This window comes from Astyanax mexicanus, chromosome 19, assembly GCF_023375975.1.
Source record: "Astyanax mexicanus isolate ESR-SI-001 chromosome 19, AstMex3_surface, whole genome shotgun sequence".
In the NCBI taxonomy this organism is placed as follows: Eukaryota; Metazoa; Chordata; class Actinopteri; order Characiformes; family Acestrorhamphidae; genus Astyanax; species Astyanax mexicanus.
This window is the reverse complement of record NC_064426.1, coordinates 30600922-30889279: the sequence shown is the minus strand read 5'-3', so window position 1 is coordinate 30889279 and position 288358 is coordinate 30600922. Positions and strand designations below refer to the sequence as shown.

The 288358-nt window shown below is 38.6% G+C and overlaps 5 protein-coding genes, 2 pseudogenes and 2 gene segments (V, D, J or C); 1 reads left to right on the top strand and 8 right to left on the bottom strand.

Annotated features, from left to right (window-relative positions):
- Positions 1-15983: 15983 nt before the first annotated feature.
- LOC125784397 (immunoglobulin lambda constant 3-like) lies at positions 15984-18133 on the bottom strand. The segment is given in 3 exon segments: positions 15984-16524; positions 17936-17976; positions 18075-18133. Coding segments are annotated over 3 exon segments (423 nt in total).
- A 129-nt stretch (positions 18134-18262) lies between these two features.
- On the bottom strand, positions 18263-21168 carry LOC125784377 (immunoglobulin lambda variable 1-44-like). The segment is given in 2 exon segments: positions 18263-18615; positions 21011-21168. Coding segments are annotated over 2 exon segments (444 nt in total).
- A 12450-nt stretch (positions 21169-33618) lies between these two features.
- LOC125784396 (uncharacterized) lies at positions 33619-37725 on the bottom strand (annotated as a pseudogene).
- A 98-nt stretch (positions 37726-37823) lies between these two features.
- On the bottom strand, positions 37824-48167 carry LOC111197114 (immunoglobulin lambda-1 light chain-like; annotated as a pseudogene).
- A 1156-nt stretch (positions 48168-49323) lies between these two features.
- On the bottom strand, positions 49324-53704 carry LOC111194270 (immunoglobulin lambda-1 light chain-like). The gene is made up of 4 exons (XM_049467722.1): positions 53595-53704; positions 53186-53504; positions 51198-51238; positions 49324-49820 (listed from the first exon to the last, which is right to left on the bottom strand). Exons 1-4 carry the CDS (start codon positions 53632-53634, stop codon positions 49495-49497), a joined length of 726 nt encoding a protein of 241 aa, XP_049323679.1. The 5' UTR covers positions 53635-53704; the 3' UTR covers positions 49324-49494.
- A 7781-nt stretch (positions 53705-61485) lies between these two features.
- aatka (apoptosis-associated tyrosine kinase a) lies at positions 61486-135509 on the top strand. 3 transcript variants are annotated; one of them, XM_022673436.2, is made up of 14 exons: positions 61486-61870; positions 101810-101943; positions 115025-115157; positions 122779-122858; positions 123220-123338; positions 124297-124384; positions 124786-124919; positions 125229-125313; positions 126576-126697; positions 126810-126959; positions 128254-131527; positions 131608-131752; positions 132375-132566; positions 133749-135509. In XM_022673436.2, exons 1-14 carry the CDS (start codon positions 61789-61791, stop codon positions 133775-133777), a joined length of 4767 nt encoding a protein of 1588 aa, XP_022529157.2. In that variant the 5' UTR covers positions 61486-61788; the 3' UTR covers positions 133778-135509. The 3 variants fall into 3 exon arrangements, with proteins under 3 accessions (XP_022529157.2, XP_022529151.2, XP_049324177.1); XM_022673430.2 differs by having other exon boundaries at positions 115025-115166; XM_049468220.1 differs by lacking the exons at positions 61486-61870; positions 101810-101943; positions 115025-115157; ... (2 more) ...; positions 124297-124384; positions 124786-124919 and having other exon boundaries at positions 125300-125381.
- Positions 135510-140106: 4597 nt separating this feature from the next.
- baiap2a (BAR/IMD domain containing adaptor protein 2a) lies at positions 140107-276146 on the bottom strand. Of its 9 annotated transcripts, XM_022673464.2 has the most exons (16): positions 275853-276145; positions 234934-235009; positions 221215-221301; positions 187831-187892; positions 186607-186678; positions 181675-181812; positions 167355-167507; positions 162111-162356; positions 161909-161983; positions 157783-157993; positions 156847-157048; positions 156459-156527; positions 154906-155059; positions 152542-152579; positions 145784-145826; positions 140107-144137 (listed from the first exon to the last, which is right to left on the bottom strand). In XM_022673464.2, exons 1-15 carry the CDS (start codon positions 275922-275924, stop codon positions 145799-145801), a joined length of 1683 nt encoding a protein of 560 aa, XP_022529185.1. In that variant the 5' UTR covers positions 275925-276145; the 3' UTR covers positions 140107-144137; positions 145784-145798. The 9 variants fall into 9 exon arrangements, with proteins under 9 accessions (XP_022529185.1, XP_022529172.1, XP_022529191.1 ...); XM_022673451.2 differs by lacking the exon at positions 145784-145826; XM_022673470.2 differs by lacking the exon at positions 152542-152579 and having other exon boundaries at positions 275853-276144.
- On the bottom strand, positions 237717-240186 carry LOC125784481 (uncharacterized). Of its 2 annotated transcripts, none has more exons than XR_007427295.1 (2): positions 238420-238528; positions 237717-238035 (listed from the first exon to the last, which is right to left on the bottom strand). XR_007427295.1 is itself a non-coding variant. In XM_049468222.1 (2 exons), the coding sequence occupies exons 1-2, from the start codon at positions 238786-238788 to the stop codon at positions 237790-237792; spliced, it is 471 nt and encodes a 156-aa protein (XP_049324179.1). In that variant the 5' UTR covers positions 238789-240186; the 3' UTR covers positions 237717-237789. The 2 variants fall into 2 exon arrangements, 1 of the variants encoding a protein (XP_049324179.1); XM_049468222.1 differs by lacking the exon at positions 238420-238528 and adding an exon at positions 238564-240186.
- A 3650-nt stretch (positions 276147-279796) lies between the features above and the next one.
- Positions 279797-286740, bottom strand: chmp6a (charged multivesicular body protein 6a). Its single transcript, XM_022673482.2, has 8 exons — positions 286457-286740; positions 285103-285212; positions 284608-284695; positions 284389-284475; positions 283472-283537; positions 283238-283318; positions 282092-282158; positions 279797-281972 (listed from the first exon to the last, which is right to left on the bottom strand). The coding sequence occupies exons 1-8, from the start codon at positions 286520-286522 to the stop codon at positions 281923-281925; spliced, it is 615 nt and encodes a 204-aa protein (XP_022529203.1). The 5' UTR covers positions 286523-286740; the 3' UTR covers positions 279797-281922.
- Positions 286741-288358: the final 1618 nt, after the last annotated feature.

The window sequence follows — 288358 nt, the reverse complement described above, 5'->3', positions numbered from 1 at the left end:
TTTGTCATTAAACAGATATGTAAGTGTGCTTTTCTCAGGCTTTTTTCAGTTATCTTGCTAAAATCATACCTAACAGCAAGACTAACACATGAGCCGTCTGCTTCTCCAGAGCTTCATAACTTGAGTTTCCCTCCACATAATGGTAAGATCTATCTGCCGATCGCCGATACCGTATTTTGGCTGAAAATCGTCTGATACCGATACACTGCCGATCGATCGTTCCATCTCTAGTTATTTGGTTTATGTGTGTGTTTCAAGAATGAGGGCCCCTTGTTTATATTTTGCCTAGGGCCCCAAAATGGCTAGATCCGCCCCTGCCCCAGACTAAAATGTATATTTCAGTTTGGGGCAATTTACTTCCAGCTAAGCTTACAAACAGCCATATTTTACACGTTTTAACATGATATATTTACACATTTAACCCGATTGCTTATGCTAATCGCAAATGCTAATCGCTGCTAGCTTCCGCCTGCTAGTCTACAGCTTTACCAGTTAAAACAAACACTTTTAACTCTACTTATACATTACACATTTACACTCTGGTTGTTTTACTAACCTTTTAACTATCTATCTTATTAACATTTTAAGCTCCTTACAAAACAGAAACACCCACTGATTTACCTATAATCTGTATTTATCTAGTATCTGAACTCACCCCGAAGCTTCTCCAGTACAGCACAGACGAGCAGCACAAAAGATTTGTTCAAATGAACAAATCTTTTGAACAAATCTTTTTAGTGAACGGATTCTAATGATTCAGTTAATCTAAAAGAGCTGCTGTGCCCATCACTACTAGTTAGCTTCATTAAAAAATTAACCAACTCCAAATAGCAGGTTTTTGTAGTCCTTGTAGAACTGTTAGAACTACATACAGGTCGGAAAGCAGGTCGCAGAGTTCAAAAGAGGCGCAGTTCTCGCGAGCGATGGGCACGGCTGCCTAGGAAAACTTACAGAGTCTGCTTTGAGCTCAGAGGAGCTCCGGCACAGATGCGAAAGCACCACTAATCCTCCTATTACACCTCAATGCAGCGCTGCAGTGAGTTTCAAGCTGTAATTTTACTTCTTTAAAAAAGTTCAATAATCAAGGAAATCCTACCTAGTGCTCCTTTAAGTCCCATAAAGACTTGATCCCAGTGTGTGCTCCACCTTTCATCATTGATTTCTGTGACAACATTAAAAACATATCTGATTCTACTGTCCTTTATGCAGTTTCACTAAAATATGTGGTTTAATTAGGAAACCTTAGAAAAATACTGTGAAATGTTCAGCGAGTGTACATGGCATTTAAAGGGCAGAAACGAGGAGCTACACATTATAAATATGATTCTGATATATTTTTAAATGGTGCACAAAGTATCTTCTTTCCCTTAAAAACAATTGCAGAAAACATTTCACTTAATTTATCATTCAGATCAACTACACTAAAGCCAAATTGCATTTAATGCAGATTTAATTCTATTTAATATTTTTTTCTGCAAATGATTTACATGAATATATAGAAAAGCTGTAGCTTAATGAAACTCTTCAAAAACATCTAAACGTTCTAAAACATTGTAGTTGTGTTTCCACTGTTGTCTGAAAGCAGAAGTGAATGTAAGCAGTGAGGAGGTTTTTGTCATGATCTCAATCACTGTGATACCTCCTCTTGAGCAGATGTGTCCCATGTTTCACAGTAATACACTGCAGAGTCTCCTACCTCCACATTACTGATGATCAAAGTGTAATCTGATTTAGATGAGTGTGTTGATGTGAATTTAGGAGAAGAGAAACCAGATCCATATTCAACAGAGCTATAGTCATGACGATTCTTTAAAACATACTGTGGAACTCCTCCTGGAACCTGTTTATACCATCGAGCAGAGTAACCAGTAACCGTCCCCAGATTACAGTGCATAGTGGTGGTCTCTCCTTTAGTCGCTGTGAGAACAGGGGGGTTCTGGGTCACCACAATCACACCACTGACACCTGCAATAAAAGCAGCATCATGTTACATTAGTTGATGCTCACATTAGATGTAGGTGAATGCTGAGGAGCTCCAGTGTTGTGAGATCTTACATGAGAGAGCAGTGAAGAGAGTGCAGAGTGCTGGCAGCATCTTGTCAGTGTGTGATGCTCTCTGTGCTGAGTGAAGAGATGAGCAGCTTGAGGAGCAGATAAAGGAGAGAGTGCAGGGATGAGCTATAAGAGAGACAGGAGGGGGCAGAGGGAGGGGTCTCTTTATAACAGTCTTCATATGGGAACACCTATATTATAGATTAATTAGTAAAGTAATAGCCTCATGATGAACATGTATTATAAGCCATGCTAGGTTTTATGTCTCTACATAATGGGAAATATTGGAAATATGGTTTTAAAACATTCTGTAAAATAAGGAGAAGACCTTTAAAATTAATTCATAACCTTTCTATTCAATATTCCAAAATTACAAGCAAGAATTCTAGCCTTTTAGTTTTTCAACACTAATCAAGCCATTTGTGTGTCTTTCAGAGTGACCAATTACAGAATTATTACTATAATAATGTACATATTAATTTCAGCTTTCCTGAATGTCCTCCATCTGTTTCTTTATAAAGCTTCATTTATAGAGATAAAATAATAATAAATGCTCTGCTCTGATAACTATGAAAAGAGTAAGGATCATTTTGGAAGTGTGAAAAACTCTCTAGTCATCTTATAGTGCATAAACATTATGAAAATGTATGTTTTACCCTACAATCATATCTTATAATTAGCATGTATCATTATATTGTATAATTTTCAGCACATGGGTCAAATAGAGTTTTTATAACTGTACTGTTTATCATTTAACTCTAAAAAATGATGATGATTCTTTCTGTACTGCCATAGTTTAATTCAAACTTAAAGTAATCTACCCACAATTCTCAAATTAATAGTATCATAAAAGATCATAAATGCCAGGTTATCCCTTGTGAAAATAGGTACAGTTAAAAGCATATAAGTATTTTAAAATTAGCTAAAGAATACTAAAAGTAAATTTATTTAACATACTTTATGAAAACGCACAATAAATATACTTTCTCTGTACTTCCATGTTTTTTTTTTAACACTATGCTTTAAATTATACATAGTGTTAATAGAAAATATATGTAGTGGCATTAAATTCAGCTTAAAGTGCATTTTAGTGGTTTTTTTTTTTATCAGTAGCGTTAACCTGAACACAATATGTGCATCAATACACAAAGCAGTACATTTACAATAAACTCCAAGTGTATTAAAAATGACGTAAAAAAAACCCACATACTTAAATCTACTTAAGTTCACAAAAGTTGTACGAAAAAATAAACTCAAATCACAACCTAATATTCTTATATTGTATTTAAATATAGCTGAATTACATTTAAAATATACTGAAGTTTCCATAAGTTGATCCAAAATATTACATTTAGTATGTATTTAATTACATATTAATTTTAATAATACTTTTAGAAAATATACTTAAATGCTCCTTTCTTTTATACTGGATAAATCTTCTGAACATGTTTTGGAACAGTGTGATAGATTTTCTCCTCCAGATCAAACATCTGATCTTGCCATGAGGTAAAAAAAACAAACATCTTTAGGTTATTACACCATTTCATACAACACTTAATTTTTATTCGTTTATTTAAAGACTCTGTTTTTAATCTAATGTTACAAGGCACTTCTATGTACAATGCAATAAGAGCTTTTAGAATATGTAAAGAAATATATGTGTCTGTTTATATTCTTACATTCTTGTTGTGAGCTTAATGGAACAAGTTTATTTTAGTTGTTGCCTTCAGGTGTGATTTGTTTTCTTCCCCCCAAAAATAATTCATGCCATAGAGGGCTAATGATCACAAATTTTATTGAAGAGCAGATTTAGATTATTTATTTAAATTGTGTTCATCAGTTTTAAATGGGTATATCTGCTGTGTGTTTAAGTTATGAGCTGAAGTGAAGTTCTGAAGTTGAGTTCTGCTTAGATTCTGTTATTGTGTTTCCACTGGTGTCTGAAAGCAGAAGTGAATGTGAGCAGTGAGGAGGTTTTTGTCATGATCTCAATCACTGTGATACGAACTCATTAACAGAGGTGTAATATGTAATACAGTAATACACTGCAGAGTCTCCTACCTCCACATTACTGATGATCAAATTACAATCAGATAAAGATGAACATGTTGATGTAAATCTAGAAGAAGAGAAGCCAGATCCATATTGAACAGAGCTCCAGGATTGACGAAAACGTAACACATGCTGTGGAACTCCTCCTGGAGCCTGTTTATACCAATGAGTTGCATAATTAGTAACCGTCCCCTGATTACAGTGCATAGTGGTAGTCTCTCCTTTAGTCGCTGTGAGAACAGGGGGATTCTGGGTCACCACAGTCACACCACTGACACCTGCAATAAAAGCAGCATCATGTTAAATTAGTTGATGCTCACATTAGATGTAGGTGAATGCTGAGGAGCTCCAGTGTTATGAGATCTTACATGAGAGAGCAGTGAAGAGAGTGCAGAGTGCTGGCAGCATCTTGTCAGTGTGTGATGCTCTCTGTGCTGAGTGAAGAGATGAGCAGCTTGAGGAGCAGATAAAGGAGAGAGTGCAGGGATGAGCTATAAGAGAGACAGGAGGGGGCAGAGGGAGGGGTCACTCAACTACACTCACCATATAGGAGCATCTACACACTCTCATCATCATGTGCTACAGGATATGATAATGATTCATCTTCATATATATCTCCTATATGGAGGAATTTAATATTAAACTGATGATCATGTTAAATAGTGGTGTTATAATTTACAATATTACATATTTGATATTACAGTAAGAATATTTATGGATTATTTTATATTAAAATTATTAATTTAATCCATTAAAAGATTGAGTGAGTTTTTCTCTCATTCTGAGATGATGATCCACAGATAAAGCTCCTCATTTGCATGAAGCTAAAATAAGCTGAGTTCTTTCAGCAGGTGTATCCTGAGTGAGAGAGGAGGTTCACACTGATTAGTGAACTGAATCATCTCTTGGGGAAATCTCCACGTCAGTGCTCCCCTCTCTGATCCTTCACTGCCCCCTACAGCCTCTCCTCTCACATTCACTTTAACACTAATCCACTACAGAGTCTGTCAGTCCCATAAAACAGCAGAGGGAGAAACACTGTGTCCAATAATCTGATCAGACTTCATTAAATCAGCTCCATCATTCATTCCACCATTAGATTCAGTTGTACTGAACACAATAAAAGTGCTGTAGAATTATGAATATTTAATGAAACAGGGAGAGATGTGAAGAACAGCACAGCAGTTCAGATTCTCTCACCAACAGAACAGAATGAAATGAAAGACAAAATGAAATGAGGAGCTAAATTGAAACGATTCAAACAGAACTGAGTAAAAAGTACAAACTGAGTGGATTTAAAAGAATCTCATGAAAATCGCAAGAAAGAAACAAATTCACCCAAATGTTCCTGAAACCCATCAAACTCTGCTCTTCCCGCACTACTGAGTAAACCACTCTCCTGCTGAACAGTAGACTGCAGTTCACGCTTCTGCTGACGGATGGCGCTCTTCACAACCACGTTACCAAACCCCGCCCCCTCCACTTTATTACCCCCACCCTCCATACCAGCCCTTATTCATTCCCTCCTTTTAGTACAACTAACTGCACATCCATCAGTAACTCAGATATGTTCACAATCAACTCAAACAATGCACAGCAAGAGTTTTTCACTTCTGCATTTTATTCAAATCCATCAAACAACTTTATTGTAGAAGAGAAAAGATGAAGGAGTACGTAAGCAGGAGATGATCCAGTGTTTGTTGCTGGAATCAGCATTCTTTCACTACACACTAAACTACTGTTTCTATTCAGCACTGCCAAGTAAGAAGTGTACGTCTGAAGAAGAAGAAAAGAATGAAGATGAACAGATGAGATCAGGTTCAGTCCATGCATTCAGACTTCTTCATGCTTTTACTTGTAGTTTTTGAGGCAGCAGACACTTCACATGTTATGTCTTTATCTTTCTCCCACTCTGATCTCTCAATGCTCAAATAGCTGCTCAGTCTGAACTTCTTATTGGGCTGCTGCTCTGCAGAGCCAGTGCTCACTCCACTGCTGACCGCCTTTCTGTCCAGCAGCCAACGAACATCAGCAATACCAGTGGACATGTCACTGACCACACACACTAGAGTGGCTTTATTAGACTTCAGCTCTTCACTGGACGGAGGGAAGATGCTCAGAACAGGAGGAGGAACAGCAGAGTCTGATTAGAGAAAGAAAGAAAGAAAGAAAACATTTATTACATTAGAAATGAAGAGAATGTGAGGATAGAATTTCACTGATAAACTCTAAAAACTCTGCATTTAAAATATGATGCCTTAAACATTTTCACAACATCAAACATTTTCCAAAAACATCATTTCAAATAAATCTTTACACCAAATTATTCCACAATTTACCAAACAATAGTTGAGTTTGTTTATCATATCTCCAGTGATGAGCTTGATTTCAGAGGGTTAAAGAGACAGTATGTGGAGATGAGTTCAGTTTAACATGAATAAAAGTTTAGTTTTTGGGACGTCAGGATAGAAAAGCTTTAAATAAAAATCTTTTATTAGAAGAAAATGGAACTTTATGACCCTTTGATCTAATAAAACTGGATTTAATTAATTATGTATTTGCAGTTTCCAGTATCAACAGTCAATATGAGAAACATAAGAAAATTTATTAACATCAGAACTTTTCTATAAGAACAGTGTTTATACACTCTGTAAATTTAATTTGGGATTTTAGTGAAATTATGAAATGTAGTTTTTCATTATTAAATTCATAAATATCTTGTTTTAATGTAATTTTAATTTTATCATTATAAAAATACATTCAACAAAACAGCACATTTAAAAAATTACTAAACATTACTAAATATGATGAAACAAAGCAATAACATGCATTTAATTTTCTCCACATATCAGATATGTATCAGTTAAATATGCAGACTGTACAATCTGCAAAGAATATATTTAAACTGATTCATATATTAATTTAAATACATTTACTGCACGTGGAACAGTCTTCTTAATCAACTGATCCTAACTTCAGTATTAAGATACAAGGTTTTAACAGTAATTATAAAAAAATGCTGAGAGATGCTGCAGCTCAAATAATCAGTATTTTAGTTATTTTCATAAATAAAATATTTATTTCTGATTTTATCATTATTTATTTTAAACTATGACTTGAGCGTGAGTGCTGAATATTGTTCTCTCATCTGTGTATCATAAAGCTCTATCATTAAACCAATAAAAAATACAGATTTCTATATTAATAACCATGAAAAATAAATTGATTCATTGTATTTTGTGGGAAGTAAAATTTTACTTCACCCACAGCTGACAGTTTAAATGGCAATTCCAATTTAATAAAGCAGTTCATTTAATTTATTCCACAATTATTCTTAGCTTAAAAAACTCTACAGAATATAAAACACACAGTAAATATTCATAAAAATACATTCAGTGATAGTAGAAGAGATTTCACATTCATATTCAATAAGTCATGATTTCTTTACAGTTAATAAAATATAAGTTAAACTAAAGTCCATTTTTTCTGGTTAAATAGAGAAATGTAATGAAATATGAGATAATCAGTGTAATGTAGATAAAGAGAAGAGTTTCTTACCAGTGACGATCAGCTTTGTTCCTGGGCCGAATACCACAGTGCTTCATTTCATATCCTCACCCGTACAAAAACCTCCTCAGTTTCAGAAGTGAAAGTAGCGGAACTGAAACGTCCTCTAGACTTCAGCTCTCTCTTCTACTGTCTATGATCAGCACTGAGTCCTTCCACATCCCATTTCAGTCTCTGTGAATTCCACATCTCTGTTCTCCTGGGATTTCTTCACACGTCCTGCTCAAGAGAACTGCACCTATTAACCCCACTTTCCTGCTGCAGCTGAGAAATGTGCTGAATGAAATGGAGAAGTGAATGTGAGCAGTGAGGAGGTTTTTGTCATGGTCTCAATCACTGTGATACGAACATGAAAGGAGAGTCATTACGTGTGCAGCAGTAATACACTGCAGAGTCTCCTACCTCCACATTACTGATTATTAACTGATAGATGATGTTTGAAGAGGCTTTAGATGTGAAGCGTGAAGACGGAAAATCGGCTCCACGATCAGTAACTGAGCCACCAGAATTAGATCTCAACACAAACTGAGGAGCTGATTGTGGAATCTGTTTATACCAGTGAACACCATTGCCTTCATGCTTTGCGATGTTACAGTCCATGCTGATGGTCTTGCCCTGCTGCTCCGTCAGAACTGAAGGGGTCTGTGTCAGAACTTTCTGTGAACTGACCCCTAAAACATAAAGCAACATTGGAGCTGATGATCATCAATATCATTTTAAACACAATCAGAAACAATCAAACCCCATCAATGTAAAGAGAGAAGCAGGAGGAGATCTCTTACATGCCAGAGCAGGGAGGAGGACACAGAGGGTGGGCAGCATGTTGTCTGTGTGATCAGCAGAGTGATGAACAGAGTGGAGGATGAAGAGAGGAGAGAGAGCTTTCATAAGGAACTGAGGGAGGAGGAGTCAGCCTGTAATCAGCCAATCATTACTCCGACTCCAACTACAATTCAGTTCTGATCTGGTTTATTTGAACAGAAATGGATAGACTATGATCAGAACAGAGGAGCTGAAATGTGGATCTCTGGAGAATTTAGCAGTGCTGTGGACTCCCAACTGGAATGCAGGTTTTCTCCAGTATATCTGGCAGCAATGTGTGGGGCTCCAGTTAGTGTAGTATCCACCTTATTTCACAACCACAACTTTAATAAACACATGAAATGAGTAATTTAATATGCTCAGTTAGAGTGAGTCATAATAACATTTAAAAGAGGAGAACTTTGCTTAAACAGCAGTGATGGAAACACAACACAGAATGATCAGAGTGTTGTGGAGCTCCATATAACTGGTTAAATGTGCTTAAGTGAAAACATCTGCCTTAAACTACATATATCTGCTCATATTCAGTGTAGGGGAAATGGCGTTGCCATGAAACTCTAGTGAAACAGATATGTAAGTGTGCTTTTCTCAAGCTTTTAGGTACCTTGCTAACATCTTAACTAATAGCAACAATAACACATGAGCCGTCTGCTTTACCAGAGCTTCATAACTTGAGTTTCCCTCCACAGAATGGTAAGAATGATTGACGTAAGAATGATTGGGTGGAGGTTTTAATGTTTTAGCATCTGCAACCATAGATACAGTTCCCCATCTTGGAAAGTGATGAACATAAGTTAAATGGTTTTCTGCTATGGTGTTCAAAAGCTAGCTACAGCTATTCTCTTAATACCTTAAATGAACATTAGCTATCATATTAATAGATCTCAATAACATTAAAGAGTCTATTGAAAAGTGAGGTTAGCGTAGCCACAGCAGTAGCTACTTCAGACTTTATTCACTGTAAATATGATATGACCATGAACCATTTAATACCAAATAATCTGAAACTGTAACAAAAAAGCAGATGAATGTCTTTAAACTCTTTATAGTGTTGATTTAGGAATAAGGTTGATATACATGAAGTATGAGCTGATATTAGCTATAATAAGGTCATGTGATAAGCGCTACATATGTTAAACATCCTGGTGTGGGTGGGGCTGTGTGGGCGGGGCTATGTTAGCAAGTTGATTGCACTCTGTAAACATACTAAGCCGTACTCTATAAAGACACAACATATGATACGGGTGGGGTAAGAGGTGCATTAAGTCCCATGAAGACTTGATCCCATTGTGTGCTCTACCTTTCATCACTGATTTTTGTGACAACATTAAAAACGTATCTGATTCTGCTGTACTCTACTTTATGAAGTTTCACTAAAATATGTGGTTTAATCTGGAAACCATAGCAAAATAGTGTAAAATGTTTAGAGATTGTACATGGCATTTAAAGTGCAGAGAGGAGAAGCTACACATTATAAATATGATTCTAAAATATTTTTAAATGATGTGCAAATGATCTTCTTCCCTTAAAACAATTGCAGAAAACATTTCACTTAATTTTTCAGATCATCTACTCTAAAGCCAAATTGCATTGAATGCAGATTTAATTCAATTAAATATATTTTTTTCCGTAAATGGTCTACATAATAATATAGAACAGCTGAAGCTGTAGCTGAATTAAACACTTCAAAAACAGCTAAACTTTCTAAAACATTGTTGTTATGTTTCCACTGTTTGAAAGCAGAAGTGAATGTGAGCAGTGAGGAGGTTTTTGTCATGATCTCAATCACTGTGATATACCCTGATTAGCAGAGTCATCCCATGTATAACAGTTATACATTGCAGAGTCTCCTACCTCCACATTACTGATGATTAACTGATAGATGATGTTTGAAGAGGCTTTAGATGTGAAGCGTAAAGATGGAAAATCAGCTCCACGATGAGTAGCTGAGCCAGCAGAATTAGATCTCAACACAAACTGAGGAGCTGATTGTGGAATCTGTTTATACCAGTGGACGCTATTGCCTTCATACTTTGCGATGTTACAGTCCATGCTGATGGTCTTGCCCTGCTGCTCCGTCAGAACTGAAGGGGTCTGTGTCAGAACTTTCTGTGAACTGACCCCTAAAACATAAAGCAACATTGGAGCTGATGATCATCAATATCATTTTAAACACAATCAGAAACAATCAAACCCCATCAATGTAAAGAGAGAAGCAGGAGGAGATCTCTTACATGCCAGAGCAGGGAGGAGGACACAGAGGGTGGGCAGCATGTTGTCTGTGTGATCAGCAGAGTGATGAACAGAGTGGAGGATGAAGAGAGGAGAGAGAGCTTTCATAAGGAACTGAGGGAGGAGGAGTCAATGTGTACTCAGCCAATCAGCTGTGAGTCTGTTCACTGTAAAGAACAGTAATCTTAATCTGTGTATCAATCATAAAATCTTTGAACATCTTGTTTGTAATCCAACCTGGTATTCCTGATATGATTATTTGTAATTCTGGAATTGCACAATGTCTCCTCATCCTCAAGGGCTAAGTGGCACAAATGAAAGTCAGACCAACAAATTAATCATCATGCAGTGAACCAAGGCAGGTATCGATCGGTTTGTGCAGCAATGAGTACAGTCCAACAAGCCTAAAGTCTTGAATACACTATACAACTTTTAGATTCAGAGTAGATTATAAACAGACTGGGTGTATTACATTACACTTAGACTATTTTTTGCTTTTTGTAGAATCTGAACCTTTATAGAGTACACACTACACACTTCCCTACATCACTTTAGAAATGATACCCTGTAAGTTCTACTCTGTGTAAAAATTAGCCTGCTTGACAAATTATATAGTTTTAAAATTATGCAGCATTTTTGTTATCTTATATTTTAAGCCTGACACACAGGCCTAAAACTAGGCTATAAAAAATACACAATGGAACACTGCTGTTATTAATTATGATGCCAATCAACGTTTATAATAATCAACCTTCAAACAACCCCAAAGTCTAGACTGTTTCAGGCTCCACCAGACAACTACAAAAGAAAAGATAATGATAAGTAACATTTCCCCTCTTTAGACTTTTGGTTGAAGAGAGCTTTAGATCACTTGCATGTAAAGAGTTGTTGCACTGCAGCCAGAAAGTTCTGTGAGCTTTTCACGTTTTGATGCATTATTTTCACGGACTTGTGTTTTATTTTTTTTAATCCAGCTTTTTTCTTACGCTTTCTGCTGAAAGTAACGATTCACGTAGGCTACTTTCACATTACCAAGCTGAAGTGGTGCAAATCAAATTTTTTAATGGTTGTGTGAACGTGCTAAAAATGATTTTTTTTCTAATCAGATTTAACAGGTCACTTATATTTGTGAATGTGAACTGTCAAGATTGCCAAATCCCATCTGAACAAAAAATCGTATTTAAGCAATTTGCCTGGTAATGGGAACGTAGCCTTACTGTTCTTTGTTGGTTATTATGCCTATGGAATTTATGATGGAAAAATGGACAAATGATCGTATTAACGCCCCCTAGAGTCTAACAACCAGCAGCAGGGGTCGCTAAAACGATCATTTATCCATGTAGTTTTGGTTATTGAGCAGGGCCTATGGCCGTAGACCAGATGGTTGTTCTGGATGTTTCCAGAACACACAGATTGCCAGTCTGTTGTTAACCCACTGTTAGTTTTTTGTTGTATATAAATGATTTCTTCAGTAATATGCATCTAGCATGATTTAATGTCTAAGGTTGGACAGTGTTATAGTGTCACTTTTGTTTTGCTAATACAGGCAAAAACAAGGCTGTTTTTGATCAGATTCAACTTTTGGCTGAAGATGCGATTTTGTGTGTAAAAGTTGAGTCTCAGCTCATCATACACTACAACACCTTCACACTCTGACTGTCAGCTCCAACTGCACCAGAGTCGACAAACTAAATTGGATGGTTCTTGATTGTAAAGACATGTGGCAGTCATATTCAGATGTAAAGGATTATGGGAATTTTAGTGAAACTGGATGGTGTAGATGGAAGAAAAGCATGCATGTATTATAACAATAAATATTATAATAAATATAAAATATTGTCCTTAATTTTCACATTGGAGTTCAGAGAAAGCTTCACCCTACATATTTTTTCTAATAAAGCTATTCATTGAAAGTTTTATATCACTGGTAATAAATGATAAGGATATCTAAAATAAACATAGGTGAGATTTTTCATTAAATAATTATTTTAGGAAATGCTTTATTTACACAGTTTAAATAATTGTAAAACTATTTCACAATTTAGCAAATAAATGTACTGTTTTTGATTGTTTGAGTTACTGGAAGACTAACATAAAGTAAAGAAATAAAAAAAATATAAATAAATTAAGCTCAGTTGACACTTTGTAGTCTAAGATTCTGTTGAAGTTGTTGTGTTTTCACTGTTTTCTGAAAGCAGAAGTGAATGTGAGCAGTGAGGAGGTTTTTGTCATGATCTCAATCACTGTGATACGTACTCACTAACAGAGCTGTCCCACACTTTACAGTAATACACTGCAGAGTCTCCTACCTCCACATTACTGATGATCAAAGTATAATCTGATTTAGATGAGTGTGTTGATGTGAATTTAGGAGAAGAGAAGCCAGATCCATATTCAACAGAGGAATATTCATGAAAATTCCTTAACACATACTGTGGAACTCCTCCTGGAACCTGTTTATAAAATCGTGGTCCACTTTTAGTAACAGTCCCCAGATTACAGTGCATAGTGGTGGTCTCTCCTTTAGTCGGTGTGAGATCAGGGGGATTCTGGGTCACCACAGTCACACCACTGACACCTGCAATAAAAGCAGCATCATGTTACATTAGTTGATGCTCACATTAGATGTAGGTGAATGCTGAGGAGCTCCAGTGTTGTGAGATCTTACATGAGAGAGCAGTGAAGAGAGTGCAGAGTGCTGGCAGCATCTTGTCAGTGTGTGATGCTCTCTGTGCTGAGTGAAGAGATGAGCAGCTTGAGGAGCAGATAAAGGAGAGAGTGCAGGGATGAGCTATAAGAGAGACAGGAGGGGGCAGAGGGAGGGGTCTCTCAACTACACTCACCATATAGGAGCATCTACACACTCTCATCATCATGTGCTACAGGATATGATAATGATTCATCTTCATATATATCTTCTATATGGAGGAATTTAATATGAAACTGATGATCATGATAATTAAATAGTGGTGTTATAATTTACACTATTACATATTTCATATTACAGTAATAATACTTATTGATTATCTTATATTAAAATTATTATTTTAATCCATTAAATGTTTGAGTCAGTTTTTCTCTCATTCTAAAATGATGATCCACAGATAAAGCTCCTCATTTGCATGAAGCTAAAATAAGCTGAGTTCTTTCAGCAGGTGTATCCTGAGTGAGAGAGGAGGTTCACACTGATTAGTGAACTGAATCATCTCTTGGGGAAATCTCCACGTCAGTGCTCCTCTCTCTGATCCTTCACTGCCCCCTACAGCCTCTCCTCTCACATTCACTTTAACACTAATCCACTACAGCAGGGGTCTCAAACTCATTTTTGCCGAGGGCCACATTGGCATATTGGCTGTCCTCTGAGGGCCAGATGTAACTTATAAATGTAATAAAATGTAACCAGATGTAATATAAAATGAATGTAATTACTCCTTAATGTTAAATAACTCTCAATATATTATTTATTCAATCAAATATTACAGTTGCATGGAAAAATGTTTGCTTGTTGCTCTATTAACATAAATCCTTTTAATTTGTCATGTTATGAAATCCAAAACCTCCATCAATCAAGAACCAAACTATTCAAGTGAATAGAAATGACGTCAAATACAAGTTATATTAACATTGATCAAAACGTTTGATACTGAAAAGAGGCTTAATAAATATAAAATATAAAATTGTGAGCTGTTAAGGACATGTGACAGATTTAGCATTTCCTCAGATTTAGCAGTTCCTCATCCAACCACTAGTCGGAGCTGCAGCAGCAGCACAAGCCCGCAGTCTTCACTGAGTCAGAGCTACAGCCCAGCCACGGGCTACAGGGCTCAGCTGAGCCAGTCTGGAGCGTTTTTACAGGTTTTAAAGTTCTTCTGTGTAGGAAATAAAGGTTTTTATCCCACTAACCGGATTATACAGCTTTCTACAGTTTCATCTTTCAGCCCAAGCAGCTAACAGCAGCAGTTCAGAGCAGCCGTCACGGAGTCACTGCTGGGATTACTACGGAGTTTAGTGGACACACCACGGCTGCAAGTTTAGACTGTTGAAGGCTACTGAAGACTATTAAAGGCTATTGGAGGTTATTCAAAGGGTTATTGGGGGCAGAAATCAGTACAGGCTGGTTAGATAAGTGATTCACGTCCTCGTCCTTTGCTGCGGTGAAACTGTGACTAGCGCTGTCACAGTGATGTTTATTAACCTCATTAAAACAGATTTTGTCAGGTATTGTCTTATAAATATTTACACAGAACTTTTATTTTATTTATTAAAGCGTTTATTTTGGTCAGTAACACTCTTCGTAACACAAAAGGCATAACGGTCTTTCGCCTTGAAGCACAGCCGTCCGTCTGCATCAACTTCTCTTTTTCTGGACATTATGGGATAAACATTTGTATGTCTCAAGTCCACCCGCGAAGTTACGCCTTCCCTCCGGCAGGGTTTCCACATCAATGACTACACTGCCGTGTAGTGGCAGTAAGCCGTAACTTCACGGGTAACACAATCGACAAGCATTGTGGGAAATGTAGTTTTTGGTCAAAGCACGCTTCTGACCTATTTATTATAGACATTAATATCTTACAAGCTCTCGCGGGCCACATAAAAGGACGTGGCGGGCCACATTTGGCCCGCGGGCCTTGTGTTTGACACATGTGCACTACAGAGTCTGTCAGTCCCATAAAACAGCAGAGGGAGAAACACTGTGTCCAATAATCTGATCAGACTTCATTAAATCAGCTCCATCATTCATTCCACCATTAGATTCAGTTGTACTGAACACAATAAAAGTGCTGTAGAATTATGAATATTTAATGAAACAGGGAGAGATGTGAAGAACAGCACAGCAGTTCAGATTCTCTCACCAACAGAACAGAATGAAATGAAAGACAAAATGAAATGAGGAGCTAAATTGAAACGATTCAAACAGAACTGAGTAAAAAGTATAAATGGAGTGGATTTAAAAGAATCTCATGAAAATAGCAAGAAAGAAAGAAATTCACCCAAATGTTCCTGAAACCCATCAAACTCTGCTCTTCCCGCACTACTGAGTAAACCTCTCTCCTGCTGAACAGTAGACTGCAGTTCACGCTTCTGCTGACGGATGGCGCTCTTCACAACCACGTTACCAAACCCCGCCCCCTCCACTTTATTACCCCCACCCTCCATACCAGCCCTTATTCATTCCCTCCTTTTAGTACAACTAACTGCACATCCATCAGTAACTCAGATATGTTCACAATCAACTCAAACAATGCACAGCAAGAGTTTTTCACTTCTGCATTTTATTCAAATCCATCAAACAACTTTATTGTAGAAGAGAAAAGATGAAGGAGTACGTAAGCAGGAGATGATCCAGTGTTTGTTGCTGGAATCAGCATTCTTTCACTACACACTAAACTACTGTTTCTATTCAGCACTGCCAAGTAAGAAGTGTACGTCTGAAGAAGAAGAAAAGAATGAAGATGAACAGATGTGATCAGGTTCAGTCCATGCATTCAGACTTCTTCATGCTTTTACTTGTAGTTTTTGAGGCAGCAGACACTTCACATGTTATGTCTTTATCTTTCTCCCACTCTGATCTCTCAATGCTCAAATAGCTGCTCAGTCTGAACTTCTTATTGGGCTGCTGCTCTGCAGAGCCAGTGCTCACTCCACTGCTGACCGCCTTTCTGTCCAGCAGCCAACGAACATCAGCATAACCAGTGGACATGTCACTGACCACACACACTAGAGTGGCTTTATTAGACTTCAGCTCTTCACTGGACGGAGGGAAGATGCTCAGAACAGGAGGAGGAACAGCAGAGTCTGATTATAGAAAGAAAGAAAGAAAACATTTATTACATTAGAAATGAAGAGAATGTGAGGATAGAATTTCACTGATAAACTCTAAAAACTCTGCATTTAAAATATGATGCCTTAAACATTTTCACAACATCAAACATTTTCCAAAAACATCATTTCAAATAAATCTTTACACCAAATTATTCCACAATTTACCAAACAATAGTTGAGTTTGTTTATCATATCTCCAGTGATGAGCTCGATTTCAGAGGGTTAAAGAGACAGTATGTGGAGATGAGTTCAGTTTAACATGAATAAAAGTTTAGTTTTTGGGACGTCAGGATAGAAAAGCTTTAAATTAAAATGTTTTATTAGAAGAAAATGGAACTTTATGACCCTTTGATGAGATGAGAATACATAAGATGAGATGAGATTGATGATTGATGATTGATGAGATGAGAAACATAAGAAAATGTATTAACATCAGAACGTTTCTATCAGAACAGTGTTTTATACACTCTGTAAATTTAATTTGGGATTTTAGTGAAATTATGAAATGTAGTTTTTCATTATTAAATTCATAAATATCTTGTTTTAATGTAATTTTAATGTAATTTTAATCATTACAAAAATAAATTCATCAAAACAGCACATTTAAAAAATTACTAAACATTACTAAATATGATGAAACAAAGCAATAACATGCATTTAACTTTCTCCACATATCAGATATGTATCAGTTAAATATGCAGACTGTACAATCTGCAGTGAATATATTTTAATTGATTCATAAATTGATTTAAATATATTTACTGCATGTGACACAGTCTTCTTATTCAACTGATCCTAACTTCAGTATTAAGATACAAGGTTTTAACAGTAATTATAAAAAAATGCTGAGAGATACTGCAGCTCAAATAATCAGTATTTTAGTTATTTTCATAAATAAAATATTTATTTCTGATTTTATCATTATTTATTTTAAACTATTACTTGAGTGTGAGTGTTGAGTATTTTTCTCTCATCTGTGTATCATAAAGCTCTATCATTAAACCAATAAAAAATACAGATTTCTATGTTAATAACCATGAAAAATAAATTGATTCATTGTATTTTGTGGGAAGTAAAATTTTACTTCAGCCACAGCTGACAGTTTAAATGTCAATTCCAATTTAATAAAGCAGTTCATTTAATTTATTCTACAATTATTCTTAGTTTAATAAACTCTACAGAATATAAAACACACAGTAAATATTCATAAAAATACATTCAGTGATAGTAGAAGAGATTTCACATTCATATTCAATAAATCATGATTTCTTTACAGTTAATAAAATATAAGTTAAACTGAAGTCCATTTTTCCTGGTTAAATAGAGAAATGTAATGAAATATAAGATAATCAGTGTAATGTAGATAAAGAGAAGAGTTTCTTACCAGTGACGATCAGCTTTGTTCCTGGGCCGAATACCACAGTGCTTCATTTCATATCCTCACCCGTACAAAAACCTCCTCAGTTTCAGAAGTGAAAGTAGCGGAACTGAAACGTCCTCTAGACTTCAGCTCTCTCTTCTACTGTCTATGATCAGCACTGAGTCCTTCCACATCCCATTTCAGTCTCTGGGAATTCCACATCTCTGTTCTCCTGGGATTTCTTCACACGTCCTGCTCAAGAGAACTGCACCTATTAACCCCACTTTCCTGCTGCAGCTGAGAAATGTGCTGAATGAAATGGAGAATTGAATGTGAGCAGTGAGGAGGTTTTTGTCATGATCTCAATCACTGTGATACGAACTCATTAGCAGAGTCATCAAATGTATAACAGTAATACACTGCAGAGTCTCCTACCTCCACATTACTGATTATTAACTGATAGATGATTTTTGAAGAGGTTTTAGATGTGAAGCTTGAAGATGGAAAATCAGCTCCATGATGAGTAGCTGAGCCCCCAGAATCAGATCTCAACACAAACTGAGGAGCTGATTGTGGAATCTGTTTATACCAGTGAACACCATTGCCTTCATACTTTGCGATGTTACAGTCCATGCTGATGGTCTTGCCCTGCTGCTCCGTCAGAACTGAAGGGGTCTGTGTCAGAACTTTCTGTGAACTGACCCCTAAAACATAAAGCAACATTGGAGCTGATGATCATCAATATCATTTTAAACACAATCAGAAACAATCAAACCCCATCAATGTAAAGAGAGAAGCAGGAGGAGATCTCTTACATGCCAGAGCAGGGAGGAGGACACAGAGGTTGGGCAGCATGTTGTCTGTGTGATCAGCAGAGTGATGAACAGAGTGGAGGATGAAGAGAGGAGAGAGAGCTTTCATAAGGAACTGAGGGGGGAGGAGTCAATCTGTAATCAGCCAATCATTACTCCAACTCCAACTAGAATTCAGTTCTGCTCTGGTTTTTTTGAACAGTAATGGAGAGACTATGATCAGAACAGAGGAGCTGAAATGTGGATCTCTGGAGAATTCAGCAGTGCTGTGGACTCCCAACGGGAATGCAGGTTTTCTCCGGTATATCTGGCAGCAATGTGTGGGGCTCCAGTTAGGGTAGTATCCACCTTATTTCACAACCACAACTTTAATAAACACATGAAATGAGTAATTTAATATGCTCAGTTAGAGTGATTCATAATAACATTTAAAAGAGGAGAACTTTGCTTAAACAGCAGTGATGGAAACACAACATAAAATGATCAGAGTTTTGTGGAGCTCCATATAACTGGTTAAATGTGCTTAAGTGAAAACATCTGCCTTAAACTACATATATCTGTACTTACCATTCAGTGTAGGGGAAACGGCTTTGCCATAAAACTCTAGTAAAACAGATATGTAAGTGTGCTTTTCTCAAGCTTTTAGTTACCTTGCTAACATCTTCAGCAACAGCACCACTAACACATGAGCCGTCTGCTTCTCCAGAGCTTCATAACTTGAGTTTCCCTCCACAGAATGGTAAGAATGATTGACGTAAGAATGATTGGGTGGATGTTTTAATGTTTTAGCATCTGCAACCATAGATACAGGTCCTCTTCTTGGAAAGTGGTGAACATAAGTTAAATGGTTTTCTGCTATGGTGTTCAAAAGCTAGCTATAGCTATCCTCTTAAATGAACCTTAAATGAACATTAGCTATCATATTAATAGCTCTTAATAGCATTAAAGAGTCTGTTGGGAAGTGAGGTTAGCGTAGCCACAGCAGTAGCTACTTCAGACTGCATTCACTGTGAATACGAAATGATCATAAACTATTTGATAAAAAATAATCTGAAACTGTAACAAAAAAGCAGATAAATCTCTTTAAACTCTTTAAAGTGGGCGTTTAGGAATAAGGTTGATATACATGTAGTATGAGCTGATATTAGCTATAATAAGGTCATGTGATAAGCGCTACATATGTTACACATCCTGGTGTGGGCGGGGCTGTGTGGGTGGGGCTATGTAAGCAAGTTGATTGCACTCTCTACACATACTAAGCCATACTCTATAAAGACACAACTTATGATACGGGTGGGTAAAAGGAGCATTAAGTCCCATGAAGACTTGATCCCATTGTTTGCTCTACCTTTCATCACTGATTTTTGTGACAACATTAAAAACGTATCTGATTCTACTGTACTTTACTTTATGAAGTTTTACTAAAATATGTGGTTTAATCTGGAAACCATAGCAAAATAGTGTAAAATGTTTAGAGACTGTACATGGCATTTAAAGTGCAGAGAGGAGAAGCTACACATTATAAATATGATTCTAAAATATTTTTAAATGATGTGCAAATGATCTTCTTCCCTTAAAACAATTGCAGAAAACATTTTACTTAATGTATTATTCAGATCAACTACTCTAAATCCAAATTGCATTGAATGCAGATTTAATTTAATTAAATATTTTTTTTTTCCGTAAATGGTCTACATAATAATATAGAACAGCTGTACCTGTAGCTGAACTAAACACTTCAAAAACAGCTAAACTTTCTAAAACATTGTTGTTATGTTTCCACTGTTTGAAAGCAGAAGTGAATGTGAGCAGTGAGGAGGTTTTTGTCATGATCTCAATCACTGTGATACACCCTGATTAGCAGAGTCATCCCATGTATAACAGTAATAAACTGCAGAGTCTCCTACCTCCACATTACTGATGATTAACTGATAGATGATGTTTGAAGAGGTTTTAGATGTGAAGCGTGAAGATGGAAAATCAGCTCCACGATGAGTAGCTGAGCCAGCAGAATTAGATCTCAACACAAACTGAGGAGCTGATTGTGGAATCTGTTTATACCAGTGAACACTATTGCCTTCATGCTTTGCGATGTTACAGTCCATGCTGATGGTCTTGCCCTGCTGCTCCGTCAGAACTGAAGGGGTCTGTGTCAGAACTTTCTGTGAACTGACCCCTAAAACATAAAGCAACATTGGAGCTGATGATCATCAATATCATTTTAAGCACAATCAGAAACAATCAAACCCCATCAATGTAAAGAGAGAAGCAGGAGGAGATCTCTTACATGCCAGAGCAGGGAGGAGGACACAGAGGGTGGGCAGCATGTTGTCTGTGTGATCAGCAGAGTGATGAACAGAGTGGAGGATGAAGAGAGGAGAGAGAGCTTTCATAAGGAACTGAGGGAGGAGGAGTCAATGTGTACTCAGCCAATCAGCTGTGAGTTTGTTCACTGTCAAGAACAGTAATCTTAATCTGTGTATCAATCATAAAATCTTTGAACATCTTGTTTGTAATCCAACCTGGTATTCCTGATATGATTATTTGTAATTCTGGAATTGCACAATGTCTCCTCATCCTCAAGGGCTAAGTGGCACAAATGAAAGTCAGACCAACAAATTAATCATCATGCAGTGAACCAAGGCAGGTATCGATCGGTTTGTGCAGCTCTGAGTACAGTCCAACAAGCCTAAAGTCTTGAATACACTATACAACTTTTAGATTCAGAGTAGATTATAAACAGACTGGGTGTATTACATTACACTTAGACTATTTTTTGCTTTTTGTAGAATCTGAACCTTTATAGAGTACACACTACACACTTCCCTACATCACTTTAGAAATGATACCCTGTAAGTTCTACTCTGTGTAAAAATTAGCCTGCTTGACAAATTATATAGTTTTAAAATTATGCAGCATTTTTGTTATCTAATATTTTAAGCCTGACACACAGGCCTAAAACTAGGCTATAAAAAATACACAATGGAACACTGCTGTTATTAATTATGATGCCAATCAACGTTTATAATAATCAACCTTCAAACAACCCCAAAGTCTAGACTGTTTCAGGCTCCACCAGACAACTACAAAAGAAAAGATAATGATAAGTAACATTTCCCCTCTTTAGACTTTTGGTTGAAGAGAGCTTTAGATCACTTGCATGTAAAGAGTTGTTGCACTGCAGCCAGAAAGTTCTGTGAGCTTTTCACGTTTTGATGCATTATTTTCACGGACTTGTGTTTTATTTTTTTTAATCCAGCTTTTTTCTTACGCTTTCTGCTGAAAGTAACGATTCACGTAGGCTACTTTCACATTACCAAGCTGAAGTGGTGCAAATCAAATTTTTTAATGGTTGTGTGAACGTGCTAAAAATGATTTTTTTTCTAATCAGATTTAACAGGTCACTTATATTTGTGAATGTGAACTGTCAAGATTGCCAAATCCCATCTGAACAAAAAATCGTATTTAAGCAATTTGCCTGGTAATGGGAACGTAGCCTTACTGTTCTTTGTTGGTTATTATGCCTATGGAATTTATGATGGAAAAATGGACAAATGATCGTATTAACGCCCCCTAGAGTCTAACAACCAGCAGCAGGGGTCGCTAAAACGATCATTTGTCCATGTAGTTTTGGTTATTGAGCAGGGCCTATGGCCGTAGACCAGATGGTTGTTCTGGATGTTTCCAGAACACACAGGTTGCCAGTCTGTCGTTAACCCACTGTTAGTTTTTTGTTATTGATAAATGATTTCTTCAGTAATATGCATCTAGCATGATTTAATGTCTAAAGTTGGACAGTGTTATAGTGTCACTTTTGTTTTGCTAATACAGGCAAAAACAAGGCTGTTTTTGATCAGATTCAACAGTCAATCAAACGTTTGATTTTTTTTGGCTGAAGATGCGATTTTGTGTGTAAAAGTTGAGTCTCAGCTCATCATACACTACAACACCTTCACACTCTGACTGTCAGCTCCAACTGCACCAGAGTCGACAAACTAAATTGAATGGTTCTTGATTGTAAAGACATGTGGCAGTCATATTCAGATGTAAAGGATTATGGGAATTTTAGTGAAACTGGATGGTGTAGATGGAAGAAAAGCATGCATGTATTATAACAATAAATATTATAATAAATATAAAATATTGTCCTTAATTTTCACATTGGAGTTCAGAGAAAGCTTCACCCTACATATTTTTTCTAATAAAGCTATTCATTGAAAGTTTTATATCACTGGTAATAAATGATAAGGATATCTAAAATAAACATAGGTGAGATTTTTTATTAAATCATTATTTTAGGAAATGCTTTATTTACACAGTTTAAATAATTGTAAAACTCTTTCACAATTTAGCAAATAAATGTACTGTTTTTGATTGTTTGAGTTACTGGAAGACTAACATAAAGTAAAGAAATAAAAAAAATATAAATAAATTAAGCTCAGTTGACACTTTGTAGTCTAAGATTCTGTTGAAGTTGTTGTGTTTTCACTGTTTTCTGAAAGCAGAAGTGAATGTGAGCAGTGAGGAGGTTTTTGTCATGATCTCAATCACTGTGATACGTACTCATCAACAGAGCTGTCCAACACTTTACAGTAATACACTGCAGAGTCTCCTACCTCCACATTACTGATGATCAAAGTATAATCTGATTTAGATGAGTGTGTTGATGTGAATTTAGGAGAAGAGAAGCCAGATCCATATTCAACAGAGGTATATCCATGAAAATTCCTTAACACATACTGTGGAACTCCTCCTGAAACCTGTTTATAAAATCGTGGTCCATTACCAGTAACCGTCCCCAGATTACAGTACATAGTAACGGTCCCTCCTTTAGTCGGTGTGAGAACAGGGGGATTCTGGGTCACCACAGTCACACCACTGACACCTGCAATAAAAGCAGCATCATGTTACATTAGTTGATGCTCACATTAGATGTAGGTGAATGCTGAGGAGCTCCAGTGTTGTGAGATCTTACATGAGAGAGCAGTGAAGAGAGTGCAGAGTGCTGGCAGCATCTTGTCAGTGTGTGATGCTCTCTGTGCTGAGTGAAGAGATGAGCAGCTTGAGGAGCAGATAAAGGAGAGAGTGCAGGGATGAGCTATAAGAGAGACAGGAGGGGGCAGAGGGAGGGGTCACTCAACTACACTCACCATATAGGAGCATCTACACACCCTCATCATCATGTGCTACAGGATATGATAATGATTCATCTTCATATATATCTCCTATATGGAGGAATTTAATATAAAACTGATGATCATGTTAAATAGTGCTGTTATAATCTACACTATTACATATTTAACATTACAATAATAATAATTACTGATTATCTCATATTAAATTTACTATTTCTATCCATTAAATGTTTGAGTGCGTTTTTCTCTCTTTCTAAAATGATGATCCACAGATAAAGCTCCTCATTTGCATGAAGCTAAAATAAGCTGAGTTCTTTCAGCAGGTGTATCCTGAGTGAGAGAGGAGGTTCACACTGATTAGTGAACTGAATCATCTCTTGGGGAAATCTCCACGTCAGTGCTCCTCTCTCTGATCCTTCACTGCCCCCTACAGCCTCTCCTCTCACATTCACTTTAACACTAATCCACTACAGAGTCTGTCAGTCCCATAAAACAGCAGAGGGAGAAACACTGTGTCCAATAATCTGATCAGACTTCATTAAATCAGCTCCATCATTCATTCCACCATTAGATTCAGTTGTACTGAACACAATAAAAGTGCTGTAGAATTATGAATATTTAATGAAACAGGGAGAGATGTGAAGAACAGCACAGCAGTTCAGATTCTCTCACCAACAGAACAGAATGAAATGAAAGACAAAATGAAATGAGGAGCTAAATTGAAACGATTCAAACAGAACTGAGTAAAAAGTACAAATTGAGTGGATTTAATAGAATCTCATGAAAATAGCAAGAAAGAAACAAATTCACCCAAATGTTCCTGAAACCCATCAAACTCTGCTCTTCCTGCACTACTGAGTAAACCACTCTCCTGCTGAACAGTAGACTGCAGTTCACGCGTCTGCTGACGGATGGCGCTCTTCACAACCACGTTACCAAACCCCGCCCCCTCCACTTTATTACCCCCACCCTCCATACCAGCCCTTATTCATTCCCTCCTTTTAGTACAACTAACTGCACATCCATCAGTAACTCAGATATGTTCACAATCAACTCAAACAATGCACAGCAAGAGTTTTTCACTTCTGCATTTTATTCAAATCCATCAAACAACTTTATTGTAGAAGAGAAAAGATGAAGGAGTACGTAAGCAGGAGATGATCCAGTGTTTGTTGCTGGAATCAGCATTCTTTCACTACACACTAAACTACTGTTTCTATTCAGCACTGCCAAGTAAGAAGTGTACGTCTGAAGAAGAAGAAAAGAATGAAGATGAACAGATGTGATCAGGTTCAGTCCATGCATTCAGACTTCTTCATGCTTTTACTTGTAGTTTTTGAGGCAGCAGCAGACACTTCACATGTTATGTCTTTATCTTTCTCCCACTCTGATCTCTCAATGCTCAAATAGCTGCTCAGTCTGAACTTCTTATTGGGTTGCTGCTCTGCAGAGCCAGTGCTCACTCCACTGCTGACCGCCTTTCCGTCCAGCGACCAACGAACATCAGCATAACCAGTGGACATGTCACTGACCACACACACTAGAGTGGCTTTATTAGACTTCAGCTCTTCACTGGACGGAGGGAAGATGCTCAGAACAGGAGGAGGAACAGCAGAGTCTGATTAGAGAAAGAAAGAAAGAAAACATTTATTACATTAGAAATGAAGAGAATGTGAGGATAGAATTTCACTGATAAACTCTAAAAACTCTGCATTTAAAATATGATGCCTTAAACATTTTCACAACATCAAACATTTTCCAAAAACATCATTTCAAATAAATCTTTACACCAAATTATTCCACAATTTACCAAACAATAGTTGAGTTTGTTTATCATATCTCCAGTGATGAGCTTGATTTCAGAGGGTTAAAGAGACAGTATGTGGAGATGAGTTCAGTTTAACATGAATAAAAGTTTAGTTTTTGGGACGTCAGGATAGAAAAGCTTTAAATAAAAATGTTTTATTACAAGGAAATTGAACTTTATGACCCTTTTATCTAATTAAACTGGATTTTATTAATTATATATTTTCAGTTTCCAGTATCAACAGTCAATATGAGAAACATTAGGAAATGTATTAACATCAGAACTTTTCTATCAGAACAGTGTTTTATACACTCTGTAAATTCAATTTGAGATTTTAGTGAAATTATGAAATGTAGTTTTTCATTATTACCTTCATAAATATCTTGTTTTAATGTAATTTTAATATTATCATCATTAAAATACATTCAACAAAACAGCACATTAAAAAAAAATATTGAAACATTACTAAATATGATGAAACAAAGCAATAACATGCATTTAATTTTCTCCACATATCAGATATGTATCAGTTAAATATGCAGACTGTACAATCTGCAAAGAATATATTTAAACTGATTCATATATTAATTTAAATACATTTACTGCACATGGCACAGTCTTCTTATTCAACTGATCCTAACTTCAGTATTAAGATACAAGGTTTTAACAGTAATTATAAAAAATGCTGAGAGATGCTGCAGCTCAAATAATCAGTACTTTAGTTATTTTCATAAATAAAATATTTATTTCTGATTTTATTATTATTTATTTTAAACTATTACTTGAGCGTGAGTGTTGACTATTTTTCTCTCATCTGTGTATCATAAAGCTCTATCATTAAACCAATAAAAAATACAGATTTCTATATTAATAACCATGAAAAATAAATTGATTCATTGTATTTTGTGGGAAGTAAAATTTTACTTCAGCCACAGCTGACAGTTTAAATGTCAATTCCAATTCATTAAAGCAGTTCATTAAATATAATCCACAATTATTCTTAGTTTAATAAACTCTACAGAATATAAAACACACAGTAAATATTCATAAAAATACATTCAGTGATAGTAGAAGAGATTTTACATTCATATTCAATAAATCATGATTTCTTTACAGTTAATAAAATATAAGTTAAACTGAATTCATTTTTCCTGGTTAAATAGAGAAATGTAATGAAATATAAGATAATCAGTGTAATGTAGATAAAGAGAAGAGTTTCTTACCAGTGACGATCAGCTTTGTTCCTGGGCCGAATACCACAGTGCTTCATTTCATATCCTCACCCGTACAAAAACCTCCTCAGTTTCAGAAGTGAAAGTAGCGGAACTGAAACGTCCTCTAGACTTCAGCTCTCTCTTCTACTGTATATGATCAGCACTGAGTCCTTCCACATCCCATTTCAGTCTCTGGGAATTCCACATCTCTGTTCTCCTGGGATTTCTTCACACGTCCTGCTCAAGAGAACTGCACCTATTAACCCCACTTTCCTGCTGCAGCTGAGAAATGTGCTGAATGAAATGGAGAAGTGAATGTGAGCAGTGAGGAGGTTTTTGTCATGGTCTCAATCACTGTGATACGCCCTGACTAGCAGAACCATCCCATGTATAACAGTAATACACTGCAGAGTCTCCTATCTCCACATTACTGATTATTAACTGATAGTCGATGTTTGTAGAGGTTTTAGATGTGAAGCGTGAAGATGAAAAATTATCTCCATATTTATCAGGAGAGCTGTGAGAATGATAAAATCTCAACACAAACTGAGGAGCTGATTGTGGAATCTGTTTATACCAGAACACGTATTTGTTCTCATCTTTAGCGATGTTACAGTCCATGCTGATGGTCTTGCCCTGCTGCTCCGTCAGAACTGAAGGGGTCTGTGTCAGAACTTTCTGTGAACTGACCCCTAAAACATAAAGCAACATTGGAGCTGATGATCATCAATATCATTTTAAACACAATCAGAAACAATCAAACCCCATCAATGTAAAGAGAGAAGCAGGAGGAGATCTCTTACATGCCAGAGCAGGGAGGAGGACACAGAGGGTGGGCAGCATGTTGTCTGTGTGATCAGCAGAGTGATGAACAGAGTGGAGGATGAAGAGAGGAGAGAGAGCTTTCATAAGGAACTAAGGGAGGAGGAGTCAATCTGTAACCAGCCCATCAGCTGTGAGTCTGTTCACTGTAAAGAACAGTAAGTCTAATAAAGGTATTAATCATAAGGACACTTGTCCATCATAGCTAAAGGAACCAGTGGTATGAAGATGTCTCTCTATAACTGTGGGATGTTGAGACACAGTCAAATTTATACATACGTGATCATAAATACACATATTGGACAATAAATTAAGTGATGATAGCTGTTAGTTATCATCTGATAAAAGTGTTTGTTAGACAGAGTTCTTTGGATTAATAGAAAATGGATGTTTAAAGAGCACAGTGTAGATCCGAGAAGGATAACTGTAACAGTTCTTATTCAAACCCATCAGCTTCAACAGCACTGTATCAACTGTCCTGATTATATGCTCACCTGGGACTTGTTTGCATAACCCAACTGAGAACCAGAAGGTTTTGTCTACAGGTTCTATTTTAGCTCACATTTTGATGCGCTTCTGGGACAGTAATAGGACCTGTAAGGGTTCAACACAAACTTCTTTTTTTAAACTATATTAGTATTATATTAATTGGGATTAATAATGCATTTTCAGTTTAATTTGTATCAAATCACAAACATGCCTGTTAATCATCAGCTGGGTTCTTTTCTGTGTCCAAATAAAAAGGTGTAGCTTAACAGCAATAATTGGATTGGCCATCACACAGAAATATGACAAAATCAAAGAACCTGAGTGCAGATCTGAAGGATGATCATAGATTTACATAAGTAGGTTTTCTTCCTTATAAACTTCAAGAGCACCATTCCAACTGTTAAACATGGTTGTGGTAGTATTAAACAAGATCGACAGATTATTCAAGGAGGATCAGATATATGGTTCACTCATGGACAGACAAACAACAAAGGTGGATGAGAAATGTATAAAGCAGACGTTTATTTCCTGCTTTTATTATCAGTTCTCTCTTGTAGTCTGAGATTCTGTTGAAGTTGTTGTGTTTCCACTGTTGTCTGAAAGCAGAAGTGAGCAGTGAGGAGGTTTTTGTCATGATCTCAATCAATGTGATATGTACTCACTAACTGTGGGGTCCCATGTCTTACAGTAATACACTGCAGAGTCTCCTACCTCCACATTACTGATGATCAAATTACAATCAGATTTAGTTGAACATGTTGATGTAAATTTAGGAGAAGAGAAACCAGATCCATATTTAACAGAGCTCCAGGATTGACGAAAACGTAACACATGCTGTGGAACTCCTCCTGGAACCTGTTTATACCAATAAGCAGCCCTATCAGTAACCGTCCCCAGATTACAGTGCATAGTGGTGGTCTCTCCTTTAGTCGCTGTGAGAACAGGGGGATTCTGGGTCACCACAGTCACACCACTGACACCTGCAATAAAAGCAGCATCATGTTACATTAGTTGATGATCACATTAGATGTAGGTGAATGCTGAGGAGCTCCAGTGTTGTGAGATCTTACATGAGAGAGCAGTGAAGAGAGTGCAGAGTGCTGGCAGCATCTTGTCAGTGTGTGATGCTCTCTGTGCTGAGTGAAGAGATGAGCAGCTTGAGGAGCAGATAAAGTAGAGAGTGCAGGGATGAGCTATAAGAGAGACAGGAGGGGGCAGAGGGAGGGGTCACTCAACTACACATCCCATAATGATAATCTGTAATTTTATTGTTACAGATTATCATTATGGGATGTGTAGTTGAGTGACCCCTCCCTCTGCCCCCTCCTGTCTCTCTTATAGCTCATCCCTGCACTCTCTCCTTTATCCTTTATCTCAAGAAATGATACAGTGTAAGGTCTACTCTGTGTAAAAATTAGCCCCCTTTACACATTTTATAGTTTTAATATTATACTGCACTTTTGTTATCTTATATTTTAAGCCTGACAAACAGGCCTAAAACTAGGCTATTAACAAATTACACAATGCAACGCTGCTGGGATTAATTATGATAATAATCAATTTTTATAATAATCAACCTTCAAAAAAAACAGTCTGTATGTAGGCTGTTTTGTATCTCACCAGGCAAATATGAAAAAAAAGGTAATGATCAATAACATTTTTCTCTTTAAACTTTTGGTTAAAGAGAGCTTTGGAGCCATCAGCTACTGGAGCCCTGAGAAAGCACAATTGGTCCTAAACTCTTAGTGGGTAGATGGCGCTCTTTCCCCACATCAATTTAAAGGTTGATGTCCGCCGCACAAGAGCTGATGTATCTGAACTGAGTCGCTGAGCTTTCCTCCGAGTGCACTGTGATGCTACTCAGTAATGCTGCATCAACAGCAGTTTAAAAAGAGGCGGTGGCTGACTTTACATGTATCAGAGGAGGCATGTTCTAGTCTTCACCCTTCTGGTGTTGGGGCATCACTAGTGATAAGGGGAGTCATAATGAGTGAGTTGGGTAATTGGCCGTTTAAATTGGGGAGAAAATGGGAAAGAAAGAAAATTAATAAAAAAAGTGAGAGAGCTTTAGATTACTTGCATGTAAAGAGTTGTTGCATTGCAGCCAAAACGTTCTGTGAGCTTTTTATACTTTGATGTATCATTTAATGGACTTGAAGATGGGGCCCATTTGGTTCTAGTAACAATGAAACCCCACTCACAGCCCATGCCCACCTGGAACAAACGCAGCTTCTCATGATCATGTTAATTATACACTGATTATATTATTATTTTCATGATAGTATTTCTATTAATTGAGATTCATATTCATTATATGTGCATTTTAAGTAGAGCCTGCTTTACAACGTGTTCTTTACCTGCCATTTACTGACGAATAGAAGTATTTCTCATTGAAATGTAGAATTTAGAAACACTGCTTTGATGTTTTTAATGTGTAGTGACAAATATAGAGAGCCAAGTGTAACACAATTCAATAATAAATGACATATTAAATATAAAATGCTGCGTTAAATTCTCATGTTAAAGTTAAGAGAATGCCTCACTTTTCTAATAACAACTGCAGCCTAAAATCTTATAGACATGACCTGCAAACATCTTTCAGCTGATTTAAGACAGAGCACAGTTGAGGTTTTATTGATAATATATTATTTTAAGCAAAAAGAATCAAAGCCTGTAATCTTCCAGTTTAAAGACTGTAGAAATGCTAATATAATTTAGCAAACCAATTTTAATTATTTACATCAGTCACTGTCAGACCAACAAAAACTTGATGTTGAAGTTGTTGTTTTTCCACTGGTGTCTGAAAGCAGAAGTGAATGTGAGCAGTGAGGAGGTTTTTGTCATGATCTCAATCACTGTGATACGAACTCACTAACAGAGCCGTCCCATGTCTTACAGTAATACACTGCAGAATCTCCTACCTCCACATTACTGATGATCAAATTACAATCAGATCTAGATGAACATGTTGATGTGAATTTAGGAGAAGAGAAGCCAGATCCATAGCTGGGAGAACTGTGATTCATTAACACATACTGTGGAACTCCTCCTGGAGCCTGTTTATACCAGTAAGCAGCACTATTAGTAACCGTCCCCAGATTACAGTGCATAGTGGTGGTCTCTCCTTTAGTCGCTGTGAGAACAGGGGGATTCTGGGTCACCACAGTCACACCACTGACACCTGCAATAAAAGCAGCATCATGTTACATTAGTTGATGCTCACATTAGATGTAGGTGAATGCTGAGGAGCTCCAGTGTTGTGAGATCTTACATGAGAGAGCAGTGAAGAGAGTGCAGAGTGCTGGCAGCATCTTGTCAGTGTGTGATGCTCTCTGTGCTGAGTGAAGAGATGAGCAGCTTGAGGAGCAGATAAAGGAGAGAGTGCAGGGATGAGCTATAAGAGAGACAGGAGGGGGCAGAGGGAGGGGTCACTCAACTACACACCCCATAATGATAATCTGTAACAGTAAAATATATTGACTTCTGTGATGTTTTCCTGGTAGACATGTGACACTGTGGATCGAGGAATGTTAAATGTTCCTCCTTAAGCTTTATTATTCCATAACTAACGTTAATACAGTGTGTGATTAATGTTTGGACTCAGTGTAAATTCTGGAATTATTAATGAGTTATTAATAATCTGATGTGTTTATTGTCATCCACTCACTCACACCCAGGGGGCAGTTTATCACAGCCAGTTCACCCACCATGTACATTTTTCAGAGCTGGGAGGAGACTGGAATATTGGAGAAAACCCACACGGACACGGTGAGAACACACCAATCACCTCACAGACAGTGACCAGAGTGAGTATTGAACCCACAACCCCAGATATCTAGAGCTCTGTGACACACAGACACTACCTGTGTTTAAACTGTGCTGTAGAATTCCTCCACAATTCATTTATTTTCAACAAAACTACAATTAAATTAATAATTTATATTTTCTTGTTGACATACATTTGTATCAAATTATGCTTTGAAATTTTATGATTTAAATATGGATATTTTTGTCATTTATCATAACTATAAATGGGTTTTTGTTACTGTGTTTATTGTACATCTAAGATGAGTGTTATATTTTCAGGTAAATGAGATCTACAATGATTTGCTGGATTCGTCCAAATGTACATGGATATTTATACAAGAAAAATAGTGTTTCTCTATGTCTTGAATCCTGTCTGCTTAAAAATATATATTTTTAAATACTATAAACAGGGCTTTTTTTTAAAGAAATGCCCTTCAATGTGGAGATTTGTGAAAGCTCTGTTCTCAGTGTTGTTGTGTGGATGGAAAAAACACGGGTGAATTTCCAAAAAGGATTTTAAGTGCAAAGATGATTCTTAGATGGTCGAGTGAGCTTCACACTGACCACTTTCTCTCCATATTAAGCTTTTCTTTATGCTAAGATGCTTTTAAAAAACTGAACCCAGATATATGTGTCACGAATTGACCCAGGCAGGGAGACGAGGAGGCGGACACAGGTGCAGGTAAGGGAAAAATGAATGATTTAATAAATAAATAACAAATAAACAATGAAACAAGTAAACACGTAACAAAGATAAACGAATAATCATAAATCAAAACAAACGAGTGAAACTAGAGTACATAAACGAACAAGAGATAATAATAATAATAAATAAACAAGGAAATAAACAAGAAGCTAAACTAGACAAGGTGAAACTAAACTAAGCAGGGCAAGGGAAACAAACTAGGAAATAACACGGAATAAGGGCTTTAGAAACACAGAAACGCAGAGAGACAGACAACAGTGGAAGGTGCAAAGACCGACGGAGGACAAGGTGGCAGAGGAGAGCTATTTATAGTACATAAAACACACTAGAATTGGAAACACCTGGGGAAGGGGTGGAGCTACAAATTAGAAACACATGGTGGAAATCTACTGACAGGAGACACAGAGAGGCACAGGTCACGTGGGGAAGACACACAGAGACACGAAACAGGGCTAAGACCTGACTGTTAACATCACAATGAATGCATATTTCTGGCTGTATCTCAATTTCCTCCTTACTCCCTAAATAGTGAACTACATAAAATCTTTAAACTACAATCTATACGTACAGATAGCACTAAATTTCAGACTTATACATATAAAAAAATGTAAAGACTGTTCTATAACAAATATATAATGATCTGTTTAGATTTAGAGTCAGTCATTTTCTCAAACTTATGTAGTAGTCATTCCATTCGGGATTACACCTCTATGTTTTCTTCATGTTTTGTGGTGTTGATGACTCTCTTTATGAGGTACTATCATCTAGCATAATACTAGCAAGAATTTTTGTCTCTGTGTGGATGGGAAGGCTTTAAAAAATGGAGAAACTGATTTTTTTTTTTAATATAAATTACATAAATGTATGGACAGGGATGTGGTAAAAGATGTGAAAATTCATGATAATATAAAAATTACAAAATTATTTTACAGCACAACCTATGTTTTATTTATTTATTTTTTTATCATAAAAAAATTGAAATAATTTTTAAATGCGAACACCAGTAAAAAAAATATGCAGATTAAAACTGCAAATTTAAAATGAAAATTCTATCAACTTTACACTTTTGTAGTCTGAGATTCTGTTGAAGTTGTTGTTTTTCCACTGTTGAAAGCAGAAGTGAATGTGAGCAGTGAGGAGGTTTTTGTCATGATCTCAATCACTGTGATACGAACTCACTAACAGAGCCGTCCCATGTCTTACAGTAATACACTGCAGAGTCTCCTACCTCCACATTACTGATGATCAAATTACAATCAGATCTAGATGAACATGTTGATGTGAATTTAGGAGAAGAGAAGCCAGATCCATAGCTGGGAGAACTGTAGCTTTGGTGATTCATTAACACAAACTGTGGAACTCCTCCTGGAACCTGTTTATACCAACGAGCAGCACTAGTAGTAACCGTCCCCAGATTACAGTGCATAGTGGTGGTCTCTCCTTTAGTCGCTGTGAGAACAGGGGGATTCTGGGTCACCACAGTCACACCACTGACACCTGCAATAAAAGCAGCATCATGTTACATTAGTTGATGCTCACATTAGATGTAGGTGAATGCTGAGGAGCTCCAGTGTTGTGAGATCTTACATGAGAGAGCAGTGAAGAGAGTGCAGAGTGCTGGCAGCATCTTGTCAGTGTGTGATGCTCTCTGTGCTGAGTGAAGAGATGAGCAGCTTGAGGAGCAGATAAAGGAGAGAGTGCAGGGATGAGCTATAAGAGAGACAGGAGGGGGCAGAGGGAGGGGTCACTCAACTACACACCCCATAATGATAATCTGTAACAGTAAAATGTAACGACTTCTGTGATGCTTTCCTGGTAGACATGTGAAACTGTCGATCGAGGAATGTTAAATGTTCCTCCTTAAGCTTTATTATTCCATAACTAACGTTAATACAGTGTGTGATTAATGTTTGGACTCAGTGTAAATTCTGGAATTATTAATGAGTTATTAATAATCTGATGTGTTTATTGTCATCCACTCACTCACACCCAGGGGGCAGTTTATCACAGCCAGTTCACCCACCATGTTCATTTTTCAGAGGAGGGAGGAGACTAGAATATTTGGAGAAAACCCACACGGACACGGTGAGAACACACCAATCACCTCACAGACAGTGACCAGAGTGAGTATTGAACCCACAACCCCAGATATCTAGAGCTCTGTGACACACAGACACTACCTGTGATTAAACTGTGCTGTAGAATTCCTCTACAATTCATTTATTTTCAACAAAACTACAATTAAATTAATGATTTATATTTTGTTGTTGACATACATTTGTATCAAATTATGCTTTGAAGTTTTATGATTTAAATATGGATATTTTTGTCATTTATTATAACTATGAATGGGTTTTTGTTACTGTGTTTATTGTACATCTAAGATGAGTGTTATATTTTCAGGTAAATGAGATCTACAATGATTTGCTGGATTCGTCCAAATGTACATCAATATTTATACAAGAAAACTAGTGTTTCTCTATGTTTTGAATCCTGTCTGCTTAAAAATATATATTTTTTAATACTGTAAACAGGGCTTTTTTTTTTAAAGAAATGCTCTCAAAGGTGAAGATTTGTGAAATCTCTGTTCTCAGAGTTGTTGTGTGGATGTAAAAACACAGGTGTGAGTTTCCCAAAAGGTTCTTAAGCACAAAGATGATTCTTAGATGGTCGAGTGAGCTTCACACTGACCACTTTCTCTCCATATTAAGCTTTTCTTAATGCCAAGATGCTTTTAAAAAACTGAACCCAGATATATGACTGTTAACATCACAATGAATGCATATTTCTGGCTGTATCTCAATTTCCTCCTTACTCCCTAAATAGTGAATTAAATAAAATCATAAAACTACAATCTATACATACAGATAGCACTAAATTTCAGATTTATACATATAAATAAATGTAAAGACTGTTCTATAATACATATATAATGGTCTGTTTAGATTTAGAGTCAGTCATTTACTCACACTTGTGTAGTAGTCATTCGGGATTACACCTCTATGTTTTCTTCATGTTTTGTGGTGTGTTGATGACTCTCTTTATGAGGTACTATCATCTAGCATAATACTAGCAAGAATTTTTGTCTCTGTGTGGATGGGAAGGCTTAAAAAAATGGAGAAACTGATTTTTAAAAAAATATATAAATTACATAAATGTATGGACAGGGATGTGGTAAAAGATGTGAAACTTCATGATAATATAAAAATTACAAAATTATTTTACAGCACAACCTATGTTTTATTTATTTATTTTTTTATCATAAAAAAATTGAAATAATTTTTAAATGCGAACACCAGTAAAAAAAATATGCAGATTAAAACTGCAAATTTAAAATGAAAATTCTATCAACTTTACACTTTTGTAGTCTGAGATTCTGTTGAAGTTGTTGTTTTTCCACTGGTGTCTGAAAGCAGAAGTGAATGTGAGCAGTGAGGAGGTTTTTGTCATGATCTCAATCACTGTGATCCCCACTCTTTAGCAGAGCTGTCCCATGTAGTACAGTAATACACTGCAGAGTCTACTACCTCCACATTACTGATGATCAAATTACAATCAGATAAAGATGAACATGTTGATGTAAATTTAGGAGAAGAGAAGCCAGATCCATAGCTGGGAGAACTGTAGCTTTGGTGATTCATTAACACATACTGTGGAACTCCTCCTGGAACCTGTTTATACCAGTAAGCAGCACTATTAGTAACCGTCCCCAGATTACAGTGCATAGTGGTGGTCTCTCCTTTAGTCGGTGTGAGAACAGGGGGATTCTGGGTCACCACAGTCACACCACTGACACCTGCAATAAAAGCAGCATCATGTTACATTAGTTGATCCTCACATTAGATGTAGGTGAATGCTGAGGAGCTCCAGTGTTGTGAGATCTTACATGAGAGAGCAGTGAAGAGAGTGCAGAGTGCTGGCAGCATCTTGTCAGTGTGTGATGCTCTCTGTGCTGAGTGAAGAGATGAGCAGCTTGAGGAGCAGATAAAGGAGAGAGTGCAGGGATGAGCTATAAGAGAGACAGGAGGGGGCAGAGGGAGGGGTCACTCAACTACACTCATCATATAGGAGCATCTACACACTCTCATCTTCATGTGCTACAGGATATGATAATGATTCATCTTCATATATATCTCCTATATGGAGGAATTTAATATGAAACTGATGATCATGTTAAATAGTGGTGTTATAATTTACACTATTACATATTTCATATTACAGTAATAATACTTATTGATTATCTTATATTAAATTCATTAATTTAATCCATTAAAAGTTTGAGTGAACTTTTCTCTCATTCTAAAATGATGATCCACAGATAAAGCTCCTCATTTGCATGAAGCTAAAATAAGCTGAGTTCTTTCAGCAGGTGTATCCTGAGTGAGAGAGGAGGTTCACACTGATTAGTGAACTGAATCATCTCTTGGGGAAATCTCCATGTCAGTGCTCCTCTCTCTGATCCTTCACTGCCCCCTACAGCCTCTCCTCTCACATTCACTTTAACACTAATCCACTACAGAGTCTGTCAGTCCCATAAAACAGCAGAGGGAGAAACACTGTGTCCAATAATCTGATCAGACTTCATTAAATCAGCTCCATCATTCATTCCACCATTAGATTCAGTTGTACTGAACACAATAAAAGTGCTGTAGAATTATGAATATTTAATGAAACAGGGAGAGATGTGAAGAACAGCACAGCAGTTCAGATTCTCTCACCAACAGAACAGAATGAAATGAAAGACAAAATGAAATGAGGAGCTAAATTGAAACGATTCAAACAGAACTGAGTAAAAAGTACAAATTGAGTGGATTTAAAAGAATCTCATGAAAATAGCAAGAAAGAAACAAATTCACCCAAATGTTCCTGAAACCCATCAAACTCTGCTCTTCCCGCACTACTGAGTAAACCCCTCTCCTGCTGAACAGTAGACTGCAGTTCACGCTGCTGCTGACGGATGGCGCTCTTCACAACCACGTTACCAAACCCCGCCCCCTCCACTTTATTACCCCCACCCTCCATACCAGCCCTTATTCATTCCCTCCTTTTAGTACAACTAACTGCACATCCATCAGTAACTCAGATATGTTCACAATCAACTCAAACAATGCACAGCAAGAGTTTTTCACTTCTGCATTTTATTCAAATCCATCAAACAACTTTATTGTAGAAGAGAAAAGATGAAGGAGTACGTAAGCAGGAGATGATCCAGTGTTTGTTGCTGGAATCAGCATTCTTTCACTACACACTAAACTACTGTTTCTATTCAGCACTGCCAAGTAAGAAGTGTACGTCTGAAGAAGAAGAAAAGAATGAAGATGAACAGATGTGATCAGGTTCAGTCCATGCATTCAGACTTCTTCATGCTTTTACTTGTAGTTTTTGAGGCAGCAGCAGACACTTCACATGTTATGTCTTTATCTTTCTCCCACTCTGATCTCTCAATGCTCAAATAGCTGCTCAGTCTGAACTTCTTATTGGGCTGCTGCTCTGCAGAGCCAGTGCTCACTCCACTGCTGACCGCCTTTCCGTCCAGCAGCCAATGAACATCAGCATAACCAGTGGACATGTCACTGACCACACACACTAGAGTGGCTTTATTAGACTTCAGCTCTTCACTGGACGGAGGGAAGATGCTCAGAACAGGAGGAGGAACAGCAGAGTCTGATTAGAGAAAGAAAGAAAACATTTATTACATTAGAAATGAAGAGAATGTGAGGATAGAATTTCACTGATAAACTCTAAAAACTCTGCATTTAAAATATGATGCCTTAAACATTTTCACAACATCAAACATTTTCCAAAAACATCATTTCAAATAAATCTTTACACCAAATTATTCCACAATTTACCAAACAATAGTTGAGTTTGTTTATCATATCTCCAGTGATGAGCTTGATTTCAGAGGGTTAAAGAGACAGTATGTGGAGATGAGTTCAGCTTAACATGAATAAAAGTTTAGTTATTGGGACGTCAGGATAAAAAAGCTTTAAATGAAACTCTTTTATTAGAAGAAAATGGAACTTTATGACCCTTTGATCTAATTAAACTGAATTTCATTATTCATGTATTTAAAGTTTCCAGTGTCAAAAGTCAATATGAGAAACATTAGGAAATTTATTAGGTATTTTTCCAGCAGAATAATGTATTATACATATAAACTCAAATAATAAATCTAATATATTTTTTAGTTTAAGTGTGAAATAGATTGATGAATTCATTAATTTCTTGTTTTAATATCATTTTAATATCATTTAAAAAAGACACGTAGCAAAAAACACACTTAAAAAATTTACAATTACTTTTTACTCAAACATGACCAAAAATTATTGAAAAAATAAAGTATCAGACATTTATCAGTTAAATATACAGACTGTACAATCTGCAGTGAATATATATTTTATATATTTAACTGATTCATATATTGATTTAAATACATTCTCTGCACGTGACACAGTTTTCTTATTCAACTAATTCTAACTTTAGTATTAAGATACAAGGTTTTCACAGTAATTATAAAAACGCTGAGAGATGCTGCAGCTCAAATATTTAATCTGAATCAGTACTTTAGTTATTTTCAGAGATAAAATATTTATTTCTGATTTTATTATTATTTCTTTTAAACTATTACTTGAGTGTGAGTGTTGACTATTGTTCTCTCCTCTGTGTATCATAAAGCTCTATCATTAAAACAAAAAAAATACAGATGCTTTTATTAATAACCATGAAAAATCAATTGATTAATGGTATTTTGTAGAAAGTCAAATTTTTACTTCACCCACAGCTGACCGTTTACGTGTCAAATCCAATTCAATAAAGCAGTTAATTTAATATATTCCACAATTATTCTTACCTTAATAAACTCTACAGAATATAAAACACACAGTAAATATTCATAAAAACACATTCAGTGATAGTAGAAGAGATTTCACATTCATATTCAATAAATCATGATTTCTTTACAGTTAATAAAATATAAGTTAAACTGAAGTCCATTTTTCCTGGTTAAATAGAGAAATGTAATGAAATATAAGATAATCAGTGGAATGTAGATAAAGAGAAGAGTTTCTTACCAGTGACGATCAGCTTTGTTCCTGGGCCGAATACCACAGTGCTTCATTTCATATCCTCACCCGTACAAAAACCTCCTCAGTTTCAGAAGTGAAAGTAGCGGAACTGAAACGTCCTCTAGACTTCAGCTCTCTCTTCTACTGTCTATGATCAGCACTGAGTCCTTCCACATCCCATTTCAGTCTCTGGAAATTCCATATCTCTGTTCTCCTGGGATTTCTTCACACGTCCTGCTCAAGAGAACTGCACCAAGTAACCCCACTTTCCTGCTGCAGCTGAGAAATGTGCTGAATGAAATGGAGAAGTGAATGTGAGCAGTGAGGAGGTTTTTGTCATGATCTCAATCACTGTGATACCCACGAGATTGGAGAGTCATTAAGTGTGCAGCAGTAATACACTGCAGAGTCTCCTACCTCCACATTACTGATTATTAACTGATAGATGATGTTTGAAGAGGCTTTAGATGTGAAACGTGAAGATGGAAAATCAGCTCCATACTCTGCAGGAGAGCTGTGGGAATGATAAAAACTCAACACAAACTGAGGAGCTGATTGTGGAATCTGTTTATACCAGTGGACAAAGTTGCTTTCATCTTTAGCGATGTTACAGTCCATGCTGATGGTCTTGCCCTGCTGCTCCGTCAGAACTGAAGGGGTCTGTGTCAGAACTTTCTGTGAACTGACCCCTAAAACATAAAGCAACATTGGAGCTGATGATCATCAATATCATTTTAAACACAATCAGAAACAATCAAACCCCATCAATGTAAAGAGAGAAGCAGGAGGAGATCTCTTACATGCCAGAGCAGGGAGGAGGACACAGAGGGTGGGCAGCATGTTGTCTGTGTGATCAGCAGAGTGATGAACAGAGTGGAGGATGAAGAGAGGAGAGAGAGCTTTCATAAGGAACTGAGGGAGGAGGAGTCAATCTGTACTCAGCCAATCAGCTGTGAGTTTGTTCACTGTAAAGAACAGTAATTTTAATAAGGGTATTAATCATAAGGACACTTGATCATCATAGCTAAAGGAACCAGTGGTATGAAGATGTCTCTATAACTGTGGGACATTGAGTCACAGTCAAATTTATACATACGTGATCATAAATACACATATAGAGACTTGGACAATAAATTAAGTGATGATAGCTGTTAGTTATCAGCTGATAAAAGTGTTTGTTAGACAGAGTTCTTTGGATTAATAGAAAATGGATGTTTAAAGAGCACAGTGTAGATCTGAGAAGGATAACTGTAACAGTTCCCATTCAAACCCCTCAGCTTCAACAGCACTGTATCAACTGTCCTGATTATATGCTCACCTGGGACTTGTTTGCATAACCCAACTGAGAACCAGAAGGTTTTGTCTACAGGTTCTATTTTAGCTCACATTTTGATGCGCTTCTGGGACAGTAATAGGACATGTAAGGTTCTGTAAGTATTATATTAATTGAGAACAATAATTATTTATGCATTTTTAGTTTAATTTGTATCAAATCACAAACACCCTTTATAACAACATTTTCTCTACCTGTTCTTTACTGACGAATTACTTGAAGTATTGCTCCTTAATTACATAATTTAGAAATACTGCTTTAGACCTTAATGTTTTTAAATGCAGTTATAAAAAATTATTAGAGTTGTCTTAGTGTTTATTTAGAAAAATAGATGGCTAAAGTCATGTTGTAGTTCAGAGAATTTTACATAAAATCATCATGGAATTGAAAGTCATGGCATAGGAAGAAAAATTCACAGATTTGGAGGATTCACTGATTGACAAAATTCAAATGCACACCTTGACTATTAATAGTGCTTAACGTTTCACAATGCCTGCAAGTTGCACTGTCCAGTACCTCATAACTGCCTGTTAATCATCAGCTGGGTTCTTTTCTGTGTCCAAATAAAAAGGTGTAGCTTAACAGCAATAATTGGAGTAGCCATCACACAGAACTATGACAAAATCAAAGAACCTGAGTGCAGATCTGAAGGATGATCATAGATTTACATAAGTAGGTTTTCTTCCTTATAAACCTCAAGAGCACCATTCCAACTGTTAACCATGGTTGTGGTAGTATTAAACAAGATCAATAGATTATTCAAGGAGGATCAGATATTTGGTTCACTCATGGACAGACTCTGACGTTTCAACAGGACATTAACGCTAAACTCACATCAAAGGTGTTTGAGAAATATATAAAGCAGACATTGATTTCCAGCTTTTATTATCAGTTCACTCTTGTAGTCTGAGATTCTGTTGAAGTTGTTGTTTTTCCACTGTTGTCTGAAAGCAGAAGTGAATGTGAGCAGTGAGGAGGTTTTTGTCATGATCTCAATCACTGTGATACTGCAGTAGAGCCATCCCATGTCTGACAGTAATACACTGCAGAATCTCCTACCTCCACATTACTGATGATCAAAGTGTAATCTGATTTAGATGAGTGTGTTGATGTGAATTTAGGAGAAGAGAAGCCAGATCCATAGTAAACAGAGCTCCAGCCATGATAACTCCTTAACACATGCTGTGGAACTCCTCCTGGAACCTGTTTATACCATCGAGCAGCACTATCAGTAACCGTCCCCAGATTACAGTGCATAGTGGTGGTCTCTCCTTTAGTCGCTGTGAGATCAGGGGGATTCTGGGTCACCACAGTCACACCACTGACACCTGCAATAAAAGCAGCATCATGTTACATTAGTTGATGCTCACATTAGATGTAGGTGAATGCTGAGGAGCTCCAGTGTTGTGAGATCTTACATGAGAGAGCAGTGAAGAGAGTGCAGAGTGCTGGCAGCATCTTGTCAGTGTGTGATGCTCTCTGTGCTGAGTGAAGAGATGAGCAGCTTGAGGAGCAGATAAAGGAGAGAGTGCAGGGATGAGCTATAAGAGAGACAGGAGGGGGCAGAGGGAGGGGTCACTTTATAACAGTCTTTATATGGAAACACCTACACATACTTGTGTTCTCTTCTGCTCTGATTCTCTAGTTGTGGATTTAAATGAATGCAGGGTAACAGTGGTTTGTAGACACAGACTCTACAGTAGGTGTTCTGGATGGGGTTGATGAAGTTGGGAATTTAAAGACATATGATCTCCTCATAGAGTCTAAACTTAATATATTTATCTAAACATCTAAATGATCTTATTAATTAACCTGATTTACTGGATTTCTCAATAATAAGTATGAAAATGATTATTGCAGCACGCCTAAATGAGGATGACAATTGTAAAATCTTTAGTAATGTAATAGCCTCATAATAAACATTTCTTAGTAGCCATGCCTAAAGTTTTATGTCTCTGCATCATGGGAAATATTGGAAACATGATTTAAAAAAAAATCTGTATGTAAAATAATTAGACAACCTTTAAAACTAATTCAGTTTTTTTTCTATTCATTATTTCACAATTGTAAGCAAGAATTCTAGTCTTTTATTTTTTTAACACTTACCAAAGCCGTTTGTCTTCAAGAGTGACCAATTACAAGAATGATTATTATAATAAGGTACATAGTATAAGAATCATGAGAAAGAACATAAGTAGTTAAAAGTGATAAATAATGAAAATAAAAATATCCTAAGAAGCTTTTAGAAGACAATTAGAAATCTGACTTAGTCTTGAATCAAAGCTGTTTCCTTTGTTTTATTAGGATTAAAGCTCTAAATGTTGGAAGAGGAATTTCAGCTTTCCTGAATGTTGTACATCTGTCTCTTCATGAAGCTTCATTTATAGAGATAAAATAATAATAAATGCTCTGCTCTGATTACTATGAAAAGAGTAAAGATCATTTTGGAAGTGTGAAAAACTCTCTAGTCATTTTATAGAGCATAAATTTTATTAATGTTTTTACCCCATAATTGTTTTTTTATTATTATTATATATCATTATAAACTATAAATAAGATACCTCTTCAGTTTCTCTGATTTTGCTATTTATAGGTATATGTTTGAGTAAAATGAACATTTTTGCTTTATTCTAGAAACTACAGACAACATTTCTCCCAAATTCAGATGCAGAGCTTTCAGACCTCAAATAATGCGAAGAAAACAAGTTCATATTCATGAAATTTTAAGAGTCCAAAAATAAATATTTGGTGAAATTAACATGGTTTTTAATCACAGTTTTCATGCATCTTGGCATGTTCTCCTCCACCAGTCTTACACACTGCTTTTGGATAACTTTATGCGACTCCTGGTGCAAAAATTCAAGCAGTTCAGCTTGGTTTGATGGCTTGTGATCATCCATCTTCCTCTTGATTATATTCCAGAGGTTTTCAATTTGGTAAATTCAAAGAAACTTATAATTTTTAATTGGTCTCTTTTTTTCAGAGCTCTATCATAATACTCAGCATGTGAATAAAAATGTTTTTATAACTGTACTGTTAATTATTTAACTCTGATCTTTTTAATTGTGAATGTAATACAACTTTAAAGTTATGATGATTCTTTCCATGCTGCCATTTTTTTTATTCAAATATGTCATCTACCCACTATTCTATAATTAGTAATATAATAGAAGATCATATAAAATCCAGTCATAGGTCTTCTGAACATGTTTTGGAACAGTGTGATTGATGTTTTCCTCCAGACCAAACATCTGAACTCTCACATTTAACCCTCTATGGCATGATGTTGCCCTCAGACAATAAACCAAACCTCTTTTGGTTAATACACCATTCAATACAATACCTTAATTTTACTTATTTTTTAAAGACTTTATTTTTAATATAATGTTACAAGGCATACCTGCGTGCAATACAATGAACAGTGTGCTAGAATATGTAAAGACGTATATTTAGCTGCTTAAATCCTTACATTCTTGTTGTGAGCTTAATGAAACAAGTTTATTTCAGTTGTTGCCTTTGAACAACATTATGTAGTTCATTATTGGTAGAGCCTTTATGATAATCATGTTGATAGTGGTGATTGAAACAATCAAAAATAAAAAAAAAAGGTCTGAAAAAAGTTCCCAAAGTAAAAATTTCTAAAAGGCAGGTGTGATTTGTTTTCTCCCCCCAAAAATAATTCATGCCACAGAGGGCTAATGATCACTAGTTTCACTAAAGAGCAGACTTAGATTATTTATTTAAATTGTGTTCATCGGTTTTAATTGAGTATTTCTGCTGTGTGTTTAAGTTATGAGCTGAAGTGAGTCAATGATTTTACAGCAGAGAACTCTTCCACAATCTTACTGGAGATAAAAAAATAAATTGAGAAAAATACTTTTAATTGTTGTGTTTATTGACAGACTATTAAATTAACACTGAAGAAAGAACTGCAACATTTAAACTTAATAAAATACAACTCAGACCTGCTTAGATTCTGTTGTTGTGTTTCACTGTTGTCTGAAAGCAGAAGTGAATGTGAGCAGTGAGGAGGTTTTTGTCATGATCTCAATCACTGTGATATGTACTCGCTAGCAGGGTCGTCCCATGTCTTACAGTAATACACTGCAGAGTCTCCAACCTCCACATTACTGATGATCAAAGTGTAATCTGATTTAGATGAGTGTGTTGATGTGAATTTAGGAGAAGAGAAACCAGATCCGTAGTTAACAGAGCTATAGTCATGACGATTCTGTAACACAAACTGTGGAACTCCTCCTGGAACCTGTTTATACCATCGAGCAGAGCTACCGGTAACCGTCCCCAGATTACAGTGCATAGTGGTGGTCTCTCCTTTAGTCGCTGTGAGAACAGGGGGATTCTGGGTCACCACAGTCACACCACTGACACCTGCAATAAAAGCAGCATCATGTTACATTAGTTGATGCTCACATTAGATGTAGGTGAATGCTGAGGAGCTCCAGTGTTGTGAGATCTTACATGAGAGAGCAGTGAAGAGAGTGCAGAGTGCTGGCAGCATCTTGTCAGTGTGTGATGCTCTCTGTGCTGAGTGAAGAGATGAGCAGCTTGAGGAGCAGATAAAGGAGAGAGTGCAGGGATGAGCTATAAGAGAGACAGGAGGGGGCAGAGGGAGGGGTCTTCATAAGGGAACACCTACATTATAGATTAATTAGTATAGTATTAGCCTCATGATGAACATGTCTTATAAGCCATGCTAGGTTTTATGTCTCTACATAATGGGAAATATTGGAAATATGGTTTTACAACATTCTGTAAAATAATGAGAAGACTTTTTTAATTAATTCATAACCTTTCTATTCAGTATTCCAAAATTACAAGCAGGAATTCTAGTCTTTTAGTTTTTTAACACTAATCAAAGCCATTTGTGTGTCTTTCAGAGTGACCAATTACAAGAATGATTACTATAATAAGGTACATATTAAAATCAGAATCATGAGAAAGAAAGTCATTAGTTGTCTATGTTTTCTGTGTTTTATCCAGGGTTAAAGCTTTAAATGTTGGAAGGGGAATTTCAGCTTTCCTGAATGTCCTCCATCTGTTTCTTTATTAAGCTTCACTTACAGAAATAAAATGATAATAAATGCTCTGCTCTGATAACTATGAAAAGAGTAAGGATCATTTTGGAAGTGTGACAAACTCTCTAGTCATCTTATAGTGCATAAACTTTATGAAAATTTATGTTTTACCCTACAATCATATCTTATAATTATCATGTATCATTATATTGTATAATTTTTTAGCACATGGGTAAAAGAGTGTTTTTTTATAACTGTACTGTTTATCATTTAACTCAAAAAAAAAAGATGATTCTTTCTGTACTGCCATTGTTTAATTCAAACTCAAAGTAATCTACCCACTATTCTCAAATTAATAGTATCATAAAAGGTCATAAATGCCAGGTTATCCCTTGTGAAAATACATACAGTTAAAAGCATAAAAGCATTTTAAAATTAGCTAAAGAATACTAAAATAACTTTATGAAAATACACAATAAATATACTTTCTCTGTACTTCCATTTTTTTTACAATATGCTTTAAATTTATACATAGTGTTAATAGAAAATATATGTAGTGGCATTAAATACAGCTTAAAGTGCATTTTAGTGTATTTTTTTATCAGTAGCATTAAGCTGAACACAATATGTGCATCAATACACAAAGCAGTACATTTACAATAAACTCCAAGTGTATTGAAAATGACGTAAAAAAAAACACTTATATCTACTTAATTTCACAAAAGTTGTAAGAAAAAAGGACTCAACCTAATATTCTTATGTTGTATTTAAATATAGCTGAATTACATTTGAAATATACTAAAGTTTCCATAAGTTGATCCAAAATATTACATTTAGTATGTTTTTAAGTACATATTAATTTTAAAAATACTTTTAGAAAATATACTTAAATGCTCCTTTCTTTTATACTGGATAAATCTTCTGAACATGTTTTGGAACAGTGTGATTGATTTTCCCCTCCAGACCAAACATCTGATCTTGCCATGAGGTAAAAAAAAACAAACATCTTTAGGTTATTACACCATTTCATACAATACTTAATTTGTATTGATTTATTTAAAGACTCTGTTTTTAATCTAATGTTACAAGGCACTTCTATGTACAATGCAATAAGGGCTTCTAGAATATGTAAAGAACTTTATGTGTCTGTTTATATTCTTACATTCTTGTTGTGAGCTTAATGAAACAAGTTTATTTTAGTTGTTGCCTTCAGGTGTGATTTGTTTTCTTCCCCCCAAAAAGAATTCATGCCATAGAGGGCTAATGATCACACATTTTATTGAAGAGCAGATTTAGATTATTTATTTAAATTGTGTTCATCAGTTTTAAATGAGTATATCTGCTGTGTGTTTAAGTTATGAGCTGAAGTGAAGTTCTGAAGTTGAGTTCTGCTTAGATTCTGTTATTGTGTTTCCACTGGTGTCTGAAAGCAGAAGTGAATGTGAGCAGTGAGGAGGTTTTTGTCATGATCTCAATCACTGTGATACGAACTCATTAACAGAGGTGTCATATGTAATACAGTAATACACTGCAGAGTCTCCTACCTCCACATTACTGATGATCAAATTACAATTAGATAAAGATGAACATGTTGATGTGAATCTAGAAGAAGAGAACCCAGATCCATATGCAACAGAGCTCCAGGATTGACGAAAACGTAACACATGCTGTGGAACTCCTCCTGGAGCCTGTTTATACCAATGAGTTGCATAATTAGTAACCGTCCCCTGATTACAGTGCATAGTGGTGGTCTCTCCTTTAGTCGCTGTGAGAACAGGGGGATTCTGGGTCACCACAGTCACACCACTGACACCTGCAATAAAAGCAGCATCATGTTACATTAGTTGATGCTCACATTAGATGTAGGTGAATGCTGAGGAGCTCCAGTGTTGTGAGATCTTACATGAGAGAGCAGTGAAGAGAGTGCAGAGTGCTGGCAGCATCTTGTCAGTGTGTGATGCTCTCTGTGCTGAGTGAAGAGATGAGCAGCTTGAGGAGCAGATAAAGGAGAGAGTGCAGGGATGAGCTATAAGAGAGACAGGAGGGGGCAGAGGGAGGGGTCACTCAACTACACTCACCATATAGGAGCATCTACACACTCTCATCATCATGTGCTACAGGATATGATAATGATTCATCTTCATATATATCTCCTATATGGAGGAATTTAATATGAAACTGATGATCATGTTAAATAGTGGTGTTATAATTTACAATATTACATATTTGATATTACAGTAAGAATATTTATGGATTATTTTATATTAAAATTATTAATTTAATCCATTAAAAGATTGAGTGAGTTTTTCTCTCATTCTAAAATGATGATCCACAGATAAAGCTCCTCATTTGCATGAAGCTAAAATAAGCTGAGTTCTTTCAGCAGGTGTATCCTGAGTGAGAGAGGAGGTTCACACTGATTAGTGAACTGAATCATCTCTTGGGGAAATCTCCACGTCAGTGCTCCTCTCTCTGATCCTTCACTGCCCCCTACAGCCTCTCCTCTCACATTCACTTTAACACTAATCCACTACAGAGTCTGTCAGTCCCATAAAACAGCAGAGGGAGAAACACTGTGTCCAATAATCTGATCAGACTTCATTAAATCAGCTCCATCATTCATTCCACCATTAGATTCAGTTGTACTGAACACAATCAAAGTGCTGTAGAATTATGAATATTTAATGAAACAGGGAGAGATGTGAAGAACAGCACAGCAGTTCAGATTCTCTCACCAACAGAACATAATGAAATGAAAGACAAAATGAAATGAGGAGCTAAATTGAAACGATTCAAACAGAACTGAGTAAAAAGTACAAATTGAGTGGATTTAAAAGAATCTCATGAAAATCGCAAGAAAGAAACAAATTCACCCAAATGTTCCTGAAACCCATCAAACTCTGCTCTTCCCGCACTACTGAGTAAACCACTCTCCTGCTGAACAGTAGACTGCAGTTCACGCTTCTGCTGACGGATGGCGCTCTTCACAACCACGTTACCAAACCCCGCCCCCTCCACTTTATTACCCCCACCCTCCATACCAGCCCTTATTCATTCCCTCCTTTTAGTACAACTAACTGCACATCCATCAGTAACTCAGATATGTTCACAATCAACTCAAACAATGCACAGCAAGAGTTTTTCACTTCTGCATTTTATTCAAATCCATCAAACAACTTTATTGAAGAAGAGAAAAGATGAAGGAGTACGTAAGCAGGAGATGATCCAGTGTTTGTTGCTGGAATCAGCATTCTTTCACTACACACTAAACTACTGTTTCTATTCAGCACTGCCAAGTAAGAAGTGTACGTCTGAAGAAGAAGAAAAGAATGAAGATGAACAGATGTGATCAGGTTCAGTCCATGCATTCAGACTTCTTCATGCTTTTACTTGTAGTTTTTGAGGCAGCAGCAGACACTTCACATGTTATGTCTTTATCTTTCTCCCACTCTGATCTCTCAATGCTCAAATAGCTGCTCAGTCTGAACTTCTTATTGGGCTGCTGCTCTGCAGAGCCAGTGCTCACTCCACTGCTGACCGCCTTTCTGTCCAGCAGCCAACGAACATCAGCATAACCAGTGGACATGTCACTGACCACACACACTAGAGTGGCTTTATTAGACTTCAGCTCTTCACTGGACGGAGGGAAGATGCTCAGAACAGGAGGAGGAGCAGCAGAGTCTGATTAGAGAAAGAAAGAAAGAAAACATTTATTACATTAGAAATGAAGAGAATGTGAGGATAGAATTTCACTGATAAACTCTAAAAACTCTGCATTTAAAATATGATGCCTTAAACATTTTCACAACATCAAACATTTTCCAAAAACATCATTTCAAATAAATCTTTACACCAAATTATTCCACAATGTACCAAACAATAGTTGAGTTTGTTTATCATATCTCCAGTGATGAGCTTGATTTCAGAGGGTTAAAGAGACAGTATGTGGAGATGAGTTCAGTTTAACATGAATAAAAGTTTAGTTTTTGGGACGTCAGGATAGAAAAGCTTTAAATGAAAATGTTTTATTAGAAGAAAATTGAACTTTATGACCCTTTGATCTAATTTAACTGGATTTTATTAATTATCTATTTTAAGTTTCCAGTGTCGAAAGTCAATATGAGAAACATTAGGAAATGTATTAGGTACTTTTCCAGCAGAATAATGTATCATATTATACATATAAACTCAAATAATAAATCTAATATTTTTTTAGTTCAAGTGTGAAATATATTAATTAATTTGTTAATTTCTTGTTTTAATCTAATTGTAACTCTACCATTTAAAAAAGACACTTCCCAAAAAAAGACATTATTGAAAAAATAAAGTATCAGACATGTATCAATTAAATATGCAGACTGTACAATCTGCAGTAAATATATATTCTATATATTTAACTGATTCATATATTGATTTAAATACATTCTCTGCACGTGACACAGTCTTCTTATTCGACTGATCCTAACTTCATTGATAAGATACAAGGTTTTCACAGTAATTATTAAAATGCTGAGAGATGCTGCAGCTCAAATATTTAATCTTAATCAGTACTTTAGTTATTTTCAGAGATAAAATATTTATTTCTGCTTTTATTATTATTTATTTTAAACTATTACTTGAGTGTGAGTGTTGACTATTGTTCTCTCCTCTGTGTATCATTAAGCTCTATCATTAAAACAACAAAAAATACAGATGCTTTTATTAATAACCATGAAAAATAAATTGATTCATGGTATTTTGTAGAAGGTAAAATTTCCTTTCACCCATAGCTGACAGTTTAAATCTCAAATCCAATTAAATACAGCAGTTCATTTAATATATTCCACAATTATTCTTAGTTTAATAAACTCTACAGAATATAAAATACACAGTAAATATTCATAAAAATACATTCAGTGATAGTAGAAGAGATTTCACATTCATATTCAATAAATCATGATTTCTCTACAGTTAATAAAATATAAGTTAAACTGAAGTCCATTTTTCCTGGTTAAATAGAGAAATGTAATGAAATATAAGATAATCAGTGTAATGTAGATAAAGAGAAGAGTTTCTTACCAGTGACGATCAGCTTTGTTCCTGGGCCGAATACCACAGTGCTTCATTTCATATCCTCACCCGTACAAAAACCTCCTCAGTTTCAGAAGTGAAAGTAGCGGAACTGAAACGTCCTCTAGACTTCAGCTCTCTCTTCTACTGTCTATGATCAGCACTGAGTCCTTCCACATCCCATTTCAGTCTCTGGGAATTCCACATCTCTGTTCTCCTGGGATTTCTTCACACGTCCTGCTCAAGAGAACTGCACCTATTAACCCCACTTTCCTGCTGCAGCTGAGAAATGTGCTGAATGAAATGGAGAAGTGAATGTGAGCAGTGAGGAGGTTTTTGTCATGATCTCAATCACTGTGATACGCCCTGACTAGCAGAACCATCCTATGTATAACAGTAATACACTGCAGAGTCTCCTACCTCCACATTACTGATTATTAACTGATAGATGATGTTTGAAGAGGCTTTATATGTGAAGCGTGAAGATGGAAAATCGGCTCCACGATCAGTAACTGAGCCACCAGAATTAGATCTCAACACAAACTGAGGAGCTGATTGTGGAATCTGTTTATACCAGTGGACACCATTGCCTTCATGCTTTGCGATGTTACAGTCCATGCTGATGGTCTTGCCCTGCTGCTCCGTCAGAACTGAAGGGGTCTGTGTCAGAACTTTCTGTGAACTGACCCCTAAAACATAAAGCAACATTGGAGCTGATGATCATCAATATCATTTTAAACACAATCAGAAACAATCAAACCCCATCAATGTAAAGAGAGAAGCAGGAGGAGATCTCTTACATGCCAGAGCAGGGAGGAGGACACAGAGGGTGGGCAGCATGTTGTCTGTGTGATCAGCAGAGTGATGAACAGAGTGGAGGATGAAGAGAGGAGAGAGAGCTTTCATAAGGAACTGAGGGAGGAGGAGTCAATCTGTAATCAGCCAATCAGCTGTGAGTTTGTTCACTGTAAAGATCAATAATTCTAATCAGTGCATCAATAATAAGATCTTATTTAAAGTTCTCAAGATCAGATTTGTACAAAATCATACAAGCATTAAACTAAATTGTACACTAGTTAATGAAAAACGAATGTAGACATTTGACCATCATACCTAAATGAAGCAATGGTATGAAAATGTTTGGTCACAGACAAATGAACACAATGGAATTTATAGATACAAGATCATGAATACAATAAGAAACAATCAAAAACAATAAATTCAGCGATAATAGCTTTTACGTATCTGCTGGTAAAAGTGTTTGAGTGAAAGCACTCATTGGATTGGCCAATACACAGAAAATGGACACCCAAAGAGCACAGTCTAGATCTTAGAAGTATAACTAACCTGTGGATCTCTGGGTCAGTGATGGAACCTGTTAGGGTTAAACATGGGTCTCATCATTACTCTACAGTTTTTAACTACATTTATACACTGACCACAGGGTCTAGATGAGGCCCCTTTTGAAGTTGGGCCCCTATTTGTCCCAGTAACAACATGTACAAACCCACTCACAGCCCATGTCCACCTGGAAATCAGGCAGCTCCTCATGATCCTGTTCTTTATACAAAGATTTATGCTGTTTTAGTAAAAGCCTGCTGTACAACATGTTCTCTACCTGCTGTTTATTGACAAATGGCTTGAAGTTTTTCCCCTTTTTCCAGAATGTAGAAACAATCCTTTAGATCTTAATGATTTTTTTTTTAACGTCAGTATAAGCAATTAAAAGAGTCTTCATAATGTGTGTGTGACAAATATAGAAAGCCATCTGTATCATAATTCAATTATAAATAACCTATTAAGATAAATTATCATGTTTAATTCTCAAACAGTAAAGAAATAAAACATTTTATTCGTTTGAATACATTTCAGGTCAGATCACTCTTGTAGTCTGAGGTTCTGTCGAAGTTGTTGTGTTTCCACTGTTGTCTGAAAGCAGAAGTGAATGTGAGCAGTGAGAGGGTTTTTGTCATGATCTCAATCACTGTGATACCCACTCATAAACAGAGCCGTCCCATGTAGCACAGTGATACACTGCAGAGTCTCCTACCTCCACATTACTGATGATCAAAGTATAATCTGATTTAGATGAGTGTGTTGATTTGAATTTAGAAGAGAAGCCAGATCCATACCTAGGAGAATTCCAGCCATGAAAATTCTGTAACACAAACTGTGGAACTCCTCCTGGAACCTGTTTATACCAACGAGCAGAGCTACCAGTAACAGTCCCCAGATTACAGTGCATAGTGGTGGTCTCTCCTTTAGTCGGTGTGAGAACAGGGGGATTCTGGGTCACCACAGTTACACCACTGACACCTGCAATAAAAGCAGCATCATGTTACATTAGTTGATGCTCACATTAGATGTAGGTGAATGCTGAGGAGCTCCAGTGTTGTGAGATCTTACATGAGAGAGCAGTGAAGAGAGTGCAGAGTGCTGGCAGCATCTTGTCAGTGTGTGATGCTCTCTGTGCTGAGTGAAGAGATGAGCAGCTTGAGGAGCAGATAAAGGAGAGAGTGCAGGGATGAGCTATAAGAGAGACAGGAGGGGGCAGAGGGAGGGGTCACTCAACTACACTCATCATAATAAAATTCTGCATGATGTGGTATCAACGGCAGTTGGAAAAGAGGTGGTGACTGACTTCAAATTTATCGGAAGAGGCATGTTCTTTTCCTCACCGTACTCTTGTTGGGGTCATTATGTGTGATAGGGGGAAGTCTTCATTAGTGTGTAAATTGGCTTAGCTAAATTGGTGAGTAAGTTGGTAAAATGATATTGGAGAAGAATACTGAGGTTACATAAAATTATTTACATATAAATTTTAAGGGGGCAGAGGGAGGGGTCACTCAACTACACTCATCATATAGGATCATCTGCACACTCTCATCATGTGCTACAGGATATGATAATGATTCATCTTCATATATATATCTCCTATATGGAGGAATTTAATATGAAACTGATGATCATGTTAAATAGTGATGTTATAATTTACACTTCTACATATTTCATATTACAGTTTATCAATTATTTTATATTAAAATCTTAATTAAGTAAAAGTTTGAAAAGAAAAGTTTTTCTCTCATTGTAAAATGATGATCCACAGATAAAGCTCCTCATTTGCATGAAGCTAAAATAAGCTGAGTTCTTCCAGCAGGTGTATCCTGAGTGAGAGAGGAGGTTCACACTGATTCACTGATAAATACATATGTTTTGGACCCTGTACATTTTATTCTGTGTACATTTCCCTCATGAACATCACTGGATCCTCTGAATTCAGAAATCATTCACAGAGGATCAATAAAGCATTGAAACAGGTAAAAACACTATCAGTATGATCTATCAGGTGATGTTGGGCAGTGTAGCCTGTGTTAGAGCTTTAAAACGCAGATAATAAGAGAATGTAACCTTAAGTTGCTCAGTGGTTCTCAGTTCAGAAGCAGCGCCTCCCCACTGGGTTAATTATTTAAGTACGCTCAATGGTTTATACTAATTACACACAGCTGATCCAAATAATCAACTATCTAACCTGGCTGAGGCGAGCTGTGTGATACAGCAGGAAAACTGAGCAGGACAGTGTTATTCCAGAGCCACAGAGCTAATCTAGCTAACTGTAAAACCATAAGAGGCTAAAACACTTAATGTAAAAAGGCTTAACAAGGGTTTTTTTCCCCCACTGAAATCTATTATACTGGGTGAGTAGTCCCAGCAACAGTAAATAATGTATTTTAAGTTGCTGGTGGAGCTGGTCTGTCAGAATAACCAAGGGGGTGTTGGACCAGTATAATTAGAGCCCATTCCGATAGGGTAGCGTGTAAAACAGCCGACCATGCCAATATCAGGCTGAAGATAGCTTCTATCACTCGTCTCAGCTACAATGGAAAACTTGCTCCAGCGTTTAAAGCTGTTTTGGAGTAACACTGTGCTGTTGGGTAAGTGATTTACTGCTGTGAAACACTCAGCTCTCCTCAGTGAGGGCAGTTAGTTTATTAGTGAAATCAGCTGTGTTTAATATGCTGTAAATACACGCCCGGAGTTCGCTGGTGTTGCGCCGAAAATAGTCCCCTGCTGATCTCTGCAGCCGCGCTGGAACGTCAGTTCACTCGGCTGTAGCATTATCTTAAAACTAGCATTTTTCTCATTATTACACTTAAACAATCTCATTATTCAGAGGATCCAGTGATGTTCAGGAGGAAAAAGTACACAGAATAAAATATACAGGGTTCAGAACACATTTATTTACCACAGAATGTGATGGAGGCGAGTTTTTGAAAAGCCCATTTATTTTCCTTATAGGCGAATGAAAACCATCAGCATTAAAAACACTATTTTAACTGCCCAGATTACATGCACATGTGGAGCTTGTTTGAGTAGCTCAACTGGGAACCAGTGCACATATGGATGCCCACCTAGGTCAGTGATTGAACCAGTAAGGGTTAAACATAAGCCTCATCTTTACACTGCCAAATTTATGCTACAATTGTACACTCAGCCTCACATGAGCATGTTTATTATACACTGATTATTATTATTATTTTTATTATTATTAAGTGACATTCATAGTAACTATTTGTGCATTTTTAGTAGTGCCTGCTTTAAAGGTTCTCTACTTACTCTTTTCTGACAAATAGATTTAAGTATTTCCCCTTTTTATAAAATTTAGAAACACTGCTTTAACTCTTAAGATGTTTTTGAATGCAAATATAAACAATTATAAGAGTCACCATCACGTGTAGTGACAAATAATTGAAAGCCAGGTGTATATAAAAAATTGCATTAAATTGTCATGTTGGAGTTCAGAGAATGTCTCACTTTACTAATAAAAAATGCAGCCAAAAATCTCATCAATATCACAAGTAAACATCTTTCAGCTGATTTAAGACAGAGCATAGGTGAAAAACACTGTAATCACACAGATTAAAAACTAAAGACTAAATGCTAGTATAAATTGGTAAATACATTTAATATAGTTATTTGCATCAGTCACAGTCAGACCAACAAATATATATATGAAATAAATACATTTTATGCATTTTAATTCAATTCAACTCAGTTCACAGTTTACAGTCTGAGATTCTGTTGGAGTTGTTGTGTTTCCACTGTTGTCTGAAAGCAGAAGTGAATGTGAGCAGTGAGGAGGTTTTTGTCATGATCTCAATCACTGTGATACGAACTCTTTAACAACGCTGCCCCTTGTCATACAGTAATACACTGCAGAGTCTCCTACCTCCACATTACTGATGATCAAAGTACAATCAGATAAAGATGAACATGTTGATGTGAATTTAGGAGCAGATAATCCAGATCCATATCTAATAGAACTCCAGGTTTGATGATTCTGTAACACATACTGTGGAACTCCTCCTGGAACCTGTTTATACCACACAGATTGAAAATTAGTAACATTCCCCATGTTACAGTCCATAGTGGTGGTCTCTCCTTTGGTCGCTGTGAGATCAGGGGGATTCTGGGTCACCACAGTTACACCACTGACACCTGCAATAAAAGCAGCATCATGTTACATTAGTTGATGCTCACATTAGATGTAGGTGAATGCTGAGGAGCTCCAGTGTTGTGAGATCTTACATGAGAGAGCAGTGAAGAGAGTGCAGAGTGCTGGCAGCATCTTGTCAGTGTGTGATGCTCTCTGTGCTGAGTGAAGAGATGAGCAGCTTGAGGAGCAGATAAAGGAGAGAGTGCAGGGATGAGCTATAAGAGAGACAGGAGGGGGCAGAGGGAGGGGTCACTCAACTACACTCACCATATAGGAGCATCTACACACTCTCATCATGTCCTACAGGATATGATAAAAATTATTTTTATGACAATGATCCATATAGTATTATGTGCTGCAACATATACTGATGATAATCTATGTAAGCATGCATTGCACTGTGTGAGAAAAGCAGAAAGCTTGATCAGAGGGCTTGCTGTGGTAAAGCTGTGTGGTCTTGATATGGTACATGCACTGTTGCTATGTAAAAGGATTGGCTGCTAATGGTGTATCAGGTGTTTACTCAGTGGTTCCAGTGGTGTTCCAATTGGTTGCTAGGTATTGTTGAAGAGTACAGACAGTTTGATGACTGTATGGTAAATGAAACTCTGGGGAGTAAATGGCGAGTCCATGAACCCTGGTGGCTGTCTGGGCAAAGAAACTCAATTGCTTAGTCATGTGCAGAAACTCACTGAGACTCACTCCTCATTCATTTCTGCACATGGACATTTCTGCAATTGGAGACCTGTCAAAACATGCTGTACGTGCAGTTTGGTGGCTGTCAGGCAAAGTGAAGATTGGGATTTGGTGAGGTCAAAAAAATATAGAATTAAGTTACTTTAAAAGAGTATATTCAAAATTAGTGCACTATAGGATGCTGTGGCACAGCCTAAGCTTTTGTCCTTAATGACATTTTCCCCCTTACATTACTTTTACATTTATACTTTAAGTATTTTTGAAACCAGTACTTGTACACTTTTACTTAAATAATAAAATAAAAAGCTTGAGTTGAAACGTCAACTTCTACTGAAGGATTTTAAACCCTAGTATCTATACTACTACCTACAGAGTAATAAATGGGAGTACTTTTGACACCTTTGTCTAAAGTAATGAAAGATCCACAGAATTAAATATATATTTTTTTCTTCACTCAGATAAGAAGGTTTTTTTTTGTTAACGTCTTTACTTACTTGATTTGCTTATCTGCCTTTCTGAAATGACTCAGTTACATCAACTCATTTGCATAAGGCTAAAATAAGCTGTGAGTTCTTCCAGCAGGTGTATCCTGAGTGAGAGAGGAGGTTCACACTGATTCAGTTCACTAATCATCTCTTGGGGAAATCTCCACGTCAGTGCTCCTCTCTCTGATCCTTCACTGCCCCCTACAGCCTCTCCTCTCACATTCACTTTATCACTAATCCACTACAGAAACAATATAAGAAAAAAAAACAATTGTATTAATCAGTGCAATTTGTTATTATAAACAGCTATTAAGTAATTTATTTAATATTTTTAATATTTTTACAGATCAGAAAAAGTTGAGACAGTATAGAAAATGCAAATCAACAACGTGTTTCCTTATTTCTTAATTTACTTTGACTGTTACTTGATTGCAGACAGTTTGTACCCAATATGTTTCATGTTTTTTTTGGTCAATTTAATTTCAATTGTCATTAAACACAAACAAAAAAATCTAAATAACAATGTGATTATAAACAGCTGATGTCAGCAAAGTGATTCTAATAAAAATAATAAAAAATAAAAAACACAAGAGTTTATAATTTCACTAAAGCTAGTAAATTTACAATTTACAATACTCTAAAATGTAAAATTTAGTAGAAAACCATCTTCTCTGTACAGTAGAAAAAGTTACTCCAACAAAACAGGATAAACTCTTTTTAATACCCCCAGTTTCAGAAGAAACCATCAATGAGCAGGTGGGACCGCATAGGGCATTGCCCCCAGCTGAAATCTGATTGAACTCTTAAGGTGTCCCTGTCCTGTCACTCATCTGTCCTTTATCAGAGAGCAATGATCAGATCATAGGTGGATGAGCCAAATAGGAATGTCCACTATGATTAAAGAGGCACTAAACCCTAAACCATATTTATTTCATTAATAAATTAAATGTGTTCCTTTGGAGTTTGGAAACACACCAGTTCTGCTTACATTTTTAAGAAACATTTCCTAAACTTAAAAAAAACGCTTTTATTGTGGTAATTTCTGCCTCTGCAGTGCCCTCTCAGATTCAACTGTGTTATAGATGAGGATGATGTTTCCGTGTACATGGACACTCACTATATACAAATCAGTCAAGTAATAAAACTGCCTCCGGTGACGTTCAATCATCTGCACCTCGCCTCTACAGCTCAGCCAATCAGCTCTCCCCAAGCTTCTGCTGACAGATGGCGCCAAATCTACCAAAAATGTATTTATTACCAAATAACCTTCTTCATGTTCACACTTTATTGGACACAACTCTATGTGCTAAATCTATTTGCATTCCACTATTCATATACAGGGCCATCTCAAAAAACGTGAATATCTTTAAAAAGTCACTTTATTTCAGTAATTCAGTTCAAAATGTGAAACTCATATATTATATAGATTTATTACAGGCAGAGTGATCTATTTTAAGCGTTTATTACTTTTATTGTTGATGATTTTGGCTTACAGCCAATGAAAACCCAAAAAATCAGTGTATCAGAAAACTAGAATATTATATAAGAACAATTAATACTTTTGCCAGTGTGGGCAGTGTGCTAAGTCCTGCTGGAAAATGAAATCTACATCTCCATAAAAGTTGTCAGCAGAGGGAAGCATGAAGTGCTGTAAGATTTTCTGGTAAAACAAAACTGCACTGACTTTGGACTTGATATAATACAGTGGATCAACACCAGCAGATGACATGTCTCTCCAAACCGTTACAGCTCTCTGCAATCACACAGCTCGCCTCAGCGAGGGCAGATAATTAGTTGATTTAAGCTAGTAGTTAGTTGAGTAAATTGGATCAGGTGTGTTGTAATCAATGTAAGACCGTAATTTACGTGAGCGTAAAGTCTGAACCACGAAGAGCGCCTGGATTGGTTCTGTTCTCTCAGCGATTTGTGGATTAATAACGTGTTCACAGCCTAATTGAATGTAACTCTTACACCTTACCGCAAACGAAGATTCTGGACCAGGTCTGCAGGAACAAGTAACGTTACCTGGTGGGACAATTTTAAAAATGAAGTAGAGAAAACGTCCAACTGTCTAGAGAATCCCTGTCCATTTCAGCGTTTTTGAGGGGTGTGGCGTTTCCGTGTGGACGAGGGTATTTTTGAAGATGCTGCTTGTGTGGATGTAGATATGTTTTAAAAACACAGGCAAAAACCTCCTTTTTTTTTTTTTTTAAATATCCGGATTCGTGTGAATGGGGCCTTAGTATATCTCAGCATTGTGACTTGGTTTCGCAAAATAATGACATAATATCTCAAAAGAACAACTTAGCATCTCAAAAGAACAAATTAGCATCCCAAAATAATGACTTCAAAATAACAACTTACCCAGCTGGCACACAACCGACCTTCAACGTTGAAATGTGGTTGAAATATAATTAAAGTAATGTGTGTTGTTGTTTCAAGGTTGAAACAACTTGAATCAACATTTAATGTTCAATGGTTGTGCTAACGTTAAAATTTTAACATTGAATCAACAATGTCCTCAACCTTCTGCCTTTTGAATCAGCATTTTACATTCCATCACCATATAATTTCTAAAAACGGTTGGCTGGAGGAATGAATCAGTGTTTTACTTCTATTTGCAGTAACTGCTTTTAATTTAACATCATGTTCATGTTCTAATAATTTTACTGTTTTAGTGTTTTTGAGATCAGATATTGAATCAGACTAGTAGTGTTGAGTAACTTTCTTTAAACTCAGATTTACTACAGTGATGTAGGTTTATTGTTAACACTTTGTTAACCATAGGATTTTCTAATTTTAGTGAGCTATATTTTATTAAAGGTTGAACGTCTGACATTGAAACAACGTTGCTAGATCAATGTTGATTAAACGTTGATTCAACCATAACATCTTCCTTGATCAACGTTGATTTAACGTTTATTCAACGTTGAAATGCCAGCTGGGTAGCATTTTAAAATAACGACTTAGCATCTTAAAATATCTGCTTGGCATTTCAAAATAATTATAAAATATATGTGCTGGATTTTTTTTTTTTTGAGTGGCAGGAATGGGCTTTCATATATTTGTTATTCACATATTAGAGTTTTTTTTTTCTTTTTTTTTTTCCAAAATCTTGTGGTCACAGCTCTACTATTCAAAGATAAACCAACACCTATAACAACACAGCAACACTGCTGAACTGCAGTGCAATCACATTTCCTCTCTCACTCTCTCTGTCTCTCAGTTTATTGAGGAATTAAAATCTCTAGTTTTTTTATTCTCATCAGTATGTAGCAGTTCCAGCTTCTGCAGACAGATAGCGCCAAATCCACCAAAATGCATGCATTACCAAATAACCTGCTCCATGTTCACACTGTATTTACAACCTGCTTATGAAGCTTAATTAATTAAGAACGCATGGAAGAGAAAATAGGCTATGCAGTAGCAGACTCTTTTGCGCGCGACTCTGTAAATCTCTAATTCCTGGTTTTGGAGAGGGGAAGTTTTATTGTGGTGGTGGAGGGGGGGGGTCTGATTTTTGGTTGGACTGATTGGATGTCAGCCAGAGGCTTGGTGCAGGAACAGGGGGGGGAGGGGGGGAGAGAGAGGTTCAGGAACAGCAGCAGCAGAAGCGGCAGCAGCAGCAGCAGAATAGCGCTGACTGAGGCTCGAGCGCCTCTGGAGAAGAGCCGCAGCACCAGCAGTGTGATGGACGCGGGGCTTCAAAGCGCACGGAGGGCTTTTCCAGCATCCGCGCGGTCAGTCGAGCGCTGCTGATGCGTCGCTACACCGGGATGCCAAAAGAGCTGGCAATGGAGGGGGTAAAATGTTGCATCTGAGCGCGTTCCCGCGTCCTTCGCTTCCTTAACACGCGCCAGTGCTCGCTCGTTGCGCACAGATTGCAGGACGGTGCGCGAAAGCCTTAACGCCTTAAAAAGGGACGATGACATCGTCGGTGTTTGTGGTGGCCATGTCTACAGCTTTCCTCAACCCCAGTTTCGCCTTCAGCTCGCATTTTGACTCAGGTGAGTCATGAGATCTATGAGTCTATGGTTTTTGCTTGAGGTTGATGGATTAGCTGGTATACATGCATGATCAATCTGACCAGCAAGACTTATACATAACACCAAGGTTATACTAGTTGACCAGCTTGACCAAGACCAATCTGCTTGAGCAGCATAGCCACTAACTCCAAGCTGGTTGATCAGCAAGACCATGCAAGTCGACCAGATAGACTAACCAGGATGATGAGCATGATTTAAGATAACAAACCAGCATAGCAAAAAAACAGATCAAGGTGGTTGATCAGTATGACCAGAAAGACCAAGCTAGTCAATTAGCATAATCAACAAGACCAAGCAGGTCAGTTAGCATGAAAAGCATGACCAAAAAGACCACCAAATCAATTAGCATAACCAACAAGGCCATGCTAGTCAATCATAATGACCAACAAGGACCAACCTGATCAATCAGCATGACCAACAAGACCATGCTAGTCAATCAGCATAACCAATAAAACTAAGCAGGTCAATCAGCATAACAAACAAGACCCAGCAAGCCTAATATGCATGATGAGAATGACCAGAAAGACCAAGCAAATCAATCAGCATAACCAACAATACCAAGATAACCAATCAGCATAATCAACAAAACCATGCGTGTCAACCAGCATTACCAACAAAACTAAGCAGGTCAATCAGGATAACCAACAAGACCAAGCTGATCAGTTAGCATGATAAGCATGACCATAAAGACCAAGCAATCAATTAGCATAACCAACAAGACCATGCTAGTCAATCATCATAACCAGTAAGACCATGCTAGTCAAAAATCATAACCAACAAGACCATGCTAGTTCATCAGCATAATTAACAAAACAAAGCAGGTCAATCAGCATAATCAACAAGATCATGCTAGTCAATCACAATGACCAAGCATGACCAAAATCAAGAGCTGATTAACCAGCTAGCTCACCAGTATAGAGAATGTTTTCTTTTGGATGACCAGCATGGTTTTCAACCAGCTTCACCATTTAAGATGAGCTCAGACCATTGTAAACTAGCTATTATAATAAGCTTGTCTTAAACCATGTTTTCAGTAGCAATATATTTCAAGAATGGTGGTATTCTAATACATGGGAAAGAAATCTGTGATGTGTCTGAATGTGTGTGTGCATGTGTGTGTATTTCTGTGCAGTGGAATGTCATTGTGAGCCCATATGCTTGCCTTTCCACATAGCAGTGTCATATAGCAAACCTCATGCTTTTATATTATAAATGAAGTCCGTGGTGACGGTTCAAAGGCAAGATATTTAAGTTTGCTTCTGTCAAGATCCTGCCTTTCACTTCCTCTCCTCTCTGTGGTCATCTTTCTTGCGTAATATGTCTGTATTTTGGCCTCATGCCATTGGTGTTTACTCCCCAGGGGGGTCACTGTTGTCTCAGGGCCTTGCCACCACCATGGATTTTAAGGTTGTGACTCACTTGGGTAGCCTCTGCAAGGGCTAGGTTCTGCTTCTGATCTGACTTGTTCAGTTATGATACTGATACATAAATTTTATATAACAATCTTTCCTCTATATTAGATTATACAATACCAGATACCAGTCTGATATCATTGTTGAATTGATACTGTATATATATTGTATATATACCTCATTATGTGGGAGAGACTCATGGTGAGGCTTTATGATTGGCTTAAATGTTGCTGTGCTTACTAGGGATGCATCAAAAATTGGGTAATTTGTAATGTAACCAAATCATTAATGCCAAACAATCTTTGCTTTGTTGGTATATGTTATATGATGTTAGCGGTCAATAAATATTGCATTTTAAGCAATTTTGTAATTGCTTTTTCTTTAAAAAGCTTTTGGTCGACTATTTTATTTAGTTTGGTTTTGGCCATAAATATCAAATTTGGTGCATCCTTAGTACTTACTTTGTGAACCTAAATACACTAAATTAACCTGTCAATATAAATGCAAATAATGGCTATTTATTAGTCAATAAAATAACAAATAACTCTGCATAATCTTGGCACAGAATTGACATTCAATATGAAATAAAGAACAGATCTGTTTATTTTTTTTATTATAGTGCACTAGAAACATATGTCATAGAGGACTAATATTACCACTCACAGTGGAAAGCACAGCAGTGGTTGGTAATGATTGTGACCGGCGACATCTGGCTTAAATTGTCCTTGAGAACAGACAGTTTCCCTCAAGTCATTGTGGTGTTCTTTAGCTTCCGTAGGACATGGCAAATGTCATGGGACATGATACTAGTTCCTCTCCAACGTCACTTTTCTTGTTAGGGTCTAACTTTACTGTCTCTAGTAGGTTTTGGAGCATTGCTGTGAGGATTTGATTGCATTTAGTGACAAAAGCTTCAGTGACATTGTAACCAAACTCCTCACAAAAGTACTGGATGAAGCACCATTGTTCTTACATTCCATGATCCACATTGTAACATGTACTGAAAATGTGTCATAGAAGGCTAATATTACCTCCAACAGTGGACAGCACAGCAGTGAGTGGTAGTGATCGTGAGTGGCGGTGTCTGGCCAGAATTGTCCGTGCCTAGTGAATTACAGTTTAAATGAAAAAATAAAAATAAAGAAAAAAAATAATTCATATATTTGCTTACAGCTGCACACTCATACACAGGCATGTAGACATGCTTTTATTACCTTTTTGGTCTGGATTATACTTGGAAATATTCACTATAGGGACAAAAGTGTTGGGACAGCTGCTCTCTTGATGTTTCTTGATGTTAGTCCTGCTTGTGTTGGGTGAGTAACTTTCTCTGCTGTCCAGGGAAGACCTCCTACTAGATGTTTGAACATTGATGTGTGGATCTGATTGTGTTTGTAATGATTGTACAAGACATAGGAGGTCACTCTCTCCCCAGTTCTAATTGTGCTCACCTGTTTTTTCTCTGGTTCATTGTTTGTACTATTTAAGGACGCCGCATCTGAAGAGTGGTGCGCCGTCTTCATAGTATCTATACTGCATTTCGAAGCGTTTTTTTTGTTATTTTGATATTTGCACTTGCCATTGTCTGTTTTGGTTGCCTGTTTTTTTTTTTCTGAATTGGATTTATTAACCTGCGTTTGGATCCTACCATCTTGTCCTGTGTGACACTAGTACTGTCATTCCAGAGAACACAGAACCATTGTGCCACATCTCAATGCTGGGGCTGTTTTAATCCACTTTAACCCACGCGTGCCATTATGCATGGTGCCAATAGGTTTAGGGTTATGTGCTATTGACAGTAATTCTCTACAAGGAACAAGACAGTGTACTAGGGCTGCAGGATATTGGAAAAATATTACATTGCAAATGTTATTTTTCTGCAATATATAAATCGTGATATTAAACAATGCAGGGCCCATGACGTCACCAGCCCCGCCCCCACCTGCACACTGTCTCGTGTCCGGATTGATCAAGAGCTAAATCAGCGCAGAGCATTCAAAACCCGAGGAAAACAGCAAAACAACAGTAATCGGCCCTTTAATCAGGCATTTAAATGGCTTTTTAAAAGGTAAATAAAAGTGTGAATTCAGCTGTAACTGGAAATATTTGTGCAAAACTGTGCTGGACTGAGGTGCACAGCTTTCGACATGTGCGTTAAAAGCACGTGCCCAACCATGTGGATGGAGTCCATGCAGTTACCTTGTGTTTACTCCTGCCCCCCCAAGTCTCCTGCGCAACCAGTGCAAAAAATTAGTCTAGAGCCCTGTATTTAAAATTTTACATATTTAATATTTACATTTTTTATTTACATGTTTTTAAATATTTAATAAATTCTGATATTCACGTTAAAGAAAGCTATTGTGCATTTGTAAATAAAGTGTGTCGTCAAATAAATGACTTTGAATAAATGTACATTAAATGCACTTTTGTATACTCTTCAAGGGCTGTGTGGTCTGTTTCACCCTCATTATTTAACATTAATCATAGTACTAATAATAAACTAAAAGTATCAGTATTTGTATCTGTATTGGCAGTAGGGGTGGGCGACATGGCTCTAAAATAATATCACGATATTTCATGGTATTTCCACGATAACAATACTTTTGGCGATATGACAAAACACTGAATTAGAAAAAATATTTCAAATTTTATTATTGCATGCAATATAATATGGCTAACTGTGATATTAATAAAAATAATTTTATCAGATTTGCAAAAGAAGTCAGTGATCCAGAATGTCATGATACTAGACATGCATTTCAAATCTCTATATATCCAGGATTAAAGTAAAATAAATGATAGTGGACAGATATAATCTGTCTCTAATAAATATAAAATGGGATATTTCAGGGTATAATATCGTTCGCGATATTCAAAATTTTTGGCGATATTATCACGTACGATACGATATGGCGCACCCCTGATTGGCAGTTTTATATCGGTATCGGATCGGAGCTGAAAAAAGTGGATCGTCCCATCACTAATTATTTTGTAGATAGGTTTGTGTGCATGTGTATGAGAGAGTGTGCTTTGGACAGTGGAACCGAGTCTGGATGCAGACCTAAGCTGTTGGAGCGCTTCATTATCAGGGAATTTGGCTTTTCTGTGGTGCTGTATTATGTAAACCCTGCCTCACCGAGGAGCGAGCAGACACCGCTGCTTACGTTACGTCCAGAAAGCCGAAGGCTCTGCAGTCCGCCTGATTACACTGCAGCAGCCGTGCATTCTAACAGACCACAGCAGGGCTTTCCTCGTCTCCCTCGTGCTCACAGATGCAGTTAATGAGATGCGGCACGGGTCAGGGGGTCAGCCGTATGTGTTACAGCGTTCAGGCTGTAGTACACTAGACTGATTAGAATAGTGTAGAGTAGGGTTCGAGATCCACAGGGCATCTTACGATAACGATGATATCACAATTGCTCGATATATTGCAAGACAATTCTTTGCGATACTTTACACGATCTGTGTTAGAAAAAGAGAATTTTTGAAAAAGTATTTCTAAATAAGAAAATACCAGGAATTATGGATTTATTATTTATTCATTGTAGAGTAGAAGTGAGCAATATGACAGAAATAGAACCTCATGATACCAGCTTACCTCAGCATGACTCATAATTTGGATAAAGTTGGGCTTGGCAAAATGACTAATTATGATATATATATATATATTTTTTTTTTTCTTAGACACTTGCACTTTTGGAGTCAGCAAGCTGCTCCAGATTATGTTGTTTGAGATGGTAAAATATAAAAAGTGTACTCTGTTGTGGGGGTGAGTGATATGTCCCTAAAATTATGTATTGTTATTTTTGCAATAACAATATTATTGCATATGAAATGAAATGGCACACCTCTAATGGAGATTTTTATTTTACCAGATTTGTAACAGAAGTCAATAATCCAACATCCAACATGGCATGATACTAGGGGTGTCTCGATTTTGATATTTAATCGAAATCGATCGAAATTATGTAATGGTCTCGAGCCTCGAAGTCAAAAAGAGGATTGACGATCCCTCCCTCTAAGCTACGCAAGCGTTCTCATCTCCTTGATGAAAAACTTGAAAATATAAAAATAACAGTTGTTTTGTTAATATGTTAATAGTTTGGTACCTTAAGGAGCATCTTTCTCTCAGATAAAGTTAGTAATATATCTTTGTTAAAGAAAAAACTTGTCATTCTCAGGGACTAAAAAATGTCTTAGTCTTATTTTTCATGTTTAACTGTTATAGTAGGATAGAGTTCAGTTTGTTATGGCTCTAATTGCTGGCTCTAATAGTGCACACTGCTGCTACCAAAAAAGCCACTAGATGGCTTTACATATATATCTTAATTAAATTATTAAAATTTGACCATTAGTTCATAATGTGGTGTATTACAGATCACTTGTATCACTTTGCATCACTTATATCAAGCCCACCTTTTGAAATAAAGATATTGTAAATTTGATGAATCAAACCAATGACTGACTAATCTAAAACTGGCATTGGCCTCTCTGCTGTAAAAAAAAAAGAAAATCGAATCGTGACCCTAAAATAGGAAATAAAATCGAATCGAGGATTTAGAGAATCATGACACCCCTACATAATACTAATAATGCACTCCATATGTCCAGGATTAAAGTAAGGTTAATGATACTAGATATATATATAATTTGTCTCTAGTACATATTATTTCATGAGAAATGAGAAGAGTGCCGTGATGGCCCATCTGGCCCTATAATAATATGATGATATTTCAGGGTATTTTGCAATAACGATATAAAAACATATTGGTGATATTATTGTATACGGTACAATATGGCACACCCCTTCTACTCTGTTGACTGTTAATCCATGCCGTAACCAAACCATTTCTACACAAACAAAAGAGATTAAAATCAAAAGAGTTAAAATTATTTAAATACACTGGTGAAGCAGATATTCTAGTATGAAGTTTTGATGTTTTGTTTTTTATGTAAACGAAATATATTACTATTTTCATCCACAAAAAAGGGGCACCATTTTTCTATTGGCACCTTGGCACCTTTCTTCTAGACAGAACTGTTATTTGAATCCACTTTTCAGTCCTGAATTATTTTATTGCTGGGAGATAAAGAGGCTGTATATGATTCTGGGAAATGACTGTGGATTTTTGCTGTGAATTATCAGAGCGATAGTGGGTGCAGATTGATAGGACATTCCATTTATGTATTTGTGTGGGTGTTTAACATTGTTAACCATTTGTGTACCTGGAATACGTCTAGAAGACATTACTTCCCACAGTGGACAGTGCAGTGATAATGGTGGTAATGACTGTGACTGGTGGTGCCTGGTTAGAATTGTCTCGTAGAAATTACATCCGCATACAATGCAGGAGACCCCACACACATATCCCACAGGTCAGTGCAGTGTTTCTTAGCTTTCATGTGCCATGGCAGAGGTAATGGGACACTAAATTTCTCAATTTCTCAATTTGGCATGTCAAAGTATTTTCCAATCCTAGTAGGAAGCATTATATAGTAGAATACTTTACTTTAAGCTGCTGTTTTCTCTGTCTCGCGCGCATTCTCGTTTTTTCTCTGTGTGAATGTCTATAGGCCGCCTCCTCCGTTGCTGTAAAATACACTCCATACACTCCACAACAGGCAGCAGTCAGCGGCAATCTGTTACTATGACTGGCCGAGTAATAGGATTGAGAATTGATGTTAGTGTTGCGGTAGATGCTGTTGCTTTGGGTGTATGTGTGTGTTTGTTTGTGTGTGTGTGTGTGTGTGTGTGTAATAGGGGGTGTTTTAGAGAGACAAAGGAAGCTAATCATTCTTATGGCTGCCACCAATCTTTAGCATTCTGGACAAGGACAAGGACACAGCAGTGTCATATGGATTATAATGAGATTGACCAGGCATGCTTTGTTCCTGCACCTCAGTGTGGGTGTGCTGTGCAGTTTTAGGCCCAGTGCATCACCTTAATCAGAACAGGGGTTTTACTGGGCAGGAGACACTTGATAATTGAAGTATGGGGGAGAGATTGAATGGAAAGCTATGGCTGTGGGCCAGTAGAATAAAAAGGAGAGAGAGAGAGAGAGAGAGAGAGAGAGAGATAGGTGTTGCTTTACACTGTAAACCGAGAATTTATTTGAACCCAAATAAATTAAGTCTGTTTTGCATAAAATTGCATTTTACCAAACATTCTAAACTAAGACCTTTTGAGTTTAAACTTAACTTAAACAATAACTGAGTTCAGGCTGTTGCCATTGACCGCTTCTTTTCTATTCACTTGTAGCACCATATATTTACATACTATCAGCATTAGTGAGTGTGTAGACATTTCCTTAGATCAACTTATCGATCACATATTGTGTAAATAACTGCATGGCCTCAATGTTGTAGACTGTAAGATCATGCTGAGTGGCCAACTCTGAAATCTGGTGTGAAATGGACTTTGGTTCTAGTGAAACATGACAACAAGTACCAACTTTTGTCCAAAAGCCCACCTCCATTTACCCCAGAATTCTGAAATCTAGCACTTTTAGCTAATGTTCCCAACAGGCTTAAAATATGATTTAGAGTTTAGTGCCTCTTAATGTCCATTGAAATGCATGAATTCCAGCTGTTGCAGAAAAAATCTCTATAATGTTCATTCATGCGTTCATTTATTCACAATTCATTTTGCAATCTTTTAAGGAGAAAGGAGAAAATGTATTTTCTCTGTGGTTCAGTTTTACTGGGGCTTGCACACTTATAACCACATATGCATTGAATAAGCCAGACTGAGGCCCTGCTTAACCCCTCATGACCCCATCACTAATCCAAATGGGGCCCATCATTGCAATCCTTTGGTGGGCCAAAATGGGACCCGTGCAAAAAGGCTTGTTTCCAATTGGGCTACTCATACAGATCCCACATGGGCGTGTATCTGAGGTGGTTGGTGCACTTAGTTTCACCATATTTGAACAAAATTTGATTGTACAAAGAACATTATAGATTCAAGCTACTCCACTGGGAGGATTTGCAACATTTATCATTCACAGTAGTGGTTTCTCAGGGCTGGATGCTGCTATTTGTGCTCTTTGGCTTCGAACACTTATAAACTAAGGTGCCAAAAAGGGTTCTTTGGACTGCTGCCATAGAATGACCACTTTTGATCATTTAAGAAGCTCTCAGTGGATGATGCTTTACAAGAATATTTTTAGTAAATTAAATGGGCAGTTGTGTAGGTCTTTTTTATTATAAGGAAGAGTTAAAATGAAGCGTCTGATGCATGCATTATTTTTTTTTATTATAATTGATTCGTATCCCTACGTTTAAGGTAGCTATTAAGGAAGGGCCTGCTCTTATCCAGAGATGTTTTTTTTTACACAAGTAGCGCACTCATTAGTAAAGAAGTGCTAGTATAGTGTCCCATGACTTTTGCCATGTCATTTGGATGCTAAAGTACACTGCACTAAGCTGTGGAATATGCGCGTGGGGCCTCCAGCATTGAATGTGGATGTGGATGTTGTTGTTTCCGAGTCGTTTGTCTAATTGCACGGACAATTCTAGCCAGATGCTGTGGCTCACAATCATTTCCACCCACTGCACTGTCCACTGTGGGTGGTAATATACAAGTCTTTTGTTACGTATTTCCAGTGCACTTATGCCACTGCAGATCGAGAAATATTAAATGTACATGCAACTTGCAATGGGAAATGAAAACGTAGCATTTGGCCTCACTCCATGTCCAATAATTCACCACAAAAATTGGTGACGACATTGTCTGGAATCTCATAAAGCACCTTTAACTTTAAGCAAGAACAAAATTCAGCACTGGAAACTGGATTGAGATGCTCTTTGGTAGAGAATAAATGAAACGGTTTGTCTTGAAGAAGAAAGGTGAATCACTTTTCTACAGATAAAATATATATATATTCCATTACATTCCTTAAACATTAATTCTAATGTGTAAAGCTCTCTAGAAAGGCCTGGATAACTTTTAAAAAATATTTTTTTTAAACAAAGTTTTATTAATTTCAAGAATATACCAGTGCAACCAAATCAATAAAAGTTTTAAATAGTATAAAAATTTCCACCATTCAGCAGAAACTCTTTATTTTGGAAATAACAGTATCTTACCAAGATGAAATAAATATAATATAATATAATATAATATAATATAATATAATATAATACAATATAACATCATACAATAAAATAACAATATAAATAGTGTAAAATTAAAATAATGTGATGTAGCAAAGAAATCTACCACATTACTAATGTGCAGAATATTTAGTGTATTATATAAACTGCACACATTTTATTTATTTTTATTTTTTTGCAGTAAGTAGTCTATTGGCACTAGATTGAGTGATATTGAAAAAAAAAAATCTATTCTTATTCTTATAATATATGAGTGATGTTGGATTAGAAATTTCAGTTCTTACATAACAACTTAACAAGTTTTTTTTATAATTTATTTATTTATTTATTTTTCGTTTTATTTTAAGAATAGCAAGAAGCCTCCTTCAACCTCACATGGAGATTTTGTATTAAACACAGTGCAAACAGAACCTCCTTGTATTTCAGTTTAATCAAAGGAAAAGTGTAAAATGTGAAAATCACTTAAAAAATCACATAAAACCCAAGATTTTAGGGTACAGGTTTCTGACAGAAGCAATTGTCTATCTACTGAGATTCACTCTGCAGCTTCTATATGTAAAGATTTACAATCTCCATTATCCCTTTTTAAATAAATCGCATTAAACAGTAATTCCATGAGTTTGATTAACCTTCCAGCCCTAATTGTCACCTTTCTTCTATAAGCAAACATATTCATTTATTCAGATGAGAGTCAAACAGCTTGACGCAACAGGCTCTGGTTATAAGAACAGGTAATAAGAAAGGATGATTGGAAAAGTTCTTTTGACACTAATAAGAGTGTGGAAGGATCTGTGTAGGAACTTTTTAATAAGACAATAAAATGAACAGAAACCGAATGAATGTGTTTCTCTGGAAGTTTAATAATGGAACGCTGCTACCGATCTCCAGTGACATTTATTGCAGTGATTTTCAATAACTTTGCCAAGCAGCATTCATCTCTCGGAGCATCGATTGATCAAATAGCTGGAGAAACAACAGAGTAGTACTGCCATTATCCATCAGCAGCTCAGTAATTTGGGCTGTAGCATCTCAGATTGAATGAACTGTTCTGATAACTGAATGCTATAGAGTGCTATAGATTTTTTATGTGGTTCTGTGTTTGTTCTACATGTGAGGGTGATTTAGATGTGGGAGTTCTGTGCTGCCATCAGGTTACTCTCCAAAACAGATCAATACCAGTTGCAGTTCTGGTAGCTTTTAGCTGGTTGACCTCATAATTGTCGGTCACATGTGGCTGTCAGTGGACTCTATTATACTCTGGGGGGTGGTGGAAGGTTCAGCGGTTATGCTGTAGCATGCTTGACTGTTCGTTCCTCTATTCTACTGCAGAAATACCTGCGTCACCCGGGTTTCAGCACCACGGAGAGCGAAGGTGACACTAATAGTGCACCTGTGCTGGCAGGTTCTCTGAACTCTGGACAGGTCCAGCTGAGGTAAAGAGAAATAGTCACGGTGATCCCCCGCTCTGCAGAAGGGTATAATTTTATCCTGGGTCACCCTGTTCCGCAGTAATGGAAGGTGCTGGACCAACATTAAAGGAAACATCAAAGATTGGTACCTTTTCAGGACAGAATCTGGCCAGGCTGAGATGATACAGAATAAAAAATACAAGCAGAGTTAAAATGAAGAAGAAAATAAGTAATCAATCCAAATTGAACCAAACCAAAAAAGATAATGGGCATTACATTGCAATAGAAAAATTGGCAATACTTTGCAAAGTCAGAGTTCAAGTAAACATAAGTATATACAGCTCTGTAAAAAAAAAAAAAAAATTAAACGACCACTTCAGTTTTTGAGTCAGTTTCTCTGATTTTGCTATTTATACGTATAGGTTTGAATAAAATGAACATTGTTGTTTTATTCTTTAAACAACAGAAAGCTTTCTCCTAAATTTCAAATACAAATATTGAAAATTGGAGCATTTATTTGAAGCAAATGAGAAATGGCTGAAATAACAAAAAAGATGCAAAGAAAACAAGTTCATATTGAGAAAGTTTTAAGAGTTCAGAAATCAGTATTTGGTGGAATAACTCTGGTTTTCAATCACAGTTTTCATGCATCTTGCCATGCTCTCCTCCACCAGTCTTACACACTGCTTTTGGATAACTTTATGCCATTACTCCTGGTGCAAAAACTATCAAGCAGTTCAGCTTGGCTTGATGGCTTGTGATCATACAGAGCTTTATATGATATATATATATATAAACAGACTAACACAGAATACAAACAGATGAACAAAAAAAATCTAAAACTAAAAAAGGTAACGAGGAATACTAGAACGTTATTACATCAAATTGATGGAGAGTCTTAGGGAGTTTGCATCTCTTATGCTTCAGTAAAAAATATTTGATAGATATTTGATGCTACATATCAATAATGTATTACAAATGAAAGCAATATGATACATCGCAATATTGATATTTCATTCCACCCGTGCAGTAAGCAGACAAATGGTTCTTTGAGTTGTCTTCGTTCTGTGTAGATCCTTTTTCTCTAGTAGAAAAAAAACAGTTTGTAGTAACAGAGTGCAGCAGAAGCATTGCAGGTAGCAGTGTTGAATCCCTGAGAGACAGGCACTGAGGCTCTGATGTTCAGAGTAATGTAGAGTGAATAGCCCTCGGAGCCGGAGAATGCAGCAACACGGCCCGCTGCTCTTTTGTCCTTCAGAGCTGTGCTGGAGCCGAGCTGTGGTGTTGCCTGAGCTGGCCCTCTGAAGGCGGCCTGCTGCAGCTAAAGCTGAGCTGCTGTCCTGATGAATTGGGCTAGGTGAACTGGCTTACTTCCGACCGCCGCAGTTAAATGCCATAATGCCATCTCGTTTTACAGTCTCTTTATACGCTTATTAATTGGCCCGTAGCTTGTGTTATGTAAGGTCTTCCCCCCTGGGCCATAAAGACTGGAGCAGAGTGCTTTTACTCCAGGGCTGGAAGACAGAAGCATTCCTATTCGGTCCCATGTGTATGCTAATGTAGCCCCAGTCTGGCTGCACGGCGAGAGAGAAGGGCTTTTTAGAAACCTCCTCACGTGTGCAATAACTCCACATCCATTCTCCCGTACAATCTCATCTTCTCTGTTCACACACACACGTACATTTACATACATACACACACTCAGCTTCATGCAGAATTTAATGCATCACCTTGTCCTGGATCATCTCATCTGGTTGGGGCCTGAAGACAAATAGGGAGATATGTACTTTACAGATGACATGTAATGACATGTCTTTATATAATGCATAGGTTATGTATTATGTACCGTATTTTTTTTCGCACCAAGACTGTCTTTATCGTGAAAATACCATGAAATATTATTGTAAGTGCCTCCTGCTGCTCACTAGCCTTGAGCCTTGAAGTTTCTTTTCATGTATCAAAAATAAAAGGTCTTGAATCCAAAACTTTTCTTCGGTGCTTTATCTTTAATACGAACTTATAATACAACAGAAAAAATAAATTCCTAACTGAATGAAGTTACATTCCTTTTAAAGTTACTCAACGGTAGGGGTGGGCGATATGGCCCTAAAATAATATCACGATATTTCATGGTATTTTCGCGATAATGATACTTTTGGCGATATGACAAAATACTTAAAAAAAAAACTATTTCAAAAATACACTATACACTGCAAAAAAAAAAAGAAAAAAAAAAAATATATATATATTATTACATACAATATAATACTGCACACCCCTAAGTGAGATATTAAAAAATACAAGAATTTTATCAGATTTGAAACAGAAGTCAATGATCCAGAATGTCATAATACTAATAATAATGCACTCCAAATATCTCCATATATCCAGGATTAAAGTAAAATAAATGATACTGGACAGATATAAACTGTCTCTAGTAGACATATAATGGGAAATGGGATGGGTGATGTGGCACAATATTTTAGGGTATAATATCGTTGACAATATTATCGTGTACGATACGATATGGCACACCCCTATTCAACGGTCAAAAGACTGTGATGCTCTTGGCTCGAGGCTTCTGGAGTCTTCTATGCGTCACTACGCTTATATAGTGGAGTTATTAGCCAATCAGATTACAGGGTCACACAAAATTTCTGTTTAAAGTATTAAATCCACATCACAACACTATACAACTTTAACCAAACCAAAGAAATGGCTCTAACAATTATGATATTACTTTAGGGCCATATCCTCCACCCCTAGGGAGTGGAATATTCTCATAACTGCATAACAAGACTGTACTGGCATGGTTGTAGGATGTTAGTTTTAGTTTATTTATGTTTTGTGCTGGTAGTACGAGTAAAACAGATTGCAGTTGATGTGCATAAAGTGAGGATAACTGATGTCAGCCATACAGTAAGTGCAGATACACAGTAATATAAAAATTTAAACTTAGCAGTGCAAAAGATACGTAAACAGTAGATGAATGAACTAGTGAATGAACTACTAGTACCAAATTAGGTAGAACTACAGAAATATTGTTGTAGGCATCAGCAAGACTGAGAGTGTGTCCATAGCTGAGGGTGTGTCCATGGTGTGGCCAGAGTGGCCGGAATGAAAAAGTGTCACAGAGTCTTCTGTTTGCTGGGCTGAGAGGAGTTGAACAGTCTTATGGCCTGAGGGACAAAAGACTTTCGGAGTCTGTCTGTGGAGCTGGACTGGACCACTGAATGAGCTCCTCTGCCTGGTGATGGTGCTGTGCAGAGGGTGGTGAACATTGTCCATGATGTTCAGCAGCTTGCTGAGGGTTCTCCTTTCTTCCAGTGGTGTTAAGGACTCCAGCTCTAAACCCAGACACAGCAGCCAGACTTTTTGATATTTATGACCTCATATTATATTAAGGCCTAGCTTTTATAATCATGCTCCACCACTATAGAGCATGATTGAATATAAAAAGGATTAATAGACTAAAATGTATTGCATGCACTGTTAAAATTAAATAAGACATCTTTACATCATTAAAACTGATTATCATAAGCCTTTTGCTTTTAATCTAAAGAAAGTCCACAGAAGCTGCAGTATCACTTTTATATATTTTACCTATCTGGACTTTTTATTAAATTAAATTAAAACATCAATCATAGACATCTTAAGCTAGTGTATGATGTAATGTCCTTCATCAAATAGGAATGAAAAAAAGAGAGGAGATGGCAGCTTTATCATTATTTTCATTCTAGCAATCCTAGGTATCCTTTTCCACCACTCCCCTCTTCAATTCCCCCTCACAAATCGAGGGCATAGATAATAATAGTACTGAAAAATATAGCCCATTATAATATGAAAGAGAGTGAGGGTGTGGGAAAAAGAATAGAGAAGGCGTCTTTAAACAAAGAAGATTGAGAAGATTGCACATTTAGAGTCCAGTGATGTGAGACAAAGATAATTCTTTGGTGAAAAAAAAAACAAAAAAAAATCCTAGAAGACAATTACAGATGAAACAATAAAAAGCTGTCTCAGAACAGGAGAAAAACCCAAATTCATATTGACATATCTATGTTTGATGTGCTGTTTGCACACATCCTTAAGTGTGATTTATCAGTGTGGAATATTTGAGGCTTTCTGGAGATGGATCAGGTGTGTGAGGGCTGTAAACGCTGCAGTGCAGTGCAGGCTCAAGGCCAGATATCCATATATCCAGGATTACAGTAAAATAAATGATACTGGACAGATATAATCTCTCTCTAGTAGATATATAATAGGAATTGAGAAGTGTGTGAATTTTTCTTTTGCTTAAAACAGCAACAAAGTAGAACCCTGATGTGATAATTAGGGGTGAGTGTTATGGCACGATATTTCAGGGTATAATATTGTTCACGATATTCAAAAATGTTGGCGATATTATCGCGTACGATACGATATGGCACACCCATAGTGGGCAGTGTGCCAAGTCCTGTTGGAAAATTAAATGTCTCTCCAAACCATCACTGATTGTGAAAAACTTCACACTAGACCTCAAGCAGCTTGGACTGTGTGTTTCTCCACTCTTCCTCCAGACTCTGCTCTCCTATGTTCCAAATTAAAAAGCAAAATTTACTGATGATCAGTGATGGTTTGGACAGGCCTGTCATCTGCTGGTGTTGGTCCACTGTGTTATATCAAGTACTTAATCAGCCCTTTATGCTTCCCTCTGCTGACAACTTTTATGGAAATGTGGATTTTATGTTCCAGCAGGACTTGCCACACTACCCACACTGCCAAAACTTTTACATAATATTCAAATATTCTGAGAGACTGATTTTTATGGTTTTCATTGGCTGTAAGCCATAATTATCAACAATAAAAGAAATAAACGCTTAAAATAGATCACTCGGTGTGTAATACATCTATATAATATATTGTATGAGTCTCACATTTTACATTTTGAACCAAATTACTGAAATAAATTAACCCTTTTAATTATATATATATTTTTTTTTGAGATACACTAGTATGTATAAGAATGTTTTGTAGGGGTGTAATAATGCACTCTGCTAAAGATTCAATTCAGTTTTCAATTCTGGATTCACAATTTGATTTCGGACAGTTTTTAATGACAAATAAATGGAGATTTCCCTCCTTTTTAATCCTTTTTATTGTTAAGTGTATAAACAATTAACATGGACCTTCCTTGGTACTGCCCCCCCGTCAAAGTGTTGTACCTTACAACTTTGCTTATGCCCACTGGATCTTTGGCCTGAATTATCAGAGCTTATCAAAGTCCTACTATTGGGTGCAGATAGATGGGATCTTTAATTCATAAAGTTTTCTGAGCATTCCTTCTGAGCATTTCTGAACATTCCTTAATCCACAGTATCACGTGTGTACCAGGAATATATCGTAGGAAAAGGTGTTACCACCCACAGTGGACAGCTCAGTGGGTGGTAATGATTGTGACTGGTGGCGTCTGGCTAGAATTGTCTATGGCTTCCACAGGACATGGCATCGTACAGGTCATGGGACAGTAAATACCGTTCTAACAGAACATAATAGTTCCTGTGTGTTGAATCGCTGGTGGCCTGACTGAACATTCCCCTGAATGTTGGAGCATTTTTAGTTGAGGAACTGAAGTGTAAGCTCTTTTTCCTTCCCCTTAAGGTTTAAAGGGGTTAAATGTTTCAACTAAAAACCTATTTGCTCTTGAGTTGAGCTGCTGGTAGAGAATTGTAAAGGGAAGTGAATGGGCATTAGGTCAGCGGTTCAGCCTGAAGCATGTGGGCCTGTGAAACACTGATGTGTGTGTTTGTGTTTGTGTGTGTGTGTGTGTGTGTGTCTGTGTGGGGGGGATATTGCTCGCTTATCTGTGACACACATGTTGTTCCCAGGGAAGGAACAGTTACGTAAACACATCAGCCTGTCTCCTTCCTGCGTGTGAGACTTCACACACACACACACACAACGGGGGACAAACGCATGTTGCCTGGAGTCATATTGAAGCTTACATTGGAACCACAAATACTCTGGTGTGGCAGAAATACATCCTGTTAGTAGCCAAGCTCAATATGGACTGTCATCCGCAGTGATGGGGCGGCTAAAACCGCTGCAGCCATAGAGAGCATGAAATCCAATTGTGTGTGTGTGTGTGTGTGTGTGTGTGTGTGTTACCTCCTCCGCAGTTCTCTGGTATTGGGGAGCATTGCTTTTCCTCTGTGGGGGAACAGCAGCTCCAAAAATAAAGCTTTGGAGATTAGGCCGTAATCACTGGACCCGTCCCAGTGGATCTGGCAACCTGTTGATTACTGTCATTATGTGAGAGTTGCCATCTGTGCTGAACAAGCAAGACAGAAGAAAACTCTTATTCTGCCTTCTTTTAAGAGCTGGACTGATACAAAGATTGACTGTCACTGGTACTTACTTTACTGAGCTTAAATAAATATATATATGTATATATGTTATTTATTACTGTATTTATTATACTGGCATTTATGCCAAAATTGATGTAACTGCAATATGCAAATTGGTCACGAAGTGTAACCACTGGGGAAGGCTTGTGAATGCCCACATCGGTGAGGTGTTATTCTGTTGAAGTTTGGACACATATTCTCATTCAATGTTGTTTTTCTGCCTTGTAAATAAATACTGACACCATCTAAAGTATGATTATTATGATTTTAATATGGATTCACTAGTCGCTTGTCTGTTCACATGGACAATTTAATACATAAGCCAAATGCCATCGGTCACCATCATTACCACCATTATCACTACCCTGTCCACTGTGGGTGGTAATATTAGCCATTTATGATATATTCCTGGTATAAATGAATGAATACAGGAATTATAATGCAATGAAAAGCGGCAGCCAATCACACACAGCGTACTCTCAACCGGAAATGACCGTCTACCTGGAGGACTGCATTGGTCCGTTTGGAGCTGACCCAGGACATAGACCGTACAGTCTCTAAATTGCCAAATAAATGCACATCATGGCAATGTTTAGCTTATCCAGTTCACCTGATCTCTATATTTTTAGACTGTGGGAGGAAACTTATACAGACACAGGAAGCACATGGGAACTCCACCCAAATGGGGACTTGAACCCAAGACCCCAGCGCTGGGAAGAGAATGTGCCAACCACCATAAGCCACCGTTCTGTACAAATGTGAGACAGTGGATTGAAGAATGCCTCACTGCTACAGAGGAGACCCCAGGATCTCATGCTCACAGCCTGTCCTCATATGTTTTTGCTGTATATGGTGCTCTTACTCATCCCTTACTCTCTCGCCCTCTCATCCCTTTCTTCCCTCTCTCTGTCTATGTCTCTCTCTCTCTTTTTCTTCTCTCTGTCTCTCTCTCTTTTCCTTTTCTGCCTCTCTCTCCCTCTCTCTCTCTCTCTCTCTTTCTCTCTCTTCCCTCTCTCTGTCTATGTCTCTCTCTTCCCACTTTATGTCTTTCTCTCTCTCTCTCTCTCTCTCTCTCTCTCTCTCTCTCTTTCTCTCTGTCTTCCTCTCTCTCCCTCTCTCTCTCTCCCGGTGGTTGACAGAAGGCTGCTGTCAGCATCAATTCCTCTCTAGGGGAACAGACAAAGGAAGAGCAGAGCACTTTTCCACTGAGGCAGCATTTCTCTCCCTGGCTATTTAATAAAGAGAAGTGTGCCTCAGAGCGTGTGAGTGTGTGTGTGCGAGTGAGTGTGTGTGTCGTGTGTGTGTATGTTGTATGTGTGAGAATGTTCAGGCATGTGCATGTTCTACATCATCACATCCTGGTGCTTTATCTGCGGTGCTGAATGAGTCAGGACTGCCGTGCGTAGGACGGATCGGGTGGTTTAGTGGGGGTTTGAGAAACAGTCAATGGTAGAATCAGTGGATGTACTGAGCTGTGTAGTGTACTGCATGCTCAGTAGATCATCGGCATTTACATAACTGAAAATCTGACTGTGCAAGTGGCTTAATGAATATATTTAACAGTGTTTATTATTAATATATCAGTATCAGGACCGATATTGACATAATTTATGTAGCAGATATTGTGGGAGACAAGCCTGATCCACTTATGATCCAGATTGAAGTCCACAGTTTGTGCTGGACCAATAAAACGCCTTAATATTAATGTGAGACTCATCACCGATCAGCATTCCAGTTCCACGATTTACCATGAACCCACAGCAGTTTCAGCCTCAGAGAGCAATTAACTAGCTGCTGATTTGACTAAAAACTGTTTGTTTGGAGATATTGTAGCGTAGAAACGCAAAAGAGAACAAGACCATTGCAATGTGAGTAAAGCCAGCGTGCCATGGTCTGAAATACACTGTACTAGGGGTGGGCGATATGGCCCAAAAATAATATCACGATATTTCAGGGTATTTTTGCGATAACGATATACTTGGCGATATAGGGAAACAGAAAAATAATTAATTAATTTCAGGAATATAGTTTAATAGTATAACAGCATAATCATAATGTAGCAAAATAAATAATATAGCATAAAATAATAAAATGCAGCAAAAAATATTGCAGAATATTTAGTGCATGCATATAAACTGCAAACTAAAACAAATATACAATAAATACATCTAAAGCTTCACAGTAAATAATAGACTACTTTTAAGACAGAACAGCTCTATTATCACGATATGGATTTTTAATATCATGATATTTCTGTCACGATATATTGTATATGATATAATATAATGCCCACCCCTACACTGTACTGTAGAAAATGTACTAATGTAATCAGTTTAACCAGCACCTGCTATCCCCAGTCTGTAACTGTTTAAGCTAGTGAAATTAGTGGTTGTTATATACAGTAAAACTGTGTTTTTTTTTGGTGAGATTTCAGTCTGAAAATGGCTGAAGGTATGGCTGGCATATACTTAACATAAGCATCTGCAGAGATGTCACTTCAGGTATCAGCTCATTCATGCTTTCGAATTCCTTTTATTTTGTTTCTGATTATAAATAAGGGCTAATCTACAGTTACAGTAGATACAGAAATCACAAGCTTAATCTTGTTGCACCCATACTGTTGTGTGATGCGTGTGTAGGGCTGCAGCTATCGATTATTTTAGTAATCGAGTACTCCACTGTAAAATCGATTCAATCAATGGAATCGGATAAAACATATTTTTGATTGCTTAAAGGGTAATTAAAAATACACAAGAGAAAACAAGACATTTCACTTAATAATGAATGACCAATTGGTTTCCTTTTTTTAGATAAGTTATATTTTTAAATTCACAACATACATTTCCAAACTACAAACACAAATAGAAATAAATAAAGGAATAATAATAATTGAATAATTAGTACTTTAATAAATTAAGTAAAATTATTTTCAACAAGGATTTTATGTAAGCATCAAAACTATAGGGAATTAATTAATAAAAGTAGCATAAACATTTGCATTATGTTGTGCATTTTAGCTTCTAAACAGCAGAGATGTTGCCAGTTCGTCTCACCAAGCCGGTGACATGTATTTGTTTATAAACTCAGCGCTGTCTTCAATTACATAACGCCTGTATTAGGTCAAGATTTTTTTTGTTTTTATAAACTAACCACACATTAGTTTTTTCTCATGATCAGCACTTTACAGCGCTCATTATGTTATTAAGATAATCTCACTGATTTGTTAATATATTATTCATAACCTTCTCGGTGCAGCATTAAATGTGCTGTTGTGAGAGGCAAGAGTGAATAAACAATTACTCGAGGCACAGAATATTACTCAATCCATTTTTTAATCGAGTAAATCAAATTACTCAAGTAATCGTTTCACTCTTATGCGTGTGCATGCAAAACTTGTCTTTTATAATCATATACTGTAATACCATAATATAATATTACTGATATGAGTCAGATGTTTTAGGGGACACTCTGTGCAGTATGAAGAGATCAGCTTCTGTATGCTGTGTGTAGGATGAGCAGTTGGTTGAGTGAATCAGGACCTGATGTTCTGCCGGAACAAGCCAGATCTAAAGCAGAAACATCCTGCACCTCCTGTTTATACAGAATACACGTTTAATATAGGAGTAAAGCACGTTAATTTAATTAATTGTATTAATCAAATTAGTTTTTTTAATGCAGTTGATGCAAAATCGATTGTACATCTTTACATATAGAAGCTGCCAGAGGGAATCTCAATGGATAGAGGTGCTAATGACCGCATACAGCCTTCATACAACCTGTACAGCAGGGTTTTCAAACATATGGCCTGCGGTCTGGAGCTGGCCTGATTAAGGTTCAAATCTGGCCTGCCAAATAAATTTAGAATCCAAGCTCTCATTGATACTAAATGAGTTCCCATGGGTTTTGAGTTCTGCTGTCTATTAAAAGAACATACTCTCCCTAATCATCAACTAAAGTCACAGACTGGGAAAGAGTCAGAATCTGTACATCAAGCTGGATAGAGGCAAACTTTTTAATTATTACACTGAAATGGCAAAATTCATAGGACAGCATTATTTAAATTGATTATGAAGTGTTACCTTAGGGGACGTCTTGGGAGCGCCCATATCTGAATGAATTGCGAGGGGTTCTCTTGTTGTGAGTGAGGTTGAGGTTGAACACTGGCCTGCATGCTCATGGCAATTATAGGATTTCGAACAAGGTCTGATAGTGAGTGCCAGACGGATGGGATGTTCCATTTAACGTTCCTTGATCTGTAGTCTCACTTGTTAGAGACATAAATAGGATTTCATATTTGTTTTATTTTATTATTAAGTATTTTTATAATATTTGTGTTAATTCAAATAAGTAACCTTAGTGCCAGTTTAATTGAATAGAAATTTACTATGAGACTCTTATTTTGATAGTGTGCAAAAAAGATGCTTTCGAGCTTGTAGAGCACTAGCTGAGAGAGTAAAGGATTTGAGAGCACGGATTCACACAGTTTTTTAACCGTTAGGGCTGCGAATCTTTGGGAATCACGCAATTCGATTCAGAATCGATTCTTGGGGTCACAATTCGATTTTTTTCTGATTCTTTCAAATCGGTTGGATTTCTTTTTCTTCATCCTCCATACTTTAGCGGTGCAACAACAAACACCGTAACATGACACTACACGCCCCTCTGTGACCTAATAGGGAGAGCAGTAAGAGCAAAAACTTTCCCAGTCCTGTTGCTGCTGTCTTGCGACACTCACCTACTGTCCCATGGAGCTTTTTAAACTGTACCGCGGAGCTTAGCTACTTAGCTACTGTCGCGCGGAGCTTTTTAACTGTCTCACGGAGTTCATCTACTGTCAGGACAGTTGGAGTTCTGCAGGACAGTAGCTGAGCTCTGCGTCACAGTTAGAGAGCTCTGCCGGACAGTAGGTGAGCTCCGCGCGACAGTAGCTGAGCTCCACTGTACAGTTAAAAAGCTCCGCGCGACAGTAGCTGCACCCGCAAAAAAAATCGTTTTTTGAAAATGAGAATCGATTCTGAATCTTTCAATGTTAGAAACGCCATTCGAGCTTGAAACATTTTTTTCCTGCACCCCTATAAACCATGTTTGGAAATTGTTGGAAGACAACTGTAAAAAGAGAATTTGGGATTTACATTTTATTTATATAGACTTTTTTTTGTTGAACTCACAGGTTCACGTGTCCATTACTTTTCTAAGTGCTTTCTAAATCCTGAATGATGCAGATACTGTATCTGCTGTCATAACATCACTTGTGTACAGGGAATATGTGATAGATGGCATTACCAGCAACAGTGTACGGTGCAGTGATAATGATTGTGACTGGCGGCATCTGGCTAGAGTTGTCTAAGCGAACAGTAAAGTAATTCTGGCAGAAATCACCTCCACATTTAGTACTGGAGGCCCACACTAATATTCCATGGGGCAAAGCAAAAGTCATTGGAAATCAGTGGACGGACACTATACTATATTAGTGTTGAACCTGTTACTCATTTTCAGTGATACAATTTTTTTTTGTATGGAAATAGCTAACAAATCGTTTGATGTGGCTTATTTCCATTAGCCACAACAGCATAGTCTCACATATTAGAGCATCATTTTAACCTTAGAAATACAATGTTTCCCAAAGTAGTTTGGTCAGTAGGTTGAATAGATTGGATTCTGTAAAGCATTGTTCAATCTTGCAACAGTAGAACCAACAAAAGAGCAGTGATAGGTCAAATGAACCGTTGGATCTGTCACTTCTGGTCTTTGTAATTTACAAATAAGTCACTGGCTTTCTCATGAATGATGTTGCAAGCTTATACGCTGTGGCATTAGAGAGGTCTACTGTGTCCTTCTCTGTAAATGCCACTTGCCCTGCCCCTGGAGGACCACTGCTGTGCCAGGTTCTGATGTACTCTGCCCTACAATAACCCTGAAAGGTCAGCCTTGCCATGGCTCCAAATGAGGACTGCCATCAAAGCCACTGGGCAGTTAGGTGCACTCCGATGCCCACAGATACACGACTATCCAGTAGGGCAAATGGAGCAGGAGGTTGCTAGGCACCTATTGGAGAGAGAGTTGAGATAGAAAGAGAGAGAGAGAGAGAGAGAGAGAGGTTTTCTCATCCACCATTACCCTATGCTTGCCTATACTTCCCTAAACTACCCTATACTTGCCTATTCTTCCCTTTATTACGCTATACACCTTATACTTCCCTGTACTACCCTACACTTCCCTAAACTACCCTATACTTGCCTATACTTTCCTTTGTGACCCTATACTCCTCATACTTTCCGATACTGCCCTATACTTGTATTTATTATCCTATACTTCTCATGCCTTACTACACTTCCCTTTGTCACCCTGTACTTCCCTATACTACTCTATAAATACCCCTTAAACTTGCAAATACTTCTCGTTCTACCTGGTACTAACGTATACTTGCCTATACTTTCACTATATTACCCTATACTTGTATTTATGAGCCTATACTTCTCATGCTTCCCTATACTACCCCAGACTACCCCACACGTCCCTATACTACCGTACGCATCCCTATACTACCCTATACTTTCCTAAACTACCCTATACTTGCCTACACTTTCCTTTATTACTCTATACTCCTCATACGTTCCAATACTGCCCTATACTTGTATTTATTAGCCTATACTTCTCATGCTTCACTACACTTCCCTTTGTCACCCTGTACTTCCCTATACTACCCTATAATCCCTTAAAATTGCAAATATTTCTCATTCTACCTTGTACTAACCTATACTTGCCTATACTTCCCTATATGACCCTATACTTGTATTTATGAGCGTATACTTCTCATGCTTTCATTTACTACCCTATACTACCCTACATTTTCCTAAACTACCCTATACCTGCCTATACTTCCCTTTATTACGCTATACACCTTATACTTCCCTGTACTACCATATACTTCCCTAAACTACCCTATACTTGCCTATACTTTCCTTTGTGACCCTATACTCCTCATACTTTCCGATACTGCCCTATACTTGTATTTATTAGCCTATACTTCTCCTGCTTCACTACACTTTCCTTTGTCACCCTGTACTTCCCTATACTACTCTATAATCCCTTAAAATTGTAAATATTTCTCATTCTACCTTGTACTAACCTATACTTGCCTATACTTCCCTATATGACCCTATACTTGTATTTATGAGCGTATAATTCTCATGCTTTCATTTACTACCCTACATTTTCCTAAACTACCCTATACTTGCCTATACTTTCCTTTGTGACCCTATACTCCTCATACTTTCCGATACTGCCCTATACTTGTATTTATTAGCCTATACTTCTCATGCTTCACTACACCTCCCTTTGTCACCCTGTACTTCCCTATACTACTCTATAATCCCTTAAACTTGCAAATACTTCTCATTCTACCTTGTACCACCCTATACTTGCCTATACTTCTCTATATGACCCTATACTTGTATTTATGAGCGTATACCCCTCATGCTTTCATTTACTACCCTAGACTACCCTACACGTCCCTATACTACCGTACACTTTCCTATACTTGCCTATACCTCCCTTTATTACCCTATACTCCTTATACTACCCTATACTACCCTACACTTCCCTGCACTACCCTATACTTGCCTATACCTTCCTCTATTACCCTATACTACTTATACTTCCCTATACAACCGTAAACTACTCTATACTTGCCTATACTTCCATTTATTACCATTTAATTCTCATACTACCCTATATTATATATACTATCCTAAACTTCCGTTTAGTATTTCCTGTAATGTGTGTTTATACCCCAGGTGTTTAGTTGATATCATCAAGGTGGAACAGAGATTTCAATCAATGATTCATCTAAGATTGATTCACCTCAGATTCCAGCTCTTCTTAAGTGGCTTTTGCTCATCTTTCCCAGTGACAACCACGAAAAAAACTGTAAAGATGATTCAGCTAAATGCAAAGACCAAAGTTAATTGCGTTTTGCTTGTTTTGATGCTGGTCTTAATCACGGCAGCCTACCTCATCTAAATATATTTAAGTGGATGACAACAACTTATTTAGCTTTTTTTCTGCTGATATTTCACAATTGCACACTTTTCCGAAACCTTTAAATAGAACCTGACATTGCTGTAGTTACTTTTTATGCAATATGTGTACATGAATATGTATTGAGAATACAAACAATCAGCACAAGGTGTCTGTAAGCAGATGTATCAAAACCGAGTCGTTGCACTTTCCTCCAAAGAGGAAACTCTCACTATGCTCAGCAATGCTGCATCAGCAGCAGTTCAAAAAGAGGTGGTGATTGATGGCTGGGACAGTTACCCAGGCTAAAAATGCAATGTAAGAAAATGGGGGAAAAATAGAAAAAAAAAATTAAAAGATGTGATTTTTTTTTTATCGAGCAGCTAAAAAGTAAATATGGTAATATCGATTGTGCAGCCTTGATGGAGAGTGTTTTGTATTGACCTTTGTTCCTACCCCCTCGGAACAGTCTATGCTGTACCCCATCAGTTCATCTTCAGAGAGCGTAAGAGACTGTTGCATAATGGCATGTCCTCTCTCTCTCTCTCTCTTTCTCTATCCCTTTCTTTCTCTTCCTTGACTATTGCAGTGACTATTGCATTGATTGCAGTGTTGTTGAGCTTGGCATGATGCCCATTCTGCAGCAGTGTCAGCACCTACTACCAGGACTGAAGGGCACATGTGTGTGTGTGTGTGTGTTTCACACTTTTCTTGACCTCCTTGAAGTTATTTATTTATTTATTATATTTAGTATTTATTTTATAATGGAACTGGTACTTTTGGACTTTTGCCATGTCCTGTAAAAGCTAAAGAATGCTGCACTGACCGACCTGTGGGATATGCATTTGGGGACTGATTTCTGTCAGTGCATGCAGGGACAATTCTAGCCAGATGCCGTCGGTCACGATCACTACCACTCACCGCACTGTCCACTGTAGGCAATAATAATAGTAGGTAATAATGCCTTCTATGACATATTCCTTGTATACATGTAACCATAGACTGTGTATAGCTGGACAGAGCATCGTCTCTCAAAAGTAAAGCCCCCACAGGTCTGGCGCCCCCTGCTGTTTGTTTGCAGAAAGCTGTGTAACCCCCCCCCCCATCAACGGCAAAATAGACAACATACAATCATGTTTTTTTTCAATATACTGTAATTCTACATCCATTGTTTAACATCTGCTGTCACATTTTCATATCTCCACAGAATTTGTTTTTTAAAACGTTATTCAGCTCTATTCAAAAAGGTGTGGTTATTGTAAAAGGGCTCGTTATGGGCGGGACCAATAACAGACCGTCAGCTCCGCTCCTCTCCGCTCTACAGCCTGTGACCTCGAGGCAGCCCTCAGGGGCGGGGTTATTTAAATGAGTAGGCTGTCTCTCCACAGTCTTTCTCTCTCCTCTGACTTGGGTATCAGGATTGCCAATATGGCGGAAGATTTTGGCTTCATTTTCATTAAATGAATAGGAACACGGCGACACGGCGTCAATCTCTGCATGTGACAATGTAGATGAAGGAATGTGGTCTCTAGTGTAAATGAATGCCCTGTGAGACCTTTTTAGGCTGTTTTAGTTTGGTGGAGGGATGGGCGAAACAAGATTTCGTCTCTTACTCATGAATATTCATGACACGCAAACGTCTCACCTCTGATTGGCTAACAGCACTGTGACTCTCCCTCCATGTCAGTCAGGAGCTTTTCCTAATTCACTCGTTTTTCTGTCTATTTTCTTTTATTGGATAATGCTGCCAATGCTGGGGGTAGAAGAACAGTTTCAGGTGCAGCATGCCAACTGTATTTCAAAAAGAGCAAGAACTGAATGGTTTCTTGTGAAATAACACCTTTAAATTCCCACACAAAATCTTCGGATATGGAATGTCCCAGCTATCAAACATCCACTATCGTTCCTTGCTCAAAATCTGCATCGAATATTTCACTTAGGCTTGCCTTGACCACTCTGGTGAAGTGTTTATCCTCGCTTTTAAGATAACACCTCACAACTTACACAACAGGTGTGGGCATTTCCAAGCTATTCCCTGAGGTAACACTTCATGATCAGTTTACATACTGCTGCTGTGCTATGTACTTCAAGGCTTTTGGCAAGTCAGTGTTCGTGTTATATTCTGTGAGCAATTAGAGGGAAGTAGTGCCGGATTTTGTGGTAGGCTGAAGTTACAGAGGAAGTGAAAGAGAGAGAAAGAAAGAGAGGCAGAGAAAGAGAGAAATGTTCTAAAAAAGGCTTTGCAGGCGGTCTCTTGCCTTGTGCCCCACGCTAGCGGGTCATATTGTCTGGCTCCAGTGGCGTGTAAGGACTGGAGAGTGTTTACCTCCAGCCGAGGATGAGGCAATGGCCTGCCCGCTGCTCACCGTTGCCAGGACGACTCGGCCCTTTTCCCCGGGCCCTTGGGAGGCCCCGTGCTGCCAAACGTCCTGAATAGACCCCTGCCTCCCTCAGCCTGCGTCCACTCCCAGACCAGCCATCTGGACCGCAGCTCTAGCATAGCTTTAAATGGACTGTTTAGGGCATTACAAATACAAGTACAGTGTTTTTAGGATTATCCCATTTTACTGCAGTTCACTGAGGTAATATAACTATAATAAAATGCAATGGAGTTTAAGTGTTTCAGGTTTCTTATTTTGTACGGTTCTTCCTGCAAAAACCTCTTAAAGTGGACATATTTAACTTAATCAGTATTCAACAGGATAAACCAGCAGACTTCTTCAGACTGAGGGATCTATACCTGCTCTCCGTGGCAAGTCAGCAGATGAGGTAGCTTTAGGCACTTTTAAGTAATGAGTTTTGTGCTTATATTTTTTTGGCCAGTTAAGCATGTACCAGCTTTGTGTTTGTGTTTTGCCGATTGGCACAAGCTAACACTAACGTGTGGTAAACGCGTGGCCAGCAACAGCCTACTTGCATTCAAGTGACAGAGGCCTTAAATGATTCATTCTGAAAGGATTTGAAACTGACAAGAATAGAGCTGTGAGATTGTTTTATGTGGGAGTGATTTTGTGCAAAGAACATGTTCATGAACATTTTGTATAGCTCATAGACTTATTCTATATAATAAGTCTTCTTTAAGTCTAATGTCTTGTGACAGGCTTATTTCTCATAATGCTGCGGTTTCGGTATCCCACAGATATCCACATGACTTGACATGTTATAGAAACAGGATGTAGCTTCCTCTGTCAGTCTGACCACTCTAGAACAGACTGATAGTGCTGTTTTCCCAGCTGGACGTCCATTACTGAACCTTCATATATCCTCAGTGAGTATGATTATGATTAAATACCCAGAATATTAGCAATTTTCTTGTAATGTCGCTTTCAAATGTGTGTGTTGGACCTTTTTAGAATCATCGCTGTAGCATCCTGCTGCACACACACACACACACACACACACACACACACTCTCACAGACATTTTTCCTCGTCTGGAGAGCACGTGCCAAACTGCACGAGTGTTCCGCAGTCCTGACCCTGAGAGCAGCCCCTCTATACACATTCACACGTGCATGCATGGAGAGAATAAGGTAAGGCAAGATGTTTCCAGTTCCTTTTTTTAATGGCTGGACGAAAACTCAGACTTTTCTACTAAGTGGCTACAATCAATAAAAACATGCTTATGACAAGGAGACATGAATTGTTGATTATCAGAGTGAGAGTAAGGACTGATTGTGGGTTCCAGATGGATGGGACCGATGTTGTGCAGACATCTAACATTCTTTGATCCACATCTGTGTCACATATGCAACAGGAATACTTCTTAGAAGGCAAATATTACCACCCACAGTGGACAGTGCAGTGAGTACCGGTCAAAAGTTAAGAAAACCCTTATTTTTACCCTGAAAAATAGGGGAAAATGCCAATCTACCAATTGGTGTATTGTAAAAAAAAATGCATGAAGACAGACAAGGGACAAGCTCGAAAGTGACAAACAATACAGTTGGCAATTAACAATGGAAACATGGCAACAGCTTTAGCCTTTAGCTCAGCTTAACATTGGACTAAGTCTCAGTTTCAGGACTGGGAAACAGTGGTCAGAAGCAACTCTACTGAAGTCCTGTGCTGTGCTGTGCTGTGTATGTGACAAGGCATTACTGAGCTATGGAGAAACTCCTGGCTAGGCTAATCTGCTCTGCACCTGGCACTCAGGAAGTGCTACTTGACTCGGGAATCCAAGGGCTCCACTTGTCCTTCACCCGTGATTTGTGGTCAACATGCTCCATTCATTTGCAGCAACTGCGGCCTTTCCTGGCAAGCGTTCACAAGCTCCATTCATAACTGGCTTCCCCAAGCCCCAATTTCCATTACTTTTTTTTTACTAGCACTGTCTGTCTGTCTGGAGGTCATGTGCCACCAAATCCCTATCACAATCATATGTTTGTGTTATTCTGTGAATAATACAGCCACGGTGCACAAGCTCATTACAGAAAGTCAAGTATCCTGTACAACAGAGGAAACTCTTGCTCTACCTTTCTGGGGCATTCCTCATGAGAGCCAGTTTCATCATATGATTTTGATGGTCTTTTGATACTCACACACACACACATATAGACAAATATTATTATTATTATTATTATTATTATTATTATGGCTGTCAACGCATGCAGTTAATGTGGAAACTTTCCTGCGTAATTTTTGTTTTTTAAATACACAAAATAATCACTTGACAAATTTGACAGAGCCCAGTGACGCGTTATCAGTTTTATTGAGCGATATAACACAACAACGCTTACTGTTAAGTTTAGAAGGAACTATTACCTTTTTTATTTATGCTGAAGTTTAGTCTCTCTCTCTTTTTTTTCTTTCTCGCACACTCACGTGACCAATCATGCACACACAAACACACACGCAGCTGATGGCACATTTCCTCTTTTCAAGCTGTTGAGTGTGGAATATGGAGCTACACTAGCATTTATTTTCTCCATTAAAACCCTCAGTTAAACTCAGTAACTCAACATCAAGCATCACAGATACTCTGAGATATTGTAATACAGTAAAACTACTGAGATATTTTAATAAAGTAAAACTACTCTGAGATATTTTAATGCAGTAAAACTAATGAGATATTTTAATACAGAAAACTACTGAGATATTATAATACAGTAAAACTACTCTGAGATAGTATAATACAGTAAAACTACTCTGAGATAGTATAATACAGTAAAACTACTCTGAGATATTATAATACAGTACATTTGAGGGTCTCCCAGATGTATACAACACTATACTATTATTTTCCCAAAAATACAATTAAGTATCAACATTTAAAATCATGATCCATGATTTAATCACAGTGCTTCTAACACTGATTATTTTATTCACATTTGTATACCTAAACCAAAAGTGTTTTTCAGTGGCTCCTAAACACCTGAAATCTCTGCTGTAAAAAAGTCTGGTCTAAGGATTGTAAATGTAGCCAATAAGTTTAGCCAATCCATTAAAACACGCCCAGATCTGTTCTGATAGCGACCATTCAGATCAGATTAGGACATCCCTACTGTGTGGCTGTAATAGCAGCTTCTTGAACCGCAGTAAATCAGCATGATTACCACAAGCAGCAACACAATCCATCACCCGGTCTGGATTTGTGTAGCTTCCTTCCCAAAGGCGATCTGAGGCTGGCTTATTCTCGTTATTTTCATTTTGCAGAGAGAGAGAGAGAGAGAGAGAGAGAGAGAGAGAGAGGGAGAGCAATAATGTGCGCTCTTCAAATATTTATAGGTCGAAGTTGCTACCAAGTGGCGGGAAGGATTGTGTGCAGCATGAAGTGGTGCTGGTTTAATGAAAGCGTAGCAGCAGACAGTGCGAGTTATGTGAGTGTCTGTGGGAAACTGTCTGTGTGGAGATATATATATATGTGCTGTAGTGTAGAACTGCATGGGATGGACCATGTACTAGCATTGCAATTACACTGTATTTCTACACAGTGTGACTGCAATACTTGCGGTACGATACAAAAAAAAAACAACATAAAAATTAATTGATCAATAGGACACACATTCTAATATTTTGTTAAACCGCCTTTGTAGCTTTGATTGTTTTAATGCATTCACTGTGGCATTGTTTCAATAAACTTCTGCAGTGTCACAAGATTTATTTCAATCCAGTGTTGCATTAATTTTTCACCATGATCTTGCAGCAGCATTGATGATGGTAGAGTCTGACCACTGCACAAAGCAGCGCTTCTCCATCCAGCACATCCCAAAGATTCTCAATGAGGTTAAGATCTGGACTGTGAAAATGATGATCTCATGCTCCCTGAATCATCTTTCACAATTCCAGCCCCATGAATCCTGACATTGTCTTCTTTGAATATGCTTGTGTCATCAGGGAAGAAAAAATTAATCGATGGAATAACCTGGTCTATATTCAGTATATTCAGGTAGTCAGCTGACCTCATTCTTTCAGCACATACTGTTGCTGAACCTAGACCTACAGACCAACTGCAGCATTAACCCCAGATCATTAGTTAGTTGAATCCAGGTGGCAACAATGGAATACATTGGGCACTTTAGGAAAATTTGACGTTTTTATAGTTTTAATCAGATTTCTGTAAAACAAACAAAAGCACATCACCACTATACTAGTTATAAGAAAATGAATTACTATGGGTAGTGGTTGGTAATAGTTGTTAAAAAATCACAGAGTTCCTCTGTGAGTTACACTGCTTAAAACAAAGCTATGATATGCTACATTATGCTATTCCGTTCAATGCTAGGCGGATCCTGTGAGCAGCTGCAGTGCCATTAGCCCTCCTTTAATGTATAAAGCCAGTCTGGATCATTCGAAAGATTAGTAATAGGCATGTAAATCTGCATCTGAGCATTTTCCACCCCACCCAAAATCACATACTTAGTATTTAAACATCAAAGAACAATTTCAATCTTTATCTTTTTTTATCAGATTGTTCAAACCATGAACGAAGCTGTAGCAGACTATGTATAATAATAAATTCTGTATAAATGCACTTTTACATACTTGTAAAGAAAGTGAATTTGGTTTGAAGTGTAATTTGATGTTTGCCATGATGACAAAGCCAAATGTGGTAATCCTTGTGTATGTAAAAAGAGTGTGAAACGTGAGTTCGGTGAGAACAGGCATGAGGTCTGAATCACAGTGCTGTGATGCAGTAGGCAGGATAGCTCATATCTCCAGCTGCTGTGTGTGGTGTGGCCGCCCCCTTCTGCGACTCAGTTCCAGCTCATTGCTTATACACACACACACACACACACTTCTGCACATGCACCCTATGGAAGTGCCTTTCAAATAAAGTGTTGGCAAATGTTTAAGGTCCCATAACTGGCCTGTAGGATATGCATGTGGGGTCTCCTGCATTGAATGTAAAATTTGCCAAACTTGCTTGCTTGTGCGTATGGACAATTTTAGCCAGATGCTGCCGGTCATGATCATTACTTCTTACCCACAGCACTGTCTACTGTGGGTGGTAATATTAGCCTTCTGTGACATATCCCCAGTAAACATGTTACACCGTGGAGCAAGGAATGTTAAATGACCACAGGACTTTGGAAAATGTATGTCTCGTCCATCTGGCTCCCACTATCTGGCCTCACTCCAACTCCAACATAATTCATTTTGTCTTACCATGAGCAAACTGGCCAGTGGCTAGCCTCACTCACACCATAACACCTCACAACTTATGCAGGAGTGGGCGGTCCCAAGCCTTTCATTAAGGTAGCAATACATGACTAGTTTACATTAAGTGTAAATTGTAGTTTTTGATTTTGCACTGTATTATAGGGTTGTGAAAGCTAAAATTGGAGGTAGGGCTGGACGATATTGACACAATTTATTGCAATTACCATATATTTCGTAATTCAGGTCGATACAATGTAATGCTGATAGAGCTGTGTGATCTGGTAAAAGAAGATTTTTAACTCGCTCTATAACTATGTACCTTTTATTTTATTGTTCTTTAAAAAGCCACTGAACTCAAAATTATATTTTTCCCATTAATAGTTGAATGTGTTCCTTTGAAGTAATAAAATATACCAGTCCTGCTTAAATTTCTTTTAGACACAGTTCCTAACCTTTAAAAAACACTTTTATTGCAGTAATTTCCGCCTCTGCTGTGCCTTTTCTTAGGTTAAACTGTGCTATAGGCGTGGACGATGTGTTTGTGTACTTTGGTACGTCGACAAATCACAATATGCACATCAGTCAATCAATAATCCCTCAATAATCCTGCTGACATCCAACCATCTGCATCTCACTGCTGCATCTCAGCCAATCAGCTCTCCCTCCTGCCTTGCCTCTAAACCCATACATCACCCAGTTTCCCTCCCAAACTACCCCTTCTATTTTTTTTTAGCCTTTTTTAAATTTGAGCTGAGGATGGAGTCAGCAAAAATCAGGGGGGTTAGTTCCGCTTTAAGCACTGATGATTTTCTCGATATGCGTATATAAAAACCAGAATAATTATTAATAATAATAATAATAATAATAACTAATTAACAAAAATAAGTAACAGCTTTTTTGGACAGGGCTAAGCTATTGTTTCATTGGCTTATAAACGTTTTCTTTTGGACGGTTTCTAGTCTATTTTGATTAGAAACAGAAAGGGTTAAAACAGCTCTTTAAGCAACTCTAACTTCAAAGGTTCTTCAAGGAACCAAAAGTGGATTTTCCATGGATCTTCTTTATTATTCTAAAGAACCCATCCTGCCAGCTTTACTTTAATACTAGAGGCACATACAGTCAGTAATCCAGCTCCACCTTGTATGTGTGTGTCCCTGCATGGATCTGGCTTCAGGCCTGTCAACCACATTATCTCCCCCATCATTCATCTCAGCTTGTGTGTGTGTTTGTTACAGAAGGGGGGTGTGACAGGGATGACGAGTGTGTGGGAGAGGTGGAGAATGAGGTGGAAGGAGAGAGAGAGAGAGAGTGAGAAAGAGTGAGCGAGAGGCAGCAGAAGAATCAGCAGCTGTTCATGCATCAGCAGAAAGCTGGCATGGTGTTGCACAAAAAATGGGGGGTTGGGGAGAGAATCAGTGATGGGTCAGCCAACCGGGCTGTTGCCATGACGACGTGTGTGCGGGGTAAGAGAGCGTGCGGTTTCAGATATATACGGAGGAATACCTGCGGTGTCTCTGATGCTGCTGTTTGCTCCATATAGGAGACTGTCCATCAGTGTACCAGCCAATGGCTGGATCTGTAGTTGTGTTTGTTTGTTTGTGTGTGTGTGGGTGTGCATGTACACACTGATATAGCATAACATTATGACCACCTCCTAGTATCTACACCTATTATCTTTTTTTTTCACTGATCATATAGGACACTGTAGTTCTATAATTATAGACTGGAGTCCTGTATCTGTTTATCTGCATACTTTTTATTCTTGGCCAGGACCCCACAGGGTAGATCACCACAGAGCAGCTATTATTTTGGGTGTGTTGCACTGTGTAGGTGTGTATATGTGGATCAGACACAGCAGTGCTGCTGGAGTTTTTAAACACCTCAGTGTCACTGCTGGACTGAGAATAGTCCAACAAAGGCATAGTTTGGTCAGTGTCCTTTTACCACTAATGAAGCTGATGATCAATACAAAATGTGCAGCGTCAGATTCAGAGCTTCTGTCTCTGACGTTACTTAACGTTACTACAATGTGGAGTAGAAAGGTAGGAGTGTCTTGAAGGGGAGATAGATATTTGGACAGGGCCAGTTCTTTTTCTGCTTTTTCTATTATTAAATGAGGGACAATAGCCTGCCTCAGTGTTCTGTACCAGTAATCAGACTCTGTTTTGGACCCACCTGCTATTTTATTTTGAACCAAACTGAAAGGTCCATAGATTTTGCGTCAAGCAATGTTGGTGTAAAAGCACACTTAGTTTTCAACCTGCTGTTCTTACATTATTTTAAAACAAGTGTGCTTGTTTTTTTCATTCAAGGGATTTGTAATAGACATGTAAAACTGCATTTGAGCATTTTTTTCACTCCAACTAAAATCACATAATAAGTATTTATTGTCAGATTGGTCGAACTGTGAACAAATCTGTAGTAAAATAGTCAAATTCTGTATTCATAATATGTTATCATTCATAGTATAATTTGATGTTTGGCATGATGACAAAGTCAAATGGTAATCCTTGTTAGTGATGTAGAAGGACTGTAAAACATGAGTTCAGTGAGAACAGGCATTGTCTGTGTGTGTGTGTCTGTGTGTGTGTGTGTGTTATAGCAAATCAGTGTTCACACTGAACTAAATGCCAAAAAGATACACTTCCTTGTGCACTCCCTTGTGTTGCTCCATACTATATATCTTTTTGAGGAAGTGTGAACATGTCTGGTGTGTGTGTGTAGAGCACGTGATTGTATCGTTCACTCATTTTTTTGTGTGTGTGTGTGTGTGAGAGTGAGAGTGAGAGAGAGAGAGATGAGATGATGAAATGAGAGTGTACTTTCTCAGTGCCCTCTCACACTTTGCCAGCTGGATTAGAGTGAAAATCAGATTAAACCTGAACGCTCCATACTGTGACATCTGCCCCCTCAGCTTTTAGCTCAGGCCATCCGACAGTGTGTGAAAAGGCTTTGTCTGCTATTGGCCAGAGCCCTCTCGCCTCTGTCAACATCTGTTATCACACAGTCAACCAATCAAAAACACACCATTATAGTGAGAATTAAGCTAAGATTTCCCTCTAAGCTCCAATATATTTTTTTGTCTAGGCAGCTTAAGATGATCAAGAGCTGGTTAATCAGTTAGTTTAGCAGCATAGGGTATGTTTGCCCCTGGATGACCAGCTTTTAAATCACCTGAACCTTTAAAAAACAACTAGCAATGAGAGATAATCTTGAACTGTTTTTTTTTATTTTTATTTAAATGTTTAAGTAATATAAACTATTTCAAAAAACATTTTTAAAAAAGCAGGTAGCTGATCACTGGTTGTTCTGGTTTACTCAGTATACTGGAGGGGAAATTAAAAGCAGTATTCCTTTTTTTTTTTACAAACCGCCATACCACTAGAGTTACTACTGAGCGCCGTATAGAACAGCACCCCCAGAGAGTTAGTTAATGCTAGTTAATGCTATAGTAACTGTAGCTCAGCTATGTGGAGTTAAACGCTCGTCTTGCTCCTTCCCACCTGGAGAGAAATTAGAACAGCACTTTATCTGAGGAGCTCCTGTTGCTGTTCCTCACAATATAAAAATATCTCTTCCCTCAGACAAGCCCAGAATCGGTCCTGGGTGCAGAATCATATATTCAGCACAAGTGATAAAACTCCCTAAAACCCCTGATATGAGGTGCAAAAAAAAAAAACTTCAAGAGCAGTAACTATAGCCCTGTTCAAATATATTAATACTGTAGCTTGAAGGATAATTTTAATGTGCATTGAATTAAATGAATGCAAACCAAAAGAAAAAGCCTTTTAAATGGACTTCTTTCCCCTTCAGTTTAAATTTCTCTTACCAAAATTAAATAAATTTTGTCCACTCTGTCTAATACATTTTATTCACATACAAGCAACAAAACTCTTCTTCTATTTTAATATTATCCTTGAAGGTTAGCGCTACTGTTTTTACACTTAGTCTTAGCTTTAATAGCGTTGTAGCTCCAGTGCAAACAAAAAGAAAAACAAAATTCTTTTAAATTGATTTATTTCCTCAGCAGTTTAAATTGCTCTTACCAAAATTAATTTTCAAGGACATTCCCACTTTATCTCTAACACATATTTCCACTTACAGACAACAAAACTTTCTACATTACCTCTTGAGTTTTAGCGCTGCTTTTTTCCCCCTAACATAACAAAACATAACTACGCTGCAGATTGAGTTTCAGAGCAACGCTGCAACAAGCAGATTTAGATTCCATTAAGACCGTTTTCATCATGTTCTTTCAGGGAAGGCAAAGTGATCTAGTGCTCGTACTCAGCGACCACCAAATTAAATCAAGCACTGCGAGGCGCGTACAGTTATATAGAGCGTGTTATGAAACATTTAGATAAACTGCCTTATTCAGGCTGGGGAAATGAATAGACTGTAAATGGGCCACATCACAGTCCTCCTGCTTTACCCTGGAAGAGAAAGAAGAAAAAAAAAGATTTGTTTTGTCACATTGCTTTCATGTCTGTCTCTGTGCGTCAGTCATTTTTTCCACCTCTCATCTCTCCTCTCATCTTTCTTCTCCAGCATATCTCTTCTCTCGCTGCAAGAGTCATTCAGGAAACAGTTATCCAGGGTATTCGCTGATTTCACAGCAATTCAAATCGATTACGCTTCTTTAGGAAACCATTCCGTGAGTCATGAAATCATAGATTTTTACCACAACTTTATTATAGCTTGTTTGAATGGGTCTGCATTGTGCTCTTTTTTTTGCATTTTATTGTTTTCCAAAAGCACAGTAATAAGGCATTTTATTAGATTAATATGCAACCTCTACTTATTTCCGGTAGAATTGAGAGATACATTTTGTAATTGAGTTATATTAATGTCATGGGTTGTTCTTTTTGAGGCAGTTTTGGTTCAGGGGGATTGATTACTGGGTTATTTGATGACAGGGTTATGGGTTTGATACCCCAACTGGTAAAACTATGTATTATGATACACATCACTATACAGGTTTAAATCAAAAACTGGCACAGTATAAAAAAAACTAAATATTTATTAATCCACTTTAATTTTATGTCTATTTTTTTCCCCAATTCCTCCCCAGTTTATTTGGCCAGTTACACAACACACTCATTAGGACTCCCCCTATCACTAGTGATGCCTCAACACCAACAGGGTGAAGACTAACATCCACCCATCCAGAGAGAGCAAGGCCTATTGTGCTCTCTTAGGGCTCCGGCAGCTGATGGCAAGCTACATGAACAGGATTCGAACTGGCGATCTACTGATCATAGTGGCAGCGCTTAGGCCGCTGGACCACTCTGAGCACATAAATCCACTTTAATATGGGAATCAGTCTAAGCTGTTTGTGCCAACACCCCAGTTGCCAAGTATAATACAGCAATTGAGCTGTGGCGCTTTTGCCAACACCCCGGTTGTCAAGTATAGTACGGCAACTGGACTAAGCCGCTTTTGCTAGCACTCAATCTTTCAGTATGGGAATATGGAAATCAGACCAAGCTTTATCTGACAACACCCAGTATGTCAAGTATAATACGGCAATCTGCCCAAAACTCTTCTACCAACACCCTGGTTGCAGAGTATAATACAGCAATTGGGCTATACGGTGTCTGACAACACTCCAGTTGTCGAGTATATAATACACAAAGTGGCCCATGCCATTTTTGCCATCACATCAGTTGCCGACTATAATATGGGAATTGGCCTGAGCTGCTTTTGTCAACACCTCAGTTGCCAAATATAATTCGGAAATTGGACTGAACCACATGTGCCAACATTCCAGTTGCCAGGTATAATACGTCAATCCCCCTGAGCCACTCGTACCAACACCCAGGTTGTTGAGCATAATACAGTAATTGGCCTGAGATGCTTTTTGCCAAAACCCCAGTTACAAGTAAAATTTGGGTATCTGGTCATGCCGCTTGTGGTAACATCCCAGTTGTTGCGTATAATATGGCAATATTGTATAAATCCGGAATCTGACAAATTCTGCATGATTAATTTTCAGCTGATGCTGATATACATCAAGCATGTTTGGGCAGATTTTTCATTCTCTTGAGCAAGGAGGGCTGTGATTTGGCAAGAACTTGATAATGCAATTCTCCTCACTGTACAGCTGAAAATGAAAATGTAGGAAAATGTTATATTTAAAAAAAATCTAAATAAAAAAAACGTTTCATTTCCGGCAATTTAGCTGACACTTTTATCTAGAGCGACTTACAAGGTTATTCCTATTACAGAGGTGGGCCAATGTAGTGTTAGGAGTCTTGCCCAATGACTCTTATTGGTTTAAAGCAGTATAGTCATCCAGATTGGGAATTGAACCCCAGTCTCTCATATGATGTGGTAGCTCACTGGCATGCAGTGGTGTTATCCACTGTGCCACACCACCCACCACTATACTTTACTTTGCAGTCAGAACAGTGGTATCTGAAGGCAGTACAAAACAGCTATTTGGTGGGCAGGGTTTAAACACAACACAAAATAAACCACTGCCTGACACCAATCTTTACATGTAAACAAGTTCATGATTAAAAATTGTTTCTGAGGTTAATAAGACAAATTCTACATTATTGCAAAACAACAAAATATGAGAATATGCGTCACACTCATATCTGACAGGTCAGTACAGCATTTAATAGCATCTATGGCACATGGCAAAAGTGATGGGACACAGTACTAGTTCATGGTTCATGACATGTTGTATGTCAGTGTATGGTGTGACCTGATCTGTCTGAGTTTTGGGTACATTTCTGGGTGCTCTTGTACCCATGTGTACCTCTACAGGATTGTGAGTGACAGAATATGCAGGTAACTTTACTCTACCTTCATGCTCTTTTATTTAAAATCAAGAAAGAAAATTTTTGCTTTTATTATGAATGCTTGTTAACATCCCTCTTCTGTTCTTATTTACTCTGTTACTGTTACATTTCAACTCCATACTAACAGTTGTTTTTTCTGCTTGGGTCCTGCAGGTGGCGCCCCCCTGAGCGAGCTGTCCTGGCCTTCTTCGCTGGCTGTGGTGGCCGTGTCCTTCTCTGGCCTCTTCACGTTCGTCTTCCTCATGCTGGCCTGCCTGTGCTGTAAGAAGGGGGACATCAGCTTCAAGGTGAGAGCACCGTCCTCGCCCACAGCTCGCGCCATCCATCACACAGACTGGCAGAATTAAAAGAGGATGAGGAATTAATCTCCTGCTCTGGGCTTCAGCAGGTTTTTATATATAAGGCTATTACTCAGTTAAATGAGCAGTATCAGATCTGTTACCGTGTTCTTGAGAGACTGCAGGTACAGTACTGCAGACAGAGGGACAAGCTTACAGTTTATTATTCAGTGTTTAGCTGCTGGACTCTTGCTGTCTTGCTGCAGGTTATAGTGAGGAGGAGGAGGAGGAGGAGGATGAGGATGAGCAGGAGGAGGATAAGTGGTTATCACAGACAGTGCTGTCATGCACCAGTGAGAGAGCAGGTGTGCATCAGTGCATCTCAGCAAGAGCGACATCGAGGACCATTAATACTCTGTAGCTCAGTCAGCCCTTTTGGCCCTGTGCTAGCAGTAGCCACAGAATGCTACACAGAGCATGACCTGTAGCTGCGTGCCCACTCTGGTCACTCTGGTTCTTCCTGGCAACCGTCAATTAATTTGTCGTGCTCCTGTTGTCAGTGTTGACCTCAGAGCTGATCTGACTGGGGCTTAATGTTAGAGGTCCTGCTGTCCCAGATAGCAAAAAATCACTCCGGTCAAAAACCCCAGAACAAGTCTTAAGCCCTATCTGGACTGTATGAGTTTCTCAGGGGGTCCTGGGGTAATTTTCTCTCCAATGGGGGGTCCTCTGTAATTTTATTCCCATCTGAAACGACCATGTATGTGTTTTTCTCAGACGTCCTCTGAGAAAATTGCAGGCTGAATTACCTACTGTTTTTCACTGAACTCCGTGGTCCTCCAGTAATTTTAGTCTTGTCCAGACACACATCTCTGATGAAAAATAGCTGTATGTCCTCTGCCATGCATCGTAGTTACATTTTGGGCGTGTGTTTCCACGGAGATACACATAAACCCAACAGCGAGTGGAAATGGAGGAGCTACTGAACCAATTCCTCCTGTTTTTTTTTTTTTTGCAGTCCGGATACAAGAGTTTTATGACAGAGTTGAAGTGTGAAATATTTTTTACAGGCGTCCCCTTGAAAAAGTAATTCCATCCGGATAGGGCTTAAGCCCGATTTTGGCCCAATCCTCAGCTCACATCCGGTCTGAGTGACATATTTGCCCAATAACTTCAGTTGGCGAGTATAAAGCGGCAAAATGATGCTCGATGTGTCTACATGGGTCTACACCCCGATTGCAGAGTATAATACAGTAATCTGCCCAAGCTTTTTTTTGCCAGCACCCTGGTTGCTGAGTACAATACGACATTTGGTCAGAGACACTTTTGCCAAAACTCCAGATGTAGAGTATAATACCGCAATCGAACCATGCCAATTTTGCCAACATCCTCAGTTGTCAAGTATAATAAGACAACTGGTGCTAAGCTCATAATATGGGTATTGGCTCAAGCTGCTTGTGTGAACATCCTGTTTTTCGAGTATAATATAAGAATTGGCCCAAGCTGTTTGTGCCAACACCCCAGTTGCCAAGTACTGTATAGTACGGTAATCTACTGGAGCTTCTTTTGTCAAAACCCTGGTTGCTGAGTATACTACGCAAAATGGGCCAACACAACTTTTGCCATGTATAATATGGATATTGGCCTGCACCATTTTTGCCATCCCCCGGTTGCCGAGTATAATATGGAAACTGGCCTGAGCCACATGTGCCAACAGCCTATTTGCCAAGTACAATATGTCAATCTACCTGAGCCACTTGTGCCAACACCCTAGTTGCCAAGCATATTTTGGAAACTAGCTCGAGATTCTTTTTGCCAGCATCTGGGTAACTCCTTTTGCAAACACCCTGGTTATAATTTGGGAATTGGTCTGTGCTGCTTGTGGTAGCATCCCAATTGTCGAGTATAAAATGGCAAAATCATATGCATTCTGAATTTGCCCATTTCTGCATGATCTTAGCTGAATCTGAGCCGATGCTGCCATACATCATCTAAGCTCGGTCTGATCCTTCATGCTATCTAGGGGTGTTTATAGCAGTGTAGGAATTATTTGTGTGGTTTATGTCTGTGTGTATAAGTGTGTGTGTGTGTGTGTGTGTATGCGTGGGTGGGTGGGTAGTTTGTTCCTGTCTCGCTCACACTGGGCCGTCAGTGACAGACTGTGAAGGTGGCTGAGTCAGATATGTCACCATGTCACTGATAATTAGGCCGCTGTTTGCTATTCTGCAGACACTGCAGGGATGCCACCCTGTGGAGAGGCGAGCTTTTTCTTTCTTTCTTTCTTTCTTTCTGTGTGTGTGTTTTGTGTGTGTGTGTGTGTGGTCGGGCAGTTTATCATTAGCGAGTATAATGACCTCTGTGGACAAAGGCGAGGAGATGATAGGCTTGTTTATGTGGTCGATTTTTTTTTTTTTCTTCATTTGCAGAAAATAGCAGGCGAGAGAGCGAGGGAAAAAGAGGGAGGGAGGGAGGGAGAGGGACATGGAGCGATGGAGGGAAAGGAACGGAATGTAAAAACTCCAGCTAAGCTACTCCATTTCCCCCGCTCTATCTGCTTTAGCACTTTTCCGCCCCCTCTTCTTCCCCTGCTTGGATGCTCTCCGCAGCTGGCTGTTCTTTAAGGACTGCTGGCTTCCTCACCCTGTTCCCACTGATCACTAAAGGACAGTGTGTGTGTGTATATGCGGTATGTAGGAGTATTCTAGGCACTGCACACCTTGCAAGATTTATGGAAGGCTTATAGCTACAAGGTGCAGAAAAGCTCAGCAAGGAGAGGTTTTACTACAGTATAAAGCTGTATCAGGCTCAGTTACCTTGGTCTTGGATACAGAGAAGGTTTATGGCTACATGGCCCTAAAAAAAAGACCACTATACCCTCACACTGCGCACTCACTGCAGTATACTGAAAGGCTTATGTCAGGGATGTCCAAACTTTTTTTGTTGGGGGCCAGAAGGAGAAATACATTTGAAGTCACGGGCCACACAAAATTAAATAATGAAATATACCACTTTTAAATAATACGTTTTGCTGATTACTTTCATTTACACACCATTTTACTTGACTTACTATCTTTATCTTTGACAGTGTTGTGTAAACTACGGTTTTTCAAATTGATGTTTAATTTCATGATGTCTCTTAATATTAAACTCCTTAGCCCCATTTTTCTGCGCTAGAAATGCTCACCCTCTCCGCTTTTAGACTCTTAGGCCAGTTTTTCTGTGCTAGAAATGCGCACTCTCCCCGCTTTTAGACTCTTTGCCCATTTTTTGTGCTAGAAATGCGCACTCTCTCCGCTTTTAGACTCTTTGGCCCGTTTTTCTGCACTAGAAATGCGCACTCTCTCCGCTTTTAGACTCTTTGGCCTGTTTATCTGCGCTAGAAATGCGCACTCTCTCCGCTTTTAGACTCTTTGGCCCGCTTTTCTGCACTAGAAATGCGCGCACTCTCCTCTTTTAGACTCTTTTGCCCCGTTTTCTGCGCTAGAAATGCGCACTCTCTCCGCTTTTAGACTCTTTGACCCGTTTCTGACACCTAGTGTTCAAACTTTGAATCTCACATTATAAAAACCTGCTTAACAGCGGGCCAACTTTCATTCTATTTCTAAAATACCTCATGGGCCGCACCAAAAAAGGAAACGGGCCGCAAATGGCCCGCGGGTCGTAGTTTGGACACCCCTGGCTTATGTTCTAAAGGAACAGGTTTGGCATCCCATGATTTTTGCTATGTACCATGGAAGCCAAAGAAAGACGCACTGACCTGTGGGATATAGAGCTCTGGATCAAAATGAAACCAGTTACAAATGATGAGTTTCTTTGAAATTGAGGAAGATGGATGATCACAAGCCATCAAGAATTTGTGCACCAGGAGTAAAGGCATAAAGGTATCCAAAAGCAGTGTGTATGACTGGTGGAGAAGACCATGGCAAGATGCTTGAAAACTGTGATTAAAAAACAGGGTTATTCCACAAAATATTGATTTCTAAACTTAATGAAAATGAACTTTTTTTCTTTGCATTATTTGCTGCCTGAAAGCTGTGTATCTTTTTGTTATTTAAGCCATTTCTCATTTTCTGAAAATAAATTCTCTAAATGACAATATTTTTATTTGGAATTTAGGAGAAATTTTCTTTAGTAGTTTATAGAATAAAAGAACAATCTTAATTTTACTCAAAAATAAACCTATAAATATCAAAATCAGAGAAACTGATTCAGAAACTGAAGTGGTCTCTTATTTTTTTTAGAGCTATATGTATGGTTAACAACCAAAGGGAAATGTGACGACAGTTTGGCCACACAGGTCAGATTTGATTACTTTAAACTTCAAAAATCTGTGCACAGTTTCCCAAAAGTATCTTAGCAATAAGAATGTCTTAACATAGATAAAGAGTGCTCAGTTTTAACCTTACAGGATTAATCTTAGTGCTAAGAACTTTGTGGGAAACCCATCCCTGATATGTGAACAAAGCCTCGAAGGACACAGTAAAGTTAAAGGTGATCTCTGTGTTTGAGAAATAGCCTTTTTACAGGCCAGTAAGAGATCTGTAACTACACTGATTCTCTCCCATCTTCCTTTGGTGAGCCTCAGTGGACTTAATTATAAAAGAACACTGCTGGATTGTCTGGTTTTGGACCCAAAAACGCATGTGGGAGATGTACAGATGTGGTGTCGAGTCGAGTTGCTGCAATATTATAGAGCTAATACTGCTTTAGTTTTCATTATAGATGCTCAAGTGGGACACCCATTTAAAGACCCTCTTTGTGTATAAGTTGAGCGTGTAGGGTGGCGTGTGGGTGGGATGTAATACCTCCTGCTGCGACAGAGGGCTCCACTGTCCTAAGTACACTGTCCAGCTGTTGAGTAAGGCTGGGTTTCTCAACCCTGCACCTGGAGGCCCACTGCCTTGCACATTTTAGTGATTTTCCTGCTTTAACACACCCAGTTTGACACAATAATGGGCTGTGGGCCTCCAAACCAGGGTTGAGAAACACTGGAAGAAGGTTTCTTGAGGAATGTAGTTCTATAATTACTAACTGTGGTTCTGTGTCTGTTTCTCTGCATACTTTATTAATATCCCCCTTTAGTCTGGTCATCAGTTGATCGACAGCTGTGCTGCTGGAGTTTTTAAACACCTCAGGGTCACTGCTGGATGGAGAAAAGTCCACCAATCACCACTATCCAGCCAACAGCATCCTGTGACCACTAATGAAAGACTAGAGGATGACCAATAAAAACTGCGCAGCAACAGATCAAGAGCTTCTGTCTCTGACGTACTTTTATCTAAAAGGTCCATTCCACTGAATGGGTGCCATTTGCTTGTTGTTACTCTTCCAAATGAAACATATTTAATCTTTTTTTTTAACTCTGAATCTAATAAAACATGTATTTGGCTGTTCAGAACATGTACTGGTCAAACTTAGACAGCTTTACTTAATGTTTACAAGGTTTCTAAGCCTAAAATAGTTATAAAATTCATAAAATTTAAAAAGCAAGTCTACTAATTCCTTAGATTTTCCTTTAGAAAGTCTTTATTTTAAAGAAATGGTTGACGGCATGTTCAAATAATTGATATTTATCACTCCTGTTAATGCCACTTTTTCTTGTTACTGGAGCTCACTCCTGTTACTGGCACTAATTCCTGTTACTTTTTTATGTTTTGGATAACAGGAATGAAAGTAACAGGAATGAGTTTTTGGCATAGAATTAACAAAAACATGAAAAATAGCTAAATGGGAGCAATGCTAATAGCATGAGGACACTGAGCACATTCCAGTGATTTTCACAAAGTTTGTATATTAAAAATAAATAAATAAGATATAAGAATTAATTAAAGTAACAGGAATGAGCATTGAGATTGACCTCCTCAGTCATAGTTCCAATAAGTTTACAAATACAGAAAAACAAATGAGGGAACTTATTTTTTGTATTCCTATGATCTTCAGAAGAACCAACTGTATATGTCACTTCCTGTTGTAGATTGTTGTGACTTGTATAATGTTCCAGGTGGGTTAATGTTTTACGATAACAGGACTGAGTGAAAACCCAGGGACACAACTAAAATGTGTACCTTAACTTAAATATTACGGATTTATTATGAGAAAAAAAAAAAAAAATAAGCATAGATGGGATTTGGACTCGCACAACAATGCAAAAAAAAAAAAATCTCTGAATGATTTAAATAATTATATTTCATGGTAAAGTTTATAGTTAGAGAGTGGGGACAGATAACAAAGGCTATTTTTTCAGTGTTCTAAGTAGTTTTTATTATTACATATTTTACTTTTGCAATTAGGTCAATGTACAAGACACTATGCTTACTAATAAAATGTATTGTGTAAATGAGAGATGTATATGTATATATGTATATATGTATATATATATATAAATGTATATATATGTATATGTATATATGTATATATATGTATATGTATATATATGTATATATATATGTATATATGTATATATATATATATATATATATATATATATATATATATATATATATATATATATATATATATACATTTAATACATTTAATACATTTATATACATATTCCATTTAAAATTTACTCAAGATAAATAATAGCGCAGCCATAGTTACAATTTATTAATTAAACAAGATGGGGAGTCATGAATAAACACTAGAGTAAATGAGGAATTTTGAACCCACTTGCCTGGAACGTCTACAAAAAACCCATTACACAGAAGAAATATTGAGACACACTTAATTGAACTGCATAAAGTCCTTCAGTAAATTAGCTCATGCTCTCAGATGTTCCACATAAGCCTGCATATATTAATTTGGACACACTGGTGTTATTGATACAATGGGATCTTCGGTCTGAAAACAGGGAACGCAGTGTATATGCCTGTTGCAAAAATTACGTTATCTGTTTAACATCAGATAAATGACCATGTTGATATTGCTGTTGTTTATCTGCATGTATTTAATAGTAGTAGTTTTAACCAGGCTCACAGGTCTGTTCTCTAGTCTGATCTATAGAAGAAGAGGGCAAGCAGGCCCACCCCCACTGAGTACAGATTTACTGCTGTTGTAGAGTTTCACACTGTTTAATAAAAGGATATATACACAGCCATATGTACCTTTTTTAACGCAAGTCAAACCTGTGTGGATTTGCTGCATATAAAGGTTAAAAATGTGTGGTCAGAGTCAACAGCTGTTTACTCTTTAATGGAGAAATCCAGTGTGAAATGGACTTCATGAAATTGAGTAATGAAACAAGCATAAACTTGCAATGCATAGCCCACCACCATTAGCCCCCAGATTTCCGAAATTCAGAGCTTTTAGCTGATGCGCCCAGCAGTCTTACAATGCTAGTAATCGGGGCATAGTGTTGCCCATTGTCGTTCGTAATCTGACGACTCTTAAGGCCTCCCTTAAAGGGAAGCCTTGGGCTAGCTTAAAATAGACTCTTTAAAAGTTATCTAGTCATGCATCACTACAAAGCTTTAGATTCAAAAGAAAGAAGATAAAAACAGACAAGTGCCTTAAGTCAAAGAAAGGAGAAGACGGAGTTCTTCGAAGTTCTAAGATGTTCTTTTATTGTCTTGAAATCAGCCAGGTTCAGTCAGAAGGATCCAGTCTTCTGATGAGACAATGGTTTACACACATTTTTATACAGTCTTTGGGTGAACAAAAGGTGGGGGCTTTAGGCTCCACCTTTTACCGTTATATAACCATATGTCGGTTGAACATAATTGTTCCCAAACATGATCATCTTTAGGGAGGTTTTTCCGGTCAAGGCTATGGGCATTATGCCATTATTCCCATAATTGGATCTAATCGTGATCAAATCAACATGGTATGTTTTTTTTTTAAATCCTGACCTTTACGAACGACACCATTCAAAGAAATCACAATTTAAACACCATTAACAAGCTTAAAGTAGCTCCACATTTAAAACAAGGCAGTGAGAGCTTCATTAAAAACTGTTTATTCACGTAGTACCTTCCAGAAGTTCTCCAGGTGCTCCCATCTTGCAATTAAATGGTAATTTAACATGGTAAGTTGACTAGGTACGAACAAATAGGTAGGATACGGGAACAGATTTAAAAATAATTCTTTGTGCTGGCAATGCTATGCCCTAATAGCTAGCATTTTAACCCTGTTGGGGGCATCAGCTAATAGTGCAATATTTCAGAATGCTGGGGGTGAATGGAGGTGGGATATTCAACAAAAGTTTGTACTCGTCGTCATGTTTGACTACAAACCAAGTCTATTATTATCACATTAAGGTGATTTAGCTTGTAAAACAAGACTAGGGCTGCACAAAATTAGAAAAGAAAAAAAAAAATCCTGTAATATATATTGTGATATATATATTAAGACAGGACAGATATATATACATATATACATAAATATACAACACAGGAATTACACTAGATATCAATGATCCAACAGGTAATTTTGTTAATAATGCAATGATATTTGACAGACGTCATTAAACTGGCAGATTAGGACTGATTTTTGGACATTTTTTCTTTTATATAAAAAGGATGTAAAAATGTAAATTAACATTGCACTAACATTAAGCGATTGCACTATTGCACATGTTGGCTATTGCAATATTTATGCTGAAAGGATATATTGTACACACAGGAATAAACATTTAAAAATTACAAATACAATTACATAAATATAATCATCCATGTTTTTGCCTGCAGTTCAGTTAAATACCCTCCCAGTTTGCAAAGTCAGTGTTTGTTTGCTCTGTTGTATCCGCATAAGTATTTTTACCTGCTCTGTAAAAGAACACCCTACTCTTCAGAATTGCTCAGTTTAGCATTTTCAGTTCTTACTGGAAAGAAAAATCAAACTATTTTTTACACCTTAGTATTTACACCTTAAAATTACACTAAGTCTGAAAAAAAAATCATTAGAAAAAACAAGCAAACAATAAAAAGATTTAATTAAGAAGAATAAGGAATAAATTCAGAATAAAAGATTAAGAGGACAGGCTAAAATACAAAGCAATATAATATAGATAAATAATTAGAATAATAAAATTAAAAATCATACAAAGCAGAGTTTGTTTGCTCGGTTATACCAGTATAAGTATTTTTACCTGCTTTGTAAATGAACACACTACTCATAAGAAACTCAGTTTAGCATTTTCAGTTCTTACTGTGAAGCAAAATTTCATTCCACTTTCATTTTCACTTAGTATTTTTTTGTTATGTAGTTAAGCATTTACATCTTAAAAAAACTGAAAAATAAAATAAAAGTTTAAATTAAAAGCAAGTTTTATCAGGAGAGTTAAAATAAGGATCTAACAAAACAATTCAAATTAAATGGTAAAAGCAGTAGAAAAAACAAGCAAACAATAAAAGATTTAATTAAGAATAATACATTTAGAATAAAAGATTAAGATGACAGGTGAAAATACAAAGCAATATAAGAGAGATAATTAGATTAATAAAATACAAAATATACAAAGCCAGAGTTTGTTTGAGTCTTTGAGTCTTTTTTTTTAACTTCTCTGTAAAATAACACAGTACTCATCAGAAGTTACTCAGTTTAGGGTTTATTCAGTTCTTACATGAAAGCAAACATTAAAACCACTTACATGAACCTGCAGCAGTCTTAAGACACTCACAAACAGAAGCAATGCTACCATTCAGCTCAGTTATAGAAGATTTTCCCGCCTTAGGAGTGGGTCATACCATTCTATGATCTGCTGCAGGGGGTATTATAGTGAAGTCTTTTACTGATATGTTTCTGCTGTGTGTTTTTCTAATTAAATAATTAGTTCATGCTGTAGTGTTCAAACTATGCATCAGAGATGATTCTATTTGGGTTTATAGTGTGTTAATTCTTTGATTTGTGCGATAATTTAGTTAATTTAGGTAATTGAGGCTACAGTTGGATTGGCCTGCCCTAGAGGGAGGGGCTAAGGCTTTATAAACAGGATGTGGAGGGTGTGGAGGATTTTTCTCTTCTCTGAGGATGAAGCTATGAAGCTATGAAGCTATGAAGCTATGAAGCTATGAAGCTATGAAGCTATGAAGCTATGAAGCTATGAAGCTATGAAGCTATGAAGCTATGAAGCTATGAAGCTATGAAGCTACATTTTCTCCTCTGAGGAGAAGCTATGAAGCTATGAAGCTATGAAGCTACATTTTCTCCTCTGAGGAGAAGCTATGAAGTTATTCATGTAAGTAAAAAAAAACAAAGTGTGTTTCTTCAGGCTTCCTGTGCACAAACTTACTGATGCCGAACTCTAAACTTATTTTTAAACTGAATCGATTCATTTAAATCTGTGTTTCGATACACAGTTTCAAATTACGTATCAAAATGAAAAAAGCCACTTAAAAGATTCTAAATCAGATTTCATTACATCACAGTTGTTGTTTTTTTCTTTTCTTAGAAAATGATGAATTAATTAATCAACCATTTTCACTCTGTAATACATTGGGGGTAACCCTCATTTTCAATTAAAATTTTCTGATTAAAGGGAGTGAATTATACTGAATTAATTATTACCAAATTAAAATTAAAATCAAGAAATGAAATGATTATAAACTAAACAATCAAAATTAAATGGTAAAAGCTTTAGAAAATACAAGCAAACAATGTAAGATTTAATTAAGAATAAATAAAATGATTCAGAATAAAATAAAATAAAGAAATAAGAAATTAGAATAATAAAATATATAATAAATAAAATGTTAAAAGGCCAAAAGTAAAAGAAGTAAAACAATAAATTACGGAAGAAATTAATAAAATAAATAAAATGCATAAAAGGGTAAACTTAGGCTGTCTAAAGGTGGTTTGTAAAAGTAAAAAAAAGATATCCCAGGCCTGTGTTTGTTGCCAACATGACCCACGACAACACTGCCATATATTAAGTGATGCAAAACATTTTAACTGTTTTTGCTGAGAAAATCATTTTTTTTCTTTTTTTTTTTTTTTTGCATTGTTATTATTTATTACTCAATATGTGTAAAATTATTAGAATTTATGAAATGGAAGGATCTGGAAAAAGACTTCTGCTGTTTTTTTATGAGCATAAAGACAAACTTTTCTTTTTTTTTTTTTTTTGTTTTCTTTTACATAACTATTTTTTTTTACCTATTTACTCAATACTAGGGCAACGGAAATTGAGCAGAATAACAAAAAAAATGGTAACAAACAATGATGTTGGTTGTATCTCTATGTATATCCCAAAACAAGAATTTATTGTCTTTTGTCCCTACCAATATTGTACAGCCTAGGCCTGGACAATAATTCGATATCGGTATTTATCGCGATAAGAAATGTTTCAATAACGGTGATATCATTTTTGTGGTATATCGATATGTATTATTTACAGAATCTGTCACGGACAGGCGTTTTACTGGCGTCAGCTCGCCGCACACCTGAACACAATCAGCTTCCGTAGCTGGACTATCTCTGTGCGTGATGATGCAATCACATAGGCACGTAGCCAGATAGGCTAGGCTAGATTTGGCTAGGCTAGGCTAGGCTCGGGTCCGCTACGCATCTAAAATGCCTCGCGCTGGAGCCAAACGGAGCCGGGACGAGCGGATCCAAGGCTAAGGTAGGCTCGGTTCGCATCTGAAATGCTCCGCGCTGGAGTGGAACGGAGCGGAACCAAGCCGAGCCTAGCCTCGGGTCCGCTCGGTCCGCCCACGGGTCCGCTCGGTCAGCGGTCAGTGGTCAGTCGCGGGTCCTCTCGGTCAGCCGCGGGTCCTCTTGGCTCCCAGCACGGGACATTTTTGATGCAAAATGAATGCCCCTGCCGCTTCCACAAGTGATCAATTGAAGGAGGGAGGTCTAATTCAGTGGTGAGGATTTGGTTCAACTCTCGAAGGTCTGCTAAACTTCAGTTTGCTGCAAATTGTGCCGGAGAGTGGAGCAGGTTAGCAGCGGTAACGTTAAAACATCTAATCTGTTCCACCACCTCAATCAGTTTCACTACATACAATATTTTCCTTATACTGGTTGAATCACTTTTATAGCGTATGTTGTAAGTTATTTAAGTTATTTAAAGTTTATGAATCCTTTAGGTTTGTTTATTTGACGGGGATATCATGTTCCTTTTATGTTTATAAAGAGTTGTATTTTGGCTGAAGCACTTTTGTAGCTTATATTGTAACTAAGTTATTTATAGTTGATAAAGCCTATAGGTTTGTTTATTTGACGGGAAAATCTTGTTGCTTTTATGCATATAAAGGCTTCTTTTATTCTTTATCCTAGTTGGAACACTTTTGTTTTGATCTGTTAAATTTGTTTACAAAAGAATAAGAAGCTCTGCTTCTGTCCTAATTTAAAGTTATTTTTATTGGTAATAGTTATATAGGCTTATGTTTGACAGGGATGTCATGTTTTTATTTTGCTATATGCAAATAAAATTGAGCATTGATTTATCTTGACTATTTTTTATTTCTTAAGTATTATAATGTTTTCGTGAAAGGAGGTTTCAAAGACTTAAATTAAATTTTCAGACAGTAGTAGGTACATATTTCCATTGCAGGGATTCTTCGCAGTTTTCTGTGGCCTTCTAAGTATTTATATCGATATCGAAATTATATCGTATCGACCCAAATTAAGGAATATATCGTGATATGAATTTTGGCCATATCGTCCAGCACTAGTACAGCCCTAATTCCCATGTTGTATTACACTGAAATACTGACATGCAGGAACTGGTAATGTGTCCCCTGACTTTTGCTGTGCCTAATGGAAGCATACAGTATGTGTGCGGGGTCTCCTGCATTGAAAATAGAAGCACTGTTTGCCAGAGTTGCTGATCGCATGGTTTGTTTGCATGGACAACTAGAGCCAGTTGTTGCCAGTCACAATCATTACCACCCACTGCACTGCTGTTCACTGTGGGCGGTAGTATTTTTCTTTTAATGTAATGTAATGTAATGAAAATGTAATGTCTTATCCACTGATTTTAGGCATAATTGAGAAAAGTTTCAACAATCAACCACGTTAGTAACCACATGAGTGTTAAATTTGGTTTGTTAGATATATTGAAAAACCTCTCATTTCTGCTGCATCAGACCTGGTGTTTTCTGTTCCACACATTGATGTGTTTCATGTGTTTTTCTTTCCTGTGCAGGAGTTTGAGAACACTGAAGGTGAGGAGTACCAGGCTGACCTGTCCACTCTGGCCTCTCCAGGCTCCCAGGACGGCCCAGATGTGTACATCCTGCCCCTGACTGAGGTCTCCTTGCCAGTGGCCAAACAACCAGGTAGATCAAGTAAGAACATATGTGTTAGATAAGTCCAGAATTATAAACTAAATTGTAGAGCTAGGCAATATGACTATATTTAATCATACAGGAGTATATTTGAAAAGTTACTTTATTTCAGTAATTCAGTTCAAAAAGTGAAACTCATCTATTATATAGACTCATTACACACAGTGTTCAAGTGATGTTTATGTCTAAAGCCCTATCCGGATGGGATTCGTTTTTTTTGGGGGTCCTGGGGTAATTTTCTCTTTCATAAAGGATCCTCTTGATTTTATTCCTGTCCGGAACAACTGAATTACCTCCTGTTTTTACTGAACTCTGTGTTCCTCCGGTAATTTTAGTCCAGTCCGGACGAACATCTGAGCTTTGTCTCCTTGCGTTTTATAAAATAGCTATTTGTCCACTGCCAGACCGTAATTACACTTTGGGTGTGCATTTCCATTGAGATCCACATAAACACAAATGCGAGTAGAAATGGAGGAGCTACTGAACGCAATGTCATGACCGAGAAAGCAAAAAAAAACTCACTGGTCCTCCTGTTTTTTCAATTGCAGTCCGGATGCAAGAGTAGTGTGAAATATATATCCCGTCCCCCTGAGAAACTAATCCCATCCGTATAGGGCTTAATGCAGCTAGTGAAAATCTTTATAAAAAAAAAAAAAAGGTCAGTATCTCAAAGTTTGTATGTTTAAGACCAATTGGTACTTTTTTTCCATTCATAAATGAAGAGGAAGACCCTGAAGATATCTAATATATCAGATATATATAGATATTTTCTATGCTTTGTTGCTTTAGTAAATTGTCTCTAGTAAATTCATACAGATAACTCCAGATGTGACTTAAATAAAACAAAAAATGTTATGCCTTAACATATAGCTATAGCATATTCACAAAGCTTATTTTTTTTCTTGTTCACACTTTTAAAAAATCTATATATCAGGATAAATGTGGAAGATTCCCCCACATTTAAGAGCCCTAAGATTGTATTTGAGAACCGCTCTATTATAATCCTTATCTGAGCTTAACTGACACGGGATGAAACCAGAGCCATTGTGACGCTGCATGTTTCAGCTACCTCTAGTCGAGCTGAGAACAATAGCGAGTCAGAGTGCAGCAGCAGCAGGGCAACACTGGGCTGGTGTTCTGTGGTCTGGCTGTGGCACGGCATGTCTTAATTGGCTGGTGAAGAACAGGACCTCTGTCCCACCCTGCTGGGACTGCGTATGGAAAAAGAGCAGTGGCGTTGTTTGCGTTCCTGCAGTGACCACTGGAGCAGAGAGCAGGCGGCCTCGGGGAGCTGGACACACATCTGTCGGTTGCATAACGCGCAGCACGGCAGGCCCAGTGGACTGCGCCGTGGCATGAGGCAGCCATGTGAAAAACAGTGTGGGAAAGCAGAGAGAAAACGAATGAGGGACAATTTCCCATCTCTTGTTCTTGTTTTTGCTGTCGGAGAATCAGCTATATTAAATTTTCTACCTTTACCATTCCCACTGATCATATAGGAGCACTTTGCAGTTGTAATTTAAATAAAATTTTACAGACTGCAGCCTTGTATCTGTTTATCTGCATACTTTATTATCCTCCTCCTTCACCCTGTTATTTAATGGTCAGGACCCCACTAGATCACCACAGAGCAGAAAAAAAATGCTGTGAAACTGGTACAGCCGCAGTTCGAGACTGCTTTGCTTAAGGGGGAAGTAGACCATAATAAGTGGCCATGATCAAAGTCATATTTTTAAAGCCAGAGCAAATGATACTGGCTAAATTGATGTATGAAGTAAATAATAATAAAAAATATAGTCCCTGTCCTATGAAAAGCACTCAATTTTTGTCCATTTTTAGTTTACTACATAGTTTGAACAGACAAACTGTCCCTTACACTGTGCCAAAATTTCTTGATGAACGGACCAATAGAAACTCTTCAAAATGACCTGAAATCATTTTTTTTACATTGACTTCCATTTAAAGTTTACATGTTTTTTCTCGCTCCTGTAAAGTTGCTGATTTGGAGATAAGTGTTTTTCATTGGACTGCGACGATATATATACACATGCAGATGGGTTTCACGTTAAGTCTGTGTTAGTGTGGCTTACTTAACCAGAACATCTCTGAATAAACTCCTCAAAACAGTCTGCCCCTTTAATATGACTCAAAGAGCCAATCAGAAATAAGCAAGAAAATATTTTCACATTGCACTGCAAAATGGGTTCTGTGACTGGTTCAGACTGGTTCAACCTTTTTAAAACATTGCTAAACATTCTTATAACATTCTCTTGATGTTCTCAGAATTTTTTTATTTAACGCTTGTAAACATTACATGGTAACGTTGCTGCAATGTCACATATTATTATTATTATTTGTCAGTCTTTGTCAGTCAATTTTTTAGTTTGGGAATGTTACTTTATACCTTTCCATAATGTCAGTATTTAGAATGTGGATTGTGATAAATGTTCTAATAACGTTCTAAGAACGTTCCTGGAACATTTTCTGTAATGTTACAGGCTAAACTATCTCCAGCTTTTCAAAACATTGCTAAACGTATACAGTATGCAGTGAAACAGTGATACAGGACTGCAGTCTGTATTTATATAGAACTACACTGCTGCTTAGTGGTGCTGAAAAACAACCAAAAATCGATATATAGAAACAAGGGGGTGGTCATAATGTTCAGCTTGATCATTGTATTTCACATGGCAATTTTCTTTTTTTGTATCAGGGTTGCCAAGTTTCTGCAAAATTTATGTCTCTTTAGACGTGAATTGTGATGGACTGTTGAGAGCAGCTAGATTTAGTGTCCAACAAAAATTGGTTGGGGTTTTGCGCTCAAAGATAAACAGCAGAATGGATGAATGTGTCGGAGTGGGACACGTTCTTGTGTGTGTGTGTGTGTGTGTGTGTGTGAGAGATGCTCTCGCTCTGTGACTCATGCAGCGCTCTGTCTGTGCGGAGCGTCAGGGAAGGAGGCGGAGGGGAGGAACCTGAATGGGAGCACAAGCAGGGGATTGGACGGCGAACCGGCAGCCAGGCAGCCAATGGGCTTGTTTCCTCCGGTTGTCCATGGTTACGGCTGCAGGATTGGTCCAGGTGTTGCGGGGCGAGGAGGGGGAAAAGGGGAGAAGGTTAGGCTGTTAGACTAAAACAGACTCTTGGTCATGGGCTGAAACCTGCTTATTCTGCCTCCCACTCTTCCTCTTCATCATCATCATCATCATCATCATAGTCATCCTTATCAGTCCTGCCACAGCCTACACATTGTTTAAGATCCAGGCAAATCTTCAAATGTTGATTTGGCTCCATCCTCTACCTCCTGCTCTCTGTGTGATATATGCTGTGGCAGTCTGCTACAACAGCAATAAAATATAGGCCATTAAAATATGCAATAACCAAATATCTGCATCGTACATGTAATCTGAATAGTATGCACAGTTGAGAAGAACATGGCTTAACCCTTTCAGACCTGAGTTATGAGGGGAAATTAAAACTAGTGTGCATTTTCCTCGTACCGCCTTACCGCTAGACTCACTGTGGAGCGCTGTGTAGAACAGCACCACCAAAGAAGCAAATACAGCTTGCTAAGTAATGATTGCCAGTTAGCATAATAAGCTAACACAGCTCTGTAAAGTCAAACACTCATCTAGCGCTGTCCTGCCTCCATAGAAATTAAAACGGCACTTTTTCTGAGGAGCTCCTGCTGCTGTTCCTCACTGTATGAGTGTAAAATAGAAAAACAACAGCAAACGGCAGTTATTCTCAGAAAAAAAGAGAATATTAATTATGTAGCTTAAAGGATATTAGTGCACACTACATTGAATGTATTTGTTAACCGGAGAAAAAAGGGAATTTAATACTGTAATACCTCTAATGGCTTTAAGGATAACATTGTAAAGTTTTTATTAAACTTGTGCAATAAAGATTCTGAGTTAAATATTGAGTATTTTAGGTCCATTTATAGTGTTTATGGAACTATTTAAAATATTTCGTTTAAAAGAAAGGAAGCTGTGTTAAAGTTGTTGGTGTATATCTTTTTAAGATATTTTGTTTAAATTCTTTAGCTGTTTTTCTGCTAATTAAATCTAATTCATATATATATATATATATATATATATATATATATATATATGTATATATATATATATATATATATATACATATATATATATATATATATATATATATATATATATATATATATATATATTGTCTGGGACAGAGTAAACCCAGTAGTAATCAAAGCCTTAATTTAAAGCCTTAACATTTTATATGTGCTCTTAACAGCATAGTAAGTCACAATTTTATATAAAAGCCCAAAAATGTATGAAAATACCACAATATACTGTTAAATCGTCTGAATCTTGAAAAATACTGTGATATACATTTTTGGTCACACCGCCCAGCACTACCTAAACAAAATTAAGTGTTATAAATCAAATATAATTAGCAAAAAATGGCTTATCTTACTTCCTCTCATTTGTTCTATAGTGCTGCCATGCAGTAATGCTAGAGTTGCTGAGTTTTTCCAGTGCAATGGGTGGGACTAAGCTCCTATTTCATTGGCTTATAAACTTGTTAATTGGCTGCTGGTTCATGTTCTAAGCTAAGTATAAAGACAGTATGAGGAATATTAATTAAAATGAACAAGTTATTGCTAAACATGCAGAAAATGTCTTCAGTCCAGTGAAAAGAAAACAGCGTGAAGGTTGTGATGTCAAAGTTTGCTTTCCTAAATGGGGTTTGGTTATGTGCTAAATGAAGGACCAGGAATATTCATATTAAAAGGAAAAAGAAAAGAAAATATAATCTTTAAAATGTTTACATTTAAACTTACCGTGGACATCAAAGGTAACTGTATAAAATGTACAAAAGCACTTTAAATTTAAAGTTTCCTATTATAATATTTAACAATACCAAAACCTAGTGTGTAGAATATTGGTTGTGAAATTCTGTGAAACTGACCAATAAATCCATAATTCCCGGTATTTGCTTATAGGGCTGAATATCATTTAAAATGTTTTGATACCATTACAATACTTTACCATTTACAATACATTACAATACCCAAACAATACTTGTTTTATACCTTTTTCTAAATTGTAAACAAAAAAGACAAAAACAATAATTATTATTACACAATGCATTTAATTATCAGCCGGCATGAGTAATCTTATCTTCATACTGTCACCATTAGAGACTCCATATTTCTGGATCTTGTTGGAACAAACAGTGAGCATGTTTGTGGCGCTTTATTAAGAATATTGCGGTTGTTTTTAGCGAAATTTTGAGTATCGCAGAATCACAGTATCATTATCGTGAGATGTCCTGTGATTCCTACCACTATTCCATAAACCAGGAATGGGTCATTCCAAACCTGGGGGCTGGATTCCTGCATAGTTTTAGTTTTGTGCTTTTGCTGCTGAAGCTGAACTACACCTGAATAAACTCTTAACTTCAAGTTGCCAGTTTAAGTAGGTCTGTTAGAGTAGAGTAGGGTAATCCCCCAACTGAGCTGAAATCAGGCCCTCTTTGTCCACCCCTGGATGATTAACATGTGCAATGCATAGAATGTGCGATGTACATTATAGCATTTGCATTCACTTGCAGTCCACAATGAAGGCGCCTATTCATATGCCAGACCCACACCCTGCCGTAGTCATGTGGAGCTCGGAAAGCTACGATTTTCTCGCATATCAGTAACTGATGACATTGGCACATTCACACGTTCTGCAATGCTTTGTTGCTAGATTGAGTTAAAACCCTCTCTCTAGGCATGACTAATTGAGTGTGTTAGTGTGCGAGAGTGAGTGTGTGGTGTGTACGCTGGAAGGCCAGAGCGTGTTTTCTCCGGAGTGCCGTTCTGCTGTGCTCTTAATGCATTTCGAACATGGCCCATGGTCTGTGCGGGCCTGCACTGGGAATGCCAGGAGTGGGGTGGGAATGCACAGCTCCCGAATTCCACAGGAACTGTATAAAAGAAGCAGTTGAAGCCTTGAGGAGGGAAGAAAAGAGAAGGACAGTTGTGTGTCCGGCTGGGTGCAGGGAGCGGAGTATGGTGGGGGCAGGCTGTTATCGGCATGACAATCCGGGCTGTGAGGAGCAGAGAATGGGCCTTGTGTCCCGGCCGGTACTGGGGGTACCAGGCGCCACCACGTCCTGCACAAAGGCGACGATTTAGTGCCGGAGAGGAGAGCGTGAGCGGCTGGAATGAGTGACCTCTGGATCGACGAAGAGGGGTAGGAGGAGGAGGAGGGGGCCAATTTAATGGGAATAATACAGGGAGGGGACTGTCGCAGGGAATAGACAGTGTGTCTATGTGTGTGTGTGTTAACTCGGGAAGGGAGGGGTTTGTCAGTATTTGACAGAGAGCTTTCTGTTTATTCCGGCCCCCTCAGCTTCATTGGGTGGATGGAGACAACGATGGCACAGTCAAGACAGGGTCCATTATGTGCTTCTTATGCCATTGCTGGTTGCTCCCGGGCAGCAGAAGCACTCGGACACGCGACAGGTCAAGAGAACGGAGGCTAAGCAAGAGTCCAGAGTGGCTAAGAATGGCTAAGCCCGCAAGACACCGGCCTCTCAGCTGGAAACATTCGATACCTTTGAGAACATCGCACCAAGATGTGTTGCGCCGGCTCTGGAAGACTTGCCGGAATGTTGTGAAGCAGCGGGATGCCCTCAGTTGCTGGGAAGGAGGCTGGGGAGTCCTGCTTGCACAGCTGCATGAGGGCTCTGGGGGTTAAGCCCCCAGGGAGGAGTGGGCAGCAGGAGGGATGCTTGCAACAAGCAAGCGCTCCCTGTACTCTTTGGCCCCGAAGAGACGTGCGTCCAGCCCCTTGATTGAGGCTTTTGCAGGCATGGCTGGGCTTCCATGGGCTTTCCTTCATCTTCATTTCCATCATTATTCCTGCCAAGAAGACCTGTCGAGAAGACCTGCAGAGAGTTTGCGATGCCAGTTCTCTGCATTCCTGGTGTAAGACTTTGGTGATTAGTATTTCAGAAGAGTGCTGCTTATTCCTGTAGACCCAGTACCCTGCACAGTTTCGATTAATCCCTGAATTATGCCTTAATGTACCTAACCCAATGCAATCCAACTGATTTAGAAGCCCCTTGTGAGCTAAATGGGATGCCTTCCCGCAGGAAAATTGCACAGTGGGAGTAAGAACCACTAGAAACTTTAGAATCTCTAGAAGAACCTTGATTTGTACAAAGACACAATTTGGGGGGACAATTTGGGGCACTTTCCTAATCAGGGATTGAGCTTAGTCTTGGACTACACAGCATTTTAGCATTTTGAGTGGAGAATTTCTATTTAAAAGAAAATGTAGTCTACGACTAGTTTAAGCATCCCTGCTTAGGAAACTGACCCTTGATGATGCCTTTTTTTTTAGAAGATGTTGGAAAGGGGGATTGGTTCCCCTCTTTCATTTGCAGAGCTACCATACTTTTGTACTTTTCCTTTGAGAGCTTTCCTTGGTGCTTGGGCTCTTCAATCAATTGATTTAGAGTTGGCACATTGATCATTGTTGTTAAACCATTCGTATTTACTCTTTTCATGAGTCTGCATTCTCTCTCTCAATTCTCAAGTTTTCCTCTCTCCTATTTTTTTTTCTCTCTGCTTTAGTTCAGCTGCTGAAGTCAGCAGACCTTGGACGCCACAGCCTCCTTTACCTGAAGGAAATTGGCCAGGAATGGTTTGGCAAGGTAAGCCTACGGATATAAGTATATAATATACTTTCCATACATTTAGTTTGAAGCCGTACGACTTCAAATGAAGCAGCTGCGTTATCGCATGCCCTCCTGGCACAAGGTCGAAGGCTTATGCGAGCCCAGAGGAATGTGTGGGTAATTCGCTGAGGATCTCATTTGAAGCCACCGTGCCACGGAAGGCAGCATCTGTGACTGTGTGAGAATGTGTGAACTGCTTTGGTCAATTATTAGCAATTAGCAATCAGCACCTTCTGCCCGCTTGGTAAATCATGGATGATGCTCAGCCCAAAAGGAGCACTTGCAGGTCCATTTTCTTGAGTCATCTGGTAAGAATTTGTCTGTGTTTTTGGTCCAGGTTATGCTGGGAGAGGTGAACGCTGGGCTCAGTACCACTCAGGTGGTGGTGAAGGAGCTGAAAGCCAGTGCCAGTGTTCAGGACCAGATGCAGTTCCTGGAGGAGGCCCAACCTTACAGGTCTGAACCTTTGATTACTCTTTCCTTACTATCCAGCATTTTAGCGTTCATTCAGGGTTGAATCACAGTCAAACAATTCATTTCTTATGAAAGATAAATCAACACTGATATGTCCAACATTTAATAAACTGTAGATTGAATTCTATTCTATTCTACATTTTACAGTCTTAAACAAAATGTGGTTCTTTAAAGATTTTATAAAGATATTTTTTTTAATGTAGAAAAATATGCCTGCATGCAGGAAATGTTCTTTAGATTGTAGCAAAAGTAAAATTTACACAAATTTAGATATTTGAAGTGGTCTTAGGATCAACATATAATAACATTAGAGATGCATGAAAATAACATTTTGACTGACCAAAACCGAAGTTTTTTTTCTTCAGGTTTTTTTTTTTTTTTTGCAACGTTTTCCACTATTTAGTAGGGTAAATAGCATAATTTTTTTCCATTGCTTTACTTATACGTAATACTTATTCCAGTCAAAAATGTGTAATGAGAGAGAGAGAGAGATAGATGCACACAGAGAAATGCAGCCATAATTTTAAGCATGCAAACGCTAAGGTTCACTACACCATGTATCTTTCTTTAAGGAAACACTTAAAATAGTCATTATTCTGTATCTTTTTTTGTCTTTTCAGTAGTTTGGCTTGAGCAAGAAAGTTGTTTATTTAGCCAATTTTTTTGGTTGCCAAATATTTGATGCATCTCTAAATAAAATTCTAATAAAATCATGGTAATAATAATAGTAAGACAAATACATTGCACTAATGACAACAATTCAAAGTTAAATGGTTGATTATGTGCCAGCTGAGTTTATTCTTTTTTTTTCTTGTCAGCACAAATGCATGCTTGTGTTGTCTTCAACACATTAATTTATCAAATGTAATATCCCCCTATGTATGACAGAGTTTAAAGAATGAAGTGTACTGAAGTGTTTGGGTATATGTGCATCCTGCAGAACTCTCCATCATCCTGCCCTTATGCAGTGCCTGGCCCAGTGCACGGAGGTGACGCCCTATCTGCTGATAATGGAATACTGTCCCCTGGTAAATCTCCCTCCTTCCAATCACACACACACACATGCACACATTCACGCTCACACACACACACACATACACACACATGCATGCATTCACTCATACACACGCCTTGTTCCTCCAGAGCTGGGGTTACAATGTACAATGTAATGTTCTGAATAAATAACCACTGTTGGCTTTGCATTCCTTGCACAGCCTCTGCATACTTTAAGGGCCTGCAAGCTCCCTCTGCTGGCTGATCTTATCAAGCAGCTAAGCTCAATTCCAGCAGCATTGACAAACAAACAGTAGTATTAAAAAAAATACACTTCAGGCCATCCAAATCCGAATGGCAGTGGATTACAGCTGATCTCTTGATTAAGGATAAGCACTTCTTTATACTCGCTTTTGGCTTCTTTTTTTTTTTTTAGGGCGATGTTAAGGGATATCTGCGCAGCTGCCGAGCTGCAGACTCAGCCACCCCCGACCCTTTGATCCTCCAGCGAATGGCATGTGAAATTGCCTCTGGACTTCTGTACCTCCACAAACATAATTACATTCACAGGTGAGGATACACAGTCAGCTTTTCTCTTATTTCTTTTTTTTTTTTTGTGGATTTCAGCCTCTCGGTTCTGGTCTCTTCCAGTAACAATATCCTGGTGCTGCCTGAGTGCCTCTCACAGACTCCAGCATCAGTGATTTTGTTGCTGGGGGTGAACCCTCCATCGTCGGAAGCCCTGAAAAGCATGTAAAGCGTTAAGAGAACTGGAATAAATTGAGTAAATTGAGTGTGATTGAATGAATGAATGAATAAATGAGTAAATAAATGCATCATGTCCATGTTTGCCTGTTTCCAACTTTCTCGCTTCCTCAGTGACCTGGCGCTCAGGAACTGCCTGCTCAGTCCAGAGATGACGGTGAAGATCGGAGACTACGGCCTCTCCCACAGCAGGTACAAGGTCAGTCCGCAATGGGTTCGGTGTGTCTGCAAAGTTATCATGCTGATCATGATGATTCGCTTTGGAAGGTAAAAAAAAAATATATATATATATATATATGTATATATAATTCAGATAAACTCTGACATGTATTTATTATTTAAAATAAACATAACAACCTACATTTATTTCTTAAAGTAATAGAAGAGAAAATATATAACACTACTACCAGGCAACAAATCACACATGTTGCCCCAAATTTGTTGCTCTGTCCTGTATATGTACAAAGAAGCATCATTTGTTGGGCCAGTCAGTTAAAAAAATTTACTTTACTGTGTATTAAATTGTATGTATTTGAGAATTTTTATTGATTTTTCCCTTTTTTGCAACTGCTTGTCGATTTTTGACAAATCAGCTCTACATATTAGTGCATCTCAAAAATCATTGAAAAGTTACATTATTTCAGTAATTCAGTTCAAAATGTGAAACTCATTATATATATATATATATATATATATATATATATATATATATATATATATATATTATATATATATATATATATAATGAGTTTCACATTTTCCATATATATATATATATATATATATATATATATATATATATATATATATATATATATATATATATATATGTATATGTATCGCACACAGTGGACCAACACCAGCAGATGTTCCAGCAGGACTTGTCACACTGCCCACACAGCCAAAAGTACCAATTGGTCTTTTACAATATTCTAATTTCCTGAGACACTGACTCTTGGGTTTTCATTGGCTGTAAGCCATAATTATCAAAAATAAAAAGTAAACGATTAAAATAGATTACTGTGTGTTTAATACATCTATATAATATGAGTTTTACATTTTGAACTGAATTAGTAACTTGGAGTAAAGTAACTTTTCAATTATATAAAAATTTATTTGAGATGCACTAGTATCATGCCTTCCCATAGGAAATGACTGGTTGCCTGTTGATAAAACATTCAATATAATTTGAAATGTAATATGCTCACAATTATGGAACTTAATCAGCTATGCAAGATACAGTGTATTGAGAACCTGGAATTATCACATTGAAAGTTGTGTACAGACATTAAGAGTGATTATCAGTATCCAGTAGTCCAATATTGGCAAAAATCACTGGATCAATTTTTAGAAAATAATAGAATCTGGTAACAAACGAGAGAAGGTGGTATTATGTCACTCCTAATTGAAATTATTCAAATTAATTATCACTAAATATCTTTATGCTTCTGTCTTTACTAGGACGACTATTTTGTGACGGCAGATCAGATTTGGGTGCCTCTGCGATGGATTGCCCCAGAACTCATTGACGAGGTTCATGGCAACTTGCTAGTGGTGGACCAGACCAAAGCCAGTAACGTCTGGTAGGAAAAGCCTTGTTTGCTTAAAAAAATGGCGTCCTATTAGGATCACTCACGGGTAAATTCCATAGCTCCAACAAACACCAACATTAGCCACTGTTTTCTGACATCATAGGTCACTGGGCGTGACAATCTGGGAGCTGTTTGAGCTTGGAAACCAGCCATACCGACACTACTCTGACAGACAGGTGTTGACTTACGCAGTGAAAGAGCAGCAGCTGAAGCTGCCAAAGCCTTTGCTGAAAGTGCCGCTGTCGGACCGCTGGTGAGTCATCTCAGCTCCTGAGTCATCCATAATCACTACCAACACAGCTAGTGACCTGTCGTCTTCTCCACACCGCCCAGTCAGTGCTCCCCCCCCCCCCTTCTCCAACTGCAAACGTCAATGCATCTCACCACAGGTATCAGCCAACTATTCATCAGTTATTCCTGAAATTAATACAACCTAAATAGTCAATGCATTTCCACTCATAGCTTCCCCCCAGTGGTCATTCCATTTTCTCGCTGGTATGGCTAACAAATCAATATTTCTGAGGTCCAGCATGGTCAGTCATTACTTTTCTTCCTCCACAGCCCCATCAGTCTTGCACTTAGCCTTCCCTGGATGTTTGTAGTCATTAATTCTGGACCTGCACATTACCGTCCATTTAATAAAGAGCAATTGAACATACTACCATAGCAAATGCTCTTCTTGCACCTAGAAAACAGAAACTGACCCTATTTTAAAATGCACAGCTGCTTTGTTTCATGTCCAAACTATACATTGCACACTCCACATTGATATGAATTTCCACAACAAGCACTTCTGGTTTCTTATGTATACCAAAAGTTCAAATGTTTGTGGACATGCCATTCAGAAACTTTAAGTTTCACTCATTGCTGACACTGAAATATGTGCAAAAGTATGCAGATAATACTATTCTAGTACTTGTGGAAAAGCAATACTAGCAATAGAATATAACTCTCTGTACCTGTCATCCTCACAGCAAATCAATCCTCCAAAATCTAGTAGCAAGCCTTTCCTGGACAGTCCTGGACACAGTTACTCCAACAAAAGCTAGATAAACTCTTTCTAATAGCCTTAATTTCAGTAGAAACAATATGTAAGCCAGTGTTCCTATACATTTGTCCTTATACTCTTAGGGGGAGAGGAATGCACTGATGTGTCAAATTTAAGGTTTCAATTATTATCTTTGCAAGAACACAGGATGGTTGAGAAACTTGTATTCTGCCTCTCATCATGTCTAACTGTTGATTTAGTGTGCTCATCATCTGGCTCTCATCTGTAGTTGGGCGATTTGTTGTCCGTCTTTGTTTTGTAGGAAACTGACCAATGAAAACTAAGAAAATTACATAGTTAATGCAGCCTTCCAGTTAAACTTGCTTCTTTAGCAAAGCAAACAATCAGGCGTCATCAAGGCGTGATGGAAATCTCAGATCATATTCATAGCCTAGTAACTCTGTCTGAGAGTCAAATACTGCGCTTTATTATCACGAATATTTTAATGAACACATTGACAACCTTGTAAAACAGTGTTTTATTACTTGTGTATGAACAGGTATGAAGTTATGCAGTTCTGCTGGCTCCAGCCAGAGCAGAGGCCCGTGGCAGAGGAGGTTCACCTCCTGCTGAACTACCTGTGCGCTAAGGGCACCAGCGAGACAGAGGAGGACTTCGAGAAACGTTGGAACTCCCTCAGACCCAGCCTAGGTTCCAGTGGTTCCCACAGAACCCCGACAGCATCTGAGGTAGCCTCGTCTACTTCCTCCTTCCCTCTGCTAGAGCACTTCTCCACGGCTGACGGCTTCCAGTCGGAGAATGGAGATGACATACTGACAGTCACTGAGACTAGCCATGGGCTCAACTTTGAGTACAAGTGGGAGCAGGCAAGAGCTGAGCAGCCCTACTGCTCATCTGCCAGTGGGCCTCTAGGAAGGAGCAATCCCCATTACCAAGATATCTATTATCCTGTCAACAGTTCTGCAGGAAGCTGCAAAAGGGACAGTGTCACTCTGGGAGTTTCCCCATCATATTATGAGTCAGATCACCCAGGGGTCGTGCCGGTGCTGAGCGCCCACAGTCCATCCGTGAGCAGTGAGTACTACATCCGCATTGAGGAACCTGTAGAGTGCAATATTAATCTGGAGGAGGGAACTCTTGACTACAGTCCAGGAGTCGAAGCCAGCAGTAGATGCTGTTCCACAAATGACCTGAAAAGTCCCACAGAGGCTCAAACAAATACATACTGGTCAGCAGCAAAAGACTCTAAAAACAGTGCCAACGATTCAGATGGTAGCCCGCCTATTTCCCTCACTTTGGAGCCAGTCCATAGAGAAACTCTAAGCCCTTTAGAATCTGTAGGTCAATCAACTCAATACTTCTCCCCCAGTGACAGAGACAGATTCCACTGTGAACAGTCAGTCCTAACAGAAACTCATCTTGGGTCTGGGAATTGCCACTATACAGGGGTACAAGAGAGCCCCCATGGTGTGTCTTGGTCACTGAGCAGCCCTAGTCTAGGACACTGTGACCCTTTCCTTGAGGCCAGCCAAAGAACTGCAGAGAAAAGTATGGCAAACGAGACCTATTACGACATGATGGGCAACCTGCAAAAGCATGTTGTCAGGCCACACTATATGAGCATCGATGTTGAAGCTGGCGATGGCCTTCTTATGGGTGCGGCTGATCCTGAGGATGACAACAATCTGTTTGCAGACAATGAAGCCACTAACTGGACCTCAAACCACTCGGCAAATAATAACAGCCTAAATGCTGATGGCAGACAATCCAGGGGTTTCCATGACACCTACCTTGATTTGCACCATACCACACCTTCCTCTCATATACAAAATTCAAGGCCAAGGACAATATCAACAACAGCAGCACGGGACAACTCAAGTACCACAAGTATCCCCTTCCAAACTCTCAATCCACAATCGTATCTGGAGGCCACAGGAAACAACTCGTCCACCATTGACATTCCATATGCAGATTCAGAATGTGGGTCATACATTCGCCTCTGCTGTGAGGACAGTAGGGAGGTAGAGTCATCCGCTAAATTTCCTTCAGCCCAAGAAAACTACCAAATAATTCACCCGGCACAGAAGAGCAAACCTCATTTGCATGTCAGAGAGAATCCCGTACACCTCCCAGTAGGGGGTTACACTAGTACGAGCGCAGCTGTCTCTCTTTCAGCAGAGACGGCAATGATTCAACAGGAACTCTTCACCGACAGAAGCACAAGCCCTGCACAAGACATAACCCTGCGACCGGAGGGTCCTACTGCATTCAACGGGAAGAAGATTTCCCCATGCTCCAAGGCTTTGTCTGAGTCAGTCTCTGAGTGCATTCATACAGGGGACAGTTGGGTGGAGCCCGGCTGCTCCAGTATTAGCCTTGTGGACATTGATGACTGCAGTGATGAAGACATCACTGACCTTACTGCTGGTATGTTTCCAGACTCTCCTGTAGACTACGCGGAAGTAGGCGAAGTTAACCTGGCGCAAAGCTGTGACTCTGAAAACATTATTGACCTTGCATCAAGTAGCAGTCCATCTGAGGCCTTCAGTCCAGATGCCTACCACATGTCCATCCACCCAAAATCGCTGGACAGTGGCTACGACACAGAGAACAATGAGTCTCCTGAGTTTGTCTTGAAAGACCTGGATGGGATGCCAGTCCTGAGTACCAGCGTGGAATCAGAGTGTGAAATGGTCCTCCAGATGGACCTTGAAGATGTTGAGGATGTAGTCGTGACCCCTGCTTGCAAAGGTAAGCTGCAATTGACAAGTCTGGGAGAAAGAAACCAGTACAGGGACTCTGCCTATTTTTCAGACTATGACGCAGAGAACGATAAAAGTCCCTGTGATGGAGGAAGCGCCTTTTTTGATAATCAAGTGGAAGATGAAGTGTTTGGGCAAAAACCTACAAAAGACACCGCTCTCAGAAAGACTGGGAAAGAGCGGGGTTTCCCGGTGAGCCAAAGGGAGGAGGCCTATCATTTCACAAGACTCACAGATTGCACAGATGATGCTGTGCTCAGTGCCAAGCAGTTGTGTCTAGAGAAGAAGATGAACACAGGCTCTGATCTAGCGTCAGCTCCTGCATCAGCTCCAGGGATCAACATGCTTTCCCCTTTTCCACCTGAGATGGGAGGCTGTTTGACCAAGGAACCTGCTCCAGATGATGGACTTGGGCTAGAATCTGAACACTCTGGAGAAGATCCGGCTTCGGAATGCTGCTCCAACACAGCCTCTGAAGGCTCGTCTACAACACAGGAAGCAACAGCGATGGAGGACCAAGCGAACGGCTCCACCAAGGACTTCTCATCTGCGGAGTCGCTAGGTTCAGACTCCACAATTGTAGAGTTTAGCCGGGAGATCGTGGACGAAGCTGATCTTGAGGATTGTGAGAACGGAGAAGATCAGGAGGAGCAGAGTGAAGGTGAGCCGGTGGAAGGGGGCAGCATAGTGCAGGCACTTTTGAGAGTGAAGCGTGACAGTTCTCTGGACAACATTTTACCTGCCTTACCAGAGGACCTGGACATACCGGCACCCCTAGGGAATGGCGAGGAAGCAGACGAGGATGACACTGATGACAGTGATGAGTCTGATGAAGAGCTGCGAAGCTACAGTGTTCAAGATCAGGATGAGGAGAGCGAGGAAGAGTTCACAACCGTGCCCGTGGTGGTCAGTGATCGGAGTAGTGCTAGTCATCTGCGTAGCCTCCTCAAAATGCCAACACTGCTCACTCAGTCGTTTTGTGACGAGTTGGAGCCCAAGAAAAAAGCTGTCTCGTTCTTTGATGACGTCACAGTGTTCTTGTTTGATCAGGTCAGTTGGTATTAAGTATAGCAATCTTAATTAATGCACATAGTACTGAATAGATAACGCCAACACTCGTCGTTTTGCAGGAGAGCCCTACAGGAGAACTAGCGGAATACACCTTTCCACCAGGGACAGAAGCCAACGGCCAGGCTGCAGATGATGAACAGCTGCAAACACAAAATCGAGTCAGTGCCTCTGAAAATTCCACCGATGGAAATGCCTCAGAAGAAGGTAAGCGTTATGGAAATAAATCCATAAGTATTCATAAATATCCTAAAAAAAGTTCCTATCAAATGCACATTACACTGACACTGATTCTAGGATAGAAGTTTGCTAGTTGATCGTGAAGTTTTACCTCAGTGGTGGCCTTAGAGCAACACCAAAATCTGTATAAGTTGTGAGGTGTTATCATCATTAACGTGAGGCTAAATATGTGTGAATTTGAGCAATGCCTGAATAATGGGTGCCAGATGGATGGGACATTCTATTTCATATGACAAAAAAAAAAAACAGCATAGTAGACATTACCACCCACAGTGGACAGTGCAGTGGATCGTAGGTAATCGTGACTGGTGGTGTCTGGCTAGAATTGTCCTTGCAAACAGACAATTGTCTGGCATAAATCACACAATTGACATTAAATGCAGGAGCCCCACACACACATCCTACAGGTCAGTGAAGTGTTCTTCAGCTTTTATGGGACATGGCAAAAGTCATGGGACACGACACTAGTACGATGTCAGTTTATTTAGGTTATGCCTTTGTATAAACAAGCATCTGTAAAATATCTTCACGTAAAAACTTTTAAGGTAATAATATTAACAGTACTAATACATTTTATCTCAATGGTCAGGTGGATCGTTTGAATGGGAGGAAGACTTTCCCAGTCCTTCATCATTAGAACCTGCCTCTGATGGTATCAGCACACCCCCTAACTCTCCAGTCAAGTCTCCTGAAGAGAAACCAGCACCCCAGTTCTCCCGCTTTAGTGTTTCCCGTTTCTCCATTACACAGGTGTCTGACTCGGACATGGATACCGTTGGAGGTCAGTAGCAATTAGCTACAGTTGCATTGCAAATGTTTGGGCACCCTTGGCCAAATTACATTTTGTATTTTCTTTTTTTTTTTCCCAAATTGAGAAGTAGTGAAAAAAAAGCAACTGCAGCACATCTTGATGCACATCTGTAGCATCAAAAAATTTAAGTCCTTCATTTTGAAAAGTTGCGACACCTTATATGGTCAGTGTATATAGCAGCAGAAATCATTGCCTCCAAACACTTTTTGTAGCAAATAAGACTTTTAGTTCATGCAGTAGGATTTTTTTTCCCGCTCTTTTTTCAGAAGGCCTGATTTTTTAATAAGATTATCTTTCACAGCCTTGCACGATAGGATAAAACTCTTGCACCCGGACTACAATTGGTAAAACAGGAGGACCAGTGAGTTTTTAGGTTTTCTCGTCACTTGATATTAGGTTTTTAAGCCTCTGTTTTTAGGTTAAAGTAACTATTTTGTGAAACCAAGACAGCAGAAGCAGTCGTCATAAAAAAAACACTAATGAATGTGCATACCTGTAGCTGCCATTATAATCACTCCTTTAATCAGCCCACGTGATCATCTTTTCTTCGCTGATTTAAATTTTATTTTTCCTGATGTCATTCTCCCAGCTGGAGGTTCATCTGGAGATGAATTTGTATTTCCTACGTCGAGGACTTGGAGGTTCAGTAGCTCCTCCATTTCCACTCGCTGTTGTGTTTTACGTCGATCTCTGTAGAAATGCACGCCCAAAGTGTAATTATGGTGCGTGGCAGTGGACAAATAGCTATTTTATTAAATGCGAGCTGGCGAAACTCAGAGATGTGAGTCCGGACGGGACAAAAATTACCGGAAGTCCATGGAGTTCAGAGAAAACAGTAGGTAATTCAGCCTATAATATTCTCAGAGGACGTCTGAGAAAAAAACATACATGGTCGTTCCGGATGGGAATAAAATTACAGAGAACCCTTCATAAAAGAGATTACCACCCCAGGACCCTCTGAGAAACTATTACTGTCCGGATAGGGCTATAGAAAACATCATTGTTCTGTCTTTTTACCTAAAACCTTTTCTGCTAAGCCTAATTATTATTTTCGTTCCTTTTTTTGCATTTGTAGTATACACATTTTTGCTAATTTGTCTTTTTATTTTTCTGTTATGTTCATAACTTACATATAAACACATGTTCACACAGGAAACGGCATGGATGGAGATCGGGAGTGAAATTCCAGCTGGGAAACAGAAAGGACAGCAAATCCAGAATTCTGGCCTGAACGGGCTGTAGATTCTCTTTCTTGTTTTTTTAAATGTCCTGGACGAGGGGTCCTCTGAATCCGATATCCTTTTCGGACACAGTGCCTCATACTGTAGTGGAATGACATTAGCCTTCCTTCCTTCCTTCCTTCCTTATTTTTGTCCCTAGACAGGTGGCAGTAGTGTGACATAGTCTGATAAGGACAACAACAGATAAAAGAGGAGAAAAAAATAAGTCTATATATATCAGAAGAATTTTATTATGTATGTATTACAAAAATAATATATAAGAAGATAACTTATTTGCAACATTCAGTATCAACACTCTCATACTGCAACAAATCATTTTTTACAAACTGTAGCAACCATAGAAGGTGTTAGATCCATTCCTGCACTGCTGATTGGCTTGCGGTGCTTCATTTGATCACTCATTCCTTCAGATCTTCCAGATACCAGTGTGGGAGTCAGTAGGCTTTGGGAAAGCGGGTGTAGGTGTGGTGGGTGCCCAAATAAGCCAGAAACAAACGCCTTCCAACAAACCAACAAACCCTTTGGATTCTGGATGAAATCCGTAGTCGTTAATGGAGGCCATTATGGAGGCTTCTGGCTGCTTTAAGCTAAGATGTCGTAGCTCAGGTAAATCGTATGGATCTTAAGGATTGGTACAAGACAAATTGGTACATATGGAATCAGTCAAAGTCTTAAATCTTAAACCACTTCACAAGGACGCTCCTGTCTTGACATATCTTCTATCTCACTGTAGACCCCTCCCCAAACCTTTGTGCTGCTATATACGTTTTGAAGACAAGGCAAAGATTAAGTACAGTGAATGCACTTTCTTGAAACCTGGAGGTCATGTGCATATTAGGGCGTTTTCACACCTAAAAAAAAAAAAAAAAAGTCATGTCCAGTGTCTGAACCAAGCTGTGTCTGTTACATTTACGTGTATTTACATGTAGCTTTTCTACGTTTTGTAATTGACAATTCTTGATTGATTTGTTGATTGGCAGGTTAAGAGAAAGTGTTTGGCAAGTTGCACTTCTATGTGTTGTACCGAATTCAACTCCATCCATCACACAGCAGAATGATCGTAACAGGTCTCTCATATTTCTTTTTTCCTGTTTAGAAATAAGGGTTAGTCTACAGTTACAGTAGATACAGGAATCACTGCTGCGTGATGAACGTACACACGAAGGGAAGCCCGATTTCAGCCCAGCACCAGTTCTTTTTTCTTCTACTTTTGTTTAATAGGCAACGACAGACTGCCTCAGCTTTCTGTAATTGATCTGAAAATCTGGGCCATTTATTATACAGCTCTGGAAAAAAAAATAAGACACCACCTAAAAATGATGAGTTTCTTTGATTTGACCAAATTGAAAACCTCTGGAATATAATCAAGAGGGAGATGGATGATCACAAGCCATCAAACCAAGCTGAACTTCTTGAATTTTTGCACCAGGTGTGGCATAAAGTTATCCAAAAGCAGTGTGTAAGACTGGTGGAGGAGAACATGCCAAGATGTGATTAAAAACCAGGGTTATTCCACCAAATATGGATTTCTGAACTTTTAAAATTTTATGAATATAAACTTTTTTTTTTTTTTGCATTATTTAAGGTCTGAAAGCTCAGCATCTTTTTTATTCATCTTTATTTCAGCCATTTCTCATTTTATGCAAATAAATGTTCTAAATGACACGTTTTATATGGAATTTGGAAGAAATCATTTTACTCAAACATATAGCACAATCAAAGAAACTGATTCAGAAACTGAAGCTGTCTCTTCCCCCCCCCCCCCCACCCCCCCCAGCTCTGTATACTGTACATTTGGTCCGGTACACTGTCTATACTTCACATTGATTGGTTTGTAGAAAGATGAGCATCGGAAGCCAGAGTGAGTTGCCTTTTCAGGTGTTGTGCTGAATTCTGCCTCTCTGCCAGAATTGGATTCTTTGACCTTCACAGGCAGTTCTTTTCTTCTCCATCACACAAAAGAATGAGTCTCAGATTCCCCAAAGATTTATTTTATTTCTGTTTATAAATAAGGGAAAATCTACAGTTACAGTAGATACAGAAATCACTAAAAATAATTGTTTGCACACTTACTTCTGTATGACTTGTGCTCTTGAAGGGGAGTTGCATTTTGGCACAACACCAGTCCTTTTTCTTCCATTCTGCAATTGGTCCAAAAGTCTGGACAATCTTGACAAGTGCTTTCAGACTGCAAACAAACCAGATTATGGTTCAGCTGATTCAAACCGAGACCAGCTCTTTTAGTCTGACCAAATGTTGGTCCTCTGGTTTGTGTCACTTTTAACATTTAGACCGAACAAGTTAGGCGTGAAAACACCCTTCATTTTCACACTGATCAATCTGATCACTATCTGATCACTAACTTCCAGGATGCTTGTTTATGTCTGTCTATAATATAATATAGATCCAGGTAAATGAAAGTTGACCACACTCTAGTTCTCAGTTAAAGTTGATCTCTCACAGATGCTGAACGTTCATCTCCATGCTGTGTAAAGGGATTGAGGATTTCAAGGGGTGCAATATTTCAGTACATCTGTTACATCACATTTTCACTGTACCAGGGGTTCTCAACTGGTTGTGACCCAGTTTTATTTATTTATTTATTTTTTGTTTTTTTAGAAACTGAGGCGTAACATGACAACTACATGTATTAAAGTTACTACAGTAAAATTACATTTTAAAACTGCACAAAATAAAAAAAAGATGTTACTGCGTATCTGTGCATTAAGAGTACAGATCAAAAAATGAGTACAAAAATCAGATGAGCATTCATTATTTAGATTTTTTTATTTTAATTTATTTTTTTAATTACAAGCTGTCTGTCGTGACCCACTTTTGGGTCCCAACCCACCAGTTGAGAATCACTGCACTATACAGTAGTGTTCATTTTCCACATCAGTGTTGCACACATGAGAGTGAGCTGTACATAGACACACTTATGAGGTCTTCATTGGGGGTTTTCTCAGTTTTACCTTAAAGAACACTTTTAATCCACGACAGAATCAAGGGAGTAGACACTAGATCAGCTCAGATCACATTACTTTACCACTAGACTATTATCTACCTGATTAAGATGAGAGTATTCTAAAGGACAATGCCACACTTTTGCAAATGACCTTATGTTACAGTGATGGGTTAAATTAGAGACTTGTCCCAGGTTCACACTATACATATACATACTGTAAACTGGAATCTGGTTTGTACACGATTGTATACATGATTGATGAGATGACATGATCTTCCAGTAGGAGGATCTGAGCCAGCTCAGCAATTTCCAAAAACTGTTGGCAAAAAAAAAAAAAAAAAAATCTGCCTGTAGTGTGAACCCAGCCTTAGAAAGACACTTTTCTTCCCAAACTATAAAATAGGGTGCCTTTCAGTTATGTTTAAAGACTGATTTGAAGTGTGAAGATTAGTTGCCTCCAGTAAGAACTGCAATACCAGCATATGGCCTATATGCCAGAATATTGTCTCAGTCATGCTGTTGTTCAATTTTTGACTGTTTGAATCTGGCAGCCATTTTATATACTAAAGTGTCTGAAGCAATTTTAGAAGTGTAGAGTCCTACTATGATATTAACACCATCAGAAATGACATTACAATTACTTTGACTTTTATTTTATTACAAAAAGTATGAACTCGACATATTTTATTTTTTGTCTGCTTAAGCTAATCTAACCACAGCATAAATTTTCTCAAAGTGATGGTCCATCCCAGATTCCAAGTGCTTGACAATTGTTTGCCAATCTAATCCCCTAATCCCTTTTATTTATTTATTTATTTTTTTATTTATTTTTTTATTTTTGCTGGCATTATGGCCTCCCAACATTATGGGTCTTGAGTTTAACTCCTTATCTGGGTGGAGTTTCCACATTCTCCTCACATCTGCATGTTTTTTTTTTTTTGTTTGTTTTTTACTGTATTTTTCAGACTTTTTCAGACTATAATCCTATATTTTAAAATTCTTTGATTTTCCCAAAGTTGACAGTGCGCTTTATAATCAGGTGCTCCTTATGTATGAATTTTATTAGTCAGGTATTAATAAGCAGTAAAGTCACTCTGCTGAAGTACAGCAGAATGAGGGTGAGTTTTCAGTGAAATTCCTCCAGCACCAAGGCTGAGTGCAGCAGGCTCAGTCCTCAGTCTAGCGCTATCGGGGTGGCATTTACGCCCCGCTAGCGCTGCAGTTAGCGGCTACAGCTAATGCTGCTGCACCCAGCCTTAGTGCTGGAGAAACTTCACTGAAATGCACCTTAAGAAAAAAATATATTGGAAATTGAAGCTTACTGTAAATAAATAGTAGTACTTTTACTCACCCAAATTCTTTTTTTTTTTAAGAATTACAGTTTTGTTTATTTAGGTGCTTCCCTTAGCTTCCTCATTAGAAGAGAAACATGGCGACACCCTGCTTACTTTGATGTAGGCATCCTTACTAGTGTCGCTTAATGCGCCTTATAATCTGGTGAAATTATAGTCTGAAATATACAGTACTCTAAATTGCATCATACTAAGCACTCTCTCTCTCTCTCTCTTTCTATGATAAAGATGTTGCTAATGCTAAAATGCTTTGAGGAATCTGTGTCCTGTTTATTTGCAAAACTGTTAGCATTGTCCTTTAAAACTCAGCAAAATCAATGGCAGCTTTTAGGGAATTTTGCCCCCTGTGCTTTGAAAGGTACCTCATGATGTTTGAACAGGCTGGATCTGTACACGTCTGCGTTCAGCAGAGCATATCAGTGCCGGGAAGAGAAACGGGAGCGTAGAACAAGCAGAGAGCTGTCCGACCAATGGGAGGGAAAGTATGTGGACCTCACTCCTGTCTCCACACATCCGTGTCCGAGTTGAGTCAGTTTTCTGTGCTAGTGACCAGACATTCGACGATGTTCTCTGTACCATGTTCCACTCTGAAAACATATCTGTATTAAACATATGGTACTTGGTCTTACTACAGCTGCACAGGTCATGCTCACCCTAGCACCACTGGGCCGCGTCCACAGTCCTCTTACGTGCCAATATACAGTATTTTCAAGCAGCTGTCCTTAATACCCTGCGCCTCTGGATCTGCCTCGTGGGCCTTTTCTAATCTGTGAAATCCTGCAGCATTTTTACAGTGCTAAACATATCAGTGCTTTATGGAGGACGGGTCGATAGCTGTTTCTAGTTGCCAAAGCGAAAACCAATGATCAGGAGCCCAGGAGCGGATCATCCTGTTACAGAGCGTGCTGGTGTGGCGCATTCGTTCCTGCACCTGTAGTAACATCATGACTGTTGCTGCATTTTTTCCCATACATGCCAACTGTAGTATTCCAAAAATAAACCAAACCTATAGTTTGTCTTTATGTGTCCGAGTTTTCATTTTGATCTATTTTAAGCATTTTTTGTACTTTTGGCAGTGTGGGCAGTGTGCCAAATCCTGCTGGAAAATGAAATCTGCATCTCCGTAAAGTTGTCAGCAGAGGGAAGCATGAAGTGCTGTAAGATTTTCTGGAAAAACACTGCACTGACTTTAGACTTGACACTTGATAAAACACAGTGGATCAACACCAGCAGATGACATGTCTCTCCAAACAAACCATCACTGATCATCAGTAAATTTTACATTTCATTTGGAACTCAAGGGAGCAGAGTCTGGAGGAAGAGTGGAGAGACACACAGTCCAGTTGCAAAAGACAAACAGAAATATTAAATTTGATCATCCAGACTAAGGTGCATCTGCATCATAGACTGTATATAAGTATGCACAGGACAAAATCGGTAAAAAAAAAAAAAAAAAAAAAAAGGGAAGCTACTACGTCTCTTACGCCCTCTGGTGGCTGGCTCCTGTACAACTTTTAACCCTGCCTATGTCTATTCATTTGAATGGGAGATAACAATTTTAATCTAAAAATATAATAATATAATAAATATAATAATTTATTCTATTCTGTGCATTCTGCTGTGTTAAACCCGCCCAGTGTTTTTCTTAACAGTTACTGAGTTTTATAGGAGTTATGTTGCAATGTTTAAAGGGGTATGGCCATGTGGTGATTGACACGATTTTTTGGCTTCAAATTGCTGTAATGAAAGTAAATGGAGACGTCCTGTCCATACTTACATACAGTCTATGATCTGCATCTGTACAGATAAGATACAAGATCATTTAAAACCATCTTCAAATGTAGTTCAAATCAGATTTTAATGTGGTTTCTTTCTGTACAGACTATCAAAAATCAATCTGGATACAATCTAGACATGCCAAAAATCAGATTAACCAATCAATTAAAACACACTTGTTTTCATTCATTTTATTTCACAAAGAAAAACACACAGAAAAAAAGGATTTCATAAAATTCAGGAACATAAATAAGAATGAACAGAACAGAGACAAAAAGCCAAAACAGACTGAAAAAAATAGGCCTATTTCAGCTTTTCACACACACACATACACTTTCAAACACACTCTCCTGAAACAGTTTCACACATCTCCAATAAGATTCGATAACCTTGTTTCCTCTCTAGCTGTGAGTGCTCTCTCAAATGCAGCCAGTATACGACACTACTGTGAATACAGGAACGCTCTGAACTTTATATTTATATACTCTGTATGAAGCAGTAGCAGTAGTCTTTAAAAACTTATGCAAATCTAAACTTTTTTTTTATTTATTGGAGTATTTTTTGTGTAGTGTACAGAAATAAAACAATCCGACTCGTCATAAAAAAAATGTTGCACTCAGAAAATAAAGCTTACCAGGAACAGTACATTATAAAAAATGTTGACTGATATGGATATGCAACTCTTGGTTGTATTTTTTTTAAGCTGCAAATACAGAAATTGTGTGTAACGCAACATGCCAGACATTTCAGCATGTTGTTGTAGAGGTTCCTAATGGCGTTCTGTGATAACGCATCCTAATCAGCTCAAATGTTCAGGAATGGAGTGTTGATAGAGAGTTTAATAGCATCTCAGCAGCTTCCCATAACACATGGCCAGACCTATCCTTGAATAAAAATGTTTAAGATACTACAAGATGCGTTATCAACACTCTTACACCCCTACCGCAAAATCTGCAGGAACTCTGGACGGCATTAGGAACCTCTACAACTTCATGCTGAGACGTCTGGCATGTTGCCATGTCACACAAGCATTACACACTACTTCTTAAAGTGCAGCTCGATAAATATGACCAAAAATAAGCCATATCCATACCAATCTACATTTCTTATAATTTATTGCTCCTGTTAACTTTTACTTTCCCTCCAAACAGTATGACAATCCCACACTTTTTTTCGATGATGTGTGAAATAAAATTTTAAGCATTTTTACAGTTTTTTACAGCAGGTACAGTCATGGAAGAGTCGACTGCTATTTTTTCCACTAAAAAATACCTCTTTCTTCGACAAAAAAAATACAACAATCCGTGTCCTGTGTATTAAAGAGATTAAAACATACAATCAAACATTCGCAGCTAAAAGACATGAGTTCAAATCTTACATAGTACAGGTTATTTAAGGTACCAGTGCTGACTAAAGTCTACAGTGGTCAAAACATTCCTGAAATAAACACTTGACTTCTTTTTGGGTTGGGAGAAAAAAAATGGGTTGTATTTACACTAACCGTAGTAGTAATAATAATAATCATGATAATGTCTTAAGAAGTATGTGTGTACACTTTTTTTTACACTTTACATAGGCCCAAATGTATTCCTGAACAAACTCAAACTAATTAAGATAAGCCATATTAATCTAACAAAAAGGACACTATATACAAGACACTTAAAATTGAGACAATTTGTATAAAGCAACAAAACAAACCAAATGAAACCATATTAATATTAAGCGAATGATACAAAAAAAATCTTATATAAATGATTTGATTTCCCTTTTGCCTCAACTCAGCTAGAACTTTACAGAGCAGTAGAAGGCACAGACTCATGGTGGTGCATGTTTCTGATTTTTTTTTTTTTTTTTTTTTTGCCAATGGAAAATATTCTGTACAAGAACAATGTATACAATGCTTCTCACAAATTTTAATATCATTGAAAAGTTACTTTATTTCATAATCGCAGTTGTTTTAGGCATTTATTTATTTTATTATTTCTTTATTGTTGATGATTATGACTTACAGCCTAAGAGAACCCAAAAATCAGTATCTCAGAAAATTTGAATATTATATAAGACTTTGGTACTTTTGGTCTTACTTGTGGGCAGTGTGCCAATTCCTGCTGGAAAATGAAATCCACATCTTCATAAAAAATGTCAGCAGAGTGGACAACACTGCACTGACTTTGCACTTGATAGAACACAGTGGATCAACACCAGCAGATGACATGTCTCTCCAAACAAACCATCACTGATTATCAGAATATTTTACATTTTATTTGTAAATCAAGGGAGCAGAGTCTGAAAGAAGAGTGGAGAGACACTCAGTCCAAACTGCTTGAGGTCTAGTGTGAAGTTTCCACCAATCAGTGATGGTCTGGAGATCACTTTGTGTGTAGTACATCCATATCATATAGGAGTTTCACATTTTGAGAGTAACTTTTCAAAGATCCACTAGTGCAGAAAAATAGCTAAATTTGTAAATGAAGCTATATATGGATTTCCAAGGTTTAGGTAGAAAATTTCAAGTGTAATTCAGATTTTATACTGCAGACATTACAAGCCAAGATCCAAGTATTAAAAGCAGTTGTCTTATACTGTATTGATATTTAGCACTTCTATTTTTTTAATGTAATTAAATCAATTTTACACAGACTCTATACACAGATTATATCTGTTGGATTCCCATAAAACACCAATAAATGATTAACAAACTCCCTACAGTAGAGAAATGATTTGTGGTACAGAAAAGGGGTGTAAAAAATATCAACGCATCAAAGTATTGTGATATTTTGTTTTGCAATACTGTATCGATTCTCAAACAGAGTATGGATTTTGAATTATTAGTTTAGATGTAAAGATGTAAAGGAAGCAGACAGTGGTTCATTTAGTGTTGAGTTAAAACCCTGACCACTAGAAGGCAGTGTTGTATTCTGAAGTTAAATCCCACTACTCTGGTTGCATAAGCATTGTACAGATATGTTTTCTATTTAGTTTTTTTTTTTAACTGCAACATATACAGCATTGTATTGTATCCCCTGTAAGGTGCTACGTATCGTATTGCCACGATAGTTCTTGCCAATATTCACAGCCCCAGTGCAGACGCATGAGAGAGGTGAACCTTAATAATAACAGAGAGAGAGTGAGGACGAAAATTAACAAAATCAGTACCAGTAATTTATCCTTTATATACAGACCCAAAGCTCTAAAAATGCAAGCGCTAATTATCCTCCATTGGCAAAGCGAAGATATGGAAGGCTACGGCTAAGACTTATTGCAATGAAATATATTAAAAATATATATATATATGATGGATAAAGTACAAACAACAGAAAGGGAAAATGAAAATAAAGTGTACTATATTATACTAGAACACTTAAAGGAACAGTTTAAATGGTCAAACAAAAGACGCTAACATTGCTAAAAACAAAACAAAACAAAAAAAATAACAGCCACCACTTCTTATGTAATTCACAAATTAAATATTGATGCCAACTGGTGGTTTTCTATATTTTCACTGTTACATTGCCACATTAGCACGGTTTGGTCAAGCTGTTCCTTTAGCACTTTTTCTTCTTCTACTTAAATTACACTTAAAAAAAAAAAAAAAAAAAAGCCATCCTATCTTGGATGTGATTGTACTTTTTGTTCTCATGTATCTATTTACTGATTTTAGTATCAAAAAAGCCTAAATCAAGCAACACAAATGATGCATAATCACTGAATTATTAAGAGCAATGATCTAAAAAAAAAAAAAAAAAAAAAAAAAAAAAAGAGCATCCCCATAAACAAAGCTAGTAGTTTCTCTTGTAGAGGCTTTGATTAAAGTTGGCATTTTCAAACATATCATTTATTATACAAATAATTCACTACATTTCATTCTTTTTCACAATACAACAATACTCAACACAATTTTCCTGAAGCTAATATGAAAAAGAAAATAAAAAGCGCAATTCTCAGAGCCTGAAGTTCCCAGGCGTGTAATGCATGTAATAATGCTAGTAAAGCCAACTGGCTTTAGGCCGGAAAGTCTTCAGGCCGAGGCGTACGCTCGTGCGCTCCAGTGGCTCCATGTGTTGCTTTCAGGCCAACAAACACAGAACAGAAGAGGGCGGTAGAGAGAGAGAGAGCAGGCCAAGCGTGGGCCCATCTCTAGTAGAAGAGCGGAGCGGTGCGGTCGTCCATCATGCTAGATCTGAGGTAGACCTCCAGGGAGCGGTCACTGGAAGGAGAGGGGGTCAAGAAAGGCCGTCACTAGGTGCAAAACAGTGCTGTCTATGGTCTATGTGCCACTTTTGACTTACACATATAGGGTTAGTTTGCTGGACAGAGATTAAGACTGGTCTTGGATTACACAGCATTTTGAATGGAGATTTACTATTGAAAGGAAAATACTCCCTGTAGACCAGACTAGAAGATTGGAACACGTCTCCTCTGATAGATGTGGAGTAGTGCTGGGCGATTATGGCCTAAAAATATATATTCGATTTATTAAAAAAAAAGAAAAGATCTTTAATTCATCCTTCAGGACGTGGGTTTGTGACTGAAAACTGATAAATAATGCACTAAACGAGTCTTAAAAGAAGTTTTGAAAGGAACGTTTATTATTGTTTTCCACAATTCATTATAGATCCTCAACAGAGAGCGATGATGCTGCAGTTTTTAGAAACTTAGTACTAAATTATTAAATTTATTAAATTAAATTTATTAAGTTAAATTTATTTGTTAGATACATAATTATATGCTTTATCCCACCGGCTGTTTGTGTCACAAGTGCTGGAACTTTTTTTGGTACAAACTAGAAAATATGCACGCGTTAGTCTGTTGGAGGTGCCGTTAACCAAAGTAAGATGGATAAACACTTCAGAAATGAGTAGCGTTTTCGGATATTTTTCATTAAAAATATAAAATGTCTTTATGTAAAATCACGATTACTCCATTTTGAAAATCGCATTAAAACTGTAATTTAAATTAATCTAATTAATCATGAAAATGTGAAGCCAATCACTGCCTCTTTTCAATTTGTTTCCTGCAACGAGCTTGGAGGAAAGTGTAGCACCCCAGCTAGAGAGCAAGGCCTTATGTGCTCTCTCTCTGACTCTGGCTGCTGATGCAATCAGCATGATCCAGGAGTTCCGCTAGACCGCTAAAGAGTCCCCTGTAGACTATACTTTGCTTTTAATGAAAAATCTCTTTTTAAAAGGCTGTGCAGTGCAAGACTAGGCTTAACCCCTGTCTGAGAAACTGGCCCATTCACATTTCTTACGTTAGCTGAGAACACAGAACACAGATCTTACGTCGACTAAGCACTGGAAATCCACACTGAATTCAACAGAATTTGGTCAAAAGAGGAGGAGTACTGCTGAAAGGCATACAGTGGTTCATTTGACATATACTTATGAACGGAAGTACTTGGAGGGTGTTTTTGAGCAGGCATGCACATGGAACAAGACGTCGAGAGGTTAAGTGCTAGTGTTTTTTTTAACGTCCGTTAGCATTGAGAAGGCATGCAAGAGTTCGATTTTCGGGTTACCTCCAGTGCCAACAAAGGGCCTCCAAGAAAACACCATTTCCTGGCAACCAAAGGCCTGTCTGATTGGCTGGTACCAAGTACGACAAGGAAAAAGAGAACCAACCAGAGAGGCCGGTGACAGAATGAGGGAAAAACAACAAACAAAAAACGAAAAAACAAAAAAACAAAACAAAAAAAACAAGAGCTGTGACGCCCCGCTACCCCATTAATGCCAGACAGCCAATGAGAGCAGAGAGAGAGAAAGAGAAAGAGAGAGATAGAACAGAGAAGGAAGGAGGGAGGAGGAAGGACATGATTGGTTGGCTGAGCAGCGGTGGAGGCAGGTGGTGACTTACGGAGGTCCTGCACACTCAGAACCGGGACAATTCAGGACCATAACTGGAAGGTAAAGAAAGTCCACGGGTTTGTACCGGAGCTCAGCTCACACTAGCGCTTATGCATGGCTACATTTCCACCCACCGCATTCAGACGACTGGTGTTAGTGTGTTTGTAGTGTGTAGGATGGTGTGGAGGTGGTGGTGGTGAGGAGGAGGTTGGGTGGTGGGGTAGTGGGAAGGTGGGGGTGGGGTGTTACTCGTTTAATAGCATGGTGTGTGTCTTTTGAGTTTGGTGCTGTTGGCTCAAGATGGATGAAGGACATTCCAACCCTACTATGCTTGTTTTAATGAGTAAGTCAAGGCCTCTACTGTAGTAAAAAAATGACATGGGTTCAAAATATAGTGTAAAATGAAGAGTCTGCCCATAGCAGTCATTCAGATTGATTTACTCTTTCATCAAGAGTCCAATTGGGGAAAAACTCAACACAGAAACTTACAAACTTTACAAACTTAAAAACTCTAAGGCACTACAGCATGCAATAGTATGCAACCGTAAACATCACACTATCAAACTTTATGTGCTGCAAGTAGGGATGTAAAGAAACAATATATTGAATTGTTTTACAGCATGTCATATTGTATTGCTGCGCAGTGAGTCTAAGAGCATGCCAAGCTTGTGGATAGAGAATTAGATCCAGATGCAATAAAGCATAAGTTTAGTTCGAAATGTACTTTTATAAATGTTTATAAACGCTTCTAAACTGATACAAATACGAATTTTAACATATTTAGAGTGTTATTTACATTACTATATACTCGCGCATCAAAAAAAATGAATATAATTAAAAAATCGAAAATTGAAATGTGAAACTCATACATTATATAGATGTAATACACACAGAGTGATCTATTTTAAGCGATTATTTCTTTAATTGTTGATGATTATGGCTCACTACCAATTGGTCTTGATTGTTGGGTTTTCATTGGCTCTTTTGGCAGTGTGGGCTGTGTGCCAAGTCCTGCTGGAAAATGAAATCCGCAGCTTCATTCAAGTAGTCAGCACCTGTAACCTGTAAGATTTTCCAGGAAAACACTGCACTCTGTATTTAATACATCTATATAATATGAGTTTTTACATTTTTTAACTGAAGTACTGAAAAAAATTATATTAAACTTTTTGAGATGCACTAGTAGATAAGGTAATTTTCTAAAAATAATTTAGAGTGATTTGATGTAAAGTGCTGAGAAAAAGAGCACCATCTATTCACTCCGACAGCAGATGGCGAGCTGCATGAGCGGGACTCAGAACCGCACAGTGTTCTCCTGATCATAGTGGCTGTGTGTTAGACCGCTGGACCACTTGGTGCACCAATATATTCATATTTTATCATTAACTTAGAAGTTCAGTGGACATTTTGGATGGTAGATTTTTAACACTTTTGGGAAAAAAAATGCATAAATTATGAATTTATTAAAGACTTGGCAACTAAAATGATTATTTAAACTAAAGGATTCATATTAATTATTTGTATTAATTATTATTATTAATATTAATATTAATTATAAGGTCATAGCACAGTCTTTCCTCTAACGCTGCACTTTTTGCCTTAAAAAAAAATCAGGACAAAAATGCATCTAGGCTATTTCATTTTATTAAATGGTTTCGATTAAAAAAATATATATATAAGTGCATTCCTGGCATAGATGTTTGCATGACATAAGTAACTATTTGATTCCCATCACCACCACTCATTGAAACTCTACATTCAACAATTTTATATAAACCACATAGTAAAATTCCACTTTTAAATGTTGGGTACTAATGGTGATAATCACTGTTGTTGCACTGCACATTTTTTTCACTGTATGAATCGTTACACCCCTAGTTGCCAGAGTTATAATATAGAAACAAACTCCACTGCAATCTTATGCAATACTTTACTATACATTCCCACACATTCCCATACGCACACACACACACACACACAGCCCATACAGAGCCGCCCTCACTGCAGCAACCTTAAAAAAGAGAGAGACTTGAAGAGAACCACATAAAAACACACACAGACACGTTTTACACATGTACGCACACACACCCACACCCACACAAAAAAAAAACACACACACACACACACAAACAGAAACACACCCACAGAGTGTACATGAACAGCACTGTCCATGTACTCCAATACTACACAAAAATGGTAGTAATGAGTGGGCACTACAAATTACATGGACATGATGTGCTGTTTTCTTTTGTTTTTCTCCTCATCCACAAAAAAAAAAAAAAAAACAGAGCATATGGATATCAACAGCTCAGAGTTAAACAATCATGATCTACATATAATTTGAACAAATGTTTTATTAATATATAGATATATTTATATATATATTATATACTTCTTGTAAAAAGTCACAATACATTCAAGGTCAAATGTTCAACATGTTTTCTGACGTTCCTCCATAGCATGCATATTGTGATGGAAAGGTTTTCCGTACACTGACTTCTGTGCATTTTTATTCCATTTACAAGGAAAAAGAAAAGCAGTTTTTGCAAAGAAGACGAAAAAAAAGGGGGGGGGGGGGGGGGTACAACAGCACGGCGAGGGGGTTAAACTACACCACGGCCCCAGAGGATCTGCTGGCTGACATGACTGAGAAACGAAAGTGAACATACCACACAACCTTTGAGGCAAAGTTACGGCATAACAGCATTATAAACGGCGGATTCGGAGACAGCAGGATGATGATGAGCTCTATAAGAGTAGCTCAGCTAGGTTGGCGTGGCTCGTACGTGGGAATTTACGGGCTTGCTGTATGTGCTATAGAGGTTTACATGCTGGTAAATAACTGGACACATGCTGTCCCAAACTGACAGCATGGTCCAAACTTCCAGCTGACTGTCTGTTTGATTCGGTACTGATGCTACTTGCTGTAATTCGATACTGATTATGCTGTACTTTGCTGTTTTTTTTTGTATTGTTGTTTGTTAGCTGGACTGGGGGTTAGGGCCCATGGAGCACTTGCTGAAGACTTAAAAAGTCTTAAAAAGTCTTTGTTTGTGAGTCCATGATTGAAAAAGCAAAGTTCTTGATTTAACTGGCTGGGAAAGGGGGGGCGGAGACTCGAACGCACCTCACAAAAGTGTTCAAAAAGAGACACACCCTCTGGGCTGCACAGTGCTCTGTGTTAAAACATGAAGGGGAACCACAAAAAAAATAATCAAAAATTAAATACAGGAGAAAAAAAAAAAAAAAAAACACTCCGCACAATTGAACCAAACTAAACCGAACCACAAACAAAGTTGAAAAGGTTGAAAGTTGAAAGTCTCCTTCAGTCAGCAGGAGCTTCGTCGCTAGTAGCAAGTCAAGTTCAAGTCCGTAGCTTGAAAGAAAAGGACACTCGGCACAAATTATTCTCTCTCTCTTTTTTTTTTAGTTTGTTTTTGTATTATTTTTTTTTTCTTGTGGAAAGATAGCTGCTTGAAAGGAGCGACATTGCTTTTGCTTTTGGCACTTTTACATGACGATGTCCTTGTTCTCTTTTTTTTTTGAAAAAAAAAAAGATAAAACAAAGTAATAATCATTATCATCATCATAAAAACACAACAGCTGCAGAACTTTTATGTTTTAAGTTTTTTTTTTGTTTGCACATGCATGGGAGACGAGCAGCGTTCAGCAGAGTCCGAAGAAGGGGGAGGAGTCGACAACGATGGTGCGGCTCAGTGTCCATAAAGCTGCGCGGCGAGCAGGTGGAGTGCCCTCTGGCTCTCTCTGTCACTGTCCCCCCCGACCCACCACACGCCGCCGCCACCACCACCACTTCTGCCTCCGCCACTGTGGCCCCCCGGCGCCCGGCGCGACACGGAGGGAGGAAGAGAGGACAGAAAGGAGGGATGAGACCGGCCTTCTTCCTCTGAAGGAGGAGGGGCTGCGTGGAGGCATTGTTTTTTTTCTTTGGGAGGGGGGTAAGGGGGTAAAAATAGGGGTGGTAGGGGAGAGGAAGGGGTATTAGGGGTAAATAGGGAAATCAGGTTTGAGGGAAGGGAAAGGAAGATAAGGGAAAGGAAAGGGAAAGGGAAAAGGAAAGGGAAGGGAAGGGGGTGCAACCCCTGTGCTATCCGGAGGTGTGTCTGTGTCTGAAAGCCTGTCTGTGCTCACACTGTCGAAATCAATTTGCCATCGGAACTGTGGAACAAAGAGAGAAGGAAGCTTGCCAGGTCGGACACACTTAGAGAGAGAAATGGAGAAAAGACAAGACAGCCAAAAGAGGAAGGGATCAAAGGGGAGAGGAGGGGCGGGATGACTTTAAGGGGCAGGAGGAAGAGAGGAGCGCTGTTTTTACTATAGAATAAAAACAGAAGCTCCAAAAGTGACCGAAAGAGAAGCTATAAAATAAAGGTTCCTAAAATGGTTATTGGCTTAATTTGTAATGAACCAACATCAATGTGGTGGTACTTTAAACCTGTACAAACCACTGTTTACATCCCATAGCGTGGGCAAATGTCCGGGCTATGGGATGCACGAATAGTAAAACGTTTTGAGCAATGTTCATGTAATTTGCTGTTGGTTCTTTGCATTCTAATATCGACAATAACCAGATATTTTCTGGAACAGCTGGAATTCATGCATTTCCAAGGAACTAATTTTGCAACCTGCTCAACTCTCCTACCTATTTGTTTGTGCTCGACAGTTTACTTAATGTGACTTAAATTTAAGATGGCAGTCCCCAGAGATTTATCTACACTATGGGATGTAAACAGTGGCTTTTAAAAATACCTTAATAAACTTCTTGTGCAGTTTTAAAGTTCTAAATGCCTTGTTTTAAATGTCAGGGCTCTCCGGATTCAACCAATCATGTGTGGAGCTACTTTGAGCCTGAATAACGGTGGAGAAAGCGATTTAACTGCAGGAGCAAAATATGCCCTGCCTCACTTATTCTAAAGCCTGTTTGGGCAAAGCGCACAAAATACTGGATCTCAGAGAGCTGCAGGAGAGCGGAGGTGGGCTATTTAACCAAGGTAAGTACTTATTATCATGTTTTAATACACCCAAAGTCCATTTCACACCAGTTCTCCTTTAAGCTTGTGGTTGTAAGGTGATAAAATATAAAAAAGTTCAATTCTGAAGGATTACTTAACATCAGTATCTTCTAATCGAGTTCTGTCCACCTAATTCCAAAAGGAGATTTTAGCACTGAGAGTTTCAATCAACTCTAGACTTTGCCTGATAATAAATTGTATTTTTCATACATGTGCCTACAGCTATATTCACAGATATAACTAACTAAGACTTCTCACCATTTTTTCTGAAGGATGGCCTGGTTACAGTAAGATTTACCTATAAGAATTTTGAATGAAAACATAAGGCAGTTAAGGCTAGTTTCTGTACACCAGGCATGAGTGAGTATCACCTGTATCTATCAGCTGTTTTTTTGTAGTATGCTTAGCTTACAACTCTTAACGTGGTCATATGCATCTAATTCTCTCTGAATGTGGGTGCTTTAAATGATTGGATTATGATGCATCCTCAAAATGGGGATCAACACTTGTAAATACTTTATTAAAGAACCACCAATTGAAAAGGTTCTTTAAGAAACCAAAAGAGGTTCTAACATGGCATCAAAAAAAAAAAACTTTAATGCACCTACAGCTCTGGAAAAAAAAATAAAAATAAGAGACTACTTAAAAATGACGAGTCTTGATCTTTGATTTTACCAAATTAAAAAACCTCTGGAATATAATCAAGAGGAAGATGGATGATCACAAGCCATCAAACCAAGCTGAACTGTTTGAATTCTTGAACCTGGAGTGGCATAAAGTTATCCAAAAGCAGTGTGTAAGACTGGTGGAGGATAACATGCCAAGATGCATGAAAACTGATTAAAACCACCAAAGTTATTCCACCAAATATTGATTTCTGACTCTTAAAACTTTATGAATATGAACATGTTTTCTTTGCATTATTTGAGGTCTGAAAGCTCTGCATGTTTTTGTGTTACTTCAGCCAAAAATGTTGTCTGTAGGTTATAGAATAAAACAACAATGTTAATTTTACTCAAACATATACCTATAAATAGCAAAATCAGAGAAACTGATTCAGAACTGGTCTACGTTTTTTCCAGAGCTGTATATTTATTTTTTTTGGCTTTATTTTTGTATATATTATGAGTGAAGGAGCCAGATTTGAGGATATTTTGATCAATAAGGGCATTTTGGTAAAAGTTAAAGTTAACTACAATGCCTACATTAGGTCTGAACTCTTTATGATTCAGTTTAGGAATAAGCAAAGGTCAGGGCACATGGATACAAGATATGAACAGAAATGATGTCAGAAACGATGCATCACACATGTTGATGTTGCTTCTCTCAGCCCTCAAACCCAACAACTCGTGCGCATACACACATTTATACACATACACACACACACGTACACAAGAGCACACACACACAAAAACACACACACACACACAAGACATACAATCAACCTTCTCCAGTCAAACACAGATACTGCTGTGTTCCTGAGGGGAAATCAGACAACTCAGAAAGGAAAAGAATGCTAATAACAGGTGACACGAGCATAAAGAGCTACAGAAAAGGAAAGACAACAGATATTAAAGGTACTATTTACTAACATGTACAGCACTTAACCCATCCAGACACATTACATTCAATACACCCTTTTTATAGCTGTTTCTTAAACACTATAATCTTATATAGTCTCTAACACACACACACATACACACATGTGTATAAGTTCATCAGGATTCAACCTTACCTTGTGGCAAAATGACTGTCATAATCCTCAATTGCTGGCTGCAATTTATAAAACAAACAACAATCCGTATATATATATATTTCAACGCTACCCTGGAGGGCTCTGTGCAGGAGCCAGTGAATATACCCGGGGAGGCTTGAATCACAGCAGTGTTAGTGTTAGAATAGAGTCATGCATCAGAAACGCTCAGAGCATTTAGAAACAGGAGTTAGAGAGTGTGCTGCACCAGCAGAGGGCGGCAGTAAGCTTCAGGAGAGGCAGTGAACACATACGTCAATATACTTGCAGTAGAATTTAGTGAAGAAATCAGAGACTCACTCTTAAAATCCAGGTGACAAAAGGGTTTAAAGTTCTATGGAAGCATGTTCCATACAGAACAGTGGGCAACAACAACTCCACACAGCCCGGTCATAATAACTATTTATGCGTGGACATGTATTGTCATTTGAAGATCATTTTATGCTACTAATATGATGATGATGATGATGATCCCTTTTGTGGGACTAAAATTATTATTTAATTTAATTTTATCTTATACCCTTTAAACTGTAGTAAACATTTTACTATTAAGGATACCCAGACATTGAAATTAAACATTTACCATACAAAATTAAGCTGAGTTTAAACTAATGTACCTTCACCTTGCAAAATATAATAATTATATATATATATTTTTTGTTGTTAAGTCAGTGTCTCCAAAATGTTTAATCTTATACAAGCCAAATGAAATCCAAAATTAAATCCACATCTCCTTAAAAGTTGTCAGCAGAGGGAGGCATGAAGTGCTGTAAGCTGCTATAGAACCGCCAACAGAGGACATTTCAGAAGATAGTCTGCTTTACTACTAATAAAGCAGGCCTTATTAGTAGTACATCAGCTCACAGATGCCCTGTACTGCGGACATCACCCTAGGAGTGATGTGGGGAGAGAGCGCCATCTACCCACCCCGAGGAAGCAGGGCCAATTTTGCTCCCTCTGAGCACCAGCAGCTTGATGGCAAAGCTGCATGAGTGGTGGTTCAAACCTGCAACCTCCCGCTCATAGTGGCAGCGCTTTAGACCGCTGGATCACTCGGCACCCCTAGCAGGCCTTATTTTAACTTATTTTATCTGTAGGTGAGCACGTGCACCTTTGCTATCGTACCAATGGGAAAAGTACACCATGTGCGACTAGAAACAGGCAAAAGGCATGTACTAATTCTCTTAATTAATCAAGGGTGTGCTTCAGGCGTAACATGCAATAAACCAATCTGTGTGTTGCTTGACATTTCCTTTAAGAGCCAGGTGTGCTTTAACAGGGTATTTTAACGGGTCAGCGCTTCTGCACAGGAAACTGACCAACACGTTCATGCTGTTCAACAGCAATGTTATTTTATTTACCTTATTTTTTGCACTATGAGGCACACTTAAAATCCTTACATTTTCCCAAAAATCCTTATCACCTTATTCATTGCACCTTATTCATTAATTTTACCAGTCAGGTTGCAAAAAGCAGTAAAGTCACTCCACTGAAGTACAGTGTTCCAGCATTGAGGCTGGAGCAGTATTAGCATTAGCTGCTAACCCGACAAAGTGCTAGTTCTTTCAACTGAACTGAACCACTAGCGCCAGTGCTAATGCTGATGCACCCAGCCTTAGTGAAAATCTGGAAATCTAAACTTATTGAAAATAAACAGAAGTGCTTTACTCACCCAAATAAACAGTTTTAAAGAAACAAATATTTGTTGGTATCACTTTAAAATAAGACTACCTTTATAAAGGGTTTATAAATGGTTTACAATTAGTTTATTAATGGTTACTAGTTAGGTTGTAAATGCCTTAAAAATCATTAATAATCAGTTATAACGCATACGTAGAAAGGGCAACAATAACCTGTTGTTTGCCAAATAGTGAACCCACAGCCATCTATATTGTTGCCCTTTCTACGTAAGTGTTATAACTGATTATTAATTATTTTTTAAGGTATTTACTACTAATTAGTAATCATTTATAAACTAATTGTAAACCATTTATAAACCCTTTATAAAGGTAGCCTTATTTTAAAGTGGTACCGTTTTGTTTACTGAGGTGCTTCACCCAGTGGCGAGACAAAACCCTTGTTCCTTACTAGTGTTGCGTAATGCACCTTATAATCTGGTGCGCTTTATGTATGAAAATAGACATTTATTGATAGTATTCCTTACAATTCTGTGTGCCTTATAGTCCAAAAAATAGGGTAAACTTTGGTTTGCACACTGTGATGTATGCCCTACCATCAAAAATGGATTTTTATTTTGCGCTGGATTCTCAGCAGGGATACTTTTGTCACCTTTATTTTAAAGAGTATTAGTTAGCATGTCACATGTCATGTCGTGTGTGTTTGTACCTGTGTAAAGCCAGCCATGCTGTACGGGCGCGGGCGGTTCTGTGTGAGACTCTGGGCCAGGAGGCGGGCGGTCAGGCCGTAGTCGGGCATGGGTAGAGACGTGTCGTCTCTCTCCAGCAGGTTCCCCGTGCTGCTGCTCTTTCCGTGGTGCAGACTAGAGGAGAGTGCAGAGTCAGCCCAAACTACTCACACCCAAACATGCTGCTCTGCTGAAAGCTGCTGCTGCTGCTGCTGCTGCTGCCCGTCACCCAAACGCATTAGCACTGCACTCTTTTTACTAACTGTGATGAGTGAAAGTGTTACAATTCAGGAAAGAGTCACCCAGGAGAAAGTTGTACTTAGTTTAACCCCTTCAGGAAGGTCATAATTTAATTTTGAACCATTGCTCTCTGCACATTAAACCACTTTAAATAGGTTTCAACTTCTGTTAATAGTACTGCATGGAAAATTACACTGACGTGCCAAAAGTCACAGGATAGCAGTATGTAAATTGGTAATGAAGCGTAACCTCAGGCAACAGCATGGGAACACCCATACCTACACAAACACATACAGCTCTGGGAAAATTATTAGAGCACTTCAGTTTCTGAATCAGTTTTTCTGATTTTGCTATTTATAGGTATATGTTTGAGTAAAATGAACATTGCTGATTTATTCTATAAACTACGGACAACATTTCTCCCAAATTACAAATAATTGTAATTTATTGCATATTGTAATTTAGAGCATTTATTTGCAGAAAATGAGAAATGGCTGAAACAATACAAAAGACCTCAAATAATGCAAAAAAAATAAATAAAATAAAATCTTGGCATGTCTTACCAGTCTTACACACTGGTTTTGGATAATTTTATGGTATTCCTGGTGCAAAAATTCAAGCAGTTCAGCTTGGTTTGATGGCTTGTGATCATCTATCTTCCTCTTGATTATATTCCAGAGGTTTTCAATTTGGTAAAATCAAAGAAACCACTGGAGATAATAATCAGTATTTGGCTAGAATTGTCTGTGCTAACAGACTAAGGTAGAAATCTCATCCACATCTAATACAGGAGACCCCAAACACATATCCCACAGATCAGTGCAGTGTTCTTTAGGGAAAAAAAAAAAAAAAGAATATAATACTAGTTGTCCCGTGCATTTTGGCTCATCAGCGTATATTCTAGGCATTCTGCTACATTTTAAAATTAAACTGTTCATTATACATTTTAGATGTATTTTTTTTTATATTTCTTTAAAATAAAAAATACTGCTGGAGTCACAATAAAAAAAAATAATAAAAAATAATAAAAAAGCTTCTGCTTCAAGGGGTTAATTTTTCACCCAAGAGGTAGAAAACCCAAGCATTAATGTTTCCCCATTCACCATGCAAAGAAACTGTAAGAAAATAAGAAGAAGTGCACTTGGCCCTTTCAGTTCCCTATGAATAGCTACAGACTATCAGTCTAAAAAGTCTAAAAAGACCCTGAAATCTACAAAAAAAAAAAAAAAAAACATGACATCATTCCCCTGAAGGTCCTTGCAGCACAATCAGCAGTGCGTGTTCAGTTACTTACTTCACTTTAAGCTTGTCATTGTCACTTTCAGGGAGCACTCGTGTGTAGGAGAAGGGGAACCAGCCTCGCCTGAGAAGAAAAAGAGGAAGTTTACCTTCAGTACAGCTGAAACATGTTAAGCACTCTCAAACTGACTCTGATGACTCATTCTGATCGTATTCAACACAATCTTATCTATAAAAATAACAAAAGAACAAATGTTTCCGTTTGGTTTTAAAATTATTAGATAAATTAGATGTATTACTGTGGAGTAAAAACAAAATATTGGATCTAATTTACCTACTAAAGTCAGTAATTGGTATAATAAATAAAAATTAGGGCTGGAAAATACTGCCAAAATTTTTAGTCAAAAACTTTCATGCCCAGGCCTCAGGCATAGAAAGCTTACATCTTGTTCTTCTCGTTCTCTCCGTAGTGCCAGCCGTCCCGGGCCTCGGGCACCAGCAGTGTGATGATGTCGCCCTCACTGAAGCTCAGCAGTGTGCTGTTGTCTCCAGCAGCGTGTGAGAAGATGGCCTGAACACGCGAGCGTCCATTCTTCTCCAGCCCTGCTGCCATGGAGCTGGACCTGGGCAGAGTCCGCGTCTCACCTGCTCATTAAAAACAATACAGAAAATAGCCCAGAATCAGGACACATACATAAAGTTAACAAGTAATTAATTGCTGACTGTATGAATTACTGAAATTACTTACTGAATTGCTTACATACAGTACAGGCCAAATGTTTGGACACACCTTCTCATTTAATGCGTTTTCTTTATTTTCATGACTATTTACATTGTAGATTCTCATGAACACATGTGGAGTTATGTACTTTTTGAACAAAAAAAATGACCTGGCCTCCACAGTCATCGGACCTGAACCCAATCCAGATGGTTTGGGGTGAGCTGGACCACAGAGTGAAGGCAAAGGGGCAACAAGTGCTAAACACCACTGGGAACTCCTTCAAGACTATTGGAAAACCATTTCAGGTGAGCACCTCTTGAAGCTCATTGAGAGAATGCCAAGAGTGTGTAAAGCAGTAATCAGAGCAAAGGGTGACTTTTTTTTTGAAGAAACCAGAATATAAAATATTTTTCAATTATTTCAAGTACAAAATGCCACATGTGTTTAAACATAGTTATGATGCCTTCAGTGAGATCTACAATGTTAATAGTCATGAAAATAAAATAATAAAAAAATACATTGAAAAAGAGAAGGTGTGTCCAAACTTTTAGCCTGTACTGTATATCTTCATTACTTATGTTCACACATCAAAAAAAGTCATTTATCATTAAAAAAAAAAAAAAAAGGGCTGAATTCAGCACTTAGTGGTGTCTCGTACCCACGGAGGTCTTGTTCTTGGCAGGCTGGGGTCTGCGGACAGGCAGGGTGTTGGAGTAAACGTCGCTGACTTGTCTCTGTGGCTGAGGCTGAGACTGGGGCTGCGGGGAGGCGGGTCTTCCCTGCGGCACACCTGCCTCGGTCCAGTAATCCTCGCCCTGCATGCCTGTTGTCCCGTTGACCAGAGACATGCCATCGGGCCCCATCAGCCTCTGCAAGCAAAGACCGCACAGTGAAATCACAATAGAAATTTCTCTTTATATATATATATATATATATATATATATATATATATATATATATATATATATACGTATATATATATACGTATATATATATATATATATATATATATATATATATATATATATATATATATATACGTATATATATATATATACGTATATATATATATATATATGAAGAATAAAGCCTTTGATGTAGAATGGAACACTAGCTTGCGTGTTAAAGCATCATGTTAGCTGTTAAGAGCTAAGCGCTAGCTCTTTCGCCGTTCAGAGGTGAGTATATCGGACTGTAGCCTGCGCGTTTACCATGTTAAAACAAGCCACGTGGGATGAACCGCTAGCTGATATCATCCTGGCTTACCAGCACTGTCGAGCGGCATATACTGTTATCTGCTAATGCTAATGCTGCTGCACCCAGCCTTAGTGAAAATCTGGAAATCTATGCTTACTGTGAAGAAACGGAAGCGCTTTTCTCATCCAAATAAACAGTTTTTAGTAGAGAAACATCCATCAATCGTTTGACTTTTTTCACGGATTATAGTTTTGTTTACTTAGTTTAGCTTTACTAAACTTAGTTAGCTACCCCCCACCCATCCAGCGGCAAGACCTGCTGAATTAGAAGGAAAAAATGGCATCACCCCTGTTCCTTACTAGTGTCGCATTAACGCGATTATAATCTAGTGTGCCTTATGTATGAAAATAGATCAGAAAATAGACGTTCACTGATAATCCGGTGCACCTTATAGTCCCAAAAAAAAAAAAAGTTTTAGTTTATAAATTATAAATCAGTTTATAAAGTATTATGTCCATAGTCAGATTAAGACTTGGGTGCACTACACAAGTCGTAGCAGTGTCTCTCAATGGGGCAGTAATCACCAGAACCAAAGACAACACATGCGCTTGTTCAAGCTAATTTCTTGGCTAGCCTCCGAGGTTTCTGCATCTCTGTATACAGTCTGTTTGACACTAAAGAAAAAGAACAGTGACAGTAAGTGCAGGGTTTAAAGCAATATTCAGGCCAGAGCAGAGCTCTGAGCGCAGTCTCTGAAGGGAGAGTATTACTTTGGCATTAATAACAGTTGAGTAAGAGCAGATTAAGGGTATAGGAGTGCAGCCATTGTGGCTGGAAGCAGCACGGATATTAAAATTCGCAGAGCGTGTGCCTCCTAGACTAGGCTCTCCACAATAGCAGTGTCTGCAGAAATAAGTGTCTGAAGGCTCGACTCGCCGAGAACAACGCCAGCGCTGCACTATGGAAATGCGAGTTCGCTCCCAGCGTCGAGCGCGCATCCGACTATGTGGCGACTTCAGCATCTTAATGGTCTTATTTACATCGCCACCCCCGCACGCAGGAGGCAAACAATGGAGATAAACCGCCTTTGTGGAAACCCGTGTCAGCTCTGCTTATGTAAATATGTAGAATAAATCTGCAGACACAGGAGACTAATTCTCCTTAAAATGCAAGGACCTGCAGCTTGATCGCTGGAAGCTGAGGTTCAATTAGGGATTTGGAAGGTGGTGGTATTCTTGACAGCGAGGTGCTTTACCACGGACAGCTAGCTTATCACTAAGCCACAGGTTGCGAAGCTACAGGTGAGGCCAGTAGCCGGTGGATAATTTCTAGTCCTGGATTTTGCAGTCATCTGTAGGTATGAAGCTCTTTTAGATCAAGTTAATCTACTTAACAACAGGTGATTGCAGTCAAAAGTCCAGGACCTGAAACTGTATGGAGGGTCTGTACTTATAGATTCCTATAACCTACATCAGAGGTACTTAATCCTGGAGTCCTGGAGATCCACGTCTTCCTTATTATTATTAATTAGAGCCGGTGTGTTGGATCTGAACGCCCAGAACAAGACGGTAGATCTTTAGGACCAGGATTGAGCACCACAGATCTACTAGTGCATCTCAAAAAATTAGATAATTTTTTAAAAGTTACTTTATTTCAGTAATTCAGTTCAAAATGTGACATGTATCTATTTAAAGTGATTATTTCCTTTATTGTTGATGATTATGGCTTACAGCCAATGAAAACTCAAATCAGTGTCTCAGAAAATTAGATTATTATATAAGACAGATATGTACTTTTGGCAGTGTGGGCAGTGTGCCAATTCCTGCTGGAAAATGAAATCCTCATCTCCATAAAAGTTGTCAGCAGAGGGAAGCATAAAGTGGAAACTTCACACTAGACCTCAAGCAGTTTGCACTGTGTGTCTCTCCACTCTTCCTCCAGACTCTGCTCCCTTGATTTACAAATGAAATGTAAAATTTACTGATGATCAGTGATGGTTTGTTTGGAGAGACATGTTATCTGCTGGTGTTGGTCCACTGTGTTTTATCAAGTCTGAAGTCAGTGCAGCGTTTTCTCAGAAAATCTTACAGTACTTCATGCTTCCTTCTGCTGTCAACTGTTATGGTGATTTTTATGGAGATTTCATTTTCCAGCAGTACTTGATACGCTGCCCACACTGCCAAAAGTAACAACTGGTCTTATATAACATTCTAATTCAAAAATATTTAAAGATTCTAATTTTTGAGTTTTTATTAGCTGTAAACCATAATCATCAACAATAAAATAAAATAAATAAACGCTTAAAATAGATCACTCTGTGTTTAATACATCTGTATAATACACAAGCTTCACATTTTGTAGTGAATTACTAAAATAAAGTAATTTCCTAATGATATTACATTTTTTGAGATGCACTAGTATACTATGGAAACAAACAAGGACAATACAAGGAGTAAGCTAAAGTTAAGCATATTGTCACCATCACACAAAACTTTTCCAATATCTCCACAATGGTGGCCAAAATCAAACTTTTAATGTCAAACAGATAAACTGGCAAAAAAAATGGAGATACGGTTTTGCGTCACAGTGACAATACACAGTACTGTGTCTTAGGCCATCACAAAACCTAAAATGATCTAAAATGAATTTCTAACATACATTTTTATAACTCCCTTTTTACTTTTCTCATGCAGACAGTATGAACCCAAGATATTTCATGATTTGCCTGGTCAACTTTCTTTTATTTCTCAATATACATCCATTTCTGTATCACTTCACCATATTATTAAGTTGGGCAGTAAAGCATTTAACACTTTGTAATGTTGTCATTAAAATCATTGGATGACGCTGGATAAATCGTTGTCTTGAAGGCAATAACTGTTGCTCAAAGCAGGGGTCGGCAATAAAGGTTGGCTGTGGGCCAGATATGTTCCAAGTCATTACGTAGCGGGCCACAAAAAAAAATCTTTTGGAAAATAAAGTGTAATGGAATAGAGTGTTACAAACTTGTAGCTCTAAAGCCCAGAGGGATGTTGAACCCAATTGCTGAACAGTTGAATTCAAAGCAGGTAAACCCATGTCCTCAGGGTCAGGTTCCAATACACTACCATTTGTGAATGTAACTCTGTATCGTAGTGCTTGAGTAAGGTCTCTATTATCACTTAGGCCGATGTGTTTAAAACTGGAGAACTCTGCCCATCTTTGCTTCTCAAATATATGTTTTTTTTTTAACCAAATGCTCAACAGTTTTTTTAATTCTTTTTTTTCTTTTTTTATACCTTAGTACTATTTTTGAAATTTTCTGCAGTCATGGATGCATATTAACAAACAAAACACTGAAATATCTTGGGAAAAGCTTTAAAAATACTTAACTCTACAGCGACTTTTGCACAGTACTGTATCCTTACGCCATCATGCAGATGGCCTAACATACAAGAGCGAATTGTCCAGTCTGGACAACGAACGTCACAAACATGAAGGACACTCGATACTGCCTGGGAAACATTATCAGTCCTTCATCTGTGATGCAACTACAGCAAACACTGCAACTAGTTCAGCTACTATACATTCAATCACAGAAATTTTACCTGAAAGTCAAAACCTCTTAAGCGAAGGGTGCCAGAACGATCCGTAATGAGATCTTTGCCAGAGTTCTGTAAAGTCTGTCCAACCAAGCAGCAGTCGCAATCAAAGAAACAAGATGTGGGTGCAGAATAAACAGTCAGGCTCTGGCAGGCTAGATTTGTTCTGTGATACTGGTTATGGTAGGAGTCAGAAGGTGGCGCTTACCCCCTGGTGGCCCAGGCCGCTGCCCATGAAGGCGGCCAGCTCGGGAGGCACAGGCAAGGGCTGGGCTCCGGGGATGGGATCAGAGATGACCAGGTTGCCCTTGGAGGAGTGCAGGGGGCTGGACAGGAGGGTGCTGGAGCCGGATGCCATCTGCTGGACCAACACCATGGCCCTGTCTGGGAGCTTGTTGGGATCAGAGCAGGCCTGCTGCCAGACTGGAATCTTCTGCGTGAGCAGGTCCTTACCCTTCAATAGACAGACACAGACTCTCTTCAAAGATTGTACTAATCACCAACTAAACAGGGATGCATCTAAGCAACTGTCTAAACATCTAAAAAAATAAAATAAATAAATAAATAGAGAGACAAGCTGCATTTTTTTTAGCTTGCAGATTCTATATATTGCAGAATGCTATAAAGAAACAGCAGTTCAGGGGAACTGTGGAAGTCAAGATAAGATGAGGAAAACTAAGAAAATCACTTATCATATGCTGGTAAGACAGGCAAATCCACACTCCCAATTGGCCTAATATGACTGCAAAGAAGCTACAATGAAGGTTTAACAGAGGTGGAAGCATAGAGCAGCCTTAATATTTGTGGATAGGCAATAAACAAGTTTGCACCAAAGGGAGCCTTAATAAGCTCTGACTCTGTAAGGTGCCAAATATTAACACTGGTTCACTGCTCTTCCAAAGCTGTGAGGTTAACAGTTTGTATGGTAATGCGTGTGTTATGCATGCATCTTTGTGAAAATCCAATTTTGCTGCATGCCACCAGATCCCTGCAACCAGAATCATGTCAGATTATAGAAATAATCTTGTTTGTCTGCAGTGACTGGTTATTTCCCAGGAGCCATTGAAATTTTACTTTATTTCAGCAATTCAGTTAAAAATGTGTGGGCAGTGTGCCAAGTCCTGCTGAAAAATGAAAGCCGTATCTCTGAAGTGATGTAAGAGTTTCTGAACTGAACACTGAACTGACTTTGGCCTTGATAGAACACAGTGGATCAACACCAGCAGATGACATGTCTCTCCAAACCATCACTGACTGTAGAAACTTCACACTACACTAGAAATGTAAAATTTTCTGATGATCAATGATGGTTTGGAGAGACATGTCATCTGCTGGTGTTGGTCCACTATGTTATAAAGTGCAGTGTTGTCCTGGAAAAACTTACAGCACTTCATGCTTCCCACCGCTGACAACTTTTATGGAGATGCAGATTTCATTTTCCAGCAGGACTTTGCATGCAGCCCACACTACCAAAAGTACCAATTGGTTTTACATAATCTTACATAATACATCTATATAGTAAACTAGTTTCACATTTCAAACTGAATTACTGAAATAAAGTAATTTTTTAATGATATTCAATTTTTTTTGAGATGTATGTTTTGACTGAATAATTAGATAAACATTCATTGCTCATCATATATTGTGGCTTAAAATTGGCCAATACTGATACATAGCATAGAATAGCATAGAATAGCATAGCATAGCATAGCATATGACATCATGTTTCTCCATCTCTTGCCCACAAACATGTGCACATGTTACACTGAAAAGTAACAGTGCATTAGAATTGGCTGATAATACTGAGGGTAATGTGTGATAAACTACAACCTACATGTACAGCTCACCTTTTCTTTGTTTAATTATTTAAAAATGTATACAGTAAACCAAGAGAAAAGAGATGGAGAGAGAGAGAGACAGAAAGAAAAAGAGACTGACTGAGACTGACTTCAGTTTCATAACAGTGATGTAATGTCTGATAACCACGAATCAGAGCTGGGTTTTTTTTGATCAGCCATTGTTCAAACTTTCTTAAGGTTGTTTTTTTTTTTCCATCAGTGATCCATTAAGCATGTAATTCCTGTTACGTAACTTAAAGATCTGCTCCTGTGCAGCGAGTCTCTCTCTCTCTTTAATCACGACGGGCAGCTTTCTCTCACCTTTCCATCCTCTATTCCAACACACTGCAGTGTGGGTGAGGAGCCTGCCTCTGTACCATCCACCCACTCCTCTCACAGTGACTCACTCACTCACTCACTCACTCACGTACACACACACACACACACACACACACTGCAACGGAGAGCGCTTGAGCGGCACCCTCTCTGAACTCTTCCCACACACGCCCCTGTACTGCTACTGGACTGGTTACTGGTGAAAATAAAGAGCATCTCTCTCTTTCTTTCTCTCTCTTTCTATGATCTATCTTTTTCTTTCTTTCTCTTTCTGTCAATATCTCTTTCTCTCTCTCTCTATCTCTTTCTCAGCCTTTCAACCAATAGACTACACACTACTGAAACAGGCATCATTGCAACATCGCAGCTTACTGCAGCAAAGCAGCACTGCAGAAACACCCACACACTTTTTTTTTCAGTTGATTGCATGCAGCATCAGCACCTGTAGATTATAATAAAGGCTCTGCGTTCTGAGTGTTTAAGGAATGGAATGAGAGAAATGTATAATTTCATAGGCTCTTGTGGAACTAGGTGTAAGGCTTTATATACCATATTTTACAGACTATAAGGCGTACTGTATTATAAGGCACACTATCAATGAAAGTCTATTTTATGGTCTATTTTACTGCTCCGTCTTTGGTGCTGGAGAAACTTCACTGAAACTCCTGTATAACGCTGTACTTCAGTGGAGTGGTTTTACTGCTTCTTACAACCTGACTCTTAAAATTTATACATAACACTGGATTATAAGGTGCACTGTTGATTTTGGGGAAAATTAAAGGAATTTAAGTGCGCCTTGCAGTGCGAAAAATATGATATATATACTTGCTACAGATTTTTTATATTTTTAATAGGAACTGCTTGGTGCATTGGTAGTACATGTCCTTAAAATTGAATGTTGTGTGTATACAAAGCATTCAGCAATTTTGGAAAGTTTTGAAAAACTTGCCAATGTCCTTAAAGGCAGTCAGTTCACTCAGTAGCCTAATTTGCTAATTCAGCAAGCAGTGATCTATGGTCATGTAAGACCAGCCTCCTATCTCTTTGAATAAAGAGACCAAAACACTGGAAACCAAAGGTCAAACTACAGTGTGACTGATAAAACCTGGTGGAATTCCCACGAAATTTAAAGCGTTAGACTCCATATTGCACCAAAAACCTGATTTTTCAGCTTGATATGGCTATTTCACTTGCGCAGATCTCCAATTTGAGAAGGAGCTTCTCAACTAGGAAACTAAACCTCTTTAGCTCTCTGCAACAACAAGGAATCTGATTGGCTCTCTTAGTTACAGAGCAGGAATTCTCTACACAGATACTGGGTTAAGTGATATTATATCTCCTATTCATATTATGAATTTTTTCTATGAACTCATCCACTTATCCGTGTGATGTGCCCATGCTGCTGTGCCAAGTAGAGACCTCTAGTGGATGCCTCCAATATCACACAGCAATATCAGCACATGAGCAAGAATGTTAACAGTTCCTTCTCTAAATGGAACAGGTCTGTGATAGGCACACACAGTATGACAGTATCATAATAATCTTAATCACCACACTGTAACCAGGCTGAGACAGATCTCTCTCTTTACAGCTCTCTTCCATGCCCAGTTAACAATTCAAAAGAAGCCTTCCAGGCAGAATGAGATCCAACCAATGATAATCTGAGCATCTGCAAAAAACATCCAACCCCCTCCACCCAGTGGGAATATTCTGACCTGCATCTTTTAAACTATATTCACTGGAATGCTGTGGAATTCCAGGCTGAGTGAGCCTTTTATCTGATAACGCCCAAGAAGAGATACAGATATGGCGCAGATCATTTTTCGTTTATCTGGGGTTTAACCAAGAAGACAATGTGCTGCGTTTTTGGAAATAACATAGTAAAAACCTGCTTCACTTCTGTTCTATACATTCATGTGTTTATTGCTTTATATAATAAAACAATAGATGCTAGCTAACATTTCTGGAGAACATTATGTCCTGCAAGTGATGGTTATTTTACTCTTCTGATATTTGGGGGTCCTGTCCCTGACCAATATAAGCTTGTAGTGTAACACAGTATTTAGGCCGGACGACGCGGCGCATTAAATTTAAAGTCGCTAACTGCCCTGTACATTGTTTACTTCTGTTCAGAGGCGGAGCTAAGACATGATACTGACAAAGTGGGCGGGACTGGACGGCATGATGCTAACAAAATGGGCAGAGCTGCACGCACTGGACATCCAACTCCGCCTTCCTGCAGGCTGCATTCAGTACCCTCTCAAAATAACCAGAAAAGCAGGAAAAATGAGCCGTGGATACAGTTGCTTCAGGACGAGCACGTTCTTTTGGTGAAGTTAAACTAACCTAGAGTACTGTGCCTGAAGTTGTTGCTGCTGCTGGTATAAAAACACAATAGCAGCACTACTATGGAGACTAAATTAATCTGTTCATTAATTTTATCCTTATCCTGGAAAGGCTTCCCGCCGAATGAACCACCCGCTGAATTGTCAAAACGCCAACGTCAGATGCATGTCCTTCTAAAACCAATCAGCGTCAAGTTAATGAAAACGCATCGATGCGTAAGTGATGATGAAAGGATGTAGGAGTATCACACAAAGGTCTTTGGTGCGCTCCCTAAACTGCAGTGTGAAAATAAAAATAAGCAGACCAAATATATACAATGTAGCAACACATGAACCTTGGTTCGGACTACGGTCCGGACTTTAGGTGTGAAAGCACCCTTAATTTACTTGATTGAAACCTTTATGGGGTTGGTTGTAGCCCGTTAGCCAAAAGTTTGATACCCTTGATCTAGATTGTATTATGTCAAGGTTTTAGGCACATGCATTCACATATGGTAGTCAAACATACATTTGGATAATCAGACTAAAATCTGATTAGGGCTCAAAATAAGATATTTTCACGATACACAATATTTATAATTATACTTAGAAGTTTTCTCACACTGTATATAGTATTCTTTTATCAGTATCCTGGCAGTGTTTTGATGACGAATATTAATAGCATCCATCCATTCATCCGTGCACAAAAGCAAGGGCAATAAGAACCTCCTTCTCTTTTGTAACGGGCACAGACAAATGAAGCTCAGAGCAGACAGTGGCAACAGTGAGCTCGGGGAATTGCCATGGCAACTGCTTGCTAATATTCTGCAGAATGGCCTTCAAGTTGCACTGGAGGGTTTGTTAGCAGACTTGGTGTCGTTACGGGATTTTGGGCGTGAGAGTCTCTCTCCCCAGCTGTCTCTCTCTCTCTCCAACTCTCTCTCTCTCTCTCACCTTGCCATGGTAGGCGCTGCTGTTCTTGGCTACGGCGCACTGGCGGTCCACAAGGAAGCAGTATCTCCTGCGCTCCTCCGACAGTGCCGTCTTGTAGCCCTCGGCGATGAAGGTGTCCAGCTCGCTCTGCTTACCGGTGATGGTCTCCACAAACTGACAAAGGGAAGAGAAAAAGAAAAAAAAAAGTCAAGAAAAAAAGTAAGAACAGGCTCAAAGATAGGAACACTGTGTGACCATCAGTCTGGCTCATTCCACTCTGGTGGTGCTGTATATCACCAGTTGAATTTACACAACAATTTTCCATACATAAAAAATGCATCAGATAAAATGTGGACTTGCATATTTTAAACAGAGAAAGGGTGAAAATCTAGGTGGACTGTGAGACACATTGGTGTGGATATAGGTGGGCTGTAAAATATATAGGTGTGGCCACAGGTGGACTATGTTACTGAGACTGGGTTGTCAATCAATAAACCTTTATTTCGACTCGGTTGTACATTGAGGGCAACCCTCATTTTCAATCTAGCCGAGCATTTACAAAGACAGGGATTGACATAAGAAAATAATAGCTAAATTTAAATATTTAAAAATAACAGTAAATGATTATAATAAAGTATGGTTTATTAAAAAAAAAAGATCAAAAGAAAATAAGACTAATACAACAAAAATGAGTTCAAATAAGCTAAAACTAACTTTTACATAATACAATAAAAATACAAATTAATACATAACCTAAAAACAATAAATAAATAAAAGCAATAGTAATAAAAAATAAATAATAATAATAAAAGAAAATCAAAATCATTATGGTTCATTGCATTATGTGGTTGCAGTTGGACTGTAAGAAATATGGGTGTGGTTACAGGTGGACTCTGGAACTGGAATATGGATATGGGTATGAAGCTATGAAGCTGAGGATGTGGCTATTTATGATACATGGGTGTGGCTACAGGTGTACTGTGAGATATATGGGTGTGGCTACATGTGGACTGAGAAATATGGGTGTGGATAAATGTGCACTGTGAGAAATGGGTGTGGCTACAGGTAGACTATGGGATATGTGGGCGCGGCTACAGGTAGACTATGAGATATATGGGCGTGGCTACAGGTGCGTTGTGAGACTGAAAGGAAAAAAACTGAAACAGGACCACAAAACAAGGCAAATGCATAAAAAACAGCAATAGCGCACGGGCTAGAAGGAAAAAATGCTGCATCAGCATCAAATGAAATTTCTGAATTAAGCAACCAGCAGCTACTGTCCCTAATGACTTAGAAAAACACCAAACACAAGCCCAAGTTACAGACACCAGTTAATTGCATTATGTCGGACGAACCATAAACAGCAAGATGGGGATTGATTTTGATGTTATTTTAAAATTATGAGCTGTGGCACAATAGAACTGAGCCTCACTAACCAATCAGATCCTCACAGCGCTGTTTCAACATCTAGTAGACGGCCCTTCCTGGACATTAAACACATTTACTCTTTAACTCTATAAAACTAATTTTTGTAATTCACTAAACTAGGCATGGACAATTCTGGCCAGACACCATCACTCACGTTCATTACCACCCACTGCGGTGCTGTCTACTGTGAGTGGTAATATTAGCCATCTATGACACATTAAATGCCAGCTTATGTTAAATGCCAGCTCATAAATGTATCAATTCCACCAGCACTGAGCTGTGGAGCAGTGGAACTGTGTTCTTTGAGATGAACGATGGTGCACCATCCAAAATTGTATTTATCTTTTTTTTTTGGCATGACTTCAGAGAGCTGGGATGAGGTATTCACTAGGCACCTGAAGATGAATCCCTAGTATCTGGTCTTCTTATGATTCTAGATCTGGATCAAAAAGAGAGAGAATAAATGTTTACACAAGCTCAGCTTCATTTCTGATTAATATTTCAAGCCAGCTCCACCCTGTTTAGAAAAAAAAATGCATGAAGGCTCTCTCCCTTCTTCTCCCTCTTTCTTTTTTTACTTCCCCCGCAGTAGGAGCTTTCACCTGACGGAAATGTCAGCACCATTACAGAACTCATTACCACAACACATCCAGGTGCTTCAGCACTCCAATGCAATTTCCCCACAATGGGGCGAGGGGACTCCCCGCCGGCTGCCTGCATTATCATCCGCTTCAATCATATCGGCTCGCTTGCCCTGGGAGAGGCAGACGCACTGTAATGAGGAAAGCACTCCACACACACACACTCCTCACACACACACACACGTGTGCGAACACCGCACAGGATCACAGTGGGCTCAGCCAGAAAGCAGGAAGATAATGACTCTGCCAGGGCGAGCGAGGCTACCATGAAGCGGACAAACCAACACGCTGACTTTCAGAATCTCCTCTGGTCACTCAGGCAGGGGGCTAATTACAGCACGGTGCGCTGCGCAGGCCCTTGATTTCCCACGTTTACGTTATCACTTAACAAAGGGCAGTTTAAAAGACCCGCTAAGCCAACCGGGAGCCGTTTCACCTGCAGGGGATGGAGGTTAGCTGATGGAGGTTAAGATAATCAACGCGTCATTATGTGTTCATTAGCAGAGACCGCCCTACAGAGAAAACACCAGCCAGCCAGCACCGCTGTTGTAGCAGTTAGCAACTAGGCTAACATTTAGAAATTTCTAACAGTTTACAGCAAGTGCATTTTTATGCACTTTATGATTCAATTATTTTAGAACACTGAGGTTTGACAGAAATCTGATCAATGCATTTATAATTTATATATATAATTTTGATATACTTTTGTTTAATAGGAGTCACGCAATAATCTGACTTTTGCTTTGCAAGCAGCCATATTTGTCGCACTATAAATCCTTTAATTTTCCCAAAAATTAGTCATATAATTCAGCTTTCTCCAGCACTAAGGCTGGAGCAGTATTAGCGCTAGCCACTAACCACGCTAAGCACTAGCTTTTTCGTTGTTCAGATGTGAGTATGTCGGACTTTTTTATTTTTTTAAGGAAAACATGGCAACACCACTGTTCCTTACTAGTGTAGTACAGAGTTAGAACAGAGTTATAGGGGGAAGGTATGAAATCCTGCCCCTAATAAATAAAATTGGGACAACCCTTCAAACCCCCAATACAGATATATATATATAGTTAGGAGTGGTGTACTAAAGTTTAGCAACCAAGTCGCTGGTTAACTATTTAATTCTAGGGCTTTATTATATGTCTTCAGAAATGAAGAAAGTGGTGCAGAAATGCAGTATTATGGTCCATTCCATAATTAATCGGAAGCTGAAAATGGGATAAAATGGGTGAATTTACAATGTAAAACAAATCTTGAAAAGAAACAAATCACATTGAATGACAAGAGGAGTGTCTAAACCTTTGACTGGTACTGTAGATTTATAGAGAAATTAGGATCTGTGATAAGTAAGCATGATGTAGCAGTGTTAAGGGGGTGGAATGGTGATCATACAATAAGAAACAATGACTGAGCAAGTGTCCCAATACTTTTGTCCATATTGTCTATATCTTAAACATAGGCTAATATAGGGATGTGTGTGCAATTCACTTGTCGACCACAGGTGGGCAGCAGTTTTTCATGAGAATACAAGAAAATATATTATTAAAAATAGCTCCTTTCTCTTGTAATAATGTTTTTTAAATGTGTTGTAAACAAATGCTCCCACCTCCCAAATCATCATCCCACACTTCTCTCACCATCGGTAGATTAAAGGCTAGAGACTTCGATGATGAAGCTCAGCCCACTCAAGACCGTTCATCTGAATCACCTGGTGTGGTGGGGTCATGCCATCATCCTCTACAGTCAGAAGTTTAAGATTTGTTGTAAGATACAGGTGAATCTCAGCAGAGCCGAGGGAGCAGAGCCATAGAGCTGTCAAGGCTAAACACTATGAAAAACTATGGATTTTTTTTCTTGTCATTCTTTGCTTTACTGCAGAAATGCCGAATACAGCATGAGTCATAACACACACTGAGACACACAAAAAAAACCCAAATAAATAAAAGGTACAACAAAAATATATTTTCTTGCATTTATTTTAAAAAGCTAAAAAGAACGCAAACTCAAATAAACTACTGTACTTTCCGCACTATAAGACGCATTTAAAACACTTCAATTTTCCCAAAAATGGTCAGTGCGCATTTTAATCCAGTGTATCTTATGTATGCATTCTTCCAGTCAGGTTGTAAGGAGCAGTAAAGCCACTCTGCTGAAATGCAGCATTTTACAGTATTAGCATTAGCCACTAACTGTGCTAAGTGCTAGCTCTTTTGCCGCTCAGAGGTGAACATATCTGACTGTAGCCTGTGTTTAGCGCGTTAAACCAGCTACATGGCACAAACCGCTAGCTAATAGTAAGCCCTGGCTTGCTGGAACACTCAGAGATCTTCTGTGTAGGGCTGCCGGGCGGCATTAGCAAATAACTGCTGCTAGCACTAGCGGTTAGCTGCTAATCCTACTGCTGCTGCACCCAGCCTTTGTGGAAATCGTGATCGGCGACACGATTAGCTAAACCTAAGGCGAGACCTGCTGAATTAGAAGGGAAACATGGCGACACCCCTGTTCCTTACTAATGCCGCATAATATGCTTTATAATCTGGTGCGCCCTATGTATGACCACAAAATAAGACATTTATTGATAGTTTGCCTTATAGTGCAAAAAAACATTATAAATTATAAAAAAAACTAAAAGACAACAAAAAAAAGAGAAAATCACACAAATGGGAAAAAGAAATAGAACAAAAGCAGCAAACAAATGAAGGCAACAAACACCAGAAGGTACGAAACAAATAAATAACAACATTAGAGAAAGAATGAAAGGAGGAAAGTAAAAACAGAAAGTATCTAAAATACTGCATGTGTGTGTGTGTGTAGGTGAGGTGAGGTGTATCAGGGGTCAGTGGTGCGGTGGGCAGGGGGTGGGGGTTCAGTCAGGCGTGATGCGTGTGACACGCTGCAGTGTGAATGATGGATGGGAAGTGAAGGAGGTTTCATTTGCAGAGATGGCAGCTGTCAGACACGCTTCAGGCAGGACACACACACACACACACACACACTGCCATGTGCAGAAGTGCAGGAGTGTGCAGACCAGGAAACTCTAAACTAACCCAAAACACTCCCCAACACACACACACACACAAACCTGCAAACACAACTAGGCCTCTCACGATAACTGTGCTTGTTGCTGCTGCACTTTTAAACTTTTTAACTTTTTTTCCAATGGGATGTATACAGATATTTCTAATCTAAGTAAATAAAACTGTAATTCTTAAAAAAATTTATATAATAAATCTATTAAAGTGAAACGAGCGTTGGATGTTAATCTACACAGATTACTCTCCTAAAAGAACTGTTTATTTGGGTGAATAAAGTGCTTCTGTTTATTTAGAGTAAGCTTAGATTTCCAAATTTGCACTAAGGCTGGGTGCAGCAGCTTTAACATTAGCAGCTAACTGCTAGCACTAGCCGCGGTTAGCGCTAATAAATGCCGCTTGACAGCACTACACTGAGGAACCCTGAGTGTTCCGGAAAGCCAGGGTGATATTAGCAAGCAGTTTGCGCCACATAACTTGTTTTAACATTGTAAACACGGTCCTTACAACCTGACTGGTAGAATTCATACATAAGCCTCACCGGATTATAAGGTGCACTGTAAATTTTTCAGAAAATGAAGCCTTATAGTGTGAAAAAAAAATAGCTGTTACGATAATCTGGGTAATAAATCAAGCTTAACTGCACCTGAACAGCCATTTATCTGAAACACGAGGAGTTCTGTATATATATATATATATATATATATATATATATATATATAGATATATATATATAAAATATTTGGGTTGCATCAAGGTCACACAAGGTCACAAAAAATTCACTCCATTGTTGGTTTGAGACTGAGTCAATATCACCTTCTCTCACAGATGTCGATACGGTTGTTTTGGTCTGTACCCAAGTGTGATTACTTTATTCAAACATGCCAATATTAACCATACCCATAGAACAAATAAACCATAATCTGTACTAACAAGCCTATGCAAACACCCTGAGTTACATCAGGGCCTCCACAGAGCTGCTGGACCAGTCTCTTACTCATGACTTCTGGCACTCTGTGACACGATCAATAGGAAATCCCACACAGGCCTATTGTTTCAATTACATTAGCACCATAAAGCAGCCCTGAACGCTTTTGACGTCAGACGCCTCGGCTAAAGATTTCCTGCTGCCTCTGTTAAGTGGAAACTCTTTCCACATTTTATGAGTCCATTACCACTCGCCAGTTCAATAGATCACATACAACAAGTGATAAAATGAACACACCAATTATTCTGGGTCACACAAAACCATTATAAATGCAAAGTTATTCCACAAAATGTTTTGAGACACATTAAGCATAAAAACACGTTTGAAGAAGAAGAAAAAAAAGGTTTCCAATGATTTCATGTATTATTGAAGGTGTTCATATGAAAGTGTTTTAGAAAAGACAATTTCTTAAAATTAACACAATACTTTTAATACTTTCTCATGAATTAGCACATTCATCATTTTCACGTTTTTTTGCATCATTATTTTTTTTGTGTGTGTCTTTTTAATAGAAGATACATTTATCAAAATAAAATAATATTTGTTTAAACTTGTGTGCTTTGGGTCTAATCCACAGACTTACAGTTTCAGCCCACCACACTTACTCCTCTGTTCTATCAATGACTAACATTACAAAGATAAGCTCACTGGAGCATCTTAAGCAGCCAGGATGTTAACAGTAGGGCTGCACAATATCATCATCCTCATCATCATCATCGTCAACGTCTTTTACTGTGATGTGACTACTGTACATGTGCCCATTGTGATGACAATGCTGGACTTGAAACAAAGCAGCTAATTGAAAAGCTAGTGATGCCCCAACACCAGGAGGGTGAAGACTAGAATATGCCTCCTCCGATACATATGAAGTCAGCAATGCTGCTGACTCGGAGAAAAGTGTAGCGACTCAGTTCAGATACATCAGCTCACAGACACCCTGTGCTGAGCGACATCATCCTTTGGAGTGATGTGGGGAGAGAGCACCATCCATCCACCCAGAGAGAGCAAGGCCAAACCTAATTGCATAATTTTAAACCTGTATAATACCTAATTGCATAATTTTAAACCTGTATAATACCTAATTGCATAATTGTTTCCATTATAGTTTTAAAAGTCTTTAATATAAATCTACAATGAAGTAAAGAACGAGAATGTGCATTCAAACTTTTGTCTGGTACTGTGATTTATCTTTTAATAAAAATATTATCAATATTACACATTACTGGTAGACAAAAAAAATAAATATAAGAAAAATGCAGATTGCAGAAGGCAGTCCCTTTAAGGGAAGCCCCTCATTCACTAACATGCATGATCTGTTCAGTCTGATACATTACCCATCTCATTAGAGGCCACCGAGGAATTGAGGCAGAGTGTGTGTGTATGCGTGCATGCAATGTGTGCAGTGTGTATGCATGGGAAGGGGCTCCCCGCTGAGTGTACCCGTGCATGATTGCTATGGCTCATCCCTGCTGAGGCTTTATTCACCCACTCCTCCACCATCAGCACTCCACTCTATAATCCAGCATGTTCCTCCACAGAGCAAAGCCTCTGTGCCTACTTCTACTCCTGCTCCTGAGCCTGCATACCCCAACAGGTGGTCACGTCACAACCATGAATACTAGTAAATCTGATCATTTAATCTGATTTTAACTAGGCAATAATTAGGCCAGTGATGCCAGCTTTCAAATAGCTTTTATGTTGGCCTATGTCCTGAAGACTGGGTGTCCAAATCCTGGGCTTTGCTACTTTGCCATCAGCAGCTGGAGCCATAGGCCCCGGTTTACACCTGGCCAAGCGCAAAGTACAGATGTGAACGGGATCCAACGTGTGTCTTAAAGACTTACTGTAGTCTGATCACTCAAAACACATTCAGAGGTGGTCAGAGACATATATGACCAGATTATGGCAAATTATGTCTGAATGCATCCCTGAGCAAAAGAAGCAAAGCTTCTGTGTTATCCCCACTGCTGCCCCTGCTGGAACGTACATGATAAATGTGAGACCATACAGTACCGTCCATGACCAACAGGGTTAGCTAAACACATTACAATAATAAGCTAAAAGATAAAGATAAACCCCTTACCCCCTAATATGTGTTCCTATAACCCCTAACCCCCACCTCCTCCGTTGGAAATAAGGTGATGTGAGAGAAGACTCATTAAAAAAAAAAAAGGTGGGAAAGTTCTAATTTAATAATAATTTTAGTTCTATTTGTAACAGTTTTCATTTTAATATTTTTTTTCTTCTATTCATTTCTTACCTTTTTAATTTTACAGATTGTTTTTATGTTTTTACCATATTTTTCACACTAATAATCCAGTGCATCTTATATATGAATTTTACCAGTCAGGTTGTAAGGAGCAGCCACTCCACTGTAGTATTATACAGCATTATAAAGAAGTTTCTCCAGCACTAAGGCTGGAGCAGTATCAGCATTAGCAGCTAACCACAGCACTAGCTCTTTCACCGTTCAGGGTTTGAGTATATCAGACAGTAGTCTGTGTGTTTACCTTTTTAAAACAAGCTAATAGGGACAAACCGATAGCTGATAGCGCCCTGTATTACAGGAACACTCAGGGTTAATCAGTGTGTCGCTTTACTAGCGCTAACTGCACTGTTGAAAATACTGGAAATCTAAGCTTACGGTAAATAAATGCAAGTGCTTTATTCACCTAAATAAACAGTTTTCAGGAGAGAAATCTTTGTGTAGATTACTGTGCAACACCCTTGTTCCTTACTATTGTCACTTAAAATGATTTATTTAAAATCGTAATTTAGGCAAAATAAACTCTTCATTTTTGTGTATACATAATCCAGATCACAAGGACGATCGCTGTCGCCTTTAATCAGCCTGTATGATTCTCACAGGCCCCTCCTCCACATGGGTATTTAAGTGTGATGTGACATCTGCCACCAGCTCAGCCCCACCCCTCCCCCCGTTACTACGACACCTCAGAGCACTTTGCTGGAGTAAATAATCAGCTAATGAGGGTCTTCAGAGGAGCCATCATCGACTAATGATTTCCTCAGCACAGGGAGGATGTACAGAGGAAGCAGAGAGCGGCAGGCAGAGAGGAGGAGGAGGGAAAAGAAGAGATGAGGACGTGTGTGAGAAAGAGAGAGATAGAGAGAGAGAGAGACACTATGTGCATTGCTGGAACGAGCTAGCACTTAAACACACTGATTTGAAAGGCGTGGGCACTAAAAAGCTGGAACGCACAGTCATTTCAACACCTCCATCACTCCACAACTCAGCTGCATGTGTGTCTGTTACTCCAGCTTTAGAGATGAGTGCAGCTGGGTGGGCTTGGGGATTGGGGGGGCTGAGGTACAGCAGAGGCCTGTGGCTAGGCGAGGCTATTTACATGAAACTGTCAGCGAGGGAAAATGAAACAGAAGATTGCTTTGCCCTCTCCATATCTGTATCTGAAGGCGAGGAAAGTCGGAAAAATGGGCAGAAAACACTTCTGGGAGAGGCTGCTGTCCACTTTTGTGTATCTACGAAGCGCTGCAGTGATGACGGCACGGATTCATTTGACGAGCAGATGGACGGAGCATCGCTGTGGCTTAGACACAACCTGATCATAAAACTAAAAAGCAAATAGAAATGGGCAATTTGACAGTGAAGAAGATAACTTTTTTTTTTTACTCAGATTTTAGGTCATTTAAAAGAGTGTTTATAGTGTACTATACTTTAGGGACGAGTGTTGGTCCTAAATTATATCACAATATTACTAAAAAATTGGTGAATTAAAAAAATATATTTTTTGAAATATACTAGTTTTTTTATTGTGAAACTTCTAATTATTTTAGCTCTACGTGTAACTGTTTTAGTTTAATTGTTTTTTTCATTCATTTACCTTTTTTATTTTTCTTGTAATTTATTAAGATATTTCTTAATAATTTCTTAGTATTTATTGTTTTCCACAATTTTATTATTTCATACTTTTTATTGGTGTTTAATACTTTTAAATCTTTTTTTTTGTTTGTCTCTTGCCTACATTGCAAATGAGGGCCCCTCTCAATATAAACCCTATTTTTGCGATATATACTATATTCTTGGCAATATGACAAAATAGAATTTTTAAAAAACATTTTAAGAATATAGTATTTTTTATTATTATTGCGTACGATACAACATGGCACACCCCTACTATATTAGATAGTGTTACATCATAAATTGCATCCATTATAAAATGTTTTGCGCTCTTCCTACCTCTATCTACAGAAAACAAGGAGAGACAGAAAAATAAGTCAAATCCATTAAAGCTCTACAGTGCTGATGACACACTTTCAGTCTCATTGGCAGCTGGAGGCGGAGCCTTTCTGTGTCTTATATACATATAGCTGGAGCTCTTCTAAAAATTGCACACTATGTATCTGTAAGCGCATTTGAAAACACTGATATGTACTGATATGCACTGTATTTAAGAGCTTACATGCTTACAAGACTGGTGGAAGACCAGTTCTGACTGCTAACTGACAGTTTTCCTAAAATTTCATGGAAAAAATAAATATAATAAATCTCAATATATTTCCTTGCTTACAGTACCTCAATATACAGTATCACAAAATACTAAATAGTAGCCTCTGTATTATGACAGGAATAATAAAATGTTTTCTGACTTCAGATATAGATATGAAGATGGTAAAAAGCAGAGTTTAAGCTTGAAGCAGTCCATTCATTTTCATGGCAGCAGGGGGCGGAGCCTCACTGTGGCTAATATACAGCTGGAGCTCTGCTAATTGTTGCCAGCTAACTGCAGGGCAGCTGAAACCACACTGAGAGCACAGAGTTAAACCTTGGCAAAGGCAGGGAGAGAAGTGGATTCATCTAGAGACACCTCTAGATCTGATTTTCTAATATGGCTGTACTATTAAATGAGCAAATACCAGGATTTATGGATTTTTATGGTGTCAGTTTCCAAGAATTCCAAAAACAACTAATATTTTTGGTGGGATGGGATGAGATAGGATGTGATGTGCTGTGATGTGCTGGGATTGATGATCAATAAAAACTTTATAAAAAAAATAATAATAATAATAAAAAATAAGATAAAATTATATATGATGCCAAGTATCGATACAATATGATCAAAACTCTACAATACATACAGCTCTGGAAAGGAAAAAAAAGAGACCACTTTGATTTTACCAAATTGAAAACCTCTGGAATATAATCAGGAGGAAGATGAATGATCACAAGCCATCAAACCAAGCTGAACTGCTTGCATTTGTTGCACCAGGAGTGGCATGAAGTTATGCAAAAGCAGTGTGTAAGACTGGTGGAGGAGAACATGCCAAGATGCATGAAAACTGTGATTAAAAACCAGGGTTTTTCTACCAAATATTGATTTATGAACTCTTAAAACTTTATGAATATGAACTTGTTTTCTTTGCATTATTTGAGGCCTGAAAGCTCTGCATCTTTTTTTTGTTATTTCAGCCATTTTTCATTTTCTGCAAATAAATGCTCTAAAATGACAATATTTTTATTTGGAATTTGGGAGAAATTGTTGTCTGTAGTTTATAGAATAAAACAACAATGTTCATTTTACTCATAATACTATATAATATAACTATAAAAGCAAAATCAAAGAAACTGATTCATAAAATTGAAGTGGTCTCTTATTTTTTTCTTCAGAGCAGCAGATATTTTGTCCCACCCCTATTCCTGTTAGTTTATTTCTTCTGGGTGCAGCTATTCTTTTGAAAATAAGTGTATTTTAGAGCTTTAAGAAGCCGTTTTAGCCCTGAACACATGAGCACACAGACACCAGCACCCATGGTCGCCAAGCTGTGCTGGCTTTTGTGTTGTATGGCTGGAGTTGTGGTGTATTACACTGGGGTAATGGGGTCAGAAGCGGTAGTGTTTTCACACCCGCTAAAGCGCGAAAACCTCCTCAGGGCCGCAGGGGCCGAACAGAGCGTGTGTACAGCACAGCCTATTGATTTCCTCTAGGACTCCACCACCCCGCCGTCGCACACCGCTCTGCTCGCAGCAGGCACGTGCTCGCGCGCGCACACACACACCAGACACACACACATAGACATATACACACACACACACAGCAATTAAACACTAAGTTAAGGCCTGCTCCACACGGCCACAGCAAAAAAGGAGAAAAAACCTGTTAAAATGGATACTTGCAGTGAGTGTGTGAATGCGAGTGTGTGAATGTAAGAGTGTGTGTGTGTGTGTGTGTGTGTGTGTGTGTGTGTGTGTGTGTGTGTAAAATCTCCAGCAGATCTGTTGATGACTATTTTGTACACACTCCTACACTCTCTGCCTACCCGCTCTGAACACAGCGCAGTGCACCCAGCGTTACTTAAGTTCATACTACATTAACATAAAATATAACCTTATCAGGATGTAGGCGGACTGTGGAAGCAGACCTTCCAGAACTTTCCCTGCTTTAGCTCGTTCCTAAAAGCATTCCACATACTCCAACCTGGCATACATCAGCATGGCAGCACAGTTCAGTCTGAAGAAAATTAAATGAACTTGAATGTACAATATCAGTAAATATCATTATAGGTAGCGATCAGACTGATCCAATCTTATATAGGATATCATACGGACAAAACCAATCTAGATCCTAATCCAGATTCCAGTCCGAAGTTTGCGCTAGATCATAAACTCGCCATAACAAGACACCTTACTGATCCAAAACCCAGTCCACATCTTACCATAAACGCACAGCAGTTTATGGTAAGTATATACATACAATCCGGCTTAGCACCCGAACATCCCTTTCAGGCAGCTTCCTCTTGCGTCCACAGTTAATCCTGTTGGATGTGGTTGGTCCTTCTTGGTGGTATGCTGACATTACCCTGGATACATCACAAAGACTTGCTGTCTTGGTCACAGATGCACCAGCAAGACGTGCACCAACAATTTGTCCTCTTTCAAACTCTGTTATGCCTCCCATAATGTTGTGTGCATTGCAATATTTTGAGCAAAACTGTGCTCTTACCCTGCTTAAATTGAACCTTCACACTCTGCTCTTACTGGTGCAATGTGTGATTAATGAAGATTGGCCACCAGGCTGTTTCAATTTAGACATGAAACCTCCCACACTAAAATGACAGGTGTTTTAGTTTCATAGTTTCATTGTCAAACCCCTGTGTCTTGCTGCTGCTTTGGATAAAAAGATGTATCGGCTGTGCAACGAAATCAGAGGCACTGGCCTCCTGGACAGTGATTGGTTGGCTAGAAACCAATAAGTAGAAGTCCAATAAGTACCCTCTGCATTGGAAAGGCGCAAATTGTTTGCATGTCAGAAACATACTGTATAAAATATATGTATATACTACAAAAACATAACGAGTGATATCAAATCAGCAAACCTTTCTGCAGACAAATGCATACATTTTACAACAAGTCGATAATGTAATTTTTGCAACAGGCAGGTCTACAGATGCATCAAAAAAAAAAACTCATATTATATAGACGTATTACACACAGAGTGATTTATTTTATGCGTTTATTTATTTTATTGTTGATGATTATGGCTTACAACCAATGATAACTCAAATCAGTATCTCAGAAAATTATAATATTATGTAAGACCAATTTGCACTTTTGGCACTTTTTTTTGGTACTTTTGGCATTTTCCTGCTGGAAAATGAAACCCGAATCTCTATATATTCTCTCTGTATCTGTCTTATATTATATTGACATTTTCTTAGAGACTGATTTTTAGGTCATAATCATACACTTTAAAGGAAATAAACATTTTAAATAAATTACTCCGTGTGTAATACATCTATATAATATATGAGTTTCACATTATGAACTGAATTACTGAAATAAAGTCACTTTTCAATGATATTAAATTTTTTTTAGATGTACCCGTATAACTTATATAAATGAACTCAAACAGAATAAAAATAGCGTTTTGAAACAAATAGCATTCATTCACATTAATTACCTCAATAAGTAATATTATTGAGGTCATGTTCATATATTGTATGATAATTTGATAGTGTAATAATTGTGACAGCCCTCTACTAGCACCTATCCATTAATTAACCTTCTTTGTGAATTGCATTTATAGAACTTTTTTTTATGTCACTTATTTTTCTGCATCAAAATTTGACTTGGCAGCAAAAGTAACAATGGAAGAATTCTGAACTTCTAATTTCTGATTCATTTTAAAGTCAGTATATGCTAATGCTGCAGCCTACACTTGAATCAGGAAGAAGAGGCGGGGCGGGGACGAGATGAGAAGGACAGCGGGCAGCTGAAGCCTCACCTGCAGCTCTTTGTCGTTGTACTTGGATGGGTTCTTGCTGCCCTGGCTCTTCCTACGCAGCTTCTTCAGCTCACCCTGACACTTCTCCAGGCTCTCGCCTTTGCTCTTGTGCTCCATCTGGTACTTCTTCAGAGCCGCCTTCAGGAGACAACACACACACACACACACACACACATAGACACAGTGTTAGTAATGGGGTCAGGAGCACAGTGTTCAAAGTTGCTGGGTGGCTCAAAGAAAGTTGGAGTGCTATTAATGCAAAGTTAACACAGAGATGAAACAAGCTGAACTGATTTCAATAAGAAAAATATCCACAAGACAAATGCTAAATGTGATTGGCTGAAAGGCTGTTCATAAGTACCAGTATCTGCCAATAATGGCACTGTGACCAAACCACTGTAAGTACACATCACTCCACCTTATTTGTATATATCTATCAACAACTACTAGCTGACAACCAGCAACATTAAAAGCAAATAAGCTGCCATTTCAAAAGTCATGGGATAAAAACTAGTATTGCATACAGTGTTTCATGACTTTTGTCCTATGACCTGTGGGATATGAATATAGGGACTCATGCATTGAATGCGGATTGTGTGATTTCTCTCAGAGGTGCTTGTTTGATCTTATAGATCTTATCTAACCACCAGTCACAATCATTACCACACACACTGCACTGCACGGTTAGCTTACTGAGTTAAGTAAAGCTAAGCTAAGTAAACAGAACTGTAATAAAAGAGATGTCTTTTAAAGTCAAGAGTAAAGGGCTTCCCTTTTTTCTTTTTTTACAGTAAGCTTAGATTCTTAAAGATTTAGCATTAGCATTAGCAGCTAATGCCCCCCAACAGCGCTACACTGAGGAACCCTAAGTGTTCCAGTAAGCCAGGGCGATATTAGCTAGTGTTTTGTCCCACATAGCTTGTTTTATTGCGATAAACGTGCTGGCTACAGTCTGATATAGTCCCCTCTGAATGTCGAAAGAGCTAGTGCATAGCAGCTAATACTAATGCTGCTCCAGCAGTGCTAGCCAGGGTTAGGAGCAGGCTACAGGCAGATAATACTCACCTCTGAATGGGGAAATAGCAGTTAGCGGCTAATGCTAATACTGCTCCAGCCCCAGTGCTGAAGAGCTAAACTGAAACTCCTTTACAATGCTGAACTTTAGCGTTATAAAGGAGTGGCTTTACAGCTCTTTACAACTTGAATAGGGGAATTGATACATTAGGTGCACTTGATTATAAGGCTAGGTTACAGAGATTAGTAAGAAATACCGTATTTTTCGCACTATATGGCACACTTAAAATCCTTTAATTTTCCCAAAAATCATGATTTTTGGGAAAATTAAAGGATTTTAAGTGTGCCATAAAATACGGTATTTCTTACTAATCTCTGTAACCTAGCCTTATAATCAAGTGCGCCTAATGTATCAATTCCACTATTCAAGTTGTAAAGAACCACTGTAGTCACTTTATCAGTCAAAAGTTTGGACACACTTTCTCACTCAATGTTTTTTTTTTTTTATTTAATTGATTTTCTACATTGTAGATTAATATTAAAGACATGATATAAAAGACCCGATCTAAACCTGATGAACTGAGATGGTGATTTGAGGTGATTTAATTGGGATGAGCTGGAGCTTCACAGCATGAAGGAAAAGCAACCCCCTCAGGACAGGCGGTGTTTCTCATTGGCTATCGCTGCTTTTTCTGCTCTGCTCTCTCCACTGAATCATAAAAAAGGGAATGTAAATAATTCATGATGCACTAAAGCAAAAAAGGTTACAGCAGTTGATGCAACTCTCCAGGAATTTTTTCAACACCAATGAGCAGGTCCAAAATATAGATCATATAGATCAGATTTACAGGTTTAGTGAATATTACCATATTTTTCGGTCTATAAGGCGCACCGGATTACTAAGTGACACTAGTAAGGATGCCTACATCGAAGTGAGCAAGGGTGTCACCATGTTCCCTTCTTACGGAGAAGCTGGCAAAAGCGCCAAAGTAAACAAAATTTTCATTAAAAAAAATAAAAAAATAAATCTTTCATGTCAAATGAGCGCTGGATGTTAATCTACACAGATTTCTTTCCTTAAACTATTTATTTGGGTGAGTAAAGCGCTTCCGTTTATTTACAGTAAGCTTAGATTTCCAATATTTTTTCAGTGAAGTTTTTCCAGCAATAAGGCTGGGTGCAGCAGAATTAGCATTAGCCAGTAACCGCAGCACTAGTGGAACATAAATGCTGCCCAATATAGTGCTAGACAGAGGAACCCTGAGTGTTCCGGTAACCCAGAGCGCTGTCAGCTGGTGGTTTATCACACGTAGCTTGTTTTAACACAGTAAACATGCGGACTACAGTCCAACATACTTGCCTTTGAACGTTGAAAGAGCTAGCGCTGCGGTTAGCGGCGGCTAGTGGCTTAGTGGCTTTAATATCTTACTGGTAGAATTCATACATAAAGCGTATTAGATTATAAGGCACACTGTAGATTTTTGAGGAAAAAAAAAGATTTTAAGTGTGCCTTATAGTCCTAAAAATACAATACTGATATTAAAATATTTAGGAAATACTGGCACTAACCTAGTCAAGATAGCTCAAGATTTCTCAAAGTTCTCATAATTTATCATAGATCACTCTCTCGTTCTTTCTCCTCTAATCACTCTTTATTTCTCTCTCTCTCTCTCTCACACTCTTTTTCCAAGCTTTTCCAAGCCAACTTAAAGTTTGCTGTTGAACTTTCCTTTTCTTGTTGTATTTTGCTTCCTCATATAGTGGTATAAAATTTCAGTTAAATATATCATATAGCAGATGATATATGACAGTGATATTTGAGAAGCGAAATGAAGTTTATAGGATTTACAGAAAGTGTGAAAATTCTTTAAATAAGGTATTATGTAAAACAAATTACATAAATATTAAGTAGATCCGCCTTTTGCAGAAATAACAACCTCTAAATGCTTCCTATAACTTCTTCCAATTAGAGTCTGGCTTCTGGTTGAAGGTATTTTGCACCACTTACAAAAAAACATCTCCAGTTTAATCAGGTTCTGACATTCAACAGCGCCAATCCATGCCTTTAGAGTTTGTTGTTGAGAGTCAGTTTCAGCTCTGGACGCTTCATTCATTAATAAAGATTTTTTAAATGTTAAATCGCTAGCGAGGGAAAATCAATATCGCACGAGCCTGCTATACCCAGCCACTGGCTGAGCAAAGGGAAGTCCCACTAGGCAGGAAATTCAGCCACAGCCTGTTACTGAGGATGCAACAGCGCAGTCGAAAGCTGCAGTCGCAGTCTGCGCCTGGAGTGTACTGATGATGATCTGCAGGCGAGAATCTAGAGCATGCAGGTTCTGCATGGACTAAAGGGTTTTTTAAATGGAAGTGGAGCAAACAGATTTCCTAATTACCTTTTGAGCATAAACACTGATTTCCTAACTGCTGCTGCTATAGACTGTGGTAGAGATGGTTTGAAATGAGCCAACTGTATGGATGTCACTCTGGGGTGGGGTGAAATGGGCAAACTGAAGGTTAATAAATTAATAATAGTAGTAAAAACAATTAAAAAACAACTATAACACAGCTATTGAACTTTTGAGCGTTTCTTTGTGGCGAGCCCGCCAGGAGACGAACCAGCGGAACATCTATGACTGTCAGTGCAGGATAATGACAAGCAAAGCCCCTCTCCCCTCCCCCTAGAGGCGCGATTCCACACTGTAGCGCCACACGGCTCGTCTGCTTCGGCCCACTCGTTCTAAAGATATCGCGCCATGCGATGCTCCACACGTACTTTCATCTCCATCGCATTGTTGAGTTGGATCTCTGCGCCAACGTGGGGGGGTGGGGGTGGATTGGGGGAAGGGGGGTGAAGAAGAAAATGGCTAAGGATGCCATTATTCTGCTGCAGTATTAACAGGCTGAGCAACATGAAGCTGCAGGGAGACTGAGGGGATATATAAAGCCCAGCTATCCTCCGGTTGTTGTGTGTGAAAGCAGTTAGCAGTCAGTCAGTCACTCAGTGTCTTCTCCTGCCAGGAGCTGCAATATGAATCGACAAGGTGGTGTTCTGCACGCTGCTGGAGGACAGCGAGTGAAGGTGTGGGTCTATAGTCTACAGGGCTGCCCATCTAACTGTTCTTTTCCTATTTAGAGGATTGTGTGAGTGCACGCATATATATATATATATATATATATATATATATATATATATATATATATATATATATATATATATATATATATATATATATATATATATATATATATATACACATACACACACACAGGGGTTGGACAATGAAACTGAAACACCTGTCATTTTAGTGTGGGAGGTTTCATGGCTAAATTGGAGCAGCCTGGTGGCCAATCTTCATTAATCGCACATTGCACCAGTAAGAGCAGAGTGTGAAGGGTCAGTTAGCAGGGTAAGAGCACAGTTTTGCTCAAAATATTGCAATGCACACAACATTATGGGTGACACACCATAATTTAAAAGAGGACAAATTGTTGGTGCATGCCTGGCTGGTCTTTGTATGTATCAAGGTCCACGGTTTTCAGGGTATTGTCAGCATACCACCAAGAAGGACGAAGCACATCCAAAAGGATTAACTGTGGACGCAAGAGGAAGCTGTCTGAAAGGGATGTTTGGGTGCCAATTAGAATTGTATCTAAAAAACATAAAACCACGGCTGCCCAAATCACGGCAGAACTCAATGTGCACCTCAACTCTCCTGTTTCCACCAGAACTGTCCTTCAGGACGATAAATTATTGTGGTCTAAAACCAGGTGTTTCAGTTTCATTGTCCAACCACTGTATGTATATATATATATATATATATATATATATATATATATATATATATATATATATATATATATATATATATATATATATATATATTTAGAGATACACACAATATATAAGAAACTCACAGTCAGGTATCTAGCATCCAGATCTACTTTCTTCTCGAGCTCTGAGAGCAGCTCAGTGTGGAAGGACTTCAGCTGCAGAGAGAACACACACACACACACACACACAAAGAGAAAAAAAATAGGTAAGTATTTAGCTCTCATTTATACAAACAGGCTTATATAATAAAGACTAAACAATATATAGTTTTCGCATCATTATCAAAATATTTGGCTCTGCATTAGTTGCACTGTAGGGAGTACAATGTCAAACTAGATTGCAGTTCCTTGAGAAACTGTGAGAGTGACTGTAGTGTTGATTCATGGCTGGTTGCTATGGTGTTGCTAAGTGGTTGCTATGTGACTGCTATGATATCTGTGTTGGTTGCTAGGTGGTGGCTAAGGTGTTGCAAGGTGGTTGCGCAACATGCAAACATGCCATGACTATTGTTGCTAATGTGCTCTGGATGTGTGGGATGTCCAAATTTTTGATCAATAGCTAGTTTATCCAATAGCTGCTCCATGCACACACAGTCCTGGAGCGCTGGCTGATGTGCGGAGCGTAAAAGCTTTTGAGCGCTGCTACGGAAGCTAGGTTGCTCTGGACATGCAGGGTGTCCAAACTTTCGACCAATAGCTGCTTTATCCAATAGCTCCTCCATACATAGACAGTACTGGAGCCCTGGGCACACAAGACATCCTGTGCGCACTTTTGTTGCGCCCCAATCATTACTATGGGGCAAATGTATATAACAACTGTACAAAAAACGTACGCCGTAAGTAATTTAATTGAAAAAAATTATGAACTAAACAAAATACAAAAAAAAAAACTATAATAACATATAATAAAATAGCAAAGAATAGATATTATGAATAAAACATAACTAATGCATGAGACATTAATGCATTAATTATATACTTTATCAAACATGAATTTTGTCTTTTAAATGAGAACTATATACATTATAAGATAAAAGGAGTAAAAAGTTAATGAAGATTTTAAGTCTGGTCTCATATACTTCAGAATGGTACGTGAAAAAGCCCGGGTTAACAAAGGCTTAAAAAAGGACTGGAATGTGATCAAGCTTTATAAAGAAAGTGCCCTGATTGGTTATGATATCAATCTTTCACTCTGCACACATTTCACACTCTGGCCGTGTGAAAATCAATAGATGATTTTATAATGCTGATGTACAGTCTGCAGGGCACGGAGGAGGAGATGAGGAGGAGATGAGGAAGATAACGCACCATTTCCTCTAGCTGCACCTGAATCTGCCGATGAACCTCAGCCATCTGAAACAGCACGTCCCCTGCAGAACACAGAGAATCACCGTTACTCATCACACACACAGAGAGAGAGAGAGAGAGAGAGAGAGAGAGAGAGAGAGAGAGAGAGAGAGAGAGAGAGAGAGAGAAAGACAGAGAGAGCGCAAATGAAAAATAATAGAAAGAAAAAAATTAGGTAAAGAAAACAAGCAAAAGAGAAAGCAGGAGAAAAGGGAGAGTGACAGAGTGAGAGATAGGGAGAGATAGAGAATGAGATCGAGACAGTGAGAAACAGAAAAATAGAGAGAAATCCTAAAAGAAATCCTGAAAGAAAGAAAGAAAGAAAGACAGGCAAAGAGAGAGAGAAATTGCAAAAGAAAGAGTGAGAGACATAGCGAGCCATGGAGAAACAAAAACTGACAGAGAATGAAAAACTGTGAGACACAGGAAGTAATATAGAAAGAAAGAGTGAGAGACAGAAAACAGACAGACAGAAAAACTGAGAGACAAAAAAAAGAAAGACAGAGACAGGGGAAGGAATAGGGAAAGAAAGAAGAGATAGAAAGAAAAAACAAAAGGGACACAGAGATAGAAAAAAGAGAGACAGAGAAAGAAAGACAGAAACAGAGACAGAAAGTAACAAAGAGACATAAAAAGAGAGACTGAGAGACAGAGGAAGAAAGACTGAGAGACATAGAAAGAGAGACTGAGAGACAGAAAAAAGAGAGACAGAGGAAGAAAGACTGAGTTAATAGAAAGAGACTAAGGGACAGAAAAAACGACTGAGAGACAAAGAAAGAAAGACTAAGAGACAGAAAAAGAAAGACTTAGAGACAGAGAGACTGAGAGACATGAGGAGGAATGGGGAAAGAAAGATGGAGAGACAGAAAGAAAGAGACATAGGGAGGCATAGAGAATGAAAGACTGAGAGACAGAGTAGGAAAGACAGAGAGAGAGAAAGAAAGACAGACATCCCATGTAATAGCTGTCTTTATTAATAGTAATAGAGAAAAACTAAGAAACAGAGAAAGTAAAACTGAAAGAAAGTGAAAGAGAGATAGCAAAGGCAAGAGACAGAGAGAGAAATAAAGAGAGACTGCTGTCGTGCACCAAGACCATGCATTCACATAAGACAAACACAGACAAGACGAGCAAACGAAAGACAAGATGGAGGAGTCAACAACAAAACACCACACACACACACACACACACACACACACACACACACCAAAGAAAACACACACAAACACATACACACACAAATATACACACTGCAAACAGAACAGGGCAGGAGAACGCAAACTGCAAATGCTACACAACAGAAATCATATGGATTCAAACAGACTCAGCATCTCAGAAAGGGGTTGGACAAGTCAAGTTATGCTAAAAAAAAAAAAACTAAAAGAAAGAGAAAGAAAAAAAGAAAAGGAAAAGAAAAGAACGATATAATTATCCCGGCTTACAGAACCTGCAATTCTGGAGATCAAAACACACATCTTAGTTCACTGGTCTTCTTCTACAAACTCTACTGATGGAAGAAAGGCAGTCAAAACATCAAAATTCAGAACAAAGGAATGGAGGAAAGAGAGGAGAAAAGAGGGGGAAGAGGAGGAAAAAAGGAGGGGGGAAGGAGGGAGGGAGGCATGCAGCCGGCTGAGGAGGTGTGCGTTTATATACCTACACGCTGCCTCTTCTGAATATGCAATGCGTCGTGAAAGGAAAGGAATAAAAAAGAAGAGACAGACTGAGCAGGAGACAGAGGAGGAGACTGAGGGAGAGACACACAGAGAAAGAGAGGAAAAGAAAGAGAGAGAGAAAGAAGAGAGAGAAGAAGAGAGAAGGTAAGCGCAATACAAAGAGCAATGGAGGACACACACCAACACAAACACACATATACACACACACATAAGCACATACAGGCCAGGTATGCTCTAAAGGCCTTGCAATAAGGGCCAGAGAAGACACTGCTGCATACTGAATGGTCATTGGTCAAGCATAACATTATGACCACTTAAAAGAGAGTAGTCCTGTATCTGTTTCTCTGCATTCTAGGGTTTTCACGATACCTGAACTTTCACTTCGATACTGATACCAACAATCAGTTGAAATCTATGAAGTGAATAAAATCGCGCCTACTAATTTGACTCCTTTGAAGATAGTAACTAGGCTTTATACAGTATTGAAAGCACTGAACGCTAAAAAACCAAACTGAAAAAGCACAGTGTTTAAAAACTCCAGCAGCACTGCTGTGTCTGATTCACTCATACCAGCACAACACACACTAAGTAACGCATAGTGTCAGTGTCACCGCATTATGAGTAATAGAGTAATGGCGCTAACTTAAATTACATGTGGTACGGTGGTTGAGTCAATGATACCATACAAATGAAACTATACAGTACATCACAATATTGATATATCTCAGTATTCACAAAACACTATGGGTCAAGAAATGCCTACACATCTTCATAAATTCAAATGTCCTAACCATCTGGCACCATTTTTAACGCCTCACACCTAAAGGTGCGAAAAGTATTTCTATTCATTACTCTGTAGGTAGAAGCATAGATACTAGTGTTTAAAATACTTCTGTAGAAGTTAAATATCAACTTAAGCTTTTTACTCTTTAAGTAAAAGTGTAAAAGTACTGGTTTCAAAACTACTTAAAAAAGTATAAAAGTAAAAGTAATGTAAGGGGACAACATGTCATAGGCTGAGCCACAGGGTCCTATAGTGGTTTTATTGAACGGTGAGAAGCCAGAATGAAATAGATGTAACGCGGCTATTTTTAAAATGTAAGGAGTAGAAAGTTTAGAAATTGTGTAAAAATGTAAGGAGAAGAAGTAAAAGGTCGGCTGAAATAGAATTACTCCAATAAAGTATAGATAAACAATTCTACACAAGTAAATCTACACAAATAACTCTTTATAAGGCTTTATATGTCACATTGCCACACAACCCCACTCCCAAAGTAAAACCTTGTGAAGAGTTAGCTAATTTGTAAAAACAAATCAGTGCTATTCAGTGCTAAACATACGTGCCTTTATCTGTTGTTACAAATTAACTCTTCTTATACTGATGTGGCCTTTCCCAAGCTGTCCTCTGATGTATCTACACTGCCTGTCCAAAAAAAAGTCTCCACCTGAATTTAAGTAAGTAAATGATCTGGGTTCGCTCCAGTTGTTCAGGTCTAGGTTCAGCAACAGTATGTGCTGAAAGAATGAGGTCAGCTGACTAGCTGAAAATACTGAATATAGACCAGGTTATTCCATCAACGGATTTTTTTTTCTTCCCTAATGACGATGCCAGGATTCATGGGGCTGGAATTGTGAAAGAGTGGGTCAGGGAGCATGAGATCATCATTTTCACACATGGATTGTTCACCACAGAGTCCAGATTTTAACCTCATTGAGAATCTTTGGGATGTGCTGCATGGAGAAGACTTTGTGCAGTGGTCAGACTCTACCATCATCAATGCTGCTGCAAGATCTTGGTGAAAAATTAATGCAAGGGGCGCCGAGTGGTCCAGCGGTCTAATGCGCTGCCACTATGAGCGGGAGGTCGCAGGTTCGAACCGCCACTCATGCAGCTTTGCCATCAGCTGCCGGTGCTAAATTGGCTCTGCTCCCTCTGGGGTGGGTCGCTCTCTCCCCATCACACTCAAGGTGGCGCTGGGCGGGACGAGGCGTCTGTGAGCGGATGGATCGGAACCTAGCTGCTGTGCTTTCCTCCGAGCGCACTAGCTGCTCAGGCAATGATTCATCCGCAGCAGCTCGAAAAAAAGGGGTGATTGACTTCACACGTGTCGGAGGAGGCGTGTGCTCGTCCGCATCCTCCAAGGGTCACGGGCGTCACCGATGGGGACGCACAAAAGGGTGGGACAATTGGATATCCAAATTGGGAGAAAATGGAAAAAAAATTAATGCAACACTGGATTGAAATAATTCTTGTGACATTGCAGAAGCTTATCAAAACAATGCCACAGTGAATGCATCAAAGCAATCAAAGCTAGCTAAAGGCGGTCCAACCAAATATTAGACTGTGTGACCTTATTTTTTCAGTCGCAACTTTTTTCTTTCTTTTTTTTTTGGCCAGGCAGTGTTTATAGCTGCACAGCATTTAAAACATGAAATCATGTTTTAACTTAACAGTTTATCTTACTTCTTTATTTGGCCTGTTTATTACAAGAAGTACTGGTTTATATAATCAAACACTGGCACTTAGAACAGTTTACAAGTGTTCAATTACCAATGCACACCAATAGCTTGCACAGTTAAACACCGCAATAAAAATCAGTAAAAGCAGGGCACTCAGTTTCCCGCACAGTTCAGGTCATTACAGAGCAGCTCAGAAGCCCATCAACCAGTAAAGACCATACAGCACACAGAAACGCCACAGATACTCAGGAGGCAGCCTGGGGAGAGGGGCTGCTCCCAGCAAGCAAATTTGGTCTGATTAATGATAATTATACAAGCAGGGCGGCACACTTGTGAGGCTCATTTGCACATTTCACTTAAAGGTGCTGTAGCAGCTGAGAGCACTGCCTCCACAGGCACAGACCTTTCCCAGAGAAAAGCCAAAGAGGCCAAGCCTGCAAGACCCGGACTGCAGGACAGAAGTTCAAAACAACAAAACAACCAACGACTCAGAAAGCACAGGTCTGAGATGAATATATCTGCATCAAATATGAGAAGACCAGGCAAATATTAAGAGAAATATTCCCTTTTATTTTTTACTCATCACTGTTAAATTGTTTCAATCAAGCACACAGAAAGCCCTTTAGAATAATCAATAAATTAGCCTTTACATCAATCAACTAATCAGAGAAACAAAGATAAACTGATTAAAATGTATATATATATATATATACAGATTCTAACAATTCTTTCTATGGACATATGTTCTATGTATATGTCTAACTCTATACACAGACCCCACAGTTTTATATTTATTAACATTTTTAAGCACTTTTTGCTATTTATAAATTATACTTTAAAGTTAATTCTACACTTTTATCTTCTGCTTAGTTTTCCTTTGTTTGTGTCTTATTTTTTGCAGGTTTTACAAAGTAAATTGTAGTATCTTATTCTTTTTAATTTTGCATTTTGCATACTTGAATTTTTGCACTTTAATATATATATATATATATATATATATATATATATATATATGTAAATGCATTAGTTGGAGCCCTAACAGGCAGCGTGTTGCATGTCGTCGCTGTCCAATGAAAAACACTTATCTCCAAAACAGCAGCTTTATAGGAGAGAGAAAAAACCTTGTAAACTTTCAATGGAAGTCAATGTAAAAAGAGTTTATTTCAGGTAATTTTGAAGAGTTTCTATTGGTCCGTTCATCAAGACATTTTGGCACAGTGTAATGGACAGTTTATTTGTTCAAATTATGTAGGAAACTAAAAATCGACAAAAATGGAGATAAGTGTTTTTCATTGGACAGCGACGATATAAGCTTTGCAGCACTGATTCAGCAAAAAGCACAGCAGGAAACTCCAGACACCAAATATATCATGTCTGAACAAGATCTTGTCTGAATTAGATTTTAACAGGCCAATTTAAAAAACTGTAGAAAAAAATAAATAAATAAAAAATAAGAGTCTCTTATGCAATTGTTTAAACAATAAGATTTTTGTGTACATACTAGGGATGTCAATCAATCTAAAAATTAAATATTGATTAAATAAATTAACTAATTTAACACAAAATCTGCTGTTATTAATCTTGATTAAATCACATTTTTCTTCTCAACATCAAAACTTAACATTAAAGAATGTTAAGGATATATGAGGATATATAATATATTAAGGATATATTTAATTATAATTTAATAGTTTTGTTTCATTGTATATTGTTTATCTTTGAACATGTTCAAGAAAAAAGTTTCATTAATACAAAATATGATTAATGAAGAAGAAATCTTCTTACAGAGGACCTCATATATTTTCTTCTTTTTTTTCTTTGTTTTGTGTCACATAACAGTAATTGAGACCTGTTTGTTGTCCAACCCAATGAAACAGAGGCTTTGCCACGCCCACTGCACTGGAAAAACAAGCAACCCAGACATTAGGGCATGACAGCAAGTAAGAGAAGTTAATTTTAACAGATTTAATGTGATTTAGATCACTTTTTTCATGTATATTGCATTGTTTAGGGACGGTGGGTGAAATATAAAATTGTAATGTTAATCACAGGCTACAGTTAATTAGATTACAATTTATATCAATTTTATATTAGTATATTAGAGTCTTATTTTGTGTGCACTGTATACTCAATATGATATATATAATTCAGTTCTTCTCTTTGACGCATAGGAGTATGATAGGTGGACACTGGATCAGAAACACTTACCATACAACTGAAGTTTGCAGGGTTTACAGCACAGTATCTCACCTGTTGCTCCCCAAATAGTTACTCATCCACCACCCCATCCATCAGAGGAGAGGGTTCAGCAGAGCACCACTGCTGCTGCTGGGGATTTTCAACACAATTTACTTTTTTAAGGTCACTGATGGGTTGAAAATAGGCCAGCCAAAAGTGGTACAGTGGTTCTGTTGGCATAGATATATTTAAACTGTGAGGAGAGATGAAATAATGGCTTGGGGAGAAGAGATGCTTTGCTTTTTTGATCAGATGAAATAAAGCTGTTTGGAGAACTATAGCTGAGGCATTATAAATTTTACATTACTAATATAACTGTCAAACATGGTGGTGGTAGCAACATGCTCAGGGCCTTTTTTTTTTTTACATCAAACAATAACATGTCATGCTATTGGCTGGGTCTGTGGGCGTGTCCCAATTACAAAATAATTACTAGTACTAACTTGTTTTTTTAAGTATGTAGTGTAGATGAAAGTGTAAAAAGTTGAGTATGCTTAAATTTCTACTATATTAGCGTATTTTTCGCACTATAAGGCTTGCTGGATTATAAGGCACAGTATCAATGATCTATTTTCTGGTATATTTTCCTATACAAGGCGCACTATGCGACACTAGAAAGGAAATGGGGTGTCGCTAGAAGTGTGCTATATCATATCGTACACGATAATATCGCCACAATTTTCGAATATCGTGAACGATACTATACTCCGAATCGTGCAATATCACCCACCCCTAATTATCACATCAGGGTACTGCTTTTTTTTTTTTTTTTTTTTTTTTACTGTTTTTAGCGAAAGAAAAATTCACACTGTTCTCATTTCCCATTATATAATATCTACTAGAGACAGATTAAATCTGTCCAGTATCATTTATTTTACTTTAATCCTGGATATATTGAGATATTTGGAGTGCATTATTATTAGTGCCATGACATTCTGGATCACTGACTTCTGTTACAAATCTGATAAAATTATTGTATTTTTTATATCTTAGTTAGGGGTGTGCCGTATATCGTATGAAATAATGAAATTTAATTTTAATTTTGTTGCAGTAGTGCAATCATGATTTTTTTTTTTTATTCAGTGTTTTGTCATATCGTCATGAGTATCGCTATCGTGAAAATACTATGAAATACCGTGATATTATTTTAGGGCCATATCGCCCACCCCTAGGTGTCACCATGTTTTCCTTATAATTCTCGTCTTTGGGTTCTGGTAAGCCAGGTCGATATTAGCTAGTGATTCGTCCCACATAGCTTGAACACTGTAAATGTGCAGGCTACAGTCTGATATACTTGCCTCTGAATATAGGTCTTATACATAGGTCGCACCAGATTATAAGGCACACTGTCGATATTTGGGAAAATTAAAGAATGTTAAGTGCATATGGGGTAGTGGTGGCTCAGCAGCTAAAGAGTTAAAGAGCATTCTGTTTATTGTTAATGTAAAAGTTGGGTTTGTGCACTGCTGAATATACATCCATACAGAACAAACTACCTTCCACTACCAGATCAGGAGAATCTCTCACAATCTTTAAGAAACTCCTGAAGATAGAGCTCTTCAAAGAGCACTTACTCTTCTAACACCTCTGACAATCAAACTAACTACTTCTAACCTCATTTCCTTCTTCCCCTCCTGCACTCCCATTATTATTCCTATCCCATTATTTTCCTATGACCTATTTTAGTAACTTTAACTTCTATTACTTTTTGTACCTCACTATTGTAAGTCGCTTTGGACAAAACCATCTGCCAAATGTAATGTAATGTAATGTAATGTAATGTAACATCCTTGTATGTGCGCATTCCATACGCCTGCTTTGCCAAGATAGCAATGAATGTCTGACAGTCCACTGTAGTCAGGGTTGAAATCAGTCAGTGGCGCACTTGTGTTTTCTGTTGCCAAGATAGCAACGCACCAGAAATTTACCTTAACACACATCACTTCCAATAAGCATCACAATGTGCAGTATTACGCAGAGTGTAAGACAGGGTCCAAAATCTCTCTCTGCTGCTTGATTTGATTTTAATCAGAAAGACTAATCAAGACAATTGTTCACACACAAACAATCAAAGAGTAGACAAGCTAAGTGTATTGGCACAAACTGATTACATCATGTCCTCTTCTCTGAGGGCTGTTCTCTCAAGCTTGAACAATCCTCTGTCCAACACACACACACACACACACACACACACACACACACACAGCAGCAAGCTCTCAGCAGTCCACCTAAGCCGATTACAGATAATCAGTTGGGATCACAACCCCCGAGGGCTTATAGACTAAACAGCTCTGCTGACTGCGCTTAGTGGCCGGATCAATTAAAGAAAAGCAGAGCTGCTACAGCCGGCCACGGAAACGCTGCGAAACTTCTGCGAAGTCCTGCTGACGATCAATAAGCTCAAAGGCATTTTAACCAGGGAAAAAAAAAAAAAAAACACTTCCTCTTCCTCTAGAAAGAATAATAAGTGAAGCTTATTATCTCTTAGACAGGCATGGCAGACAAGTGGCAGCACGGTCAGTGGTCTGAATGATCAAACCAACAGAGTGTGCTCAGCCTTGGCAGAAACAAATCATTGTGTGTTTTCTCTGTGACGATATGTCGATTTATAATTTGTACATTTTTTTTTGTGTTTACAAATTCTTTATTTAAGGACCAGTCAGGACTGCAGGACACCCAGTATCTGCATCCTCTTCTACCACAGTCATGAGTACGTGATGTGACAGCATGTGATTAAGCATTGTCTTTTTGGGGAATATAAATAAAGGGTACCACTTTAATATAAGACCACCTTTATAAAGGGTTTATAAATGGTTTACAATTAGTTTATTAATGGTTACTAATTAGGTTGTAGATGCCATAAAAATCATTAATAATCAGTTATAAAACATTTGTAGAAAGGGTAACAACATAGATGGCTGTGGGAACACTATTTGGCAAACAACAGGTCATTGTTGCCCTTTGTACATGTGTTATAACTGATTATTTAGCATTTTAAGGCATCTACAACCTAATTAGTAACAATTAATAAACTAATTGTAAATCATTTATAAACCCTTTATAAAGGTAGTCTTATTTTAAAGAAATAAATGCATGTGCTTCTGTATTTCAAGGATGCAATTAGAGTGCAATTAATAGAAACAAAAAAAAAGACATACAAATATGATTGATGTTTTTGAATGCAGTGGGCAAAAAAATGCACACAAACATATAGATCCATACATTGTAGTGAGGTAAAATATATACGTAAAATGAAAGTGGATTAGTACTGTTTGGAAAAACAAATGAAACCACACAATCAAAGAAAAAAAGCTTCTGGAGGAAAGTTTTCTGATCAAATTTAGCAAAAAGTGTGAAGAGGAGTAAAGTTAAGGCATTCAACCCTAAGAAAGCCATACCCACTGTTAAGCACGGTGGTGGTAGCATTAGGTTCTAAGGTTGTTTTGCTGCCTGAGGAATACCTCAGAATTCTTCTGCTGAATAAATAAATGGTCAAAAACTTCAGACACAATTGGAAGAAAAATATAAACCTAATAAACCCAATAAGCCCTAAGGGATTTTAACCGGACTGTCAATTTGTGTTCAGCCTTGACAGATTCGGTTTGGTTTGATTAAAACTAATCGGTGTGTGATTGTTCTGTGATGTATGCGTCGACTTATCATTTTCACATTTTTTATTTAAAAAAAAAGTTCTGCACACATTCTTTATTAGGGGACCAGCCATGACTGCAGGCAGAGCAGCCCAGTATCTGCATTTGTAAGTGTGAGGAGAAGGACACTTAAGGCATTTGACCCCATACCAGACAACCATACCAACTGTTAAGCATGGTGGTGGTAGCAATAGGTTCTGCGGTTGTTTGGACGTGTGAGGAATACTTCTGCTGAATAAATAAATGGTTAAAACTTGGACACAATTGGAGTAAAAATATTTATGAAACAATATACCAGCAAATTATATTGAAAACTATATAAAAAACACCAGTACAATAAAGTGAAAACAAAATACATACAAAAACAAAGAAGAAACAGCAAGACAAAAAAACAAATATTTGATTTCAACACAGAATTAATAAGATAATGGCTTAATGAGCCGACATCAACTGTTAAGTGTGCAGTTGCTTTAGCTGTACACACCGGTGGTTGTTGTTTACAGGCTTTTTATACAGTATAATTGGTCTGAGTCTGTCAGTTTTTTATGATAAATGCAGATACACACTGTTCAAGAAGTACTGGGAGCACCAGGATATACACAAAGTTTACTCTTACATAATCCCCTCCCATGCTAAACTGTCACTACCATTTATAAGGAAGGTTTCTGGCCATGAAGCTGAAGAATACGAATAGAACCTATCAAGTAGAGTGAAGGTGTTACTATTACCCTAAATCTCACCCTGATAGAGATATTCCCCAGTGTTTTCTCTGCTCTCTTACATTCCCTTCACATTTATTAACACAAGGGCTCGTTAATGAGCTAATTAGTTGATTCAGGTATGTTTAAACTGTGAAAATACAAAATGTGCAAGACTAAGTATCTGGGGGCGCTCCAGGACTGTGTGAGCTAAACCAAATAACAGGGATAAATAAAAATCAATATAATGTAATGGTTTAAATACCGGTTTAAAGACTTTAGTACAGAAAAATAATACGATTTCCACCATACACCATACATCTCAATTTGTCTATATGTCTGTCTGTGCATCTACCTTGTTGTGTCTATCTGTCCATCCATCTATCTTATCAATATCGGTGTGTCTGTCCCTCCATCTATCTATTTCAGTGTTTCTATCTATCTGTCCATCTATCTCGATGTGTCTATCTGTCCCTCCATCTATCTTGATGTGTCTATCTTTCTGTCCATCTGTCTCTGTGTCCATCAGTCCATGATTGTGTACCTATCTGTCTGTCCATACATCTCTGTGTCTATTCATCCTTCCATCTATCTCGATGTGTCTATCTGTCCCTCCATCTATCTCGATGTGTCTATCTATCAGTTCATCATTCTCTGTGTGTCTGTCAGTCTGTCAATCCATCTCGATGTGTCTGTCTGTCCCTCCATTTACATCAGTGTGTCTATCGGTCCCTCCATCTATCTCGGTGTGTCTGTCTGACTGGCCAACTATCTAGCTGTGTTTATCTGTCTGTCCATCATTATCGGTATGTCTATCTATCTGTCTATCTATCTTGGTGTGTCTATCTATCAGTCCATCATTCTGTGTGTATCTGTCCGTCCATCTATCTCGGTGTGTCCATCAGTCCATCATTCTGTGTGTATCTGTCCGTCAATCTATCTCGGTGTGTCTATCAGTCCATCATTCTGTGTGTATCTGTCTCGGTGTGTCTGTCTGTCCCTCCATCTCTCTCACTGTGTCTATCTGACTGACCATCTATCTCGATGTATCTATCTATCAGTCCATCATTCTCTGTGTATCTATCTGTCCGTCCACCTATCTCAGTGTGTCTATTTGTCCATCTATCTTTCTCTGTGTCTGTCCCTCCATCCATCTCGCTGTGTCTATCTGACTGACCATCTATCTCGATGTATGCATCTATCAGTCCATCATTCTCTGTGTATCTATCTGTCCGTCTATCTTTCTCTGTGTGTCTATCTTGGTGTGTATCTGCCATCCATCCATCCATCCATCAATCTATTCTATCCATCTATTCTATCTAATCATTCTGTCCATCTATTCTATCTATTCTATTCTATCTATTCTATTCTATCTATCCCACAAAGATGGTCTAGGCTATAAAAAAAAGATTACCAACACTCTGAAACTAAACCTATTTGAGCACCTGTGGGCCATCCTCAATCAGAAGGTGAAGAAATGCAGTTTAGGTATGTCTAGGGTTACCCAGGGTAATAGAAAAAGGAAAAAGGGTCTAGCCCTCAAAGAATACAAAGCAACTGTGGCTCTTGTAGTTGAAACAGGAACAACTGCAGACTCGCTACAGTATAGGCATAAGAGGAATGTAGAAGACAATGGGTTTTAAACAATGGTTGAGTGACAGCAGAACACACAGCAGATACAGCACATCACCATGATGGTGGGAGTTTGTTTCCGGGGACGTTCCACAAGAAAACATGGCTGCTAATATGAGAGCTTCACTGACTGAGAAGGCTAATGAGAGCCTTAGGCATGCAAGCTAATCAAGCTACGGTTTATGAGGAATCCCTGATATCCACATCTCTACAGAAATACTAATTATTATATACAGTCCTGGAACAAAAAAAAAAAAGAGACCACTTAAAAATGATGAGTTTCTTTGATTTTACCAAATCAAAAACCTCTGGAATATAATCAAGAGGAAGATGTATGATCACAAGCCATCTAACCACGCTGAACTGTTAGAATTTTTGCACCAGGAGTAAAAGTATAGAGTTATCCAAAAGCAGTGTGTAAGACTGGTGGAGGATTTAACATGACTGAGCCAGTCGATGTCGATTTAGTATGTTTTTTTTAATTATTCTTAATTATTTTATGATATTAAAATCAATTTAAATGTCAGTTTCAGTGACTTCATTTTTGAAAGCTTTTTGTCATCGCCATTAACAACAATTAATATTTTTAGGACAATATATAGTCAAAACGAAAAACAGTGGCAGACAAACTAATTGTTACAATATATGATAAAATAAAATATGGTTAAAAAAAAAAAAAAAAAAAAAAAGGAGCAGCATACAAAATATTCTGACCAATCACATGTTATTACATTACATTTGGCAGATGCTTTTGTCCAAAGCGACTTACAATAGTCAAGTACAATGTAAAATAAGTTTAAAGGAAAAACATCTTTGGATAGGGATAAAAGGAGGACAAAGGGGAATAATAGGATAGAGGAGTGAAGGAGAGGAAGAAGGAAATGAGGTTAGAAGTAGTTAGTGTGTTAGAGGTGTTAAGAGAGTAAGTGCTCTTTGAAGAGCTCTGTCTTCAGGAGTTTCTTAAAGATAGCGTTATGTCATTTATGGTCCATTTTAACAGTGAAGTAAGATATTGGATGCATGCCGCACAGTGCTAGTGCAGAAATATCAGACCGACAGGCTGCAGTCAGAGTACAGAGTCAGTGTACGGACTTGTTGGTGCAAACAAACCAACACTGACATACACACCCTGCTCTCTAAGACCCATCACTCCTCCCTCTCTCACGGCCTGCAGCCATGTAAACAATAGAAGCCTGTCATTCAGAGGGCAGTTCCACTCAGGTGAGTCAACCGCAGCACACAAGCATGCCTGAACACGTGTGCACGTATGTGTGTGTACACACAAGATATATAAAGTGAAAAACTGCCAATAAAGGAGAAATGGACTTGGGTTGTAGTGAAATATGATGACAAGTACGAACGTTTGTCGAATAGCCCACCTCCGTTAACCCCCAGCATTCTGAAATACATCAATTTTAGTCAATGCTCCCAGCAGGCTTACTATGCTAAAGATAGGGGCATAGTGTTGCCCATGTTACCCCATTAAGAAGCTCAAAGTCGGTCGACACTTCATTGTTGGAATTCTGAGGGCCCTAAGATTGAAAAAAAAAAAACACAAAGAGGCTCTGAAAGCTTTGAAAGTGCACTGGTAGTTTATTAAAAACACTTTTTAAAAACACACAGTACCTTTAGGTAGTTTTCCAGGTGCCACAGTCTTAAAATTAAGTCATGATAAGTCAACCAACAAGCGAACAATTAGGTAGGATAGGGGAACAGATTGCAAAAATGAATTGTGTGGAAATGCCCGAATACGCCAACTTCATCTTTTTGCTTTTACTGCCTCTCCCTATTAGGGTACAGAGGGGCATGTAGTGTTGTGTTACAGTGTTTGTTGTTGCACAGCTAAAGTATGGAGGATTAACAAAAAGAAATCCAACAGATTTGAAAAGATCGAAAAAATCTAATCATGACCCCAAGAATAGATTCTGAATTGAATTGTGGGATTCCCAAAGATTCACAGCCCTACTATCTATTTATCTATCCATCTATCCATCTAATTCTCTTAATTAATCATGGGTGTGTTTCGGGTAATAATCAACTTGTCACTTTTCATTGCCTTCAAGAGCCAGGCGTGCTCTGGCTTTGGCGGATTGCTATATTAACAGCACAGCGCTTCTGCGCCTCTCAGCAGAGGAAACTGACCTGCTCATTCATGCTGTGAAGTTGCTTGTGCGTGTGCCTTTTTGTAACAAACTGGGATGCAAAAGCTTTGAGTGTTGCCAAGACAGCAATGAACGTCTGAGGGTTGACTGTTGTCTAGGTTATTTGCAAGCAATGATGTATCTGTGTTTTCCATTGCCAACATAACAATATGCCAGAAATGTATCTAAACACAGACCTCACTTCCAGACCACCACTCTTATAGGTGTAGATATTTCAAAAGGTCTGGAAACTGGATTTGAGTTCCAGTTACAAGTTAGTATGTGATTCCAATTGCAATGAATACTCGAAGAAAACCCACATGGACACAGCAAGAATACACAAAAATCCAGAGCCAGAATTGTACTCATAAACCTAGTAACACCTGGAGTTGTGTAGGACAAGCACCATCTGTTGCACCACTGTGCACCAGCACCATCTTGGCTAAACTTTTAATACTTTAAACTACAAAAAAACACAGTTACTGAAGGTCTTTTTTTTGTACAACATATACAAACCCAGCATATTCACAGTATACATTACTCAACCTGCAGGCCGCTGCCATATAGGGGCGGGAAAGAACACCCAGGAAGCAGAGCCGGGCCACCGCCGCCGGCAAACTCAACAGGCTAGACCAGTCTAGAACCAGAGGAGGAGGAGGAAGAGGAGGGTGAATCATGGACGAAGGTCAAGCATGTATTACTGTGGGGTGTCATGGAAACAGAGGAAACGCCGGGGCTCCCAGCCAGCGGAGACAAACGAGAACGAGAGAGAGAGAGAGAGAGAGAGAGAGAGAGACTCTTCACAAAATGGAGGGCTTTTCTGTCTCCTCTCGACAGCTGCCTGCTGTCAGACTGTCCTGCCTGTACAGACAAGAAGAGGATTACATCACTCTCCACTTACAACACCAGGGACTCCATTCGTATCCCAGAGTGCCCTGCTGCTGAACACCGGGCCTATGCTAGACATATAGAACCGAGAGATAAAAGCTTTAAGGCCACAGAATGGGTGGGCGAGATCACTGACTTGACAGACGCTACATTGGATAGGGATGCACCGAATATTTGACAGGCAAAAATATGTCCAAAAATGACAAAAAATGAAAAAAATAAATAAAATACATTTTAAAAAGCACTTAGTATTCGGGGAAATCATTTATACTGAAAGCTGACTAACTTATATTAAGTCATACGGCTGTCTTTCCTGGACTGTTGTATACAATAGAGGAAGTGCAGGTGAAAAAAAAGCAGGAAAACGGCATGTTTAAGTTCATTTTTTACTCTATACTGAAATGAAAGCAATCAGCATCAGTCATCATCATACTTGGTGTCAGTTTTCTAGGACTTCCCAATCTGTAAAGATGTACAGGATTAGTATTGTAACTTTTCACGGACTACAAGGTGCACTTAAAATCCTTTAATTTTCTTACAAATCGTATATAAATTCTGGTTGTGCTTACTGACCTGAAAGTACATGGTGCGCTGTTGTGCCGAATTCCTTACCCCTGCCAGGAAAAGCACCCCTTTTGGGAGCGTGTCGCTTGAATCGAAAGGAAATAATCCGCTGATATCAGTTTGTTTATTCTGACCAAATAAACTGTAAAAGAAACATGTCACCTGCACTCCCTCCCGAGTGGGGGTGCTTTTCCTGGCGGGGGTGCTGAATTCGGCACAACAGGCTACTGTAGTGAAGAGTCTCGCAGAGAACTACTTATTGTGCTTCAACATAATACTATGGTTTGTCAGAGCTTTACGGCTACTGTAGTCAGGAGCCACACGGAGGTGATTAATGCACCTTATAAACCGATGCGCCTTTTGTATGAAAATAGATTGGAAAAAAGTTTGTACAGTGATGGCGCGCTTTATAGTTCGAAAAATACGGTACCCATAGCATCTGTTTGCTTACCGAAGAACTGGCTGCCTTTTGTAATATCCACTCACATGCGATCTAAGCAGCACTGCTGAGGTATATTTACGAATAGAATAGCTTAGTTCATGATTAAGTTTTATGTCTAAGTGGTATCCTTAAATCAAAAATGATGTGGCTATGAGTGCTCCAGCGGTCTAAATGCTGCCACTATGATCAGGAGGTCCCCAGTTCAAATCCTGTTCATGTAGCTAGCCATCGCCTACCGGAGCCCTGAGAGAGCACAATTGGCCTTGCTCTCTCTGGGTGGGTAGACTGTACTTTCTCCTCACATCACTCCACAGCACTCAATATTTTTAAGAGAGAATTCTTAGGAACAGAAATTAGTTAAGTATTTATTAGTCCATCAATTATCAATAAAACAGAAGCACAATCTGAGAATAAGACGGCCGCTACTGCAGTTTTGAGCTGTTTTCATTTGTTTATGCAGCGTACTTTCATCCAGCCCTTGTTAACAGAAGGACGGAGTGTGAGGACAGATGAGTGCTGCTTTTGTAAGCAGTTGAATATGCTCGACTGCGACTGACATGTTGAGGGAACGCTGATGGCTTGTCAGTGATTTGGGAGCACAATGTGAACGCCACTCAAATTCCGTGACCAGGAGAAGAGGAGCGCTGAGAGCTGCCACAGCCAGAATGATGCAAGTGCCATCTCCGAGTAATATCCAGTGTGCGGTACGGCGCTCTGAGAGGCACTCGGGGGGAAACGCAGCTGTGCGGCAGCTGATAATGGAAATGAGTGTGTGAGTATCTGAGGGAGCAGAGGCTACAGCCTGGTAAACACAAACAAAGCTGATAAGCTTATCTTGCGGTTACAGGGGAAGGAAGTCGGTACCCAGGATCAGTGCAGATACCTGCATCTCCTGCATGCTTTAGCACCTGCAGGACACACACACAAACTCTACTGCATACTGAAGTGGTCTCTACAGTAAGTTTCACAGCACGAACATGGCACACAAAATCAAAAGTGACTATGGATGCACCTGCACACAGACACGCACACAAAGGTAGGTCTTTTTCCGCAGATGTTAAACTGGCTCTGTTCTTGATCGAGAATCAAAATTTGAATCGATTTGCCGTAATGACATCTTACGGGCGTGTGTGATTGTACAGGAGCACCGCTGCTGTGCAACACCCTCTGTTGATGATGTAAGACCTGACGTTTTGACTGTTAAAAACGAATGCAAACGCGAGCTGGCTCTCTCAAAATAACCTCGGTTATCGAAAGGGACTGGTTCATGGACCAGAGTTCCTTTGGTGCAAAAAAAGAAAACAGAAACACACCCACAAACAGAGACAAAAGCCCTATCAGGACAGGATTAGTTTCTCAGGGGGTCCTGGGGTAATTTTCTCTTTTATGGGGAGTTCTCTGTGATTTTATGCCCGTTCATGACGACCATGTATGTGTTTTTTTCTCAGGCGTCCTCTGAGAAAATTACAGGCTGAATTACATACTGTTTTTCACTGAACTCCGTGGTCCTCCGGTCATTTTAGTCCCACCCGGATGCACATCTCCGACTTTCGTCACCTTGCGTTTAATAAGATAGCAATGTGTCCACTGCTACGCACCTTAATTGCACTTTGGGTGCATTTCCACGGAGATCCATGTAAACACAACAGCGAGTGGAAAGGGGCGGGGCTACTAATGTTATGTCACTTGACTGAGAAAGCAAAAAAAAAAAAACACACCTCACTGATCCTCCTGTTTTTTCAATTGCAGTCCAGATGCAAGAGTTTTATCACTGAGTAGAAGTGTAACATTTTTTTCAGACGTCCCCCTGAAAGACTAATCCCGTCCGGACAGGGCTAAACAGAGGCCAAACAGAGACAAACACACACACATTCACACAGAGAAACACACAGAGAGACACCTGGAGTCTGGCCAGGTCATCTGCTTTAGCCTACTGACCTACTCAGAGTCTCTGTCTCTGATGTGACATCACCGTGATAATCAAGCCCGTTGCAACAGGGCAAGCAAACCAATCAACTGCCCAGAGCCCCGAGCTGACCTGGGTTGACCAGATAATGACTGGTTATGAAATAAATGCAGCAACAAACTTGTTAGTACACCTTTAAATTCTGTGACATTTAATACAGGTAAAGAACAATGACACTGTTATCTGAATTCCCCTCAAGAAGCCCCTCCCACTAGTTGCTAACAATAGTCAGCCAGACAAGTTTGTGATTCCTGCAGTCGGCAAAATATGAAACTTTAGCAATAATGAAGTTATTAATGAGGAAGCCAGGAAAGAAATAAGAGAAAAAGGTAGAAAATACCAGACAGTGGTAAGAGATAATTTACGTGTCTTGTACAAATTATGTAATGCAGCAGCTGGTAGGCTAGCAACACAATATATGGGTAACAGCAATTTTTCTTGGGCGCCCCTAAATGCTTTGAAACGGCCCTAAGGGCACACCAAACACAAGAGTCACACACTTTTGCACTTCCCCTGTGGTTAGTGAGAAGTGGACTTCAAAAGTAATTTACACAAAGTCAAAAGTGACCATGGGACACACACACACAAACTGGAGTTCGGCCAGGTCAATCGCCTCGGCCTACTGACCTACTCAGAGTCTCTCTCTTTATCGGTCTCTCTCATCACTGGGATAATCACAAGAATGTGTGTGTGTGTGTGTGTGTGTGTGTGTGTGTGAGCGAGAGAGAGAGATCAGGACAGATATGGTAAGACAGTTACAGAGTGAGATAGATAGTGACACAGATTAAAGGGGAAAAGACAGCAAGGAAGCTAGTCATACAGCAAGACACATTTTTCATTAAAGGTTCATTCAAACTCCCATTACACATGAATTTATATCTATTTTGAGTGTAGCACCTCCCACATACTTCTATCTGTCTGTTATATAGCATTAATACCTGTACGTACGAACAGTGTGACCTTGCTCAAAAGTGAAGCATCCACTGATCTAGCACCTCTAATGGCTGGGTGCAGGATGATATGTAGCTCCACCCATCTCCATACGTTTCAAGGATGAAACAACCATACCCACCCTTTACACCCTGCAAGGTTTCCAGTGGTGTACTGCTCCATTAAGTCCGTGTGTCTGATATCGTGAGGGCACAAAAAAAAAATAATAATAATAATAACACACTGAGCTGCTCAAAACGTGCAAAAGGCATGAACTAATTATCTTAATTAATCTTGGGTGTGTTTTGGGTGTACATGAAACAAACCAATCAGCATGTCACTTGCCATTTCCTTTAAGAACCAGGTGAGCTTTTCTGTTGAAAGATTTTGGACAAAAAATATATATATTTTTAAAATATACATTTCAGTTCTATTAATATTCAGATTAACACATTTCCTGTATATTTTCAGATTTATTCAAATCCATACATTCTTAGACACATTCTAATTACTGAATGTTTCACATCTGGTCTAAATGTGTAATTTAATCAAACAGATTTTTTTGTTTGTGAATATATTTTTCTTATTTTTCATATAACATATTTTGCACACACAGTGACGCACCACAATAAGGTTAGCATCAAAAAAAAAAATATGTTGACAATATTAATTCAATGAATGAATATACAATAAGATAGATATAGCAAACTATAATGTTACATATTTAGTATGATAATAATAATAATAATAATAATAATAATAATAATAATACACATTTGCACTCCACACAACTTGACTAATTAGACAAATCATTGACAAAGTAAATAGCATCAGACCACTGTTGAATAGTGGTTGCCTTTTTAATCAAATAGATTTGAATTTATGGATCTGATTTTTTTGTACCCGAAAAAGTTATTTTAATTTTTTTTTTTTTTAAACATTAAATTTCACTTCCTCACATGTTTAAAGCGCAAAAAGCATTATTGAAAATATAATTTGTGAATTAATTCTTTACGTGCATTCAAAATTCAGGGAAAATAATTTAATTTAAAAACGTAGATTCAAATACTTATGTCAGCGTTAATGCTCCATAATTGTTGCAATGAGCACAAAGTAAAGTAAAATAAATAAAAAAATTAATTAAAAGATGTGTTTGGTATTCTGTAATTCTGTATATGACCAAATGTTTTATTTAATTTGTGTTCATTTGTGCTTTAATTTCATTACAAGAAAAAAGAAATGAAAAGAGAGAAACACATTAAAAGTGAGTGTGTAAGAGAGTATGTGTGCATGAGAAAGCAACAGAGTGAGAGAGCAACTAGTGTGCACATGCACTCGCTCGCTCGCTCTTTCTGGGGAGAGAGAGATATTATAATAGCAGTAATTATGAAGAAAAGGCATCTTTGTAATAAAGCTCTGCAGGACACAGAGCAGAAAGGCTCTAATTTCAGAGAGCAGAGATGTTCAGCGGAGTACAGAGAGCACACCCGGCAAGGGACGCTGGTATAGGAGTGTGTGATGTGTATAAGTGTGTGAGTGTGAGCGTTCTGCACGTGCTAAAATAGAGCAATTGGAGGAATGCGTGCAGAACACATGGGCATCACATCAGTGGAGTGCAGACCCAAATATCTACAGTAAACAGAAGACCATCATGTATGTATATTAGTGTACATGGTGTGTATGGGTTCATGTGTGTTTGTGTAAATGTGTGTGTGTGTGTCAGCACAGGTGTGCCAAGACAGCGAATCAAGGGCGAGGTGAGGGAGTGTGTGGGCCCTGGCTTTCCCAGCATGCAGTGCGCCTCTCAGAAATAGAGCAGAAAGCGGGGCTCTTGGGACTGAGCTTCAGGGCTAATAAAAGAGCTCCACTGCTCTCCTTCCAACAGGGCTAGGTGTGTGTGTGTGTGTGTGTGTGTGTTTAAGAAAAGAGAGCGAGACAGACTGGGGGCAGGACAGAGACAGACAGACAGAGACAGACGTACAGACAGGCCGAGACAAGATGCGACAGCTGAGGCAGCAGCAAAGGCAGCAGGCCTCAGATCAGACTTTGCCTCTGCAAGGTGTGCATCTAAGCTGCTATGCTCTTCCTCAACTAAACATCCAGCTAACAAAGCGCGCCCCTATTGGCTAGCACTGACTGCCACTAATAGCACTGTTCAGCCCCTCCCCCGATCCAAAAAAAGAGGAACAATTACACACTCCTGACTCTATTAACTCCTTTATGTTCCTTTCGTTTGCACTGTTTTTTTTTTTTTTTAGATGAGAAATGAGTGAAACAGGTGACTCACACTAAATGTAATCATGCTTTTCATCCTCTATAGGAATGAATGTGGTGCTGAAGTTTGTGCACCCTCTTTATATCACAATAGAGCTTGACTGTCAGGCCATATGATTTTTACAATGAACAAAACACAGAATTCAGATATAAACATGGAATACACACAGAGGAGCAGAGTAATGAACAGACGTCATACACATATCATATTAAACAGCAGAACTTACCATATCTAACCTGCACAGTGACCAGCACATCATTCTGCATTCTGATATTAAACATTAGCCATTAATTAATCTCAGAAACAGTTAATATCTAAGCGAATCTAGCTGCATTCCTGTGTTCTGAGATCATTAACTAAAAAGACTACAGGCAGCAGTCAGCATTAAGCCTGTCACGATAGCATTTTTTGGACAATATATCATTCCAGAAATTATTGCGATAAACAATATTATTATAATTTTAAATCCATTTAAATTCCACTGACAAAATGATAACAGTATAGGAATACAAAGCAATTATACTCTTTTAAATACAGCAACATTTTAATTAATCATAGTTTGGAATATATATATTTTTTTCTTCACTTACTGCAACTGCAGTTCACACTGGTTGTATGGAGTCACAGTTTTTGAAGCACTGGTCATTTAGCATGACTGGCTAAAATACAGTTCACTGTTAGATATGGAGGTCATGTCCACTTATTGTTAGTCGATAATATTTTTTAATTTCTTTAAAAACAACTTATTGGGGAGCAGAGTGGTCCAGCAGTCTAAAGCATTATGCACATTATGAATCGGGAGATCGCTGTTTTGAATCCCTGTTATGCAGCTGGCCATCAGCTGGCTTCTTATGTGTCAGAGGAGGCACGTGCTGTTGTTGTGGCATCACCATTGAATGGATTGGAATGGATGGCTGGATGGATTGGGATGGATGGCTGGATGGATTGGGGTGGATGGATAGATTGGGATTAATGGATGGATTGGGATTGATCCCAAAGGAAATTTAGCTGAACAGGAGCACCGTCTACGCACTCAGAGAGGGCAAGGCCAATTGTACACTCTTAGGGCTTCGACAGCTGAATATACAGCTCAATAGCAGCTGAATGGGTGGGACAATCAACCTAGCTAAATTAGGCGAAAAATGGAGAAAAAAAAATTAGAAACTTATTTCCTGTTTCGCTGAAAGGAGGGGGTGATACAACTGTCAGGCGATGATTAGGGCAGAGTTATTTTCATTAGCAGCGATCAGTGTCTGGTCTTCGCGGCGGAACATCGGTGATGTGATCTTTAATCAGAACAGGAAATCAGCTGTTTCTTCGCTCCTGGAGCTCAGTGAGGAAGTTTAATACGAGTGGACGGGGAGCAGAATCGCTTTATGCGCCACATCAAACTGACGACATCAAAAAACAACAAGCGACAAATCTGCCCTTAATGAGATGAGCGCAACACACAGCCTAATTTCAAGCAGCTTTGTTCTCATGGTAACAGCAAACGTGGGATCCTCTTCTCTTTCAGAGGCCTCGGAAGAAAGCGAGAGCCGTTCGCAAATTGACAGCAGCAGAGGTGCATTATGAATAAATCAATGATCGAATAGATGAAGTAAGAAATTAATGAAAACACACAGTAATGATGTAATATAATGATTATTCTGAATTTAAATTATAGGGGAAAACATTCTATTCTCTATACCAAATTATGTTGCATGCACACACACACTGATGGAAAGAGATACAAATACAGATTAATATTAAATAACTTGCATATCTGACTGGCTAAGATCCAACTTTGGATTTACATAAAAGACTAAATACTCATATTAAATTCTTTATTAATCAGCAACTCATTGCTTCTCCGTGAAGCAAATTTTACTTCTACTGTAGTTGCAATGTGTGTCAAGATGCTCAACCCAAGTATCTTCAAAGAGACAGAGAGATTTGCATGTTCTTGTATGAGCTACTCACAGGTAAAGGTTCTCACACACTGTATCTCCTGTTTCCCCTTTATCTCCCTCGCGCTCAGTTCTAATCCCATACATAATTATGCAGTTTCTCAGTGTTTTCTGTCGTATTTTGCGGTTAGCGAGAGCGTAAGCGCTTTAAACACGAACTAGCACCACGGACCACGAGGTGCCGGCGCTGGTGCTGTTGTGCCGAATCGGACTCCCTGCTGAATCCGACTCCGCTTCGCGAACAGAATCGGCACAACACCGCCCGCTGTACAACTCCAGGAGTGAAAGCAGCGCTTATAAATAAATTAAACACGAAAATGAGGGTATTCTATCAGTGATTTCAGTTCGTTATAGTTAATTTTATGAACACACAATACAGTTACAGTTAGTTAGGTTTTTTCTTTTAATTATCGTTTTTATTAGATTCAGTTAACACAAATGTTTTTTTTCACTTTAAGTTTTCGTTATTTCGTTCGTTTTTCGTTAACAATAAAAATTGGTTACTTAGCAACATTGTGATTATCACACCAGAGCTTTATATAAAATAAAAATATAACTAAAAAACAGATGCCTTCATCTCGGACTAGTTTCTGGAGCCCGACCCAACCCGGTCTGAGGAACGTGGTGGGAAATCTCGACTTCGGGTTGGGCCTCGGGTCAGGTTGGGTTCGGGCAGAGAATCTAAGCTCTAAGACAAATATAGCAAGGTTAGTGGCAAATGCTGCTTAAACAGTGCTAGCCGGGCTTAGCAGAAGGCTACAGGCAGATAATACGCACCTCTGAACGGTGAAAGAGCTAGCGCTTAGTGCTAATGCTAATACTGCTCCAGCCCCGGTGCTGGAGAACTAATCTGAAACTCCTGTAGAACTTCCGTGGAGTGGCTATACTGCTCCTTAATACCTGACTGGTAAAATTCACACATAGGGTGCACCGGATTAAAAGGCGCACTGATGATTTTGGGGAAAATTAAAGGATTTTAAGTGCATCTTGTAGTGCAAAAGATACGGTATAAAGCATACGGCATATGTTTGTTTGTTAAGTGGTCCACAAAAACTGACAAGTATGACCAATCAAGTTAACTAACATGATCAACATCACCACAATCGAATGCAACATAATTTTTGCTAGTCAAGCTCGATGAGCACCAAAGACCAGCTTAAACCATCTGAATGATGGTGCAAGTGAGTTACAGAGAGAGATAAAAAGAGAGAGAGAGAGAGAGAGAGAGAGAGAGAGAGAGAGGCAGAAAAAGAGAGAGGGAACGCAGGAGAAAGCGTGAGAACGAGAGAAAGAGCATGAGATAGAGAGAAAGAGATGGAGAGAGCTGGGAGGGTGTGAGTGGGTGGGACAGTGACAGGGGGATCATTATCCTAAACAGAACAGAGTGTGGGGGTGTGAGTGGGAGTCAGGGAGGATAGTGTGAGAGAGCACACACACACGCACACACGCACGCGCACATACACACGCACACAATGTATACACTGTAGTCTGATTCAGATTTGAGTGAGGTGTTCACCACAAAAGCCTCTCGCATCCAAGGACATTGTTTCTAAACACACAATGTTTGCACAGGCAGAGACAAAAGTGTGTGTGTTCATACATACTTGTATGTCTGTGAGTGTTCACACACACGCATACGTGAGAGAAAATGAGTGATTACACACACAGGCAGAGAGAGAGAGAGAGAGAAAGAAAGAAAAAGAGAGAGAGAGAGAGAGAGAGAGAGAGAGAGAGATTGGTGTGTAGGCGGAAACCATTTACAGTCGGGCTCCAACTGAACCCCTGTGGCTTTCTCACTGAGTGTGCACGGCACACAAGGAAGCCTGGAACACTGATGAGTGATAGTGTGTGTGTGTGTGTGTTCACAGAGTTGCCAGATTCTTATTAACACCTGGCTTGTACCTACAATCAGTGGCTGGCCATTTTAACACAAACAACAAACACCAGCCATATATGAAGATATTTTATTATTGCTACAATATGATTGTATCATACATATTCATATACATATTGTCTGTATTTAAAGAAATAGGTTTGGAAACAAAATAGAATTGCTCCAATTTATTACTTTAATTACCTTAAATGTAGTCCATAAGCTAAAACACTGTGGTATTATAGTTGATGTGTGCTTCTCTAGTGTACTTCAGACGGAGATGCTATGCTAATTGTGCTAACAAATACTAGACTTAAGAGTCTGACATGAGGCCTCCTCACATAGGGCCCATGTACAAATGTACAACCCAGAAATGGCCTATATTAACTCCTCCTGGTCCCATCAGTGAACCTGGTGGGTTTCCACATGCTCTAAGCTTGGGTGGGAATTACAGGCCATCATACGATAATGTGATTCTGTGATATTAAATACATTTTGCAAGACAATTCTGTACGATACTTTACAGCATCTGTATTACTGAAGAGGACAAAATTGCCACAATTTATTACTTCAATTACGGCCCCTCACATTTGTCCCCCTCACATAGGGCCCACGTGCAAGTGAACCACCCAGAAATGGCTCATGAGTAACTAACCCCTTCAGGTAGGTATTTATTTTGTATTTTTTTTTTTAAATCGTGATTTCAATAGACACAGTGTTTTAATCACAGGAGCTGCGTCACAACGTTGTGTGTCATGACGTCACCGCATTTGTAGTCCATAGAGTGCAGGGGAATGTGGTCTTTGGGCTCCTAGTCACTCCCATGCTCAGGGGCAGAGACTGTAAAAAAAGATGGACGCCGTGTCGCCGTTCCCATTCATTCACTGAAAATGAAGCCAAAATCTTTCGTCATGTTGGCGATCCTGAAACCCGAGACCAGAGGAGGGAGAAAGACTATTTACTATATGGGGAGCTCGTATTCATTTGAATAAACCCGCCCCTGAGGCAGCCCTCAGGGGCGGGTTTATTCAAATGAATACGGAGCTGTCAATCTGACAATCTGTTTTTGGTCCCGCCCATAACCAGCCCTTTTACGATAACCAAACCTTTTTTGAATAGAGCTGAATAAAGTTTTTAAAAACAAATTCTGTGGGCATATAAAAATTTGGCAATATAAGCAGAGGTTACACTAGCTGTTGCATTTAAATAATGGAGGTAGAATTACAGTATATTAGACAAAACGTGATTGAAAGTTGTCTGTTTTGGCATTGAAACCTATGGGGATGGGTGGGGTTACACAGCTTTTTTAAACACTGACTAACTACATTCTCATTACAAATAATATATATATATAAAACAATTTTTAATCATTATTAGAAAATTAAATCTTAACCTTGACCTAAGCTAAGCTTAAGCACTGTTTAAGCAACAGGCCACAACATGCCTTAGCCGGTTTATTTATTTTATAAAACTGCACCACCGTAATGACCATATATAAAACGATAACACGTAATTAATTTGATAATAAGAAGAAAACCAATAAACAATTAATCTGCTAAGTAGCCCGTTCCTTTAGGATATGCTACTGTTGCCAAGCAACCATGGCCTGCCGAAGGACAAGAAGTCCACTCTGCACTGCAGTTATTTCACAACTTTTTTTCTGCCATATAATATCAGACTACAGCAGTGTTTAATAGAGAACATTTCATTCTAAGATTACTGCACCAACAACAATGCTAATTTGCACTAGCATCTCTATGTAATTTCAAGTGTTCTGTTAGCATCAAGGCAGCAGGTTTTGAACACCCTTTAGAAACACCAGCTTAGCTTCTGACCAGATTAGTTAAAGGGCTACTAAATACCCTAAATTTGAAATATTGTACTAAAAAAAAAAAAAAAAAAAAATGGGAAGGGGAATTCCAGCTCGCTACGCAAATGGCGCGGCACCAACACAGCGCATCCTATTCATTTATATAGAGAGCCGCTGCATGAGCGCAGCAGCCCCGCCCTCAGTTCTGCTGTGTGAGAGACAGCTGCCTTTCAACCACGGAGGAGAAACTGAAAACGGATTTATAGAAATATAGACAGGGCTCTCAAGTTTTGAGTGTCGGCGGGAGTGTGATCACTGTTTTTTATCTGTCCAACGGGGGAGGGGGGGCGGGGGTTGGGCGCGCAGGTTTTGTATCTGTATCTAACGGAGGGGTGGGTGCGCGCAGGTGAGAGCGTGTGAACTCGCTGAAATGCGTGTGTCAGTGTGACTTGAGAACACTGACTATAGATCACAGTGAGGTGGATTAAAAATCTTAAACTTATAATTGACTACACCTGTTGCTTTCCATTGAATTAAAAAAACATCTTTCTCTCAGATAAAGTAAACACAAGCGTGTTTCTGACTAAAATAAAAGCTTTTCAGGAGAGATATAAGTTATGTGTAAATATTTATAAGACAATACCTGACAAAATCTGTTTTAATGACGTTAATAAACATCACTGTGACAGCGCTAGTCACAGTTTCACCACATCACTTATCTAACCAGCCTGTACTGATTTCTGCCCCCCAATAATGCTTTCAATAACCTCTAATAGCCTTTAATAGTCTTCAGTAGCCTTTAAAAGACTTACCTGGCGGCCGTGGTGTGTCCACTAAACTCCGTAGTTATAAACATCATAAGGTTAGCAGCGCGCTAACTGACCTGTTTCTAATGTAATCCGAGCAGTGACTCCGTGTCGGCTGCTCTAACCTGCTGCTGTTAGCTGCTTGGGCTGAAAGATGAACTGTAGTGAGCTGTATTATCCGGTTAGTGGGGTTAAAACCTTTATTTGTTTACAGAAACAGTAAAAACGGACTGGCTGAGCCCTGTAGCCCGTGGCTGGGCTGTACTGAAGTACTGACTGAGTGAAGAGAGCGGGGCTTGTGCTGCTGCTGCAGCTCCGACTAGTGGTTGGATGAAGAACTGCAGCTTCATGTAAGTGAGCAGTTTCACCAGCCATCCACACACAGCTCTGATAAACTGCTTGTTTTAATAGTGCACACTGTTGCTACCAAAAAAAGTCACTAGATGGCATTACCATATATATCTTAATAAATAATAATAATATTTATAATATTTATAATAATAATAATAATAAATATATTATTAAAATTTTATGAGGCATAAAATAATAACAAGAAAAAAAAACAAGAAAATCGAGAATCGAATCGAGACCCTCAAATCGAAAATGAAATCGAATCGAGGATTTAGAGAATCGTGACACCCCTAGTTTAGAGGGAAAGCTTATTGGCTGAGTTGTAGCAGCAGCAGTGTGCCTCTGATAGCGATGAGTCGCAGATGGCTGGAAGTCATCAGAGGGGCGGTATTATTGATTGACTGATTTGCATATTGTGATAGATACATCACAATGTATAGCACAGTTGAACCTGTGAGGGCGCTTAAAGGCAGTATAGGGTTTACAGGCTTTTAAAGGGGTTTGGCTTGAGTTTACTGGTTTAGGGGTTCTACAAGCATGAAGCATGATCAACCTGACCAAGCAAAATCACGAGTAGAGCAAAGCTTAAAGGAGAAGTCCTATGTGAAATAGACTTGAGGTGTGGAAAAACATGCTGATGAATACAAATTTTTGTCAAGTAACCCACCTTTGTTCTCCCCCAGCATTCCGGAGTACAGCACTTTTAATCAATGCTCCCAACTGGCTTACAACGCAAGTGATAGGGGCATAGCTCTGCCCATCCAAAGAAATGACAAGTTTTACACCATTATCAAGCTCAGAGTAGCTCCACAGTTCATTGGTAGAATTCTGAGGGCCCTGAGATTCAAAATGAGGCACTACTATTCGCTACAAGTAGCGAATTAAAAAGCTTGAAATTAAGTCAAATTCCAGCTGTTGCTTAAAAATATCTTTACAATATTTATGCATTTTCACTGAATTAATCTGTTCCTGGATCCTACCTATTTGTTTGTGCTCTTCAATCAACGTATCGTGACTTAATTTCAAGGTGTTTTTTGGCCAGGCAGTGAAGCTGTCTAATTTAAATGAGCGTAAATGTTAGTGTCTCTGATTCTGCTCTCTCAGATAAAGCAGGAAAGCTGTAGCTCTGCATGGGTGTGGACCACGGCCTGTTTTTCAAGTGGAAAACATCACCAACACCGTTCTGTCATTATCCTCACCACATGCACAAACACAGCAAAAATGTGTCCACGTTAGATAATGTTTTCCCACACATCATTACGTATGTACTGCTTTCTACTGCCCAATCATTTGCATTCAATGTGTGGGCTCATACTGCATACTGCTTAATTAACACTGTACTTTGCAAACATATGCTTTTTGATCAAATGTATGGTTACAGTGTAGCAACAGATTTTTGTGTAATTTTTCCCTATAAGAACAAATGGAGTGCAGAGGTTTTGGCACTTTTGTCACACTTGCAACATCAATATACAATATTTTGGAGTGTTACAACCACCTGGAATACCTAGCAACCACCAAAGCAACCACCAGAGCAACCACCAGAGCAACCACCAGAGCAACCCCCAGAGCAACCACCAGAACAAACACCAGAACAAACACCAGAACAACCACCAAAGCCACCATTCAGAGCAACCACCAAAGCCACCATCAGAGCAACCATCAGAGCAACCATCAGAGCAACCACCAGAGCAACCACCAGAGCAACCACCAGAGCAACCACCAGAGCAACCACCAAAGCCACCACCAGAGCAACCACCAGAACAACCACCAAAGCCACCATCAGAGAAACCACCAAAACCACCAACAAGGCTACCACCTAAGCCACCGCCAGTGCAACCACCAAGCCAACCACTATAGCCACCGCCAGTACAACCACCAAGCCAACCACTATAGCCACCGCCAGTGCAACCACCAAACCAACCACTAAAGCCACCGCCAGTACAACCACCAAGCCAACCACTATAGCCACCGCCAGTGCAACCACCAAGCCAACCACTAAAGCCACCACCAAGGCAACCGCCAATGCAACCACCAGAGCCACCACCAAAAAAAATGCTTAAAATACCATAGAAACCACCACACAATTTCAGCACTTAAAAAAGCAACTGAATTGGATATCGTATCAACCACATGTGGTCCCAAAACATCCACTAGTTTCCCAGGCTGCACTGCTGATTAGATTATAGTACAACTTTCATAAAAAGCTGACCAACATTAAACAGCACTCTGTAAACATGTTCCATGCTTCTCTGCATGATGTGGAGAGTTATGTAGACACATAATTATAAGACAACGGTCAGTCAAAAGGTCCCAATACTGACTGGGTAATGCTGATTTAGTCCCTACAATTCTTAACCCGAGAATAACGAGTTGTGTACAGAAGTGAGGTCAGATGTTTAGAGTAAACACACACACACACACACACACACACACACACGAAGATATACCATCACACTACTGTAGTGAAGGTGAAAGTCACAAGACAGAGGAGAGGAAAACTTTTCCAGCAAAGAGTTTCACCACACACACACACTCCCTCACACACACACCCTTAATACGATGATAAGTTGTGTAATGTGATCGGTACACTGTGTTACAGGACCTGTGATGAGTCACTGGGGTTGGGACAGAGCAGCAGGTAAGAAACTCCAGAGTTTAGTTAAAGAAAAGAAAGACAAAGAAGAGCAGAAAGGTATAAAAAGTAAGTTATAAAAAAAGAGGGACAAAGAAAAAAGCAAAAAAATCTATAAAGGAAAGAGACTGGCATCTTGTAAAAGGAATGATAGAAATAAGAACAAAAGCAAGAAAAGAAATAAGGTGGAAAGACATGAAGAAAACATGCATGCAAGGAAGAATATACAGGAAGAAATGAGGAAAAAGAGACGAGGCAAGACTAAAAATTATGCAAGAAAAGGAGGTAACAAAAAGAAGGCAAAAAATGAAAAACAAGAAAGCAAGAAAGCAAGAAAAACCAAAAAAGAAAGCAAGAAAGAAAAATTAAGCATGCTAGAAAGAAGGAAAGAAAGAAAGAAAGAAAGAAATAAGGAAAGAAGGAAAGAAAGAAAAAGAAATCAAGGTCGAAAGCAAGAAAGAAAGCAAGAAAGAAAGCAAGAAAGAAAAAACGAAAGCAAGAAAGAAAGAAAAAGCATGATAGAAAGAAAGAACAGAAGCAAGAAAGAAAGAAATAACTCATGCTAGAAAGAAAGCAAGAAAGGAAAGAAAGGAAAGAAAGGAAAGAAAGCAAGAAAAAAAGAAAGAAAAATAAAGCATGCTAGAAAGAAAGAAAGGAAAGAAAGAAAGAAAAAAAAATGAAGCATGCTAGACAGAAAGAAAGAAAGAAAGAGAAATAAAGCATGCTAGAAAGAAAGAAAGAATGAAAGAAAGAAAGAGAAATAAAGCATGCTAGAAAGAATGAAAAAGCATGATAGAAAGAAAGAACAGAAGCAAGAAAGAAAGAAATAGTGCATGCTAGAAAGAAAGCAAGAAAGAAAGAGAAATAAAGCATGCTAGAAAGAAAGAAAGAAAGAAAGAAAGAAAGAAAGAAAGAAAGAAAGAGAAATAAAGCATGCTAGAAAGAAAGAAAGAAAGAAAGAAAGAAAGAGAAATAAAGCATGCTAGAAAAAAGAAAGAAAGAAAGACAGCAAACTAGAAAACTAGAAAATAAAGAGAAGTAACGCAGTGTAAGGGGTGGGGGGTGAGTCGGAGTGTTAATGAGTGATGATGATGATGATGATGATGAGGCTGATTAAGTGAGAGCGCCGCAGTGGATGATTTGTTTATACTGAAGGTGTGAAGGTACAGCAATCTGACAACATTTCATGCAATCTGAGATTATTTATTATCTAATCAGTCCAGTTTATAAATCAGATTCTCCTCGTCTATCGCTTGAAAAAAGGAATCTGGCTGGCATGCTGTGACATCAGTATAAAGCTGGTCCCCAGGGTCTCTTAATCAGTCACCACATATATTTCCCAGGTCTTACACATACTTGTAAGTGAGTCTTGCTCCCCTTTCTCTTTTTTCCCCTCACTCTCGCTTGCTCGTTTCCCTGAACAATTCCAAGGGATCCCCCAGTTTTTCTTTAAAACTTTATATATTTCTTTATATTCCACCATTAGCAGCTTCTTTTCTTATTTTGTTATTTGTTTATTTTTTTTATTATTAATTTTTTATATATAAAAAGGTCTTTTCTGACACTGAGGTTGTGTGGGAGTGTTTGAGCCAAGTGTATGTTTACATTACATACTATGTTCTTCTGTTATGAACACATAAAAAAAATAATATTTTTTTATATAAACACTTTTTTTATTTCTAAAGAAACCTGTAATTGTAACTGAACTATTCCTAAATGAATCAATATTAAATTGAATTGAAATGTGAACCTAATCAATTCTGTAAATCAGTGGTGACACCCTGCCCTTATAGATACACACATGTAATAACGAGGAGCTAAACAGAACCAAAAATCAACGACTCCAGCAGCTTCACTGCAGCAGAAAATGAAAGAGCATACTTGAGGGGAAAATGTAGGTCTAAAAATCCCTCTTACCACTTCCTCTTCCTAAACTGATCATAAATGATGCATCACTGAATTCCAGTATAGCAGCATTGAGAGTAGTCCAGTTATTTTTGCCAGAGTGTTACAGCCCCCTAGCCCACCCTTTGCTTTCACAAAACAAAATAAAAACTATATATATTCACACTGTGCAAAAACAAAATCTAAATTTCATCAGGATTTAACTGGGCCTGGAGTGAAAGACAAAGGAAAAAAGCAGAAATAAAATCAGTCCATTCCAAAGAAGTTCCAGCGAATGCACTTTCAGTCTCTGCAGGCCTGACTTTTGAAAAACTGTTGCCTGAGCATGAACAGCAAGACGGTGCATGTAGCTGGGCTGACTGCGGGATGTTATCAGGACCACCATCCAAGGTCCTACAGGCAAAGCAACAAACACACAAACAGAAAAAGAGGGAAAAAAGAAAAAGAGGGACTCACCTAGGTCTTTGGATCCCTGGCTCTCACTTGCCAGCTCTCCCATCCTCACCAAAGCATCAAAGTAGCCCTTGGCTGCAAACGTCACAGCTGTAAAAGCGATAAAAAGACAGATTAGCAGGGTTTTTTTATATATAAATGTTTCCCATTATCTCCCCAATTTACACGGCCAATTACCCAACCCACTCATTAGGACTCCCCCTATCACTAGTAATGCCCCAACACACCAGGAGGGTGAAAAGTGGCACATGTCTCCTCCGATACATGTGAAGTCAGCCACCACCTCTTTTCAAACTGCTGTTGATGCATCATTGTTATCTGTTCCCGATACATCAGCTCACAGATTCCTTGTGCTGATCAACATCACCCTATGGAGTGATTTTGGGAGAAAGCGCCATCTACCCACCTAGAAAGAGAGCAAGGCCAATTGTGCTCAGTCAGGGCTCCGGCAGGTGATGGCAAGCTACATAAACGGAAATCGAACTGGTGATCTCCCGATTATAGTGGCAGTGCTTAGCCCGCTCGGACTCGGAGCAGACAGGTTAGAGTTCAAACTTGACCCAAATGTACGCTTTTTGACCAATAAAACAAAATTACTATTAAAAGAGCTGATCAAACGGCAAGAAAACATTTTGCCGGCCCGTTTCTATAATGGAACAGCAGTATGTAAACTCATCATTAAGCACTACCTCAGGGAATTTCTTGGCAATGCCCACACATGTATAAGTTATGAGATGCTATCTTGTAATTGATTGGTGCTCCCCTTTCTTTTTCTTCTCTCCTTGAACAAACCCGGAGTTTTTTTCTTTAAAACTATATATATATATATATATTTTATATTCCTCCATTTTTTAAAATATTTTTTTCTTTATATTCCTCCATTAGCAGCTTCTTTAGGTATGTTGCATTTCTTTATTGTAAATGTCTTACAGCTTCAGACTATAAGGTGCACCAGATTATAATGCGTATTAAGCGACACTAGTAAGAATATCTACATGGCAGTAAACAAGAGTGTTGCCATGTTTCCCTTCTAATGGAGAAGCTCCTAAGTAAACAAAATTTTACAAAATAAAAAAATAAATAAATAAATAATAATAATAAAAAAATATATATATATATATATATATTAGGGTTGCAGCGGTAACCGGTTTCACGGTATACCATGGTATTAAAATGCACGGTTATCATACCGTGTGTGTTTGCTTATTACCGGTAAAACGCAAGCCAGCGGAGAAACTCACCCGCGCATGCGCAACTCTGCTCCGCTTCAGCTACTCAGCACACAGCGGTGAGAACAGCAGAAAGTGCATCAGACTAAACAAATCTCCGTCCGCCTAAAAAAAGGCTAAACTAAAATCAGCAGTGTGGGACTATTTCAGAGACCCGCCGAGCGCACCCGAGGATGGGTATCCGATTTATAATCAATGTGGCCGTAAAGTCACACCTAAAGGTGGACATACGTCAAACCTGTTCTCCCATCTCCAAGAACACCACCCCGCCGTGCAGCGCAAAGTATGTGTTTAGTTTATAATTTTAATCTGAACCTAAATAAAACCTCTTTGTAGTCGTGCACAACCCATGTGGTAAGCGCCCGCAAAAGCGCTGAGTTATCCGAAATTTGGGCACGCAGGTACAGGCGTGAAGTGCGTGCTACGATGGATTCACGTGTCCGTGTAAAGGTGCTCGCCGGACTGGATGTGAAAGACGCCATTCATTTACATGCGTTCATTTTCAAATTCTGACGTGCCTGTTTTTCATGTGTTAAAACCAGACTCAGAAATAAATCCCCTCTTTCTGCAGTATCTGGTTATATACCAACTTGGCAGTAAAACGGACGTTTACAACAGTTGTTGATCAGACACTGACCCAGGCTCAGTTTATCAGATATTAAATAATTTAAACTTAAATAATTGTACTGAATAGTTTAAAACACAGGATCTTTACTTCTTAGAGGACATGTAATGTGTGACACGTGTGTGTGTGTGTGTGTGTGTGTGTGTGTGTGTGTGTGTGTGTGTGTGTGTGTATGTATATATATATATATATATATATATATATATATATATATATATATATATATATATATATATATATATATATATATATATATAATTATATACACCCTTAATGACCTTAAGAGTAGTGGAAAAACCTGGTTTCCTTCACCTAATGGTGTACAGTTTATTTTTTTTAAGGAGACATTATCTATATAGTTGTTCCAGGTTTCTACAATAAATAGTTAATTGAACAAAAAAACCTTTGTTGTAATTTCTTTAAGGGTCAGTTTAATAATATATGTAACAAACTGTGATACCGTGATAACGCGGTATTTTCTGAGACGGTTATCATACCGTGAAAATCTCATATCGTTGCAACCCTAATATATATATATACTTTTTTTTTTTTTTTTTTTTTTTTTAACGAGTGCTGGATGTTAATCCACATAGATTTCTCTGTAAAGCGCTTCATACATTCTCGCCTCTGAGCGGCAAAAGAGCAAGGGCTGTGGTTAGCAGCTAATGCTAATGCTGCTGCACCCAGCCTTAGTGCTGGAGAAACTTTCATAATACTGTACTTCAGCGGAGTAGCTTTTACTGCTGCTTAACACCTAATTGGTAGAATTCATACATAAGGAGCAACGGATTATAAGGTACACTGTCCATTTTCAGTAATTATTTTAGTGTCTTTTGCCACCAATTTAAAAACCAGTTTGAAAGATCTTCATGCTCCTGGTGCTGGGGCAAGAACGGATAAAAAAGGTTTTTTTCAAGAAAACATTCAATTGTACGTTTCTGTGGGTGGTTATAAAAATTTGTACACTGAATGAAAATCTGCATAAAACCTGTTTGGACAAAGTTTTATTTTTGTTTCTTTTTAATCAGTTTTGATCAAACAAGCTTATTTCAGTGCATCCTTACTTTTCATTGATTCACAGGACTGTAAAAAATCTAATCTATCAGTCAGACACTAGAAACAAGCGCAGGAAATGATCAGACACTTCACCGACTTCATGACTTCATTATTACAGACCCCAGGGGTTTAGGTAAAGCCCTGCTGAGGAGTCTATGTGAACTGTTCCTCCACAGAGCTGCTGGAGCTGCGATGGAGCTCCTTCACCAGCTGAGAGCTCCACAGCACAGGCTCACACTAGTGTGGATGAGACCACAGCACAACAGGAAGTGCTTTGGCTTTTAAAGGAAACACGTTTATCGCTCACACAGGCCAGCCTCCCTGTGGACACGAGCCCGGCTTGGACCCCGTTCAGCTGTTGTTCTGAATCCTGGACCACCCACACACACATATTCCATGCACACACACACACACAAGCACAATTTCCTTATTCCATGCCTCATTAAAAAGCAAAATGTCAACTCAAAAGGAGAGAAGAAAAAATAAAAATTAAATCATCTCCTTTACACTAAAAAAATCCCACTGGACTCAGAGCTTGTTTTTGGTGTGTTCTACAGCTTTAGAAGAAGAAACAGTGGGAAAAAAAGGTCTGACATTTTAGGAAAAGCAACCAGTGGGTTGAAAAAAAAAAGTTCCTGTTAGCTTCTTAAAACTGAAAGAATACAACAACTACACTGATGTGGCATAAGCAAGTCTCAGGATGGCAGTGTGTGCAGCAATCGGATCATGATAAGTTACCTCAGACAACAATTTAAAAGAAAACACCCACACCTGTCTATAAGGTGTGAGGTGTTATCTTGTGAGTGAGGATGAACACTGGCCAACTTGCTCATAGCAAGGCAACATACACTATATTGCCAAAAGTATTCGCTTGTCTGGCTCATTCTTAATCTACAGGGTTTAATACGATGCTGGCCCAAAATTAGTGGCTACAACAGCATCAACTCCACAGGGAAGGCTTTCACAAGGTTTAGGAGTGTGTTTATAGCCCAATCTGGATGAGATTAGTTTCTCACATGGACGTCTGTGAAAAATATATTTCACACTTCTACTCAGTAACAAAACTTCAGTGCGTTTTTTTTTTTGGCTTTCATGGTCACACAAACATCGTGTTCAGTAGCTCCTCCATTTCCACTCGCTGTTGTGTTTACGTGGATCTCCGTGGAAATTAACGCCTTAAGTGTAATTACGGTGCGTGGCAGTGGACAAATAGATATTTTACTAAACGCGAGGTGACGAAACTCAGATGTGCGTCTGGACGGGAATAAAATTACCTCAGAGTTTAGCGAAAAACAGTAAGTAACTCACCCTGCAATTTTCTCAGAGGATGTCTGAGGAATAACACATACATTTCAAACGTTTCAGACTGGAATAAAATCACAGAGGACCTACCATAGAAGAGAAAATTACCCAAGGACCCCCTGAGAAACTAATCCCCAGGTTGAGATCAGGACTGTGGTCTACCAGATAACTTCACTGCGTTAGAATTGCACTGACAGTTGACTGTGGAATATTCCATTATGTTGGGAGGCTGGATGGATATTTATGAGCTTCTTTAAGCGACTCATTCTTCACAAACATTGACTACTGTTTGTAGAAGCATTGTTTCAATAGTTGGGTGTATACTTCTGGCAATATAATGCATCATATCAACATTAAATCAGATGGCCAGGATTGTTGCATGCATAACTCATAAAACATCATAGAGGTCATTACCACCCACAGTTAACCGTGCAGTGAGTGGTAATGATAGTGTCCAGCAGCATCTGTGCAGAATTGTCTATGAAAACAATGCGAACTCCGGCAGAAATCACATCCACACTGAGACGCCCCCCCCCCACACATACACACACGCACACACATATATCCCACAGGTAATGTTTTTTTTACATCATGTCACGATGAATGGACCTATAGACGTGCTCCAAAATAAGCCTGCATATTGCACTGCTCACACACAAAGCCTGACTGACTGAGTGCAGCGAGTGTGGTTTCTGCACGGCTCCCACGCTACACAAAGCCTCTCGGCCTCCGAGGACGCTCAGGCAGAGGCAGCCCGTCCCACGCTGCTCGTCCTCCCCCAGTTCAAATCAACAGCAACTTTCATTTGCATCTATTGAGTTGATTGCCCAAGGAACACAGCATTCAACTTCAGCTACAGGCAGGAGAACGGAGCGAACAATTCATCAGACCCACCAGCTGTGGCTCTGAATCCAAACTAGGACAGGCATGATTGCCGTTTTTGCCTCTTTCTCTGTATGTGTGTGTGAGAGAGAGAGAGAGAGAGAGAGAGAAAGAGAGAGAGTGTGTTAAGGAAAGAAGATATTGCAAAAATGTACTTCAGAGACCCCTGAAGACATCTGTGTAATGCACAATATGTACCCTAATTCATTTTTCGGAGCTGAAAGAGACACAGTGTGCCGAGAGAACAGTAGAGCGATATGGAAGTTATGCGTTGACTAGAAGTAAAAGGATTACATATTGTTTTATTTAGTGTAAAATGGAGCTTGATAAAAACTTTATTTGGTAAAAAGAAAAGTAATACAAGAATAATGGTAAAATAGGGTGTTATTAATGATAAATATAATTAAAACAATAATTCTTATAGGGCTTCTGGCCTCCCTAGCAGCATAAATCTATACCCCCAACCCATATTGTTTTAGCACAATTCAACTGTTTTCAGCTTCAATAACTTCCCGTTTGCTGTTGGTAAAGCAATAATCTGCACAAAGCAAATCAAGTTATTGGCTGTGCTAACCAGAGAGCTGCTAAATCATCAAAATCTACAACAAACACTTGCACAAAGTCTTCCCACCTACAGTGTTTTCACACCTGCACTTTTAAATCCAGTTAAATCAATCAGCCTCTGGTCAATTTATATCTTTGGTGCGTAACGCTGGGCAGGTATCAATACGGACCAAATGTGGGTGAACTCGTGCTGGATTACATTTACCTTGATGGCAAAAAATGTCACAACTGAGTTCAAGTATTTCCAGATAATGATACACTATTTATATACACAAAAATTAGTTAGCTAAAGACTTCTGAGCTAATTTGGCAATTCTTAACTGCAGTTTTATGGATAAATGTGACCATAGTATGTACCACAGGTCATCACTGTTATCACTGATAACAGAAACAGCATCAAAAAAACATATTTCTAGTATTCTGCCCATCTAAACACCTGTCCACAGAAGGAAGCTACAGAGATGTGTATGATTTTATGCCACACAACTAGACAGAAGTGATGATAAACTGCACAATACTACTGCATTGATGCAGCCATCTTGGATTTTGAACATGGAGTTGGTGAAACTCTCATTCCCACTTTACAAGTGAAATTTGCAACTTGTGGGGCCACTACAGTTCCAATTCTCTACTTGGAATTAACATTTTAGTACCCTAGCTTAAACCAAACCTTTTGTGCAAAAAAGTGCACAAAAACCCCAAACTCTCTTTTTTTTACTGGGTTGTTTTCACACAAAAAATGTGGATCAATTGCACAATCCTATACACCATTTTTGTGTATCTAGTTTGGTAAAAGCTCAAGCTGGTAGCTGTTTTTTTTAGTATTTTTAGTAAAAGTAAAAAAAAACAAACAGTGCTTCTCAGTTCAGCCTAGGCATTAAACCAATAACCCGGTCCATAACCTGGTGCTCAACCACTAAGACACTACTGTCCTGATGAGGTAAATTCGTCACAAGTTCAAAATTTCCCTTAAAATTATTCACGTTTACATACTTCACCTAGTTTCTAAAATAAGGTTAAATAAACAACAGGTTTTACATAGGTTCGCTTCATTAAAGAAGCCATTAAAGCAGTTTAAAACAATATGACTGGAGACTATTCTTCTGTTTCTCTCAGCCAAATTCTTCTGTTGTTTTTTTTCTACATCATCATGTCATATTTTCCAAGGAGGATTTGCTTCCTGTTGGCTTTACGTCCTGTTGACTTTGCAGTTTCCTCCACGTCACATCTAGTTCATGTTTACTTGTTTAATTTTGAATGCGTGGTTGTGAGAAGATTTAAAATGTTCTTAGTTAGAGAGTGTGGTCTAAACCAAATACCAAAACCAGCATATATATGGATTACAGATTGTCTAATGTGTCTCAAAATTTCAGTCTTTTTTTTTTTGTTTCCAATAAACTGACCATAAAATTGGTCCATGTTCTACAAATACTGACAATCCATGTAACATACTTTAACACATTTTTTTTTTTAAGTAAAAAATATCATTGTTAGCAGTTCAGGACACATTTGGGGGAGAAGGGGAGAAGAGTTATGCAGAAATATGCTCTGACAGATGGGTTCTTCGCCTGCAGATGCCTGGGAGCTCTGGCTCTCCTCTGAAAGATCCCTACTGGTAGGGAACAGCAGTCAGGCAGGGCCGTGTGGTAACAGGCAGCACTAATTAAAATCATAGTCCATAGCTCCCAATCATTTCTACTGGCCCACCTCTCCACATTCAGCCTGAGGAACATCTTCATCCAAAACCCTCAAAGACAGAACAGATACTGAACCCAGCTATACTACATGGACAGGTGATTTAAGACACTGAATGTTTGATGTTTCCTCTGAAATTAAGTGTATTAACAAGTACTAGTGCTGGGCAGTATGACAAAAAATGTATATCACTGTGTCACTTTTTTGCATGACTGGGTTTCTATATAGGTTTGTGACGTGCTCTACTGTTAGGAGAACATGAACGAAGGCTTTGATTAGTATAGAGTTTACTTTGCCCACACAATTAATTACAATACATGAAAATATGAGGTAACAAATAAATTCAACTCAGTGTGTATTAAAATGTTTCTTCAAACTACAGTATTAATATATTTAAAACAGGTCTATAAATCACTGCTCTTAAAGCTTTTTTGCACCTCGTTTGTATCCAGAGTTTTAGGGAGTTTTATTATTATTTGTGCTGAATAAATGATTTCACACCCAGTTCCATTTGTGGCTTGTCTGGGAGACAAGAGAAAATGTGGCTATTGTTTGCTATTGTTTTTCTATTTTACCCTGATAAAAAACACTCATATTGTAAGGAACAGCAACAGGAGCTCCTCAAATAAAGTACAGCTTTTATTTCTCTCTATGTGGGACGAAGCGAGAACAGTCTTTGAGTTCACAGAGCTGAGCTACAGTTACTCCAAAATGTTTTTACTGCAGTTCCCAAAACTTACCGTCAGTCACAGTAGGTTACGATTAACTGGGAATACAGTACATCTCTACATAGAGGCAGGGGGGCTAAAGACTAAAAGAAGATTAGCTGCACCTTCCCAAACTAGAAATGACATTAAGCTCACAGGAGTTTCCCCTGTGACTTACTCACTTTAAACTACTCTTTCTACTGCTCTTGGTACATAACCTGGACAAGCTTTCCCAACTACGTTCCTAAACAGCCTTGCACAGTTCTGGTAGTATATCCATGAATGTGTTTCTAGCAAGAAACTAGCAAAATCACTGGTGCAGCGATGAAGCCATATGGAGCGTACCCGCTCATTTACATCCACATGAAGAAGAGTCTTTTATGCCCAATCTGTCCAGGGCTGCTAATGCTTCAGAGACTGCAGGCCAGTCTGTTCACCTCCCAGACTTCAGATTAGCACATCCCAGGCTTGGGGTTTAGAGGAGTTCCCCAGTTATCCCACCATGTGTGACTTGTTTAAGATGATTAAAAGTTAAGGTCAGTTCATTCGGTCAAGTGCTGCTAGATGCTAATGTAGACTGTGAAAGAGTAGCAGAGATTTTACAGCAAAGAAAAGCCTACCCAACATTTTCCTCCTATAGAGACAGAGCACTTCGCATCGTCAACCACGCCCCTCATTACACTCTGAATAGAAATAGAATAGTGAATGGGAAATTGCAGCTCCCGTGTCTTTAAACAGCTGTAACATAAAAGATTGACACTGCCGTGTCTAGTCACCCTTCTGACTAAATAAAGAGATAGATATATAATAAAACTAGATATGACTGGATTACATGAGTGCTTGTTTTATATACCGATTTGAGGACAAATTAATAGTTAAAATGTTTAAAAAACACCAATAGCAAGCAATCCTAGAGCTGCCAGAGCCCTGAGAGAGCACAATTTCCCTGGCTCTGTCTGGGTGGGTAGATGGCGCTCTTTCCCCTTATCACTCCTAGCGTGATGTCGATCAACACAAGGCATCTAGTTGAACATCTGCAATTGTCAGACTCACAGTTTAGCATTTATTGAGTGGTTCATGTAAGCAAACAGAATACTGCATGTATGTGTATAATCAATTACAGCTCTGGAAAAAATTAAAAAACCACTTTAGTTTCTGAATCAGTTTCTCTAATTTTGCGATTATCGGTATATAAACATAGGTATATGCTTGAGTAAAATAAACATTGTTTTATTCTACTACACACAGCATTTCTCCCAAATTCCAAATAAAATGAGAAATAAGAAATGTTCAGAAATCAAGATTTGGTGGAATAACCCTAGTTTTCATGCAGCATGGCATGTTCTCCTCCAGCAGTCTTACACACTGCTTTTGGAGAACTTTATGCCACTACTTGTGCAAAATTTCAAGCAGTTCAGCTTGGTTTGATGGCTTGTGATCATCCATCTCTTGATTATAGGTTTTTAAATTTGGTAAAAGCAAAGAAACTCATCAGTCTTTGGTGGTCTAATTTTTTTCCAGAGCTATTTGTATGTGCTACTTCCGCAGCTTACGCTATTGCACGGATAGCAAGCCTTAAATGTGCTGTCCCTTTAGCATTCAGCTCCATTGTTGTTCATCTACGATCATTACTTGGGGCCAGATGATCATTACTGAAGGGCCAGATGAAACGATGTTCATACTGAAGTGGAAGCATGTGATAGGAGCTGTAATCATGCAACATGTGAACTCATATATATTGCCCCAATTTGTAAGAGAGGGACTTTGCTGGTGTAGCTGATGATGACAAGATATACTTGAGACTGACTTGTTCTTTGAAACTTCTGAGCATTTTAACACCTGTAGTTCCTTTCAATAGCTTAGTTGATGGGTTTGTTTACTTTTTAAATTCCTTTACACCCTGTTTTGTTTGGTTTCACACAGGAACAAACCTATATGCAGCAAAATGCTTCCTAACAAACCACGCAAGCGCCACTGATTGGTCAGAGCTGTCTGGCGTGGAAGCAGGAATGTAAATACAGCTCGAAGAGTTTGTGATCCAGACCCTCAAGTAAATCTGTGCAGTATGAAACTGCACTTTCAAACATTACGAGCAGTGAACGCTGCACATACAGCATTCAGTGTAAAACAGCTTAGCATGGAGCAGCAGTAAAAACAGACAGCATTTGTTTATACATATGGTAATTATCTGGCTAATATATCAGGTTAAACTGCACCTGAAAAGCCGATTAGCTCGGGTCGAGACCGAATCACATTCTTACCACAAATACACTGCTCCGGAAGTCATTTGGAGCCAAACCAAGATCAAACTTCTCTCGCAGGTCTCAGTAAAATTGTTTTAGTCCAACCCAAAATGCAATATCTGCTTAAACAAAACTGCACCAAGGCTGAAAATGACCGAGAGACTTCCTTTTTAACCAGACTATATAGTGCTGATGTGAAAACACCCTTAGTGACAAATCTACGGATGTACAAAACTGTATATATGAATGACCCTGTTAAAAATCACAGATTCCAAAGGAAGCATTACTTCAACACAGGCTCATTTATCTTCGCCAAGATGTCAAGAACTTCCAAAAGCTGTCCGTTGTTAAATCAAAGATAAGGATAAAGTCATTGAGACAGAATTGGAAATGTAGACATTAATGGCTGACATGAGGGCTGCACATGAAGAGCCCATCCTCTACACAAAGCCCTTATAGCTCCCATAATTGTCCCAGCATCTAATGGCTAAATATCACCTAATTTCAGCCTCTCCACTCTCTGAAAGGCCTCCACATCATTTGTTGGCATCAGTCATTCTACAACTCTGGGGAGGGGAAAAGGCGCCAGTGGCTGGGCTGGAGCTGATAAGGCCGTTTGGGATCACCAGGGTGTCAGGATGATAAACGGCGTTGTGATCATTGCGGTCGTCTTGAAAAGAATCAGCTCCAGCAGAAGCTGAGGGGTGGGAGGTGTGGCTTATAGGAATGAATGCTCCAGTGCTGAAGATCTCTCACTGGGTTCATATCTGTAGCATACGGTGTAAAGCTTACTGCAGATATAGATTCCAGCTTGTTGCTTAGATCAGGTTTAAAAAGCCAGGAGTATTTGATCAAGCATTGATCTTGCCTGAGGTTTGATATTCATCTGAACGTACATTATCCTTATTTCATTTATTTTTTTCGTATGTTTCTGGCAAAGTTTTGCCCTAAACCATACACAAATGGCATGCTGCGTCAAATGCTGCAGCCCGCAGAGTTTTAATTGACGGTCAAAAACCGTGCCATTAGCGTACAGCTGTTAAGCATACAATGGCGAAGTAATTAGTCTGTCAACATCAGCTATAATGGAAGGCTTTTAAACGCTACTCTTGTTGGAGTGAGTCCATCATTGTCCAGACCAATGATGTTTTTCCTTGATTTTACCACAATAAAAAAAAAACTCTGGAATATAATCAAGAGGAAGATGGATGATCACAAGCCATCAAACCAAACTGAACTGCTTGAATTTTTGCACCAGGAGTGCAGGCATTAAGTTATCCAAAAGCAGTGTGTAAGACTGGTGGAGGAGTACATGCCAAGACGCATTAAAAAAATGAGATTAAAAACCAGGGTTATTCCACCAAATATTGATTTCCGAAGTCTTAAAACTTTATGAATATGAACTTCATGAGCATTATTTGAAGTCGGAAAGCCCTGCATCTTTTTTTTTATTTCATCCATTTCTCATCATCTGCAAATAAATGCTATAAATGCCAATAGTTTTACTTGGAATTTGGAAGAAATGTTGTCTGTAGTTTATAGAATAAAACAATAAAACAACAATGTTCGTTTTATTCAAACATATACCTATTAATAGCAAACTGATCCCGAAACGGTTTCAGAAACTGATTGAAGTGGTCTATCAATTTTCTTTTTTTCAGAGCTCTATGTGTGTATGTATATGTAAAGTAGATTATGTTTTACCTTAATGCAGAAATATGGATTAAATCTTATAAATAACTCTAACTCTTACATTTTCCTCCACCCTCTCTCTGTGTGACACACACACATGATTAATCACAGTTCCAAGGGGACTCAGTTTCAATGAGAAGGGTGCCACTTGAAAACAAGGGGTATGGTTACAAATGAGAACTGGGACTAGGCCAATGAATTCAGTTGTTTAATTCAGTCCCATTACTACAGGTGTAGTGGTAGATGAAATCTATACAAAGCACCTAGTCAGGCAATCTGTTGTTTTGCAATTCTTCATTTCTAGTTAATTTTAGTCCAGTTCCTTATGCCAAGCTCAGAATACACAGCATTTTTGTCCCTCACAATGTTCACCATATCAGATTAAGCTTCTATGTCAGTTATCTTCGTTTTGTGTCGTTCTCGGGGGACTGGCAACACTACACATTAGTCACCGACCTATCATCGTCCGCGTCCTCGTGTGAGTTCGTAGGTCATCGCGGGGGAGAAGCATAGAATCTGAGAATCACAGCTACAGAAGCCCTTTGCATGATGGAAGCGCTTTTTGTGCTCAGAAAAAACAAAAAAAAGGGAGAAAAGCAACTGTGGGCTCATTCCTGGGTGACCCAAATGGACATTACATTCTTTTTCTACTCAAGAGAAAACTTAAGGTATGGTAAAGATGTAGTTTACTTACGGTTTAGTGTCTGTAAACAGAATATTTAATGTATAAAGTAGATTATTAGATGATTATTAGATTATTCTTCTGTTTCTCTGGTCCAGTAAACTGCAGGAGCACTGTGCCGCTTTCTTTTCCCATGTTTACATCTGTGCGCCACAGAGCGCTCTGTCTTCCTATTGGTCAGGGAGCAGGTCGTGGAGCAGCATGTCAAATTAGGCAATAAAATACCATAAAAATACCATTCGAATATGCTAGTCTTTTCGTCGGACCCTCCATCGGGGTCGCTTGCGTCAAATTACTGCTCTTTGATTGTGTATCACACTATACCAGGGGTGTCCAAACGCAAAGTATTTTAGAAATAGAATGAAAGTTGGCTCGCTGTTAAGCAGGTTTTTATAAAGTGAGATTCAAAGTTTGAACGCTAGGTGTCAGAAACGGGCCAAAAATCTAAAAGCGGAGAGAGTGCGCAGTTGTTGCGCAGAAAAACGGGCCAAAGAGTCTAAAAGCGGAGAGGGTGCACAGTTGAAGCGCAGAAAAACGGGCCAAAAAGTCTAAAAGCGGAGAGAGTGTTCAGTTGTAGCACAGAAAAACGGGCCAAAAAGTCTAAAAACGGGCCAAAGAGTCAAAAAGGGGCGAGAGTTTTCAGTTGTAGCACAGAAAAAGGGCAAAAGAGTCTAAAAGTTGCCGTGATTAGGGGGATTAATATTAAGAGACATCATGAAATGAAACATCAATTTGAAAAATATTAGTTTACACAACACTGTCAAAGATAGATAAAGATAGTAAGTCAAGTATAATGGTGCGTAAATGTATAAATGTATAATTTAAAGTGGTATATTTCATTAATTGTTTTATTAGTCTGTGGCCCGTGACGTCAAATATATTCCTCCTTCTGGCCCCCAACAAAAAAAGTTTTGCCGCTCGTCACACGGAAATTCGGATCCGCCGCACGCAGTTTGTCGGCGCCGACAAAATCATGTCAAAATCGGGCTAAAATCGTGTAGTATGATCCAGGCATTAGACTAAAAGAGAACATCAGCATACTTACTGGAGAGGGCCTTCTCGTAGTTCTTTCCCATCGCCACGAAGTTCCGCAAGCAGGGGTTGAACTGCTCCATGATTGTCTGAAAAAAATAAAGAAAAAAACAATTAAGAGACTTGGTGAAACCCTGTGATGCTGCAGTTGGCACATATGAAAGATACGTGGTGTAGTGAGCACATGGACGAACCCTTGCATGCACCAGACACGTGATCCTTTCTTCCTTTCATCTCATACATTCCACTATAGATCTGTGGAACACAATGAAACCCCACAGTGCATTGTCACTGTAAGTGACACGCTATATTGTGCGTGTGTGTGTGTGTGTGTGTGTGTGTGTGTGTGTGTGAGACTTCCTGAAAGAGGCAGCCGGCTGTTGAATCTGGGGGTAGAGGAAAGACTCACCGGCAGATAAAGGCTTTGATCTAGCTTCTTGAGCTCAGAGTCAAGTAGGGTTTAAGGGGAGAGGGGAAAAAAAAAAAAAAAAAAGAAGTGGAGAGAGTGCCAAGGGTTAATCTGCATGGAGTGAATGTGTTTAAAGGGTAAAGACAGGGCAGGGATCTTTCTCTATTGGGGGGAATAACAATATACAGCGTACATCAATTTGTTGCCAGGTGGTTGCTATGGTGTTGCTTAGGGGTGGGGAATATGACTAAAATAATATCACGATATTTCACATTTTTTTCACAATAACAATCCTTTTGGCAATATGACAAAACACTGAATTAGAAAAAGTATTTAGAATTGTATTACTGCATGCAATATGATATTGCTAACTGAGATATAATCTGTCTCTAGGATATATATATATATATATATATATATATATATATATATATATATATATATATATATATATATATATATATTATGGCAAGCCAAACAGTAAATATATAATAAAAGCCAATATATATATATATATAATGAAAGCGATATATATATAATGAAAGTGATATATATAATGAAAGCCGATATATACATATATATATATATATATACATATACATCGTTTCTATGCGATTTGGATGTGGCTGCTAAGTGGCTGCTATGGTATCACCTAGATGGTTGCTATGGTGTTTCCAAATGGTTGATATAATATTCCTGGTCGGTGCAATGAAGTTGCTAAGTGGTTTCTTTGTTTCTCGTTGCAAATATGGGGAAAAAAAAAGACAAACAACCCGACAAAACAGCATAAATCATTAACAATTTCAGGGGATAAAATAAAATACAGCAGAAATACAGAACACAGTGCATTAAAAAAGTGTTTATATACTGTAGGCTATGTAAGTGGTTTTGTTCCAGACATCCAGAAGCAACCAAAATAACACACACACACACTGGACCCCCTCCCATAATTCTACAAGGTGGAAAAGAGCAGGCACCTGCCATAACTCTCCCAGCTCTCGTCCCTTTCTCCTCCAGGGCTTCCTCCAATTAGAGCTACAGCAGCAGCAGCGCTTCAGGGCCACAGGGTTAAGGAACTTCCCGAGCTGACAGCACAGCACCGCCGACACATTCACCTCCCTCCATCTCTCTCTCTCTCTCTCCCTCTTGTCTCTCCCTCGCTTTTACACCACTGACGACTACATCAATTCTTCAAACGCTGTCACACAGCTCCCGACAGTAACGGCCAGGTCTGTCATTACAGAACTCTGACTCTGATTCCGGTACCAGGACCAGCATCTAGTGCAGGCAGGGGTCTTCAGTTCAAGTCCTGGGGGGGGAGTAGTGGGGTTGGAGTACAGTCGGCAGTTCAACTTCTCTGTCAATGGGCAGATACAGTAGGTGTGGTTGATGAGGGAAAACTCTTGTTTGGTTTCCTTGGGGGTTGCTATGGTGTTTGTATGGTTGCTATGTCTGTTGCCAAGTAGGCATTGTATTTAGGCCATGTTTGCTATGGTGTAGCAAAGTCGTTTCTAGGTGTTTTGCTAAATGGTTTCTATGGAATCCCAGTTTGTGGTGTTGCTAAGTGGTTGCACTATAGTGTTCCAGGTGAGTGTTTTTTAGGTGGTTGCTGTGGTGGAGCCAAGTGACTGTAATTGTGTTGCTAAGTGGTTACAAGGTGGTTGGTATGGTTGATCAATTGGCCAATAATTTCAAGGTGGTTGGCATGGTATCCTAGACGTTTGCAATTATGTTGCTAGGTGGGTTGCTAATTTGCTGCTATGGTATACTAGTTGGTTGCTTTGGTGCCTAAAGTAAATGCTGTGGTATTTCAGGTGAATTCCTGTTAGCTGTTTCTAGGTGGCTTTTAGGTTGTTGCTGTGGTGTTACCAAGTTTTTTAATAGATGGCACTCAAGTGGTTGCTATGGAGTGGCCAAATGATTTCCATTTGGTTGGAGTGGAATCGCATTTGGTTGCAATGGTGGTGTTAAGTGATTGTCAAATGGTTGATATGGCACCCCATGTGGTTTCTAGGTGATTGCGATTGTATCTAAGGTGGATGCTGTGATATTCCAGGTGGATGCTATGGTACCATAGATGGGTGCTATAAAGTTGGTAAATGAGTATTGTTGTCATATCTATAATATTGTTATATTAAATGTACCATAATAAGTTGTGGGGTGTTTTTTTTCCCTTTAACCTTAAATGAAACAGCATTTCTAATTTTCTGTAACAATTTACACATATTTTTTTGAAACACATTTGTTTAGTTATATTTCTGCCATCACTCAACACTAGTAAAATTAAGCTCAAATAATGGAAATATAAAAAAAAGTTTAAAAAGACAAGTGCTTTAATATGATGTCCAATTTTTTTTCCCGCATGACTGTGTGTATATTACAGTAGACCATTACTGGCTACAAAAGTAAAGTTAGCGAGACAGTGGGCGATGTGGACAAGGCCAATGAATTTAACCACTTTTATAGTAGGTTCAGTTCAGCCAGTGGGCCCCTCACCTCCTCTGCTGGAACCACCTGCTCTGCTCCATCCAGCAGCTGTACCACCTCCTCTGCTGTGACCACCTGCTCTGCTCCACCCGGCAGCTGTACCACCTCCTCTGCCGTGACCACCTGCTCTGCTCCACCCGGCAGCTGTACCACCTCCTCTGCTGGGACCACCTGCTCTGCTGTGACCACCTGCGCTGCTCCACCCGGCAGCTGTACCACCTCCTCTGCTGTGACCGCCTGCTCTGCTCCACCCGGCAGCTGTACCACCTCCTCTGCTGGGACCACCTGCTCTGCTCCACCCGGCAGCTGTACCACCTCCTCTGCTGGGACCACCTGCTCTGCTCCACTCGGCAGCTGTACCATCTCCTCTGCTGGGACCACCTGCTCTGCTCCACCCGGCAGCTGTACCACCTCCTCTGCTGGGACCACCTGCTCTGCTCCATCCGGCAGCTGTACCACCCCCTCTGCTGGGACCACCTGCTCTGCTCCACCCGGCAGCTGTACCACCTCCTCTGCTGGGATCACCTGCTCTGCTCCACCCGGCAGCTGTACCATCTCCTCTGCTGGGACCACCTGCTCTGCTCCATCCGGCAGCTGTACCACCTCCTCTGCTGTGACCACCTGCTCTGCTCCACCCGGCAGCTGTACCACCTCCTCTGCTGGGACCACCTGCTCTACTCCACCCGGCAGCTGTACCACCTCCTCTGCTGTGACCACCTGCTTTGCTCCATCCGGCAGCTGTACCACCTCCTCTGCTGTGACCACCTGCTCTGCTCCACCCGGCAGCTGTACCACCTCCTCTGCTGTGACCACCTGCTCTGCTCCACCCGGCAGCTGTACCACCTCCTCTGTGGGGACCACTTGCTCTACTCCATCCGTCAGTTGTACCACCCCCTCTGCTGTGACCACCTGCACTGCTCCACCCGGCAGCTGTTCCAGATGTACTGCTGTGACCCCACATAGCTTTTCCATAGATGAGGTTTATGCTGAACTACGTAGGCTGCGTCCAGGGAAAGCTGCGGGTCCTGATGGCGTATCGCCTCGGCTTCTAAGAGAATGTGCATCAGGACTGGCGATGCCTCTACAATCAATTTTCAACCTGAGTCTGCGCACAGGACAAGTGCCTGTCCAGTGGAAAACATCATGCCTCGTGCCGGTCCCTAAAGTAGGGAGGCCGGTAGGGGTGAAGGACCACAGACCAGTGGCCCTGACTTCAGTGATCATGAAGACATTGGAGAGGCTTTTGCTGCGGGTTCTCAAGCCTCAGGTGCAGCAGGCTGTGGACCCCTTACAGTTTGCATATCAGGAGAACATGGGTGTGGAGGATGCAGTAATATATATGACCCACAAGATACTTTCGTTTCTGGACGGGACAGGGGGATACACAAGGATCATGTTTTTTTATTTTACAAGTGCCTTTAACACTATCAGGCCGCAGTTTCTGAGGGAACAGCTGGAGATGATAGGTGTGGATGCTATGTTAGTCACATGGATTTACAGCTATCTCACAGAGCGTCCGCAGTATGTCAGTTTGGGTGGTTGCAGGTCTGAGACGGTGGTAACCAACATTGGGGCTCCTCAGGGTACAGTATTGTCACCATTTCTCTTCACTCTTTACACTGCTGATTTTAAACATATGTCTGAACTTTGCCACATTCAGAAATATTCAGACGACACAGCTGTGGTGGCATGTATAAGAGGTGGGGATGAAAGAGAGTACAGAGATCTTGTTGCTGCCTTTACAGCCTGGAGTAGAAGAAAAGGTCTTCTCCTCAATGCACTGAAGACCAAGGAGATGATCGTGGATTTCCGGAGACTGAAACATTCCCATCAGCCTGTTATCATCGATGGACAGATCATTGAGAATGTTCAGTCATATAAGTATCTCGGAGTCCACCTGGACAACAAACTGGACTGGTCAGTGCAGACGAGTGCAGCATATAAAAAAGGACAGAGCAGGCTTTACTTCCTCAGGAAGCTTAAATCATTTGATGTGTGTAAAGAGTTTCTGCACACATTCTATCATTCGGTTGTGTCGAGTGCTGTCTTCTTTGGTGTTGCCTGCTGGGGAAGCAGCATTACTGTTAGGGACAGGAACAGACTGGATAAGCTTGTAAGGAAGTGTGTGTCAGTTATGGGCGGGAAAGTGGACTCTGTGGGTCAGTTAGTGGAGAAGAGGATGAGGTGTTTAATGGAGGGTATCCTCAGTAATAGCAGTCACCCTCTGCATGGGATCCTGGCAGCTCAGAGGAGCAGGCGCAGTGATAGACTCCTCTCTCTCTGCTGTAGGACTGAGAGGTTCCGCAGGTCATTTGTTCCTGCTGGAATTAGACTACTTAACACCTGATGTGTGTACTTAATAAGCACCATTTAGCATTTTTTTTTTTTTTTTTTGTACCTGGGTGTGGACTCTGTCGTGTATGTTTTTTGTGTGTTTTTGTTTTTTTTTGTTGTTGTTATTTGTGTGCTGTTGGACAAATGAATTTCCCCATTGGGGATTAATAAAGTATCTATCTATCTATCTATCTATCTATCTATCTATCTATCTATCTATCAGTATATAGAGAGATGCATAAAGAGTTGTTGTTGGCAATATTTGATGAACTTTTCAGTGCATTATGAAACACTAATAACCGTCCCCTCTTATGGCACCTCCTCTCAGCTCATATGTTCCTTCCCTCCCTATACCACCCGAACAAAAGCTGCAGTGTAAACACACATGGCACATCCCCTGTCCTCCTCTGCCCTCTGTTAAAGCAGGCTGGGTGACTCACTGAGCTCGAGCAGTGTGCTGTACATCTCTTCACGCTGAGCGGGAGGGCTGGAGGTCTGGCTGATTGGCAGCAAAGGGATAGTCTGTCCTCGAGGGAGCAGCAGACACGTTTCTGCAAAGGATCTGGGTATAGGCTCTATAATACTGCTCCCATCACTAGGACTCGGTAACAAACACCCATTTTTAGAAGAAGCTAAAAATTCCTATAAACTCTGACAAAAATAAGAGTGGACGGGATCTGCATTCAGTATTTCTCTCTCTCCAGGGTGCTTAATAACAGTAAACAATTCAAGAAATCAGGAGGAACTTCAGTGCGTAATGGGCAAGGGTGTTAAGTCTATGCTTAACAACTTTGGAAAATCTTTAGCAAGCACTTCATTACAGAAATACATTCAGAAATGTTACTAAAAAACTTTAATGTGCAAAACTGAAGCCTTAAAAGGGCACTAAAACCCCTGTTTTTTTGCTGACTCATCTATCAGCTCACATCTGGGTGATGTATGGGTTTAGGGGTGGGGCAGGAGAGAGAGCTGATTGCCTACAGCATAGAACAGTTGAAGAGAGTGCACTTCAGAGGCGGAAATAACTGCAGTAAAAGTGTTTTTTTTTTTTTTTTTTTTTTTTTTTTTTTAAGGTTAGGAAATGTCTATACAAGTTTTAAGCAGGGCTGGTATTTTTCACAACTTCAAAAATAAACACATTTCAGCTTTTAATAGAAAAAAATATATGGTTAAGGGTTTAGTGGCTCTTTATGTTAAGCATGTTCAAAAGTTGCGTTGACATAGGCCTTATCCAGACGGGATTAGTTTCTCAGGGGGGCCTGGGGTAATTTTCTCTTTTGAAGGGGAGAGGGGGGTCCTCTGTGATTTTATTCCCGTGCGGAACCACCATGTATGTGTTTTTTTTTTTTTAGATGTCCTCTAAAAAAAATTCCAGACCAGATTAAGTACTGCTTTTCGCTGAACTGAGTTTTGTTACCTCGCGTTTAATAAAATAGCTATTTGTCCTCTGCCACGCACAGTAATTACGATGTGGGTGCACGTTTCCAAGGAGATCCGCGTAAACACAACAGTGAGTGGAAATGGAGGAGCTACTGAACACGATGCCATGTGACTGAGAAAGCCAAAGAACTCACTGGTGCTCCTCTTTTTTTATGCAGTCCAGAGTTTAATCACTGAGTAGAAGTGTGAAATATTTTCACAGACGTTCCCCTGAGAAACTAATCCCTTCCAGATGGGGCTCCTTAGGCTCTGAAACATCTGGGGTGTTCAGTAACTCAGTGAAAATATGTACTGTGTGCTGAGGAACCAAAGACGGATATGACCACCCAGACTGTTAGAGGCAGTATCTGTTATGGCGTAGTTTACTTAACTGATGCACCATCATCATCTTGCTCAGCTTCTTTTTTAAGGATAGCTGCTAAATACTGTATCCACAGAAGTTCTGCATACTTCTACTTATGGAATCGATGTGTGTGTTCACAGATGCTTTCAGCTGATTGATGAATGCCTTATAAATCAGTATTAATTAACTGCAACTGTTTTAAGATGAATACAGTTCTTATTAATCCCTCCATTCACCCATCCATATTCATCTACAGGGATGGTGTTTAAGAATCAGAATCAGTTTTCCCACCCCGTACTAAAAGTGAGCAAGTGAGATACCTGATCCCAGGTCAGCAGCAAACACAGCAAGCACTTTAAAACTGAAATGTTAGCTGCGTCATCAGTAACATGTCGACGGGCTGAAAAATACCAGGTCAAAACCCATCACGAATGCTGGGCGCAGAAGACACATTTGGGCCAGTTGAGCTGGTTGATGTAGGTCAGGTATATATAGACAGTCAACCCAGTGCCGCTAGTTTGCAATAAATATTTCAATGGAGATTTCATTATGAGGGGCATCATCGCAAACATCGCCGCTGTTAGACTGAGCAGCGGTGATTCTTGTCGTAACTGAAGGAAGAGAGTGGGGTCGTATCTCACGTCTTAATGGAGCAACGGTCCGGGTCACCTTGCCGCGACTGCTAAAGTTTCTGTGAGCTTGGAAAGTGGGTCTGGCCCTGACGGGGACGAAGATGGAGAGCGTGCAGCAGCCTGGAGTGGCTCAGCAAATCAGCAGGCCCAGGAGAGCACTGAGGAAGGGGAGGGTGGGTGACTGAGAACAGAATGTTGGGTAAACCAGATTTACCGGGGGAGACTGCACTTAAAGGAAACGTTTAGTGAGTATATAACAGTAATATCACTGCAACTGCAATGCAACTGCAGTCCATCAGCATCAGGCAAATGTTACGTTACCTTGTAACGTAATGGTTCTTGATATTTTTCCACCATATCCTTGCTTGGCCTGTAGTGGTGCAGGAAAAAAATCTTCTCATTTTCAAAAAACATTTTTTTTTTGGGTGAAGCTACTGTCGCACGGAGCTTTTTAACTGTCCTGCGGAGCTCTTTAACTGTTTAAAAAAACTCTGCAGGACAGTATGAGCTCCGCAGTACAGTTAAAAAGCTCCATGGTACAGTTAAAAAGCTCTGCACAAAGCTTGCAAAAAGATTTAACACAGTAAGGAACCTAAGTTTATTGTGCGTGACATGGCAACTGACTGATGCAACCAAGGAATTTTCACACAGGTTGGGTCTCTAGGTTTGAAATTATTTAAACCGTGTTTGGCACGACCCCCTAAATACAGTGGGCCAACACCAGCAGATGACATGTCTCTTCAAACCATCACTGACCATCAGCAAATTTTGAATTTCATATCAAGGAACCAGAGTGGAGAGACACACAGTTCAAGCTGCTTGAGGTCTAGTGTGAAGTTTCCACAATCAGTGATGGTTTGGAGAGACATGTTATATCATGTCTATATATATATATATTTTTTTTTTCCAGAAAATCTTACAGCACTTCATGCTTCTCTCTGCTGACAACTTTCATGGTGATGTGGATTTCATTTTCCAGCAGCGTTTGGCACACAGCCCACACCACTGCCATTTTCTGAGTTTTTTTTAGGTTTTCGTTGGCTGTAAGCCATAATCATTAACAATAAAAGACATAAATGCTTAAATAGATCACTCTGAGTGAGTAACACAGCTATATAATATACAAGTTCCACATAATGAAGAGAATTACTGAAATAATGTAACTTTTTATGGATAAAAAAAAAAGCCTCAAAATGTTAATTTCCTTCATAATTTAAAATAAATCAGTTCTAGCCAACATTAATTACAGCTCTGACCTCCCACCAACCTTCAGCCTCACTGGTGGTCAAACGAGGAGGAGAATTCCCCTGACAGTTTTGGTTGAGAACCATTTTTTCAAGCCTTGCCAGACCCCATTTCCCAGCCTGCAGATCTCTAGTGTTAGATCATAAGAGACAGATATTTTAATTCAGCGAATCCGAGTGAGCCTTCTGAAAATAAACCATTGGAATGTGCTACGTGGTTGGAGACATGATGGGCAGTATGCATGTTAATGAAAGAATTTGGGGAAAACCACATAGCATAGTGTTTAAAATATATATTTTTTTTACTATATACTGGAGATTGTTGGCCCTAATCAGAACACATGGCCTGCGCGAACGAGCTGCTGGTTAGCCTTAAAAAAGGCTTTTAATTAAAACTAATGAGGAAACTTAAAGTAAAGCTAGGGTTTTGTTCAGAATTTTTTAAAGCCTCTACATTATTTTATTTTTTAAAGTAAGTTAAGCCAAGCTATAACTAGAACACCACTAGAATACCACTTAGGAGTACACATGCTCTTTGTTAGATGCAATACCAATGCCAAATAATGGTTTTGCCCCTCTTGTATTGAATGTGGATGAGATTTTTTTCCCCCCAATTCACTTGTCTTGTCTTGTCTGAACACACAACACGGACATCCATCTGGCACCCCCAATCAGGCAATTTACGATTTATCAATGTTGACCCAGTGTATGCGAACTGCAGGCTAAAAAAAATAATTAAAACAAACTAAGAATCTTCCTGTTGGTCTTGCATTTTCAAAGCCTCAACATGAAATCTCTGAAATTAAGAAAAGACAAGCCAAGCTAAGTTACTACAAGCTGGACTCCTTTATGGAACCTTTGAGTATCGTATTTTGCACACTATAAGGCACAAAGAAAATCCTTAAATTTCTCCAAAATTCGACAGTGCGCCTTATGATCTGGTGTGCCTTATGTATGAATTCTATCAATCAGGTTGTAAGGAGCAGTAAAACAACTCCGCTGAAGTACAGCATTATAAAGGAGTTTTCAGTGAAGTTTCTTCAGCACTGAGGCTGGAGCAGTATTAGCATTAGCCGCTAATTTTAGCGCTAGCTCATCACACTGTAGTTCACAGTGTTAAAACAAGCTACGTGGGACAAGCTGATAGCGCCCTGGCTTATTGGAACACTGAGGTTTCCTCAGTGTAGCGCTGTTGGGCGGCTTTTACTAGCACTAAGCGCTGCTAACCGTAGCCTGCCCTGCTGCTAAATAAGCCAGTCTCAATCCTTACAAACCAATCCTTACAATCCACTGTGGGTGGTATTACCTTCCTCTGATGAATTTCTACTACAGACATGGTACTGTGGATTAAGGAATTTTAAAATGCAGATTAGATGCACAATATTATTGATAATGTAATGTTCTTCCCTGCCTGGCACCCCTATCAGGCGATTTACGGGAGAGTGTCAGCCCAGTGTACGTGGACTGCGGGCTACCCTCAAAAGAAGCTTTTAATTAAAATTAATGAGGAAACTACAACTAAAACCCGTCCTTTAGGTCTTGCATTTTCAAAGGCTCAACATGAATTCTCTGAAAGTGAGTTAGCTAAGCCGTAATCTGAATACCACAAGCTGGGATCTTTTACAATAGGATCTTGGAGGGCTCATGTCGCCTTTTCCTATGATCCATTATGTGCGAAATCATTAGCTCAACTAGGAGTGGGGGGTGGTGTGGAGGGAAAGAAAGCCATTCCAAACAGAAACAGAGACAAGTATTTTTCTTTCATTGTTCTGGAGAATGTCTCCAGAAGAACACACGGAAGCTAACGAACAATGCACTGACCGGCAGGATGTGCATGTTGGGCCTACTGAACTGAAGGTGGATGTGATTTCTGCTAGAGTTGCTTGTCTGAATGCATGGACAATTCTAACCAGATGCCACCAGTCATGATCATTACCACCTACTGCACTGTGGTTTGTGTGGAAAGTAATTTAAGCTTGTTTTTACCTGCTGTCTAAACAAAGCCTAATTGTACTGTTCTCTCAAACTCTATCTCTCAGGGTTCTTGCACCATTTCAAAGGCTAATTTAATGCTTTTTCTGACCTTTTTTTGACCGCAATAAGTCATAATAGTCTTCATTTCTTTGACATTTTTGTATTTTCCTGGTACCGCTACGCCTGGGGAATAATTTACACAGAAATGCTTTAGAATGGTAAGTCTTACAGTAAAATTATAAAAAAATAATATTCTACAGTAGAAAACAATTTGTTGTATCGGAAATCAAAACTTAACGTGGCTAACTCGCAACTAATGATAGCTAGCTCTCTGCTAACCTTCTCTCCCCGGTAACATAGCTAACTCGCTGCTAATGTTATTATGTTAGCATCTTAGCTAGCTCACCACTAATGATAGCTAGCTCTCTGCTAACCTTAGTTCCTTCCCTGGTACTGTAGCTAACTCGCCGCTAATGATAGCTAGCTCTCTGCTAACCTTAGTTCCTTCCCTGGTACTGTAGCTAACTCGCCGCTAATGATAGCTAGCTCTCTGCTAACCTTAGTTCCTTCCCTGGTACTGTAGCTAACTCGCCGCTAATGATAGCTAGCTCTCTGCTAACCTTAGTTGTCTCCTCGGTCACTTGCCGCTAATGTTATTATGTTAGCATGTTAGCTAGCTAGCCGCTAATGCTATTTTGTTAGCATCTTAGCTAGCTCTCCGCTAATAATAGCTAGCTGTCCGCTAACCTTAGTTCTCTGCCTGGTAACATAGCTATCTTGCTGCCAATGTTATTATGTTAGCATCTTAGCTAGCTCGCCGCTGATTGCTAGATCACTGCTAACCTTAGTTCCTTCCCTGGTACTGTAGCTAACCCTCCGCTAATGTTGTTATGTTAGCATGTTAGCTAGCTCGTCGCTAATGTTAGCATGTTAGCTAGCTCGTCGCTAATGTTAGCCAGCTCTCCATTGAAGTAAGCATGTGCTTTCTCACCGCCATTAAGCGCACTGTCTAATTTTTTTTTTTTTCTACAGCACATTTACAGTGAATTTAAGACAATTTAAGACCTTAATTACCTGGATTTTAATTTAGGACATTTTAAGAAGAACATGCAGGAACCCTGTCTATGATAAGTGCTGTTTTAACAAGCTTCATATTAAAAAATAGAGAGAGATGGTGGGAGGTTTACATAACAGAGAGAGCAGACTCTACCACAGTGTTCCTGTGGCATGCTCATACAAACAAACCCTGGGGAATAATATACACAGAAATGCTTTAGACTGGTAAGTCTTACAATAAAATTTGAAAATTATATTTTACTAAAGAAAACAATTTGCTGTGTTGGAAATCAAAACTTAACATAGCTAACTTGCCACTAATGTTAGCTAGCGCTCTGCTAACCTTAGTTCTCTCTGCGATAACATAGCTAACTCATTGCTAATGTTATTATGTTAGCATCTTAGCTAGCTCGCCGCTAATGATATCTAGCTCTCTGCTAACCTTAGTTCTCTCCCTGGTACCATAGCTAACTCACCACTAATGTTATTATGTTAGCTAGCTCTCCACTAACCTTAGTTCTCTTCCTGGTACCATAGCTAACTCGCAGATAAAGTTATTATGTTAGCATCTTAGCTAGTGCGCTGCTAATGTTAGCTAGCTCTTTGCTAACCTTAGTTCTCTCCCCGGTACCGTAGCTAACTTGTCACTAATGTTATTATGTTAGCATGTTAGCTAGCTCTCCACTAAACTTAGTTCTCTCCCTGGTACCGTAGCTAACTCGCCGCTAATGTTATTATGTTAGCATGTTAGCTAGCTCGCCGCTAACCTTAGTTCTATCCCCGGTACGATAGCTAACTTGCCACTAATGTTATGTTAGCATGTTAGCTAGCTCGTCGCTAGTGTTAGCTAGCTCTCCATTAAAGTTAGCATGTGCTTTCTCACTGGCATTAAACACACTGTCTGAAAATGTATTACCTACAGCACATTTACAGTGAATTTAAGACAATGCAGGAGTCCTGTCTATGATGTTAAGTGTTGTTTTAACAAGCTTCATGTGAGTGAAAAGAGAGAAAGATACAGAGAGAGAGAGAGAGAGAGGGAGTTGGTGGGAGGTTTACATAACGGAGAGAGCAGACTCTACCACAGTGCTCCTGTGGCATACTCATACAAATAGAACCTAGATGGACTGCAGCTAGAACAGTGAGGGGGCCGTACTCCAGTCTCTGCTGAACAAAATGTACCAACACACACACACACATTCACACACACTTCAACTCTTCCCAAACAAAGAGCATCATTAACCTGCCCAGAAGACTTTGCTTCTCATCAACACGACGTAACGACAAACACAAGATTACGCTCCACATTACAAGACACTACAAGATTATGAAGCTAAACGCGCTATAAGTTGCAGGGGGTGGGCGGTGCAGAGTGGGGGGGATTGGCAGGTGGTTTCTTTTCCACGCTTTTTTCATCAGTGTTACTAAAATTATCATCCATCCCAGTCCTCTTGTGCTACATCTGCCAGCCTAATTGCAGGAGCTAATTGGAATCCGAGGCCGGCAGGCACTTTGACTGAGCCGGGTTATTCCTGACTCGCTGTAAGGGGGACATATACACACACACACACACACACAGATACACACACCACTTCAACTTCGGTGACATGGCAAGAACATGCCCATCACAGATTGGGAGGAGGTAGGAACTTGGTTGGAACCGTAGACAATCAAACAATAGTGGGACAGATACGTTAAGTCACAGAATAGCAGTATGTATTCCAATCATGGAACTACTATTTTTGAAAGATATTTTGCCCCAAAAGTAAATATGATGAACAATAGAATAACTGTCGTTTTAATTTAATACAAATACACCTCCTAAAAGAGTCGGCAGCAATTAATTTATAAGGATTAAAAAAAATTGTTTTAATGCATAGGGATGATTTGTGACATAAAATAAGTAAAATAAAAGTTATATGGGGTAAAAATAACAATGTTCAAAAAGTATTTTTTTTAATTAATGTATTTATTTATGTATTTACTAAATCCTGTTTCCATTTTTTTCACTTCTGGAACATAAATTAGGTCTGAAAGCGTTAAAAGATGTTTAAAGGCTGAAGTAGAGCTTAGATTGAGCTCAAATAAATAAATAAATAAATAAATAAATAATCCACAATCTGCCCAAGCCAGATCCGTTTCGCCCCATAAAATGTCATTATAAGCCAGAGTCCAATTTACACCAGACATTTTTTTTGTAAGTATAACGTTAAAACTGAGCTTTTTAAGAACAATTTCAAGTTGTTTGAATGAGCGAAATCTATTCAGAATGATGTTAATTAATATTGCAACACTGAAGAAGCTCAGACCTATTATTTAAGAAAAATTATAATTATTAAGAACAGATCTCCCAAAGATTAAACACAAACAATGCGAACAATGATCCACCACAGCCTAAACATTGATAAATTAGGCTACAAGAATGATGTATAGATGACTTTCCTCTAATATAATATAATTTATGATGGATTAAAAATATAAAATACTTTCTAAACTAACAAACCTTTTAATTTTTTAGCTTATAGTTTAAGTGTAAAAACACAAAAAACAGCAATACGGTTATGCACTGCACAATCATTAAATCAAAATAGACTAAAAATAATATAATTTACAATGACTTTAATCTACTCTAATATAACTAACAAGGTTTAAAATATAAAAAACTTTCTGAACGAACAAATACACACACAGCGCAGGCCAGAGCTGCGTGATTATCCCATTCTAACTTATGTACCTTTTTAAAAAACGTTGCTATATTGTGGTTATCATGCCATTGCTTTATATAAAATAAAAATAGCATTCAAAATCAGAGAATCTAAACTCTAGGCTAAAAACCTTACCTTTACTTAATCCACATATGACCAAGAAAATAAAACTTTAGAATTTGTTGCATTAAGTTTATTCTTAAAATTAATCTTGAAAATTAATGTTTTGCCATATTGCCAATATCACTATTGCAAAAAAATACGCTGAAATATTGTGAAATTATTTTAAAGCCATACTGCCGACCCCTAGACTAGTGTAGGTAAAACCTACAACTACATCTGAATGTGTAGCATATCCCCACATCACTGACTTCTTGCTCTCTTCCCTCTCATCTTTTGAAGAAAAGAAAAAAAAAAAGACAGATTTAAGACACCCCGAAGATAAAGAACTTAGTGTGCCATTGTTTGTGTCACCTGTAAGGCTGAAGAGAATCAAGCCCACAGGCACTGAGGTGGCAGGAAGCAAGACGTGGTGAAGCTTGAGCAATAACACTGCCAACAGCAATAAAGCACAAGGTATTTTCTTCATGTGAGTGACAGGACTGAGGGAGAAAATTAATTCTAGAAGAAATAAGCCAGTAAAGCTCCACTGATATACTGGCTTTGGAGCACCGTGATAAACAAGCATACTGCAAGAACACTGCAATAACTACGCAGAGAGAGAGAGAAAGAGAGAGAGAGAGATAGAGAGGGGAAAAAGCAGATATCCAATTAAATTCCATGTTAATGTGTTTTCAGCAGGTGCTTTGAATTAGATGGATCCACAGATATGTTCATCAGCCGTGCTGGCAGCCTCTTCGCCCACTTGCTCTGTGCAAAACATCATTTGGTGTCTGATTAATAAACAACCTCCTCCAAAACACTGGTCTGCTTCCAAATTTCCAAAATGTGCTCTGCTCATGTGCTATGCCAGCTGTTTCCCCACTTTACTAAAATGACTGCAGATATAATGGTGTGTGATAATCCAGAGGGAGAAACTGTCAGTACAAGCCTTTATTTTTTAAATTTTATTATTTTTGGGCCTCTCGTCAGTTATTCACCTCACAATCATTACCTACTACTGCACTGTGGGTGGTAATTATATAACATAACATATCTCCTGGTACACGTGACCATGTGTGTTTATAAATGAATGTTTAACGCTCGTACAACTTTGGTAATTGAATGTACTATCCATCTGGCACCAACTATAAGGTGAACGGGGTACAAATTAGATCGGGCCCAAAAAATTCCAGCCAAAAAAATCCAGCACTTTCTGTCCAAGCCTGGTCGTTATAAGCCAGAGCCCAATTTAAACCAGACATTTTTTTTTTAGTAAGTAGAGCGTTAAAACTGAGCTTTCAAAACATTTTCAAGCTGTTTGAATGAGCGACAACTGTTATTACAGCTCCATACAGCGCTGCAAGTCAAGTGCGAAATGCCGACAAGTATCCCCAGAGCTGTGTGAACAATTTTTTTTTTTAAACAATTTTTTCAATTTTTTCCCATTTTCTCCCCAATTTACACATCCTTTCTCCGATACATGTGAAGTCAGCCACCGCTTCTTTTCAAGCTGCTGCTGATGCAGCATTGCCTAGCAGCCAGCGCGCTCTGAGGAAGCGGCTCGGTTCCGATACATCAGCTCACAGATGCCCTGTGCTGCAGACATCACCCTAGGAGTGATGTGGGGAGAGAGTGTCATCTACCCACCCAGAGAGAGCAGGGCCAACAGGACCTCCTGCTCATAGTGGCAGCGCTTTAGACTGCTGGACCACTCGGCACCCGTGATTTTAACATTCTAACGTGCAACATGGAAATCTCGGCCTGGGCAGAGAATCTAAACTCTAATACAAATACGGATGCATAATGATATCGAAATATCTGTATATCAGTATTAGGGGTGTGCCATATCGTATCGTGCGCGATAATATCGTCAACATTTTTGAATATCGTGAACGATATTATACCCTGAAATATCGTGCCATATCACTCATCCCTAATTATCATGTCAGGGTTCTACTTTTTTACTGTTTTAAGCAAAAGAAAAATTCACACATTTCTCATTTCCTATTATATATCTAATAGAGACAGATTATATCTGTCCAGTATCATTTATTTTACTTTAATCCTGGAAATATGGAGTTTTGTTACAAATCTGCCAAAATTCTTGTATTTTTTTAATATCTCAGTTAGTGTAATATCATATCTCAGGTGTGCAATATCACATCGTATACAATAATAAAATGTAAGTTTTGTTTTGTTGCAGTAGTGTATTTTTTGTCATATCGCCAAGAGTATCGTTATCGCGATAATTCCATGAAATATCGTGATATTATTTTAGGGCCATATCGCCCACCCCTAATCAGTATCAGTTAATAATTTTTTAGAAATCATAAGCATCTGCAGAATTGCAGACTGATACTGGCTGCGCTACTTCAAAATCTTCCTATTTTAAGCTCATTATAAGTTTTTTTTTTATAGTTTTAGAAAGATAAAGTTACGATGATCGGCAGATAAAAGTAATATCGTTATCGGCCCAGAATTCCCAACTCTGTGCAAAAATGGATTTGAGAACTGTGTAAATGTAGCCTAATTGTACTGTCCTGTAAGTGTTGTTTTAACAAGCGTCATATAAGCACGAAAAGAGAAAGAGAAAGAAAAAATTGTAGAGAAAAAAAAAATCATCAGTACTGCTTTTTACTTTCTTCTCAAAATGTTCTTTCTCTCTTCACTTATTCACCTGTACACATTAGACAGGCATGCCAAAAGTCATTGGACAGTATGTAACGGTGTCTAAACTGATCATGAAGTGTTGCTTCAGTTCGGAGATGGTTTAGGTTTGTTCATACCTGTTGTGAAATTTGTGGTCTTATTCAATCAATAGTTGTTACCAGATGGATGAATAGGACGAATAAACTATTTCTGCACTTGTGTGGGGATTCAACCATCCATAATCTGTCACAATATCACCGGTCACGATAACGATGATTACAATGATTACTCATCAGGTATACTGATCAATAGTGTGGTTGCATATTCCACTAGGGGACTCACAGTATCTGTTGATTTGCATAAATGAGAAGAAAAAAATAATGGGCAATATTGAGGTCAGCAAAAAATGATTGATAGTTGATAACTATTATTGGGACAGGCCTACACACATACTAGTTTCTCTCCCATGACTTTTGGCATGTCAATGTAGGATACCGATAATGGAGCCCATTATTGCTATAAATCCATCAGGTTAAGATATTTAACTGGTCTGGTCTCTGTGTATCTGTGAATCTGTGTATCTGGATCTGTATTGAGAAGCCAGGTGTCACTAATCGAGTCGACGGGAGAACAGCGCTACTTAAGCAGTCAGATCAATCCTGAAGGGGGAAAAAAGGCTGGAGTGTGTATGCAAGGCTTTTCACAGCAGGAGGAGATGGAGCATTATATTTTACGCCCTTCCTCCCTCACATCGGCAGCCAAAGCCACAGCGGGCCTTGCGCCAAAGTGCTTTAGATAACTTGCTTGTTCTGTGTGTCGGGATTTTATCCCGTTCGCCCTGTTAAAATGTTTCCTGCAGGACTGCTCCGTCTCGCCTCTCCTTCTGGCTCGCCTCCTTTCGCCAATCCCCTCAGCAGAGCGATGATATTTTTGATCCGCCGCCACCGCTGCCACCTGTGATGTGATTTTTCTCTCTCCACGGTTTAATGAATGATCCAGAAACACTGTTGCGTTAATCATATGCAGCAGGGCTGCGCAAACAGGCCTTGAGCAGACGGAGCGTGTGTGTGTGTGTGCGCGAGCGTGTGTGTGTGTGCGGTCAAAAGTAACTGTGTAATGTTGGGCCTTCTGCAGCAACCTGGATTTAAAGGAGAACTCCGGTGTAAAATGGGCATTTGGTTTAGTAAAACATGATAAAAAGTACTTACCTTTGATGAATAGCACACCTCCGTTCTCCCACAGCATGTCGTAATCCAGAAATTTGAACAGTTTTTCCAAACACCCGTCAGACTGGGTGACACGGGGTATAATTTGCCAGGAGCCAGGAGCAATGGCAGTGCTCGGAGCTGAAGCTCGCGTTATAGGATGTAAACAGAGGTTTTTAATAAGCTTCTTGTGCACTTTTTAAGTTATTAATGCCTCGTTTTAAATGTCAGGGCTCTCCGGATTCTAGCAAGGAGGTGTGTAGCTACTTTGAGCTGGATAACAATGGAAAAGTGATTTATCGAGGCAAATTATGCCCCTTGTCACCCAGTCTAATAGGAGTTTGGACAAACTGTTAAAATGTCTGGATCTCGGAACGCCGCGGGAGAACGGAGGTGGGCTATTCATCAAAGGTATGTACTTTTTATCATGTTTTACTACAACAAAAGTTCATAATTACACCATAGTTCTCCTTTATGGCTTAACTGCATTAAATGAGACACTGGGTAGGATTTTCTTGATTATTTATAATTTTGAAAGAAGTAAAATTTCAGCTTGAAAAATACTGCACCACTCCATTGAGGTGCAACAGGCAGAATAAGCAGAATATCATTCCTCTCATGTCGAGTCTAGGCTCCACTGAGATGTGAAATGTGACTAATAGGGGTGTAACAAATCGTGGGAACATATGATTCCACGCTCTGTTTCTGAACTGTTATGCAGTAACATTTTTTAAGCTCCAGAGGTCACAATCCTGGTAGTGCAGGCCAAAGAACCAGTGGGCGTCAGCAAAGGGCGGAGACTATGTCAGTCATTTTTGACTAAAGCCAATCACACGTCAACGCAAAATGAAAAAGCAAGGAAGAAGAGAAGAAAAGAGTAGACCAGACGAGAATAAATATTGGACTAGCTTTTACTCGTTGCTGTGAGCTACAACAGAATAAATGGTAGCGTTATCCAACACACCGCACTGGCCAGCTTCTTGTTGAACTTTAAGTAAAGCCATGGCCCAAACAATCCTTACAAAACTTACAAAAATCCTAACCCTCATGTTGTGTTCATCTCATGTTAACTAGTTTTGTGTTTCCAGTCAAAAGTGGCTAACTGTCTGATTACAGATTGACAGTAATACATGGAAAAGAACATGGGAGGGACACACTGTAAACAGTAATGCAGTGATGTTTTTTTTTTACTAAGAATATTGTAAAGTGTTACTGAGTTACTGAGCTTAACTGAGACCTTAAATAGAGGATATAAATGCTAGTGTAGCTTCATATTCCATATTCCAAATGTGCCATCAAAGACAGAAAGCAAAAAAACAGAGAAAAATATAGAGATAGAGTGCTAGAGAGAGAGCTAGAGAGAGAGCTGGAGAAAGAGAGAGCTAGAGAAAGAGAGAGAGCTGGAGAAAGAGAGAGAGCTGGAGAAAGAGAGACAGAGAGAGAGAGAGAGAGAGAGAGAGAGAAAAAGAAAGAAAGAAAGAAAGAAAGAAAGGAAGAGAGCTAGAAAAAGAGTAAGAGCTAGAGAAAGAGAGAGAGCTGGAGAAAGAGGGAGAGAGAAAGAGAGAAAGCTGGAGAAAGAGAGAGAGAGCTGGAGAGAAAGACACAGAGCTAGAGAGAGAGAGAAACAGAGCTAGAGAGAGAGAAAGAGAAAGAGAGAAAGAGAGAGAGAGAGCTAGTAAGAGCTAGAGAAAGAAAGCTAGAAAGAGAACTAGAGAGAGCTAGAGAGAGAGCGCTAAAGAGAGAGCGTGCTAAAGAGAAAGCTAGAGAAAGAGAGACAGTTGGAAAAAGCGAGAGAGCTGGAGAGAGAGAAACAGAGCTAGAGAGAGAAACAGAGCTAGAGAGAGAGAAACAGAGCTAGAGAGAGAGAAACAGAGATGGAGAGAGAGAAACAGAGATGGAGAGAGAGAAACAGAGATGGAGAGAGAGAAACAGAGATGGAGAGAGAGAAACAGAGCTAGAGAGAGAGAAACAGAGCTAGAGAGAGAGAAACAGAGCTAGAGAGAGAGAAACAGAGCTAGAGAGAGAAACAGAGCTAGAGAGAGAGAAACAGAGCTAGAGAGAGAGAAACAGAGCTAGAGAGAGAAACAGAGCTAGAGAGAGAAACAGAGCTAGAGAGAGAAACAGAGCTAGAGAGAGAGAAACAGAGCTAGAGAGAGAGAAACAGAGATGGAGAGAGAGAAACAGAGCTAGAGAGAGAAACAGAGATGGAGAGAGAGAAACAGAGCTAGAGAGAGAAACAGAGCTAGAGAGAGAAACAGAGCTAGAGAGAGAAACAGAGCTAGAGAGAGAGAGAGAAACATATTGTCCCTGATCTATTTTTTTTTTTTTTTAGCTTAGCTTGCATTGCACTCTGCAACTGTAGGAGGAGCCCACGAGCAGGTAAGATTCTTTCTTTTCACCCATTACTCTCTCTTTCAAGAGAAGGTCAAGCAAAGTTGGCCACTGGCTGTCTTCCAACATGGATCCCAAAGATGTTTTATTTTCAGTTTCAGTCACAAGATCAGCCGCAGCAACCAAGATCGTGAACTAACAAACAGCTTCCAGTTCTGTGCACAGGAATGTTCTCTCTCTCTCTCTCTGTCACACACACACACACACACGCACACACACACACACACACGCACGCACGCACACACGCACACGCACATATATACACACTGCCGCAGTCAGAAGAAAAACGTCTCTGAAGAAAACAAACAAAAAATTCAGCATCGGTTAAAAAGCCTTTGTACTTGTAATTTGTCCTATTAAATTATTCAGTTAATGCATTTATGTGTGTTACTGACTATCAAACCAAAAAAAGGTTTGGTAATTTTAATTTGAGTGTTTTTTTGGCCTAAACTGAGCAGTGACTTATGACATTAATTAAAATTAGGGCAGATTTCATGTCAGCAGCTCCTTTAACATAAATGACGACAATTTCACAACTTGTATTTTAACACTGTGCTCTAAAAACTGTCAGAACAGCTGCACCTCATAGTAATAAAAAAAAAAAAGGGTACGTCAAGTATTGTGCTATCTGAAACAAATCTAAAAATAATGATTATTTGTATATGATTACACAGTTATTAGATACATCCCAACCTATAAAAAATCCTAAAACTACTTTTTTCACCTTGGGATCAGCCTATGTATTGAACACTAGGTGTGGGCTATACGGTCGTAAAATTGTATCATGATATTTTAGGGTATTTGTGCAATAACAATTTTCTTGGTGATATGACTAAATATGTACTGCAACAAAATAATGTAAATTAATCTTATTCTGTATAAATAGAATTGTTTTATATATTCAGAAGAAACTAAATCTATAAATGTCTTTTTTTGTCTGTCTATTTCGTAAGCTTCTGACTCTACGATTTTGTAGAAGAACAAAAATGTAACAAAACAACAAAATGTACCAACAAAAGTATATAAGCATGCATACTGTAACCAAAGAATTAAAAGTAAAAACAGTAAATAGCCAAACAAGTTCAAACCAAACTGCTTTCAAGCTATCAAAATATCACGACATGTAGGGTCTTTTTGTGTTAAAATTATTGGCAATAAAGGGGTTCCAAGTGGTCCAGCATCTAAGGCGCCGCCACTATGATCAGGAAATCACTGGTTCGAATCCTGGTCATGCAGCTTGCCATCAGCTGCCGGAGCCCTGAGAGAGCACAACTGGCCTTGCTCTCTCTCTGGGTGGGTAGATGGCACTTTTTCCCCCTTATCACCCCTATGTTAATATAGATCAGCACAAAGCTGCATCTGTGAGCTGATGTATCAGAACCGTGTCGCTGCAACTTTCCACCGAGTGTGCTATGTTGCTATTCGGCAATTCACATGTGCTAGTCTTCACCCTCCTTGTGTTGCGGCATAACTTTTGATGGGGGATAGACAGCTGAAAAGCAGCTGAATGTTAGGAGAATCGGCATAAAATGGGGGGAAAAAAATATATATAGATTGGCAATATTATTGCGGCCGATACAATATAGCACACCCCTATTGAACACGGTGCAAAAATTTCCTCCTTATAATTCACTTATATTTCTATTGACCTCCCTTGCTTTAATAAGAAAATTAATTAACTCCACATTCCACTAGTAAAGAGAGATTTATGTGGAGCTCCTATGTAAACACCTATAATATTTTTTAAGGATTTTAAATGACTTAACTGTTTTGCTGCAGTATTTACTCTGTTCTAAAGAAGATCAAACCCCAGAAAACTAAATATCATGGTACATAATGTACTGAATGCAGTGTGAAAAGTCTTCAAACATTGTGATATTTCATCCTTGCCATATTAGTCCTTTCTCTTGGCTTATTCATTATAAATTATTCTCACAAGGGTGCAAAATAAGATTTTCTTCACATGCCTGCCTGCTTGCTTGCTTGCTTTTCCCCTCACATTAAAATGAAACCTCAGCAAGCTGTCCAACTGCGTGCATGTGTTAATTCTCATTAACTGTGGACATGTGCAAGAGTTTAATGGCTGTGTGGTGTGTACATAATGCATGTCTACCAGTCCAAACAGTCACGCTCACTTCATTAAAGTGTAACTTCAAAAAGCACAGAGATGTTTTTCACTACATTCCCTCACGACGACCCCACCGAAAGGTCAGGAGTGCTATCCTGTGCTCAGTGCAGCTCTTCACCCTTTCATTCTCAACAGGCATCCAACCACACAGTCCCATGCCAAGCCAGTTAGCTTCTTTCTCAGATCCCATGAAGGGCACTTGTAGAACCCGCTCATTACACGCAGGAATGCCCAGAATGCACTGCAAGTGAATCACCTCTGCTTTAACGCTGTGGTGGAGGGGGTGGGGGGATGGGGGGAGGTTAAGCACAGCCAAGCTTGTTTTCTTAGATGCTTGCCAGACCAACCTTGCTGCCAAGGACTTCGCACTGTTCACACGGTTGTTGATCAGTCGACGGCCACAGACCCCAAGCCTTGCAGCCTCGCAGCCTTGCATTCTGGGACATGTCAGACTACACGGAGTTTTTTTTTTTAAAGGACAAAGATCAACAACCCTTAATCATTTGATCCGACTCAAAATAAATGAGGAATTTCACAAAGGGTTCTGAGAACACCCACAGAGGCATACTTCTGTAGCCAAGACCACAAGAAAGTTGTTACAGGGACAAGACAGGGTGTGTGTCTGAATAAACACACACCCAAAAACTGAATGAATATCTAATATTATAAGTAAGGGTGTGCCATATCGTATCGTACGCGATAATATCGCCAACATTTTTGAATATTGTGAACGATATTATACCCTAATATATCATGCCATAACACTCACCCCTAATTATCACATCAGGGTACCACTTTTTGGCTGTTTTAAGCAAAAAAAAAAAAAAAAATTCACACTGTTCTCATTTCCTATTAAATATCTACTAGAGACAGATTATATCTGTCCAGTATCATTTATTTTACTTTAATCCTGGATATATGGAGATATTTGGAGTGCATTATTATTAGTATCGTGACATTTATTTCTGCTACAAATCTGCAAAATTTCTTGTATCTTTTTAATATCTCATTTAGGGGTGTGCAATATCATATCGTTTTGTTTCAGTAGTGTATTTTTTTTTTTTTTTTGTCATAAAGCCAAGAGTATCGTTATCGTGAAAATACCATGAAATATCGTGATATTATTTTAGGGCCATATTGCCCACCCCTAATTAGAAGTTTTTCTGTTGGACAGTTTTGGCAAAATATACAATCATATATTCCCTTTATTTAATTACAAATCAAATTTTTCAAAGAAATCAAAGTTTTATTGAATATGTTCAGAGGTTCTATACAAGATTTTTCAGCTGAATATTTTTTTCTATTTTTATCTGAACTTCCTACTACTTACATTTCAAAAATAGCCTCATTACTCCAATTTCATTTCAGCTTGTTTTGATTATTTGATTCTCATCATTTAAAAACAAAACCCTATGCAGAAAAATATCTCCATCCAAATAGAGTGAATCTGATTGTGGTTGGATGTAGAGAAGCATAAACATATACCGATATTCCGACACCCCATTGGTTTATACTGTGATCCATCACACCTGCACATCACGTCCTGCCCCCCCACACTCCAGCAAGAACATAGCAGACGTATGTAGCCTAGTATGAAGATGATCCGTGCAGAGACTCAAGAGAACTCCAGACAAACTCCAGTCCAACTAAGCTTCTTTAATATATTTAAATTCTACTAAAACACATTTATTCTCAATTGGGCATACATGCAGCTAAAATTGGGAGACTAGTGCATCACAAATTTATCAACATTAACATTTTATTTTTAACATTATAGTCATTATGGCTTTTAATAAAATGTGTAATGGGGAGGAGGGTAGTCTACTATTGGCTCATATGTGCCACATTACTTTTACTTTTATACTTTTACCTGAGTAAAATGTTTCAGTTGATATTTAAACTTTTACAGGAGTATCTTTTGAACACTAGTATCTATACTTGTATCTGAGTAATGAATAAAAACACCTATGACACCTTAGGTTTATTGGATATCAGCTGAAAGCAAAGAATAAATATGATCTAATCATATCTTTCCTGTGGGCTAGGAGCAGCTTACTTCAAGGTTTCAATACCAGTAACAGTAATGGAATACAAAAGGAGGTATCATGTCATCTCTAATCTATGCTAAAAGAATGTTAAACAAAACTGACAGAACTCGTTTCAGTGGCACAGTTTTGCTCAGCTCTGCTTTACTTTACTTTACCTAAAGTGAAACCAAATGTAGCGTTACACAACACTGAAAATAAATCGACCCTGCTTTTGTTGGAGAAACAATCTCAGGTCTTCAGGGAAAACTTTCCACTAAATTTTGAAGCAATGCTGCAAGGATTTGATGGCATAACAAAACCATTAGTAAGGTGCGGATATTTCACTGCTCCACAGCTCAGTGCTGGGCAGCTAAACTGTAGATCACTCTAACACTGGCCTTGTATTAGACATGGTGCCAATGGGTTCATGCTATAAGGCTGCAACGATTATTCGGCTTAATAGACAACGTCAACTATATATATATATATATATATATATATATATATATATATATATATATATATATATATATATATATGTGTGTGTGTGTGTGTGTGTGCAGAATTTCTTTGTTGACACGTCATTAGTGTGTGATAGAGAGAGAGAGCGAGAGAGAGTGCGAGCAAGAGTGCATGCGAGAGGAAAAAAGGGCAAGAGAGAAAGACAAAAAGAGAGAGGGACAAATCCTGAGCATGCTGATTGGCCTCTCCTCATGCTTAGTTGGCAAATGAGGTTTCGGTGCAGGTGGGACTTGCATCGCATGAGAGATAGAGTGAGATGTACATACAGTGTAATAGCAGCACTGTGTCTATTAAACTCAAACACGCACATTTTACTCCACAATACTCTTTAGTCTGTCTTTACTAGCTCTGTACAGTTTAAGCACTGACTTCTATATTAGCCATGGTGAGTTAAATGACTGCAGAAAGCTGCTATGGTGAGTTTAAACAGGCTTAACTTCTTCATTAACATCACTAACATTAGTTAAACTAGTGTTACGGAGAAACTGTACTCTGTCAACTCCATTAAAATTAAGTTACTGTTATATGTAAGGTGCTGCAAATGTTTTGGTAACCACAGACTTTAATAATAAAGCTGTATTTTCTAAGAACAATCAATCAATTTTAAGAGAGCTATCGCTTAAATGGAAGAAATAGTCAAATGTATCATAGAATCTCTTGACAATAATATCCAGTCTGTGGGCATGTTTCCTATAATATACTTTGTAATTTTTAGTTTAATATAGGTACATCAAACTATCAAAATGTATTGCAAAATTGGTCTTGGGGCCTAAATGTTTAGCTGTCCTCACCAGTTGGAAATACAAATGGAGGGCATGTCAAAGAATAAATCACAACTAATCGACTAATCAAACAATAACAAAAATGGTTATTAGTTGAAGCCTATCATGCTCCATGGTCCTATTCTATTGGCAATTTCTTCACATGGACTAGACAAGCTACAAGCTATGTGCGTGTGCATTTTCACATTTGAGTCAGCAAAGGGTGCACCTAAAAGTAACAGAGTGCATTGTTTTGAAGTGGTGTCTTTGTATGCAACAGAAAAGTTTGAAAAAAAATGTATTTCACGATGCATGATGTGATTATTGTGCATGTGTACATTGCAATATTGATGCTAAAACAATATATTGTGCAGCCCTAATTTATAGTGCTTTTTTTGCCCAAAATCTGATGCAAGTACCTTAACACGAAGAATCCTGTCCCATGACTTGTGGCATGTCATTGTAAATAGTAATAGTAACAGTAATAAGTATACACCTAGTTCAAAACTTTCTTACTAAATCTAAGTAGATTTTAAAAGCTATAAAGCTGGTTTGACTGTGTTGTAAACCTCTAAACGTGACTCAATTAAAATCAGCACATCTGTATCATCCAGAGAAGCATGGCAGCAGACGTGAGCATGGAAATGAGATTGAATTACATTTTTATGTCCATGACACAAGCTCAGAATCCCATCAATCCATCCATAACACAAAAAAATAAATACATTTTAAAAATCAAAATGAAAGGAGGCTGCAGCAGATCTTTTTGATTCAGAGGAATACCACAGGTGTTCAAAACACAGAAAAGTACACACCAGTTCTGAAGAAAATCCAGAATGAAACTCTGACCCTCAAACTTCATTATGAGATAAAGTAGCAACTGATACGGAGATCTACACTTTATTTCTCGCTGTTGTCGTCCTTGGCCTCGGAACGAAATTCTGTTCACTCAGATCTCTTCAGCCATATAACCTCCTGACCCCTTGCGCAACACTCCCCGCCCCAGCAACTCAGTACTGGTGTCCATGGAAACTACAGTGTGTGTAGTAGGCTTTTTTTTTCTTCCCCCTACCGCTTTGACGGATTCGTTTTCTTTGAGCTCTTAATTGGGAACAGATTTTGAATGTCTCTCTAACTAATTATCTGGGCTTATCTCCGTAGCAGAGGCACTACTTTGTGCGATATTTTCGACTTGACGGATTTAAAATATACTAAAACGATGCCCCTTGGACCCTTACTCAACAAAGTACGCAAAGGATATCCCAGAACACTGAAATCTAATCATGTTCCTCAAACTCAGCACCTGTTATATCAGTTTGGAACACAGACCAAACAAACACATTGGGCAATATGGCAAAAATACATATTGTGATTACAATACACAATTTATAGTGATATTTGACAACAGAACAGACTATTCTCAAATTGTGCATTTAAGGCTCAACCAATCCGCATTCAATCTAATTGCAAACCACATTCAAGTGACATTTAAGCAAAATTAAAGCCGAATACAACCCATATTCAAGCCAAATTCAAACCAGGAGCAACCCACATTCAAACAGCATTCAAGCCACATTCTAGCCTCAACCAAACCCCATTCAAACTAATTTCAAAACACATTAAAGCCTTATATACAACCCAAAATCAAGCCAAATTCAAACCAGGAGCAACCCACATTCAATGCACATCCAAACCATTTTCAGGTTGCATTCAAGCAGCGTCCAAGCCAGCGTCCATCCGCAAACAAGCCAGTTTTAAGTTGTGGGCAACCCCTATTCAAGCCAAAATCAAGCAACATTCAGACTGTGATCAAGTCACATTCAAGCTGCAAAAAAACGTATTCTAACCGCATTTAAGCCACATTCAATAAAAAAAAAAAAAATCAAGATTCATTCAAGTCACATTAAAGCCACTGGCAACCCACATTTAAGCCCGTTCAAAATGTGAACAACCTGCTTTCAAGGCACATTCAAATAAAATTTAAGCTGCATTCAAGTGATATTCAAGCAACACTCAAGCCAAATTAAAACAATACTTAAAAGACACATTTAAATCACATACACAACGTCACAATATTTCCAAAGGAATGAAAAAAAAACAAGAACTAGTAGCGCTACATTTTTAAAAATACTATTAAACTGTGAATATTAAATATTTAACATATCGTTTTACTGTTAAACAGAACAAATTCCACTCTGATTATTAAGAAACGCACAGTTGGTCAGTCTTCTACAAGTGCTGATGTTGATATCCATGATAAATACTGAAGCATAATGTATTTTACTGTGACATAACATATCACACTACTAGCCAAATTGTCCATCCCCAGTCAAAGGTTTGCTCATCAATAATGTAACTCTCAAATACAAAAGACTGATGACCTGAGGATCCCCTGCTTGCTCTCAAAAACTCCTTAATACAACTGCATCAATCACTTCCTCTAACATTTTTCTGGCTTCTACTCCTCTACACCCCGGAAGCAGGGAGTCATCAGCAGCCATCGTCACCTCTGAGGAGGCTGCACTAATGAGATCTTTCTTTGAGTGGTAAATGTCAAGGATGACATCCGGAGAGAAAGGTAGTGTGACCTCACGCCATAGTGGCTCACCACAGGGATTCAACTCGTCCCATAAAAGAGAATGCTGCAAATTTCAGGCTGCCTACCCTCTTAAAGTTCAAGGTGCCAAGGGGTCAAAAGGTTGCTTGAGGCAATGTCCTAAAAGAACCTTTGCATGGATTGTTACTTAAAACAACCCTTTTTGTAAATGAGATGAACCTTCTGAAAGTTTAAAGAACATATTGGGTAGATTAAAACCAGACCAGAGCAGATCCTATTGATTACAAGGGACTGAAGATGAGGTCAATACAGCAACTATGCCCTAAAGAATGGAACTCTGACCTTCCAGTTCATTATGAGATAAATGAAGAACAGTACTAGAGATCTAAGAGAGTCCTGAGAAGATAAAATGTAAGGATTCTTTTGTGAAACAATCTTGTGACCTTTGGGCAGAACTTACTAAATCTTGGCATGAATTAAAGATGGAAGGATCAATTGGTTTTGCACTGATATTGGCAATTTTTTAGACCAAAGACACGATTGGCTATTAGCCAATATTTTATAGAGCTCGTTAGATCAAATAACCAATATTTTGCAAGTAACTGAAGCTCTGTGCAAGATCCCATGTCCCTGCAGGACCATTCCTCATTCCCAATTTCCTATTCCATCATTTCTAGCCTCAACTAGATGGTAATATGGACCTCACAAACAGCTGCAGAAATCCTAAAAATCCAGTATTGAGATCCCTGCTCCATGTGCAGGTAGAATGTCACTAGTCTGGCTTTTTTTTTTTACATTGGTTGACTTTATAAATATAAGATGCCTCTGGAAGAAGTAGAATAAATACTGGATACCCCTCTCAAGAGTACATCACTTATCCTTGTACAGAAGGTTTCGGAAAATAGCACTTTGTAGCTCCTCAGTGCAGTTCTGCATGGGAATTTATGTGCTCTTGAGTTTGACAAAGTTCAAAATGTCTTGAGAAACAATAAACAGAACATTAAAGAAGCCCTGCATGAAGATGCACTACAAAGTTTGCTCGACAATTTCAAAGTGGACATCAGTACCCGATCAGCAGTGGCAACTGGTGATCAAAATTGCCTCCAGAAACATTAATCGATTAATCTTTAAACTTGTAGGAAAGCTTAACTGCCAAAACTGTTATGCTGGCTAGCATTACAGGGACTGATATGTAATGGTAATGGAGGGCAATCCTACCCAGCTAAAAAGAGCCAAGCCAATTGTGCTGTCTGGGACCGGGAGGCAGTGGGGTTTACTGGGATCAACTGTAATCTCACAATGATAGGGCAAGTACTTTGACAGCTACTGGACTCAAAAGCACCTTGATTAGAGCATGATACATGCTCAAAAACGACATAAATGATCAGATTAGACTACTCCATGTGGTTCAATGGACGTAATCTGAGTTGAGGATTCTGACTTCATTGTGTTCAGTGTTTTTAGTGTCTATTCACAGGCATATAAGCTTCCATTACTTGTTAGCAACATTCCTTGCACTCCTTTGGAGCAAAAAAGCTTTTAAAACTATTCCTCTAAATATCCACTTGAATTCCTAATTTTTACTTCTCCCAGTCGTGGGTGCTAGTTAGATTTTACAGCAACATTACAGCACTCCCTCTCCACAACACTACCTGTTAACTAACTCCCGCTAAACGAACCGTGAAAGCAGCTAGAGGTCGCCAGCCAACGCCAGAGTGCATTGCTCCCTGCTCCACTGCTAGAGCTCCTCTTCTGGGGCTAATTACAGGCCCACATTCCCATGTAGCAATTACAGACCATTTCAACAAGGATGCAGAAGCTTTCCCACCCCTCTGTCCATCACCCACTCCCTTTTGCTTTTTTTTTTTTTTCCTCTCCACCTTATCTTCCTCCCACTCTTACAAAGGCTACTGCTGGCATCCCATTGCATCTTCTTGCATTCACACACTGTACCACAGAAAAGATCCAGCCATCAAGACCTTAGAAAAACCTCTCGGCGACTCTTTAAAATCCTGAGATCCCATCAAGTAGGAAATTGCATTAAGCCGTCTGGCGTGCCAACAAGACAAGAGCCCGCAGTTCAACGGCAGTACTTCAACCTTAAGGTGTTAATTAATCGAGAAGTACTGCTTGTTGCCAACATTTGAAACGCAAAGTACAGATTTTCGAGAGTGCTTGCTGAGCTTTCTTTAAGAGCCCGTCTTGTTTCAGAGAAGGTTTTAAAGAGAAAGAGAGAGAGAGCCTGACAATGAGACACCGCAACAGCAGCAGCAACGGCTCCGAGCCATCCGCCTCCAGACTCAGGCAGAATGTGGGTGTATGGAGTCGATCTGTGCCTCGTCTTATAAAACCCATTTCGTGAAGCACAAAATTCCAAATGGCTGTCAGAAAGCTGGTGATAAAATGCAGCCTTCAAAGCCCCTGGGCATTTGAACGGTGCTACTAAAGTCGTACCTTTAGTAATGTAGCGAAAGCTTACTTGTTTAGTTGTTTTACAAGAGACAAACGCATCGGCAAGAAAAATGAACCACTGCCTTGTGACGGTGAATGCGTCGTAAGTCAGCGCAGTTGAGCTGTCAGCAGAGAGTAATTACAGTGGACATTTAAAACGAGGGGGAAAGCTAAAAGCCCTCTCCCTCCCAAAAAGTCTTTTATGAGAGCTAAACAAAAGAGCAATAGTTTATGGTTCTGCCTCCAAGGGCTTTTTACAGTACACTCCTGTTTACTAAGCACTCATCAGTTCATCCACATCACCCTCCTCTTTCTAACCCACTCTTTCTTCCTTTCTCTCCCTCTCTCTTTCTCGCTCTCTCATGACACGACAATGACAGAAATACTTAATAGCATGTTGTTGCTAAGAAACCACCTGTCTAGATTTTTCCACATGCAGACTGAAGTGCAGTCATCTCGCTCTCTCGCGTTTTTCAAATATTTATCATTTTAAACCATAATTTCCTTATCACAACTAATATGATGCTGTGCTTCAAACAAGTGAAGAGTACCATTGAATTGACTCTTTACGTCGAGGAGAATAATTCTACAGAGTAAGGAATGCTTGGGTTTTGCTCTGGAGGATCACCTGGAACGCTTGCTTTTTTCTTTGAAAGTGAAGACAGAACACATTTCTACATCGATGACGTAATCAGATGTTGTTGATAACCCCAATTATCTGGAAATTGCTATATACCAATGTATTCTGAGATCAAAGCATCCATACAGGGGACTCTGAGAAAGCAGGAGTCTGAGAAATCTGGCCTAGCTCTCTCTAGGTGGGTCAGCTTACGTCCTCCTAAACCTAGCAGCATCATGCGACATTGGGGAATGCAAACAACTGGGTGGGAACTAGATATAAATATATATTGATGATATAATGCTAAAGATCATGGAAGTACTTTGAAACAACCATGCCTGTATACATTGTGAGGTGTTATCGGGTCAGTGAGGTTCAACACCAGCAAGTTGGAGCAAGGCCTGATAGTGTGTACCAAATGGTGGGATGTTACATTTCCAAACTTTTGCAGACTTTTTACCATTTTGAAGTGCACAGTGTCATGCGTGTAACAGAAATATGTAATACTAGGTAATACCCTCCACAGTGGCAGTAGGTTGTAAATAAACAGACAAGCAACTCTGGCAGCCCGTAGATCTGTGCAGTGTTTACAGAGCCACTAAATCATAAACCATAGTGTTTCTATTAATAGCTGAAATGTGATCCTGCTTAAAAAAATTATTAACATTTCCTAACCTTTAAAAAACGCTTTTATTGTGGTCATTTCTGCCTTGGCAGCGCCTTCTCAGGTTCAACTGTGCTACAGGAATGGATGATGTGTCCGTGTACTGTTGCTTTTACTCACAATATGCAGATCAGTAAATAAATAGTACCGCCCTCCTGCTGACGTCCAACCATCTGCGTCTCACCACTATCAAAGGCACACTGCTGCTGCTGCAGCTTAGCCAATCAGCTCTCACTCCAGCCCTGCCTCTAAACCAATACATCAACCAATGCCTCTCGCAAACTAATGCTCCCATTTTTTTTTTGCTTTTTCTTCCCCCAAATTCGAGCTGAGGGAGGAGTCAGCAAAAATCAAGGGGTTTAGTTCCCCTTTAAGCTTCCACAGTTTATGGCACAGGGTTGTCAAAACATTGGCAAAAGATTGTAACGTTATAACGCTGCCAATAAGAAAAGAACCAAGATATTACAACTGAAAGGTAAACCAATCAAAAATTCACCTGAATTGCTGTACCCCTACCATGGAAAAAAGTTAGAAACAAAGGAATCTTTCCATGTTATCAGTGCCCATTACCTCACGGAACTGGCATGTGCAAGTCGAGCACCACACCTGCAAGTTTCCACTGCGGGATACACTAACATGGCAGCTCTATCCAACCAGGTAAACTCCCCTACACCGTTGACTCTTTGGAACAGGTGTGGAGACACTCCCCTCTCAAGTGCTGTTTCTGCTGAGGACTCAACAAGTCATACCCTGCCCGGCGCACAGCAACAGGTACTGTTTATCCACACACCCCTCCCTTCACAATCCCTTGCTTTGTGAAGGGCTGCCAACAACTTGCAGGACTTGGCTGGCGTAGGGTGATTTTCGCTCCCTCCCTTGCTCAGGAGGTCGGGTCTGGCAAGCAGTGGGTGGCTTAAGTTCAATGCTTTAAACAGGTGAAAGCCAACTCCCCACCACCAGCCCTTCCTCTAGCCTTGCTTCCCTCTGCTTTTTAGATCTTTGCAAGATCTTTGGGTTACATTTATATGTAGGTGATCCAAAATTGACAAATTGACACAATCTCGACCATACCCTAAATGCCTAATGGCCTCAGTATACTTCTTGCAGAGAAGGTGCTTGCTTGGCTTCGGCTTCATGCACGTGGAATCAGGGCAAACTCTAAAACAACACCTGTGATGGACAAATAGTCAGGTGGATTTTGTTTTAAAGGAAGAATGCAGAGGCCTTAAGAGTGCTTTCACACTTTCCTAGCCTGGTCTGGACCTTCTGACTTCAGGTGGTCCAAACAAAAGGTCTAAAAAAGGTGCAGAACAGTAATAATGTGGTCCAATCATTAGAAGTGGTTTCAGTCCAGACCAACTTGACCCATGGTTCAGTTTAATTGCAATGTTTTAAAAAACTGAAAGTCTGAAAAAATGGTTCAGACATGCAGAACAAATCCAAGAAGCTGAGGCCAGCTATGGCCTCTTGTTAAACAATAGAAGAAGAAAAAGAACCGGTGCTGTGCCGAAATCTGTATGCTCTTCACACAGCCTCTTGTGATACTGCAGAATGGGTCAACAGATTACATTAGTGACTCCTGTATCTACTGTAACTGTAGACTGACCCTCATTTATTAAGAAATAAAAGTAATCAGAGGGTAATCTGTTGCATCCATTCTGCTGCATGGCGCATGTTCACTTAAAGGAGTTGGATTCTGGTAGGGAGGCACAACAAACTCGAAAAATTGACAAGCTGCCAATGCCCAACGTGTAACATCCCTTCCCCTTCAACAAACCAATTATCAAATATCAATCAATGTCAAGTATAGGTAGATGCAGTCTATGTATAGCATGAAGACAGGGCGTAGTAAAGTTTTTTAGTGCTCTCAGTCACTACAGAACAGTCACTGCAGTGTGAAACCTAAACTAGCTGTACAGATATGGTCTGGACTTTTACGTGGGAAAATGCCTGGGAAAACGTCTTAAGCTAAAAGACAATGGAAGTTTGCATTGCAGCAACTAGCGTTGTGCAACCTGCATACCTAAGTCGCACAGACAGATGTTAAGTAAGGATAAAACTATGCATCAGAAATGTTAATAATGTAATTAATCCCCTCCCACTTCTCAGCTCTACTCTCTTCACTAGATGAAGCAACAGCCTGAACAGAGTCCTCGTTTTTCTTCATTCAAATTTGCATTCAGCATCATAAATCAAATTGAATCGTGGGTGGAGTGCAGAGTTACACCCCTTTGTTGCATAATCTCAAACAGACTTGTGTATGAGTAAGCAGTCACCTTCAAGCCTCAAAGACTTTTATCTGTACTTCTGACCAAGAGTTGTTTAATAGCTCCTACTGTGTTAACAGGCTTTGGGCAAGACAATCAAAGAGCGAATCTATCAAAAACACTCGATCACTTGATCACAAGTCTTACTGACATAGCATTTGTAGATTCTGCCTAGATGGGGATGTACACTGACTGCCAACAATCTAGACCAGGAAGTAGTATCATGTCCCATGACTTTTGCTAAATCCAAGAAGAGCTAAAGAATGCTGCATTGACCTACAGTATATATGCATGTCTCTGCTCCTGCATTGAATGTGGATGTGATTTATGCCAGAGGTGCTTGTCTGTTTGCAAGGACAACTATAGCCAGACACTGCCGTTCATGATCATTCCCACCCACTGCACTGTCCACTGTCCACTGCACTAACATTAGCCAAATTGAAAGAGAGTGAAACTCTCATAATTAATGTTGCTTTGCCATGAGAATGGTTTCCAGTGTTCAGCCTAACTCACAAGATTACATCTTACATTGTATACAGGTGTGGGTATTCCCAACGCTGTTGACCAATATAAGACTATCCTATGACTATCCTATGACTTTTGGCATGTTGTTAATGTCTGAAACTGTTCTAAAAATGAAATAAAACTTCAACATGTACTTTGATGCAGTATAGGCCTGTCACAATAGAGATAAACAATATTATTGTATTATTAATTTTATGATCATTATGGGCCAATGAAATAAAGCTAAAATTATAGCATAATAATGTTGCTAAACCCTTTTTAGAGAAGAGTAATGATTTGTAATCATTAAGAGCGTTCAGACATTAACTTACGAATATGAAAAGTTTAAATATCTGCAATATATAGAACATAAGTCTACATACTCTCTCAGTAAGATTAATAAGACATTTGTTAAAAAATGTGTAATATGCAGTTTAGCCTAAATTACTTTTATACTAATTAATAATTATTAGTTTATTAGTATATGTTTTGACATATCACCAAGAAATTATCGTAATTAAACCAAGTTATCGCAAAAATACACTGAAATATCCTGATATTGTTATATCATATCACCCACCTCTACTTTCTATCTATTTAAAAAGTGGTGAGGTTATCCACAAAGACACCCAACCATGCTGACCCCATGGTGCACCACCCAACACACTGCTGTGCAGAGTCAGGAAACAGAGAGGCTGACTCACACTGAGGGCCTCTTATCACACACCCCACCACTCTGCAGGTTTACCTCCAGGCAGGGAGTGCCCTGTGTGTGTATGTGTGTGTGTGTTTATATGTTGTTTAAGTGTGTGTATGAGTGATCGCAAGCGTGTTCAAGCACAACGGGCCTTAAGAGGAATTCATACACACACGCGCACACACACACACACACACACACACACACACACACACACACACACACACACACAGACTGTGTTTAAACACACATACACACACCCCTGCAGTCAGGTGTGAGTCACAGCACTGCAGTTGGCGTTTCTCTCCCCTGTGCTATGATTATTTGACCAAATCATTTGAACAGCTCACTCTGACCATCTCAAAATCCATCACCACTGACGCCTATGCAGCACAGTGTGAATCACACAAACACACACAGACAGACCACAAACCTGATCCACTACCTGACGTGTGTGCCTGATAACTATATTTTTTGGATGATGTATTGTCCCAGAAATAATTGCAGTACAGGACTCTGTCAATATGATCATTTTATTCTACTAAAACAGTAATATCAACATAACCCACTTGCAATCTATTAAAGAAAAACTGTGAATCTTTTATTACTAATACTTAAGAATTACAATTGGAATATTTAAGATATACTGCTCTGAAAGTAAAATAAGAAACCTGTGATTATAAACCAGGGTTATTCCACCAAATACTGATTTCTAAACTCTTAAAACTTTATGAATATGAACTTGTTTTCTTTGTATTATTTGAGCTCTGCATCTTTTTTGTTATTTCAAGACTATGAGCAGATATAAAGCTGTGACTGTCTTAATATCATATTGTGCTTTGTTGGCTTGCCTGTTGGGATGATAAAAATTGTTTTCATTGTTTAATAAATATATTTTTTAATTATACTTTTGTAATTCTTGTAAACACTCAACTATCAGTGAGTAATAAAGATCAAGGAGAACACAAACAAACAAACTAAAAAGCATCGAGGCTACCGTTTCAAGCCCACCAAGGCCTGCTGTTAGAATAATGGCTACATCATTCCAAGCCTGCTGAGATCCCACTTTAGCATCACAGCTAAATCGCTTAAAGTCTGCCAAAGCCTGGCCATTACCATTGTGCCTAAACTGCTGCTCCAAACCTGCTTAGACCTGCCATTAGCATTGCAGCTAACATGCTCCAAGCCTGTCAATGCCTGGCCATTATTATTTTTCCTAAACTGCTTAAACCTGCAGTTAGCATTGCAGCTAAATCACTCCAAGCCTTCCAATGCCTGTTCTAAGCATCCTGACCAAATACAAAAATACCTGTAGGATATTTACTTTATACAGCAATTAAAATTTTGCTCAGGTTTTGTGGTGTCAAAAAATATTTCGATGCATCATTACCAAAATAAAATTAATATATTAAAAATGTTTTAAACATAAGACAACATACCACCTCTTTGACAATTAACACTTGGGTAAGAGCCATGTCCATATTTTGTACATTGAGTTGATGACATAACAGACTAAAGTGACTCAAATCTGATTTTTTGCTCAATGTGGCCTTAGATCAGATTTTTTCATGGCTGTGTAAATGTGCAAAATCAGATTTTTTCAAATCAGATATCGTTCACATTATACGCAGATGCAGGTCACTTATATTTGTGAATGTAATCCCTCAAGATTCAGATTTCAGCAATGTGGCTTGTAATGTGAACGTAGCCTTATTGTGACAGGTATAATGACACCCTACTGATTTACTCACATTAAAAATTTCTCTAAAAAAAACGGAAACAAACTCGAGATGAGTCTCATAGAGAGGTCACCACTACCTACAGCAGCGGAATGTACCTGAAATAAGCGGTTACTGGAGGTTTACGTCCATCTCACTCCACCCTCCCCCTCAGTACCCACACTGCTGAGCTAGACTGGCACCAACCAAAGCCCTAAGACTTCCCAAAAAGCTACTGCGCAAGCTGCACCATATCATGCCACAGCTTAACTGATCCCAGTACTGTTCCACCTGTGTCAGTAATAAAATATCCAGTGCACAGTGCAGTGTGAGAAGCTGAAGAGGCCAGGTGAGCTGTGATCACGGTGAAGAAGCGAGCAGTCAGTAGCTCTGCAGACTTTCACAAGCTCTCTAGCTAAATGCAGAAGGCAACACCCTGATCCAGGGACACATCCGCCTGGCCTTGATCCCTCAGAATAGTTTCTTTGTCCTCGTTTTAGGTGTTGGACTTCAGGTGGCCTATTTAACAGGCTTATGGATCACAGGAGAGGACATTAATCCAGCGGGGGAGGAAGGTTTGGGCTTCTTTTCCTTCAGATAGGTTGTGTGTTGGTTACGTGGAAGAAAGGAAGGAAGCAGCAGCAGCAGGGAATGTACAGAGGGTACATACAGAGTGGATGGGTGGGTGGACTTTATGGAGTTAGAGAAGTAAGTGCCTGAGGGCAGAGTTGACTGAACCTGTTGCAACCCAGCCAGGTCTAACGGTGGAATGAATGATCTGCCTGCCTCTGGAGTTTGAGCAAAAACGAGAGCCTAAAGCCTGTAATGGGCAGAAAGTCAAGATGAAAAGATATTGGGTGGGCTGATTTTTTCAAATATATTCTACGTTCCAATGCCTAGGCTCAATTTCTCTGACCATACATCTTTTCACAATTAAGGATATTTAAAAACTGCTCACACTCGGCCAAGAAATGCAGCATTTGTTCTAATTTGAAGGACGTAACTTGTGTATCCTTCGCAGACCCAACTCAGCTATAGATATCAATCGATTAAAACATTGCCACTGGCTTGATACTAGCGTTTGAAAGGTGATACTTTTATTTCAGTTCCTCTACATTCAGTAGATTCTGTCACCCCAAACTAACATTGGTAGTGGAACTGAACTACTAATTTAATTTCAGTCCTTTTACATTCAGTACATTGCTCCATAACACATGCATTTGTGTTGGAATTGGATCAGTAGGTTCTACATTCAATACATTGCCCCATACTAGCAACAGAATTGGTTTTAGATTGTTGCCTTAGATTCAGTTTCCTCTACATTCAGCATGTTTAACACTACTAGCGCTGAAATTGGTTTTGTATCGATACTTTAGTTAACGTTCTCCGACGTTCAGTTTTGCCCAATTTTGACATTGGCATCATCAGATTATTTGAATTAAGGAACAGTTCCATTTTTTTTTCTCCCCTAGCAGTACACGATATAGACAAAATAATAAAAAATATCAAATATCTTAATATTGATGTGAAACATGATAAATTAAAATCTAAATTACCTTAGAACCATTATATGTTTTTTTTTCTGGCATTTGGTTTGGCTGCACTTGTATACCACTCGCACTAGGCCGAGAAATGCTGCTAGCATTCGTCCCGAATTGAAAGACGCAACTGATGTATCCTTCGCAGACTCACAACACAGCAACAGATATTACCAATACAAACATTGATACTGGTATCGAATTGATTCTAGCATTTACATAATGAAAACTGAACAGCATAACAAAGCAATTATACACCTTTAAAGATAACAAAATATGAATTAATCATAGTTTGAGAATTATCTAACCTACTTTTCTTGCTTGACCTACTGCAGTCCACACTGTGCGTATGGAGTCGCAGTTCTTGAAGCATTAGTCTGCCTAAAATACTGTTTACTGCTATAACCTATATCTGAACAACCATACAAATAAACACTACAAACAATACATACGGTTATTAAACATTGTTGAGGTAGTGTCCATTTAGTGTACGATAAGTCGATAATGTAATTATCTTGACAAGCTTACTCTACCTAATATGAAATTGGAGAAGCTGAATTTTTAGTTGCCTAGAAAAAAAGTAGCCTAAATAGTATTAATAAAGTGAATAGCAGTGACATTGGATTGATACCAAATTGTAGTATTGGTAGTATTGCACACCAGGGAATGTTTGGAAATAAAATAAGAATAATAAATGTGTAAACAGCACAAGTTAGAACTAAATAAATGAACAATAAGCTCTTTCATAAATAAAAAAAGCTTGCCCAAGGACTCTTACTGGTGTAGCACAGTCACCCAGACTGGGAACTGAACCCCAGTCTCCCACATAATGTGGTAGCTCAAATGCAGGTGGTGTTGTTATCCACTGTGCCACACCAACCACAGATATATTAGATAGTTCTTCAAGCATTATAAAAAAAAAGGTAATTCTAAGAGAGGGTCGTGTTTTAAAGCAAATAATAAATGGTAATAAATAAAATTACACTTTTAGAGTCCTTTTCCCTAATAAAACAGATTTTGCCAGGTTTTAAAGTAATTACATATGAATTAAAAAGGGGAAAGCGAGAGGAAGAGGAAAAAACAGAGGAAAAACAGGGAAATAAGCTACCTGTGGTGCTCTTTAATCCATGTCCAAACTGTTTAACAAACCAAACAGCTCCAAAAAAACGAGATAAGCCCATATTATCAACTTCAAGAAATGATAAATACAAAACACTGCAGCTTTTACAGGAAAACGATCTGGCTAACTAGGTTAGCTAGCGTTAACTAACCAACTAGCCTTTAAAGGGGAAAAACTAATTACATAGTTAGCTAACTGCTAGCTCTTATAACACCCACTCGGCGCCTAAAAACGCGTAAAAACAACGTTATTATTCATATTCTTTACATTTCTCAGCCCCCAAAATCCCCAACAGACCCTCAAACCCCCCCCAACACCCCCCAGAACGCCGTTTCACCGCCTCCAAGAAGTTGGCATCCAACTAGCCGGCTAACCGCCTCCACTTTACCTTGTAGATATTCTCCGTAACGCGGTTAACCTCGTCGGTTCGAGACATGGCGAGTTCTTCAGTCCAAACCATAAACAAGCCTGAAGAGAGGACGGGTTATCCGTAACGAGCGCTTCCTCGCTGCCCACACGGAGCTGGGAGAGTCGGGTGGGCTGGCCTGCGGACCGTGGTGCCTGTGTGCGGAGGCTGTTCCCCGGCTGCTCGGCTGCGCTCTCCCCGCTCGGAGCTGCTCTCTCACAGCTGAAGTGAACGGGCGCCCACCGCGCGGCAGTAATTGAAGCAGACAGCTCTCTCAATTTGCCCGAGTCCCGCCCCCTCTCCTTAACTCCTCCCGCGGGGCGGGGCCTCGCCTACCTGTCCGCGTTTTCTCCGCCCTCCGTGTTGCATAGCAACTATGGGACGTGAGAGCAACAGTGTGAACAGATTCAAGTGGAAAAATAAATAAATAAATAACAAACTAAAAGCATAAAGCTAATATATTAACCATAATTGTAAAGGTCTTATCATTTCAAACATAGATAGATTCATATAGAGATTTATAGATATAATTATAAACATTTTCATAGATAGATTCATGGACATATTAATAAATAGATTTATAGACTGACAGACTGACAGATTCATAGAACGATTCATATATGGACAGACTGTCTGTTGGTCAGTCTGTTGCTGTTTGGTCGAACATCTATTCATGTTAGAATCTATCTATGAATCTGTCAGTCTGTCTGTCTGTATATAAATCTATCTGTCAGCTGGTCTGTCTGCCAGTCAGTCTGTCTGTCAGTCAGTCTGTCGCTTATTCTGTCTCTCTGTGTATTGGTCAGTCTATAGGTGTTTGGTCAAACATGCATTTAATTATCTGTCTGTCTGTCAATAGATACACTGATAGATGTATAGACAGACCGACAGATTCATAGATAGGTTCATAGATGGGCCAACAGACAGAGAGACAGACAGACAGACTAACAGATAGACTTGGCGACAGATAGATAGATTCATAGATAGATTCATAAACAGACAGACTGAAAGATTCATAGATAGATTCATAAATGGACAGAGAAAACAGACTGGCCAACAGAAAGAGAGAGAAGCAGACAGACTGACCGACAGACTGGCTGACAGATAGATAGATTCATTAATAGATTTATAGACAGACAGATGGACAGACTGGACGGACAGATTCATAGATTCATTTAACAGACAGACAAACAGATAGATAGATTTAAACATAGATATTTGACCAAACACCAACAGACTGACCAACACACAGAGAGACAGATTGACCAACAGACTGACTGACAGACAGACTGGCTGACAGATAGCTAGATAGATTTATAGACAGATAGACAGACTGACAGATTCATAGATAGATTCAAACATAAATAGATGTGTGACCAAACACCAACAGACTGACCAACAGACAGACAGACAGATAGACAACACACTTTTGTGTTCATTTTTACTAGAAAGTTGATGTCACTGGTGTTATGTCTTATTCATGTAACACCAGTGACATCCTGTGACACCAGTGACTGTAATCAGTGATAATGACACTTGCAAAAACTATATGAACATTTAAATTCAAATAATGTTTGAATAATACTTTTTTTTTTTCATTTTTGCAATAAAATTGCATTTTTGAAAACATCCACGCATTCCACATCATTATAAATATCATTTCTTTTACCACAATTGAACTGAGCTGATTTTTAAACCATTGCCATTGAAAAGGTTCATTTCGTTAAATGCCCTGCTTTGTGGTGTTGTGCCTCATTACACATTGTGTAGGTTGGAAGGCACTTCAGAATAAAAAAAATGTTTTGCATTGATCGTCTAAAACCAGTCACAGAGGGGTGGGGTGGAGAATATTTCCATAATCAAATTATTTTGGAGGCAAAATCCAGAGGCTGCTGTGAAATGTGACTCAGCTTCACACATTTAACCAAACCATCCCAGCTCCAAACTAATGACTGAACTCTAATGTCAAGGACGAAATTTTTAGAAGCTTATTTAGGACTAAAATTTGAAAGGCATCTATAATATAACATGGTAAATATACTTAACCTCTTTATAACTAGCCTTAATAAAAAAAACAAAAAAACATTTATTGACCATGTTTCCATTGTTTTCCATCTTTACTATTGTTTGTTATTTTATTGTTCAAGTATCAATGAAGAAATAGACATCAAAATGAAACATAATTTAGATGTTGTTAATGTAAAAATGAGTGCAATTACAAAAATAAATATCTGAATGGTCAATATATGGTTATTTCTGGGAAAGACTCAAAAAATGGAATTACAGTAAAAAACAGAATTTTAATTTTACCCCAGGAAGCTCCCTTCAAGTTGCTCAAAATTTTTATCTATTTTTTCCCCCAACAAGAAACACAGTCGACATTACTAGTGTTCCGAATGAAGAGTAGTAATTAGTGTTCTCCTGGCAAAGACTGGGACACTGGAACACTTGTGGGTGGAAGAACAATGTAAGATGCCCACAACTAAGTGTGAGTCTCAAGAAATCTGTTGTTCAGAGAAGTTAATACAGCTTACTAACTGCAGCCATGGATGGATACTGATACTGAGGTCTTCTGATTATCTGATTAATCCGACTATTGACGTCTACATACACACAGCAGGTAAAAGCTGCCCAAATTAAAGATTTTTTAAACTGTTCACACTGTCTATTTAGCATGGTGGGGTTGTAGGTTAACTAAGTTAAGTAAAGCTAAGCTAAGTAAACAAAACTGTAATTCTTAAGAAAAAAAATGAGTGCTGGATGTTAATCTAATCAGACGTCTCTCCTGAAAACTGTTCATTTGGGTGAGTGAAGCACTTCTGTTTATTTACAGTAAGCTTAGATTTCTAAATTTCCACAAAAGCTGCCACATTATCAGCTAACTGCTAGCACTATGCTGCCTGACAGCCCTACACTGAGGAACCCTGAGTATTAGCTAGCTGTTCAGGCTACAGTCAGATATACTTGCCTCTGAATGGCCAAAGAGCTAGTGCTTAGCACGGTTAATGGGTAATGCTAATACTACTCCAGCAGTGCTAGCCGGGGTTAGCAGCAGGCTACAGGCCGATAACACTCACCTCTGAACGGAAAAAAGCTAGCGCTTAGCCTGGTTAGTGGCTAATGCTAATGCTGCTCAAGCAGCACTGGCCTTGGTTATAAGCAGGGTTCATACACACTTTAATCAATACATGTTCATGTTTTTTTTTCATGACTTTTCCATGCCTTCATGGCAAATTTTCAAGACCATACGATTTTTTAAAACAACAGTGCAGACATGGACAATAAAACCAAAAATCAACTAAAATTACAATTATAATTGATTATAGTAGGACTAAAATAAATCTGATAAAATGTTGACACACAATTTTTAATAATAAAATGTGTCAGATTCTGAGAGCTCTATTGCGTATTACTGAATAAACTCTGAGCTGATGTATTTGCTAGCTTAAAAAAGATTTTCTATATCGAGAAACGTAAACACAAAGATTTGTTGACCAAAATTTCCATGACTTTCCCAAAGGTTTCTGGGTATTTTTATTTTTCTAAAACTTATCCAGGCCTAGAAATTGCTATTTTCAAATTCAAAGAACTTTTCCAGGTTTTTCATGACCGTACGAACTCTGTATAAGGCGCACTGACAATTTATGAGGAAAAAAAAGGATTTTAACTGCGCCTTAAAGTGCACAAAAATTGTCATTTGATGCTGCACCCAGATTCTGTAATTTCTGAGCAATTATATTTTTTTAAATTAGTTATTAGTCCTCAAGAATGCACCTCTTACCTAAAACAAACAAACAAAAATCCTCAACATTCCTCTCTACTTCATTCAAGCTCTTTTAATAAGATTAAAATCTAATTTTAACACTCATTACAAAAGGGACTGGATTACCTGCTGTGTGGAAATAAACAAACAGACACACACAATATCAAAACTGCACGCTTTATTAACGAGAGCAGAGAATTACACAACATACCAAAAGTGTCTATACAGCACAGCAAAGTCAGGTACTTGTTACCTGTTACAAGAGAGAACTGAGTCATTTATAAATAAATTATTTCAGAATTACAGTACAAATTGAGTATGGTGTAAGATGCTTGAAGTTTTATAACGCCACCCCCTCCCCTCCCCACCTTCTGCTCCCCATTCATAAATAAAACTTGGTCATTTATACAGTACATACTGAGCAATGCTGTAAAACTGATCTGCACACATTTACTTTAAAATGAAAAAAAGAAAAAAAAAAAAAAAAAAAAAACATTCTCATGTGGATTACAATATTTCCACACTATATTTCCATGTATATCCACTTCATTTCCAGATATTTCATCAGAACTGTCAGTCATACCCAGGGACCAGTGCAGGTATCCACTAGGGGCTCTAAAGCTGATAAAGATCCCCCTGGTGGTCATGCTATTACAGCACAATACTGAAGAGCAAATCCTTTCCTCATCAACACTGATATGGATGTACAAAGCAGAAAAGAAAAGGTCAGATGTTTCTTTTTTTCATCTGACATTATCTTTAAAATATATTATGCTAAGAAACGTAATAAATAATCTTTTACATCAGCAGAAATCATATTGTGCAAATACTTGCAGTCTACAACAATAAAAATACATTTCCAGGGGTCCAATACTGTCAACGACCCTGATCACTTCATGTATTTCGAAGATCTGGATTAGGATTATCTTTATCTTGCCAAACTACATATTATTACTACATATTTAAATAAAAATGCACTGAAACAAAAATTATGTTTTCTTCTGGTTTGTTTAAAGATTGAATCAACTTCCTGTGATTCGTCTAAAAGTCTGTACCGTCTAGAAAAATGTTTCACAAAGCAGGCAAACCAGATGGAGAACACCTCTTTTGGTCGGACCAAACTCTGATCTTTTATCCCGGACCATGGTTCACGGCCCCTTTAACACCTGCTACTTTGGTTAAGACCAAAACTTAAAATCTGAAGGTCTAGACCAAACAAGGCAGGTGTGAAAGCATTTCGCTATTCAAAGAAAATGCTATTACAAAAAAAAATTAATTTTCTTTACCATGTTTAGATTTTGTTTTCATGTAAAAAAATAAGTGCAATAAAAAAGAATAATGGTCGATATATGGTTATTTCAAAAAAGGGAATTACAGTAAAAACAGAAACTTAACACACATTCTTTTTTTGAATAAAAGATAAAGATTTGCTGACAGTGGAGTGGGTGAAGTGCAAATGCTAGCAGTTAAAATCTTATCAGAATACAATCCAGATATACTGCTCACATAGTAACCAGGTGTAAACAGGGTCAAAGCTGCCTAAAAACATATACAGCTCTGGAAACAAATAAGAGACCACTTAATGATGATGTTTTTCCTTGATTTTACCAAATTGAAAACCTCTGGAATATATTCTGCACCAGGAGTGACAAAGTTATTCAAAAGCAGTGTGTAAGACTGGTGGAGGAGAACATTCCAATATGCATGAAAACTGTGATTAAAACCAGGGTTATTCCACTAAATATTGATTTCTGAACTCGTAAAACTTCATGAATATGAACTTGTTTTCTTAGCATTATTTAAGGTCTGAAAGCTTTGCATTTTTTGTTATTTCAGCCATTTCTGAAACTATAAATAGCAAAATCAGAGAAACTGATTCAGAAACTGAGGTGCTCTCTTATTTTTTTCCAGAGATGTATAAATATATTTCAAATTCTTTGCAACTAAAAGCAACAGATGTTGCTGTCAAATATAAGTCAACATAAAACTGAACCAAATCTGACATTTCAACCTTATCATTTGGGTACAAACAAAAAAAACATTCTTCGAATCCATCCTTCATTCAACATAAATCCAACATTTCTCTTATCATCAAATTAAAATAGTTAAAATTGGTGCTGATGTACCTTCAAGACAAATGAAGCTTCATAAACAATGGACAAAAAAATAAATAAAGAAGGGAAAAAAGTGTACTTGTGCTCCACTAATGCTCAGATCAAAGAGAAGAAGAAGTGACATGTGAGGCTGATTATGTGTGATCAAACCGTTCTTCGAGACAGTGGGGCGTCACTACGCTGCCAGCATCTCTCCATCCTGCTTGACTCCCGCTGCTTTTTTCTCTGAAAAATAAAAACGACAGAAACATAAGAAAGTGGTAGTAGGAATCACCCTCTAATGATATTATGGCAGATAATAGCAGCTAAAGTGCTGCATTTCACCACAATGGAGTCAGTAGTACCCTTCTCCTCTTTAGGCAGTGTGGGCAGGGGCTCAGCAGGCACCTCGGGAAGTGAAACATCCTCATCCTGAAATAGTGAAACAGATAAGAGTCCATGACTCCTATAGAAAGAAGGTAGCACCATGTACTTTAGATAAAAGATTGTCATGATACCAGTGTCACAACTCTTTGCACTCGCCACAGTCAGACACCAATTAGCTGATACTAAGCTTTAAGTTTTCGAATACAAATTGCACTTGTAAAAGTTGGTTTCTGTTACATTCGTCGAGGTAACTCTTGCTCTTTCTTTCCTGGAGTATTCCTGATGAGAGTCAGTTCTACCATAACCGATTTGATGGTCTTTGTGATAACTGCACTTGAGAATACTTTCAAAGTTCTTGAAATCTTTTAGATTGACCGACCTTCATTTCTCAAAGTAATTTTTTCTTTACTTAGTTGAGTAGTTCTTGCTTCTCATAATATGGATTAGAACATTATTTAATAGAGCTATTCACTGTGTACCAACTCTACCTCTTTACAACTTTACAACTGATGCTCTCAAACACATTAAGATCAGAAAAATTCAAGTAATTAACTTGACTGAACACCATTCCAGGTGACTCTACCTCATAAAGCTGACTAGAAAAATCCAGCCAAGATGTACAAAACTGTCATCTAAACAACATGTGCTACTTTTAAGAATCTAAAATATAAAACATATTCTGGTTCTTTTTTGTTCACTAAATAATTCAATATGTTTTTTTCATAGTTTAGATGACTTTAGTATTAATCTACAATGCAGAACATTTAAAAAATAAAATTGAATAAAAAAACCCACTGAATGTAAGGTGTGTACAAACTTTTGACTGCTATTTCATGGAGGGAAGCTCAATCCAGTGTCACGTGTGTACCAGGAATACACCATAGAGGGCATAACCACCCAAAGTGGTCAGCACTTTTAACCCAAAAAAGGTTTAAAAAAGGTGAATTTACCAATTCAAACGCTTTAATTACATGTTTTCCATTCCACATAACTAGTTCTGTTACGATTGCTAGAACAAACTGTTAAAATTAAAATGACAAGTTATGAAATTGTTGTTGTAGCATTTATGTTGCATTAAGATTTTAACCATAAAATCTCAATGTAGGACTGAGCTGAGAACCCACCTGAGTGATGGCCTCCAGCTCTGCGAGCACAGCCTCCTCGTCCTCCTGATTCAGGGAGCCAGCAAGGATCTCGTCAACTTGCTGCAAGAGTACAATTAACAAAGGTCACTGGCTCAGCTGGGCCGCTCAGAACGGGCAGATTGCAGGGAAATGGTGATTGAGAGAGGCATTTGTATCTGCAGGAGAATGTGAACTGCATTTGAAATGAAAGAAAGCAAAAACAAACAAACTAACCTTCTGATATTGTATGGCCTCCTGTGTCTCCTCCATTATCCTCTCCACCTCTTCAATGGACAGGACCTACAGTAAGAAGGAACAATAAGCAGGACATTTTGTTGTAAAAAGTTTTTTGAGCTACTAAATTAAAGGGGACTTTTTTTTTACACAAGCATGGGCTATACAAAACATGCTCATAGTTCAAAGTTCTTTGCAAAAATCACAAAAGAGATCTCACCAGCTGTATTCTTGTTATTTTTGAAAGTGTTTACATCTCTCTCGTCTGCTGACTTGCCACAGACAACAGGTACAGATCCCTTCCTCAAACAAAGTCTGCTGGCTAATCCTGCTCTGTCTAAGATTCTTAACAAAAATGACCGAAATGGCATTTCTTCAACTACAATCTAGTAGATAAGGCTCTGGTGGGGGTTGATGGGTGGGAAGTTTTCTTATTGTGATGTCACAATTAAGGAGACATCCAAACGGTGTAGAGAAGCATGTGATTCCTGAAGCCAAACTCTTTCAACTGACTCACAGAAAACGAATGGACGGCATTTGAGACCCAAGTGGAAATACAAAAGTATTTTTTGCATAATATGCCCGCTTTAAAGTAAGTAAACAAACTTATAAATGAGAAGATATATTTAAATTTTATATTCAATTTAGCCATCCAGCAATAACAGTGTAACATATGCACATATCTTCTACTCCACCTACCCAGAGAGATCAAGACCATTTGTCTCTCAGGCTCCAGCTGCTGATGGCAAGCAGCATGACCCAGGATTTAGTAGTCCACTGGACCACCAGGGGCCCCAGGGTATGTTAAATTTAAAGCATAGTATGCCTTTATGCATACTGTATGCATTAGACTGCAAAACTGTGAAAATTATGTGTTTAAATCTTCAGTACTTGAACACCTAAAACTATGTGCTTACCTCATGCATTTTCTTCAGGCATTCATTGCCAACTTTCAGCCCTTCTAGGACCGTGACTTCAATCTGAGCGAATTCAAGGTCTTGAACCTGCAAAAATACACATTTAAATATTACACACTGACTGAAATCCTGCATTTTGCAACATTACAGCCTAACAAAGTATGGAAGACAAATCTATTGGAGTAAAGTCTCATAGAGTGAGTGGCAGAGGACTCTTACCATACGCTCTATGTTGCTTATCTGGGTCTCAGTCTTGTCCAAAAGCTGGTCCTGATAGCGCTTCTTCTTGAGCAATAGAATAGCTCTCCTGCAATTTAAGTAGAGGAATCTGATGGTTATACTTTAATCTCAACAGCTTTCAAAAAGCATGGCTCTCAAAGATTATTTTAAAAACCCAACTGCTGAAACATAGCTGGGGGGTGCTATATTAAATGAGACATGATTACAGGTGAAATTTGAACTAAAATATCAGATTTTCCTGGTTTCAAGAAGACAATTTCTGGTCATATTTCCTTCTCAGAAAAGCCAAGATCAAAGTACTAATATCAGTAATATTATAAAGTGTATTTTCACTTCTTTCTATTTTATGTCTCATTGAATCAGTTATACACACAGTACTGCCCAACTAGTGTCCTATCATTGAACATGTTGTCATGGTGTTTAGATATGGAAAATATCATCACATTTAATAAAATAAACAAATTACACCCTTACTCCTTCTTTCCATCCTTCAGGAGCTGTTTGGCTAGAAGCCTCTCTTTCTCAAGCTGCAGCGTGAGTTTCTTCTGGTACTGCTTCAGCTTATCTCGCTGCTGTTTCAGTTGCTGCTCATTGTAAACAGAGAAAAGCAGGAAAATTAAAACTGAGACAATTAGCAACCAGTTTCGCTGGCCTCGGACTCAAACTTTTCTCGGTTATGGTTGCTTAATTATGAAGCAAGTTTTGGTTTGAAATAGTGGCCAAATTGTTGAGAAGGAGAGCTAAATGGGCGGGGACTCTGGACCTGGGTCTGTCAATTATAATTTAAGGCACTTCTGTGTACATAAGAAATAAGTGACACCTTTTTCCAAATTCCTTAAAAGAAATTGTCTGATGCACAAAATGATAGACAGGTACTTCACACTTTTGATGGGCCAATGCAATAAATGATTGATAGTTGACATCTGTTGTATGATTGGCTGATGCACAAAATGATTAGCTGCAGCTACACACTTAAATCCTTATATACTAGATATTTGAGTACATTTGACGATTTTTTTTTTTTTACTCGAAAGAAGATCTAACATAGGTCTTATACTCTTAATGTAGTTTTTATTGTACCCTTGTTATCTCACCTATGTTAACTAACCTTTTTACCTGATTTTCATTTTTATTTCTTTAAGTTTTCTTTCTGCTCATCACAAACCTAAAGCTGCAGTAAAAATAAAAAACACTTTAAATATATAAATTCAATTCTTGAATAGGTGTAACTAATAAAAAGTAGGGGGGGGGGGGGGGGGGGACGGACTTATTAAGGCATGGGAATGAGATTCTAATGCGTGGACCATATCTTAACCTACCATAGGCGCTCCATAATTTTATATGACTGATGTTGACAAAATATCCCACAGGTTGAGAGCCTATCACGGCCAAAGTTAGTTTAGTTAGATGGTTAGGTAACATGTGAGGCATTGTATTTTGTTTATTAGACACATTAGGTTCGGTCGGCTGACATTTTCAAAGTTTATTAAACATTTTTCAGCAACACTGCCGGTGTGGGTAAGGTCTAGGGGGGTACATTTCCCAGCTAAGTGAAGTCCTGTGGTCAGAAATTTGTGCGTGGTTAGATGGTTTTAAAATAGCAGAATGTGAGTGTTTTTAGCTTTAGCTAACATACATATGAACTAGGACAGCGGACTAATCCGATCCCTGCTCTGGCACTACTTTACCCGAGCACAGTTCTAGCTGCTAATACACTAGCTAATCATCTTAACCAGACAGCCATATTTCATATATACCCTTATGTAGATAACTGCAAAACATTAGGTTAGCTAGTTAGCTGTGTTAGCTTGCTACATCTCTCAGTTACCAGAACGGCCCTGTCCTGCTCGGTGACTCGACTCGGGCGTCCCTTTCTGGCGAAAACGTTTCCCATGGCAAAGCAACATCCCCGCCACTCTGCTCCGGCCCTTCCCCCGATAAACACCGCTCAGCTCCTCCCGCTGACAGGCATCCCAGCCCCGGTACTGCGAGTTTATCCCTCCGCTCTCAGTTAGTTAGCACACTGACGCTTTGCTAAGCTACTGTCAATTAGCCGCTCAGCCCCGACCGCATTACACACAACACCACACAGGGCATAGATACACACACACTGACCTAAGATCAGATCACTCTGGCGGCGAACCCGCCCACAATCAGTACAAAGCTGATCCCAGATCAGAGCCGCTACACACCCGGTTACCAGGTGAAGGAGCTTTCAAAATAAAAGTCCGTAACATAGCTATATTAAAAGTCCAATACAGTGTATAATAAGATTTCTTTCTTCTTGCTTCTTTTTTCGTTCTTCATTCAGTTCTTTATTTTTTTCTTACTTTCTTTTACTATTCTGCTTCGACTTCCTGACTTTCATTTAATGTGTTTTTCTTTTTTTTTCTTTTAAGGTTACTTCTTTATATATATATATATATATATATATATATATATATATATATATATATATATATATATATATATATATATATATTCTGTCTTATAAAAAATAATCGTCCTTATATTTTATTAATTGTTTCCTTATTTTTTTAATTAATTTTCTTTCTGTCTTTAAAAAAATCCTCTTTATATTTTATTTCTGTCTTTTTCTCCTTTATATTTTTTCTGGCTATTTTCTTATCTTTTTTTCTTTTTTATATATTGATCTTTCTGTTTTTTTATCTTTTTTCTTTCTGCTCATCACAAACCTAAAGCTGCAGTAAACATAACAAATATATTAATTAAACAAATATATTAATTTTGGTTTTTAATTTGTGTAAATATTTAATAGAAAAAAAGACAAAAAACAAATGTGGGTTTAGAAGCCTATTTATTTATTTGTTTAGTGCTTTAGAAAACAGGCTTGTACATAAGCAATTTATTTATTATATTAAATGTAAATATTTTATTTTTAAACACTGTTTTGTTTATATTGTGGGCTCATTATAAAGTATCTCATTCTTTTTTAAATAACTTTTAAAGGACTATACCTGTTACATAAATTATATAAATTATATAATTATATAAAATTTCATGATCAATTTACATACTGCTGTCCCATGATTTTTGGCATGTCTGTGTATGTGGGCTATAGGTGGAATGTCTCTTTAATGCTAAAAGGCTGAGTATTCACTGTGGATTACTGAGACTATAATAATTGAACGCTTTAGAAATTAGATTATTATCTTATTATGCAATGTAATTGTTTTAGCTCAATAGGAGAAAAATATCAAATCACAGAAAATAATAATAAATGGGAAAATGGGGAGGATGAAAATGGAATACTCAGGTCTCTAAGCATTTGAATTGAAGCTAATGAAATGTATTGCTTTCTCTCTCTCTCCCTCACTCTCTCTTATTTGCTCTCACTCTCTTTCATTCCCCTACTCTCATGCTATCCCTCAGTTTCTCTTCCAAGTTGTTTCTCTTTTCCACTCTTTCTTTCTTACTATCTTTCATAATATCTCTCTCTCACTCTATCTCTTTCTTCTATTTATTTTTTATTGCAGCAAATATGCTTATAATAAATGAAATTGTATTATTTGTTATTATTATATCATTAAAAATACAATTATAACTTTATTTTTTTAAGAACAGTATAAATATTTGTAAAATTATTTTTAAAAATGATGGTTGAGTCTCACCAGATGATGCTGGTCCTTGAGGTCATGCATGGAGACCGGCTTCCCTGTGCTGCATGTCGCTCCTTCAGCCACAGGTCTTTTATGCAGATACTCACAGT

Bases quoted from the DNA above. Each gene is read 5' to 3' on its own strand.
- aatka (XM_022673430.2), top strand. From the start codon at position 61,789: ATGACATCGTCGGTGTTTGTGGTGGCCATGTCTACAGCTTTCCTCAAC. The intron at 61,871-101,809 runs GTGAGTCATGAG...TGGGTCCTGCAG, and splicing joins CAGCTCGCATTTTGACTCAG to GTGGCGCCCCCCTGAGCGAG. The intron at 115,167-122,778 runs GTAAGAACATAT...TCTCTGCTTTAG, and splicing joins CAAACAACCAGGTAGATCAA to TTCAGCTGCTGAAGTCAGCA.
- baiap2a (XM_022673445.2), bottom strand. From the start codon at position 275,924: ATGGTTTGGACTGAAGAACTCGCCATGTCTCGAACCGACGAGGTTAAC. The intron at 181,813-186,606 runs GTGAGTTTCTTA...TGTCTCCTGAAG, and splicing joins TGGATGCTAGATACCTGACT to GCGGCTCTGAAGAAGTACCA. The intron at 157,994-161,908 runs GTAAAATTTCTG...CTTTGCTTGCAG, and splicing joins TAAGAGGTTTTGACTTTCAG to AGGCTGATGGGGCCCGATGG.
- LOC125784481 (XM_049468222.1), bottom strand. From the start codon at position 238,788: ATGGAAAAGCTATGTGGGGTCACAGCAGTACATCTGGAACAGCTGCCG. The intron at 238,036-238,563 runs GTGGTACAGCTG...ACAGCAGAGGAG, and splicing joins AGGTGGTCACAGCAGAGGAG to GTGGTACAGCTGCCGGGTGG.
- LOC111194270 (XM_049467722.1), bottom strand. From the start codon at position 53,634: ATGCTGCCAGCACTCTGCACTCTCTTCACTGCTCTCTCAT. The intron at 53,505-53,594 runs GTAAGATCTCAC...CTTTTATTGCAG, and splicing joins TCTCTTCACTGCTCTCTCAT to GTGTCAGTGGTGTAACTGTG. The intron at 51,239-53,185 runs GTGGGTATCACA...TATGAAATGAAG, and splicing joins TGGGACGGCTCTGTTTATGA to CACTGTGGTATTCGGCCCAG.
- chmp6a (XM_022673482.2), bottom strand. From the start codon at position 286,522: ATGGGAAACGTTTTCGCCAGAAAGGGACGCCCGAGTCGAGTCACCGAG. The intron at 283,319-283,471 runs GTTAGTTTGTTT...GTACTCTTGCAG, and splicing joins AGGCCATACAATATCAGAAG to CAAGTTGACGAGATCCTTGC. The intron at 281,973-282,091 runs GTACTACTGACT...TTTATTTTTCAG, and splicing joins ACTGCCTAAAGAGGAGAAGG to AGAAAAAAGCAGCGGGAGTC.